The 243,793-nt window shown below is 48.9% G+C and overlaps 3 protein-coding genes and 3 long non-coding RNA genes across 17 annotated transcripts; 1 reads left to right on the top strand and 5 right to left on the bottom strand.

The window, feature by feature from the left end:
• Positions 1-51,685: 51,685 nt before the first annotated feature.
• Positions 51,686-61,636, bottom strand: LOC144375222 (uncharacterized). Its single transcript, XR_013434780.1, has 3 exons — positions 55,993-61,636; positions 55,708-55,786; positions 51,686-54,790 (listed from the first exon to the last, which is right to left on the bottom strand). It is a non-coding gene; the product is annotated as an uncharacterized LOC144375222 (long non-coding RNA).
• A 5,359-nt stretch (positions 61,637-66,995) lies between these two features.
• On the bottom strand, positions 66,996-79,099 carry LOC144375223 (uncharacterized). Of its 6 annotated transcripts, none has more exons than XR_013434786.1 (9): positions 78,642-79,099; positions 77,913-78,420; positions 77,482-77,549; positions 75,729-76,704; positions 75,291-75,633; positions 74,799-74,889; positions 69,690-69,983; positions 68,930-69,113; positions 66,996-68,099 (listed from the first exon to the last, which is right to left on the bottom strand). It is a non-coding gene; the product is annotated as an uncharacterized LOC144375223 (long non-coding RNA). The 6 variants fall into 6 exon arrangements; XR_013434785.1 differs by having other exon boundaries at positions 77,840-78,420; XR_013434783.1 differs by having other exon boundaries at positions 75,729-77,549.
• Positions 79,100-118,011: 38,912 nt separating this feature from the next.
• Positions 118,012-142,599, bottom strand: Spring1 (SREBF pathway regulator in golgi 1). Of its 3 annotated transcripts, none has more exons than XM_078039095.1 (5): positions 142,367-142,596; positions 131,034-131,190; positions 127,465-127,616; positions 127,018-127,131; positions 118,012-119,076 (listed from the first exon to the last, which is right to left on the bottom strand). In XM_078039095.1, exons 1-5 carry the CDS (start codon positions 142,478-142,480, stop codon positions 118,993-118,995), a joined length of 621 nt encoding a protein of 206 aa, XP_077895221.1. In that variant the 5' UTR covers positions 142,481-142,596; the 3' UTR covers positions 118,012-118,992. The 3 variants fall into 3 exon arrangements, with proteins under 3 accessions (XP_077895221.1, XP_077895222.1, XP_077895223.1); XM_078039096.1 differs by having other exon boundaries at positions 142,303-142,551; XM_078039097.1 differs by lacking the exon at positions 131,034-131,190 and having other exon boundaries at positions 142,303-142,599.
• On the top strand, positions 142,594-211,716 carry Rnft2 (ring finger protein, transmembrane 2). 5 transcript variants are annotated; one of them, XM_078039092.1, is made up of 11 exons: positions 142,594-142,890; positions 144,454-144,629; positions 145,114-145,172; positions 151,523-151,992; positions 154,934-155,010; positions 158,415-158,515; positions 166,096-166,249; positions 198,846-198,995; positions 200,175-200,240; positions 200,383-200,484; positions 208,892-211,716. In XM_078039092.1, exons 2-11 carry the CDS (start codon positions 144,606-144,608, stop codon positions 209,024-209,026), a joined length of 1,338 nt encoding a protein of 445 aa, XP_077895218.1. In that variant the 5' UTR covers positions 142,594-142,890; positions 144,454-144,605; the 3' UTR covers positions 209,027-211,716. The 5 variants fall into 5 exon arrangements, with proteins under 5 accessions (XP_077895218.1, XP_077895216.1, XP_077895220.1 ...); XM_078039090.1 differs by having other exon boundaries at positions 142,594-142,880; XM_078039094.1 differs by lacking the exon at positions 208,892-211,716 and adding an exon at positions 201,424-205,063 and having other exon boundaries at positions 142,594-142,880.
• On the bottom strand, positions 180,502-189,855 carry LOC120891326 (uncharacterized). The gene is made up of 3 exons (XR_005735702.2): positions 183,352-189,855; positions 182,069-182,157; positions 180,502-181,930 (listed from the first exon to the last, which is right to left on the bottom strand). It is a non-coding gene; the product is annotated as an uncharacterized LOC120891326 (long non-coding RNA).
• A 1,549-nt stretch (positions 211,717-213,265) lies between the features above and the next one.
• Hrk (harakiri, BCL2 interacting protein) lies at positions 213,266-233,898 on the bottom strand. The gene is made up of 2 exons (XM_078039098.1): positions 233,417-233,898; positions 213,266-218,129 (listed from the first exon to the last, which is right to left on the bottom strand). The coding sequence occupies exon 1, from the start codon at positions 233,746-233,748 to the stop codon at positions 233,473-233,475; it is 276 nt and encodes a 91-aa protein (XP_077895224.1). The 5' UTR covers positions 233,749-233,898; the 3' UTR covers positions 213,266-218,129; positions 233,417-233,472.
• Positions 233,899-243,793: the final 9,895 nt, after the last annotated feature.

Below are 243,793 nucleotides of genomic sequence, written 5' to 3' on the forward strand. Positions count from 1 at the left end.
ATAGATATGGATGAGTGGTAGATGAAAAAAGAATGCATGCATAGATGGATGGGTGGATGAAATGAGTGGACAATGGATAGAAGGATGGATGATGGAAAGGTGAATAGATAGAATAGATGGATGAATAAGTAGATGGGTGGATGGATAGTTGATGATGTACAGATGATGGATGGATTGACGATGGATGGATATATGGATAAATTGAATTAATTGGATGGATGGATGGTAGATGGATGAATGGATGGGATGGATAGGTGAATGAATGATGGGTAGATGGTTGAATGATCGGTGAATAAATAGAATGGATGGATGGTAGATAGATAGACGGATGGATGGGCAGATGGAGGGTTGGGTGGATGGATGGATATTTACCTATAAAGAGCATGAACTGAATGACTAGTATTCGTCATTGAGAGAAAGTTCTAAATTCCAGATGTTCAGAGACATTCATGTCAGCAGGGTGGTGCCTTCTCTGAGTCTCTGGCAGGACCCTTCTTTGCCTCTTCCTAGCTTCTGACCGTGGCCATCAAGCCGTGGCATTGCTTGGCTTGCAGCTCCGATCTCTGCCTCCGTCCACACGTGGCCATCTCCAGTGTGTTTCTATCCTGTGTTCTTTTCTCTTTTATAGGACACCAGCCATATTGGCCACTGTACTCCAGTCTGACCTCATCTTAATTAATTACATCTGCAATGACCCAGTTTCCAAACCAGGACACCCTCTGAGGTGGCAGTGGGTAGGACTTCAATATCTTTTGGGGGAGGCACAATTTAACCCATGATGATCTGTCACGGTAACCGCTCTCCCAGGTACCCTAGAGATACTTCTGCATGGGCTCATAAAGGAGCATGCAAGGATGTTGGTGGCAGCCAAGTTTGTCACAGCAAGGGGCCCCAGGTGACCTACTTGTCCATGAGGTCAGGGACTGGCTATGATACATGCAGATGATGGAATGATGCGTGGCAGACGGTGCTCATGCCAAACACACTGGCTTGGCCTGTACCCTGGTGGGCAGATCTTAAAAACAGTGGGAAAGGAGAAAAGTAGGACACGACTTATGACATGATCCTATTGACACCGATTTAAAATACACAGTCACAGAACAAGACTCTATGCTTCATAAGCATTGGAAAGTGGGCTGGAAAGATTTATTCCGAAAACACTGGAGTCGCTGCTTGTGGGAGGCGGTGAGAAGTGGGACCAGGTGACAAAGGCGAAAAATAATTCATGACAGCACAAGAGGACCAGGGACTGACTAACGGTGAACGTGTGGCATCAGCTGAGAAGTGGGACTCCATGGCGCGTGCGCCCTGGGTCCAAGCTTTGCAAAGAGGATGGACTCCTGCAAAGCATTAATTAGTGACGGTTGCTCTGAGGGCTCCAAGGAGCCCGCGTCCTGCTCGCATGCGCAATGGGGATGCTCCATCAGCCCGAGCATCAGCAAGAGTTTACCGAGCGAACCGTGTTGAAGCTGAGACCTGGAGCAGTGGGTGCACTAACCAGAAGAGAAGCCCAGCCTGTTGGGTGCATCAGCCTGGGGACAAGGACATAGTCCCCATGCCACCTCTAAAGAAGGAGAGGGGACAAAAGGGTTGCAGTAGGTTTGGTGCCTCCCACTCAGATGCCCATAGGTTCCAGGTGGCGGAAATGAGCACTGAACCCCAGTGCATACTAAACCCCAATTCCACAAAGAATTAGGGTTCGTTCTATATTCCACGCCTTCCCACTCACTTTTGGTGTAGTCCTTAGGTGCCGGCTGCTTCTTTATGATTCTTTGTGGTGGGGCTGTTCTGTGCATGGTGCGATTTTTAGAGGCATATCTGGCCTCTACCCACTAGTTGCCAATAGCATCCACCCTCACCCCTGGTTGTGGCAACCAAATATCCCCAGGTATTGCCTAGTGTCCCTAGGGGACAAATCCCCCTGGTTGACAATCACAGGTCTAGAGTTTAAAATGCATTTTTCTGAGCTGGGGATATGGCTCCGTGGTAGAGCACTTGCCTGGCACGCATGAGGCTCTGGGTTTGATCCCGGGAAAACACACACACACACACACACACACACACACACACAGTGTAAAATGCATTTTTATTTCAATGCTGGGGATCCAGTCCAAGGCCTGATACATGCTAAGCAAACACTTTACCACCGAACTGCACCTCCAGTCCCCAAACTGCATATCTTCTGTATAATAGAGTTCTGAGGCCCCAGTGACTCTCTCACTGGTGCTCAGCTGAAGGAATAGGGTTGGTGGCAATAGGTGTAAGTGGCCAAGCTGTGACAACTTGCTGAGACTCATGGCACTGATTTTCCTGGTAGGGACAGGGGAGTGGTTTCCACATACGCTTTGGCCTCTGCCCTGACTCTAGAATCGGCTACCCACAGATGCTGCAGCTCAAGATGTGTGTTGTGTTATTATTTCATCCCGCAGGTGAGAAAGCACACACCACCAGGAGAAGGTCATCTTCCCAAGGTTTCAGAGCTACCCATTACAAAGAAGAAACGGAAGCCCCATTTGTTTTACTCCCAAACTCCTTCCTTTCAGATTATTGTTCTCCCTCTCACTATTCTGTCTCCCTCTGCAAGGGGAATCAGCACACTAGAAAGTGGAGACTCTTCCTGGGTCCCCATACCGGAGGTGGCTCTGAGCAGCCATCTGCCTGCCTCTTGGTTCTGGATGAGACCACAGGTCAGCTCAGATTCAAAAGGGCATGCATTAAGTAGTGTATTATTAGGACTCTTCTTGTAAGAACCAGAAACCTAACTCGGGTTAACTTAAACCAAAAAGGGAATGTTTTCCCATAACTGGCAAGCTCAAGAGGTTAGGACTTCAGGTATGGCTATATCAAGGGGCTCAAATAATCATCCAGACATATCTGTCCATTTTGATTTCCTCTGTGTGGGCTTCATTTTGGGGTCAGTGCTCCCTTCTGTTATACAAAACAAAACACCAGCAGCACCAGATTTAAACTTTGACTTGGAGACCAAGAGGAAAGATTTCCTCCCTCTTAAGAATTCCTGGTGTTGGCCCTGATCACCCCAGCTGGAGTCCCAAGGACAGCCAGGGAGCCATCGCCATGGCCAGGGGTGTGTGGGACTCTTTGTGATGAGGTCTGGCCACCTGCTCACCCTCAGCGTTTGACAGTAAGGAGGGCTGTGCATCTTATGGAGAAGGGTGGAGGACAGAGTGGGATGATATGACCAGAAGACCAGAGAGTAGACCTGGCCCGGGGTCACTGGACACCATCAAGGCACACCAAGGAGTGGGCTGTGAAGAGTTGGCGCCCCCTGTCACTTATTCCTCATGACAACCCTGTATCGTTTCTGCTGGCCTCAGCAGGTAAGGCCCCTGGGTGCAGAGTCCAACGGCAGGACAAGTATCTCCCACTGGAGCAAACAGCCGGGTACCCAGAGGTGGTAGAGCTGGGACTGGAACTCAGGCCTGAATGACTTCAAGTCCACAGCTTGTCCCTCATTCCCCAGGGACCTCCTCAGCATTTTGTTCCAGTCTTTTAACTTCAAGCCCAGTCAGCGAGTTCTTTATTTCCACAAATGGTGCCATTAGACTAATAGGCTTTGGGAACTATAAAGTGGCCGCATCTCCCTAGCCTTTCCCATGTTCTGACTTCCCAAGAAACACATTAGAAATTCCAGGAGCCAGAGCCCATTTGGAGCTATGCACGGACACCATCTTGTTTCAGGATGGCAAGAAGAAGCGCGCGCGCACACACACACACACACACACACACACACACACACACACACTGAACTTGAACTTGAACTTGGGCCCCTCCTTCAAAAGTCCCTTGGGGGAGGGCGGCAGCAGACCTCACTAGGCAAAAATCTGAGAAGCCCTGGTTGAAACAGGGGGCCTCTTTCTGTTTGGTCAATAAGCAGCTGCAAAGGATGCGTAGGAAGGATCTAAATTTATTTGTTCCTTTCTTTCTCGGAACAGCAGCACCGAGGCTCAGCACGCAGCTGTCTTGCCTCTGCCCTGCGTCTCCTGCAGGTACCAGCATGCACAGAGCCGTGAGGATGCCTTGGCATGTCACTCTCTTTCTGCTTCTGAGGTGGGACTGCAAGGTGCCTCTCTGCAGGAAGAAATCCAGGCCAGTGGGCAGAAATGGGTGGCTGCACCCAAACCGTGGGGTGACATTGTTACCTTTCGAACACCCGGGAGGCCCCAGCAGACGTACCCAGGCCTGGGGAGGGCTGCTTGTGGCCACACCCTGGGAAACCGCAGAAGGCCCCGGTGGCTGAGCTTTCACTGTGCAGACCTGTGGGAAACTTGTAAGACAGAAGCCACCCGAGGAGGAGGGCGGGCGGGGCGGGGCGCCACCTTCCCTCCCAGGGTCCAGCCCAGGGCCACTTGCAGCCATCCCGCCAGACAGCAGGCGAGTGGAAGTGGGTTTTCAAAAGTGCTTTGTGAGACTCCAAAGGTAGCACTGGGGAGGGAAGGGAAGGAGGAGGGGAGGGGAGGAACGGCTCCTTTATTTCTAGCCCTGCCTGAATGGCTTCTTGACAGTTACGGCGCCCGTTCTGCTGAGTCAGAAGAATCCCTCAGCTGCTCGCCGGAAACACAGCTGTTAGGCAAAAAATAACCACAGAGCCGGGCATCGGTGCACCTTCCAGAAAAGAGGGCAGAAAGCCCCAAAACAAAAGGGGAAAATGCAAAACAATAAGAGACGCACTGTCCAGAGGGGAAAGGAAAAAAAAAAATAAAGAGGCTTCAACAAAAACCCAATGCAACTCGGGAACTCATCCAAGCCCGTGCCCTCTCCTGGGCTCCCCTGGCTGACACACAGGCCCAGCCAGGAACAGCTCCGAAATGAAGCCAGCTCAGGAGGCTTCTCCCCTCCAAGGGGTTTCACAGGACCCCCCCACCCCACCCCCCACCCCACCCCCCTGCTGCAGCCCCTGCCCCTCGCACCAAAAAAATAAAGTTGTGTGCTAACACCCTAGATCTTGTAAATGTGACCTTATTTGGGAAAAAAGGTCTTTGCAGATATAAATTAAAGATCTGTGATCGTCCTGGATTACCTGGGTAGGCCTTAAACTGGAGTTGAGCAGTTAGGAGGCGAGGATGGCCAAGGACTTGTCACTCTGTAGGAAACTCACAGGGACACCCCTTGGTGTCGAAGTGCAGGGTTCTTCTCTCCCTGACCACCTCTTTCCCGCCCTGACCTGATGGCCGACATTCACAGCATCTTGTTTGCAGGGACACCGAGGTTCCCTGTCTTCTGACTTCATGATCACCTGCAAGCAAGCGGAATGGTGCCTGAGGATTTCCAGGACAAGGAAGGAATCGGGTGTCTGCCACAGGTCAGGTGCGTGACCTCATTCACCAGCCACCAGCCACGGAAGCAGGTGCCCAAGGGGTCTCGCAAAGCAGGCTCTGAGTTTGGATCTTGGCTCTGCCACTCACCAGCCACGTGGCCTGGGGTGGAGTGTTTGACCTCTGAGGTCCTTAGTTTCCTCATCTGTACGATAAGAATAGGAACGCTTCCCTTCTGCAGTCTGTGGCTGAGGAGACTCCTACGTGCCAACTTGGATGTGCCCCAGGCCACACTTGGTGGTGGTTATTGTCCAGGGTTTTATAGGAGTGCCCTTGCCTTCCTCTGTTCACCATGTCTGACGCCATCTTTTGCTGGGGGTCATTTGTCTTCTACTTCCTTGTTCCCAGGGAACATATTTGATCCAGACCTGGCTAATCTAGAATCAGGGCTTCTTAGTTCAGGGATGGGTGCAGGATCCAGAAAGGGCCAATCAGAGTGAATGATTGCTGAAACCACTGGGGAGGGGACACTTGCTTTCTCTTGATCGTGCTTTGGGTTGGTTATGAGCTGGAGCTGCTGGGGTTTGCCTCTGGGGAGAGCCTGCCTGTGGATGCTGTCCAAATAAAGTGAAGATAAAGGATGGGGGAGGGACTCCCAATAACATTGATTGAGTCCCTTGATCCAGCAGTACCTGAAACTAATCCTACCCCCCAACTTTCCAGTTCCCTGAGACAATAAACTTCTTTATACTTAAGACAGTTTGAGTTGGTCACTTGTAAACCAAGGCATCCTGACTCATACAATATCTCATGTGATAATCTCAGTGACTCCAGGAGGTAGATAGTATCTTATTCCCATTTTGTGAAATAGAGGGATTCAACCTCTTGCATACACTCCCCAGGGACTGAGTGTCCCTTATCTGAAATGCTTGGGACCAGGAGTGTTTCAAATTTAAAAAATTTTCAGATATGGGAATATTTGCATAGACTTAACCAGTTGAGCATCTCTAATCTGAAAATCCAAAATCAAGGACTGGGGATGTAGCTCAGAGGTAAAGTGTTTGCCTAGCAAGTGTGAGACTCAGAGTTTGATTCTTAGCACTACAAAAGCAAAAAGCAAACAAACAAACAAACAACAACAACAAAAAACCCCACAAAAATCCAAAGTCTGAAATACTCCAAAAGTGAAAAATTCAAAGCATTTTAGATTTTGGATTTTCAGATTAGAGAAGCTTAACCAGTAATAAAACCAGGACTGTGGTCTGGCTCCCAGGAAGATGGATGGTGGTATGTTTATCACATGCCTTGAAGAAGTTACATAAATCTTGGGGCTCTGAGTGGCTCATCTATACCATAAAAAAGTTGATATGTTTTTGACCTTTTAAATATATATCTAAGCAGAAAAGCCACCATTAACCAAGTATCTGCTGTTTCTAACTAACGAGGGTCAGCATTTTGTCATCCTTGATTCAGAGACGAAATGGTATCTGAAATGCCAGATAGATCCTTGTTTCTATATCTTGAGTCTGGATTCTAAAATGCAGGGGAGTCTGACTCTGAATAATTTGAAGACATTTAAAAAAAACAAGAATACTGAAGTCTTTTATATTTACTCCCGTATTTATGAATTCTGGCACTCACCATTTCTTGCGTAGATTTGAGTTTCCATCTGGTATCATCTTTCCTCAGCCTAAAAAAGAACTTCTTTTAATATTTTGTATTGTGCAGGTCTACTGGGAACAAACTCCACCATCTTTTCTTTGTCTGTGAAACTCTTTTTCTCCTCTTCATTTTTCAAGCACATTTCCACTGGACGTAGTTTCCTGTTTGATTTTTTTTTTTAACTGAGTGCATTCAATATGTCATTCCATTGTCTCTTGGGTTGCATCGTTTCTAAGGAAAAATCAGTGATACTTCTTATCATTGTTCTTTGTATGTAATGTGCATTTTTACTTTGGTTGCTTTTAATATTTTTCTCTTTATTGTTAGGAAATTTTAGGAAATTTGGTTCTGATGTGCCTTAGTGTTTCTTTTCTTTATGTTGGGATGACTTATATTGGAATAACTTCTATTATTATGTCATTAGAGTTATTATTTTTTCCCCTCTGTAGTCATTAATATGCTATGAAACCCACCTAATGAATTTTCTTTTTAGATATTGAATTGTTCATCTCCAGAAGTTCTTTTTAAATATCTTCTGCTTCTCCTTTCTTACATTTTAAAACAAATCTAAAACCTGTTAAAGTTCTTTTCTGTTAACATCATCTTTGTCACTTGGGGGTCTGTTTATATTGACTGATATTTCTCACATAATGGTCCCATATTCCCGCTTCTTCAGATGTCTAGACATTTTTATTGGGTGCTAGACATTGTACATATTCTACAGTCAAATGGCTGGTTTTGTTATCTTCCTTTAAGGTGTATTTTGGCAGGCAATTACTTATTGACCAGCTTGACCTTTTTTGAGTTTTGTTTTTAATGCTTTGCTATGTTGGATCTAGAGAAGTCCTTTTTCCAAGGCTAGCTTAGTTTTATCGCTCAGATGTGATCTCTAATGAATGCCGTGAATGTTCAGCAAGTGATTCCCATTCTAGCTTGCTGAACTTGAATGGCCCCCGCGAGTTCCATGAGTGCTCTTGGAACTACTCAGCATATACTACTCCAGAAGCTGTCTGTCACCGGCCTTGTAGCATGTCTCCCAATGCCCAAGCAACTTGGTATTCAGTCAGTGACTCAAGCGGCCCCCTGTACAGATTTCCAGCACTGTGTATCCATGTAATACTTCTTCTCTGGGACTCGGTCTCACAAATTCTAGCCTCTTCAGCCTCCACCTGTGATAATCTGTCTCTTCAGCTCAGTGATCTTCCTTTCTTCAGGACTCACGGCTCTGCACCGCCATTGCCCGATGCCTGACATTCTTTCACATCTTTTTTTTTTTTTTCTCTAGCTTTCTAATTGTGCTCAGCTGGAAAACAATTCTGGTCCAAGTGACTTCATCAGGGCCAGATGAAGTAAAAGTCGACTCTGACTAACTTATGCAAAAAGAAGAAGAAAGAAGGAAGGAAGAGGAGGAGGAAAATATATTGGAAGGATCTAAGGAGACTTCGCAATAGAAGAACTAGCCAAAGAACAGTCTTCAAAATGGACAGAGGCCAAAGCAGCTCTGGAGACCCAGGGGGACTAAGAGAGGGTCTCTGCAGGGAGCAGAAGACTAAATGAATTAGCTTCAAGCCTATGGAGTCCTTCCGAGGGGGAAGAACATGCCTAGGGTGGCTGAACTCAAGAGCTCCACCCTCAACCTGGGCTGCTCTTTGAAGAAGAAATGAGACTGGGTGCCTAGAGGCCAACAGAGCAGGCACATTGTGAAGGGGCTTCTAGAACACTACACCTTTAAGGAGGGTGGGCTTTGGACTCCAAGCCCTGGGGTTCCTTTGGCTGTTGAGCCACCAGGCGGCAAAGGCTCCCCCTCCCCGCGTTCAGGCCTTCTCCGCCACCGCCTGGCCTGTGGGTGGGTGATGCCAAGACAACGCTGACTTTTCATCAGGCCAGAAACACTGGTTCCGGGCTCGCTGGGAACAGATGCTCTGGGTCTGCCAATTGTTCAAGAAAAAGTTCCCGAGAATCAAACTGGCCTGAGGGGGGAGGGCAAGCTGGCACCTGTGTCTCAGGAACAGAACATGAAACAAAAATCAGTCCAGCCCTCCTTGAATTGCTCGTAACCACCAAGAGCTGGAAGCTCCTTATGGGAGAGAGAGTGTTGCTTTGTGTTTCGAAAATGAGCGGAGGTGGCTGCAGGCGAGATGGTGAAGCCGCTGAACTCAACCAGATATGAGGGGAAAGGCATCAGCTGGGAAGGGAGAGGTGTTCTCTGCTTAGACTGTTCTGAGGAATTCCACAGCACCCACGCTGCCCGGAGGCTAATAATGGTGAGAGAGAGAGAGAGAGAGAGAGAGAGAGAGAGAGAGAGAGAGAGAGAGAGAAGAGGGGAGGGGAGGGGAGGGGAGGAGAGGAGAGAAACCTTTACAGAGCTAGTCACCTGAGGTCTCCATGTTTCCTCAAACATTGTTCCTTTGGGTGATTGCGCCCATTTCAGAGATGGAAAATCCAAGGCCCCGTCCATGCGATGGTAAGTCAGGGATAAAAACCAAGAATTGGATTCAAGACTACAGGATAAAACTGGCCTGGGATGTTTTGAGGACTATTTTGAAAGGAAGGAAAAAAAAAAAGGACCAGCAAAGAGAAGAGGCTGGGGAAGGGAAGAGGAAGAAAGGAACGAATGAGCTCCCTCTTAGGTGACCAGGTTCTCTGAGACTTAGGGTGTCGGGAGACGCTGTTTGTACCCCGCCAAGCTTCAGATGGGAAGGACAGTCAAGTCTGAGCACATCCCACTCCGCAGCCAGCATCTTCCCCGGCTTGTCTCTGGCTCAATTAGAAAGATGTCTTTCTGTTCCTTGAGGGCTTTTTCCTTCTCCAGAAAAGAAACCGTGATACTTTCATGGTGCCTGGGAAAAGACTAAAATAAGGTCATAAAATTAACTCCGGGGAGGCTTATGGTGACTTGTATCTTGTTGATGGCTTTTATGAAATTGGAGAAGAGGCCTCAGGGAGAAAAGAAAAGGGAACCCAAGACTCTCCGAGGAGGAATGAGAGCCCTTGAAGTCCCCCCTGCAGGCCAGCGGGGAAGGAGACTCTGGGATTGTGGGGGGGGACCTCTAGAGACTTCGAGGTCTTTAAGGGGACCAGAGTTTCCTGCTGTGGACCTGATGCCAAGCTCCTGCCTGACCCCGTGAGGGGTTCGCAGAGTGATCTGTGGAATGAAGGAACCAGCCAGTTCCACCGGCCCAGCCCGGCCTGGTCAGCCAGTGCTTGGGGACCTTGTCCATTTTGTCATTATTTGTGATGCTTGCAATTGACTCCGTTTGTGGATCACATCGGACTCTCTCTTCCAAAAACACAGGCTCCATGCACTGGTGCAGGTCTTTTTAGGTCACCAGCTGCCACCAGAGCCTCCCCCACCCCTGGGACCCCTAACCCAGTGACCCCTGCACCTTTCAAGCCTGTCTTAAGGCCTTTCTGACACTCTTCCCCACAGCCGTCCCCTTCACGGGTCCTCAGAGCCCTTTTTCCTGTTTCCCGTTAGCACCAGTATTTATTGGGCTTGTAAATCTATGATTTGGGCTGGGCTCGGGGCTGCGCAGTCTCTGCCTGACTGTAGGCCCTGGCTGGAATCACCCGAGGCTGCGCTCACCTGTCCAGATGTTGATGTAGAAAGACCTAAACAGCTGTCTCCGCATGTCTCTGGCATATCCGGGACACTTCACATGTCTCCGACTCACTGCTTGAAACCCAGCACTACAGGGATTATTAATACCTGTTGATTGTGGCAGTTCATTAACATCCGTGTCACCGGTATTGTTAGGTTCCTGAAGGAAGCCGGGCGTGGTAGCACACGCCTGTAATCCCAGTGGCTGGGGAGGCTGAGGCAGGAGGATCACAGGTTCAAAGCCAGCCTCAACAATTTAGTGGGTCACTTAACAACTCTGTCTCTAATAAAATATTAAAAGGGACTCGGGGTGTGGGTCAGTGGTTAAGTGCCCCTGGGTTTAATCCCTGGTACCAAGAGAGAGAGAGAGAGAGAGAGAGACAGAGAGACAGAGAGAGAGAGAGAGAGAGAGACAGAGAGACAGAGAGTCTCAGGAAGAAAGAAAAAAGTCCCTGAAGGACAATGACCATAACTTATTTGTTGCTAGTCCTCTAAAGCCTTAGCAGGCACCTTGTATGCAAGAAAGCATTGAATATATGTTTGTTGTTGGAGTGTGTGGAGGTCTGTATCTGTTTTACTATTACACCCTACTACATTTCAAAAAGAGATTAGAAGGGAGAGTATATACAGATATCAATACCATAAGACATTTAAAACAAAAAAATGGAAAGACAGTAGAATGAATCAGACAGAACTTTGCTGTGCTCAATATGAACACATGGCCCGTGTAACTCCACATCATGTACAACCTCAAGAATGGGAAGTTATACTCCATGTATGTATATGTCAAAATGCATTCTCCTGTCAGTCATAACTAAAAAGAATTAAAAATTTTAAAAAAGCAACAACAAGAAAATGAGAATGAGATGAAAATGGAGGTATGTTAAAAGAGAGGATAAGATTGACATCAGAGGGTTGGGGGCAGTGGCTCAGTGGTAGAGCGCTTGCCTAGCATATGTGAGGTACTGGGTTCGATCCTCAGCACCACGTAAAGATAGATAAATAAAATAAAGGCATGCTGTCCATCTACAATCACCAAAAAATTCTTAAAAAATTGACATCAGAAACATATACCACAAAGTTCTCTTGGCAGTGGGAATTACAATCAATCACCAAATTCAAAATCTGTGGTGTTAGACATAAGCAAACAGATTGCTTAGGAAAATACAGCACTTATTAGTGATGAACAAAAAAATTTTTTTTTATTGCATGCAATTTTATTGCAAACTTTCTGTGATAAAAATGAAACAAGTTTATACAATGAGTTCTCTGTACTGTTCCTCAACTCGGGTTGAATGCAAGCCAATCTATGAGCGGCTGTTTTAGGAGTTAACACTGCCATTCTGTGAGGGTCTGGTTTCATCTAAGGAAACATCAAAGACCATCTGAAGGGCATTCTCTGAGGACCAGTCTTGGAGAAGATGTGTCCACCGAGATTTCTGGGGTGTAGGAAAGTGAGAAGCCCCCCTGGGCACAAGGAACACTCACATTTTAAGGGTTGGAGAAGTCCTGCCTGCAGGGAACCAGCTGAGCACTTCTCTGACCACTGTTGTGCAAGAACCTAGGAGCAGTCTCCTACGGGAGCCTGGGTCGCCTGACCCTCCCACGGGATGAGTTTCTCTTTTGCATGGGACAAGGTGGGAGTCACAGAGCTCCACTGTTCCTAAGCAAGGTAGGCCCAGATCTTTCCTTTGTCCTTTCCTGGAAGGATCCAAGAAGCAAACCAAGGAATAACGGAAAACTTGCTGCTTTTAAAGCACCTTTGTTTAAAGTCCTTGCTGCCTGTTATTTTCGTTTTTCATAGGTCTGACCTCTTCCCTCAAAGATCAGCAAGGCCTGATGGAATGTCCCCACAAGCTCACAATCTGTGTCCCCGAGATAATAAAAAGGGGTCAGAATTATTTGCCGATCATCTCTGTGGATGTCAAGACAAGACCCCTCCGTGATCCACAAGGCCCATCACAATGAGCACCAGGTGGCTGGGCCCAATCAGAACAGGGAGTCACACCTCCAGCAGACAGGCAGCAGGGAGCAGCAGCCAGGGCAGGAAGTGTCCTGTTTTGTTTTGGCTTCGAATATGGAAAGAAAGGAAGAAAGAAAGAAAGAAAGAAAGAAAGAAAGGAAGGAAGGAAGGAAGGAAGGAAGGAAGGAAGGAAGGAAGGAAGGAAGGAAGGAAGGAAGGAAGGAAGAAAGGAAGAGCGAGCATCTGTTGCTCTCTGTCCAGTTCCTGCCTCTTGGTACAGGAACATTTTCATCTCTAAGAAATCGAAGTGTAGCTAATCCAAAAAGGCAAAGGCATGCCTGACTCTGGCAGGCCCTACACCGATCCGGGAATCTATTCTTCACAAAACACTTGCTAATGTCCTACTAAATTGTCCACAGAACATGCTGTAGACAACTGGGATTAACAATGAGGGAAGGCAGGCGTTGGGTCACTGATTCTCAAACTAGGGTTCCACGGAACACCATCCATTCTGGGATCCCTCTGCAGGCAGAGGTCTGCCCCACCCCAGTCCAATTCAACCTTGGCAGTTTCTGTTTTACCTACATCAGAACTTGTTTGGAAATTTTTTTTTTTTTAATTTTCTGTTACTTAAAATTAGAAAATGTTTACAAACCATGGCTTTCCACGAAGCTCCATACATATTATTTTTCATGGCTGAGGTTCTGATAAGGGTTCAAAGGGAGGGTGAGTCATCTTCTGAGCCAAAACCTGGGCGGTCGAAATTGAATAGGTTTTAATCAACAGCAGAGCAGAGGCCAAACAGACCATCCACAAAGAGAATATTAGTAACCACATAATTAATATAATTAATTATATTAACCAAGTTAATATCCCTAGCTTATAAAACCAATCCTGCAAATTCATAAGAAAAAGACCCCAAACCCAGGAGAAAGATGGGCCAAGATAGCAGCTTTTCCAGAAACCGGAATGCAAATGGCCAATAAACATATGAAAAGATGCTCAGCCTCACACGTCAGGGAAATGCAAATGAGCACAACCAGATACTATTTTTTACCCATCAGACTGGCAAAAAAAAAAAAAAAAAAAAAATGGAAAATATGCGAAACATCTAGAGCTGAGAGGGTGTAAGGGATCCAGTCCTACACCACTGGGGGAGGCCTATGAATTATTATACCATGGTGGAAATTCAACTGTGGGTATTTTCAAAAATTTCAACTGTGGTTCAACACTCCCACTTCTGGGAATAAACCCACTAGAAATGAAAATGCCCGTCCTCGAAGGCATAAATACACCAAGATGTTGACTGCAGCATTGTTTGTAACAGTTCAAACACAGCCGGAAACAACCTGAATATATGCTAACAGGAAAATAGCTGAACAAATCATAATGCATTTATATTAAGGAATACAGTGCAGCCGTTAAGAATTATAAAATGTGCACACTCGCGACACCTTGTTAAACATAAAGAAAGCAAGTGTGATCCCACTTTCATTAAAACAAAGAGGAGAAAGTCAAACACTATGGGTTTCTAGATGTTTTTAAATAAAGAAAACGGTAAGGAAACATTTCTACCAAACTGTTAACAGGGACAGGGAGAGGTGGGGAAACTATTCATTTTATTTTAGGCTCTTCTTTGTGGTTTGAATTATTATTAAAAAAATATATATTACGTTTGTAATTCAAATGACCAGAAAAAGCGGATTTAAGGAAGAAAACGGCATGGAATCTTCTAGAACCCAGCTGGGGTGTAGGCCTAGCAGAAGACAGCCCACTATGTATGGGGGTGGAGGGGTACCTCTCAATAGGACCAATATCCCCCTTGAAAAACAGACCTGTTTTCTAATACATGCTGAAGGCTTGGTGAGAAATCATACTCTAGAACAGAGGTCAGCAAACGTTTTCTGCAAAGGGTTTTATGGGCCATACTTACTCTGTGACATCCAGGCAACTCTGTCAGTGTAGTGCAGAATTAACCTTAGGCAATGTAAGAGTGAATGGGCATGGCTGTGTCCCAATAAAACTTTATTTATAAAACAGGTAACTGTCCAGATTTGACCCCAGGGCTGTAGTTTGCTGACCTCTGCTATAGAACATGGGCCTAATTATTCTCAAAAAATAAACTTTTATGTTGAAGTCTTTATATGCTGTGTATCAGGAAAGTATACAAATCCAATTAATTCTTACAAAGAGAAACACGTCTTCATAGCTGGTGTAAGATAGAGAATATTGCCAACACCCCAAAAGGGTTCTGCATATCCCCTGAAGGATTCTCCATCACCACCACCAGAGATAACCACTAATTTGACTTCTAATAATTGCTCTTGCTGGGTCTGAACCCTAGGTCCTTGAAATCATAACGTGCTTTCTTTCACTTGGTGGTAGGGTACCAAGATCCATCCACATGACTGAGACTCTGTCCCACTTCCTGGCTTCCTGGCACCCCACAAATCATGCTGCAGGTGTAGTGCTGTGTGAATATGTCCCACGGTCCCCGTTCTGCTGCGATGCTATTAGCGATGTTTCTAGTCTGGGGCTGTTACAAATAAGGCCGCCCTGAACATTCTTGAACATGCCTTTCCTGTAAACATTTACACATTGCTGAATGCAAAAAAATCTTAGGTGGCCTGCCAAGTTTTATTTACTTATGTAAAATTCATCATTGTGGTTTTCATTACATTTTAATTGACTCAGGATGTGGACTCCCTTTTGACAGGTACGTTGGACATTTGACTTTCTCCTTTGTGAAAAGCTTATTCATGTGTTTTGCCTAGATTTTTTCTTTTTTTTTTTTTTGATTGTAGTTTCCTTATTAATTTGCAGGAATTCTTTAAATATTCTGACTGTGAATTCTCTGATGTCTTTTGTGCAACCATCTTCTCCTATTCTGTGACTTGCAATTTTGTTCTACTAGTGGAATATTGTGTGTGCACGTGTGTGTGGTGCTGGGGTTTGAATCCGGAGTCTTATGCATGTGAGGCAAGCACTCTACCGACTGAGCTATTTCTCCAGCACTTGTCCCCCCTCCCACATACACACATTTTTTTTTTTTTTGAGGGAAGGAATCCTGAGGATTCTAACCCTGAGCTACACTTCCAGCCCTTTTTATATTTTATTTTGAGACAGGGTCTTGCTCCATTGTTCAGTTCAGCCTTGAACTTGAACTTGAAGTCTTCCTGCCTCAGTCTGGGTCTATAGGTGTGCACTGCCACACCCAGCTGAGTGGGATTTGGGGTGTGTATGTTATTAGGAATCAAACCCAGGACTGAGCAAGGGCTCTACCAGTGAGCCACACCCCCGGTCCCAGAATGGGATAGTGTGACGACCAGAAGTCTTTTATTTTAATGAATCCCAACTGATCCATTGTTTTCTTTATGGCTAGAGTGATTTCCTGACCTGTTCCAGAAGTGTTCTCCCATTCTAAGGATATAAAGAAAGCGTCCTGTGTCCTACCCTAGAGGCTTTGTTGATTTACCTCGCCCACATGGACTCTACGGCCATCATGATCGTCCCTGGGAACATCGAGTGGCCAGCGTTACCTCTGCAATATTTTCAGTCCTCTCTGGTCATCCAGAATCTTGCCACTGACCCTCGAGAGACAGCCTCTGCTTCTCCTTCCCTTCAGCCTGGGCTGGCCTTGGGACTACCTCAACCAGTGAGACACAGAAGGGACATGACCTCCAGGGACAGATCGTAGAAGGTGATAGGACTTCCACTCTCCTCTCTCTACCTGTGCTATGGGTGCTGTGACCCCCATGTAAGGAGTCTGGTGGCTCTAGATGCCCCATGCTGGAGACGGAGCATGTGGTGAAGCCACATCAAGAAAGAGATGCCCAAGGAGCCCAGCTGTTCCAGGGCACAGCAGCCTGCGTCTTCCTGATTCATGCTTAGGCGTGAACTTCAAGGAGCCTTTTCGGCAGTGTCCCTGATAATGGCCATCTGAGATACCCTGAGCTAAAACCTGCTAAGCTGCTTTGGATCCCAAATCTATGGTAAATATTTTTAAAAAGGCAAATACCCCTTGTTCTTTTAAGCCATCTGTCTTGGGCTCTTTTGTTACACAGCAAGAGATGACTGTAGCAACTTCTCCAGGCACCAGCTTAATATCAGTTTGGACCCGGACACCGTACGTCTCTGAAGCCCTATTTTAACCTTCTTAGCTCCTGTGCAAATAGATGAGCGCATTCAGGGAGATGGAAAGAGTCCTGGGGATTACAGATGAGAAAGATGAGATAAATCAGAAAGATAAGAAGTCCCTCCTGGTGACGCCGAAAGGGCAGTGAAGTCTTGATGCTCATCCAGAGATTATCCGGGATGCTCCTGAGCATCCTTCAGAAAGATAAGATCCAAAGCATGAATGGGGGGGGGGACCTTTACTGCACCCAAAGAGGACAAAGCAGATTTTACAGTGAACCCCTGACTCTGAAGGGCTGCCACTCCGCTCAGGCTAGAGAAAGCTCTTTCCTGCTGGGCCCAGGGCCACTTACTGATGGGGGGTGTCCTGAGAAACACGTTGTCAGCCAGTTCTATGCTTCTGTGAATTCGGTTGAGGGCACTAACACAGGTGACAGCTATGACATCACCAGGTGACATCACCTTATGGGATCTCAGTTGTACTCACAGCCTGTCTGAAGAGTCGTCCCTTGGCCCAGGACTCCCTACTCCATCGCACAAGCCCCAGATCAGAGACCTTGTCCGCCCGTCCTTACGGTTTCCCCTGGGCTAACTCAGTAACTGGCACAGATGGAGGCTTGGAATTATTTCCAAAAGGAAGAGTGGGTGGGCGAATGAAGGCATGAATCAATGCTAGCAGTCCCCGCCCCCCAGTGCCTGCTGGTACAGGCCCTGCTCAGACAGCCTTCCTGACAGGGAGGGGCGGCTTCCTGCTTTTCCAGAGGTTAGGAAATTTGTTCAAAGTCCCCATTCCAAACTCAGCATGGGTGACTCACAACCTGGGCCCTTTACGACTACATGGTGCAGCGTGGGGGAGCTGGCTCGTCCTTTTTCTTGCAAGATAACTCTGGGGCATTTTCCCAAGTGCCTTCAATACCAGAGCTCGGCTCCTGATCTCCACTGGATGAGAACCAGGCCCCAGAGCCCACACGGCCCCTCCGTCTCCCAGGTTCCTGGTTCCTGGCCTGGGCACTCAGGGTAAGGGCAATTAAATTAAAGGGGTCAGGGAAGGAGGAGGAGGGTGGGGGGGGCAGTGGCCAAATCCAGAAAGGCCAGATTTCAATTTGCATAATAATTTTGTTAGCAACAATGGACATCCAGGACATCTATTTAAAGGCTGTAATGTTAATTTAATGGGAAAAAAGCTAATACAATTCCCCCAGAATTTTTCAATTAAATTAATGTGATGTGCTTTAATGGATAGCTTAAGTGGAGAGCGCAAATAGGAGAAATATCGCATAAATTATACATACATTTATATACGGACTGCCCGTATATATAATCTCCCCGCTCTAAGGGTTTGACATATGAGAGGTCCTAGGCTTAAATCTGGCAGCCAGTTATAACTCTATTTCAATTAAAGTGACCCTTTTATCATGCAGCACAGAGGGGTCTGTCCCTGCGGAGTTCGCACACACCCCTTCCCTTCAGCAACACATCAGCCGATTTCGGGTCTTAAAGAAACAGAAGGCTCCAGGAACAGTAAGCCGCGATCGTGCACATGTGCTCAGCAAAGTCATGGAGATAAGAAATCTGGCCATGTGGTTCTGTCCCCTGTGAGCCTGCCCCCCAAACACAGCTGGAGGAGCAGAGAACATCATGGGTAGAGTTTCCAGAGCGACCTCATTTTCTGGAGCCTGGACTCATTCACATGTGCTGTGCTGCAAGGGTTGATCGAACACCCCGGAAATGCAGGGGGGCCCAGTTCTGGGTGCTCCTAGGGTCTAGGTGTGCACAATGAGAGACCACAAGCCCCGCCTGCACCCTACACTCGCTCTGGATCAGACCTCACCTTTACGATGCTCCCGGTCTCCTGAAAAGTCCAGGAGACATTCAGGCCACCTCTTGGAGCCTCCGTGTTATCCTTTGTAAAATGAAGAGGACAATCAAGGTACCCATCCATCAGGACCCAACGTGGCCCCATCATCTCACACTCGGGTATTCACACCTTCCCACGCCAAATAAGGTACCCAGGAGACATCACAGAAACGGAGTGTGACTTCTAAGCTAAGGTCATAGAAGATGCTGTAGATGAGGGAAGCCCGTCACCTGGCTATGGGACACCTGGAGGCTCTGTGGGACAGCATCCTCCAGGTAAAGGCCATGTGAGCGAGACACATGGAGCGGGTCCCCGGGTGTCAGGTAGGGCCTTCCCGTCTCACATTCCCACGGCAGCCTCATGAAGGATGCGGAGTCAGAACCACCTGGGGAAGCCATTCCCCAATTTGCAAGCCACCTAGACTTTGGGAGCAAATAAACGTTTAGTGTGGCTTTAAGCCACTAAGGATCCAAGTAATTTGCAATACGCTGATGAATAACAGACACGGTATTCTCTCTTTCAAGATGGCCCTAGTTGAAATGATGATGGAGGCCAAGGAGGTCCTCTCTTCAGGGTCTCCTCTGCGGCTTCCTGCCTGCCACATGTCACTCCACGTGCCATCCAGCCACTCTCAGAGGTACCGTGATTTTAATTATGGCCTCTTGAAAATCAGTAAGGATTTCAGATCCAAAGAAATGCAAGTCTCTCCGGGTACAATCTCGGGAAACCTGGGAGCTGTGAGGTGACGGGAGCTCCCAGGGATCCTTGAATCACGTCTCCTGGGGGCTCAGCTTCAGCTCGGTTCCCAGCATCCTGGTTCCCAGCAAGGCAGGAATGGCCCACAAGTGCCAGCACGGACTGGTGTCTGGAGGTTCTTTTTGCACCCATCTTCGTTTCCATGGGCTAATTTCCTCCCTCTCAGGTTACCATGGTTCATGAATGGCGGAGAGGGAAAAGCAAAACCTAAGCCAGGTTTCCACTGGTCAGCCTCTGGGATGACCCACCGTGAGCATCTCCAAGTCCCGGGCACCCTGGTCCATGGAGGTGGTTCTGGACAGGCAGGGGGCCTGGGCTGCCACTTACTGGCTACCCAAGAATGGGCGAGTCCGGGGACCTTGCCAGGGCTCATTTCTCTTCTGTAAAGTGGGGATCGTAATAGCTGTCTCCCAGCCTGGCCCGGGGGGAGGAGGTGGAGACACTGCTGGCTGCCACTCTTCTGTGGCGCCCCACGGAGAGCGTGGCAGGAGCAGCAGGAGACCATGTTTCTGCTCAGCATCCTGCAAACTACTGAATTTAACCCCGCAAGAGCTGACACCTAAGGGAGAGGGCAGGTCTGCAGCCCGGGGTGCTGAGCACTTGCTATCCACCCAGATGGACCTTGGATGGCTCCCCAGCACCAAGCAGCCTGCTGCTGCCAATGCAGGTGGCTCCCTCTGTGCTCATTTCCCTAGAGGTGTCCCTCGGAGACTGACTGCTGCGTTAGCATGGGGTGACAGCAGGCAGGGCCGGGGGAGCCAGGGCTCCTTAGGGAAGCAGCGGGATGCTCCCCCTGTGAGATCAACTCAGCTCAGAAGGGGAGTCAGGCTGAGAACTGAGTCTCCAAGGGCAAGTCACTGGGGGGTTGCCTCCTGGACAGCAAACCCCGGGTGCGGTTTCTTCTCCAGGTTTGAACAAGGCAGAATAAGAGATCTGCCTTTCTCCACAGAGCTGGAAGAATGTGACTTTAGAATGAGCCCAGCCATCTTCACCACCAGTGAAGGAAAAATCTGTGGATGGGTGGGTGGGTGGGCACATGAGTGGATGGATGGGTGGATGGATTGATAGGTGGATGGATGGATAGATGGGTGGATGGATGGGTGGATGGATGGGTAGATGGATGAATGGGTGGGTGGATGGATGGGTGGATGGGTGGATGGATGGGTGGGTACATGAGTGGATGGATGGATTGATAGGTGGATGGATGGGTAGATGGGTGGATGAATGAATGGATGGGTGGATGGGTGGGTGGATGGATGGGTGGGTGCACAAGTGGATGGGTGGGTGGATGGGTAGGAAAAAAATCTGTCTACAGGAAGATAAAGGGGCCTCTTCTTCTTTACCATTTTATTCCCTTGTCTCCTGTGGCATGGTTCACCATCATCCTCAGTGATAACTGGCAGACGTAGAATGGAAATTCACTAGGCAAATGAGTGTCAACTATCTGTTTTGTAAAATAAAAGTAGAGAAATCAAGACAAAGGGAGCATGAGTGAGTACGCTACTGCTCAGTAGGAGCCACTCTGCATATGAAGTTGTGAGTGAGCAATGATTAAGATGTCATCCATTAACTTACCCCTCCATCCATGCATTTGTACATCAATGCATCTACCCATGCATCAATCTACTCATCCATCCACCTACCCACCCCCATCCACCTGTGCATCAACCCATCCATCCACCCATCCATCCACCTACCCATCCCCCACTCCCATCCATCTACCCATCTATTCATCCATTCACCCACCCACCCATCCACCTGTGCATCAACCCATCCATCCACCCACCCATCCATCCACCCACCCATCCATCCACCCACCCATCCCCCATCCTCCCATCCTCCACCCATCTATTGATCCATCCATCCACCCATCCATCCATGCATTGGATCCATTTGTCCACTCATCCAACTGTCCACTCATCCATTCAGCAAACTGTTATGGACTAGATCCCATATCTTTGGCCCCATGGGAGACTCCCAACTCAACAGACATTTAGGAGGCTACTCGGGCAGCTCAGCTAGATGCCGAAGACATAAAGGGGAATTGGCCGGGAAGTCCACAGCCTGGTGGGAGGTAGGGGTAGAAAGGCCGACCACCAGGGGACAGGATCGGGGGAGGGAGGGGGAAGTGCTGGGGACTGATATTGGCGTAATTACATAGCAGCAGTGCCAACATTAGGCACCAATAAAAAAAAATGTGGAAAAAGAGAAAGAAGGGAAACATCGGGTGGAATGAGGGAGGCACTGGAGGAATGTGGAGGAGGCTGGAGTTCTGATGACCCTCCTGGGGGACGAGAGCTGCCCAGAGCCTTTCTTTGGTCCTTGCCCAGTGGCCACTGTGTGCCCCTGTCCAGGGAGGTGTCAGGGAACTGGGAGCAGAGCTGACCCAGCGCCCAGCACAGTGGGTTCCCTTAGGCAGGCACTTGGGGGACCTCTGCTGGGCCCTGCCACTCTCAGTTGTCACAGCCGAGTGGGGCCGGATGAGCAGACGCGGCATCCCGCGTGGCCACGGGGGTGGGCTCTGGAACGTGGCCCTGGAAGCCCTCCTGGGGACCTTGGTGGGAGCCTGGGGGCCAGGGCAGACCCCCACCCAGTGCTGATGAGCCTGGGGCTGCCAGGGCCCGGGCTCCCCCCACGAAGAGCAGGGGTGTCTGAGACGGCACAGGGAAGCCCTGCCCAGGGAGGATAGACGGGGTTGGCGCTGGTGGAGCCCCTGGATCCCGCTGCGCTGGAAGCCACGCACGGTGGAGTCCTCACGTCTTTGGCTCTGGCCTGTCCACCTGGAGTTGGCAGGAACATACTGGGACCTTCATAAAGGAGACCTGGGCACAGCAGTAGGAATTGCTCTGCCAAGCAGCTTGGCTTGCGAGGCAGGAGCTGCAGTAGGTGAGTGGGTAGATGGGTGGAGGTGCACGTGGGTGACTAGACAGGTGGGTGGGTGAATAGGGTGGATGAGTGGAGGATGCCATCTTAATCACCAGTCTGTTGAATCCTCAGATGTCAAGAGCAGCTCCTAGCAAGGGTGAATTGGGCTTCCTGATTCACTCCTGGAGAGCAGTGACCTGGATTTTAATTTCAGCTTTGCTTCTAACCTACTGTGTGACCTTCTGCTACACACTATCCTTCTCTGGGCTGCAGACACATCAATTGTAAAGTGAAGGAATTATGTCAAATCAAATTTCTTGAAGCATAATCAGTGGAAGACTGGTCCTTCCGCATACTCTGGGGTGGCGGGGAGACCCTATGTGCATGTGTGTATACTTGTGCATGTGCTTAAGAGTTGTAGGTCCAATTGTGTCCTGCAAAAAATGTTGTGTCCCAACTCCCACTACCTCTGAACATGGCCTTTTTGGGGAAATAGGTCATTGAAATCAGTCAAGGTCACACTAAAGTAGAGTGGACCCTCATCAAATGTGTCCCTTGAATGTCCACGTGAAGGCAAAGATAAACAGACCAAAGGCCAGGAAGGAGCCAGGGTGCAGACAGAGCACAGCCCAGGCCACACCAGGACCTCAGACTGCAAGCCTCCAGGACCCCGAGACAATGGAGCTATGGTCTGCAGCTGCCCAGAGGATGGGGCTTCCTAAGAGCCACCGTGGGGGAGCACACCGGCATCAGAGGCTTGAACACTGCACCCCTCCAAGACCTGCCTGGAAAGCTCTCCACCAGAGGCCCCAGCTCAGTGCATCTCCTCCTGGGCTTCCCTGGCTTCTCTGACGCCTACTGGGGGTCTCCAGGGTCCTTCCAACTCTGACTTCAAGGGATACTCTTAACCACTTATCTGAAGGGTTCTAGGAGGGGACAAGCCATGAGTGAGGGTAGGTCTGGCCCCACTTTTGTACGTTTCACATTTTAATCCCTTAAAGAATACATACACAGGCTGGGTGTAATCCAGCGGCTCGGGAGGCTGTGGCAGGAGGATCATGAGTTCAAAGCCGGCCTTAACAACTTAGGGAGGCCCTGAGCAACTTCGTAAGACCCTGTCTCTAAATATAGAAAAGGTCTGGGCTCAGTGGTTTAGCATCTCTGGATTCAATCCCTAGTATCTAAATAAATACAATACATGCACATGGTTTAGAGATATTTTAAAAGCTGCATAGAGAAAATAATTCTATGCATATAGAAGCACATATCTGGTATGTTCCTTGCTTTGCACAAACAGCAGTTTATTACCCTTATCGTTTTCCATGGTGGGTTTTTTTTTTTTTTTAAATTCATCCTTAGATATTTCGGCATCATAGGTACGGGTTAGGGTTCCTCAACCTGCACACTAGTGACTTTCAGGTCTGGATAAGTCTCAGTGGCGGGGCTGTCCTGTCCACTCTGGAAGCTGCAGCAGCCTTTGGGTCTCTACCCTGAGATGACATTAGCACTCACGCATACACACAGTCAGCTGTGACAACCCCAAACGCCTCTCTATTGCCAAGTGTCCCCTGGGGGACAGAGTCCTTTTCTCCCCTCACTCCCAGCGAGAACCGTGGATAGAGGTGTCACATTCTTCTTCAGAGTTGCCCAGTCCTCCTTTGCGTGGGGACAGCATGGCTGATGATGTGCGTCACCAGTCCCCTGTTGGTGAATATTTAAGTTGCTTCTGGGCTTTGGTTGGTCAGAGTCCTGGCAATAGACATCCCTGGGTGTGCTCTTTAGCACCTGCGTGAGTTTGTCTGGGGGATTCACCGTGATATCCCTCACTCAGTAAATATTGGTTCCGTGGACATGTACATGGAAGGAGAAGAACGTGGCAGGCTCTGGTTTCCATCTTTTCTACCAAGGGACTGCAATATTCTCTCTGGTTGGAAGAATTGAAGCCTAGGCACAGAGAGACACAGAACTGGGAGATGGAGTTTGCCCTTAAACCCCTGGGTCCAACTGTGCCTGAAGCCACCCTGCTCCCTGATTTAGCCTGTAAAGCCAGGCTGGGGGATGGGGTTTGTAAGCTGCTTCAAGAATCCTGGGTGTCCACGGAAGCATCACCCCTCCAAGAAGCCTGTGCTGACTCAGTCCTCCTTTCTGGGCTCCCGTAGACTGTCCGTCTGGGCTGAGCTAATTACTTCCTCTCTGAGGGCTGCTGGTCCCGTGTGAGGCTCCCTGCCCCGTGTGGATCAGGGCAGATGCTCCGGGCTGTGTTTCTGAGCGGGCCTCGACGCCTCTGCTAAGGGGGCTTGATAGGTCCAGGCACGCAGCCTCTGGCAGCCTGGAGGACTCTGGGCTTGGCTCAGGAAGTCCACCAACAGGGCAAACAATACCGCTCCCGGGCACAGGGCCCTGAAGGAGGGAGGAGCTGCGTATGGGGGGATGGCACCTTCCAGGAACCTCTGCGCCCTGGGCCGCCCACTGGACGTCACTGATGGCCTCTGAGATCCGTGCTTCAACTTTCCATTCACTTCCAGAACAGGTTTGGCTTCTCCGGGAACCTTCTTGCTCGAGTGCCCTGCGCCCCTCCTGCCTCACACGAAGCAGGCTGTCTACATGGTGAATGTTCATGACGCGCTCCGAGGGCCTTGGACGGGAGCCTCGGCACAAGTGCCACCCTGGGTAGGCCAGGAGAAGGGACAAGACCTCCCGGAAGGGTTTCCAACCTCTAAAGTGGTTCTGATCCAAACCGGGTAATGTGAGGGGATGGATCCCAAAGATGGGGGAGAAAGCAAAACGATAAACAGGCCTGTCTAAGTGCCAGGCTCATTCCAGCCTCGCTGCTAAATGACCACCTACTATGTGCCAGGTGCTAAATGACCACCTACTATGTGCCAGGCACTGTGCTAGAATCTGAGTGTTTAACTGTGGGGGAAAAATAGCCCTCGTTCTAGCAGTGAGTCATTTAAAATGATAATGCACTACAAAGAAGGATGAATGCAGACGGTGAGGAAAGAGGGACTTGGGAGGGGCTGCTTGAGATTGGGAATCACCTCTGTCCCTACTCCAGCCTCATAGCCCCTGATGTCACTGTCCCTATTTCCTGGAAGGAGACAGCCCCCAAAACCGTGTAGCAACCTGCCTCCGTAGCCGGCAGTTTCGAGGGCACCCGGGGTTCGTGTTCATCAGGCTTGGCACACGAACACAGAGATGACTGTCACAAGGAGACTTTGTTCCATCCACAGATTTCCACAAGTAAGACGTATTGTTGTCCGTGCAGGGACACACGTCAGCAAGGCCGCAGACATCCAGGAACGAGGGGACCAAATTCCACAGAGGGAAGGGGAACCTATCCGTCCTGACACTCCAGACGCCCTGTGACCCCAGCTCACCAACACCCATGAGCCTCCAGACAGGGGGTAAGACGAGGCCAGGAGGCAGGTCCACCATGGGACTAAGGAGAAGGCAGTGCGGGTTCCGGAACACCTGAGCAGTCCACCTTCTTATAAATTCTCCCCATTTCAATTCAGAGGTCGCTACTGGGCGGGGGGGGGGGGGGGGGGCGTCCTTGCTTAAAACAACAAAAATACTGTTTTGAACAACATGGCGGGCCGGTGCCCATGCTGTTTTAATTTGCTGTGACCAGATTGTCCAGCCCTTGTGGATTCGATCCCAGACAGGCTAGCTGGACTGACTCCGGGGGGAAAAAAAAAAAAAGAGAGAGACTCTGTTTTTCAGCCACAAACTGTACCCTTCACCCTGGCCAACTGTGTTGCAATCCTCTCTGAAGGTCTCAGCTGAGGTCTTCCAGGAACCCAAGCTCACGGTCTGGATCCCGTTTGCAGACAGCGTGGCAGGCTGACCCTGGGCCATTGTTGTCCCCCATCCCCTGGGGAACCGCCCTGAATGGAGACCCCAGAGTGGGTCTAGGCTCACCCTCACCGTGAAACAAGACAAGGTACAAGTGTGTGGCGGGTCTTCCACACGTGTGTGCTGCATGAAGAGTGCACACCTGGATGGGAGGGAGGGAGGAAGACAGGCTGGTTCCACTAATGACAAGCCTTTGCACTTCAGGATGACCTCAAAACCCAGGGACAGTAAGAGCCTAGGGGTGACTGCTCTAGGGTCACCCAGATCTGAGCCCCTAAATTAAAATCAAGCCTAGTTTACAGTTTTCAGGGGAAGACCCTACACCAAGCATAGGACCTTGTTCAGGAGAAATGTCGGTGACCGTGACCACAGACAAGGGTAAGCTGTTGTGACCCAAAGACTCAACTAAAAAAGCCTTCTGCCCCAAACTTCCGCGGTCCAACCCATTTCCCCGCCCAACGGTCATCGGTACCAAAGTTTCTATCATCAAGCCTTCAGACCTTCAGGAGTCACAAGGAAACGCGGATAGTCCTATGGGGGAAAGGCTCAGACTCATTAGTGATCAAAGAAATACACGTTTAAATGAACAGATATCAAATTGGCCATTTTTTTTTAATTAAAAAGTTAGGTTGGCAAGCGTTCAGAAAGGGACGCCCCCCAGGGGTGCTAAGGGAGTATTAATTGGCATAACCTTTCTAGGTAGCAACTTGGCAATTTGTACCAAGAGTCTCAATCAAGCCTTCCCCGCTCACTCACTCATCCTTCTTCTAGGGAATTTCCCTAAAGAAATAATCAAGGATGTAATCAAACGCTTAGGCATGTGGAAATTTCTTTCAGTGCTATTCATATTAGTTTTAAAAAAAGGGAAATAGCCCCTCTGTGTTCAACTATGAACAAGACAGCCTCCATCAACAATCCATCCATCCATCCATCCATCCACCCACCCATCCACCCACCCATCTACCCATCCATCCATTTATCTATTCATCCACCTACCCATCTACCCATCCATCCATCCATTCACCAGTTCATCCACCCATCCATCCACCCATTCACCCATCCATTCATCTACCCATCCACCCATCCACCTACCCATCTACCCATCCATCCACCCACCCATCCATCCACCTATCTATTCATCCACCTACCCATCTACCCATCCATCCACCCATCCATCCACCTATCCAGCCATTTAATTATTCGTTTAGCAAATAGTTATTGAGTGCCTACCATATGCTCAGTCCGATGAGTGATTCCCAATTCAGTGATTGGATAATTAATGATATACATATGTAATAAATTATTAGCCAGCTAATGAAATGAATTTTTAAAATAATAAATGACTTAGAAGAATGCTCAAAGTATAATGGTAAGCATGCAATATCAAATTGCATACACAATGTGACCCTAATGTTTAAAATGTATACATGTACACACACACACACAAACACACACACACACACATACACACAGTCTCAAGGGGAAATACATTGAAATGTTCGCTATGGCGATGAGAGTTTCTGTGGTTTTTGCTTTCTTCTTTTATTTTTCTGTCTTTTATAAAAGTTGTTTTACACGGAGCATGCCAGGAAACAAAGCTATCAGCAATTTTTTCCTGAATTAAAAAAAAAATTTGCACTGAACCTAAATAATATAAGAACAAAGCTATCTCCATAAAGGAGGAGGAGGAGGAGGAGGAGGAGGAGGGAAACAAACAAACCAATTAAGGCTTGGGGTTGTTCATTCATTCTTTTATTTGACAAACATTTACGAAGAACCTCAGAGACGCAGACTCTAGTCTCCAGACTCAGGCTCCCTGGTAGCTGAGACGTGCTGCCCTGTAAGACCAGTGCACAGGGAGGAGCTATTGCCTGGGCTTCTGGGGGGAAGGGGACAGGAATGGGTCCCCGAGTCAGTAGCAGTGGAGACAACTCTGAAGGGAGACAGAATAAGGCAAGGCCTTGGGTGTCAACACAGAACAGTGAGGATGTGAACAGTGGACACGGTCCCCGGGGTTTCCTGAACTTGGAAGAATCCTGTGGACCTTGGAATCACTGAGGCCTGAGAACCAGGTGGACCCCCCAGACCTGATTGGTTTGACCTCCATTGACTCACAACTCGGAACCATTTCCACAAAACTCCAGACTCCTGGCTTCTTAAAAATCTAGCAACGCTGACCCAGTACCTTCTAGGCCACGGGCAGCTGGGGGCTAAGAAGCAGCTGCCCCCTCGGCCAGTCTCTCTTGGTCACTCCCTTGCCTGGCACCTGGCCTCGATAGGCATTTGAGATGGCAATTCCTCGTCTGCCCAACCCACCACCCTAAACAGATGAGGAAACTGAGATCCAGGGAGATTCATGGCTCATCAATGTCGCTCAGCTGAGTAGTGACCCAGCCCGGACCCAGGCTCCTCACTCTGACCAGGAGCCGGATTCACGGTTGCTTTTTCCCTTACGGGGTCCCAGCTCAGCTTCTGACCCCGGTTCCCTGGGTGAGAAGAAAATGTAACTCTAGGCCTGCTCGCGACACCTCGCGGAACCCAGGACGCCGCGTTCCAGGAAATGCATCCTTCGGTGGTTTCCCGATGCCTGAAGATCACGGTGCCTAGATGACACCAGTCAATCACTGGACTTGTCCTCTGGACACCACCAAGAGATGCAGGACACTCAGAGGGACGAGGCTGTTGCTGGTGTAACACAGCAGAATATTTTACAGTGAACTTTTGGTCTATGAGAGCAGAAGGGGCATACTCTAAGCCAACGATGGACAGTATTCAGTAGGGTGAATACAGACGTTCATCACCGTGATCGAGAGTTAGCTTCTATACATAGTTATACGGGCCATGCTTTCATAGGACAGGCCGTGCAGCAGGTTTGTTCACACCAGCGTCACCGCACAGGCTAAGAACGCATTTTGCTACGACATCATGACGGCTACGATGTCCCTTGGCAATAGGAATTTTTCAGCTCCGTGTCACCTTCGCAGCTTGCTGTTGATGTGAACACCTCATGACCGTATTAGACGTACAAAACTATTCTTGTGAGTTCATCAGATCTTTCCTTCAGAGTCTTGATGCCCCACGTCCTGTGTTTGTGTTTTCCCAGCAGGAGGGTCACCTGGATCCCAAGAGGACATGAGTGGCAAGAGAAAGAAACATGCTTGCACTGGACAAGGACTTCCACACGTGTAGGGCTTCCAGCACAGTGACCCCTGAGCCTCAGGAGCTCCCTGCAGACGAGGTGCTACTGTGTGCCACTCCACAAAGGAAGAAACTGGCCTCCAGAGGTGTAAAAGGCTCCTTCCAATGACTGGTCCACCATGTCCGGCTGCTGGGTGTCTGTGATGCCATCACTGGGCAGGGGAAGGCTGGCCCCCTCTCTCACCACATGGCCAGGCTGGGTTTTGTCCAGGTTCTACTGGGCTGGCAAAGGGGTAAGATTTTTCTCCGTGTTGATGCCCGTGCGGACTGGAACAGGGCCACCCCCGACTCTGTCCTTTGATGGCTTTTACTTATTTTCTGGCTTTGGAACAAGGCAGACGGCAGAGAAGGGACAGAGAGGCGGAGAGGACAGCCTCTCCTTTAAAAATGACCAGGAGCTCCACTGGCCCCTCCTCCCAGCTCCTCCAGAACTGCCCGACCCAGGATCCTGCTTAGCTTAGGGCACAAAAGCCAGGAAATTTCAGAGCCAGTCTCGACCCCGGGGAGGCCAGAGCCCGGGAGCTGGGCTTCCACTGATTCTCCCAGACTGCGGGGAGGAAGGTGGCCGCCCGCCCTCGGCCTGCCCCACGGCAAGCAGGAAATCCCAGAATTTATAGATGACCCTGTCACAAGGCAAATGTTTTGGAACAAATTGTTCTGCTTTTAAATCCTTGTTTTCCACTGGTTTTTTCTTTCTGGGTTCCCCCCTCCTTCCCACCCTCCTGCCGTCCTTGTTAAACCGGGGCCATGGTGCCACCTACTGCCCGTTGTGGGCAGTGGGACTCAACTGGGATCCGGGGACCCTGGGTCTGCTGCCCACCTTTCCCATCTCAGCATGGGTGGGAGGGTGGATTTCTGGCTTTGGTTCTGACAGTCTGTGCTGAAGGTCCTGCACCAAGCTGCTGGAGAACCGCATTGCAGTTATGGGACCCGAAGACTCAAGGAAAACCGTGCCCTCAAGGTTTGGAAAAAGCAAATCAGAGAGCATCACCGTCTGCAAACCAGCGGTGCCAGGGTTGGTCAGTGCCGTCAATCCAGTGGGTTTCCATTTCCTCTGATTCCCAAGGTGTCCTTTTCTAGGTGGCATAAAAATAAATGTGCCTGTGTTGGCTTGCTCTAGGTGCTCAATTAACACGTGTGACCTTTGTCTCCTCTTTAAGGGTGGCTGCGGGGGGGGGGGGGGGGGACAGCTCAGCGGGGTGTTAGAGGCAAAGTCCAGACCTCAGAAAAATGGCATCTTTATCTCCTTCTATGAACACGCCAGAGCAGATAGTCAGCTTTGCAAAGCCAGCCAGGGGCTCAGGCGGGAGCCTGGCAGCCCAGTACCTACCCGACAAGCTGGTGACCCTAGGAAAGTTGCTTGTCCCCTCTGAAGCCTCAATGTCCTCCCCTGTCTGTGGGGCCAGTGACAGTAACGGCACCTCAACATGTTGCTGCAAGTACTGACACGAAGCAGGGCACACCCAGAACCCGGCAAAGGGACTAGGCAGAGAGAAGGTATCCAACTGCAGAGACGATTCGGGTTTTCATGGTTTCAGGAGACGTGATGCCTGGTGCAGAAAATGGATCCGTGACAGTCCAGAACTGCTGAGCTGCTCAGGACGTCCCTGGGATCTGCTCTTCCCCGTCCAGAGACCCTGCTTTATTGAGTAAGGGATCCTTGGGCTGGGGCTGGGGCTCAGTGGTAGAGCGCTCACCTAGCACGTGCCAGGCCTTGGGTTCAATCCTCAGCACCACATAAAGATAAATAAATAAAATAAAGGTATTGTGCCCAACTACAACTAAAAAAATAAATATTAAAAGAAAGGATCCTCAGTTTTCCCACCTGTTCAATAGGCATGGCATCTGTCTTACCTGGTGGTCAGAGATACAGAGGGCATCTGGCCAGCAGGTACATGAAACTGCTTTGAAAAGCTTAAAGAGGGAAGGAAAGAGGAAAGGGAGGGGGAGAAGGGAGGAAGGAGGGAAGGAGGACATCCTGAGCAGCATCAGGCCAATTAGCTCCTTTTCTGCTGACACAAATTGAACACACTCTTGACAGTGGGTTCCCCTTCTAACTTAGTGGACACAGGAGAGTGGACGGCTGATCTCAGGTTGCTGGGGAGCCTTTCAGCAGAAGAGAGGTGGATGGGGCCGTGTCAGGAAGCAAGGTGGAGGCCAATTCTGACTTAGTCCCAGGGGTCCTAGGGAGCCACAGACAATTCATAAGCAAGGGAAGGGCATGACCAGGAAGAAAATTCAGGCAGCAGCAGGAGGGATCAATTACAGAAAGGACCACGAAGCTCCTCCCATGCCGTGTGGCCTAGACTGGAGGTAGCCAGCTGTCCTGGCTTGCGTGGGACACAGCAGTTTCCCGAAACATGTGATCTTGAGTTTTTAAAACACACCGAAGTCCCAGTGTGGATGATACCTCCTAGAATCCAGCAATGCAGTGATTCTGACTAGAGCCCTTTAATCCACAGGTCTCACACCTCTGCATCCGCTCTCAAAAAATAACCCATCTTGTCTTATTTCCTCCCAGTTCTGTCCTCCTGAGCTACGTTAGCAGAGTAATGCATCAGATGGACGACTGCTGGCCCCTTCAAGGTAATAGTTGTGCATTTAAGCACCACCATCTCCTGACGATGATGCTTTCATCCAACAGAGTAACTGACACTCTTAGCCCAGGAGAGATGGGGAAGATGGTGAGGGAGAGCATGCCACGTCACTCACATCTCATCCGGTCCACAGCCATTTATTTTTCCTTGCACAGGGCCTCCTGGCTCTCAGCTCACCAGCCCACCCTGCCCAAGCAATCCTGCAGGAGCCGGGGCTGCTTGAATATTCTGTAAATAATGCTGACTCCAGAACTTCAGAGATAGACTCATGGAATCTCAGCAATAGAATCACAGAATGTCAGAGGAGAAACAGATGCTAGACAGCACATGGTCCAGGGTCGGAAAATACACCTCACTCCGGCTGCCGCTTCCCCCTGCCGTGCCCATGGCAGACATCACTAATCAATCATGACACTGTCTGGCTGAGCTTGTTTGCAGCCTTCGGATCCTTCAAGACAGCTGTGAGTGATCTTGGATCAGTAAATCAGAGCTAAGGATTATTGAACACCCTTACTGAATTCCCTTTCCCACATTCCACTTTAATCACCAACTGTTTGCCAGCTATTTTCTATCAGGGATTCTTAGCCTCCGCACCATGGGTATGTCTGGGCTGGATCACACGTGGTGGTGGGAGACTGTTATCAGAAGACAGCATCCTTGTCCTCTTATACTCTAGGTACCAAAGGAAGTCCCTTCCGTTAAGTTGTGACAACCTAAAATCTCTGTGACATGACACATGTCCCCTGGATAAGAAGAGAGGACAAGAGCAGACCACCCCATTTGAGAACTTCTGGTGTGTCTTATCTATTATCTCTCATTGTCCCGGCGGATTTGCTGGATTTTCACTTTACAGATGAAGAGACAGAGACCACGAAGGAGCCTCAGGATGAGTTAGTGACAAAGGCAGACGGTGGGACCCCAATCCCCCTCCTACAGCTGGGGAAACTGTTCAGTTCATTGTCTTTGGCTGCAAACTCCTCAGGGCAGGGGGCAGGGGGGTGGAAAACCATGTGCCTAATTCACGCAGGCCCTAGAGTGGCTGGGTGGCAGTGCGTCCCGCGCTCCTCCCAGTCCAGGGTGGAGACGGCCCGGGGAAGCGGCTGTGTGGGACCCTATGGCGCTTGCCAGTGGCAGTGGTGGCACGGCGAGTCATAATGACTCCCTTCTCTCCAACGATGACAAGAGTCTCCTTGCTTCACAGGAAGCACATGAAATCTGGCCTCGCCTCCAGAGATTTGGGGTTGAAAACCTGACAGTTTAGACATACAGCCCGTGGGCGATGTTTCCCTTCTCCGGGGCTGTGTCTGTGCCAGGAATTCCTAACAAAGGGGGGGAAAGGATTAATTAATTTAAAAAAAAAAAACATAAAAAATGTTCAGGAAACTGACTCACAAGAAACTGTCCCTTTTTTCTCCTTGGTAGCGATCAAAACGTCGCGAGTCCCTGCACACATATTTTACAGAGGTTTCATAATCTTCCAGCGGTGATTCTTCCTATAAGGAAGGTCCCTTGGGAAGTCATTGAGGCCTCCTCACTACATGTATTCCAGAGAAAATTGGATGGAACACTTAGAGGGGGGAGGAGGAGGGAGGGGAGGAGGGTGGGGAGGAGGAGGAGGCGGGGGGAGCCCGTGGACCAAGTTCACTGCCAAGGGCAGAAGCACGGAAGACCCCTTTTCCTGGAAATTCCTAAAAATTTCCAAACTGTCTTTCACTTCGAGGGCCCAAATCATCTCTTTGTGCATCTTTTTATTCTCTTATCTATTTCTAGTGGCAAATAGGAGACTTTTTTTTTTTTTTTTGGCACCAGATCTTTAAAAGTCGAGGGAGGAAGAAAGAAAAAAAGCAACCATCAAACAACAACATCAACCATCAACAATCAGCAAGCCAAGCAAACAAACAACCAAAAAAAAAAAAAAAAAATCACCCCAAATCCCAAGATTTTTTTTTTTTCTGTTTTGTTTTGTTTTGAAGATTTTCCTGGGCAATGGGACAGTTGCATTTCATCAAGGAGGGTGGCCAGGGGCTGGGGGGGTCCGACTTTGGTGCTCATGCCCGTCCCTGGGGGAGCTTGTTAAGACCGCAGGTTCCCCAGGCCTGCACCCCTGAGAGGGAGCGTATGGGGGGGGCACGAATCTGCGTTTTTAATAAGCCCTTGGGAGGCTCTGCTCAAGCCAGTCCCAGGACCACACTTTGAGAAATAATGAGCTTCAGGTTTTTTCAGCTCTCAGCAAATCATAGATGTGAGAAATCCACATTTAAAACCAAAAAAAAAAAAAAAAATCAGGGAGGGTAACGATTTTTCTGGAAGGGCTCCGCTTCAATAGGCATTTCCCTTCGCGCCGGTAACATATGATTCCGTTCACACCCGGGAGGCAGCGCGCAGCCAGGACCTCAGCCGAGCGCTCTGGGCCAACGCGGCACACCGCCACCTTTTTACAGAGCAGCGTTGACACCCATCTGCTCAAATAAATTAACGTTTCCATCTCAAATAACTCATTTGGCTTCCTCGGGAAGGTTACAGGCCAACTCAAGGGGGAGGGGGGAGGCGGCCTAGGGGAGGGGGAGGCGGGAGGGGCACCTTGGAGGTTGCAAGGCGCACTGTTGCATTTGGGGGCACCCAGGGAGGAGCATGCAGCCCCTGCACCCCCTTACCTCTCCTCAGGGTTCCCACTGATGCCTTGGGGTGGTCACAGCGGAAGGGGAGTACTCGCTTGTGCACATGAATGCACGCGTATGTGTGTATGGGGTTGGGGGACAGGGTGAGGGGCAAGGGATTTTTCTGGACCATCAAAGGACAGGATGTTTGGCGGAAGGCTCAGGAGAGCATGTATATGATGGAGACAACAGGTACCTTTCTTTTCTTTTTCTTTTAAATTGGTTCTTTACAATTATATATGACAATCGAATTTATTTACCTTTTCTTCTTTAAGAGAGCAGGAGAGGGTCCAAGGGAGCGTGGTCATGTGTGTATCTATGGAAAGGTCACAGGGAAGCATGTTAATCTGGACACTCAACGTGTAGGAAGAATTAAAAGAATTCAGTTTGAGAAAATGAAAGACTTCCTTCCTTGCAGTAGTTTTAGGCTTTATTTTTTAGGGTTTCACATCAAAATAAAGCAGAAGGTGCAGGGATTTTCCCCCACTCCTCTCTGACCCCACACATGCCCAGCCTCCTTCATGAGCAGGGTCCCCTGCCAGAGTGGCACCTGTTACCAGGGGTAAACCTCCAAGGACCCACCATTATCATCCAAAGTCCATAGAAACTTTTTTTTTTTTTTTTGGCAGGGGGTAACCAGGGATTGAATTCAGGGGCGCTTGACCACTGAGCCCCATCCCCAGCCCTATTTTGTATTTTATTTAGAGACAGGGTCTCACTGAGTTGCTTAGTGCCTCGCTTTTGCTGAGGCTGCCTCAGCCTCCCGAGCCACTGGGATGACAGGCGTGTGCCATGCACCACGGTGTCTGGTGAAAGTTTTTATTTTGAAATCATTTTAGAGTTACCAGAAATGTGTCCCAATAGGACAGCGGTCTCATTCACCCTTCGCCAGCTTTCTTTAACATGCCGTAGTTACAGCCCGCAAAACTTATGCAAGGACGAAAACCAGAAGCTAACCCTAGTTCCTGACTCTTTAACTCAATGACAAATCCTATTTTGGTTTGACCCATTTTCCCGCTAAAGTCTTCTTTTCTGAACAGGAACTTTCAAGTCAAAGAGATTTGGATACGAATCCCAGCTCTGTCTCTTCAAAATCGTCCAAGTCACGTGATTTCTCCGGGGCCTGGTTTTTTTTCTCTGTGAAATGGGAAACAGTGATACCCGCCCAGTAGGGTCTTCGTGATGTTTAAATGCAGAAACGTGTGCCCGGGGCCTGGCAGGAGAGCAGGCACCGTGGTCAGCTTGACTTCCCTACCCTCTTTGCATCCAGAAGGACAAATGGGCATTTGTGCAAATTCCTGTTAGACCTGTTGGACTTCAACTTTAGCTGATAGATCAAGTTTCTGTATTTTGGAAGAAAGAAAAAGAAAAGGAGGAAGGAAAAAAGAGAGGAAGGGAGGGAGGAGAAGAAAGAAAAGGTAAGAAAAGACAGGCGCAAGAGGTCCATTAGGAAGCCTTTCAACAGTCCGTGCAAGCTAAGCCTCTAAGTCTAAGGAAAAGATGGGTCTGATAAAAATTTTAAATGCAAGATAAAGAAGAGCTGATGGCTGATCAGATAGGCAGAGTGTACGTAGGAAGAACCACCAGTTAGGAGACTGGCAACCCCTTTAACCAAGGCGATCAAGAGAAACCAGCTCAAGGGCAGCAATAGAGGTGGGAACCAGCAAGGACCTGCCCAGCACTTGCTGAGCCCCCGTTGACGGGCCCGGGGCTCCACTAACACCCCGGGAAAACGGAGACAGAGGCAATAAATCACTTGCCCAAGGAGTTTTTTTTGGGGGGTGGGGTGGGAAGTCCTAAAATCCGAGGTACCTGCAAGCGAGGACAGACTACATGACCTTCAGGACTCTGGGCGCAAGGAGGACGCAGGGTCCTGCTCAGCACACATGGAGGGCTTCAGGCAGTGACCCTGTGTGCATGGGCCCCGCTGCAAAGCATCCTGATACATACAGAATGAAAAAGACCTCAGCAGGGAAAGGGAAGGCTCCAGGAGGAGCCAGCAGGTGGGGTGGACAGCGAGGGTAGGGGGAGAGCCACCCAGAGGGAAAAAGCCCCCTGGGAGAGGGAGGGGCTCACAAAGCCAAAAGCTGCCACGCAACCTGCGTGATCTCATCTCGGCCAATGATGGACACCCGACAGGGTGATCCCATGAGATCATAGTGGAGGGAGCTGGAAATCTCCCCTTGCCTGGTGACATCTTAGCTGTCCTCATGTCACAGCGCCATGAGAGGCTGGTATAAACCTACCTCACTGCCCGTTGTACAAAACACAATTAGATACGGCGCTTGAAACTTGATAACGGTCATGAGCGACTCTGTCACTGGCTTATGTATTTACTTGTTAAAAGAAAAAAAAAAGTTCAGGCTGGGTATGGTGCAAGGACTGGAGAGGCCGAGGTAGGAGGATTGAAAGTTTGAGGCCAGCCTCAGCAACTTAGGGAGACCCTGTCTTAAAACATTAGAAGGGCTGGGATGTGGCTCTGTGGTAGAGTGCTTCAGTCCCCAGTACCAAAAGAAAAAAAAAAAAGTTTAGTGTCATGCATCTCCTGGTGACCACAACTCTTGATGGCCTCAAGATGGGTCCAGTGGTTGACCTGTACATCCTGGTCTGTGTGAAAGCACTGGTTTTAGTTAGAATGATTGTAGAGGAGGAAAGGTTTGTTTAATGGCTTACGGTTTCCAAGGACTCAGTCCATAAGTGGCTGACTCCATTCCTCAGGGCTCGGGGTGAGGCAGAGGGCAGCAGCTCACATGGCCATCAGGAAGCAGAGAGAGACTGCTCTCCAGATACAAAATCTATACCCCAAAGCCGCGGCCCCATTGCCCACCTCCTTCAGCCACACCCACCTGCCCCCGGTCACCACTCAGTTAATCCCATCAGGGATCAATTCACTGATTAGGTTAAGGCTCGAGCCCAATCATTTCTCCTCCAAACCTTGCATTGTCTCACACAGGGGCTTTTGGGGACACCGCACATACACCATAACAGCACTCGATGACAAAACTGCCTAACGACGCATTTCTCAGACCATATCCTGATCAGTCTGCGACGGTAGAGCTAATGGGTTGGGAGCACGCGGCTCAAGGTGCCCAACCTTTGCAGACTGGCATGCTTCTGATGGTCTTCGGAGGCCCAGCTCTTGGGGGTGAAGGAAGCAGACGCAATACCCAGAGGACTTCATAGAAGTGACCACAGCGACGGCACCCTGGCATCCTGCATGCAGGAGGGTCTTCTGGTGCGGGATCAGGGGCAGGTTTATGTTACCAAGGACCAGAATTTTTAAAAAGTCTCACCACTGAAAAGCGGCTTCTCCCAGAGGAAGGAGGCTGAGGACCGGCTGCCTCCTGCCCGTGTCTCTCCCCACACAGCGTAGCTGATGGTGGACAGACTCACCCTGAGACCACGGCCAGGGACCGGGGCTGGGAATGTCCAGGGGGATCTTGAGCAGCAACCACTGCATCTCTTTCTGGATCTGCGAATGTGGCCAGGGTGGCCGAGTGGTCAGGAGAAGCTGGCGTCCAGCAACAGGATTATCCTTTGGACAGTTTCAACCAGGAGGTTCAAGTCACCGTGGGCTGTTTATAACTATTGTCTGGGCCACTGATCTCATTCTGAATAAAGAGAATAAAAGGGGAAAAGGTAGCCTGCAACCTACGTGGCCCTGGTCTCACAGAAAGAAACCTGTTTCCAACTTCACAGCTCTCCCGACTATTGGCCTTGACCTAAAGTATGTAGATCATCCTGACGTGGAACACCTAGAGTTTTCATAACTGATTCACTTTCGAGTCTAACAATCTGTGTTTTCAGGAAATCTTAGAGGCATGGAAAAGCTCTACCTCACAGGGAAATTTTAATTCTTAATAAAATTTTTATTGAAAAAAATTATGGTTCATGTAGAAAAATACTGTGTAGAAGTGCATACATGTTGCAGATTTAGTCTGCACGGATATGCTAAGCTGCAATAACAAGTAAGCCTTGAAGTCTTAGTTGCTCCTAACAAGTTCATTTCTCATTTATACAAAGTCTGACACAGGACAACAGGGACCCCCTTCCATTTTGGCACATGGTTTCCAGAGTCATGATGACAAAAGAAGCGCGTGCGCGCACTAGAGAGGCGGGAAGCTCCCACCCACTTTTGGCCCAGGAAGGACATACAGATATGCCTACTGTCCAGTGGCCAGGCCTAGTCACCAAGCTCCAATCCAACCACATGGAGATGAGGGAAAGAAGGGAGCAGCAGGGATGTTTAGTGTCTTGACCGTCTCTGCCATCTGTCATCCCCATGCCCATCCCACTCTGCTGAGGCAACTAACTCCTGTCAGCAGTTTGGTCCCTTTCCTTCTAGAACTTTCTTTCATACTTGTTTACTTGTGCACGTTCCTTCTAACTGTACTCTACATTCATATGCCATGGACGACGTTTCTTTTACAAAAAAGGGGCCCTGCTCTGAACCTGCTTTTGCCCTGGGCGACATTGAACCACCGTCACAGTGACAGTGAGCTAAAACGTGACTCAATAAGAAAGCAGAGATTAAGCTGAATTCTCTGTGCCGTCCGCCCACTCAGGCCGTAAGATCGTGGGCCACAGGTACAGCACCTCACCTGGGTGTCGCTCCCGGGGACCTGCCTGTTCACAGCCACAGCACTGAGGAACTTCCCCTCCCCCAACACCCCGTGGAGACTTACCCTCCTGGGTTCAGGTGACCCCCCTGTAGCTCCCACCTCTCAGAGGCCTTCTCTGAGCACAGCTCTGTCTTCTCCAGCCCAAGGGTCTCAGCTTTTCTCAAGTGACATTTGGGGCTGGGTGACTCTTGGTCAGGAGAGGGCTCAGGGCCCGTGGCTCGTATATTCAGACACCAACAGGAAAATGTGAGAACTCTTTTGCTTCTTGGAGTGATGTGCGGATCCATCCATCCGACCATTCATTCAGACATTCTTCCAATGCTTATCGGGGGCCAGACACGCTGGCGCACACCTATAGTCCCAGCCACCCGGGAGGCTGAGGCAGGAGGATCTCAAGTTCAAGGTCAGCTGGGAAACTTAGTGAGACCCCGTCTCAAAATATCATTTTTAAAAAGGGCTGGAGATGTAGCTCCATGGTAGAGCATTTGCCTAGCATGCACAAATCCCTGTATTCAATCATTAATACACACACACACACACACACACACACACACACTGAGCCCTTGACGAATTCTTGGTGATAAACCATTTAGTGGTTCAGAGAAATCACTGGAAACAAAGAAGTCTCACTTAAATATCAGCTCAGCCATTTATTTATTGTGTGGCCTTGGGGAAGTTACCTAACTTCTCTGATCCTAAGTCCACTCATATAAAACAGAGATTAAAAAAAAAAATTACCTCCCCACGAGGTGGTGAGAATTAAATGAGATAATATGTGTAAGGGCCTAGTAGTGAAACTTCAAATGGGAAGTGTCTATTGGCTTTGTGGTCATAATAGTTATTCTACTTAAAAAACAAAACAAAAAACGGGGTCTAGGCTATAGTCCTTGGATACAGAGCTCAAAGGGACAGTGGTGGACAATGAAGCTGTCGTGGAACCAGCAGTACCTCTCTGTTCTCTCTTAGGGAATACCGAAGTTTAGAGCAGAAGGGAGACTCGGCCATCATTTGGTTTGACCACCTCAATTCACAAGGAGGAGACGTGACAGTGGCAGATTTGGGGGGAAGAGACGTGTCCGAGGCCCGGAGGCTGCCTTTCCCTCACTGTCTGTCTGGCGGAGGGCTGGACGGGGCAGGCGCCTCCTTTCTCAGTGTCGACCACAGACAGAAGCCCCAAAGACTCGGCCATTGGAAAATCCAAGTCAATGTACTTTTAGGGATGTCTGTTTCCATAGAGATTCACAAATAATCAGACACAATCGTCCCTTATCTGGACAGAAAGAGCCATTCATTGCAGGAGGACGAGTCGAGGTGACATTCCCACTGACCTGCCGTGGGGGACAGAAAGGCCGGGCTGAGCGCTAGGAGCCTGAGGTCCACAAGCCAACCTTCCAGGAGAGGGGCCTGCAGACTCTCGATGGTTCTGAACCCTGAACGTCCAGCCTGCCCATCCCCACGGACAGTGGTGGACCGGGTCCCCCCCAGACACACGACGGCAGCCCCGTCCTTGGGAAGCGTTTCCGCCCCTGTGCGTCCCCAAGCCCTTTGTATTTCGAGATAAGGTCCTGCTGCGGAGTCGGCGGAGGCTGGCCTCAAACTTGTGACCCTCCTGCGTGAACGTTGAGCGCTGGCCTGGCCCACCCTGACTGCACAGTGAGGGTCACAGTTTCACAGCAGAAGGGTGACTAGGACCACCTGAACTGTCATCCAACAATCTCGTTGTCACCAGAGCTGGGAGGACACAGAGGGATAGCATGACTTTAAAAAGCCTTTTTGGAAGAGGTCAGCCCTGAGCTGGCCCCCTCAGCTAGCTGACCACAGGATGAGGGGACAGGCCACCTGGTCAGAGGACCCAGCCCAGGGGAGACAGGGGGCCACAGAGTATGAGGAGCATGTGAAGAAAGTGGGCCCAAGTGCCAGGGCAGAGGGTCGGGGTGGGTGACCAAGGGCTGGCGCACTGGGGCTTTGGGCTCAGGAAGTCTCGGGTTCAAGTCCTGCGACTCTGCTCAGGAGCTGTGTGTCCCAGGGCACCTCGTCTGTCTCTGCTCCTGCCTTGCACAAGACATGTGTGAACAGTGCCCGCTCCCCTCGGCTTGTGGCCACCCCAGGGTGCACCCTGGGAAGGACTCTGCAGCGGACCCGGCCAAGGAGCCTGGGATGGAAGGACTGGACTGCTCTGGCTAAGCTCTATGGCATGGACAAGTGCTTACCCCTCTGCCTGGCAGTTCCTGGTCTGCAAAATAAGATGGGTGGTCACCCCACAGGGGCTGCTGGAGGTACTAAGAGAAAATCCAGGATGCACCCATTAACTAGGATGATGCCTTCTCCATTTACATCCAAGGAAACTCGAGCTCAGAGAGGGAAAGCACCTTGCCCAAGGTCACACAGCAAGTCGGTGGCAGTCTGTCCTACAGGCAGCATCCTGCAGGATCAGAGGTTCCAGGTGACCTCCTGGCAAGGGTCCAGGGGGCAGGAACCTGAGGTGGCATGAGGCGTTCCCCCTTTGTAGGTCGTTTTCCCTGCGTGAAGGGCAAGGTGGCATCCACCACCTGCAGCCTATAAATCCGCCCTGGTGGCCGCCGCATCCAGGGATTGTGCAGCTCTGCCACCCGCTGAGGAATCAGGTGGCACCAGCAGACGGACTCCCCAGGCTACTGGAAGCGGCTCGGCTGCCATCATTTATTTTGGACAAGACACAAGATGGGGTATCAGAGGAACCGGCGGCTGGTCCGAGGAAGCGGCTCAGGAGCCAGGACTCCGCTGGCTCTTCCAGCCCCCTGCGGCCACCCCAGGCCGGGCAGGACGCAGCCCGTTTCCATCCAAATTCATTCATTGAAATTTAACCCAAAGACACGGAGGCCAACATCCTCGTCGTTCTCCACGATAAAATATCTATCTGTATGTAAAGTTTACATCATAAAAAAAGAAAAGAAGCCGAGCAGCCCCCCAGCCTGGCCCGTCTGGGATCCCCACGTGTTCCTAGAGAGCTCACCCACTCGTCTGCACCGCCACCTGCAAGGGTGCCATCAGGCAAAGGTCTGGATCCTGTTCACCACTACAAGCTGTGGAGTGCGGCTCCCCTCCCGGAAAGAAAAGAAAATGTCCAGCTGTGACTGGAAAGAGCAACAGGGGGAACAGGTTGGCAGCCTTCAGAACCCAGGCCCCGCCTGGGGGGAGCGCTGCTGTCGCAGGGTCAGGCCGGAAGCCCCTTCTGTGGCCCAGACCCAGGGCAGCCCTTAGGTTACGGAGCTGGAGTCTCCTGAAATCATATTATTTATGATTCTTGGCCACGCTGCTCCTGGACAGGGTGACTGTGGGGAATCATGTGACCTCTGCGTCGTCCTCACTGGTACAATGGGTTCCACTGGGAAACGCCCTTCAGTCCCTGGGAGCCTGGCTCAGACAACCTTTTTTCTTTTTGTCCCGGTACTGGGGATGGAACTGGGGGGCGCTTTACCTTTACCACTGTGCCCCATCCCCAGCCCCTTTGGTTTATTTATTTTTACTTGCTGTTTTCAGATATACCTGACAGTACGGTGTGTTGTGACATAGGATACCTACGCAGGGTGCGACTCCTCACCATTTTGAGGTGGTGCATTCACGTAGGAGCTTAGGAAAGTTATGTCTGATTTCATTTATTGTCTTTCCTATTCCCCTCCTGGCTCCCTTTTATTTTTTGAGACAGTTCTCACTAAGTTACCTGCAGCGAGATAGATAGCAAAATGCCTTATGTAGATGATAACTGCCCTGGTCAGCCATCACCAACTGGACATCAACTAATGTCCAGACCAGGGGAGGGTGACAGGGCTGTGCAGGTCCATGCACGGCTCTCTGAGTCAGAAATATCTGAGCTCACATCCCACCATCGCTGCTTTCCAGCTGTGTGACCTCGGTTGAGTTGCTTGACTTCTCTGAGCCTCTGGTTCCTCCTCTATGAACTGCAAAAACCTGTGTCTGTCATTTAGAGTTGGATTAAATGAAGCTGGCTGGCATTCAGGAGTCACTTGATCAAGAGCAGCCAGAGTGATGGTCTATCATTTTCCATCAGGCCCTACAATCTTAACACCCTGTTTCCAGAACATGTAGTGCTTATGGGAAATAAGATGGTAGGTAGGTGTGAAAATTCTTAGATATGTGGAATTAGGGACCAAAGAAGGAATGCTGTCACACCTGTGATTTTTAACACTGTTACTGATTAGAATGAAGCAAAGCATATAGAATGTGATCAACTGAAAAATTATAGTAGATAAATCATTGTGTGGTCGTACACAGGCAGGGTAAGTTTTTATAAGGTTGAACCTGACCTACTTGAAATCACAAAAGGTGGACATCAGCAGGGGAAGGCCCGGAGCTGGTGGCAAGTTCTGACCTCAGGTTTACACACGCCCGGGCTCCCAAGTCCCTCTGAGCCTCAGTCTCCTCATGTGTCAGCTGGGCTAGTGGAAGCTCGTGGGGGTGGTGAACGGATGGCGAGTTCAAAGCCAGCCTCAGCAGAGGCCAGTGCAAAGCAGCTCAGTGAGCCCCTGTCTCTAAATAAAACACCAGGTAGGGCTGGGGGTGTGGCTCCGGGGTCAAGTGTCCCTGAGTTCAATCCCTGGCACCAAAAAAAGCCCTGGAACACTGCAAAAGCGTTTTCTGACAGGGGAAGTTTATATGCTATTTCTGACGCTTGGTCTGACAGAGAGACAATCTACGGAGCCACCAGCTGATGGGAACACAGCAGGGGTGAAGCTTCACATCAGGACAGCTCCAAGTCTGACTCTGTCATCATGGTCTTGCTGCCCGGAGCTTGTCATTTCAGGTCCCCAGCCTCCGTTTCTTTATCTGTAAAGAGGGGTTGGTAATAACAGCACCATTTGCAATTCAACCTGCAGGGCTGATTTTGCTCTGAGGAATGCCACACCAAGGAAAAGCCCAAGGACTCAAAGAAAACCAAGGCCGGGACTTGAAAAGAGGGCACACCAAACCCCCAAGCGGAAGCCCGCAGCCTCCCACGCAAACACGGCCTCCAAACAGGGCCTCCATCTCACTGGTGAGAGGAGTGCTGACTAAAACCGTCAACGGCGATGATACTTTATCAGCAAATTTGCCAAGATGGGTTTGACAGAGCCCGTCTGCCACCCTTCCTGTTGACAGTGGGTAAGGCAGAGGCTACAACTTCCAGGAAGAGCAATCTACCATTTTCAAAAGTATAGACCTAGACACCCTTAAAGGCCGCAGAGCACCGTGGTGGGGGGCTCACTGGTCCAGTCCCCGCCTGGCTACATGGAGCCTGGGTCCCATCCCCCGCACCACAGAAGCAAAGTGTGAAAGATCTGCCAAGTAGGCGGAGAAATGGTGCCACACCCTAAACCCTGGAATGAATGAATGAACAAATGAATGAATGAATGAATGAACAAATGAATGAATGGATGAATGAACGGACGAATGAATCAATGAATGAACCAACGAATGCTATCTACACGACAGGAAGGACTTGCAGAGGTGACACAGTTAGGAATGTCCATATGGAGAGTGGGCGTGGTGTCGTCCCAGGGGTCCTGATGGAGGGAGGCAGGAGATCAGGAGGAGAGGGGGATGGAAGGCCAAAGCAGGGTTTAGAGCTGGGCCCTTTGAAGATGAAGAAGGGGTCACCAGCCAAGGATAGAAGTGGCCACTAGGAGTGGGGAAAGGAGCAGACAGGGGAACCAAATCCACTAGAATTGCTTTCAGACTTCTGGCCCCCCCTGCAAAGTGTGAGGGAGTGAATTCAGGTCATCTTATGCCACCAGGGAAAGTGAATCTGACTTCTTTCTTGGCGGTTCGACTCCTAGGACTCCTTCCCATAGACATACTCCAACAGGGAGGGACCACGTGAGTGTGCCCGAGTTGGTTCACTGAAACATGACTTGAGCTGCACGGGACTGGAAGCAACCTAAATGTCCATCAAGTGGGGATTCTGAGCAAACCCAAGCATCTCCACACACAATGGAAGGTAGGGAGGAAGGGAAGGGAGGCAAAAGGGAAGAGCCAGGGAAGCGGGGGGAAATAAACAGATTTTCCAGATCTCCAGCCCAGCAGAGCTAGCTCACAGGTGGTAGATCCCTGGCTGCGGGTCCCCTGAGGTTGGGACAAGGGACAAGGAGAGAAGGTGATTTCTTTGAAGTTAGGTCATTGCTGGCCTCAGCTTGGAGTTGTCCCTTTCATTCTGGACATAATCCACGTGGGTGTGTGGCTCTCCCAGCCCCAGAGACTGGACACCTGAAGGTTAGTGGTCCTGTTGGTAAACAGGGCCAGGTGGGGAGCCCCTGTCATCTAACAGGCTCAAGTCTGACCAACACACGCGTCCTCATGCCTGCTACCCCCAAACTAGCAAGGTGATGCACCTCGGATGCGCCTTCCTTCAGCATTTAAACCACAGGATGTTCTCATCTGACAGCTGATTTGCAGCGGACACCCGGGGTAGGGGGAGCGCTGAGGAGTTCCCTCATCTCCCCCCACCCCGAGGCGCCCATGGGGGATCCCCAACGGTGCTCTTCTCTGTCCGCCGTAGCCACACTCGGTTCTTTGTCTTCTGTGCAAAGCAAGTTTTTTTTTTTCCTGCCACGAGAGGAATACTCCTGCATGCTGTGTTAAAATCCCTCAAAGGGGGGAGAAAGAGGAAGGTAAAATAAATGTATTTCCACGACTTCAAGTACAAATCCCCGGGCGAGGCCTCCCGAGATCCTCCCAGCTGGGCCGGAGCTATTTTAGAACTAATGTTGTCCAGGAGGCCAACGGGGGCCGCTGAAAAATCTCCTGCTACAGGACAGAGATGGGCAAGAAATCAGGGCCGGGGCTCTGGGAGGGCTTGAGTGAGCTGATAAACATCACAGAGTCACCGTAAACCTTTTTTGCAGGGGGGCTCGGGAGGGGGGGCCCCAAGGCAAGTTGAAAACCCCATTTCACTGGGAGACTTCCCAGGCTGCTAAAATACCCAGCGAGTCGCTGGATGAGGGGCAAGCCAGGGAAGCCTCTCTTCCCTCCGTCTCCTTGTCACCTGTAAAAGACAAACCAGCTCAGGGCAGGGTGATGGGGAAGGGGGTGAATCCAGGCGACACCAGGTGTAGCAGCGCTTGGCAGATGCGTCCCTGGGTGTCAGGGGCCCTGAAGCGTCTCCCCGGGGCTGACGGAGCTTAGGCAGAAAGAAGAACGTAGCCTGGACTTTAGATCCCGAAGACCTGGGTTCCGAGTCCAGCTCTGCCTTAACGTGGCCCTAGGTACACCCACAGCATGTGACTTCATAAGCCTTTGTTTTCCCATCTGTGAAACGGATCACCCAAGTGTGGAAGCTTTAAAGATGATATCTACAGCAGGTGCCTGCTGCTGCTGGGACCCTTTACCAAGGGCAGCAATTATTCTGGCGATGACAGTCGGGTGGGAAAAGGAAAATCAAACAGCGAGGGAAATCGTGTACCATCCCAGGTTGTGTGGTTTCGACAGGGTCAGAAAAACTCTCAGAATGGAAAGGTTCCTGCCAAGTCCTCACCCCACTCCCAGCCCACGGCGATCTCCCCCAGGCTTCTGATGCCAGCTGAATGCCTGATTTCCTCGCAGCCTGCCCAGATCTCCAGCGGTGTGTCCTTCCTTTGCCACGCAGTGCAGCGTACACCTGCCACGGCCCCTGTGTGTCTCATAAGGCACCAGAGTAAGTCGTGGACTCAGGAACACACCCGTGATGAGATTTTATCATCAAGGCTATAGGCCAGGGCCAGAGGCACAAAGAGACTCACAGAGGGAGGTCCACAAGGGTCCCTCACCTAGGGCTTCTGTGGCCATCAGAGCAGGTTACCCTCTGGGATCATCCGTGGATTCACCAACCAGGAAGCTATCCCCAGCTTTGGTGCGGTTTGATCGGGCACCCCCACTTAGGCATTGATTGTATTATTGGTCGTGGGGCTGAACTTGGTCTATAGTCCCACGCCCTCCTGGAGGCCAGGCTGGCTCAGGGCTCCAACCCTTCTGGTGACCAGCCCTGTCCTGAGCCTTCCTTAGCATAACCTTCCATGTCTACGGGGGGTCACGGATACCAGGGCAGCTCCTGTTACCTGGGCCATTCAAGGTCTCCCCCGAGGGGCCCAAGGGAAGGCCAATGAGATTCTTTATTATTCAATCCACGTGAAGTGAGGGACAGACCCCAGGACATGCTGGAACCCAGGGACAGGTGGGAACCTGCGGCCATTTGCTCTAGACTGAGTGTGGGTGTCCCCGGCCCCCCCCACCAAATTCATAATCCAAAATGCTCCAAAATCAGAAATTTATTTTTTTTTAGCACCAACAAGATGCCAAGTGGGAAATTCCACACCATAAACCTTTGTTGTGTGCATAAAGTTTTTAAAAATATATAAAGTTGTCTTTAAGCCGATAGAACATTAGTGAATTTGGGGTTTAGACTTGGGTCCCATCCCCAAATTGAAATTTTAAAAAATCTCAAATCGGAAACCCTTCAGGATAAAGGGTATTTGACTTTTAGATTGAATCCATAAACCCCAGTGGGAAGGTACCTGGAGATGATAACTCATCAGGGAGGAGATTAGGTCATAGGGTGGAGTCCTCGTGATGGGACTAGTGACTCTATTTTTTTATTTATTTTTTTAAAATTTTGGTACCAGGGATTGAACTCAGGGGCACTCGACCCTTGAGCCACGTCCCCAGCCCTATTTTGTATTTTATTTAGAGACAGGGTCTCCCTGAGTGGCTTAGTACCTCTCTTTTGGTGAGGCTGGATTTGAACTCTCGATCATCCCACCTCAGCCTCCCGAGTCACTGGGACTGAAGTCATGCACCATTGTGCCCGGCTAGTGACTTCATTTTTAAAAGAGCTTGTTTCCTCTCTCTGATCTCCACCCGGTGAGGACTCAGCCATTGACGAAGCTGGGAAAGGGTCCTCACCAGAGCCCTACCATCCCAGCACCCTGATCTCAGCCTCCAGAACTGTGAGAAGGGGAATTTCTATTATTTAAGCCACCTTGTCTGTGGTCATGGGTGACGGCACCTACGCTGCTGCCTCTGGTAATGAGTGGCGTGGGTGTCTGGAGGAATTCAAGGGGCTCTGCCCGGAGCTGAACACACACACCTGGCCCAGGAGTCGGAGGAGCTGGGGGGAGTCCAGGGGGACATGGAGGGTCTGCAGACCTGCTTCAGGCCCAGGGGAGCCGGCAGATGGGCCACACGTGGGGGAGGGGCTACAAAATGGCGGCTGCTTCTCCTCCACCCTCTAAAGCCTCCACCAAGGGCACTTGAGCCAATCCTCTCGGGAAACATTCAGGGCAGGGCTGTTGGGAAACGTGGGTGAGCCTAACCACAGTGATGTGGGATAAGGGCCACCGTGGACACCGGGGAGCAAGGAGATGCTGACCTCAAAGCAAAGCCAATCCCAGGGTGGCAGCGGAGGCCGGGGAGGCTGCTGCTCCCCATGGGGTGGGCTGAGGGTGGTGGAAAGGGTTTTCTAGAGCTAGCATGGAGCCCCAGGACTGGGCGATGGCAGTGACTGTCCCCCTTTGCTTTTCAAGAATGCAGATACCTTGGGAAGGGATGTCATCAAGATGCAAAACAAGGTCTGGGGGTCTCGGGCCGTCACCTGCTTCTAACTCATTTCCCGATCCTTCTCCGACTCCACCCTCCCACACGCCACGCAGCCCCTGGGGCCAGGCCCGAGGACTTACGCCTTGTGTTTGGACGGTGGCAGGCCCCAGGAGCGCTGGAGCTGCTGACTTCACATGGTCCCATCCGACTAGTCCCGCCAAGATTCCTTAGATACAAAGAGCGTCACCAGTACAGAGAGCTGGGACAGCCTGGGGGCTCCTCCGCAGGCACCCAGGGAGGAGGGCTTTCTGCCACCTTCCCCTGCCTGACGCTCAAACCCGTGGGCACCTCCAACAGGGAGGAGCCCGCCGGCCCCATCTGCCACCTGGGAGCCTGCTAAGAGAATCGGCAGAGGGGGGCAGGGATCAGGGCGTCACCAGGGGTTCCCCCAGGGGTTCCTTGCTGACATGTCTGGGAATAATTAATCTGCGCTAGAAAAGCGGGTGCAGAGGAATATTCTGAATGACTGGGAAGCTCACCAAGGAACCGTGGAGGGATCCCACAGGGACTCGGTTCCCCAAGGCTTGTTTTATTTCAATATTCCATCTTGTCGCCAGGCAAAGAATCTTCAGTTTTAGACATTTAGGTAGAAAACTATGGTTGGGACACCTGTAGCCTAGAGGCCAGACCGGAGAGGTCACCCCTGGTTCTTCTGTCCATCTCCTCCAAGTCCAGGCCAGGCCTAAATATGACATCGGTGCCCAGCGGAGTCAGCTGATGGCATCTGGCATTCGACCCAGGCATCTTTTTTTTGGGGGGGGGGGCTGAACTTGGGAGCTTCACTTCAAGTCTGGGTCTGTCCGTTTCTCCTGAGGGTTTCGTGAGCGACTTATCCTTGAATGAATAAAATCTCCCTTCTGTTTAGAGGAGCTGGAGTCCAATCTGTCCTTGACCCTGAGGGCGGACTAACAGGCCCCTTTTGCATTTGAGCGCTGGTCGGCCGTCAAAATGATCTTTCAAAACCTGGAATCCAAGGTCATCTCTGGCCTCCTGAACCCCCTGAAGACCCTGTGGTGGGGCTCGCCCACCTCCTCCCACCTCCCCTGGTCCCTGCAGCCCCCCTGGGTCTAGCTCAAGTGGTCCCTGCTCCTGCCTCTGCTTCAGTCCTGGCCATGGCTGACCCTGGGTAGCAGTTTCAAGGTCTCAGATAATTTAGCTTGAAACTCCCCCAAAGCCTGGGGTGGCCTTACTCGGTTGGGTTGGAGGGGCCTGGAGCTGTCACTCACCATGGGCCTGTGTCCTCCCGGGGGTATTTACCAATCCCCCTGGCAAGTATCGGTACCTCCACATTTCATCAGAGTTCCAAACTCAGAGCCGTGGATATTTTACTGCATGCTGAGCCACGGACCCTCCTGCAAAGGAGGGACCCCGGGAGAGGAAGCTCTAGCTTCCTAATCTGAACTCCCCAGCAGCCGCCCGGGCAGGTGGAGGGGTCCGGACCACAGCCGAGGAGAGCCCTCCACGCATCCCGAGTCTCCTGCGTTCAGCTAATAACTCTCTTAGCTCCCGAACCCTTTCTGAGCTGGATTCCTGACAAGCCCCAATGCATTTTTCATGAACTACAGTAGGAAATATCAAAACACCACGAGAGCATGTGAGGAATAGCAAAATCTCCACTTCCAAGGACTGGCCAAGCAGCTGGGGTAATCAGGATGGGAACGGGTGAGGACCACGGTTCTATTCGCCCCAGTCCAGTAAAGAGTGAGGGAAGGAAGGGAGGAAATGCCACACTGACCCAAAGACACGTGACTTCAGTGTCTTCAAGATGAATAAAGGGTCTACACAAACATGCTGACAGCATCGTCCACAGGGCTGAGACTCCATGAGCCACTCTGCTCTCTGTTATTTATATTCACTGACGTTTCTATTCTCTCGTATTTTTTTGTTTGTATTCTTTATCAGTAACCATGCTGCTATCAGAAAAAAAATATATAATTAAACCTATCCATGAAGGTTCAGTACCTAATGCATTGCAAACTTGCTCTTTGGTGGCATCTCAAGATTCAAAGCATCAGCTGGGTGCGGTGGCACACATCTGTAATCCCAGCAGCTCAGGAGGCTGAGGCAGAAGGATCGCGAGTTCAGAGCCAGCCTCGGCAACTTAGCGAGGTGCCAAGCAACTCAGCGAGACCCTGTCTCTAAATAAAATATAAAATAGGGGCTGGGGATGTGGCTCAGCGGTGAAGAGGCTCTGGAGTCAATTCCTGGTACCAAAAAAAAAAAAAAAAAAAAAAGATTCAAAGCTATAAGGGTCCCCGAGGAGGGTAATCCACTGGGAGGTTTAAATCAAAGAATGTCGCCAAACAGCATCAAGGGGAAACTGAGGCAAATGCCTGGAGTCAGGGAGGCGAGCTTTGGAAGGAATTCACCCAAGGGATTTGGGGCTCTGGAAGTGGGGCTGAAGATATCCCATCTCTAGCACCCAAAACCCCATGTCCCGGGAACTCCTTGGTCCCAGGCATATGGGGACAAGTTGGTCACCCTACCAAGGAGTGAGGTGAGGATAGTGTCCTCAAAGAGAGTGAATTGGAAAGGCCGTCACTGCCCTGTGACTTTGGTCTGTCCCCTCCGTGAGCATCCAGAATCCTTTAATAAGATGACTGGTCCAAGGGGCCGGATCTCCCCACTCCCTGGAGGCCCCACTCATTTCCTAAGAGAAGACTTTATCCACCATTTGTTTTCACAGTGGTCTCTTTAAAGTCTCAGCTGTTCCAGGGAGAGTAAATAGGTTTTAAAATTAATTATCAATTAAAGGGAGGTTAATTAGCACCAGGCTAGTCATCTATTTTCTCTGTAACTGAGGCGGCTCCCCCTCCCCCTCCCCAGAGTCCCGAGATCCACGCCAGGGCCCATAAACCCCGGACGGTAGAAGCTGCTCGTGTGTGACCTACGGACTCATGAAAATAATGCTCGGTATTTCCACAGTCCCTTTTCCCCTGACGGGAGGTGAGTTCTGTGGTCATTTTGATTTTCCAGTTCATCAGTAGATAAGCCAGCCTTCTAGGTGGGCTGACCGAATTAACACGATGAAGAAAATGTGGTTGGCAAATATTGTTTATTGACATAAAGATTTCTCACCCGTGTCCACTGTACTTAGGGAAATGACCATGATGGAGTCGGTGGGGGCAGTGAAGTTCCTAAGGAAGAGTTCCATCAGTCACTGGGCACAGGGTCCCCCCCCCCCATTAACATCTCGTGCCTCTTCCTGCAGCCTGATTTCACTTAAGCTCTGCCTGATTTCATTTAAGCACTGCCTGATTTCTCCTAAGCTCTTGAAATGTGATTCTTGGCCCGCCCTTGACCGTATTGTCATTCCCCCCTCCCCAGGTGGGGACAAGGCTTCGGTTTGTGTTAATAATGATCCTTAGCTGAAGTCCGAAGCTTCATCTGACCTCATCTTTGATGAATATTTACAGGAGCCCACGGTGGGGGGTGGGGGGTGGCATTTGCAAATTGAGCTCAGACCAGATGGGTGAGTGCTCACTCACGACCAGGACCATTACGTAATCTGGTGCTGGAACGTGCCTGCATGGGACAGAAGAGGACAGGACCCAGTCTCCTCTGCATTCCATCAGTGACCCAGACGCTGTTAAATGCACCGCACAGGACCTGGAACGGCCACACGTCATTTGGGTGTTCTGGGAATATCAATGGAGGCGTTCGGGCAGTGACTCTAGAGTCAGTGGAGTGGGCTCACCATGGGCCGTGCCCTCCCCCACCCTGTGCCTCCCACCTCTAGGGTCTGGGTGGGGGTGACAACCTATGCTGGCAGGTGGCCTGGAGCTCAGGGTTCTGCACGCCAGGAGCTCGCTCTCCATCAGACCAGGGGCTTGCGTTAGCGGCTCTGCCCAGAGGGAGATGGAGATGGGACTGAGCGATTTCAAAAGGGGCCACGCTCCAAGCAGAGGTGGGAGGGAGGCCAAGTTCATCCCCGAGCCTGCAGGCCTGTGGTTATTGCAGGGCAGCTCGTCTCTTTTTCTCTGTCCTCCGGTCATCCAGCCAACGTCCACTTCCTCTCCTTCTCTCCCTTCTTCCTTGCACAGTGGGCCTTGGGCCAGGTACTTCTTTGGGGGGTGGGGGCTGTGCTGTGCTCTGTAGGGTGCTCAGCAGCACCCCTGGTCTCCACCTGCTCATGCTGACATGGACATTGCCACCTGTCCCCTGGGAGGCAACCCCCCATGAAGAACCACTGCCTTCAACCCTAATTCACACTGAAAGTGCCCCAAACAGTAGAATTTCAGGATCCTGCTGAGAGTGCAAAGTTGTACCATGAAAATTTACACGGGGACAACAGGTGTAACCCGAGACCATCCTGGGCAAACAGAGACATGAGGCCACCAGACACAAGCCTCTTCTGAGAAGAGACAGATGGGATGTCTGTGGGTTTGAAGTCTGACGGAGGGACTTCCCCACGTCACTTGCAGGCTTTGCACCCCTGCTTTGTGGTCACGAGTTATTTTCTGAAAAATAACTTACCAAGGGTGGGGGAGGAAATAGAGGAAGACGAGAATTTTTATAAAAGAACTGGAATTCACCCATGTTTGTTGCTGCATGATTGGCAACTGCAAAAAGGCAGCACTCCTGTCATCCCAGCAGCTCGGGAGGCTGAGGTAGGAGGATTGCAAGTTCAAAGCCAGCCTCAGCAATGGGGAGGCCAGAAGCAAAGTAGTGAGACCCTATCTCTAAATAAAATGCAAAATAAGGCTGGGGATGTGGCCCAGTGGTCAAGTGCCCCTGAGTTTAATCCCTGATATAAAAAAAAAAAAAAAATTTAAAAAATGCAGTTACCCAGTGTCCACTGATGGGTAAATGTATAAATGAAATGGAGTCTCTCCGAACAATGGAATATTACTCAGCTGTGAAAAGGAAGGGCATCCTGACATCTGCTACTACAATAGCAGTAGTAGTTCACCTCTATGAACTTAATTCACAGATATAAAAAGTAGGATGAAGGAGTACAGACTGGAGGAAGCAGGAAATAGGACTTGGTGTTTCGTTGGGACAGGGCTTCAGTTTTGCAAAAGGAAGAGTTCCATGGCTTGATGGTAGTTATCACTACCATCACAATGACATGAATACCCTAATGCCACACTTAAAAACAATTCAAAGGCCCAGGAGTGGTGGCACACAACTGTAATCAGACAGTTCAGGAGGCTGAGACAGGAAGATTGAAAGTTGGAGGCCAGCCTTTCTCAGCAACTTAGCAAGGCTCTAAAAAATAATTTTTTTAAAAAAAGGGCTGGGATGTGGCTCTGTGGTTAAGCGCCCCTGGGTTCAATCCCTGGTACAAGACAAAGACAAAACAAAAATTCAAAGGTAGCTTTTATGTATGTATATTTTACCTCCATAAAAAATAATAAATTATTCAAAAGAAAGGGAGGACTGGAGCTGTGTCCCACAAGGAGAGGCTGTCCCAGGCTGTCTGGACCTCTGTCCTGTTGCTTGGTCCTGCCCAGCACAGAAGGAGGACCGTGGGTCTGTTGCCCTTGCGCTGTGCTGGGCTTGGGGAACACTGGTCATCAGCCTTGGAAGACAAAACCTGCTGCTGGCCCGGCCCATCCCCCGCCGCCCCAGCCCATGCAGCTAACAGATAGCCACACTGGTCCCTGCCATCTCTGGTCTGCAACCATTTTCTTGAGACACTATTTTTAAATCCCCTATAAGCGAAAGGGGAGGCTGCGTCCTCCACCACCGGCAGCCTCCCCACTCTGCCCAGCCCAACCCATTGACTCCTCCAAATACAGAAAACCAGGAACAGTTTGTTCCGATTTGCCACCGTGAGTTACTAGACGGAGGCTCAGCTGTCACCTCCTTAATGGGCTTTGTGCAAAGCGCTCCCTCCTAGGCTGTGCAGTTCGGTGGTGGGCCCGGCCTCACCAGGGCTCCGCGTGGACCCGCCATAATGGGGTTAATCTACTGGGGGCGGAGGACGAGGGTCAGAGGGCTCATAAGAGCGAGAGGCCACAGGATGGGAAAACCTTCCGCCCCCTGTGCGCCCAGCCAACGGGCCTTGGCCCAAGATGAGGAGGTGCGCTGAAGCCGCCTCACAGAGGGTCATGAAGCGGGAACACGACGAGGACAGGCTCCATTAGCAGGGAGGAAAGGCGTCGAGCTTCCAGATGGCTGTGGCACTTTTAGTTACCCTAGGGAAGGAGGGACGCGTGAACAGGGACGCTGACGATCTGAATGTGCATGTGCATGTGCGTGTGTGCGTGTGTGTGTGCGTGTGTGTGTGCGCATGTGCGTGTGTGCGTGTGCGTGTGTGTGTGCGTGTGTGTTAAGATTTCAGGCAGAAGTGAGAGGTCCAGCGGAGTCTGTCTCAAACAGCTGAAGGTCAGGGCTGGTGAATCTGGTCACCAACAGTGGCCAAATATGGGCCTAGCTTCATTCTAAGCCAAGTCAAACTCTTTCGTCTTCCACCCTGTATGTTCCTTGGGGAAAATAATTTTCCAGGAGCTAAACTATTTTCGGACTCAAAACCTGTTAAATGTGAGAAAGTACTGGAAGGAAGCGTGTTTCTGTAAATATTCGTTAATTCCATAAGGCGGCCTAATCACGGGCAGGGCACGGTGTCCGCTCTGCAGACACCTGGGGGCATTGTGAAATGACACGTGTTTGGGTTACATGCCAGCTGTCTTGCCCATAGGAACAGGGAGTGGCTAAGGCCGGTGGCCAGAGCCAGGAGTGTAACTTTCCCAAAGAGGGGAATACTCTTTTTGTTTGATGTTACCTCTGCTAACTAGTCTCCCAGAGCGAAGGTAAACATGAAGGGACTAGGGAGTTTCACAAATATTTGTTCTCTGGTTAATATTAATGTATGTTCATGTTGACTTGAGTTTTCAAGTCTGCTCTGAGTCGGGGACTGACCGGCCATCCCTTAAGTCACCGCAAAGCCAATTAAGGGCAGGGAGAGGACAGGTCTAGCTTCTCTGTAACTAGTCTCCAGCCCTGCAGGGCGGCCCTGATCCTCTGACTTCTTGGATTTTCTCTTAATTGCTAAAATTAAGTCAGACCCAATGAGAAGGCAGATGAGAAGTTAGCAGTCACCAAGCACCCTTACGGAAGGACTTGAAAGTCATTGTCCCATTTCACGACCTTGCTGGATCCTCTCTCTGCTCCCGGAACATCACGGCTCCCATCTTAGAGAGGAGGAAACAGGCACAGAAATAAGACGTTGGAGCCGGCATTATTTCACCAATAAATGAAAAGCTAGCGTTCCCTTTATGAAGAGAGAAATCGGGAAATGAGTGAGATCAGAGTTAGTTTCCTGGTGCATTATGTAATCCTCCCCCACCCCTGATCATTCAGAATAGAGGAGGAATGGGGCAACTGAGAACACACGTACCCAAACCCACTGTTCGTCGTTGAAGATGATTTTCTCTGAAATCCTAATGCTGATCTGTGGAGAAATACAACTCAGTTCAAAATATTCCATCTACATTCAATTATTAGCGTACTCCATTATGGCACAAATTAAAGAAGATCAGTGAGAAAGGCAGAGAACCCAGTGCTCTGAAGGAAAGGGGACGGGCTGTCAAGTCAGACTGCACAGCATCCAGACACCCCCCCTGGCTCTTACAAACTGTGTGGCCTTAGGCAAACTTCACCTCTCTGGTTTTCCCTGTCTTCATTTTCAAACTGAAGGTATTGACACTTACATCAGTCAAGTTATCACAAAGTTTAAACAGAATGATGTACCCAAGCATCCCTGCCATTGGAGATGGCCAAGAACTATTTGTCTTCTCCATTCACTGCAAATAAAATTGTTACTGAGAAGTCCAAGGTTGCTTCAAAGACCTCAACTGGAGAATATTAATCATCTATAAATAGGAAATGTTGAAGATACAAAAAAAAATGACTATACTTCTATGTGTATCTATGACCCAAATATGTACTTGTGTCCTAAATGGAGAGATATGTCTCTTTCTTGACTGGTTGGCATGTTTCTATTATCTCAAGCCAAAGAATTAATTCGACACAAATCCTTCTCAAAGTGTGCTCCTTTCGGCTCTGATCTCACAAGTATTTCCTTAACAGGAAACTGGGCATCCAAGCCCTGGGTAAGCTTGGAAATCACAGCGGACTCTCTCTCCCCAGGGGGAGATTCATAACGAGCCATAATGGCTAACCTGTTTGACCATAGAATTTTTCCCACCTGTCACTCATCTTATGAAACTGGTGTCTCAGGGAAACACACTGGGAAGTGCCGCTTTTGGACCAGTCAAAACCTACTACATTTTGACAGCATCAAAGAAAGAAATCACTAGCGACTTCTGACCTGACCTTGGCAATGGGAACACTCTCTGATCGGCTTTCTCTTCCCAAATCACTTTACCTCTCACACATGTTCACCCTTTAGTTTCTTCTACTTAACATAACAAGGGACAATTTATTCCTGTCTCAGAATATGGGAGCTAGACTCGTTGACAGGAGTCGGAAACGACACGGCAGAGAACAAAGCGTCTCTTGAAGCCAAGGTCCTCGGTGAGGAGCAAGACCGCGCTTGCCTCAAAATGGGCAGAGACTAATTTTCTCTGCTTAAAATTCCTTAAAAGCTCAAGTGTCCCGACTTGCAACATCAAAGAGAATTTTCTTGGGCACATCAGAGGGATCGTCTTTTCAAAGGAGCCACAGAATCAGGAGAGGGGAAAAAAGTGTGCAATTTATCACTCTGTCGAAGTTCAGCAAGGTCCTGATCAACATGCTAAGAGCCCCCAAAGCCAGCAGGAGCATCGGCTCAGCAATCAACAACAACAGACAGGGGACAGATGATACTAGTGGATTGGCAGGTCGTTGTCATACGTTAAACAGTTGCTACCCAACATCAGCCTTCAGGCTGAGGTCCTTGTAGAGTCCCGAGTGAAGACTTTTTGAAGGGCTGGAGCTGGGGCTCAGTGGTAGAGTGCTTGCCTAGCATGTATGAAGCCCTGGGTTTGATCCCCAGCACCGCCAAAAGAGAAACAAACTCGATCATTAATCTTAAAAATGTCTAACTGGGAGCGGTGGCATATGCCTGTCATCCCAGCAGCTCAGGAGGCTGAGGCAGGAGGATCACAAGTGCCTCCTTCTGCAAATGAAAAACAAAAAGGGCTGGGGGTGTCGTTCAGTGGGAGAGCACTCCTGGGTTAAAATCTCTAGTACTAAATAATTTTTTTGTTTGTTTTTTAAGCCGTGGCTAGCAAAAGACTTATTTTAATGTATATGTCAAAGATCTCACAGAATCAAAGTTCTCAGCTGTACAGCAAGATTCCCAGGCGCTACTTACACACACCTTTTCCTGTTACTCACTGATGGAGGTATTTCTGTGATGGGATTTAGCAGGTGAATCGGAATCACAAGGTCTCAGGAGAGTTGACTTTAAATTACAGAGATGATCTGGTCAGGATCGACCTAGTCACAAGAGCACTTTAAAACTCATAAGAAAAAGTCAGCTTCAAAGCACAAGAAGGGTTTCACCCACCGTTGCCAACTGGAGGGGACCATGAGGCAAAGAATGTGGGTGGTCTCCTGGAGCTGAGCGTCTCAGTTCCGTGGAATTTCCCCCAGAACCTCCAGAGGAGAGCTCAGCTAGGACGCCACCTTGGTTTCAACCTGATGCCACACACTGAGACCCCAGCTGGACCTACAGCACTGTGAACCAATAAAGGTTTGAAGCCACAGGATTGTGGTCATTTGTTAGACAGTCGAAGAGAACGAGTAGCGGTTGAGCATTCCTTATGTGAAATGCATGGATCAGAAGCAGTTCAGATTTTGGAATATTTGCACGTACATAGTGAGCTATATCAAGGATGGGACCCGAGCCTAAACACCAAACTTATTTTTGTTTCGTGCATACCTTACATACCCAGCCCGAAGGCTAATGGTCTAGAACATCTTCATTGGACCTGGGTTTTGACTGCGACCCATCCCGTGAGGTCAGGTGTGGACTTGTCCTCTTGTGACATCGTGTCAGGACTCTAAGAGTTTTGGGGTTTGGAGTCTCTCAGATTTTCAGATTAGGGAAACACCAATTGGGGTACAACAGGAGAAATGCAGGATGAAGCCTAAGGATCAATAGAAGAGGGGCTGGGGGTGTAGCTCAGGGCGGAGCATTTGCCTTTCAGCAGGGGGGCAGGTGGGAAGTGGGGGGAGAAAGAAAGAAGAGAATCAATGGCAGGAGGCTCGGGAGGAAGCGCTCCTAAGGTCCCCTGTTGCGTTTGTAGGTTCAGTATCTCAGCAGACAGTTTCCCCTAAATCCACCAGAATTAAAATAAAAACTGAAATGAGGGAAAAGTAAGTCAAACCACATTGAGTTACCATTCCACACCCACTTGGATGGCTATTTTTTTTTTAAGGCAAAAGGACAATAAGGACTGTTGGTGAGGGTGTGGGGAAATCAGAGCCATCAAATGTTGCTGGTGGGTGTGCAAAATAGAGCCACCAGGTGGGAAAACACTCTGGCAGGACCTTTGAAGTTCAAGCACAGAGTTTCTCAATGACCTAGTAATTGCACTCCTAGGTCTAGATCCAGGACAACTGGAGACACATCCAGGAAAACACCAAGATTCACGGCAGTGGTGTTTGCCATCACCAAAACAGAGAGGCCACCCACACATCTGTCAAGGGATGAGTGAGTAAATCAAATGTGACATATTGTGACTATCCAACCATCAGCAGGAATGAAGTTCTGATACGAGTTCCAACATGGAAGAACTTTGAAAACACACTGGCAAAATATGCCAGTCAGAGAGGGTCTCATGTTGTGTGAACACATTTAAATGAAATATCTGGAACAGGCAAATTCACAGGCAGAGTGTGGATCAGAGGTTGCTGGGAAGGGAAAACTGAGACAAATTGCAGACCAGGCTGGGGTCCCTTTGGGGGTGATGGGGAATGTTCCAGAATTAGACAGAAGTGTGAGTCGCACAACAAAATGAGCACTGATATGTTTACCTTAAAGGGGAGAATTTAATGCCATGCAAATTGTATTTCAGTAAAAATTGAAAAAAAAATAAATAAATAAAAACAGAAGTGGCAGAGAGCCCATGGATGAAGGGGTTTTTAGCTGAAGTTACTTTTGCTTTTTAACTGTATCTATTCTCTGTATTTCAATCCACTCTCCTGCCCCCAGCTTATCATTGTAAAAAGTTTCAAACACACAGCAAAGTTGATAGAATGAATCCCTGGACTCCCTCCACCCACAGTCAACAATGGTTACATTTTACTGGTTTGCTTGGATGTCCTCACTTTGTGTCTACACAAGTACAAGGTGTCGTTTTCCAATCTTGCCCCCACTGTGTTGTGGAGGGTAATAACTTCTTTTGCATTCCCCAAATCATCTAATAATAAACACAGCAATGAACTGGAGAAGAAGGTCGTGCAATGAATGGTTCACTCCTCTACAGAAATGAGACTGGCTGGAGCAGCAGTCTTCAAACACATAGTAAGGGGAACCCTTCCCTTAGATTGGCATCTTATTCAGATGAGCTCTGGCTACCTAGAAAACTAACATTTGTGAGAATTCCATGCAGTGAATTCAGTGCACAGCAAGCCATCAGTAGCTGATATTGTTGTGTTGCAAATACACCAGGCAGTTACCAAAATAGTAAACGAGCAGCTACGGCTTGGGTACAAACAGCAGGTAAAAAAGCCTTTTGAATTAAGTCAGTTAATTAATGCAGTGAAATTTATGTTCTAGGCTTATCAAGTAGCTGCGGAGGTGATGGATAGAATTCATTGACTGGTAGTGACTGCCTGGAGTGCTGGGTCGCTGTGATTGATTGGTGATGTCTGCTGTGTTGCCGGCTGCGCGGTGTTCTAAGTGCCTGTGTTTTCTGCAATCTCATCTAGATTTATAAATATGGCATGGATGCAGAGGAGAGGCCTGTCCAGTTAAAATCAATTTTGATAAAGACGTCTAGGTTCCTCCTAAGTGTTTTTCCACCGTGCCTGCCCTTTTTCCCCCCTTTCTTCATTTGCCTGCTTACCTTTGCAACCTCCAGGTGCTCTGTTCTCCCACCATTCTCTCCCCAGTACCCAGGTGACAGACACACTGCAGAAAGTTAACAGACCCAAACAGCACCTGGAACGACTGCTATCCACCTAACATGCTGGTTATGAAGGGCCAGGATGGGGAGGAGATGATCTTCATAAAGAAGAGAACTCGTTTCGTGTGGATGATTTGGAGGGCTGGGGCTGTAGCTCAGTTGCAAAGCCCTTGCCTAGCATGCATGGGTTCGATCCTCAGCACCACATAAAAATAAATAAAATAAAGGTATGCTGTTCATCTACAACTCCAAAAAAAAAAAAAAAATACAAAACCTCACCTTCCTTCCTCCTTCCATCTTGAAATAATTCAGCATTTCTTGCTATCTTTCTGTAGGAAGTGGCTTCCAGGTGTAATTCCTCAAACAGGGAAACTTTTTAAATCTATCTACATAAGAATTTCACTATCTTTTAAGTGAAGCCCCAGCACTTGAAGCTGCTGATAATTTCTAGAAATATTTTGGCATTTTATTCATGATGCTCAGCCACGTGGTCTCTTTCCTCTAAGACTTTCTGATGAACCCACTCTAGATAAAAATAACCCCCTGCATCTATAGAAGGCGTAATCGTTTTCCAGGGATTGTCATAAAAATCGTCTAATTTCATCTGATTGAGGTCAGGAAGGGTATAATTCTCATTTTACACATGGAAATACTGAAGGGTGGGAGAAGCCAAGTGAATTCCTTAAAAAGTTGCACAGGATAGTGTGAAGCCAAGTGAATTCCTTAAAAAGTTGCACAGGATAGTGTATCGGCCGGCATCCCTCCCAGTAATATTCCTTGGGGGGAAATGGAGAGCGTCTGAGCCACTTAGCAGTTGCATGAGAAGTGCAGGTTAGTTAGGAAGTATCTCTGGCTCTCAATTTCCTGTGTGAAATAATAATAATAATAATAATAATAATAATAATAATAATAATAATAATCTGTGAAATAGCAAAACTAATAGCTACCTCTTAGGCTCTGTAGGAAAAGTAAAGATGTATAAAGTACTTGCTCCCTTGTGGTAGGCTGAAAAGTAGCCTTTCAAAGATATATCTGTTTCCTAAACGCAGGATCCTGTGAGTGTTACCTTCAATGGCATGAGAAAGATGATTAACCTGAGGATCTTGAGATGGGATTATCCAGGCGCATCCCAAGTGCAACTTGTATCTTTATGGGAGAGAATCAGAAGCAGATTCTATGTGCACAGGGGGAGACGGGGGAGAAGTGTGTGTGAGATGGAGACAGAGACAGGAATGATGCAACCACAAGACAAGGATCCCCAGATGTCCTCAGAAGCCGGGAACAAATGTGCAATGCCTCACTCGTCTCCAGAAACACAAGCAACAGAGTCTCCAGAACCCCAGGAGGGAGAGAGAGGCTCAGCAAGCACCTTGCTTTGGGGCCAGTGAAACTGCCCTTAGACTTCTGACCTCCAGAGCAAGTTTTTGTTTTCTAAGCCACCAGGTTTGGGGTGATTTCTTACAGCAGCCATAGGAAATGAATGCACCCATTGGCTAAGTACCTAATAAATTCTTGCTGTTAAGGTCTACATCATCTAATAGGCCAGAGGGTTGGCAAACTCTGTCCTGCAGGGCAAATCCCACTCACCACCCATTTTGTCAATAAAGTTTTATTGGAACAAAGCCATGTCCATTCATTTACATATTGTTTGGGATTGTTTTCACACTATGGAAGCAGAGTTCAGTAGTCAGCAAAGATTGTATAGTCCACAAATCTTATGTGTTTAGTACCTTACTCTCGACACAAGATGTTTTCTGTCTCTTGTGATTAGATGCATCTAATGGAGAATGTAATTTTATTTTTATACAACTTTGCAAAGCAGTAGCCAGTCTCTGTCCTGGGGAACAACAGGAAGGGAGGTGCCCACACTCTAGTCTGTGGATTTGGCCTGGGCCAGGGTAACCAATAGAATATGGCAGGTGTGATCCTGCCTGACTTCCAAGCTAGTTCCCGAGGAGCCTGGCTCTCTTGGATTCTGGCTGTGGGAGAACTCTGTCACCATGTCAGAGTCCAACTTCCCTGAGACCTCCATGCTGGGAGGGAGTCCACGTAAGCCAAGAGAAGAGGCCCCGTGGAGGGAGATGCCAGCCACCTCCAGCTGTGACAGCCATCTGAACCAAGGCCGCAGACAAGGGAGGGAAGGAACCTCAGGAGACTCTGGCTCGGCTGCCACCGGGCTGCAATGCCACAGAGGTTCCAAGAGTGGCCCCTAGCTCTCAGGCAACCCACAGAACTGCTGGAAATTCTATGATAATAGATTGGCTTCAGTCGCTAATTTGGAGAACAGACTGTTACCCAGCAATAGATAATAATAATAATAATAATAATAATAATAATAATAATAATAATAATAATAATCACCCGTGCTTTTAAAATCCTTCATAAATAACACCAATATATTTTGTCACTCATGAGGAAATTAAACATAAATTTTATTTTATTTTTCCCTAAAGAGATGAAAATGGACGTACCTGTGGGTGTCACACGTTTTACCTGGATTCTGTGTTGGTGCCTGAGCCAGGTGTAAAGGGCATAATCCTGGCAGAGACAAATGCTTCGAGGCAGTTACAGAGGGTGGTGCTGGGAGAACAGAGAGAAGGTGCCAGGCGGTTATGGGGGCACGAAATAGGGGGCACAGTTGTGAGAAAATGCAGAGTATATTTGGGGAATGCTGGTCACCCTGGTTTCTGGCTGAGATAGGGGCAGGGTCCTCTCTCCCTCCTCACCTCCCGGACCAGCGCGCGCGCGCACACACACACACACGGGCACATACCACATGCACCCTGCATGCGCCCCTTGTCATCCCATGTGCACACATAGCACAAACACACCCAAGTGCACACACAATGCACATTCATTTACCAATAACCTGATGCACCCTGCCAAATGCAGGTACTCAGAAGAAAACTGAGAGCAGGCTGCCCCCCAGGAGCTCCCTAGAAATTCATCACTGGCCTCTCCCCAGTCAAGGCCAGGAGCACCCTGACCCCCCATTGTAACAACCAAAAAAGTCTCCAGACATTGCCAAGTGTCCCCTGGAGGTCAAAACTGACTCTGGTTAAAAGAGACTGCTCTAAGCTTTAGTTTGTGGTCTACAAAATAAGGTTGATGCTGGTGACCTCTTTCTCAGACGGGATCGGCTGGGCATCGGGAGCAGTTTCTAGCGTTTTCTAACCCTCGGTGATTGTGAGGTGTTGCTACAATCGGACGAGCCACTGTCTCCAAGGAAGACTCAAACTTTACCTCAAAACCGCCATGCGCTTCCTCGGGCTGCTGGGCCAAGCGATCACAAAGGGAGGGGCCTATAGCAACGCCATGTATTCTCTCACTGTTCTGCAGGTCAGAAGTGTAGGGTGCTCCTCTGGACGCTCTGGAGTGGGCATGGGGGTCCATTTCCATTTCCTTCCCTCCTCTAGCACCTAGAGGCCAGCTCTATTCCTGGGCTGCGGTCCTGCCTGCTCTGAAGTTGGCCTTTACCATCCATCTCCCTCTCTGACCCTCCTGCCTTCCTCCTAGGAGGGTCACCTCCCCATCTCAAGACCTTTAACTGACAAGTCCCTTTTGCTGATGTGATCACACAGAGCACTGTATCCGCAGTCCCAGGGATTAGGACGTGGACATCTCTGCCAGGTCACCATCTCCCTACCAGAGTCCCTTAAGGCCCTGCCTCATCCACCAGAGGGAAGAAACGTCCTCTGAGTGGACTGCTTGATTTATTTATTTTTAATAAAAACAAAGCAGGAAAAAAAAAAGATGGACACCTGCATTGACTGTAGCATGTAGACCCGGTAGATATTTTGAGTGTTTTGGAGCCTATTAAATGGGGACACTTGGCATCCAGCAGGAAGATGGCTGACCCCATACGTGCTACGGTGTGGGTGAGAAGGGGGCTCGGGTGATGCTCTTCACTTTCTCGCAGATGGGGGGGGGGTCTGGGAGAGATCATCCAGCCCCGATGCTGCTACCATTGGTCAGCAGCTCATATAATCAACGGAACACGCACTCCAATAATGTTCCCAACTCCATCGAGCGAGCGCTCATGACATCATTGCTTCTGTTGATGGAAATGAGCCCTGAACACTTGCCCAGGGGCTGTCTTACAGGTTCATCCCTCTGAGTGCATCTTCCTTCTTTTCTTCTAAAGCACATTTTAGCCTTGCGGTCCCAGTTTCCTGTATGTCTCTGCCTCACCCCCTTTGCTTAAATAGGGCATATCCCCCCCCCAAAAAAAAAAACCCCATGGGGGAGTTTAATCCTCATTGTGAGGTATTAAGAGGGTGGGAATTTGCCGGGCGCAGTGGCACATGCCTATGATCCCAGCAGCTCAGGAGGCCAAGGCAAGAGGATCGTAAGTTCAAAGCCAGCCTCAGCAAAAGCAGGGCACTAAGCCACTCAGTGAGACCCTGTCTCTAAATAAAATACAAAATAGGGCTGGGGATGGGGCTCAGTGTTTGAGTGCCCCTGAGCTCAATCCCTGGTACCAAAAAAAAAAAAAACAAAGAAAAAAGAAAAAGAAAAAGAAAGAAAGAAAGAAAAGAAGGTGAGACATTAAATCTACTGTGGAGTTTAGAGGTGATTAGGATGGGGTGGGTCCACCGGGTGGGTTGCTGATGGCTTTATAAGAAGAGAGAGACCAAAAGACACACACAGGACTGCCCACAAGCACACACACATCCCTTCCCCCCGCCCTGTGCTCTCTTGGCACTGGGCCAGCAGAAAGGTCATCTCCAGATGCAGCCCCACAGTCTGAGACCAGAATCATGAGCCAAAGTAAACCTCTTTTCATTATAACTCACTCAGCCTGTGGTATTGTTATTAGCAACAGAAAACAGACTAATACACTCTCAAACTCTGCCTGGAAAAACCTCCTCATTGACACAGATGTCCAAAGCCCACGTCCAAGGCAGGGAGGGCGGGAGGGAGGGGCGCCTCAGGCTCAGCGTCCTCAAGATTCAGTCCAGGAAAGCAGAGAACTGGATACACAGGCAGGGATGGGGAGGAGGGATGGGAAAGGAAGTTTCTGGCAACAGATATGGGATTCTTTGGGTCATAGTCGCACCCCTTCACGAATATACTAAAAACCACGGAACTGGATACTTTAAATGGCCAATTATATGGTATGTGAATAACATCTCAATAAACTTTTCTTTTCTTTTTTTTTTTTTTTTTAAAGGCTCAGTCTAATAGGCTCAAGAAAAAAGAATGGGTCTGGTTTCCTTAGGCAATATACCTTCTTTCATGCATTTTCAATTCTTGGGAACCCAAAAGGCCCTACAGTTATTTAACATAAATAACTTCTAGTGAATAAGCAAGGCAAATAACAATCATATCCAATTTCGTGCCCCCTAGAAATTTAATCCAGCCTCTTTGTTCACTGGGGTTCTTTTTTTTCTTATCAGAAGTGAGCTGTTTTGTGTTCCAGACCCGCAGGTAGGTCTGACACTCCATCCCAATCTTCAAGGACAAGTAAAAGGTAGCCAGGTGCTATGGTGGACCCTGTCCCCAAAGATCATGTGCTGAAAACTTCTCCCTAAATTTATGTTGGGTGGCAATTAAGACCAGATGAGATCCTAAGAAGGGGACCCCTAGGATGGCATTAAAGGGTTAATTAGGAGAGAAGGAGAGACCAGAGCTGACACAAGCTCCCCTGCTCTCATGGAATGACCAGAAAGAAGGTCTTTACCAGGCACCAGCCCCTCAGTATTGGACTTTCTGGCCTCCAGAACTGTGGGAAATAGATTTCTTTTTTTCTTTTTCTTTCTTGCTTTTCTTTTTCTTTTTTTTTTTAAACTGCTTGGTCTGTGGTGTTGTGTTATGGCAGCAGAAAACAGACCAGGACACAAGGTAAAGAAGGGACAAAGAAAGCATTCCAAGCCAGGACTCACCTGCACAAAATGTGCTGGAGCACATTTAGCTGAATTCCAGGTACTGTGGGTTGTTCTGAGTGGTGAGGCCATTAAGACGTGTATGTATCAGGTGAAGGACACGGAAGGGGCCTCACAATAAGCAACATGCTAAGGAGTTAGGATATTATGCTGAGGGCTACAGACTGCAAGAGCTTTTGGGAATCCAGGTATCAGGGTGCATGATAGTCATCGTAGCTACTCACTCAGGAGGCTGAGGCAGGAGGATTGCATGTTGGAGCCCAGCCTGGGTAACTTAGTAAGACCCTGTCTCAAAAAATAAATAAATAAATAAAAGGGCTAGGATTGTAGCTCAGTTATAGAGCACCCCTGAGTTTCATCTCCATTACCCCCCCCCAAAAAAAGGCAATATTCTCAATAAACAAAAGACAGAAACAACCCAAATGTTCACCAGCGGATGAATTGATAAACCAAATGTAATCTGTCCATACACTGGAACATCACCCTGCCGTGAGAAGGACCAATGCTGAGACATGACATGATGTGGATGAACCTGGAAGGCACTGTGCTAAATGGGAGAAGCTAGTCACAAAAAAACCCATATGATATGACTCCACCTGTAGGAAATGTCCAGAACAGGAAAGTTCACAGAGACAGAGCACAGGTGGGTGGAGGCCAGGGAGTCACAGAGAGGGAAGGAGGACTGATGCCTATGGCAGGGGCTCCCTGTCTGGGGTATAAAAACTTTTTGGAACTAGTTGGGGTGACGGTTGTGCCACATTGGGAATGTATTAAATGCCAGTGAATACTATACTTTCAAAAGGATACTTCTATGTTAGGTGAATTTGATCTCAAATTTTTAAAAAGCACAAGAGGAACAGCATCCTGGTTCAGTAAATATCCCAAGCCCCAAGGTAGGTCTCTACTCAGACCCACGTCTCCCAATCCCTCAGGGACTTGGCTAGCCGTCCGAGGGGAGCTTCCCACGCCAGCCAACATTGAAGTTTTCAGGCTGAAACCAAAGAGTTGTGGGAAGAAGCACAGCCAAGACCACTGCCGGACAGCAGGCTCTGCCTCCCGCTGTTCCAGCCACAGAACAGAAACGACGACACGGATCTTTCTGTAAATGACAGCCCCTTCCCTCTGCCCAGGCCCAGCCTGGAGACCCCTGCAGAAGCCACATCTTCTAAACAACTCTGGGGACTGCCTGAGTCCCTTCCCATCTGCCCTTCTGCAGTGCTGATTTGAACTTTCCCCTCGATGACATGCAGCCCAGGTTTTTAGATCTTTCTTCCAAAACCTCAACACATTCCTGCAGGGCAAGGAAGGAGCTCAGCAAGGGCTTTAGCAATTTCTGGGACCGAGGGTGAAGTTCACGTGGCTGTGCACGTCAAAGCACTGGTCTGGTTCCTCAGATGTGCAAGTCTTTATAACAAACGGGGACCTTAATATTTCCCCTCTTCATCAACAAGACCACCCTCAGGTCTCAGGTGCACAGGGAGCCGAGAAAAGCCAAGTCACGTAATGGGCGCATAGTGCCGGGGGTCTCAGTGCAGGGCAGCCTGATAAGACATGGGAAGAATTGAGAGGAAAGTGAAATCAAGAGAAAATGTAGGTGATTTTTACAATTTTAGATCTCCAACCCATTTAGGTTATTCTATAGTTGTTCTCAACTGGGGTGACTTGACCCCTTGGGGGCAATGTCTGGAAACATTTTATGTTGTCACAATGGGGCAAGTGGGTGCTACTGACGTCCATTAGGTTGGGGTGCTGTTTGACACCTTGCCATGCACAGATCACCATCCCCCACCCACCCCCAACCCCAGCCACCGCAATGAAGACTATTCAGCCTAGAGGGTCAACAGTGCCAAGGGTAGAAAGCCCAGGCACTTCAACCCCAGCAGCCCCTCAAAGACAGAAAAAGGAAACCGAGTTATACTGCCTTGACATTAAAACACTATTCTTATTTCCTACGTTACCCATAGTGCTGTCAATCAAAAAAGGGAATTCCACATAGGAAGACATTTAAATATGACCCCCAATGCTTATTCATTCAAAGGAGCTCCTAAGGATAAAATTCCCAAAGTGGAAAGCTAAGATGGAGATTCCAGAAGATGGGCTAGAGGGGGGGCCACGTTCCCTGTGGCTCCCTGACCCAGGATTCAAGGAGTGGGAATACTGCTTCTCTGCAGAGTGGGTGAGAGAGGGATTTCACTGAAACTCAATATGGGACAGTCACAATGTCTTAGAGACTCAGACATTTGGGTACATTAAACCAAGAAGAAAGCCAACATTGGAGCCAAGCTGGTAGCAGCAGCAGCAGCAGCAGCAGGGGTTGGGCACAGAGAGAGGGACGGTGCAGAGAAATCCCGAGATCAGAAAAGCAGCCCACCTTAGTGCATCCAGAGTTGCACGCACGGTGCACTGGTGCATAAAAAGCACTCATGTTTCCCAACTGGCCATGGAAAGTCGAGATGGAGCCATCTTGAGGTGGCCATGCTGCAGCGGCTGGTGCAGAGCCTGGAGATCTGAGCAGATAGTGCTATACTGTCCTGGCAAGCGTGACCTGGGTGTTCCTAGAAAAACAAGAGCACAACGGGGATAGAGAATATTCTACCCAGGGGGAGTCAAATCAGAGACAGGAAGGGGAGCCCTGCTGGCTTCCCCCTTTAAGTCTGGAGGCTCATGTGACCAGCTGAAGCTGGTGGGAATGTGAGCAGGTGGGAGTGAATACCCCCAGGGACTGAGCCCAGGAATCCTGGACAGCCTGTGTTCATGAGCAACAGACAGGGGTCAAGGGTTGGCTCCCTCATCCCATGAGTAGAATCCTAGGGAGACTCCTGAGATCCAGACTCTCCGCCAGGATTGGCGATTGCCAGCCCCCAGGGGTGTGTTAACCTAATTTCTCCACAGCTGCTGCCCCCTGATTAGACCAGGCCCCACCTTCAGGAGCTCCGCTTACAGAACCCACAGCAGCCCCACCCCTGGAGCGCACAGGCCTGGTCTGTGCAGACAGAATTCCAGCGGACAGTACTTCCCATGCCATCCTTCCTCGTACTGGGGAGAAGGGAAGCTGAGAAGTTATAAACTCCAGTTGAAAACTTGGTGAGCAACACAGAAAGAGGAAGAGTTCAACAACCCTCTGCCCTTACTCTCACGCTCAGGACAAGGCTCAAGAAGAAATTGTTGAGGGCCACAGCCGAGTCGGGATGACGCATGGCATTTTTGCCAGAAGTAGTGGTTGAGAGGTGACGCTAGCGAGCCATTAAGATGATGACTCTTGAGTTCTTGCGGAGTTCCCGTTGAGTTCCGCTTGAGCTCTTGCGGGGATTCCCAGAGAGTTCCCATTGGTTGGGGAAGTGCCAGAGGAGGGATATTTCCGGTTGCTGGTTCCTGGAGGAGCTGTGTGGCGTTCGGGGAGTTCCCGGGAGCATGTGTGGAGTGTGCTGGTGGAGTTCAGAAATAAAGTTTGTTCCTGCTTCAGTGGCTTGTGATTTGTGCCCAGCCAGACTGAGGCAAGAAATGGCAAGAAAGACACACAGACAGTGAAAATACCTTTGCATTGAGTGTTTTGGCCACCTCAGAGGGAATGAGTGCTTAATTTTCAATTAAAAATCTGTTTTTTTTTCTTTTCTTGTTATTTTTTCTTCCCTTTTTTTTCTTTTTTTTTGTGTGTGTGTGTTTGTGTGGGGGGGTTGTGTGTGTGTGTGCTGATTGGTTCATGAACATCTACACACATATATATATATATATGTTCCTTTTTTCTCATTTGTAGCATTTTTTAAAAATATAGCGACTTTTCCTCGCCTTTTGAGGGTTAGAGTTTTTTATTAATACTTTGGTTTGGTTTTGTATTATTTTTTCATTTGTCTATTTCTCTTTCTGTCTATTCTCATAGCAATCAAATTCCATTGTTCTCTTTCTTGATTTCCCTTTATTTTGTTACTTCTATTTTTTTCCTCCTTCCTTATAACCATCACATCCTACATCTCTTCTGCATTCTCTGTATACTTTTTTCCTATATTCCTGTCACATTTTCTTTTCTCTTAATTAACTGAATTCTTATAATATTTTAGCACTAACTGATTTATGTAATGCCTGCTCCCATCATTAATGCTATTGTGATTATTACTGCTATGGATGCCATAGTTGACACCTGTTGTTTGACTTAATACCAGACATGGTTCATGGTCCCTTATTTTTTGTGCTGATGGCAATTGCTGACTATAGCATTTCTGGGTTTTTGTGACAACTAACAGTGTGAATGTCATAGAAGGAACCAGGTATTTAGTTTATTTAATGCTATATATTGTTTGCATTGCTGTTGCTATTGCTTGTTTCCATCTATTCTGTGAGATACTGGAGACCCACAGGGATGCTACAAATTCACAGGGTAGAAACTCTGCTGCTGAACTAAACTCAGCCAAAAGACAGCACTCCTCGCCCCCCCCCACAAATCAATAACATTCAATCTTCAGCTATACCTTAATACAAAGAATAGAAGGCCCAATAATCCATACTAATGTCCAGGCTCCAAGAAGAAACAGCAGGAGATGGACCCTCAAGTCCCACCTAAGGACATTCATTTCTATAGCAAAAACAGAGAGAAATAACACAAAGGCTGTGGACACCACACCCATAAAGAGTCTCAATCCAGATCAATCTAGGACATTTTAGCAACTGAAAACTATGCTCTAAGGAAAATGGGTAAGGAATCCACTTCAACTGATCTTGAAAGACAAGATCAATCAAATTATACTTGAAGGCATCAATAACAGACTAGATGGTATAGAAAATAGAACCTCAGCCCTTGAAGACAGAACTTTAGGCATAGAAGACAGGTTATATGATCTTAAATACGCAGAAGGCAGTAAAGGGAAAATATAAAACATTACCAGACTATACAAGAACTCTAGGACAACTTTAAAAGATCAAACCTGAGAATCACCAGAATAGAAGAGAACATGGACATACAAACTAAAAGCATAAAAAATATTTTCAATGAAATACTTATAGAAAACTTCTCAAAAATATTTTCAGTGAAATACTTATAGAAATACTTATAGAAAACTTTCTGTAAGACTCTTGTATGTGGATATCTCCTCATACAAGAAATGAGGTAGACATCCACATACAAGAGTCTTACAGAAACCCAAATAGACCCAGCCAAATTAGAAGCTTGCCAAGATCTATCATAATCAAAATGCCTAATACAGAAAACAAGGAAAGAATATTAAAAGCCACAAAAGAAAGGCAATAGGTCACATTTAGAGACAAACCAACAAGGTTCACATGTCATTTCTCTACTCATATCCTAAAACTCAAGGGATACTTGGAATGAGATATTCCAAACCCTAAAGGAAGACAACTGTCAGCCAAGGTCACTATATCCAGCAAAATTCAGCTTCAAATTTGAGGGGAGATAAAAATATTCCACAACAAGAAGAAACTAAAAGAATTATGAGCAACAAACCAGCACAACAAATAATACTCAAAGATAAACTTTACAGAGGAATGAAAAACAATGCCCAAAGCTCAAAAACAGAGGATGTTTAATAGAGAATAAGCCACTAAATGAGAACTAAGGGTAAAATACAGCAAAAAACCAAAACGGCAGGAAACCACAAACACATATCCATGCTAACACTGAACGTTCATGGTCTCAAGTTCCCAATTAAAAGACACAGATTGACAGAATGGATCAAAAAATGAAGTCCTGCCAAGGTCTCGGCTTGGCACCAGAATCACGAGCCACCACACACCTTTGTAGGTTCAAACAGCAATTCTTTATTCCCGCTCTCACACCGCCTCCACACAGGTCCAGGGGCAATCGCGTTCTGCCGTCTCCCGCACAATTCACCTACTCACGAGGCTATCTCCAAATCCCCTTTTAATCTCACGAGAACTCAACGGGAACAAGCAGCAGGAACACCCTAATCCCAGCAATAATCTTCAACCGCCAACTTCCCTAAAACCCATTGTCTTAAACTGGCAATGCCTTAAACTCAAGGAGCCGGTTACTTCCTCAAACCTGATCAGCTCTAAACCCGGATCCGCCTTGGTCCTTGAGCAAGGTCACCTTATTAAAGCATGCATGCAATGTCCCATCGAATGTCCTCTAAGCAGCATGGGGTACGCTTGGCAAGGAAATTTCGATGCGTCATTCCTACTTGACAATGGCCCTCAGCAAAGTCCATCTATATGCTGTTTACAAGAGACCCATCTTATGGGCAAAGACACCCACAGGCTGAAAATAAAAGGGTTGCAAAAAATATTCCAGGGATATGGTCCAAGAAAATAAATAGGACTAGCTATTCTCATATCTAGCAAAGTAGATTTCAAGCAAATATTAATCAGAAGAGAAAAAGAAGAACACTACATACTACTCAGGGGAAAAAAATCCAACAAGAATGTATAACCATAGGAAACATTGAAGTCCCAAATGTCAACATGCCCAATTACATGGAAAAAAAATACTTCACAACCTTAAATTCCACATAGACCCTAACGCAATAATCCTGGGAGATTTCAATACACCCTTGCCACCAATAGACAGGTCATCAAAACAAAAACTCAACCAAGATATCGCCAACCTAAACAAAATGAATGATATGGTATACCATGTTCATGGTTGGGAGGAATTAAATTGTATGGCCTGGATATGAGGTGTCCCCCCAAAGCTTCTGTGTTAATGCTGGAGGTGAATAATCGGATTACAAGAGCTGTAACTTAATAATTGGATTCATCCATTTGAATGGATCATTGGGTGGGGACTGTAGGCAGGTGGGGTGTGACTGGAGGAAGTGAGTCACTGGGGACATGCCTTGAGGGTTACATAGTTTGTCTCTGGTTCCTTCCACTTTCTCACTGTGCTTTCCAGATACCCTGAGGTGAAATGCTTTCCTTTGCCACTCCCTTCCACCATGATGTTCTGCCTCACTGAGCTCCCAGAGAACTGGAGTTACCTGAAACCATGAGCCAAAGCAAACTTTTCCTGTAGTAAGTTGTTCTGGCCAAGTATTTGGTCACAGTAAAGAAAGTCTGACTTACACAGTAGTTAAGATGTTGATTCTCCCCAAATATATCCATAGAATATGTTCCACAGGATCCCAACCAAAATCCCAGCAAGGTGTTTTGTAGACATTGAAAAGCTGACTCTAAAATTTATGTGAAAAGGCAATGCCTAAATTGACAAGACAATTTTTTTTAAAAAAAAAAGGACAAAGTTGGAGAACTTACCTGACAGTGTGGTAGTGGTTGAAAAGATAGATAGAAAAAAATTAAATAGATCCCAAAAATTGGTTCAAAGAAAGATCCATGGGATATGAAAAAGAGTTCAGAAATATACCCTCAGGCATATGGCCAATTTATTTTTGTCCAAAGCATTGAGATAATTCAATGAGGAAAGAAAGTTTCTTAACAAAGAGTGGTGGTATAACTGAGTATCTATGTGGAAAAAAGTAAACATCAAGTCTTGCCATATACCATGCACAAAATTACCCTGAAGTGGATCATAGACTTACATATGAAAGCTAAAACTATAACACTTCTAGAAGAAAACATAGGAGAAAATTTCTGATATTGGGTAGGCAAAAATTTCTAGAATAAAAGACACAGATCATAAAATAAAAAGTTGATAAGTGGGACTTTATCATAACATAAAACTTGGTTTCATGAATGACATAGTTAAAAAAAATTAAAACAAAAACACGACTTGGAAAAAATACATGTGCCTAAGTGGTTTATAGCAGAATCTTAAATAACTTCTACACCTGAATCATAAGTCAAACAACCTAATTTTAATGGATAAAAAATATAAAAGACACTCCTAAAAGAAAACATATGAATTCTTAAAAGCACATGAAAATATGCCAAAAAAAAAAATAACCATTGTGTTAGCCAGTTTCCTGGTACTGCAACAAAAAAATTGAATTAATCAACTTAAAAAAGAGGAAAGGTTTATTCTCATAGTTTTGGAAGTTCCAGTCCCTGATTGGTTGGCAGAAAGAGACCAGGGTCCCATGATTCCATTTGAAGGCACACCTCTATTGACCTCCAATGCCCTATCTCTGACTAAGACCCACCTCTTAAATTTTCTTCCCATAGAACCAGGGCATAGGGACCAAGCCACAGCACATGGGCCTTCAGTTCCAGACCCAAACTAAACCAGTTATCAAGGAAATGCAAGTAATAACCATATGAGGTACCACCACATGCCCATTTGAATAGCTAAAATCAGAAAGACTCATGATCCCACTTACCATCCTGGATGTGGAGCAACTGGAACTCTTGCATGTTATTGGTGGGAATGCAAACATAGTGCATCCACTCCAGAAACACATCTGGCAGTTTCTAAAAAAAAAAAAAAAAAATGCCTACCAGACAACCCAGCTACTCTTAGATATTTACCCAAGAGAAAGGAAAACATAACTCTACACAAAGACTTGTACACTAATATGTATAACAGCTCAAATCATCACATGCAAAACCTTGGAAACAAATGTCCATCCACAGGCTAATGGATAAACAAACTGTGAAACAGACCTTAACAGTAAAAGGGTAAACAGAACAATGTGGGTGGATCTCAAATATCAGTAAAAGCAGTGAGACACAGAGGTATCACCGATATGATTCCACGATATGAAATTATAAAAATGCAACGCTACAGTGACAGCTAGCAGGTCACCCCTGAATGAGAGACTGGCTTCTAGGGGCTGGCGGGACTTTCCGCAGGTGCCAGAAATATTCCATACCTCCATCAAGGTGATAGTTACTTGGAGATGCACATTTGTTAAAGCATCAAATCATAAATTTTTTTTTGTAGTTTATTGCATGTAAATCACACCCCGATAATGTTGATCTGGAGACTATTGCAAGCCTCGGCAAAGAGATTGGTATTTGTGGAGCCTGAGGAGGCTGGGCTGGGTGGAGGCTTGCTTCTCTGTGTTTCAGCCGCCCAGATCATCCGGGTGTTTTGTTGACATGCGGCTGGCGACCAGAATTCTGTTTTCCTCCGCTGAATTATGTGCAAGTCTTTCCAGCACTCAGTAAATGATGACAGTAAGAGAGTCTGAGATCAATGCTCATCTGTGTGCTCTGCGGCAGGAAACTCTGATTGTAATTCACAGCCTCCTCTCTCTGTCGGCCTCTTGTTCAAAACACAGAGAGACTGAAAAAAATGTGTCATTTACCTGAAAGATGGAGGCCCGTTGGGATAGCACCAGCCTGAGACGGGAGTTGCTGAGTCCAGCCTCTGACTGGGAAGAGCTGAGTCGCTGGGCTCCTCTCTGTCCAGGCCCACAGCAGGAGCCCTTGGGGATGCACTTGACCTCAGCCTGGGAATCGTACTCCCACCCTCAGCAGAGCTCAGATCACAGACACACGAGGCCAGACAACCCGGAGAAGAAGCACAGAGGACCTCTCACCTCCTGGACCATCGTGCACAGACGGCGGAGGAGGTGAATCCTTGGACCACCAACTGCTAGGCTGACAGTGAGGGACAAGCACATTAAAAGGCGACCAGCAATCTGAGGCCCAAGATGTGGACAACCTGAGAGCCAGGGTCAATGTGCCTGTCTCTCTGGAGTGCAGCCAGACCCTGGGGACTCGGATGACTGGAGTAAGGAGCAGGTCTACCCAGCTGGCCTTCTGCTCTGGCTTCCCCATCATCCCCCTCCACTCAACCCCGGCCCCAGAGGCAGAACATCTGCAAAATGCACCACATCCTCCCTTCCAGACCCTTCCAGAGCCTCCCTTTGCCTGTAGGATGAAGTCCAGAGCCTACTGCGAACCATGAGTTCCCATGCATAAAATAATCCCCAGGGCCTCCCAGAGATGTGGATTCCACAGGTGTGAGCAGCCCCAATCACCTGCACTGACAACCAGCCCCTGCCATAAGCCCGAAACAGGTGACCCAGATTCCCCCTGTGGAAATCCTGCCCTCCAGGACTTCCACATTAGCCCCCGATGCCTCTCCTGTCATCTGGTGCCCTGAACTCTCCTCTGTCCAGGATTCCCTATCGCAGGGGTCTCCTTTCTCCCAGGTGTAGCAAGGGCTTTCCCAACAGCAGGGTCCAGAGGCCTGGCACAGGCTGCAGCCACCATCTCCATCTTCAGTTCCTCTCCTTCTCATTCTCTGATTTAGGCGATTCTCGTTTCCTCAACATCCTGTAAAGTGCTATTTTACACTGAGTTGCAAGACAAGTTATCAATATCTTTTCTTTTTCTTTTTTTTAAATATTTTATTTTTTTGTTGTAGTTGGACACAATACCTATCTTTTTTATTATTTTATTTTTATGTGGTGCTGAGGATGGGACCCAGGGCCTCACACATGCTAGGCGAACACTCTACCGCTGAGCCACAGCCCAGCCTAATGACTATCTTTTCTATAGGAGACTCAGGAGCCGAGTTGTGGATGGAGCTCAGGGATAGAGTCCTTGCTTAGCAGGTGCAAGGTGCTAGGTTCAGTCCTCTGCACAGAAAGAGAGAGGGAGAGGGAGAGGGAGAGGGAGAGAGAGAGAGAGAGAGAAAATGAGGGGGTGGGCAGGGGAGGAATTTCTGATCCTCTGACAAAAACCTATATCCATTAAATAAGAACATTCTGGGTCCACTGCTGTCCTTTTCTATGTCGAGATATTACAGTGGCCTCTGTTTCCCTACGTAGGATGTCGATTTCTGCCCTCGGCCCACCCCCTCCCTTCTCTGAGTGGCTATGTGATAGACGTCTGGCTCACTTCTTCTGTCCACACTGAAGGAGACTTCAAGTTCTTTCCTGCTCTGCCGTGTACCGAGACCTGAACACATTGCCTGGCATAACTAAGGCTCCACATATACTTGCTGCGTGTACTTGAAGTGGTGGGTAATCTCTAGAGGAGCTCTGCCTTGCGTTGCTATCACAGAACACCACAGACTGGATAATTAGAAGCATAAAAATTTGTTCTTACAGTTCTGGAGGCCAGGAAGTCCCAGGTGAGGGCCCTGCATCTGCTGGGGGGCATGGTGCTGCATACTCCTGTGGCAGAAGGTAGTAGGGCAAGATAAGGTGACAGAGAGCCAGCAAGAGATGGAACAGGAGCCCAAGCCCTTTTGCAATGGGCATTGATCACAAAGGTCCTGGAGCCCTCATGACCTACAGACCTCCCATTAAGCCCCGCCTCCCAACTCTGTCACACAGGAGGTAAAGTTTCCAATCCACTTTGGGGGAAACCCTACAACTTCCTTGTCATCCCCCACCCCAGCTGTAGAATCCCAGGCCCCTGAACCACCTTGCTTCAAACCCCCTGGAGACTGGATTCAGCTCACCTGGAAGTCAAAGTCCCTTCATTTGTCTTTTTTTTAAAAAAATATTAAATCCTGAAAAAGATGTGTTATCAACCTGTTTTCCTTGAGAGTAGGTCATTTGAAGTTTCTTCCTCTATGGGATTGAAGATTTTTGTTCCCCTCCTTTGGTCCCCAGGAGATATTCTGGGACCCCTTGGATTCCTCCCAGGAGATAGATGGCTTCAGTATGTCACAAACTCCTTATAGCTGTAAGCAATATTTCGTGTCTGCATTCATTGTTTTTCAAGCTACTTTAAAAGACAAAATTACTGGCATCAAAGATGCATCATCTTTGGGGGGGAAAGGAAAAGTACCAATGCTCAAGACCCAGCCCTGCCTTCACACCCAGTTCCAGCCAGACCATCTGGGTCACGTCAAAGTGCTGCAGAAGCTTCCTCGGCATGCAAGCCCTCTGGGAATGAACACAGAGCTCAGGATTCCAGCATGTTCTCTCCAGGGGACCTCAGCCAGGTGCTCTAGGCCAGGACATTCGCCCTCCTTGTCCCCTTTCCCCATAGCTGCTCAGGGTGTGGGCAAGTGATTTCCATTCTACAGATGAGGACCTGGAGGAGAGGCAGGTTGCTGAATGTCCCCGTGGTCCCAGGAGGAGGAGTGGGAGGAAGGAGAGGAGGAGAAGAAGGAGGAGAAGAAAACTAAAGCCCCGCTTGTCCCCCTCCTCCTGTAACTCAGACTCCCAGCCCCCGGGAGCCAGCCCTGGGTTCTGGAATGTTCTGTGAGGTAAAGATAGCTCTCCCATCCTGCCGCCTCCTTCTCCAGTCCCCACCTGCTTGTTGCTGTCTCTGGAGTGACACCTCCTGCAAGCTTCAGTGCAGAGCCGAGCAGAGCAGGGCTGGGTGAAACCCGGGCTCCATCTGCCCGTGCACTTTCTGGGGTGTCTGAAGGTAACTTTGCACCGACTTTTCTTGCCAGGAGGCTGAGAAGCCTTCTGCGGTGCCACCCGGCTCCCATCCATGCTGCAGAATTTAGCTGGTCCCAGAGCCAGCCCCTGGTGCCACTCAGCCAGATGGCAGGAGAAGCCAAACAAAAGTGACCTTGTTAGCAGAATGTGTCTTCCCCAGGAGGAGCTATTTTTGTTATGGTTGTGAGCCGAAGTTGTCTCGGCTGAGTTCCCCCTTCCCTGCAGGCTGCGGAATGTTAATTTGTTCCAAAGTTCAGTATTTTGATTAGAACCAGGAGTACCAGATTTTTGTCGGAAACATTTTGGATGGGGTAGGCTGTGCGTGAGTGTGTGTGTGTGTGTGTGTGTGTGTGTGTGTGTGTGTGTGCTCGCTCCCTCTCTCTCCTTCTCTCTTGGCCACTGTACAAAGTAAATGTTGTTGCTGCAGCTGCTCTGGGGGAACAGCCCACAGCCAATCAGGGCGGAGGGCAGCACTGGCCTCTCCCTGCAGCTGTGACCTTATTGCCACAAAGGCATCCAGAGAGTAGACGGGGAGGACACACCCTGGGTTCACTGGGAAACAGCCAGGAAGCGGGCACTGAGACTGGGACAGAGGGGTTCTCAGAAAACACACTGAATAAAACCGCACAGCAGACTTGAAGCTGGCGGCTTCTGCAACCCGGAGGCCGTGTTCAGAGGTCACCGAGTTCTGGACTCCCTCTGGGAAGCCTCCGTTTCCCTTGTCCTGGGTTCTCTTAACCAGACCTCCTGCAGTTGTCTCTTTTTAAATGGGTTATGCACCCAAGGATGGCCAGACTCTTTTTTTTTTTTTTTTTTGCAGGACAAAACAAACACAGATAAGATGAAAGAGCCCGCAGCCTCCACCCCAGCCCAGCCCTGCAGGCTCCCCAGGTAATTAGGTTCCAAGGCCTCACCAGCACCTGATAGCATCCAACCTATGGCTGGTTAGTCTGGTGGGTGGAAAATGGTTTTGCCCAGTAGTGCAGTGGTTTGGAGCCGTAGACTTGGAGTCCAGGTTGTCTGGGGCCCAATCCTGGCCCTGTGACAGTAGTAGTAGCAGCAGTGTAGACAAGAGAGCCTGGCTCCGTTTGGGGCTGTGCAGCTACAGATGACCACAGTGATCTCTCTGGGCTGGTGGCTGGGCACGATTGCCGACTCCTACTCAGTGCTTGGATGGGACTGGCCTGGGTGAGCGTCCTGTAGGGGGCTGGCTTTTGTCATCACCAGTCATTCTGGGTCCCTGGGGAGGTCGGGCTGCCCCTCCCCCACCCTGCACCTTCACTTTCAATTCAGGGTCGCAGTTTCCACATTTCCCAGGCTCTGCACCGAGGCTGGGAAAGACCCTGGCCGCACAGGGTTCTGTGGCTTCTCTGTGGCCCCTTCAACGTTCCGTCGTCAGGAAGGAAGACTCAATTTCTAGGATGAGGTGGGCGCTCTGTTTCTCCCAGTGGGGGTCACTGAGGCTCTGGGCAGGGAAGGACCCCTCTGGAGGCACAGAGGGCACAAAGAACCAGGGCCATGCTCATGAGCCCCTCCTCCTCTTCAGGGCCTGTCCTGACCGACCAGAGGCAGTGTCCTGGGAGCTGGGTTAAGAGGGACTCTGAGGTACAGCTCTCTTATCTGCAAGGTGCTCTTGTGGACAGCCCGTCTGCACCAGGTGCTCAGGGAGAAGAGGGCACGTGTCCCGTGTCACCTGGGGGCTCTCCCAATGTTCACCTGGACAGTTCTCACATCCCCCACCTGCAGACAGAACCGATTTGGGAGGAAGAATCAGTTGACAGGGGATGAGGGGACGCTCCTTCCTCTACCGCCACCCCCACTGTGAGGCTCAGCTTTAACTTTAAAATCAGTCATTACCAACCCAGGGAAGGGCGGGCTCTCAGGCTCTCTGTATCTGTTCCCTGTGAATGAAAGATTCATGAGAAGTGGTTTAAACACCCGAGAAGATGGTCTGTGCATTTATCAGATAATAGGATTCTATTTACAGTTTTGAAATTTATACAAACTCTGTCCAGGACACATTCCCCCCCCCCTATAAAATGTCTCCATAAAAGGACCCCCTGCCTCTGCCTGGATCATTTTATTTCATGAACAATCCATTTGTGAGCAGGAAGTCACCTTGAAGGATCCTAGTAGCCTCCTCATCTTGGGGGTTGACCTGCTTCTCCCTGGGTGTGGAGGGGGCAGGGGTTCAAGGTTCTGTTAGTTTATTGGTTGACATCCACACAGAGAAGGTCCTTTTGCTCGGGGACCACGTCTGCTCTGCTCACTGCTGTGTTCCAGGTTCCCAGGACCGTGAGTCTTCGAGGAAGCAAAATGATCACGTGAGCCCCTCCCTCCCCGTGGGCGCTGCATGGGGGACCTGAGGGAACACAGTGACACGAGCAACCGTGTCCTTCAAACACTTCCACATCTGTGCACATCAGCATTACCAATGCACGTTTTTACAGACCGACCTCGTGTTCTTGGTGATGACCTAGCTCTACGTCCAAGTGCTCGGGTTAAGAGCGTTCTATGGAAGCCCTGGGCATGCGGTTACTGTGTTTTATAAATAAGGACACAAAGTGTCTGTGTTAAACTCTCCAATCCTGGAAGACTAGTTCTGGGAGAAACAAAAGTTTCCATCTTCACGTGAGTTTGGGAAATTTGGAATTAAACGAAACTAACCAGACCTCTACATGCAGATCCACTCGGATGCTTTAAATGCCAAAGTGGATCTGGAGGTGGCATTCCACTGTCGCCCCAGCGGCTCGGGAGGCTGAGGCAGGAGGAGGGAGAGTTCAAAGCCAGCCTCCACAAAAGCGAGGCCCTAAGCAACTCAGTGAGCCCCTGTCTCTAAATAAAATACAAAATAGGGCTGGGGATGGGGCTCAGGGGTCAAGTGCCCCTGAGTTCAGTCCCTGGTACCAAAATGGAAAAAAAAAAAAAAAAAGCCAAAGTGCTGGTTACTCTCTAAATATGGAAAGAACACAGTTCACTCAACAAACTCAGTGATCTTGGGACTCTGCTAGACCCTCCTTTAGAGAGAACGTTAAAGTAAACGTACACAGATGCTAAACAGACTGCACCCAGCCAGGAGTCTGCACACTGTTGAGGGACGTCCCAGGCCTTGTGATCGTCCCTGGCGTTGGTGTGGGGATGGGGCGGAGGAGGCTGGAGAGAGGAGTCCTGTCCTTTGGAGCAGAGAAGGTCCTTTTGGCAGCTGTGGTGGGCAAACCCTACCCCAAGGACTGCGGTGTCCCCTCAGGGGACACAGCAAGAGTGCCACCAGCATGGGTCACTTCATACGCACGCGCAAATGAAGTAGGTCGAGGAGAGCCTGGTGCACAAGGGTATCACTGGTCCCTCCATAAAGGAAGACTGGAAGGGGACAGCTTGGCTTGGCTCTTGGTTTCAAGTGACTTTCACACTGAGGAAAATTCCCGAATATCCCGACCCAACTGTGACCCTATGTCCTTCTCTTGTGCTTCCAGGGTGGCACCCCGTTCCATGTCAACTGCCACCACTGGACCTGTGCACGGCTCTGGCCTGAGAGACGAGCAGGTGGTGAGAAGCACCTGGGACATGTCACATTCCGAAATGTCACCAGTGGCCACTGAACTGACGCCGCCCCTCCCACTCCTCTGCACGCCCCGTGTCAGGGACCTGGTTCTAGAACAACCCTCTGCCACCTTCCTGGTGAGCAGGCTCCAGGTAGGAGGGAGCTGTCACTAGGCCACAGGGGACAACTCCAACACCAGGGATTTCAACACCAGGAGTCCCTGAGTCCCTCTGGAGGGGAAGGGGATGTCCAACTGGACCCTTGCTGCCCACGAGCCAAGGATGGTTCTGACATTTTTGGATGGTTGGAGGACAAAAGTAAAAAGAAGAAAAAGACGTGGTGAAACATGGAAATTATACGGAATTTAAATCTCAGTGTCCGTCAGTAAAGTCATGTGGACCGAAAGTCACACCAGCTCACCTGCGGACCCTGCACCCTGGGCCCTGCCTCAGGACCTGAACTAGGATGGGGACAGAAAAAAGTCTGGGGAAAATACCGTCTCAATCTCTTAACCTGGGCACCACTCACGCCTGACCGTTTCCAGACTGGATCCCGCCCCATTGATTAGACTTAGTAGGAAAGTCGGGGGGCGTTCTGTCCCTCTGGTCAGCTTTGCCTGGGGACACCCTCTGATGTCATTCTACCCCCTGCCTTGAGACCAGTCAATGATTTTCCGCTGCTCATGGTCCCACTCTTGAGCCTCACCTGATCCAGCTCCACTTGCTCTCTGAACAATATCTCACTGAGACTCTTTTAAACCTTTAGTTCCCTCTGCCACAGGGCCTTTGCTCCTACTTTTCTCTTGCCTAGATCTCACCCCATACCTGGTTCATTGAATTAACTCCTGTTTATTCTGCAGTTCTCAATTCAGTTCTCTTTTCCTCCGGGCAGCCTGTTCTAGGGCCAACTTCTCCATTAGGCACGGTGCCAAGGATTGATAGATGCCTTTAGGGGCCTGTGGTGGGAAGGGGGGTGTTTAATTTCTTTTAAAATCTAAAGGAAAAAAAGTGGCTATAGTAATGAGTATACAATGATGAAACCAACCTGGATTTATATCAATGAAGTTGTAAACTGGAAACCTTTTTTCTTAATGAGAGAGGGACCCACGAAGGCAAGAGTCCCTGGGGACTTTTCTGACATCTGCCTGGCCCCGTAAGGCTACCAGGGTAGGGCTTCCTGCTCAGGGCTTCCTTTGTACCCTCTGCCTCTGCTAAGTCCTCCCCACAGTTGTCATTTCACATTTGTCCCCTAATGAAAGCAGGGGCCCCACCAGACTGACCTATATTCACTGTCCCTTCCAACACAGGGCCTGGCACAGAGTATCTGCTCAATTAATGTTTGCCTGGAACTTGACCAAGTGGAGACAGTCGTCCTGCACCTGAGGTCCCACGGGAGCATGCCCTCCATCCCCTTCTAACTGCCTGCCTGGCCTGCGGAACCAGAGGGAGGGGACAGGACGGAAACATAGAGGAAAGCCACACAATGGATGTGGGAGGACTGGTGGTCCCCAAGGTCCCCCTTGGGGACAGGCGGGGGAGGGGTGGCAGAGATTTCACATAAACAAACATTTCCTTGTCTGGCAGGTCACACTGTAGTTACATGCAGGTCAAGTGCTTCAGAGCTTGGAAGTCCTGCGGTCTCTGCTGGCGGAGGCCACGGCAGCTCGAGGCCCCCGGGGTGAAGGGGACTTTCATTAGGAGGACTTTCCCCATTCGGGCAGGAAGTTCCTAAGTGACCGTCCCACGTGAAACAACGGAGCCAGCAAAGGCCAGAGGAAAGGTGGCCGGGGGCTGACCCCAGAGCTCAGAGAGAGGTGGGGACAAACCAGACGGGTGAACTTGGGGAAGGCCTGGGGCAGGAAGCCCTGGGCAGGGTGCTCTGGGGAGAGGCAAGGACACCGGTGTCCTTTCTGCTCAGGGGAGGGGAGCAGGGGACAGCCGAGGAGAGAGGCCCCCGTCCACGTCAGACACTTGCTCCCTCCATGGACAGAAGGTGGGTCAAGCCAGGAAGAGACGGGCTCACGGAGGCCACGGGGAGGAGGCAGGGAGGCCGCTGGCAGACAGGCACCTGCTTCTGGCCAGTCTGCGGTCCTCATTCATATGGCCAGGCCACCGTCCGGTCACTCTCACGGCTGGGGTTCCCGGGCCCTGGGAGGGATGGGGTCAGAGGGTAAAGGCTATACAGGGGAAGTCCGGGTGACACCAGGGGGAAAGCTTGGTGACACACCCTCTAAACTGTGGATGGGAGCAAACAGGATGGGGAGTGGCCTCCTTCCAAGATCCGCTGGGCTCCCATTTGACTGTGGCCTGGTGGGACGGGGGCTGGGACTTCCCTTCGTTGGAACTGGGCAGATCATGGGAAGAGCCACCGGCATGTCTTCAAATTCCCCTGTCCCTGCAGACCTGAAATAGATACGGCTGCCTACGGTGCTGTTTACGTGAACCTGCTAAATCATGTCAGCAAAGAATGGAGCAGACACCCTGAGATTCGTCCTGGGAGTCTGAACCCGGATTCATTTGCTAATGGATGCTGATTGTTAATGCACGAGTGGGTGGCAACTGCCAGCAGTTAGGTCACCATCCTTTGCGTTCAAGGATGACACTGACTGATACTGTCTATGTGGCAAAGATCATCAACGCATGTGCCAAGTGACCTCTTTATTTGTACAGCTTTTTCAGGGACAATTCACCCAGCATGCAGTTCCCACGAGCCAGTGGTTGTTGGCATATTCACAGGGCTGTGAAACCGTCACCACAATCTCACTTGAGAGCATTTTTGTGTTCCCTGAGAGAAACTCTATGCCAAGACTCCCTCCTCATCCCAACACCACCTACTGCCTCTCTGCCTTTGCTTCTTGTGTATATTTCTACAAATTGGATCAGATGATATATGGTCTTTAGGGACAGCTTCTTTCAGTTACCATCAGATTCATCCACGTCGTAGCAGCTAGCAGGACTATATACCTCATTCATCTTCCTGGTCAAGTATTATTCCATTGTATGGATATACCACCTTTTGTTTATCCATCCACAGCTTTCACTTTCTAAGAAATTGCCAGAATGCCGTCCAAAGTGTCTGCACTATTCATATCCTGATCTGCAGGGTTCCGGTTTCTCTATATCCTTGACAACATTTGTTACATTCTGCATTTTTTATTATAATACATTCTATGTTCTATGAAATTACAGCTATCCCATTGGACATAAAATGGTCCCCTGTGGATTTCATTTCCATTTTTCTAGCAGCTAAGGATATTGAGCATCTTCTCCTGTTATTTGGCCATTTGTCTGTCTTCTTCCGAGAAGTGTCTGCTTAAATCTTTCCCTAATACTCTGATTGGGTTGTATTATTTTAATTATTAAGTTGTAAGCATTCTTTATATATTCTGGATATACAATCAGATACGATGTTCACAAAGATTTTCTGTAAATTGTCTTTCACTTTCTTGATGGTATAATATGCAACAACAGGGTTTTACTTCCATTGAGTAAAAAAAAAAAAAAAAATTTGTCATTTGTTTTTGGTGTCATATCCAAGAAGCCATCGCCCTGCTCAAGGGCACAAAGATTGCCTCCTCTGTCTTCTCCAGGAATTTTTGTAATTTGAGCTCTTACATTTAGATCTTCAACCCATTCTGTGAATGGCATGAGGCAGGAAGGAGTCCAAATTCATTCTTTTGCAAGTAGCCAGCAGATTGTCCTAGTACCATTTGTTTAAAAAAAAAAAAAAAAACTATTTCCCCTCCATTGAATTCTCTTGGAGTCCCTGTCAAAAAAATTAATTGATATCATATGTTAGTTCTATTTGTAATTTTTCAAGGAGCCTCCAAAGTGTTTGCCACGATTGCTGCACTGTTACAATCCCACCAGAAACAAAAAAGCATACCCTCTTCTCCACACCTTCGTCAACACTTGGTATCTTTTGTTTTTTAAATAACAGAGCCGTCCTGGTTAGTGTAAGATGATATCCCATTTCCAGGTATATATTCAAAGGAAATGAAAATCAGGATCCCAAAGAGACACCTGCCCGCCCAGGTGCGTTGACACATTCTTCTCCGTAGCCAGGACACAGAGGCCACTGGTGCACATCCGTGGGCGGATGAGGAAGAAAATGTGGCCTGTAGCATGTTAAAAAGACAAAGAAGGACATCCTGTCCCTTGAGACAGCAGAGATGAACCTGGAGGACCTTCTGCTAATTAAAACAAGCCAGACACAGAAGGATAAAAGCTACAGGATTCCTTTACATCAGGAATTTTAAATAGTCAAACTCATAGAAGCAAAGATTAGACAAGTAGATGCCAGGAGTTGAGGTGGGGGAAAGGGGAGATGTTGATTAAAAATATATATATACAAAGCTTCAAGCTGGGCATAGTGGTGCATGCCTGTAGTCCCAGCAACTCAGGAGGCTGAGGCAGAAGGATCACAAGTTTGAGGCCAGCCTCAAAAAACTTAGCAAGGCCCTTTCTCAAAATAAAAATATTTTTAAAGAGCTGGGGGTATAGCTTAGTGGTCGAGTGCTTGCCAAGCGTGCACAAGGGCCTGGGTTCTATCCCCAGTACTGGGGGGCGGGTGCAATTGCAAAGCTCCAGTCAGACAAACTGAGGAAGTCCTAGAGAGCCACGACCATACGGCGTAGGGCCTGTAGTTAATAATATTGTATCTTATACTTTGCTAAAAGGGTAGACTCCACAGTTTGGATCTTAACTGTCCCCCACAAGTTCTGGAAACTTAAGGAGGTAAGGTCTTGTGGGAGTTCTGGTCGTCGAGGATCTGCCCTTGAAGGGGACAGTTGACCCCCGTCCCTTCCTCTTCTCTTTTTCATGTCCCAGCCATGAGATGAGCAGCATTACTCTGACACACTTCTGCCAGGATGTGCTTATTATCACAGGTCTAAAAGCAATAGGGCCAATGCACCATGGGCTGACACCTCCAAACTCTGAGCCCAAATAAACCTTTCTTTTTTATAAGTTGATCTATCTCAGCTATTTGTCACAGTAATGGGAAGCTGACAAACCCATACATCCTATGTTAAATGTTTTTATTATAAAATAATTAAAAATAATATAATGATAAAGAGGGCAAGAAGAAATTTTTGGAGGTAACAGACACATTTAAGTTACTGACTGTGGCCATGGCTCCATGCAGGTATACTTATCTCCAAACTCATCAAGTTATATACATTAAATATGTATAGCTTTTGTACGTCAATCCTCCTTCAATAAAGTGCTTTGTAAAAAAAAAGAAAAATCAATTGGCATTAAGAGTCCATCCTGGGCTGCAGTGAATCCTGCAGATCTTTCTTTTAAACTCACACTGTACGAAAACACTCCACTTGCCATCTGATCTTTTCTTAAGGGGCAGCTTTGTGTGGATGGATCATGCAGCCTATGACCTGGAGTAGCAGAATGTGTAATAGTACAACACTTCAGTGATTTGGAAAAATACAGTTGCCTTTCATGCGACCATGTTGCAAAGTGGGCTGATTGGCACTGAAGACTCAAGATGGCTTACATGCCGAGGGTGCTGAGGTGGTGGTGGGGGGGTACCAGGGATTGAACTCAGGGGCACTCAACCACTGAGCCACATCCCAGACCTATTTTGTATTTTATTTAGAGACAGAGTGTCTCTGAGTTGCTTAGCGCCTCGCTTTTGCTGAGGCTGGCCTTGAGCTCCTGATCCTCCTGCCTCAGCCTCCCGAGCTGCTGGGATGACAGGCTTGCGCCATGGCATTCAGCCCTGTTGTTTTTCTTATAGATAAAAACCACTTACCCATAGCGGGGCCTCCACCAAGTGTGAGACCACCTCGTTAAGCTTGCCTCAAGGTAAAGGAAGAAGGCAGATTTGGGGCAGAGAAAAGGGCTCTACCTCTGTGATTCAGTAGGCAAAGAGAGAGAGAGGAGGTGGGGGGAGAGAGAGAGAGAGAGAGAGAGGAGAGAAGATGCATCTGCCCTGTCCGGTGCCTGGCGTTCCCTGCAGGTGTCAGGTCCTCAGCCTCTGGCTTTTCCCATGTGTTTGCAGCATCTCTTCCATGGGAGCCTATGTTCCCGAGGACCGTCCCTCACCTGGTATTCACGACCCCTGGCTTCCCACAGTGCCCTGCTGTGACATTGTGCACCAAAGTTGCCTTGCTCCATAAACAGGCTTTTCGATGCCAATAAAACCTTTGAAGATGTAACTGGGACATTTGTTGAGCACTCTCCGCCTGCCCAGCTCTGCTGCAGCTCCAGACAGATGTCATCCCACAGCCCCATAAAGAGGTCCCCACCATCCCCAGGAGGTAGGACCAAGGTCAGTGGGTGGCCCCAGGCTACACAGGAAAAGGTGGCACATCTGGATTTGAACTTGGTGGGGGAGATCCTGGCACCTCTTCTCTCAACCCCTGGTCTAGATGGCGATTCTAGATCCATTTTCCTGTAGTGGGGGGGCCTCTTTGTTCACCGAGTGGGAGAAACTGAGGCACACAGGGGACCCAAATCTCACCTGAATCAGACGACACTGGAGTGCCCAAACCTTCCTTAGGAGTAGATGGTCAGTGAGTCCCCTGCTCCACCCGCGTGGTCACCTGCTTCTCCTTGACACCGCCGTCCCACCCCACGCCCATCCACTTCCTCAAATGTCAGGAAGAGGGGATTTGGAGATGTATGGAGCAACATGACTTCAAACAAGAACCCATTCAGAAAAAGAAAAACAATGTTTACAAGTTGCCTTTTCTCATTAAAAATTAAAAGCCCTGCTACATCCCACAAGGAGATAAAGGGTAATTCTTGCAACTCAAATTGATTGCTTTACTGAAGAGAAGAATTTTCCTAAAAGATGACTGTACTGTTTTAAAGCCACCAAGATGGTGAGGGACAGACACATCTTAAAAGAAGCAAAGAGGTAGCGCTCATTGGGTGTCACCCAGGGCCGCCACCCCATTATTCCCTTTTTTCTTGGAACTTCTTGAAACAACTCCTGGAGGTAGGTATCGTGTTGAGGAAAGCATGTCTCAGAGAGATGAAGGGACCTACTGAAGGTCCCCAAGTCCCCTGTATCAGGTCAGTGGCAGTGCTTGGGTTAGAATTTGTGTAATTCATACAGGGCAGCAATTACCAAGCACCTGTCATGTGCCTGGATCTACAAGAAGCACTGGGAATATGGAGATAAGGGTTCTGTGGTTGGCTTAGGGAGGATTGGCCCAGACACATACCCCAGGGCTGCCTCATGTCACCATAGAATCAGCCAGAAGGGCCGGCAGCCTCTAGGGGCCAGCTGTGGCCTGGGCCCTTCCCAAGGAACTCTTCATCCCCTGCCCCCAATCTGCAGCTTCCTTCCAGTGTCCACCCAATAGGGAAAGCTGGGGTACCAGGGAAGCTAGGGAGGTCCCCCCAAGCCCCAAGGTAAAGCTGAACCCCTATCTCACTTCTCACCCCAAAGCAAGTTCCAAATAGATTCGAGCTAAATTTAAAAATTAAAGCCATAAAAAGACTGAGAAGAAAAAGAATTGATCATTAAAAATATATATAATTGTGGAAAAGGCAGGCAGAAGACCCAGAAACCATAAAGAGAAGATGAATAGATCTAACTACATGAAAATTAAAGCCCTGCATAGGGCGAGGAAAAATTACAGGTCCAAACAATAAACGGGAAAAAATATCTGTAACACATTTCTTTAGTATTCAGAGAGCTCTTATAGATCTCTATGAAAAAGACAAGGCCCAAATACAAAATGTACAAAGGACACGAAAAAAAGTTCATAAAAGCAATATAAATGGCCAATAAACGCGTGGGAAAAAAAATGCTCTCCTAACGCAGGCGAATGAAAATGAGCTAATTTTTCAGCAGTCAGATTGGCAAAGATGAAACAGGTTGGTAATGCCCAGGGCGGGAGAGGGTGCCGAGCCAGCGCTTGCATTCATTCTTAGAGAGGCACGTATTGGCACAGCTGTTAGAAGTGTGATTTAGCAACACGGACCCGAATTCAAAGTGTGCAGAGCCCAGGGCTCATAGTCCACTACAAGAGATTTATTCTACCCATGGTAGGTGCTCTGAGACACCCGTGGAAGACATTTCAGCTGAAGCAGAATTGGTAGGAGGACTGTAAGCAAAACCAGAATATCTATCAAGAGGCAATAGGTATCCAGCCATGTAAAAAGAACTAGGAAACCTATGTGCTCATACAGAGAGCTCAGCAAGATGATCTATAATAACGATGATGATGGTGGTAATAATAGTATCTGGGCATCCTCCGAGGAGTCCTGAGACACTTGGGCGTCCCCTTCCTTGCCATTGTTCAGCTCTGGTACGGGGTCAGGGCTAACTTACTAACTGAATGGCCTTGGATAGGTCACTCAATTTTTCTGTGCCTCAGTTTCCTCATCCATTTAAGGGGGGACAAAACAGTGCCCACATCAAAGGATTAAATGGGATAATGTGCAGGAAATACTTGCAAGGGGTACCTAGTAAGTAAGTACCATTCAATTGCACCACTTCTGACCAATTAATACGTTGAGGGTACCTAGTAGGTACCATCTAAATACTGGAATTTCAAAAATTACGATCATGAAGTAGAAGAGTGTATGGAGCATGCTCTGTAACTTTTGCACTTAAAGGAAAAAATAACACATGCAAATATGAGTTTGCATATGCATGAATAATCTACCAAAATGTGAGAAAATGATGACATTGGAGGGGAAGAGACTGGCTGGGGACAGCCACAGGAGTGAGATTTTTCACGGTAAACCCTTTGGAATGTCAAAGCATGGCACGTATTAACTGGTCAAAAGTCAACACAATTGAAAAAGTCCAAAGAAGCCTAGATGTTCACACATCCTCACATGAGAGTAAAGGAAAGCTATAGAAGAAGTTATTATTAATGGTGCTGCATCAGGGAATCTCATACCACCAATTGTGGTTTTTATAGCAAAATGTTAAAGAGCTTATGTGAGCCAAAAGATAAAGAAGAGAAAGAAAGGAAGGAAGGAAGAAAATGACTTCCTTTGCACAGGGGCAGGAGGTTGGTCCTATCAGCGGAGCGGACAGCTGGCCATATGGGGCAGCTGGGCAGACAGCACCTTGAATCTGAACGTGGTCGAGGCTCCAGGCTTCAGTTCGACACAGGGTGCCTCTCCCATCCATCTCCCATCGGTAACAGAATCAATATCCACTTAAAAACTTCTGCTGGCTCCCCAACTGTCTACAGGAAGAAGTCCGAACTCTGCAGCACAGCATGAAGAGTCCTCGGCAGTGTGTCCCCTACTCCCCTCCAGGGCTCTTAGGAGCAGGAGACTAGGGGGGCCCAACCTTGGGCAAGCATTTCCACCTCCCCCCAATGTCACCTGAGCATCCCCATCCATAAAACAGGGTAAGCCCACCTGCTCCTTCGTGGAGGATACAGCAGACGATGTGGCTTCCAGGATTCAACTGCTCGGTATTTAATGTGATATAATAATTAATGAAAGGAATGCCATCGGTGTCTCTGGCTTTCTTTCATTCCTCCTCTTTGCTCTTCAGAGATGCTCCTTCCTTCTACTTCAGGGCCCTCTCCCCTTTTTCAACCTCACAAGCAAAAGCCCTCCCCCGGCCACTGCTCTTACAGTCCCATATGGTGAACTCATTTGCCCACTGGGATTTCCACCACTTTGATGATAATTGGGTCACATGTCAATCTGCTTCCCATGGTCTGTAACATTCCCAAGGGCAAAAGCCATGTTATAGGCATCACCTCGCCCAGATGCAGGCAGAGTAGGTGCTCAGGAAACACTTTTTCTGAACAGATCCATTTGCTTACCTGCCCTTAGTGAATTGTATCATCTTCGTTGCAAGAAGGGGATTCACTGACAAAAAGCAAACATGCTTCCTTCCACCATCCTAGAGCGTAGAAAAGGTGGACGCCCAGTGGCCATCTTTTGTCTGAAAGACAGCCTTTGCCCACGGGTATCCACCACGTTGAGCATTTCTGACTCGAACGCTGTGAGTACCTGCTCACCTCTGACATAACCCCCGCCACAGGGACTCCACCCCCTCGTTCAGATGAAACAGGAGAACCGTTTTGCTTTTCAACCCCAGAAGCACGAAGGCCCTGGCATCAGAGAAATAGCAGCCTTGTTCTCCACCTGTCTGCAACTGGAAAATGTCAGAACAGATGTTTCTAAACTGTGGGTAAAAATAAACAAAGGAATAAACGTGTAGTCGACCACTGAGCCCCATCCCCAGCCCTATTTTGTATTTTATTTAGAGACAGGCTCCCTGGCTGGTCTCTGCAGAGTTGGCATCAGTTGCAAGCCAGGGGCAACCCTCGGAGTGAGAGGCCCTCGTGGACACAGCTATATCTGAGACAGCCTGTTGGGTGGGTAGGAGACAGAGGGAATCCAGGATCCTTGGCGCCGGCAGATGAGTGGCCTGCAAGGAAAGCAGGGGTGGCGGCATTTGGGATCTGAGTACCTGCTGTCCAATCAAGCATGTGAGAGCACAGATTATAGGGTGAATGGGGCGCCTGTTCTGGAAGATGGACATTGGAGGTACACACACAGGCAGTCAGTGGTACAGTCCGAATTCCACCCTGCTCTAAGCTCCAGTCTCAGCCCTTTCCATACCGGGCCCCTGGAACAGCAATGCACAGGGGCAGGATTTCCTCTATTTCCTCTCTGCAAGGGGAGAGTTTCCCCGGGTCGCCCAGAGCTGCACCCCGTCTCCTCTGCCCAGACGGGGAGAACCTGTTCCCAGAGAAGCCTGGGGGTCAAGCAGGGGAGGCACTGCACTGCCCCCTAGTGTTGGACAGGCTGCACACAGATGTGCAGCTCCACAGTAGGCGTGAGGCCCTGGCCTAGCAGTCAAGATGCACAGAACCAGGTCATGGGTGGATGTGCCTGCAAGGTCCTTGGCATGCCACAGAATGCTCAAAGCCGGTAGAGTAGGATCCCAGGGCTCTCCCTCCTTTAGCAAGCACATCCATCAGCAAGCACAGCCGAGGCTCTGAGCCCAAGCACATCTGTGCTGAGACAGTGTTCCAGGGCAGCTGACACTGTCCCCGCCCTTGACAGATGTAAGGCCCTCCCACCGTCAGCAGGGCAGGAACTCCAAGTTTACTTGGGATGGGGGTGGAGGTGGGGGCCGGCTGGGGAGAACCAAACTTTTCCTATAATTGATGCAAGATGTTGTATTTTGGATCAGATAAAAGATTTTCTGGTCTTCCTTTGACCAAAGAGATTTTCTACAAGTTGCTTTTTACAGTGCAAGTCCTTGATAATCAGGAAAAAAAGAAAAAAATTCCAGATAAGCCGGTGCTTTCAAGGAGAATTAGAGGTAACACCTCTTCCTTCACAAGCGACGGATCCTCTTCTCAGAAAGCCATTCTGGCTCTGCAAGTTTCCCTCCGCCTTGCCTGCCTCTGTTTCTTCCATCTGTAAAATGGAGCCAGGCAATTTACCATCCGTGAAGAGATTCAAGGAAACTCAAGGCGCTGGAAGCTTCTAAGCACCCTGGATTTGGAATTCTCACGGTGGTAGCTCCTTGCACCTTCAAAGCACTATGTAGCCTTAACTAGACCTGCCTAATTACATTCCAGGGAAAGGGCTCGAATTTATTTTGCCTGAATGCGACAGAAATTTGGGGTGGTCATCTGTCAATTTTGGTGTGGTCATCCACACCCTCAGTCTTATCTGATTAGCAGTGGAGGGTGTGGTGTGTGTGTGTGTGTGTGTGTGTGTGTGTTTAAAGGTCTAAATATGCGGTGCTTGGTCAAAGGACAGTCACTTTTCTGCAACATGCCAGCTACCATGTGTTTCCAGGCGAGATATTATTTCTGATAAATAGATATGGACAATAGATAATGTCTATATTAATATCACCCCAAAGTGCTCCCCTCCTGCCGCTCACCCGAGACGGGCCCGCCGGCATAGAATGAGGCAGCCCACAGATGCCAGACAAGAGACTTTTTTCCTGTGACAGTTTGAGCTCTCCTGCCACAATTAACTTTCCCCTCCCTCCCTCTCCTCCTTCATCTCAGGCAATGCGGTTCAGAAAAAGGGGGCCTGTGTTCCTCCCGCTGATGGAAGTTGATTAGCAGTCAGGTGGAGTGATGCTCAAGGGACAGCACAGCGGATTAATTAAATCACTTCTACTGGCTAAGTGGTGACACTTTGATTTATAGCAGAGCTCACTCGAGCAGACAGCGCCTTTTCTTGCATGCCGGCGGAAGAGGGGCCAAAGCGGCCAGCGGTTGGAGACCAAGGGCTTTGCAAACTTTAGAGACAAGCACCCTTGTCCCAAAGGCAGAGGCCCCCACTGGGATCTTGTCTCTGGGGTAGGGGGGCCCATGCAAGACAGGAATCAGAGAGGAGAGACGGAGGCAGGCCAGGCGCAGAATTCCATCATGTCCCCGTGGGAAAGCTGGTCCCACGGCTCAGCTCGGGCTTCTGTGGGTCTATGCTTTGGCTCACCTGTTGACTTAGGGCCCTTGTGACCATTCCATTAGAGCATCGGTCTCCCTGAGGGGCTCTCAGACCAGGATGCAGGGAAGTCCGTTTACTCATTTTCTTTTTTAATTAACACATAATAACTGTACATATTCGTGGGATATTTCAATTCAGGCACAATGTGTCGTGATCAAATCGGGGTCATGAGCATTTCCATCTCCTTAACATTTATTTGTATTTGGAGACTTGGAGTCTTGTAGCTCTTCATCAAATAGAATTATTAAAATAAAATAGAGTTAGGAGCTGGGGTTGTGGCTCAGTGGAAGAGCACTCGCCTAGCACGTGTGAGGCACTGAGCTCGATCCTCAGCATCCCATAAAAATAAACCAATAAAATAAAGGCATTCTATCTATCCACAACTACAAAAAAAAATTTAAATACTAAAGTAGAACTATTAAAACAGGTTATTGTGAACTATAGACACCCCATTGTGCTACAGAACCCTGGAACCTCTTCCTCTTGTGTTTGGACATCAATATCCAGCCCCCTGCCCTTCCCTCTTCTCTACTTTGAAATCTTTTATTTAGCTTTCACATGAGAAAGAACACGCGGTGGGTATCTGTTTTTCCATGCCTGGTTGATTTTGGTTAATATAATGCCCTCCAATTCCATCCATTTTGTGGAGGTATTCCTCATGTCAGGAACGGTGTTGATCTTGGGATTGATCTTATTTCACTCTTTGCTTGGGCCACTAAGAAGCTCACAGTCCCAGGTGCAGCCCAGACTGCAGCCCTTCACACAGGCTCCTACACATAAGCTGTTTATGGATCCCATGAATAAGTCTCTCCCAATCCTGCCTTGACCTAGGAAGTGTTTGTGTGTCTTGTCTTAAATGTTTTCCAGGAAGCTGCCTCTGCTAGGAACGAGGTCACGGGAGTCAGAGGTCACAACCTGAGTGGAGACAACATTTAGCAAACTCTGGGTCTCTGATGACCTACACTGGAACAGGGAGCTTGTCAATTTCTTTTTTTTCTTTTTCTTTTTGGTACTTGGGATTGAACTCAGAGACACTGGACACCAAGCCACACCCCTAACCCTTTTTTGTATCTTATTTAGAGACTTAGAGGCGGGGTCTCGCTGAGTCGCCTCATAATTTGCTGAGGCTGACTTTGAACTCCCAATCCTCCTGCCTCAGCCTCCTGCCCGGCTGGGATTACAGGTGTGCGCCATGGACCTTCTCAATTTGAGTCTTGTTCCTAACCTTCTGAATCAGAATAGGTCAAGACAGGGCCCAAGAATCTTCCTTTTAAACTGATTTTCCTATGTGCTTCTGGGAAGGTACCAACATTTGATAACCAGAGTCTCAGAGTGGGAGAGCCCTAAAACCAAACCTCAGCTTCCCCAACCCCAGCAGGCTCATCCTCCACCCACAGGCCTTCATTTCTCAACTGCACAATAGCTCTGGTGAGAACTGAATGAGATGTCCCCAAGTAACTAAAATACCTAGCTGGGCGGGTCAGCCACTATCCAACCAACGCCAGACAACCCAGATGTCCACAGACGGACATGGATAAACAGAGATGCAGTGTGCCACAGTACAACAGCATCCTGTCCAGCTTCAGAAGGAAGGACCATGGGGACATGAATGAACCTTGCAGCTCCTGTGTTAAGTGAAAGAAGCCAGATGCAGAGTACAGAACGCTTCCACCTGCACCAGGCCCCTGCTGTAGCCAAAGACATGGAGACACAAGGTGGCGTGGTGGCCATCTGAGCTGGAGGGAGGGAGGGAGGGAGGGAGGGGAGAAGGTTCTGGAGACAGTTGGGGGGGACGGGTGCCCCACAGTGCACATGTGCTGGATGCCCCTGCACGGGACACCTAGAAACGGTAGGAGTGGTGAATGTGATGTATAGTTTGCCCCAGTACAAAAAAGAAAAATAAATGCTATTGTTATTGACAAGGAACCCCCCCCCCAATTATTTTCAGGCATCTCATTCCTCACCTCGTCCCTTCAAATCTTCTGCAACTACTGTAGCCACGAAGGGTCTGGTTGAGGGACAGAAGCGGGGGCCACAGGGACTGGGGGAGACAGAACAGCGCCCAGCCTGGGTGGGGCGTCCTCCTTCCCCCCGGGCGCCTGCAAAGTCCTGCAGACTCTGAGTCCCCTGCAAGAAGGCTGCAGTGGCATCAAATATTAAAAGGGAGAGGGACCAGCCTGGTTTTCCATATCAATGAATCCACTTACATATAGGGAGATGGCTTTTAAAATTCAAACACAATTTTTTTTTAAAGGCACCCCGTGAGCTGCCGCCCTCCGACAGTGACACTTCGGGCCCTTGTCACGTTCTGCTGAGGTGCCTGTTGGCAGACGGCCCGCAGCACTTTGGAACGTGCCCTCCAGGTCCCCAGTGAGAACTGATCAAAGCCCTGGCAGCGGCCTCGACGGCCAGGGGCTGCGCTCTGCGAGGGATGGGGCCCAGCCATTGTCCCCCTTGGTGGGAACAGCTGCCCGCCAGGCGGGAGCCGGGATTCTCCTGTGCACACGGACTGCTGCGTTCACAGAGGCCGGCTTCAGCACTCCAGGGGCCTCCACCTGGGGTTTTGGCAGAGGGATCTGCCTGGCTGCCCTCTCAGTCCTTTTTGAGAACGTCTCCTGGACGCGGAGGAGGAGGAGCGGCACCTGCCAATCTCAGTTCAGTCCCACTGCTAATCTGCCCAGAGAAAATGCTCCAAAGGCCCAAGGTTACCTGGGCGGACCTGGGAGCCAGGCTCCTGGGTCCTAAGTATGTGCCCTGGGGTGGGGGGGCGGCAGTTCTTATAAATGACAATTCACCCCCCCACATTGGTCCTCATTGTGTTCTGCCTGGAATGGGTGGGTTGGGTCCTGGAGTGGAGCACTGGGGGTGGGAGGGGCCCTGGGAGCTCCCATGGACCCTTGGGACCCCTAAATCCATGGGCTTGGAGCCAAACTGTCCCAGGGCTGGAGGTGTGGGCTGTGCTCCAGCTGGCCTGACCTGATCCTCCCTGAGCAGCCTGCTTCAAAGGAAGGGGAAACTGAGGCTCAGGAGGTGAACTAGTGTCCAGTCAGGGGCAGGCCCAGGACACCCAGAGGGTTTGTCCCACTCTGAGGCCTGTGTGTTTTGTTGGCTGTCTGTTTTTCTTGCACCCAGAGGAACTGTTTTCTGTTTCTAGGGGGGGACATATTCTGCCCCCCAACGCCAGCCCAGCCCAGGTCCAGACGGGTCTCAGCGCCTTGCCCTCTGCCCGTTGGCAGCTAAAAGGCCCCCCTGGCCTCCACCTCTAGAGGCAAAGGGAGGGCAGGAGAAGGGGAAGGGTTTTAACATGAATATATGCATGTGTCTCTCCCGCTAATCACCGGAATGCATTTCAGGAGAGGTGAGCAGAGGGATTAGCGGCAGGACTCCCATTAATGTTAACTTTATTTCAGTAATGAGGTGCCAAGGCATGGAACAATCGCTGTGGCTAATACAGCGTAATCACAGTGATGAGATCCGCATGCTGGGAGGGGAGGGGGAGGAGAGCCCGAGGGGGTGCAGCTAGCCCTGGAGCTGGATGACACAGAGGAGGCAGCAGAAATGGGGGACAGGAAAAGCAGGTGAACCCTGGCAGGGCTGAGCTCCAGCAAGAGGAAGGGGTCCATGGGCCCCCGGAGAGAGGGCACTCAGAGTGGCCAGACCCGGACAGGGACTCTGCCAATGCACCTTATTCCTCACGGCAAAACCAAGAGCTGGGAGTCATTCCATTGTACAGAGGGGCAAACCGAGTCAGAGAACCTAAGTAACTGGCCCAAAGATGCACAGATAGTGGAAGAACCTCAGTTGGAAGTCAGGTTTCTCCTAATCGTCACCGTTGACAGCATTCCACTCTCCCTGTAAACACGTAGAGAGACGGCAAGCAAGCAAACCAACAAAAAGTAGGATTAAGTGGCTGTGCACGGCAGGGCCACCAAGCCACTGTGCGCCACAAGATTCAGATGCCTAGAATCAGCAAAATGCGCTCTGCAGGCCAGTCCTGCCCCAATCCATGCTGCCATCGCCCCACTCCTTGTGCAGAAAAACCAAGCTCACGCACCCAGCAATCGGCTGAGCGCCTACTACATATGAAGCCTGGAGATGCAGCAAGGGACAAATCTGAGTCTCTGCCTCTACACAAGCTGCCTTCCAGTGGGAAAGACAAAGGGGAAGAATAAGAGACACAGCAGGAGGGCAGCGTGTCCCAACCCAGGCCCCTGGGGACATTTGGCAATGTCTGTTGCACTGAGGGAGGGGGTGCTGCTGACATCTGCCGAGCAGGGAACAGGAATGCTGTTCTGACAGCCCACAATGCATAGGACGGGTTCCCCCACCCCAACACGCACACACAAGGAATCACCCGGCCCCAGATGTCATCAATGGCAGGAGAAGCCAGCACTGGAAGCCAGCAGAGGAGAGGCTGGAAGGAGAGCAGGGGCTGGCTGGTGAGAAGTGATTCCGTTCAGAACATGTCCACAGGGCTCTGGTCTTTGGGGTTTGGATGGATGGAGACAGGACCCTAGGAGAGTCAAGAGGACCCTAGGAGCTGACTTTCTCCTGGACCCCTGGTCCAAGTGTGTCCCTGAGCAAAAGTGATCCTAAGGCTCCCCCTAACCCTAACCTGGCGATTCTCAACCAGGGGTGATTGTGCCCCTCCCCTCTTGGCCATGCCTGGGGACTTTTCTGATTGTCACAACTGGACATAAGGGCTGCTCCTGGCATCTGGTGGGTGGGGGCCAGGGTGCTGCTCCAGACACTGGGGTGCACAGAGAAGCAGCCAAACCACCTGGCCCCAAATGTCAGCTCGGGATTCCTGCTCTAGTCCCATCTCTAACCTCTGCCACCCCCTCTCACAACAGGCCCAGCCCTGACAATTTAGCAGGGACTTCATCGAGGCTGAAGATTCCCAGTGGATGCATCTTGGTGGCTCTAGTCTGTATTAACTACATCTCACTCGCTCTGACAGTGACGCCGATCAGCTGCTGCTGTCCCCGCTGCCACCCTGTGAAACAAGAGTGTTGGAGAGGAAATTCATTATCCAGCTGTTAGGAGACACGAGGCTTGCCGACACCGCTCCCCGACTCGGGTACCTGGGAGCAGCCCTGGTATGATTGAGTGGCTGCCAGCCCCCTTCTCCCTGTGACCTTGACATGCCAGAGCAGGGCTTCCCATGCACAGGCTGAGAATCCAGCCGCCGGTGTCAGCCACAATGAAGGTGCGGCTTCATTTGTTTCACTGCTATCAGGTACACACACGTGTGTGCGCACACACACACACACACACACACACACAGTGACAACGACTACCTCTGCTTGTGGGGCTTAACATTCCAGGTGCTAGGCACACAGGTGGGACAGAAGGAAGAGAATGTGACATTCAATGCAGAGATCCTTTTTATTTTATTTTTTCCTGTTACATTGGCTTAAAAACTGGTTTTTCATCTGCAGGTTTTTCTTGCACACTTGGACCTTAAGCAAAGAAATATCACACTTCCAGGTGGGATCTTTAAGGAAAGCTCATTAGGACTTTGGCACTTATAACACGCAACATTTTACAATTTTCTGCAAAGCAATTTGCCAACATTAACTAATTAAAACACCCAGCCTTCCATTTGAGGACGGTGGGGAAAGAGCCGAATCGTCACTTCCGGGCATCTGGCACAGGGTGAAAAATCCAATTCTTGCTGCTTCTACTTGGTCAACCCCTGGCTCTTTGTAGTTTTTAGCAACCTGCCTGGGAGCATTTGGAAAAAGACTCTGAACTTTTTAGCACTTAAGATCTAAAATAAGGAACAACATGGGAAAAGAGCCCCAGTAATTAAGGCTAGCCCACTAAGCTGGGGATTGGCAACCCACAGCCTGAGTGCTGAATCTGGCCCTCGGCCTGTCTGTGTAAATAAAGTTTTATTGGCACACTGCCATGCCCATTTGTTGACATGTTGTCCTGGTTGCAAACCTGAAAGGAAGTTTGCTGACCTCTGCACTAAGCTGTCTCTGCATCTGCCTGACAGGGAGGTGTTGCACTGTGACTTGTTGATGCTGTTGGCAGAAGGTAAGAGAGGACTTCTCTGAAGTCCTGCCATGCCTAATGCTATACACCTCATAGGAGAGGCCATGAGGCAGAGCAGAAAAGGTAGGGGCTGGGTCTGAGTCCTTCAAGCCCCCCCTGCCTCCCCCTGCCTCCCCCCCGCTCCCTCCCCCACCCCAGAGAAGAAGACCGACCCTGTTTCCTGGCATCCCTGTATCAGAAGGAACCCCCATTCCTGGTTCTTGAACTCTCTCTTTCTCCTGTAGTTTGATCACTGTTATTAGCACTAGATCCCAAATGAAGGCCTCCAGTGAGCGTCTCTGATCAGTAGGAAGTTATCCGAGGAAAAGGAATCTGAATTTACTCACTCAGTGAAAGCGCAAGAATTTGGCTTTGTCAAAACTCAGAAACCAGGTGCAGTGGTGCACACCTGTCATCCCAGCAGCTCAAGAGGCTGAGGCAGGAGGATCGTGAGTTCAAAACCAGCCTTAGCAACTTAGCGAGGCCCTAAATAATTCAGGGATACCCTGTCTCTAAATAAAATACAAAAAAGTGCTGGGATGTGACTCAGTGGTTGAATGCCCCTCAGTTCAATCCCTAAAAAAAAAAAAAAAAAAAAAAACCTCAATAAAATATTTCTCCCTACTTATTTCATTTTTGTTAGAATTACATGTTGTACCCTATCCTTCAGCTTATCCAAAACATTTGTCTCTCATGGCTCCCACCCACTCAATCCACCCAATCCACAGACTCCATGTTGGGGAATGGAGTCCCCTCTTTTGAGCACTAGCCACTGTGGACACCCTTCTCAATGAAAGCCAAGCCTTGGTTCTTGGTGGATGAGTTCATGACCACCTGGATGCCTAGACTTCAGCAGAAGAGGTCAGAGGTCAGAGGTCAGGGATGAACCAATTTCATCTGGTTCTGAGGTGTCTGAAGGCAAGACTGATGGGACTTGTCTGCTTGGGGGACAGCAGAGACATTTCTACACATCCATTTACATTTCTTCCAGCTTCCTAAGTACATCCTGATTTTCCTTTAATGCACCGTTTATGTGGAATAATTCAGGGTCCCTGTTCATATAGGACAAATTGCTTTCAGGGGTCAAGAAAAACTTCTAGAGGCCACTCTCCTTGCAATCAGGCTACTCTGACAAAGAGCCCCAGAGGAGCAGGAGTTGGGAGAAGGCAGGCTGGGGCTGAGGCAGAGGAGGCAGCCTCCCTGCAGAGGCCAGGCACACTCTGGGGATGGGCAGGAGGAATACCTGGGTCCCACAGGCTCACACCAACCACCATCCACAGTCAGGACCTGGCAGTGTTGCTGAGAGGGTCCCAAGTTGAACCCCTAACTTACAGAGGGCATCTAAATGGGGGACCTTCAGACACCTCTGGCAGATAAGGATTCCTTAATCCACAAAAAGCCTGTGTGGAGGATATTCTCACGCTTAGTTTACAAATACAGAATCAAAGCTTCTGAGCAATTTAGCACACCCAGGCCAACCTGGCTGAGCCTTGCTCTCTCCAAACAACACATAGACCAACCCTTCGCAAAGCTGCTCTGTGCAGATCTTAGACAGGTTCATTGAGATGAAATCGACATACTATAAGATTCAGACTGGTTTATGTATTCTTCATATACCTTCTTAGTATATCAAGTGCACAACCATCCTCACAGTCAGCTTTAGAACTGGAATTATACAACATGTGACCAGACACAGCCTGGCTTCCTGTCCATGACCTAGCAGGATATTTTCAAGGATCATCCATCCATGTTGCAGCCTGTGTCTGCACTTCATTCCTTTTTTATGGCCAACTAATATTCCATTATGTGGTTAGACCACATTCTGTTTGCTCATTCATCAGCTGATGGGCACTTGGGCAGTTTCTACTTTTTGGCTACTATGACTAGTGTTGCCATGAGCATTCAGGTCCAAGATTTCTATATGCTTTTTAATATCATATTTCATCCTTTTTATTAAAGACCAAAATAAAAGTTATGCACACATGCTTCTCATTGAATAATATTACAAATATTTATTGAAATGGTGAAGACAGGAGGAGCAGATGAGGGTGGTGGGCAAAAATTGAGGACTTTTGGGTCAGGACATAAAAATGATCATTTTTGATCATTCAATCCTTGTTAAAATACCTCCAAAGTGTCACATGCTACACTAGGTACTAGTCATTTCAGACATGAATAGACTGTCATTCATTAAAAAATAACCTTGATGCCAATGTCAATCATTTCTCTCTTCAGGACCTCATCCTCCTCATCAGGAAAGTGGGGACTGTGCACTGGAGTGTGTTCTGGATTCTACCAAACCAGACATGCATCAAATAGAATCATGACAACATGCTGTTATGATTCATTATATGAGCTGTACCCACTGTCCTCTGTCCCCTGAGACAAAGTACTGCTTCTGACTCAGTGATGAAACTTCAAGTACCGAGAGTTGTTCACGGAGCAAGAAGTACATTAAGTGTCCTCCCCTTACAGAAAACAGATTGCTTCACAAAGTAGCTTAATTTTTAGGGGTGTGAGGTACCGGGAATTGAACTCAGGGGCACTCAACCACTGAGCCACATCCCCAGCCCTATTTTGTATTTTTTTATTTAGAGACAGGGTCTCACTGAGTTGCTTAGAGCCTCGCCATTGCTGAGGCTGGCTTTGAACTCATAATCCTCCGGTCTCGGCCTCCTGAGCCACTGGGATTACAGGTGTGTGCCACCGCGCCCAGCTACAAGTGCCTAATTGAGCAATGGTCCACTTACGGCACTTCCTTTCCAAGGAATATTATCATTCATTGAAAATCAAGCAGTTTTGTTAAACTTAGAAAATTAAGGGTCATATTTTTCTCTCATATGTGGAAGCTACAGAGGAAAACAAGAAAGTGGGGAGGGGGGACATCTCATAAAAATTGGAGGGAGGCCAATAGGGAGGAGGAAAGGGACCAGGAGAAGGAGAGGGAAAGGAAAGTAGGGGTCCCAACACTGACCAAATTATGTCATCCTATCATGCACATGCACAATCAGGTACAAGGAATCCCAACATTATATAATGCACCAATCAAAAATGGGAAGATTCAAGTGTTATTAGGTCTGACACACACACAAAAAACAAGCAACAAGAGAAATATCAGGCAGGTTAAACTTCATCAAAATTAAACTTTCATGCTTCCCAGAACCCTGCCCCCAAAGTGAAAAGACAACTCATAGAAAGAAAGAAAATGTTTACAAATAGGGTCCAGGATGCATAAAGAACTCTAATAACTGCAAAATGAAAAGAAAAGTCAATAATTTAAAATAGGCCAAGGATTTAAATAGATCTTTCCAAAAAATATATACAAATGGCCAACAAGCATGAGAAAAGAGCTTAAAAATAATTAGCCAACAAAGATATGCAATTCAAAACCACTCTGTTCACATTTCTATTCATATGTATATTTCATATGGCTTCATAGATATATTCATACATATATTCATACATGAAGATATATATAGCTCTTCTTCAGTTTCATACTTTGGGGGTTGAACTAGAATGTTCTGGAATGGGAACCCATCTGATGGAGGGACCAGGGGTTACCTCCCCTGCTCAGGTGGAGGATACAGGATTCTACCACCCTCATAAGGTAGAGGGCATGGGAATCTATGCCCCTCACGGAGTAAAGGACAGTGGGGACCGACTCCCATCACTGTGCCCTCCCCTAGATGAAGGGAGTACATCCCCCCACCTCTGCCATTTGAGAGGTGAAGGTCCACCCTCTGAGAGTATCACACCTCCCGCCCTCCACCTGGTGAGGGGAGGAGAACGAGCATCCTCCACCTGAGCAGGGGGTTAATCCCTGTACCCTCCATGTGATCAGTTCCTATTTCAGAACACGCCAGGTCAACCCCCCGAGTGTGAAACTGGAGATGTTATTGGTGACTGTACCCTCCCTAGATGGGGAAGTAGACCTCCACTCGCTCCAGCAAGTGACGGGGGTAGTTCCCCTTGGGGGTAATATGTCCCCATGACCTTCATGACCCGAGGGGCAAAGGTCCCCATGCCCTCCACCTGGTGGGGGTGTAGAACCACGTGTCATCCACCTGATCACGGGAGCCCATCTCAGTACAGTCCTGATAGTGATTTGCCCTTCCAGATTATTCCAGTTCTGCCCTAACAGTATGAACTGGAGAAGGCATGAATCTGTATGAATGTGTGGATGAATGTGAATATGTTTATACACAAGAATATGTACATCAGTGTAAATATGAACATGAATGTGAGTACATACAAATAGGAATATGTATATTAACATGTACATAAATACTGATACAAATATAAACATGTATGTGAACCCGTGAACATGAATATCAATACAAATATGTGCATAAATATGGGTATGTACATGTACTTGTACATGAATATAAATATGTACACGTACCTGACTGTGAATATGAATGAGTACATGCACATGGATATGAAATGATTAGGCAAACATACATGAAAATGTACATATGAAATGAATGTACACATGAATGTGTGTTTGAATTTGAATTTGAAATTCAATTAATGAATTTGAATGTGAATTTGTACATGAACATGAATATGAATATGATATGTATGTGATTATGATATGAATTTACAGATGAACATGTATATGAATATGTATGTGAATATGTTAAAAGGCAGGTATAAATACACACACACACACATATGTATATGAATTAGATCCTGTGCCCTTTGCTCACATGGGGAATAGATCACCGTGTCCTCTGCCACATGAGGTGAGTAGATCTCTGCACCCTCCACACCTTGAAGGCTTTGGCCACCTCCGGGGGAATAGGTCCCCACGCTCTCCACCAGGTGAGTGGATTAGAATCATGTATCCTTGACCTGAACGGGGGACTTAATCCCTATACCCTCCATCTGATGAGATCCCACTCCAGAATATTTCAGTTCAACCCCTGAAGTATGAAAGTGTAGAAGACAGATATATGACATATATGTGGATATTTTTGTGAACATTTGTGTGAATATATATGAGAATATATGTATGAATCTAAGTTTGAATATATATGTAAGTACACAGTTCCAGTGCCTTCCCCCCAGTATCAGAAACGTATCACCAGGCGCTGGTGGATGCGGGGAGCACAGCGTGATGCCCTCCAGCCTGCAATGGGAGTAGGTCCCTGAGTTCTTTGTGCTCTCAGGAGATTAGATCCCCTGCCTTCCACTGATGAGGGGAGTAGAATCATGTATCATCCACCTGATCATGTGAGATAATTTCTGTACCATCCATTTGATGAGATCCCATTCCAGAACATTCCAGTTCAACCCCTAAAATACAATACTGGAGAAAACTTTATATATGAGAATATATGATTGAATATATATGAGTTTATATGAACATATATATGAATATGAGTATAGAAATGAGTTTATATGATATATGTATGAATATAAGAATATATGTAAGTAGATATACTAAACATATGAATGTATATATTAATATACAAGTGGATACATGAATGAACACATAAGGAAACACATATATGAACACACATATAGATACGTGTGTGAAATTAGATACCAGTACCCTCGCTCAGTATGGGAAGGGACCGCCTTGCCCTCCACTAGATGAGAGGCACAGCTCTGCATGTCCTCCACCCGATGAGGGGAGTCGGTCCCCAACAAGAGAGTCCATCCCCATGCCCTCCACATGGTGAGGGGAATAGAACCATGTGTCCTCCTTTGGATGAGGAGAGTCAGTCCCTGTGCCCTTGATCTAATGAGTTACGATTCCAGCACATTCCAGTTCAACCCCCAAAATATGAAACTAAAGACCATTACATAAATATATATATGAATACATATATATCAACAAGAATATATATGATGCCTATATGAATATCTATGTGAATCTATACAGATGAACACATATGAATATATAGAAATATATAGACATATAAATATATATTACTATATATATGCCTATATAGGATTCCCATATATTCATATATGCCTATATATACCTGTATAGAATTATATAGGCATGTAGTATATGAATATGAACATGAATATGTATGAATATATATTCATTATATGCACATACATATATTCATAAATATTCATATGTGTGCATATACATTTTTACAATTTTTTTATGTATTCCTATATATATTCGTATGTATGAACATATATGTTCATTCCTATATATTTATTAATTTATATGCATATATTCCAATTTATATTAATTTATGTATATGACTATATGTGTGTATTATTATATTATTATATAATTAATATTATACATATGCATGTGTGTACATATATTCACCTATATATTAATTTATATATATTAATACATATGCATATATATGTGAATATGTAAATATATTAATATGTTATGAACATACATATATTAATACACATATGAATACATGTATATATGAATATGTGTATCACTTATCTATAGATTCATCTCCATAGATTCTGACTTCTCCAGTTTGGTATTCCTGGGGTTGAACTGGCATGTTCTGGAATGGAAACTCATCAGATGGAGGGTCCAGGGATTCAATCCTCTGATCAGGTCAAGGATACATCTTTCTCCTCCCCTCACAGGTGGAGGGCATGAGGCTCTGCTGCCCTCAGGGGGTGAAAGACAGGTGGGTCTATTCCCCCCACGTGGTCCTACACCTCTCCCACAGATGAATATATATATTTCTATATATTCATATGTGTTCATCTGTATAGATTCACATAGATATTCATATAGGCATCATATATATTCTTGTTGATATATATGTATTCATATATATATTTATGTAATGGTCTTTAGTTTCATATTTTGGGGACTCTTCACCTCCTCTAGCTGAGGGCAAGTGATCCTTTCCCCATTCTGAGCGGAAGGCACTGGATGTAATTCCTATATCTATTCCTCTATATATTCTTATACATATATTTTTCTGTGGCTTGGGAGGCTGGTCGCGAGATTAAAGCCAGCCTCAGTAACTTCTAGAGGTCTTAAGCAACTCAGCGAGATCTGGGGATGCGGCTCACCGGTCGATAGCCCCTGGGTTCAATCCCCGGTTCTCCCTAAAATGGGGCGGGGGCATGGTAAGTGGCTATCAGTAGGGAGCTGGAGCTGCAGAGTCACCAAGCAGGGTGCCCGGGCTGGAGCCCTCCCTTCCTTTGCAACCTCGCTCCCGACCACAATGATGGCAGCGATTCCGGCTTTTCTCAGGCCAGGCGAGCATATTCTCAGGTCTGGAAGATCCTGGCAGGGACAGTAGCGAGGACAATGAGGAGGAAGGGGTCGGGAGCAGCTATGACAAAGGCAATGGTAGCGCGGAGGAGACCTCTGGGGAGGGGGCACAGGCTCACCTCCTTGCCTGGAGACAGGGACGAGGGGCAGCTCTGGTGAGGAGGACATCCAGAGGATCAGTGGGCATCGTGCCTCTGGAGTGGTACCAGGACTCCTGCCCGTGGGCTGTGACCTGCATGGCAGGCATATCCTCGAGCCCCTGTGGACCAGGGACGGGCTGAACCAGTTTCTGGATAAGTTGGACGATCTTGATTTCTGGGCACAATGAAGGACAGGACACGGGCACGGTGAGGCTGCTGATGAGCAGGTGACCTCAGTGCAGTGGCTACAGCCAGGTCATGAGCTTCCACTCTTAAAAGCCGGCTGTGGACTTCTTCGGGGGGACATCATGATCCACTGGGTGACCAACTTCCCTGCTGACCAACAGCTTCTATCCTGTCCCTGGTGGAGAAGGAAAGGTGCCTCACATCACACATGCCATCAGATGAGTTGGATTCAGCCTCGCTGGCCAGAGACCCCCCCCCAGATTCTAGGACTTGTGGGTGGCAGAGGACCCCGACACTGCAATGCTGTGCTGGGGTGCCACAAGATGCATGTGCGCCCGCCCAAGCTGGCCCTGCCTGGCCACGCCGAGTCATGCAGTCCCCCTCCCAGATGCCTGCCTAGCGAGGAGAAGCGCTTGCCTGGACCAGCAGGAATCGGAAAGAGAACCCTCAATTTCCTGCCCCGGAATTTCCGGAGCCGGTTGGCCCCTCCTGGGCACCGCCACTTTATCCAGAAGCATTCTGAGCACTGAATAAAGATGAACGAGATCCTGAAGACCTCGTCCCCTAACTGTCTCAGCTGAGATACCTGCAGCCTTTCCCCAGGGACCAGGCCCTGGTCTACAGGGGCCACTGCGACTTGTCTGCTGCCTCAGTGTCTTCCCAGGGGGCTGGTGGCTGGTTTCCAGGTCAGATGGATCAGGGTGGCTCTGGAAGGTGCCAATGCCTGCTGCATGAAAGTTTGTTGTGGGGTGGGGTGAGGAGTGATGCCTGGAACCCTCCCCCAGCCTGGGGGCTACAGGGTAAAAGATGTGGTGCTGCTGGTGAATTCATCTTGGGGATCCGACTTCTGAGCCAGGGACAGGTGCAGCAGCTGCTTCCACCCGACCCAGCCCCTCCTGCACCAGGAGCTCACCAAAAAGCTGGTGCCCAACTGGGAGTGTGTGTCCAGCCTGACTGTGCACCCTGCAGGTGACAACAACATCTATGGAGGCTCTGACAGCAAGCTGGTGAGGTTTGGCCTGGACCTTTCCGTATAAAATGTCGAGGCATCACAGGCTCTGAAGGGGCAGGAGCCCGCCTGAGACCAGGGTGTGCTGGATGTGGTCACCCATGCAGCGTGGGTCTTCTCAGAGGCTGACGACACTGCCCGCCTCTTCACCTAAGATGCTGCCCTGCTGCCGGATGGGGGCCCACGTGCCCAAGACCTTCTCAATAGAGGCTTTCCTCCCTGTGAAAAACAAGCCAACAGACACACTCCCAGGTTCTAGAAGGCACTGATTACAATCCTAGGCCTAGGTCCCTGTGCACGGTCCCTTCACAGATAGGCACGTGGACCCAGAAGAGGCACAGAAGCCAGGAAAAACCCAGCAGCACAACTTGGTGCTTCCCAGAGTGCTGCCCTCAGGGTTTGTACAGTGACTCTGAACGCAGCACCATTGAGGGCTGTGCCAGGGAGCCAGGGATGCCCAGGACACCACAGACGGGTTCTTCCAACCAGACACTTATTTTGGTACAGCTCGAGTCCAAGACCAAGGTGTGGGCAGGGTTGATTTACCCCGAGGCCTCTCCCCTGGGCTTGCAGGTGGTTACGTTCTGGCTGTGTCCACATGGTCGTCCCTCTGTGCACATTGCTGGTGATAATTCGTCTTCTTCCAGGGACACCAGTTATATGGGATTGAGGCCCACCCTAATGGCCTCCTTCTTACTTAATCAACTCTTTAGAGACATAGTTTCCAAACACATGCACATTCTGAAGTACTAGGGGTTCAGACTTCAAGGTGAGAATTTGGGGGGACACAATTCAGCTCCTAAGGATTATGCTCAGAGGCAAAAAAAGGACACTCAGATACAGCTTTCTCGCCAGGGCCATCCTAAAGTGTTCAAATCCTGCTGCACACATCCTTCCCAAGCCCTCCCTGCAGGGACAACAGCAAGCAGGCACTACACTTGGCTTAAATCAAGGATGACCTGATCCCAGGGCCAGCAGCAGATTTCATGGCAAATGCCACAACCATCGTCCTCCACGGACCCCACCCTAACTACAAGGCAGGGGTCAGGAGTGTTCAAATCACTACCCTGGTTTAAGCCAGGAGGACCCCCTGTGTGCCTCTGCCTCTGAGCTTGTTTCTTTAAAGGAGGGGGGGGTTAAGATCTACCTATCACATAAGGGTTGGATTAGGTCATGTTTTGGGGTGTGCTAGGGGTTAAACCCAGGGCTCTGTGCGCTTGAGGCAAGTGTCCACCTCTGAGCCACGCACTCAGCCCACTTGTTGGGGCTATTCAACAAGCAGATTTTTTAGCAGTCCCTGCCTGCAGGGCCAGCCACACTGGGATGGCCGTTTGCATGGGGCTCCTTCATCGATGGAGCAGCCTTAAGCAGAAGCGAACCTGAGCATCCGTGTCCTCCTCCATCCCATGAAGAGAAGCACGTGCCTGGGAGAGGTTGGCATAGCGGTGCTGCACATGCGCATAGCAGTGCCTGGGGAGGGGCTCCAGGGCCACTTTACTTCTACTGGATTGGGACAGCCCCAAAGCCTCACCTACTTTGTCTTGGTGGATGGCGGCAGAGGAAAGGGGTGGCCGAGGGTGGCTGGGGGCACGCCTGGAGCACCAGAGCAGGCCTCTGTTTTCTCCACGGGCTCCCTTCTTGAGTCCCTGTCCTCACACTGCCAGGCCCCAGGAGAGGGTCCTGATCTGTCACCACACCAGATGGTTCTCCATCTATAGAAATAGCTTCATTGTCTTCAGGAGAGGGAGCTCCATGCAGCACAAGGCCCCAGCTTCCACACAGGATCACGGAGAGGATGGAAAACCTATGGAATTGGTGCCACCAAGTGGCACAGAGAGCAATTGTTGGTGTGTGCGCCACCGGAGGCGCTGCGCCTCTTGGCCCCTTTCCATCTCTCCATGTCTCTCCCCCCGGCTTCCTTGAAATAGCACCCACAAGTGCCGTTTGCGCTGTTGTCCTTCAGCTCTGAACAGGCTGCAGTGAGAGCGCGCGCTTTGAGATCAGAGCGGACTTGCTCCTAGTCCTTCCCAGTGCTAAATCAGGTCAACGAGCTTATTTGTGTCAAATAAATTAGCCTGACCAACTGCTAAGCTGCCGCAGGACTATTTATCTTGGGCTTCCGAGTTGGCATTTAGTAGGCTGCAGGCAGGTATGGAGTTCACCAAGGGAGCCCAGGGGGCTCGTGCTGAAAGCCTGTTCAGATGCACACCCGCAGGGGAAACTGAGTCCACACTTGAGGGAGACTCCCGTGCCTCTGAGCGCCAGGAGGGGAATGCAGATCCCAGCTCCAAACAGTGCCTGTAGGAACACCAAGGCACTGAGGAACACCTTAAAAAGGGAAGTTCTCTACTCCGGAGCACCACTGTTGAGACCCAGCGCTGGGAGAAAGCTGGGCTTGAGCTCAGCTCACCTTTACAGCACTACATGTCCAGGGAGAGGGTCGACAGATCCTTCCCTGAACTTTTCATTCTTCAGGCTTCTGCATACGTTGATTCACTAGATTAATGGAGGACCTAGGAGATTTGGAGTGGAGTTTCCCTGAGCTGCCTTTCTTTAGCTTTCTCAGGAGAACAGAGGTGGAACCCCAAGATGCAGCAGCCTGCCTTGGTGGGTTTGATCTTCAGCATGCCTCATGCAGGTCAGCTCTGGCTGCAGAAAATGCCTCTCCTTGTGAAGAACAAAAAGACTTTTTTCCCCACTGTGTTAAATCAGGCAAAGAAAAAGAATGCAGAAATGCAAAGCCAAACTCAAGTGCAATTATAAAGGGTTTTAACCTCTAACTGGGCTTCAATTTTCAAGGCAGGATGATATAAGTAGAAAGTGCACTTTCCTGCTCAGTAATGAATTAGCTATAATTGGATTAAATCAATCTACCAAGAACCAATTCCTTTAAAATAACACGTACAGCAGGATTCTATCTTTATTTACATACAAACACAAAATACACACTAATGTGCAAAATATGGGCAAAACTTATCATCAGAACTTTCATCAGTGTTTATCTTTGGGGAGCTAGGAATCTGATTTGACCTAATTTAATTTTTGGTAGGTTTGTACACTTTAAGGTTTGTGCCATGTGATGCAAAAGAAAAACGGCCACCTTTTGTTGAGCACTACATATCCAGGAAGAGGGTCTGCCTACAGAAGCCCTGCTGCAAACTCCAAGATGCTCTGGGTACCCGAGTTAAGCAGACCTAAATAACTCAGCAGTGTGTTCAGGTGATCTACGGGTCGGCAGCTCCGTGCTTCCTGCCAAAAGACAGGTGTTTTCATGAGCGAACACGCTGCAGCTGTCTTCACAGGTGCAGGGTAGCAACACATAATGGGCTGGTCCCAGCAGAGAAAGATGTCTATTTGAAATCCAGGAAGAGGAGAAAGTGGTTGGCCCCAGTTTAAATCTCCAAAAGAGAAGCAGGACAACCCTGGTTTAAGATGAAGGGGTCCAAACAACTCAATTCCACTCACCACGTAAAAATCATAGCCCACAACTACGTGACAGGGGCTTGGGTTTTTAATAAGAGGTGGGAAACTGAAAACAGAAAGTCAGAATTTTGGATCTGCAAAATTTCTTAGCAATTACTGACAAATGAAGAAACCAAAGCCAGCAAGGTCAATGTACTCAAGGCCTGAGCTCTTGTCAGTTTAATCAGGATGCTACTCACATACCTCATACAGCTATTTTTACCTACGTGTTCGCACGTATGCATACACACACGGCCAGGGTGTGAGGGTCATACTAGAGAAGCATATCATACTCACCATCCAAAACAGCATCCAATCAAATGTCTATAATAAGAAGCATTTTCTTCAACATTTCTGTCTTGATACCTCCTAATACAGCTTAAGAAAATGTCCCATCTGAACAGAACCCAAAAAATCACACACACAACACACCACCTTAGTAATATGAGATATGAAATTGGGTATGGAGGTGCACATCTGTTGTTAAGAGCCACAGCCAAGTAATATGATGCATGGCATTTTTGGTTGAAAGGTAACGCCAGCTAGCCATTGAGATGATATGATTATGTTAAGATTTACATTCATATGGATATTGGACTCCTGCTGTCCACCTTGGCCTGCTAAGGGACTCCTAGAGAGTTCCCATTGGTTGGGGAAGTGCGGTAGGAGGGATTTCCAGAGGAGGAACTTCCTCTTAGGAACACTCGTGGATCTATCGGCATTCTTCCCCAGGGGCTTACGGGGCATTGGCGGCAGTTTCAAAAAATAAAGTTTGTTTCTGCTTGAGTGGCTCGTGATTTTGTGCCTAGCCAGACTGCGGCAGTCTGTAATTGCAGAGACTCAAGAGGCTGAGGCAGAAAGATAGCAAGTTCAAGTTCAAGGCCAGCTCTGGCAAATTAGCAAGACCCTGACTCAAAAATTAAAAATCTAGGGATGTAGCTCAGTGGTAGCGCATGCTTGGGTTCAATCCTCAGTACTGCCATTAACCAACATAGTCTAGAATTTTGAATCACTGTCAACAGTGATTTCTCACTCAGCCACCACTACTTTTGATTTGGGAATCAAATCACAGATGTGTTGTGGCCAGAAACTTACCTTCAACACTGCATTAGAATTTATGAATAAAAAAAAATTCCAAGATGGAAGGAACTGTTTGCCCTTCTGTTTGTCCACTTACAAACAACACATTTCTAGGCGTGATGATCTGATCCCTCAGAAAGTGCAAGCCCAACAAATGACATAACTGGACTCAGTTCCTTTATGGTGTTCAAAGCTGTACTTTCATTGTATATATGTGAAGTTCAATTCTAACATCAGAAGCTTGCGAGCTGTACACATGATGACCACTGAGGTTCTCCTGAGACCCTTGAACACAGCCACTCTGGTCCTGGGCTCAGGTCAGACACCATTGGCTACTTGCTCTTCTTCATGTGTGAAAGCAGACTGGATGAGAAATTTGCAGACACACCAGAGTGCAAACAGGTACAGGGATGCAAACCCGCAGCCACACAGTGATAAACTGCGAACATGCAGAGCTGGGAAGAACCCGCCAAGAAGGTGACAGCCTGACATGTCAGAGATGCAGGGAAATCTTGTTAGAAAGAAAACCCTCAGAATATAATTACCTTTTAAATTTGATTGTACTTTATACCTTTTTTAGCAGAAAATCTAGAATTCTAAATAAAATCTATAATGATAGGTCCATACCTCTTCCCCATCACTACCCACAAAGCCACTCCATTTGGAACTCCCTTCGTGCTGGGGGAGCCAGTCCTTCACAGAGGGGAGGGGAGGATAGGCGTTTCTAGACCACAGCTCATTCTGCAGACAGGACGGTATCTGCACTCGGTGGCTCTCCAAGCGCATTAAGGACACGGTGGCAGGGCAATAACATGGTGCCTTGCGGCAGCGCTGGGCTGCCAGAGACCTGTGAGAAAGTAACACATCCCGTGGGGATGGCAGGGTAATTTAATCAGCAGCGCTTCAGCACCGCAGAACGCGAGGGCAAGGAAATAATGAAGTCAGCACGTCCCGGAGCTCCTCTGTGCAGCCTGAGGGGTAGACACGACCCGGGGGGCTGGCTTCTCGCCCACGGCACTGGGGTGACAGTGGCAGCCAGAGCGCCCTGTGCTACGGGAGTCCTGGGCAGCATGGGAAGCGAGCAGCATGCCTGGCTTGCGCCCCCTAGAGGCCAGTGGCACTGCCCCTCTTCAGTTGTGTCAGAAATGTCTCTGGACGTTGCCAAATGTCCCCTGGGAGAAAAATTGCTGGGTTGAGAAACCACTGCCCTAGATTTACTGGAAAATTGATTTGTGAATATGGGGAGCCACTTGCTTCTGAGATTCAGGGACTGAAAAAGATAAGGGGTTGAAGCCCCTCCACCCGCAATGTTCTGTAGTAATCAGGAAGAAAAGAGGGAAAAGTTGTCAGAAATACACAATTCACCACATGTGAACGATAAATGACCAATCAAACATGGGATGGAGTTTACCTCATAGAAATTAAATACAAATAAATAGCACTTGTGTGTTTTTAACTCATGAACAAAGACAGAAGCAAAAAGTAAATATTTGCAACTCATTTTTCAGTATATGAGTTTTGATCCTTATATAGAAGGACAAATATCATGATTAAAAAATTTAAAATACAAATGAGAACACTGAGATTCACTAGCAAAGAGTTTAAAAATGGTAATACAGGGTTGTCAGAGGCATGGCAATAGTACCCCTGGCACTCTGGGTAAAGTAAATTGTGGCAAGGGTTTGATACCCATGTCTGCACAAGGGTCATCACCAATGCACTATCTGTAGTAGCAAAAGCGACAACAGACCTGGGACATGTTAGCTAATGTGCTCATCAGTAGGGAACGAAGAATAGTACTTCAGATCTATGAAAAAGGCATGTGGCCACGGAGAAGAATCACATAGGCACATATGCAACACAAAAACACCCTCCATGTTGTCTAGAAAGGTCCTGGAAGCGAAAAACAGCTGGTGCTTATCTCTAGGTTATAGGACTTCAGGTTCTTCTTTCTGCCTTTGGTTTGTCTGCATTATCTGAAGCTTTGTGTCTGTAGAAGGAGTTTCTACTCATAAAAAATAAATAAATAAATAATGAGCACTCTGTACTCACTGCCCTCCCAACCCCAGGAGCCTGTCTGTCCCCAGCCCTGCCTTTCACCTGTGCTGCTCCTGGATGGGCTGCAGGCCTGGACTTCTTGCCAAGCAGTGGGTCCCTGCTCAGACACCTCACCGCTGGCCTGGGAGAAGCAGACGTCATTCCATGTAACACAGGGCGGCCTGAGACTCAGAAGAGGACAGACGACTGTCCAAGGCTGCACCATTAATAAGCAGTAGTTACTGACTGTGAGGCACCGATCTTTCCAGACGACAAAGAGTCTGCAAACCCTGGGAAAATCTGCTCAGACATCTCACAAACTGAGCCACTGTTCCCCACAGTTCCCTGGGAGCAGACACCAACCGAGGCACTTCCAGGAAGAAGCTCCCGAGTCAGCCTTTGAAAGATGCGGAGGGGCGCAATCTCTGCTCCGAAAGCCTCTGCTTTTCCAAGAACTCAGGAGCTCTGAGGTGGCCAGGCCTTCCTCTGAAATTTCTGTCTCAGAGCCTCTCTACCCCACCACGAGCTTCTCACACATCTGTACAGCTCTAGCAACAAGCATGGCAAACAGAAGACTTAGCACTGAGGGAAATACCTGGCACTGCCCAATCACCTTTGCCTAAAGCACTCAATATTCGATAATATTTTTCTCAACTAAAGGTTTTTTCTCTTTCCTAAACTGCCAACACGTATCATGTGCTCTGCTAGGCTCTGGAACACGCAGCTAAGACAAGGTTCCTATGTGAGAAGCCTTGATCCAAGAAACCATGAGCAAAGCAGAGGAGCAGTGCGGGCTGGGCCAGGAGCCTGGGCCATGCCAGGTCTCTGCTGCAGCTCACCCTGCGCCTGCTGTCAATCTCCAAAACAGTGCATACCCCCCACTGATTTTTAAGCACAAAAAAATCATACTCCTCATCTAAATGAAAATGACCTTTGAGCTATCAACCTAATGTGGACATGGGAGCCACCACTTCCTCCTCTGGCCTGGACAACTGAAAGCCATAGGCTCTGGGGGCAGATGGCGAGCTTGGTCAGCCCTGGAGCTGGCAGGGGTGCTGGGAAGCACACAGGACCAGAACCAGAGACGAGCTCCGGTGTGGGTCAGCATGAAGTCTCAGTGGGTACTTGAGGTCATTTCACCTTATTTCCTCATCCACAAGGCGGAAGCACATGTCCTATCGATGGCTGCAGCATCTGTGTGACAGCAGTAACACGAAGAGGTGCTGTTTAGTGCAAAGTTGGGGAGGACCGGCAGGTGGACACAGGCCGGCCTCTGATGCAGCTGTCCACTGCTCCACAGCACGCTGAGCATGAAGGACAGGCTGCCAGCAGCGGTAACCAAGGGAAGACTGGCCCTCAGACTCCACATGGAGCTGCCATAAGGTGCGGGGTAAGATGCTCAGGTGTGCCTTGGTTCTCTGAGCTTGCTTCAGCACCATGGGAAACCCAGAGAATTGGTAAAGTCCAACGCCAACAGAACTGATTTGTTAGGATCTAACACTGAAAAACAACTGCTGGCAGTTTACCCTGCAGGAAAACTCACCGAGGAGCAAAGATCCCTTAGGGAAGGTAAATGTAAGAGATACAGTGGGGGGGCTAAAAGAAATGACCACTACATGCTGCAGAAACATCTAGAAGGAGAACGTGGCCCCCTCAAAAAAACACTCCACTGGGAAAAAAACTGTTGGAAGCAGGTCATTAGCACCTGCTCCCAGATGAACCCAAACAGCCCCCCAAAAAAAAAAAAAGGCAAAAAGACCTTGCCCAAGCTGGGGTGAGTGAAGCAGCCGGGAAGAGGTGTGTGCTAACAGGCCTCCTGAACTCTCAGGCAGGATGTTTAAGGAGCATGATGCTTTTACCATAAGACCAAATACTCCAGGCCTTGAGTCAGAGACACTGACTTTAAGCACACAGATCCAGGACACGCCAGGCACCTGTGTGTGTGGCACTCTCAACTGTGAGAACCAAACACATCTCTCACTGAGGACAAATGTAAGAAACTCTCAAATGCTTTCTACAGTCATGTTTAACTAAAAAGAACAAATAAAAAACAAATTAAAAAAAGAAACTCTCACAACACTCTTAGAAAGTTGGGTTTTCTTCTCCAAAAATCATAGGAAAACTGAACATTTATACCTGCTACAAAAACGCTGAAGCAGTAAACAGCTGTGTGCCCAGGAATGGCCTCAGCACAGGGCTTCTGTGATAGGAGAGGGGAGGAGGCCCCCTTGTGCCACACTGAGCAGATCCCAGTCCTTCCACAGTGATGCAGGAAGGGAGAAGGACCACCTCTGGACACGTCACCACCGTGGCTGGAACAGTCCTAAGGCAGATGGCACATGGAAACCCAGAACAGGGCCCAGGGCCCTCAGGGCCACTGCTGGCAGCGCTGCCCGAGGTTACAACGCAGCAGTTCGGAGTGTTCAGATGATTTTAAAAGCCAGGATATGGTTCCTCCACTGTATCCGAGACCCACTCTGGAAGACATTGTCAAAACCAAAAATAACTCCCTAGTGGGAAGATCCACATTCCAAGGGACAAGCCATTTTATCTGAGTGAAGGGACAATTTAACTCGTGAAACTCTAGGACCCGAGGACAACAACAAAAATAATTTCTTTGAATATATTCAACTAGAATGATAAGGCATTTTTCTCCATAAAACACTATGGTTTTCCCAGTATTCCAAAGGAATCTAATAAATAATTTTACAGAGAAGAGCCCACATCAAAATGGAAGTGAACACCCGGAGCCTAATGGACACAAGCCACAGGCCCCTGTGTGGGTGCTGAGATGAGTCTCCAGGGAGGCCGACACCACCCCCAGCTCAGCCCACGGTTCTTTCCTGCCTGGGCCCAGCCCGAGGTTCCAGTCCGCTTCATAGAAAAGCTCTGCCAGGTGCAGCCCAATGGTGGGCAGTGCCCGTGGACAGCACAGGAAGTGGTCACAGTCAAAGTGTCCCCATGCCACCTTGTCTCCTTGCCCTGGACTGGCTGGGACATTTAAGTCTGGCCCTGGGTGGCACATCCTCCAGCAGTGTCTCAGGGCCCAGGCTGCAGCGGCCGTCATGCAGGGAAGAGCTCCGGCGGGCTCTCTCCGTAGCAGTACTTGGCCACGGGGTCCCGGTAGGTGTTCTCGTGCTGCACACTCTGTAGGCAAAAGGGGGACAGGCACAGGGTGAGAGGCAGAGTGGGCAGGAGCAGGTGGCCAGCAGGCTCTCCCCGCAGGAGGCCGGTCCAAGCCATCTCCAGGGTGTCTGACTGGAGGCTCCCAGGACCCTCTGAACAAGGAAGGAAATCAGCACTGAGTTTTCAGAACTTTGTTTTCATACAAGCAACTTGAGTTTTAGGCAGGTTCATTAAGTAGCCCATGACCGAAGCGACTGAAGTATTAATCCAATTTAAGTAGGTATCAATCCAACTTGACAGCCATACAGCCAAACCTCCTCTTTGTTGGGATGTTTAGTTATCAAACTAAACTGAAAGGCAATTGGGAATTCTCCATTTATAATAAAATGAAACTCAAAAAGCAGAGTAGCTTTGTACCAGTGGTCCACTTCACCTTATGAATACAGCCCTCCTTGCTCTGAAGCTCATTTTAAAAGGCACATTTTTCCCCCCTCTTTTCCCTCTCCCCTCCCTAACAGGATTGGGGAGACAGGGTTATCTTTTCTTCTGTACCTTAGGCCTAGCTGTCTGTCCTTGAGCACACACCCACCACAGGAAGATCCAGGAAGTGACTATCTCCCAAATTAACGAGTGAATCTCCACATCATCAGGGCACCTAGGACCCACCCCACTGGGCACACCTGGAATGTAGGCTTTGAATCCTCTTTAAAACACCCTCTGCTCTCCCTGACGCACAGAACCACAGCCTCTAGGAGAGGGGTCCCTTGTGCTTCTCCTTTGCTAGCATATGAACCTTCCTTTTCCTTTTTCTAAAACCGTGTCCTCCTTATTAAATTGGCATCAGGGACAAGGACTGAGCTTTCGCTAACAGCTTCACTTAAGATTGGAAATACTTCTGGGTTTTACAGTTATGGAAAGAAAATGCTTGGCCTCTTCTTGCATTTCTCGGAATGAGAACGATGTGAATCAAAGTCCTGCATCCAGCCTTCCTCTTTAAAGCCCACTCAAGCGGAAAGCTCCTCAGGCAAAACAAGGCCACCAGGAACTTCTTAATGCTCTCAAATGCTCCTTCCACCCTGGAACACTTGCCGTGCTCTCAGAGCAGACCAGAGACATCAGAAGGGGCATAAAATCAAAAGGTGGGCCACAGAAGCCTGGCAAAGGGCACAAGAGTTCCAGATCATGGGGAATGAGCTGCTACCTCAGGGAAGCCAGTGAAATCTTGGTGGCACATGATGGAAGGCAGGGGTGCGCATGTAACGTACACACCTGGCGATTTCAAAGCTGAGGGCAGAGTGCAGAGAGCCAAGGGCCTTCAGACCTCTCGGTGACAGGTGCACTCTGTGTGAGGAACAGACAATCCCGGTGGTCCACTTTCAGAACAGTACTCAGCTTCAAATGTAAAGTGACTTGGGATGCAGGAAAAGCAGCTGGCCAGGGGAGCAGGGTGGAAAGTTACAAGCAGTCCACCAGAGTGTCAAAATTCACAACCCCCGACAAACAGGAGGTGAGAAGGAAGGGGCCCACCTGGCCCTGACCAACAGAGATAAACTGTGAAATTGCCAAAAGCCACTCAGCCCAGGGGACTTCACCAGAGGAGAACACAAGGAGGTGGGACAACTAAGACACATTCCTTTAAATAACCCAATAGGAGCGGGTAAGACCTAGGTGACTTGGGGAAGACAGTATAGCCAATGAGGAGCTGGGAGAGGGGATAAAACACTGGTCCTACCCAACCTGGGGGTCCCTGAGCACCGAGTGGGCACTGAATCTTGCAAGACCATCATTAAAGCCTCACTCTTTGCTGATCCTGTGTCTCTTAGACAGGTGAGCATGGCTCTTACAACCCGGGAGCTTGTCCTGGAGGAGATGCGTCCCACCCAACTTTGGGTGGCCTGCTCTGCCCAGATGTCCCATTCCCCCCAGCGGGAGCAACATGGGTTTCCTTGGCTGAGGCAGGAAACTGAACCAGGAGTGCTGCTCCAGTGGTTGGGAATTTTCGGAGGTTGAATATGTATGACTGAAACACATCCTGGGCACTTCGCAGAGCCCCACTCGTGGTTCCGGATGGCTGGAGACTGACTGAGCTCAGTTCATGCAGGAAACTCCGTTGAGGGGGCTGAGCACGTGTGTGGCCCAGGGAGCACAAGGAATCCCCGGTGAGGGGGACTGAGCACACGGGCACTGGGAGGTTAAGTCCACGAGGTTACAGGAACCTAGCAAGAATGGGGAATAAAAACTCTAGGCCCAGGGAAAGGGAAGGCAAGTGGAAAGATCCCACCTGTACCCATCTTCTTTAAGAACATTTAAGCACTCATGGACCCCGCATTCTTTACTGTTCTGTTCTGACCGGTCTTGTTCTGTCTCACAGAGATTCCAGCTCTGCCTTTCTTTTGTGCTATTTTTATATGGACGCCAGGTACTTATTCAAGAGTTAACTCTCAAGTTCACTAGAAAAGGAAAGAAATCTTCTCCCTTAAAAAGTCCCAGGCACGGGGGTGGGGGCTGGGGCTGGGGCTGGGGCTGGGGCTCCGTGGTAGAGCGCTTGCCTAGCATGTGTGAGGCCCTGGGTTTGATCTCTAGCACCACGTATAAATAAAATAAAGGTCCGTTGACAACTAAAAAAATATTCTTAAAAAGTCCTAGGCAGGGAAAATATACAGTGGCGATAGTTAGAGTGAATCTGTCCTGTAGAGGACGAGTGGCCAGCTTGACCGCTCATGTCAGCGTCTACCATGGCTGTCAGAGTCCATTCCTCATGTTCCCAATGGCACATGCCCTTTCCATGTCGGGGGTCATACTAAGAAATCTGTGACAGGCTCTGCTTTAATTTCTAAAGGTCAATTTACATTGGTAAGAATGAAGGGTCTTTGAAATTACTAACCTGGACTTTTTTCTAGTTGGCCAGGCAATCAACAAAACATTAGTTTCTATAAAATGTTTAAAGTACAATGTTCATTACTTTAAGGATTTTTATTTGGCAGGAATAATTGATTTAAAGTGTTAACTGGACTTGTCTGATACCTTGTTTTTTATGGTTAAAAATGGGTAAATTAGATTCAATCTAAGTGGGACAACATTTATGAATGTGTTTGTTAGAGGAGACGTCTGATTAATTTGCAAAGTTAAAAACATCGACTGCTAAGTTTAAATTTAAGTGCTGGTGACTTCTTGAATTCCAGAAGTTGACATATATTTGGGTCTGTTAAATATCTTTATAAGTTGGGAAATGGAAAAACAGTCTTAAAGTTGCTTTTCTGGGCCTAGCAAGGTTGCTAAGAGTTAAGATTCTAATAGGTGTAATTCTATATGTTGGGAATACAAAAAGTTTCAGCTATGTTTTCATTAAAGTGTTGTAAATAAAGTATTTAATCTTATTAAAAAAAAGGACTAATTTGCCTGAATTCAGAAATCTCATAAATTTGTCTAATTTCAGAATGTAAATTTAAGAAAGAGGCAACAACTGGAAGAAGGGATATAAAAAGTTACAGGTATGGAAATGTATGTTTTTGAACAAGAAGTATTTTGTATGATAAAGTAGTATTTTTGTGCTGAAGTCTATGTGAAAGCAAGGACAAAGCTAAGGATGTAAACAAGCTGTAGAATGTCTAAGTTGCAAAAGGTTTGTGGAAGGTAACTCTCAAAAAGTTTATGCACGTGATTAAGTTGACTATGAGTAGTCCAGTCAGAAAAAATTATTTAAAGGCTTTTCTAAGGTCAATTTAAAGGCACAGATATGAAACAAAGTTTAAAACATTGAGTTGTTCTTTTTCATCAAGAGAATTTGTGTCTGTTAGGTTTTATTACTAAAGGAAAGCAAGTCTGAAAGGAATTAGAATTTGTACCTGTTTTAAAGTCTTTTAAATGATTACTTCGTAACTGGTTAAATAAACAACTGTTCTCTTTTATACACTATATTTGATATAAAAGGGTCACACTCCCATTTAAAAACCTGACTTATATCTGTTTGCTTTGGTGAAGTCTATTTCTAATCATTAACAGTATTTTTTCTAAATGTAAAAGAGATTTAAGTCTAGCTCAGAGAAGCACTTTACCAAGCTTATGTCCTCCAAACTAAAATTGTCTGTAGCAATAATCTCCTTCAGATTTATGTCATTAAGTATTCTGGAACTGGATATGGGTAACCCATTATCAATAAGTTATATACAGAATTTTCTGTTACCTTTTAGAATAAGATAGAAATTTAAATGTACTTTTGGAAGACAATCAGGAGAGTCTAAACTTGTTTAAAGGCTGACAATGTGGACGCAGTTTACCACTTTTCCCTCAAAAAGAAAGTCAAAAGCTCTCTTAGCTTCTGCTTTGATCCATATTTTAGATGTCATATTATAGTGCATTGACTGATGCTCATATAGACTCAGGAAACAACACATGAGAACTCTGTAAAATTATATTTAAGGAAGAGGCAAGATCAATTTCAGAAATAAAACACTTTACCTAAGATTAGTCAAGACCCCTGCCTCACCTGATAAAGGCTCTGCCTCTCACCTTACTTCATGTTAGGATGACTTCAAGAAGGCTAGCTTTAAAAACTCATTTAAAAAAACATAACCATGAGATGGGGACATAGATTAGTTGGCAGAGTGCTTTCCTCACATGCACAAGACCCTGGGTTCAATCCCCAGCACCACAAAAAATAATAATAATAATAATTAAAAATAAATGTGGGTAAATGACAGTAATCAATAAGAGGAAAGGTAGCAGGGGTGGGGAGAGGGAAGGGAAAGGAAAGGTACTGGGATCTGAATTAGAACAAGATATGCTCCATGCTTGTATAATTACATCAAAATGGATTCTGTCATATATAACTAAAAAGAATCAATAAAATTAAAAAATAGTTGAGATCAAAAAACATATTTTGTTGTAAAGATTACCGTAATCTCAAAATAAACAAGAGACATAATTCAAAACTAAGTAAAGGTTTGGGTGAATTATAAAAGATATACAATGTCTTAAAAGTTTTAAAGTAAAATTGTAAAGGATCTCATATATGATTGATTTGATAAATTTATGGATCTTTCTGGAGGCAAATAGATACAAAAGATATTAGTGTTATTATAGAAATGATATTTATTGGTTCAAAGCTATTATGCTTACTGAATGTTTCTGTTCTTTTTTTTAAATTTTCCTTTTGTGCTTGTTGCCTGTTGGTATTTGCAGAGCTACTTCTTCTATTAGAACAGCCTGAGTTAATCTGAAACAATAAACCACTACCTACAGGACAGACAGGCTATAAGGCTAACTTCCAGTATTAATACTGACCCCAATTAAAATTATAGACATGTAAGTTAAAACCCACCACTCCCACTTGAAGACTGGTGAAACTGGCCTGATGAATTTTTAAAACCAAAAACACGGACACCAAAGTCAAGAAAGTAAAAGGACCCAGGAAAAGGCAATCAATATTTTGGCCCTTGCTGTCTAAGATGAGCAAGACCCAGGAATGATGAGAACCCTCTAAGATCACCTGCTCTCCCGATCAGAGGAATCAAGAGGACCCTGGAGAACAGGAAGCCGTTTAGTGCAAACTCTGCCAAGAGGAAGGTTACTCGAAAGGGAAATGCCTTGATGTTACCAAGGGAAGCCAACTGTGGTCAGCAAGATCCTGAGCCATCCTGGGAGATAGTACAACTGGGAGAGGAAAACCAAAGAAGCCAAGAGGTTTTTCATATGTTCCCAAGAATGGTCTCTGGAATTTCAACTGATTCTAAAAGTAGATAAGAACAAGGTCAATTTTGACCAACTGGTCTTAAATATCTGCCAGCACAGCCATGCTTAGACATTTTAAAGAAAAGACAATGGTTAACTAGAGATGTACATTAGTGTCAGTCCTTCCAAAATTAAGTAAAACTGAGAGGTTATAAAGGAAGAGTTTTTATACAAGAGTGCCTGATGAATATCACAAACAGCTCTACCTGAGTCATAAGTCTGTTCTGAGTCAATTTAAGATGGACAAGTCTTTTTAACCTCCTACACCGGTGACTTAATCTGTGTTTGTTGGTGGTGGTAGTATGATTATCTGGCCCTAATATTTATTATGAGCTGCTTAATGAGCTCCCCTACTTGGGAAAAAGCTACAGAATTCTCTACCATGGAAACTAAAGGCCAATTTCTAAGAAAATATATGCTGGCCATAGCCTGTACTTAATCATCACTCAAGTTAAAGGGACTCCTTGCTCAGACTCCTCCTCCAGGATTGAAAAGTTATCACTTCCACTTCCAGCCTTATGACTTGGTTTTAGCCACAACCAAGAAAGAAGACAAGTTTCCACCCATCTGAAAAGGAACTTACCAGTGCTCCTGATGCCTGGGACAGCTGTCCGAACTACTAAAAGGGGTGAACCTATTTCCATGGGTGGTTTCCACCTCAAAAAGTAAATATGACTAAGATAGGTGACAATACCAAAGGGTACAGGAACAAAAATGAAAACGAGACCAAAAGATGGAAAAAGAAAAAGGGGGGATTGATGAGAAATAGAAAGTCTGGCTGTCCATTTTCAGAACATGTTCAGCTTCAAATGTAAAGTGACTTAGGATGCAGGAAAGGCAGCTGGCCAGGGGAGCAGGATGGAAAGTTACAAGCAGTTAACACCAAAGTGTCAAAACTCACAGCCCCTGACAAACAGGAGGTGAGAAGGAAGGGGCCCACCTGGCCCTGACCAACAGAGATAAACTGTGAAATTGCCAAAAGGCACTCAGCCAAGGGGAATGTCCCACTACAAGAGAACAGAGAGAGGTGGGACAACTAACAGACACAATCCTTTAAATAACCCAATAGGAGCGGGAAAAACCTAGGTGACTTGGGGAAGATTGTGCACCCCAGAGTACTCAGCCAATGAGGAGCTGGGAGAGGGGATAAAACACCGGTTGTACTCAACAGTAAAGCCTTGCTCTTTGCTGTTCCTGTGACTCTTGGACAGGTGAGCGTCCTTCTCTGAGCCTGACAACTGACTGGTGTGTTCCTGTATCAAACACTTACCTGCCCTGGCCCCTTGAATCCTAAAACAAACCACAACTCTGTCGCAGTACAAATCACTGCTCACTCTAAAGTGGAGGGACTGCTGGAAAACCGGAGTTGAATTTCATTCAAAGACAAGAAGAAAAATCTCTCTTAATAGTTGGACTAAGAAGACTGCACCCAGACTTTAAAAACCAATTTTATGCTTCCATTTAAAGTGCAAACATAAATGGATGGCATTGGAGAAGATAATGCTAAGTGAAGTCAGACAATCTCTAAAAAACAAATGCCAAATGTTTTCTCTGATACAAGGAGGTTGACTCATAGTGGGTAGGGAGGGAGAGCATGGGAAGGAAGGGTCAGATGAATTTTAGATAGGGAAGAGGGGTGGGAGGGAACGGGGGGGGGGTGGGCAGGAGATTAGCAAGGATGGTGGAATGTGATGGACATCATATCCAAAGTACATGTATGAAGACTTAAATTGGATGTCAATATACTTTATATACAAACAAAGATATGAAAAATTGTGGTATATATGTGTATTTAAAATTATAATGCAAAAAACACAAAGCACATGTGAAAAGGCATAAATTGGCATGAACATACTTTACATACCAAGATACAAAAAACTGTGCTATATGTGTAATAAGAAATGTAATGCATTCCACTGCTGTCGTGTATTTAAAAAATAAAATAAAATCAATAAAAGATATTTAAAAAAAAAAAAAAAAAGTGCAAACATGCCCAGCAGACAGGAGATGTGCAAGGTGACTGGGCCTTGAGCTAATATAAAGGCTTCACTTTTCCCAACTTGGGTCCATCTGGTGCTGACACTGTAAACACTGTCATTACACCAGACTGCAGTGTGGAAGGCTTCCTATGAACCTTCTCCTCCATCACTCCGCCCCATGTACATTTGCTAGTTTTCTCCAGCTGCAGACTCTCACCCGCCACCCCCGCCAGTACAGATGGCGGCTCCTGACCTGGGAAGAGGTCCTGCACTTAGCCAAGCACAGTTCAAAGTGATCTTCCACTGCCATGAAGAGGTTCTGGAATGCCACCGCTGCCCGGTTGAGGAAGTGCTCCAGGAGAAGTTGCTACAGAAACAAAAGTCAGTACCTGTAATAATTCCACAGCGAGCAAGCACAGGTTAATAAAAGATGCTGACATAGAGACAGAGGGGGCCCAGTCCCTTACTCACTAGGCCTCTGATTAGCAACACATTGGGCCTTTCTGCAGGGGCAGGGGAGCCTTCAGTCCCTGGGAACCAGCTCCTCTCTCTGCAGGCAAAGCCTACTGCACAGCAGTGATTTCTGATCCCACAAAGTTCCTTTCTAAGTTCTATAATCAGCAGAACCTCAGAAGAGCCTCATGGTCACCCTGAAATAAAGGATGACAGACAGGGAGGCCTGGAGCCACAGCTGCTCTACCTTGTTGGGCTGCAGGCAGCAGGACACACAGTGCTCGTAGGCACTGCAGCAGCCATTGGCCAGGCAGCCGTCGCAGCAGTACTGCTTTGTGCTGGGGACGCTGACATCGCAGCAGCCGTTGGTCAGCAGATCCTTCCGTTCACAGACGTACCCTGCAAGTCAGAGAGGAGTCTGAGCATGGAGCCAGCAGTGAGCATGGAGCCAGCAGTGAGCACGGAGCAGTGTGACGACGGACATGGACACAAGGACAGAAGCTGGCGACGGGGCAGCCTCAGCATGGGGGAGCCAGATGCGAACATGTGACTAGGGCCGGCTTCCTCAGAGGGAGAGTGAACAGGAAGTAGGGCTCCTCCACCAGGGCTGGCTCCACACTGCGATGCCTGTCAGCCCACAGCCAGGTGTTTCATCTGGGCACCTCGTCAACACCAGGAGACGGCCCACAACTTACTGTTCTAACCTCTGCAAGCCACCCTGTCTTTCATCTGCCTCAAGAAAAATGTCCCCTTTTCTTCCTTCCTTTTTCCCTCTATTGCAATGCAGGGAATACTCTTTTTCAAATAAAAATCTGAAAATAGGAAAAACCAAGGCATTCACTCACAAAAGTTCTTTCTAGACTTAAATAACAACAAAACACTCTCTACAACATCTTTTAAGTACTTGCTGTTTATTTAGTAATTTGGAGAATTTCCCAAGTAGAAATAGTCATACTTTACCTTTGTAAAGTGATTCAGGCTCTTTGCACGTGAAATACTGGGGACTCAGCTAACCCTGGAGTTAGGGGATGCTGCCCCCAGATGCCCAAGGAAGAGAAAACGTCCTCCTGAGTCTCTCCACTCAACTACATGCAGCCATCCCCTCCAGCCCAGTGGCCTCATGCCTAAGGCCACCTCCCCCACAGAAACTGATTTCTTGTTCAGAGCTTTGACACAGACATTTCTCCACATCCTTCTAGGAGTGGGACAGAAAAATGTCAGAAGGCTTCCATGAGGGCCACCACTGGGCTCTTAAGATACTCCCAGGTGCATGTTCAGGCCCACAGGTGCGTGCATGGGTCCACAGGTGCAGAGCAGCTGCTCCCAGCATCACTCCACTCAAATGCCCCAGCTCCTTGGTCCTCAGAGAATGAGACTCGTTGTAGTGCAGGTTGTTTTCAGAAGCTACACTGGAAAACAAAGCCTAGGCAGAAGCAGGAGGCACCTGTGGAATAAGGACAACAGAAGGGACCAAGGGGGCCCTTGCTCAACACCTGAGAAACTGAGGCCTCAGGAGAACAGACCTAGTTACCTGGGAAACTGGTACCCTTTGCTGTTGTGTAACTGTTATTTCGTCTCCTAGGTTAGGAGAGGATGATTCTAATGGCATAGTAAATGTTTCTGGGAGTTTCTCCCAACTATTCCTACTTATTTTGTTTATAGGGAATTCAAACAAACAAACAATCCAAGCAAGTCAGCACTTTTCTTAAAATTCTGCCCCAAGTGATAACTATAAACAACTCTGTGCCAGGAAGATCTAAATATTATGTGACCGAAACGCTATTTGTCCAGTTAGCTTTCTGTGCTTTCCTTTTCCACACTGGGTCAGTATTTCAGGCCTTCTTTTTGTTTCCAGTGCCACTGTCCAGCATTAAACCTGGAATCTGCAGGTCTCATTTCTGGAAAGTTCATCAAGTTCTCAAGACCTCTTGCTCTGTACCATGGGCTACTCATGCAAATGTTATTTCCAACAAGGAAACCAGTGAGATCACAACCTTGAAATGCGTTGCACTGCCTGGGAAATTAACTTCCAACCTTTGATAGGTCTGCAATTCTAATTGGTTGTCTTATTTAATAACGTGTTACCCAGGCAATATTCATGGTGGCATCTGCTTGCTGAAAGGCGTGAGTGCTGTGAGCTTTCTTTATTTCTTAAATCACTTCTCCCACATCCACAGAAGTGAAATAAAACCTATGACTCTGGGATTTTCACTGATTGATGAGTTGATTCTTGGAACTTTTTAAAGAGTCTGTGAGTCTCTGTCTCACATACATTAATCAGGAAAAAAAAAGTATTCTTTTGCTAGCTACAATCAAAGAAAATGACAATTGTGTTTATAACTCAATGCTAAATTTGAAAGTCAAGGCATAAGATGTCAGGTCTTCTAAATCTGAAGTAAGCCCGGAACTCCACTATGTCAAGGCATCTGATCCCAGTCCTATCCAGCTGCACTCTCTCTGTCAGTTAACTAACTCCCTTTGCTAAACTTTACTATTTAAAAAAAAAAAAAAAAAAAAAAAGACTTTTGCAATATTTGCTTTTTCAATGTGACCTTAAGAAGAGCTTGTCACTGGTACCACTGCTGATTTGCAAGTATATTTTTGTTCAAATATTTTCAGCTCTCTTATCTTAGGTAGCAGTTTTCCTCTGACCCCCCTCATTTCCAAATAATCTCATCTCTGGTTTCATGACTTTGGGATCTTTTTGAGAAAGTTTTTATTTATTTATTTTTATTTTGCAGGGTCTCTAAATGTTTTTTAAAGCAATAACGTCTTCATTTACTTTGGTCTCATCATGTGTAGATGAAGACTCTACTAAAGGTTCACCTGTCACAACTCCAATACTGTCCTGTTCACAATCCATCTATCCTGAGACTCTTTTAAATGGTAAAATTTGTTTGCAAACAAACAAGGAAACCATGTTATTTACAAATCACTAAGAAAAAAAAAAAACCTATAAAGCATCAGGGAACTTTGAGCACTGTCTGGATACCTAACATTTAGGATAAGTTAGCACTTTTTCTGATGTGATAATAGTACTGCACTTATGGTTTATGAAGGTCCTTAGCAATCCTGGGCAAGCACTTAAGCCCTGGTGCCTCTCTCTTCACCTACAAAATGAGGCTGGCAATACCTACCTTCACAGGTCTGCTACAAAAAAAAAAAAAAAAAAAAATGCAAGACATCCACACTTGATGCCCAGTGCCCAGCACTTGGAGGAGCTCAGTCAGTGCAGGCTGAGCAAGGCTTCAAGGGGGATGAGCTCTAGCAGGTGTCTGGTCTGGCTGCCTCGCCCCAAAGAAATTTCTTTTCTTATAGCTTAAAAAGAAGCGAGAAAATATCCCTCAATTTCTAAGAGGAACACATTTTGAGTATGATTCATTTGAAACTGACCAGTCAGTCTATCAACAACCACATTTCCTGAGCGTCAACGGTAGGTGGATTCACTCAGGCTACCAAGGATTTTTAAACTGAACTCTCACCTTACAGAGTTCACCATCAAGATGGGAAGAAAAGGTTGTCAAGAGCTGAAAATACATGAGCTGGAGAGAGACTGGCAGAAGTGGCCCAGGGACTGATGGACAATTAAGTGCTGACACTGGGGGCTGCAGACACAGCAACTGTTAGGAGGAGGGAGAACCACCAAGGCAGGCTTCTCTGACACTGAACAGAAATGGTGAGCAGGGCATGACAGAGAAGAAATGAGCACGCTGGGAGACGTGCTGCACAGGAACGCCTGCTGAGACCAACCCCACCAAGGGCCCCACCAGCACGTTGCCTCCTGGCTGCCAGGAGAGGGCGGGGAGCCAGCCTTACCCAGGTCGTCAGTGATGAGGTGCTTCCCTTGAATGGAGTTCCGGCACTGATTGCTTGGCCGGCTGCTATTGCCCAAGTTGAACTGTACCTTCCATGGAATGGGTTGGTCGTGGTCCTGAACCTGGAGGAGATTCCGATCTCTCACTGCCCTCTCCTCCTGCAAAGAGACCATCAATGGAAAGGTTAAAGTATCTTTTCTTGTGATCTCACCAATTTTTCATAGAGACTGCAGCAAGAGGACATCATAAGAAGCTTGCCCCCCAGGAACGTGTACTCTGCTGGTAGAAACAACATCCGAGAAGGGTCATAAAATAGAATTGTAGGAAAAAAATCGTAAGGTTTTATTTGCCTATACCTGGCAGGTTTACCTGCAAGGTCCCAGAACGACGTGCACATGACAAATGTGCAGAAGTGTTCATTTGCAGGGAAAAAGCTTTGAACTTTTTCTTTCTGATGGCCTGTCATTTTGAATTTTTTCATATTAAAAAAAAACATGTGGAATAGAATGCAAAATTTGAATACTTTAGTGTAAACAGAAAAGGAAACGTTTTTGTGACTGTCACCTCAGGCATAGCAGACACATCTGGAGCACAGGTCGCTTTCATTTGCAGTGAGGGTATTTCAAAGACACAGTATGGGAAACTGAGTTGGGGCCGACAGAGGGTAAGATGAAGCGGTCATCTCAGGAGTTGACTGTGTGGGAATCCTGAGAATGTAACCCACAGCACCTCCACAGCAGACCAGAGGAGGAGCTGCCTGAGCAAGAGCTGACCCCCTGTCTCCTAGCCCTGAAGCCATGCTGGGCGGGGAGTTTGCTAAATCATTGAGGAGGAAGGTGCTCAAGTGCCAGAAAGCCTGCGAAGCAGGGGACAAACCACTGCAAAAGACTTTCCCCTGAAGGTCTTTATGTTCTTTAAACATTCACCGTTCAAACAGAGTTCTGAGGCTTGAACCACTGAGATTGATCTGTTGTGGCAGGGCGCAGGGCGCCCGCTGGTGAGCCCAGCTGTGTGAAAAGCAGAGACAGGAGGAGCTTCTCGATCTTTTCTTTAAAAAGGAAGGGGTCTGCTGGGGATGTGGTCAGTGTTAGAGTGCTGGCCTAGCATGTGAGAAGCCCTCGGTTCAAACTCCACATCGCCAAAGAAAATAGACCTGTCTTTTGTCACTTTTTAAGCAAAAAGGATTAACTTTGAAAATTTGATGGCAAGGGCTGGGGCTGGGGCTCAGCGGTAGAGCGCACTTGCCTAGCATGAGTGAGGCACTGGGTTCGATTCTCAGCACAGCTGTAAAAAAATAAAGGTCCATCAACATCTGAAAAAAATATTTTAAAAAATCTGATGGCAAAACTTACATAATTTTTTAAAAAATGAGAAACACCTTTGTAATTACTAAAATTTATTTAGAAAACTAATCTGGGAAGAGCCATTAACATTTAAAACAAATATATATTAACAACTTGGCCCAGCAAACCCTTTTTTGAAGGCCACCCTATAGACAATGCCAATGTGTAAGCATGTACTGGGGTACTTACTACAGCATTGTTTAAAAGGTAGAAAAACCTAGAAGCTCAACAGAGAAGAACTAAGTATTAGTACAGACGTGGTCTTACAACAGGCTGCAATGGACTGACAGCTGTCTAGAGTAGTTCTTCACCCGGACTCCCACATTCAATTTTGTACAGCTTAAAATGAATTCTGACTCTTGAGTCTACCAATAGATGAGGAAAACACCTCTGTGGATGAGAACTGGCTATCAGTGTTCTTAAAAGTCCCAGATGATTTTCACAGGGTGCAGAGCACTGAGTGTCTACAGTATATTAAGCGAGAAAGTAAGTTGAAAATAGTGTGCACTGTGTCACACATTATATTCTGATAACAACTACAACATGTACATATAGGTTGGTAAGAACTGAGAAAAGCTTAGAAAGTCTACTCCCAATTATTGCCATGGAAGGAGATTGTGATTCTTAAATTATCTTTAATCATTTTTGGAATAATCTTATTTTTAATTTAAGACGTGCTTGTGAATAATAGGAGAAATGAAGTGAAGAGCCTGCAGGAACTACACTGTCCTGGTGACTTTTCTGTACAGCTGTAATTATTTCGGACTAAAAGGTGGGTGTTTTTGTTTTTGTTTTAGAGGAGAGGAAGAGGGAGAGGGAGAGGGAGAGAGGGGGAGGGAGAGAGAGAGAGAAAGAGAGAGAGAGAGAGAATTTTTTTTAATATTTATTTTTTAGTTTTCAGTGGACACAATATCTTTATTTTATTTGTATGTGGTGCTGAGGATGGAACCCAGCGCCCCGTGCATCCCAGGCAAGCGAGCTACGGCTTAAGCCACATCCCCAGCCCTAAAAGGTGTTTTTAAAAATAATTATCAACATTAAAGACAGAAATTACCCACGATCCCATCACACAAATAAAACCCCATCTGTATCTGTACATGAACTTCTGGCCTCTAAACCCACTTGATGTCACAAATTAGGGTGCTTTGCATTCAGCTCTTCTTGACACTAATTGGATAGTAAAACATTTCCAAGCACCTACAGGATCTCTGATCATCTCATTTTCAAGTCTACATAACGCCATCATGCTGATGTGCCCTGAGTAAACACATCCTCGTAGACTAACATGAGAACACCCAGGGATTTTGCTATCCTAGATGGCTCTCAATAAAATGTGAGGATTTAAAAAACTGTTGAATAATTTTTAGTAGTAAATGCCATTCGATGCTGAATAACTCCTCAAAAATTCTATCTACCGTGTGTAATACCGCCAGCATTTAAATGCCACTAATTATGATTTGGCCACAACTCCACCAGGACCAGTTCTGTTCTTTAATTTACTATGTAAATGGTCTTTCAAGGTGGCTTTTTGTTTTAAAAGGAAAAAGTGGCAACAGCCTGCACATGGCAGGTTGTACAAGAACAGGTGCATTTGCTGGTCAGTGGGAGATGAGGAGTGAAGTGCAGGAGTCTTGGGAACTGGGACAAATCATTTAGGTGCATCCTGCTTAACTACCTGTGAAGTCACACCCCGCTGCTCTACTGGGACACACGAGCTAACTGCATCATCAAGCTGTGTGCACATTAACCTGAGCTGCAAATGCCACCCTGGATAAATTAATAGCTATAAAGACTATTAAGGGGCCAGTCACAGTGCAGTAAACTGGCTGTTACGACAAGGTTAAAAGTGTCCTTAACATTATTCCCAAGCTATCCTGTTATTTGTCTTGAAAGAAACAAGAGTTCATGGCCAAGTGATCTCAGAAGGCTCTCTGCCACAGAACAATATCCTGGTAAACAGGAAAGCAATTCTCCCAGCGCTTGAACTTGTTTTCAAACATGAATATTCAAGACCCTGCCAAAGAATTGTGTGGGGAGGGCGGAGATGGCATAAGGTAATGACCTGGCCCCAGTTCCTTTTCGGATGGCCCAGTCTTGCAAAGGGCAGGGGGAAGGAGCACTGAGGACTTTATTCCTTCAGATGGGAGTTTAAACTTTTCTCAAACTGTTCCCCAACCCTACAAGTAGTCTCAGCTTAAAGCACTTCACCAAATATGTGTATTTTTTTCATTCAAGATTCAGTCAAAGGTATGGAACTTCCACAAAGTACAAAGGCTACAGGGACAAAGGTGACCAGGTGCTCCAGTCTCCAAAACCTTCTTGAAGCTGCTGGCAAAGAGGTCTGCACCCAAATCAGTGCAACAGACCACTGCAGACAGGCTGAAGATGTCCCGTGGTACACCAGGGCACCAAGGAAAGGGCAGGAACAAAAAGGAACAAAGACACATGAGAACTTTCTTTTAGAATTGTAAGGAGTGCAGAAATATCTTCATTGCTAATGAGTGTCACTTTGCCTTGGATTTTCAAAAGGTGTATTAAGAACTGTGCTGGGCAAGTTTCAGGGGTTGTTATAAAGGTCAAATGAAATAGTGTCCCACGTGGGTGAGAAAGCACTTAAACACAAGGCACTGATGCCATTAAGAGATCTGCCTGAGTGTCTGGAAACTGGGAAGGAGGAAAGCTGAAGAACTTCCCAAATGCCTAATATTTGGGAGTTGCAGCCAATAATGAAAAATCAAAGTTATTAAAAATTTAAAAGAGCTTTTTTCAAGATGAAGAAAATGCTTATATGCTGTGAAGAAACAGTAGGCTTCAATTACACACAGAGAAAGTATGAAAAATGACAGGAAGAAAATAAACAGGGGACCCCTCTGGTTGGTGAGATTACTAGTAACTGTTCCCTCTGCTGGCTGGTGAGGCCCTTTGTGTATCTTGGTGATCAGTGAAAATGCAAAACAAAGCCAGATAACCAACACAATCTTAGGATTTACTGCACTTCGCTTCAGATAGCATCTAAGATGGCTCCAATTCACAGACCTAACTGCTTTAAAGCCAAAGACTTAATGTGTTTTCAAGGAGCTAGGCAAATAGTCCCTTGAACTGTAGGAGCTGCCGCATGGAGCCAGCAGGGAACATTGCCTGAGAGGACCTAAGGACCGTCTGGCCAGCACTGGGATTCCCTGACCTCAGGCCCAAAGCCCTGGAGTCATCATCTCTCACCCTTTGACTTCCTATCTTTCCTCCTCCCAGCCTGTGACATCTGCCTGCCGGTGAGCCTTCTCCAATGTGCGCCATCTCCAACATACAGCAGCACATGCCCAGAGGGGCAAAACTTTGTTAAAGAATACGCCAAGTTACCTGGCACCACTTGCCACCCCCAACCCTGTGCCCCAATGGCATCCACACCACCCTCACTAGTTTCTCCCGTGTTCCCATCTGTAAAAACTTAAATTATCCCCCAAAGCATTAATTAACATGAAAACCAAAGAAAAGAGGGATCCAAGAAGCAGAAGCTAATGACTACCTCTGGACCAAGCACCGCCCTGCTGCATCTGCCGTCTCCCATCTCCCCAAGCAAAGCAGAGGATCCCGTAGAGCTCCCAGTCTCCAGGCTTCTTCTCAATTAATGGCAAACACCTTCCTCCCCCAGCCCCCAACTCCAGCTCTCCAGCCCCATTTTGCAGATGGAGAACCTGGAGAGGGCGGCCAGGTGAGGGGAGCACACTGACTTCCAGGGACATCCCCGCAGACTGGCAGACGCCAGTTGAAGTTGGTCGCAGTACCAGGGCGCACAGGCCAAGGCAGGCAGGAGAGCAGCAGCCAAGGTGGCCTAGGGCAGAACTGCTCAAAGTTCTGGTCCTGGCCCTTAATATGCTTGGAAAAATTACCCAGGATCCCAATATGTGGGTTTCTGTGAGTTGTAGCTCCTGGTGTTTGATCCTACCAAAAATTAAACTTTCTTAACATATTTACATTAAGCCAACTGTTAATTCATTTAAAAATAAAAATAACTCATGGCATGTTAACACATTTGGGGAGGAAAAAAGTTTTTCAAGAAACACACATGAGATGAGGGGCAATGTTTTTACACACTGTGACTAACGCCTGGCGTAAGTCAGGTGCTGGAGTCTCTCCTCTGCCTCTGCAGTCAATGTGCTGCAATCTGCAATCAGGGCTGAAGCGCAGGCAGAAAAACTACCTGTGGTGTGGCTGGAAGGGTAGGGGAGCCTGGCAGCTTTTACAGATGATAGTGGATGATCCTATGCCATGCTTGGCACCAAAACCTGAAGTTTTATCCGGTTTGCTGGAGAACAGCCATGCAGTTCCCCAAAAAAGTTAAACACTGGGTTACCATCTGACCAACAGTTCCACTCCCAGCTGTGTACCCTACAGAAACAAAAACATGCCCCACAAGAACTTGTCAATGGACACTCATAGGAGCACTGTTCATAACAGCCCCAAATGCCACCAGCAATGAATGGATAAAATTCAACAGATGCTTACGATGGACTAGTCAGGCATAAAAATGAAGTTCTGATCCATGCCACAACACAGATGAAGGTCAACTGCAAGAAGCCAGTCACAAATGACCACGTTGAGATTCCATTTATAAGAAAAATCCAGAATAGGCAAATCTATACAAGTAGAAAGCAGGTCAGTGACTGTTTAAAGCTGAGAGGGAAGGACAGAAAAATGATGAAAGTTTCTAAAATATGACTGTGGTGGCTTCCCAACTGTGAATTCACTAAATACACTGAGCTGTACACTTTAAAAATGAGTTATATAATCATATAAACGTGAATTATATCTCAGTAAAACCGTCGCCAAAAAACAGTTCTGTATAATATGGACTTTGAAACCGTGCCTGTGAACTTTTCATGCACTGTTAAAATCCACGATTCTCTCTTGCACTCGAACAGATCTTATGCAGATCTTCCAAATGCTGACAACATTTTCCTATACATATCAAAAAGGTCACATTTGTTAATATCACCAGTGACCAAATGGAATAGTTCCTTAAGTGTTAGGAAGTCATCAAGCTCAGGATGGCACAAACATGTTTCCCAAAATTCTAATTTTCACTTGAAAGTTTGAATTTTATCTTTGGCAACAAATAACATCAGATGTTTTCTGTGAAGTAACAGGCTTGCTTTATTGGTTTTCAAGAAACTGTCTATCAAATACCCCATCTGAATAACTACAGTGCACTGCTCATTGTTTCAGGTGAAAAGGGTGTTCCCTGAAAACAATAACTAATTCAGCTCCCAACTCAGTCGCCAAGTACCCTCCTTCAAATAGCCACACTTTAGCCGCAGAGGATAGCTGGGTGAGGGATCTCCCTTCCTGTCAGGCAGAACGACAGGTACTGAAGAGCAAGATTGATCAACAATCAGCAAAACTCATCATGCTCACTGTGCAGTCTTAGGGGAAATAAGGCTCTCAACCACAGGCGTGACAGTGAGGAATGCCACGGCTACTAGGATAATGTGGCGCCACGGCTGTGGTCGGGCTCAGATACCAGTTTTACCCACCATTCCTTTTGCTCCATCAGTTCAAGGGTCAGCACTGTGAAAAAAGCATGTTAGGGCTATTTTGAAAATGATTCTCAGGAACCCTCCAGCATTCACAGACCACATTCCGGAAACTGCTGGACCAGGTTTCTCTAAAGTCTAAACCTCAATGGTTCAACAGGAAGGATCACCTCTTGCTCATGGTACAAGTCTCACACAGGTGAGTCAGGGGCTCTACTCATCCTGTTTCTCAGGCAGCAGGGTCCCCTCAACATGCAGACTCCTGGCTCACTGCAGCAGGGGGGTGGGGGGAGCAGTATCCAAAAGTCACCTGGAAAGGACAGTTAACACTGGAGGAAAAAAAGCCAGCCACATGGCCACTGCTACCTTCAAAGAGGGTAGAAGAGGCGATCCCACCCACGCCCAGGTGAAGACTGAGCTACGGCTTGTGAACACCCCTGATGCAGGGGAGGTGCGCTCCACCTCATTATGATATCCACATAACTGGACAGGATGGCCCTGTGCACTCCCTTCCAAGGCCTGTGTTACTGAGGGGCAAGCAAGATGGAGCAGCATCTGACAGGCCACCAGGGCCAGCTTATGAACAGCTGATCCATGCAGTCACCCCATACTAGGAACTGGATGCTTCCCCCCAAAGCCCCATGCTAATGTATTCTTCCTCATTGTGACAGCAGGGGAAGTGACATCCGTATTTAGAGGAGGGCCTCTGGGAGGTCACAAGGGTAAAGCAGCTGTCTAATGCTGATATCTGCCACAGGAGGCCAGGAAATGACATGCCGGTGAGCAGCCTAGAGGAAAGGATACAGCCCACAATCTATGGGTGCAGATCTGCTCCGATTTCTCCAGACTGACTGTTGCCAGTAGATCTAGTGCTAACAAATCTCCTGATTTTTCAAAAGAAGCCAGAGAAGAAATTTATTTGAAATTTCATATATTTTTAAACTCTACTGTGCAAATACTGCACGTTAGCTGTTCTGTCACAATGTTATCAATTAAGAATGTGAACTTTAAAACCAGGCAGCCCTGCATGAGATTCCTGCACCTGCACAAAGGAATAATCCCAGCCACACAGAATTCCTACAAAGTAGAAAGAAAGACACCCACGAGTAAAATGGTCAAAGAATATAAGGCACAATAGGGAGGGGAGCTGTAGAATCACCAGTATGATGTTTAACATTTCCAGTAGTAAGGGGAACTTAAGGCAAGATAACATTCTATGCAAAAATAAATTCCAAAACAAAGATTTAAACATGAAAAATGGTGAAGATAAAAGACATCAACTAGTTGTTCCTAGAAAGGCAGTCCCCGTGGCCTGAGTGTATACAACGTGTTGCTCCTATCAACATAAAATGAAAACGTGAGCACCATCTCTCACGCATCAAACTGCAGGGGAGGTGCACTCCACCTCATTACCTACATCCACATAACCGGACAGGATGGCCCTATGCACTCCCTTCCAAGGCCTGTGTTACTGAGGGGGAAGCAAGATGGAGCAGCATCTGACAGGCCACCAGGGCCAGCTTATAAACAGCTGATCCATGCAGTCACCCTGTACTAGGAACTGGATGCTTCCCCCCAAAAGCCCTATGCTAATGTATTCGTCCTCAATGTGATAGCCAGGGAAGTGACATCCATATTTAGAGGAGGGCCTCTGGGAGGTCACAAGGGTGAGCAGCTGTGATGGGATTGATGGCCTTGTTGGGAGAGGAAGGGGCCAGAGCTCTCCACAACACGAGGTCCCCACCAGACACATACTACATCAGCACAGGTGGAAGCCTCAGACTTCCCAGCCTCCAGGACAAGGATGTGTTATTCAAGCCACCCTGTCCATGGTACTCTGCTGCCACAGCCTGGATCGAGACTCACAAGTCCTCTGAGCCCCCATCATGTGGTAATGAGCCCCGCCTTTGGTTCAATGCCCTCTTTACAGAGTTCAGCCACCTAATGGGAGAAAGGACGGATCACAGCAATGATTCAACACAGGCAGACAACAGATCAGCGCTTCTTATGTTTTGAGAAATTAGACCCAAAGAAATTTACAAGGCAAAAATTCTACCAAGAGTTACAAAGCCTTCAGTCATGCCTTTGTTCTCACCCCCCCAAAACCCACTTATGGTCACAGATCACAAGTAAAAAACAAAGACACTGTAATAAAAAATAATAATAAAGAAGATGGTGCCCTGAGATACTTAGGTTTATAGGGAAGAAACAGCATCTGAGACAGGACATGAAAAATCAGGAGTATGCAAGCCTGAGAAGAAAGCAAACGCCATCCCAAGTATAAAGACACTTGTTTGCTCAACCAGTATTTGGGTTCTCACCAAGTGCCTGGCAATATTCCAGGGGCTGGAAGGTCTCCGACAAGACACATGAGGTCCTTATTCTCAAAGAAATTACATTTGAAAACAGTGAGTGAGGCAAGGCAGACAAACAAGTAAATGAACAAGAAATGTTCCATTGGTGATTCCTACAAAAATAAATAAATAAATAAAGCTTATGGGCAAGGAGTACTGGGTCTCCACGTATGGCCTAAGTAACCAAGTATGAAGAGTTAGCCTGACTTGAAACGACAGAAAAGATTCAATGACACAACCCCAGAATGGAATCTGGGGTTTTATCTGCCTGTTAACAGGAGCAGACAGAATTACACATGGGAGAGTAACATGATCTGATCTTCTTAAAGATTATCACCCCTGCTGCTGCGTACAGAACAGATCCTGAGACAAGAAAGGAAGCTGAGACCTGGTGGGCTACTGCAATAGTCCAGGCAAAAGATGACAGATGCTTGACCTAGAGTGACAACTAGGAGAAATGAACAGGTTCAGGCCACATGGCAGAGGCAGAGCCAATATCCTGGATGTAGGAAATGTCAGAAAAGAAATGTCTGAGCTTGGACCACCTGGTGCATAGTAATGCCTTTCTGTGAGACTTCGAAGACTGGGGAGGAACAAACACTGGCAGAAGAGAATCCAGAGTTCTGTTTTGGCCAAGTGTGAGAAGCCTACACTACCATCAGGAAGAGCTGTCAAGTAGAATGGTGGCTGCCAGGGGCTAGAAAAAAAGAGGGACTGAGATGTTATTGTTACAGGTGTCGTTTGTTTTTTCACATGATGAAGAAAATTATGGGGATGGATGGTGGCAAAGACTACACATGACAAATACATTTATTATCTCTGAACTGTACACTTAATAGTGGCTTAAAAAGTGAAATTTATGATTATCACAAAAAATTTTGGAAAAAAAAATAAAGTAGGCCATTACACAGAAGAATCTGGGATTTTCTGGACAGGTCTAGACTGAAGTTATCAATTGGGAAATCGGCATACAGCTGGTAAACAATGGTGCTAGAGATCACCTGGGTCAGATAGAGAGGAAGCCAGAGGACTAAGTCCTGGCACACAACACTCACAAGTCCAAACCGTTCGGAGAAGAAGCAACACATGATTGGAAAGTGTCCAGAGGTACCAGAAAGCATAAGTCACAGAAGCCCAGCCGTTCACGGTCACCACACGGGATCCCGGCCAACAAGAGACTTGCAACATTTCTGTTCTCTAAAGGGGGAGGCAGGATACAATTCCCTATCTTCCCTTTTCCTGGCTTCCCTGCCCATCCACTAAAACCAGGGCAACATAGTTTGCATTTATGCACTAATTTATGAATTTGACCTTTGAGAGTGGAAAGACAGGCTCTTAACTACATCAGGACAACCGCATCACCAAAAGAATGTCCCTGGCACATCTTGGGATATGCTCACCCTTCCTTGAAACTCAAGAGTTCAAGTTGGACTTCTAAACAAACTCCGTGTAACATTTCCCACTAATGCTCGCTGCCATTGCTCTCCAGAAAGTCTCATGTGGAAGAAAAACCGAAAGGGGGAATGAAAAGAAAACTCCACTTAACCAAGTCGTGCACAGAAAGGAGTTCCGTCCAGTCACCCAGATGGCCTCAGCACGCAACACCCAGGCGCATGATTATATCGAGAGCAGGCACGCCAGCGCTGGCCTCGCACCTGACCACTGCCTGGCCCGGCCACCACCAACCCTTCGTGTCTCGGTTTCCCTGGCTGTAAAGCGGGGACGCCCACCTCTCCCTGGACCGCTGGGAATCCCGTGAGGAAAGGCACGCCCCCCCACACCCCGCCGCAGGCCTGGACTGCCAGGTGAGGAGCAATCAGGTGCCAATCAAGGGCATAAGCGCCCCGGAGGGCCCCCCGCGGTGGGTTCGAGTCCCCGCTCGGCCCCGGCCCAGCACCGCCTTTCCGCCCCACGCACCAGCGGAAACCGCAGGACCCTTGGCCCGCCCGGAGACCCGGGGCAGGGACGCCCACCTCTCGCGACCCCGAGACGCAGAAACCTGGCGGCCGGGAGCGAGGACGCGCGGGCGGGCGGGCACTGACCTGCTTGAGGGTGCTGCTGAGGAAGTAGACCAGCGAGAGCCCGAAGACCAGGGCCAGCACCCACCTCTTCCGCAGGAGCCGGCGCCACACCATGGCCGCCAGGTTCACCATCCCGGCGGGGACGCGGGGCGCGGCGGCCGGGGAGCGGAGCAAAGCAGGCCCGGGGACCCGGCGGCATGGCCCCTACACACCGGACGGCCAGACCCCTAGCCGCAACCCCGGCCCCGCGGTCCGCGGCCCAGCCAGCTCCCGGCAGCCGGCGCGCGTCGCACCACGTGACCTCGGCCCACGCCCCGCCTCCGCTCCGCTTGCGTCACCGGTCGGCTCCTCAAGGCCGTCTCGTCATTGGTTCCTGAGAAGAGACGGCCTCCTATTGGCTGAAGCTAGGAGAAGGGGGCGGGCAATCGCGTGCGACTGTGAAACTGTGAGGGGATCCTAGTGTCCGGCTTTGGGAACCTGAGACAGAACCTACTCAGAGGCCGGAAGTACTCGGAAGTCACGTGACGCACAGGACCGGCGAGTGATTGGCTTGGCTGGATGTGAATGATGCGGCTGTGATTGCTGAATTGTCTGGGCAGGTAAAAAAGAGTACGCGGCTCCCCCCGCCCCCCGCGTGGTCTGTGAAGCCCTTGGAGTCTTAAGAGTGTTTTCCGCTGTGCATGGGGTTATTGGAATGAGAAGCCATGTCGACATTGTATCCAAAGTGCACCTGCCCTCTTCCAGTGCAAGGGATGCAGGAGATGCTCCCTTGCGGGCACTTTGGGGCAGCCTAGTAACGGCTAGAAAAGTCTCGGTGTGGTCCTTCATAGGGAGCTAGAACTATGCATGGAGCAGAGGGTTAAAAGGCGTTTCATTCAATTATTTAGGTACAAAAATTTATTCCAGAATTCAATGTTGAAATAGTTATGTATGGCCTGCGTCCAACACAGAATCTGAAGACCCTTCAAAAGCAAGCATCTGAAAGTAGTGTTGGGCACTCGATTTAGGAGGTTGTGCCAAATTTGTGGTTAGAAACCTTGGGATGCTGTATTTTATTTTCTCCAAGGATTTATTTGCAAGTGATGGCAGATAGAAGGTTGAAGCTAAGTTATTAAGCAAGATTGCAAGTTCTGAGGAAAATATATATGTAATGATCTTTCCTTTATACATAAAGATGGTGCTGCTGACCCATTTCTTAACTAGTGTTCTGAAAGGAAAAGGAAAAGGGTTGTCTATTCTATGGCCCTAAGAAGCCTGGTCAGGAGTAGGAAGTCATTCAACAGCCAGTTATGGTGCCCTAAACTAAGAGTTGGGACCATCTGTGGTCCTGGACAGGAAAATATTCCAAGAGGCCAAACCTATTCATGGAAAGTGTACCACAGTGTTTTCTTCTGTTATGTGAGAGGTGAGACAGTGAACACGTGATCTAGAAAAAGGTAAGTGGGAGACTCATGGGTGTTTTATTTATTGAATAAATATTTGCAGAGTGTTCTCTGTGACCAGCAGCACTCTAGATGCAGAGATAAAGGGACAAACCAGGTGCACAGGATTCCTGTTTTTGTGGAATTTACATTCTAATAGGGGAGAGATCACAAATTAACTAATGTACATGTAAATAACTGTTAAGTGCTATGGAGAAAATAACAGTGCAATGGTGGGAGGAATGGGGGGGTGAACAGAGAAGGCCCCCCACCCCAGGTGACTTTTGACCTGAGGGAGCTAGCTTTTCAACATACAGAGGGAAAAGCATTCCAGGGAAAGGGAACAGCCCAGTTCAAAGGCCCTGAGGCAGGGACCAGCAGACATGTTGGAGGAACAGCAAGACCAGTGAGGCTGGAGGTGCATCATAGAAGAGAGCATGGAAGAAAATGAGGTTAGAAGTGTGTGATGCTAAGTCAGGCAGAACCTGTAGGCTGTGAGCAGAGCTTTGGGTTTTATTCTGGATTTTGTGGGAAGCCATATTTTCTGAATTCCCCAATCAGAAGGGCTCCTCTTTTGTCAACAGGACAAAATACATTCAGATTATAATTGTCCTAGAGAGACTCAAGGAGAGATCCATAAGGAGCCACCCAGAGATAATAAGTAGATGGGTACAGTTAGCCCTGATGTCACGAGAATCATCGTCTACTGGACTATATGTGAATTATTTACCCAAGCGTTCTGTGCCTCCAGGGTTTGGAGTCTGATTAGTTCCCTAACCTGTGTGTCCCTCTGGAGAGGAAAAGGAAGGGAAGGCCTGCTTTCTCTAGGATCCAGTGGTCGCATCCCCACCAGGAGCCCTGAATATCCACCTCAGCCGTCGTCACCATGGAGGCCTGAAGTCCATGTGGTTCCTCACGGTGAACCAGGTGACGTGTCTCCATCAGAATCCAACCTTCATTACTGCTTCAGTAAATGCGAGGGATGGCAGGAAGCTTGGTGTTCGGCCACTCCACTCCACCAGTGGAACCGATGGGGAATCTGGAGCCAGAAAGCGGTTACTGATTTGCCTAAGGTCACACAGCCAGTTAGGGACACTCACCCATCCCCTGACTACTTGTCCACTGCTCCCTTCACCACATCCGACACCTCTCTTCCTTCCTGTCTCCTTCCCCGTGAGCACCTCCTCCACCTCTGTGTCCCAACATCTTCATCTGCAAAATGTGATCATTCTTCCTGCAGAGATAAATGTTGAACTGAGGATCAAGTGGCCACAAAAAGAAACAAAGTTTGAAAAAGGTCAGAGGGCTCTAGGGATGCAGGATACAGGTGGGACTGGCTGAGGGTTGCTCTGGTGACCTGAAAGGTGAGAGGCGTGTGGGAGGCTTGGCTCACTCCTGTGTTGGCTTCCAGGTGTTAAGGAAGATGCAGAGGCGGCACAGCAGCAACACAGACACCATCCCACCCGAAAGGTAGGTGGCCCCGGGTTTTGTTGCACCCAAAGGCTCCGGGCTTTGAGTAGTGAAGGACAGCCCAAAACTGGATTGAAAAGATCTGCCACTTGGAGGTAATTGTTAGAGTCACAGAGGAGACCCAGTTGGAACCTGGTCTGAAGAGTGTCACCTTTGCATTCCTACAACAAAATACTTGAGGCAGATAACTTTACAAAGAGAAAAGGTTTATTTAGCTCACAGATTTGGAGGCTGAGACTCTCAATGGCACAGCCCAGGCTCAGCATCACTCCTTGGCCTCATCACCTCATGGCATGGCTGGCAATGGTGGCTCCATGTGTGGGAACAAGCGAGTACGTCTGAAAATACCTGAGAGAAAGAGACTGGGTTCCCATGGTCCCCTTCAATGGAACACCCCCAAGCACCTAAGGACCTCTGATCAGGCCCCACCTCTTAAAGGTCCACAGTACCTCCTAGTACCACCACCACTGGGACCAAGTCTTTACATATGGACTTTAGAGGAACACTCGTTTTGTACCTAAACCATAGCACACAGTGATGGCTTTATGCTAAATACCCATCCCATAAGAGCTTGCTCTCACTTTTATGGTCATTTTCAAACCCTGTGTTAGATGAGCTACTTGACTCATTTTAGCAATGATTGTACCCATGGAATGTGTTTGTTTGTTTTCTCTGGGGAGGGGTCCTGGGGATTGAACGGGGGCACTTAACCATGGAGCCACCTCCCCAGCCCGTTATTGTATTTTGCTCAGAGTCAGGGTCTCCCTGAGTTGCTTAGGGCCTTGCTAAGCTGCTGAGGCTGGCTTTGAACTCACCATCCTCCTGCCCCAGCCTCCTGAGCCCCTGGAATTACAGGCATGCACCACTGTGCCAGCCCATGGAGTTTTAATTTATAGAGATGCCTTAGTCTATTCAGGCTGCTGTAACAAAAATACCACAGGCGGGGGAGCTTACACAGCAAGCATTTATGTTTCACAGTTCTGGAAGCAGGGAAATCCAAGATCAAGGTGACAGCAGATTCTGGCGAGAGCTTGCTTCCTGCTGGAGAGATGGGCTCTTTTTTTTTGGTTGGGGGCATGTCCATAGAGTAGAAGGGGCAGGGATCTCTCCGTGGCCTTTGTCCTGGGGCATGAACCCCATCATCATGGCACACTCATCTTCAAAGGCCCCACACCCTAGGACCATCACTCAGGGGGTCGGGATTTCCACACTTGAATCTGGAGGAGACAGAAACATTCAGTGGACACACGAGGACCCACACAGAGAGGCCAACGACTGTGAAGGAGGCTCTTCATTGCTTAGGTTCCCTGACAGGAGGGGCACGCAGGGCCATGTGGGGAAGCACTGACTGGGTCACATGCAGAGCGGGGCACCGGCCATTGTCTTTACTCTGTTTTCTGCAGGAAAATCCAAGCAGGGAAACAGCTTGCCGTCGGTGGTTTGAATGGTGTCCGTGGGCTCCGGGCTGTAGAGCGGTCTCTAGTTGTTTGCTGGGTCACTTAGGGCAGAGAAAACACTGGCTTGTACGCGTGAGGGTTAAAAAGTCAGAGGCGGGCTAGCCCCAGGTTGCAGGCGAGATGTGAACAACTCTGGTCCCTTGTGTGGCTGTGATTCACAGATGCCAAGTAGATCACGACAGAGGGAACCCATACACACAGTTAGAGTGCTCATCACCTAGAATGGCTATCTGTTTAAATCCAAGAGAGTGTACCCCATGGGGACCTGTTTTCAGGATGCAATGTCATCCCAGCCCAGACCTCCTTGTCCGTGGAGCAGACAGCCAGGCTTTTCTGCCCTCACATCCCACTGTCGGTCCCCTGTGACTCAGGTGGGTTCCAAAATCACAAGTTGTATCCGTCAGTCCAGGCCCAGCTCTGGGACCAAGGTTGGGATGAAGCTGCCTGCTCTGCAGGAAGGTCGCTCGCTGGCTACCAGGCAGTCAACCCTTGGCCAAAAACCCAGCTCAATCACTTCCCACCTGCTGTGGTTCCGGGTTGTGTGTCCCCAGAATCCACGAGTTGAAAACATCATCCCAGAGTCAGATGTTGATAGGATTTGGAGGTGAGGGCTTTGGGAGGTCATTAGGATTAAAGTCCTCAGGGTGGGGCTCTCATGGTGGCATTAATGGCTTTATAACAAGAAGAAGAGAGAGCTGGGCCCACGCACTTACTTCCATGGGATGCCCTCCCCCTTGTGATGATGCAGTATGAGGGCCCTTACCAGAAGCAACCCTGTGCTTGTGGACTTCCAGCCTCCAGAACTGTATGCCAGATAAACCTCTATATTTTTATAAATTACCCAGTCTCAGGCATTTTGTTATAGCAACAGAAAACAGACAAGGACATCTCCCATGGTGCCTCTGGCAAGTGACCTCACCCCTACGTCTCAAATTTTGCATCAGCAGATGGCACATGATAAAACTCAGAGTTGCTTGTAAATAATGAGTGTGAAAATGCACAAATATATCTAGCTTGTAAGAAGCAAGTCTGTTGGAGCCTTCCACTCCCTGAAGACAGCTTTGCCTTCTGCTCCCAAGTGGACCATGAGATCTTTTAGGGCAGAGACCATAGCAGAAAAATAATGGCCACCAAGTAGTGACTGTCCCCACTACCCTCTTGTTAGACTATTGAGGTCAGGGCTGTTTCTGTGTCCATTTTACAGATGAGGAAACAGGTATATCGAGGGGAAGTCAGTCACTTGAAGTCAATGACCAGGAAGTGGATTTGGGTCTCAGTCTATTTGTCTTCCAGACTCTGTGCTTTGAGATGCCACATTCTTGAGTGCTTCCTGTCTGAGCAGCTCTACTTGTTCTGGGATGCCACAGGTCCAGACCTTAAGTGGTTAAGTTGGAAGTGCAGCCTCTGTGTCTCCCCAAGGAATAGTCTTTCCCATTTAGGAAGAAATCCCAGCTGGCCATCCGGGAGAGGCTCAGGGAAGGGGGACCAACTATAAAAAGCTCTTGGTGGATTGAGTCTTGTTGGTTGTGCCAGAGCGCCATGAACTCAGGGCTTGGAGGAGCAGGAGGGCTTTCTAGAGCCCCGTGGGGCAGTGCAGGTATCCACATGGGCCAGTGTGGCCGCTGCCAGGATTTGTGCTTTCTTTTTTTAGGACTTGTGCTTTCCGAGCTCAGCTTCTTGGAGTTCAGAAAAAGCTCTTGACCCTCGAGACTCATAGCCATGGTGTCTGTTATTGTTGTCATTATTAATATTATCATGATTATTACCCAGAGCCCCCGGGGGGAGGGGGGAGGACACACATTACCCAGGCTTTGGGAGTTGATGGAGAAGGAGCATGGGGGGAAAGGGGGAGGTTGTGCCAGGCTGCTGAGAATGTACCTCCTCGGGTTCAGTTTGTAAAGCCAAAGAGACCAACCCTGAGACTTCTCCAGACCAGCATGTCCCCTGCTGTGTTTAACAAACTTTCTGCAAGACATTCATAGGTTTTCCATGGATAAAAAGAATTCTGCGAGCTGGGCGTGGGGCACAAACAGTTGTTTACTGGTTACTTGGGAGGCTGAGGCAAGGGAATTGGGAGCTCAGGGCCAACCTGGGAAACGGAGCAAGACCTTGCCTCAAAAGCACAGAAGGAATTCTGTGGGAACCAGCAGGCTTAAATAAAGTCAATTTTTTTTTCAATTGCAGGCTTTTTCAGAGATTTTAGTGGGATCATGCATTTCTTTTTTCTTTTCTTTATTTTTCATTGGAGATTGAATCTGAGGTACTCTACCACTGAGCTATATCCCCAGCCCTTTTTATATTTTTTTTGTTTTTAAAGCAGGATCTCGCTAAGCTGTTGAAGCTGCTCTTGAACTTCCGATCCTCCTGCCTCAGCCTTCGTAGTAGCTGGAATTACAGGCGCCTTAGCATGCAGCTATTCATTTTCTTTTTAAAGCAGCATTTATTGAGCATAGTCTATGTGCTAGTGCACTTGTGATGTGTGGTAGAGAAACAGTCATGGTCCTTGACCCTACGGAGCATGCCCAGTCTAAAGTACTGACTGCATGCTAGAATTCACTGGGAGATTCCAGAACTTGAGGTGCTGGGGCCTACCCCCAAGATTTCGTTTGAGTTAGTCTGCAGGGGGGGCTGGGGCACCTTTATTTATCAAAAGCTCTCCCAAGAGATTATAAGGGGCAGCCAGGATTGAGGGCCACAAGTCTCCAGGAAAGATACCCAATACATTGATGATTGACGGGTCCTGGGCAGGGGAGGTTAGGTACCTGAGAACCAGAAGCAGGTGCAGGCATTTTGGGGGAGGCAGGGAGACCCCACCAAGGAAGAGAGATTTCAGCTGGAATCTCATGGATGAGCGTCAGCAGCCGGGATGGGATGGGGTGGGGTGACGGCGTAGGCGGAAAGCCCCTGAGTAGCGAGGAAGAAGGGTGTCATGACCTTGGAATCTGAGGCCAGGCAAGTTCATCTCTCTGAGCCTTAGTTTCTTTATCTGTAAAATGGAGATGCTGTCAGTACTATCTTTAGGATTTATCTGAGAATGGGAAGTGTAAGCTGAGAAGCCTATAGATAAGATTTTTATGGGATAGTGAAATCATCAAATCTATGCAGAATGAGCAGAGAATCCATAGAGGTCAAGTGTGAGAGCAGCTGTCAACTCCCCATAGCCTCCGTTGTATGGCTATGGCATGACTGAATGATAGCTTGTATGTGTTTGTTAAGCACCTACTGAATGCCCTGGGTCATGAGGTCCAGAGGATGGATGCAATCCGGCTTTTCCTTTAAGCGGCTCCTGATGTATCTGGAGACCCTTGGGGTTCTGAGGGGGAATCTGCCACACCTACTTCGGGGACATACAGGGGAGGGAGGCGGGGAGGCTCTGTGCCCACCCCTTCCTCCCCCGCACATACACATTGAGCCTGTCCTCCCCTCGTGTCTGTGGTGTGACTCAAGTCCACATAGCCTGAGAGAAGGATGGGGGCCTCCAGAACTCCAGGGCACAGTGTTCGTGGGAAAGTGCTGTCACTTCTGGGCTCCCCGTTCCTGGAGGGGTCACTCTGGGCTCTCTGCTCCTTGGCAATGGCTCCGAAAAAGCCGCCAAATCCTTTGCCTCATTCCAACCCCAGAAGCCTGTGCTTGGAACTAGAAAGCGAAATTTGGCCCTGGAGATCTCCAGAGGCCTAGAGAGAACAGTTTCCCTGCGCTGAGCCCTTAATGCAGTCCAAGTTCATTGCAATGGATGTTTTAAATTTGATACTCCCCCCCAGGAACGCTGGACATGAATGGAACTTGTGCCCATTTTTCTAGCACGGAAACTGAGTACAGAATCATAATGCCCTGGGAGAGATGAAGTCCGGGTTCCAATGTGGGTTCCTCTATTGACTTGTCTTCCCATGACTCTTAGCTGCCCACCAAATACCAACTCTGACCGAGGTTGACCCTTTGGGAAGCTCCAGCGCCAGGGCCTGGAGTTTATACAATTCTGTGCTTGCTTTTCAGTGAAGCAGAACAGTTAAGAAAACGAGCTTTGGAGTTAGTCTGCCTGGGTCCAAATCCCCCTGCCAGACCGACCCCTTAGCAGCCATGTGACTCTGGACAAATAATCCATGTGTCTCAGTTTCCTGATCTGTGAAATGGGGATGTTATCAGCACCAATTCAGGGTGGAGAGGGAGATTTAATGAGTTGATCAATGTAACACATTAAAAAAACTATCCAGGGCTGGGGTTGTAGCTCAGTGGTAGAGCGCTCTGCCTAGCACGTTGGAGGCCCTGGGTTCGATCCTCAGCACCACTTATAAAATAATTAAAATAAAGGTATTGTTTAAAAAAAAAAAACTGTCCAACACATAGTTTGCAGTAAAGGTTCTGATCCTGCTGTTGTGACTGTTTGTATTTATTTGGGTGAGCTTGCGCAGGGGGCCACAGGTGGCTTCAACAGTGGAGGTTTCTCATAGTGCTGAAGGCTGGAAGGTCAAGGTCAAGGTGCTCAGGGTTCATTTCTTCCCCAGTCTTTCCTTGGCGCTTTGCATAGTGGCTGCCTTCTTGCTGTGTCCCCACCTGTGGGTGACTGTGTCCTAAGTGCCTCTTCTTAAAAGGACACCAGTCCTGCTGGATTAGGGTCCACCCTAATGACCTCATTTTAACCCCATGGGAGGACACCGTTGGGTCCATAGCATTATTGGCATGTGTCCTGTGGTCCCTGCCCCTCCAGCAGGATCCCATCGTAGGGACTTCTCCCTGCTGACCTCACATGGCCCTGCTCACCTCCTAGGGGCTCCCCTCTGCACCCCGGGGTGGGGCTAGCTCTGCCCTCTTAGTAGCTCCCCAGGGGACGGCACTCCAGCAGGACTTGGGGGACCTGCTGGCCACAGTCAGACCGCACACCACCTTGTCGCGCAGAAGCCGCAGCCAGGCGCTCAGCCCCGAGGCCAGCGTGGATGAGGGCGGCGTGTTCGAGAGCCTGAAGGCCGAGCCGGCCTCGCCGCCTGCGCTCTTCTCGGGCCTGGCCAGCGGCCTCCCCGCCAGCCCCTTCCCTGCTAGCCTGGTGCTCGGGCCCGCAGCCGGCGGCGGCGACGTCTTCATCCAGATGCCCGCGTCCAGGGAGGAAGGCGGCAGTCGGGGCAGCGAGGGGGGCACCTACCACCACCGCCCGCCGCACCACCACTTCCACCACGGAGGCCACCGCAGCGGCTCCCTGCTGCAGCACGTGGGCGGCGACCACCGCGGGCACCCCGAGGAAGGTGGCGATGAGCAGCCCGGGACACCGGCCCCTGCCCTGTCCGAGCTGAAGGCTGTGATCTGCTGGCTGCAGAAAGGGCTGCCCTTCATCCTGATCCTCCTGGCCAAGGTGTGCTTCCAGCATAAGCTAGGTGAGTCCCTGGGGACACTGCTGTTAGCCTCCGCCTCCCACAGAGGGCTCCTGCAGCTCATGGGTGGGGGTTCTGCGGCCCAGTGTCAGAGGAAGACAGCAGAGGCTGTGGCCTGCAGAGTGCCTGAGGGCATGGGATTGCCCTCACACCTGGGGTCAGGTTCTCTGACCAGCTGTATGACTGTGGGCAAGTCACTTGGCTTCTCTGACCCTTAGTTGCCACGGGTGGGGGTTGTGAGAGAATCTTCCCCAGCTGGCCAGTTGGTGGAAAGGGTGTAACTAGGAGTTCAGACTTCTGAGATCTGAACCCCACTCTGCCCCTTCCTAACCATGCGTTGTTTAAATCTCAGGGCCACAGTTTCCTCATCTGTAAACCAGAGGTTAAGACAGCATATACAGCCTATTGCAGGCCACAGTTTCCTTATCTGTAAACCAGGGGTTAAGACAGCATATACAGCCTGTTGCAGGCCACAGTTTCCTCATCTGTAAACCAGGGGTTAAGACAGCATATATAGCCTGTTGCAGGCCACAGTTTCCTCATCTGTAAACCAGGGGTTAAGACAGCATATACAGCCTGTTGCAGGCCACAGTTTCCTCATCTGTAAACCAGGGGTTAAGACAGCATATACAGCCTGTTGCAGGCCACAGTTTCCTCATCTGTAAACCAGGGGTTAAGACAGCATATACAGCCTGTTGCAGTGGTTGTAACCCTGGGAGAAGCATCGACTGTCTGGGTGCCATGCTGTGCTCTAAGCATGGTATTGGGCAAGTTGGGTATAGTCAGGAGGCTGAGGCAGGAGGAATGTGAGTTCAAAGCCAGCCTCAGCAACTTAGAAGACCCTGTCTCCAAAGAAAAAATAAAAAGGGCTGGGGATGTGGCTTGGTGGTGAAGTGCTCCTGGGTTCATTCCCCAGTACAAAAAAAAAAAAAAAAAAAAAAAAAGAGCATTTGCAGTCAGCCCTCCATAGCTCCAGGCTCTGAATCCATGAAGTCAACCAACCACAGATGGAACCTTTTCAGAGAAAAATTTGCATATATACTAAACATGTAAGACTTTTTCCATGTCATCCCCAAAAACACATTCTAACAATTATTTCCATGACATTTGCACTGTTTTAGGTATTCTAAGGAATCTAGAGATGATTTAAAGATTGCTGAAAGTGTGTGTGTAGGTTACATGCAAATACTGTGCATTTTATATAAGGGACTTGAGCATCTATAGATTCTGGTATCCACGGAAGTCCTGGAACCAATCCCAGATGACATGGGGGACCACTGAACTTCAGAGGCACAGTGAGATTAAATCAAGTGAATGTGTAGAAAGTACTTAGGACTGTGCCTGGCATCACTGTCTTAATTATATTCCTTATTAACGCACATGAAAATACTTAGCATAGAGCCTAGCACTTAGCAAGTGTTCGATAAACACTCCCTATTGTGTTAGGAAGTAAGAGGACGATTCACAAAAGGGCTTAGTCTGCTGCTGACACACCCTTAGCAGTCAGTAAGTGGTGTCTGGCACAGGACGGTTGTTATTTGTACTTATTTCTATTAGATGGTGGTGTGGCTTGGCCTTACAGCATTTGTGGACTATTATTTAATCCTGTCATAAAAACGGTGGTAAGAATTACTCTCTTCCCACACATGAAGACAAGTTGTCTAGGCCATCTTTGGTTTCCTGTTTTCCCCTCTTGGGTGAGTTCTGACCTGCTCCCATGCTTCTCCTTCCTCACTAGAGTACCTCCCTGTGAGTCCTTCCCTTTCGGTTCCCAGGAGCCAGCATGTTCCCCAAAACTTACCCTGAAGCCGGGCACAGTGGCGCACGCCTGTCATCCCAGCGGCTCAGGAGGCTGAGGCAGGAGGATCGCCAGTCAGAGCCAGCCTCAGCCACTCAGTGAGGCCCTAAGCGACTCTGTCAGACCCTGTCTCTAAATACAACATACAAAGGGCTGGGGGTGTGGCTCAGTGGTTAAGCACCCTGGGTTCAATCCCTGGTACAAAAACAAACAACAATAACAAAAAACGAAACAAGTCACCCCGAATTCTGGCAGACTCACGGCTAAGTTTTCTTCTTGAGTATGTTTATTTTTCAATAAGTGTATTTTGGTTTTGTTTGTGCTTTGTTTTTCATCAAAAAGGAAATTGGAAAAAAGAACAATAGGGTTACTAGTGGTTTTATGTTTCCAGTGAAAAACGATAAACCCCTTTTCCGGAGTGGCTGTGGGAGAAGGCCTGGTGTCCACACACTAATGAAAAAGCAGGTGGCCCCCAAGCCCAGGTGCGAAGCGAATTCTGCTTACAGTTGGTAGGATGGAAGTCATCATGCAGGGAGTGTCCCGAGATGCGGGCTGGGCACTGCGGCAGCTGTGGAATCCGATTCAGCCGTTCTCCCATCCGCCTGGGTCACGGTTACCTCTTAGCTGAGAATTCCCCCCCTTTAGTGTTCTTTTAATTCCTGTGATTTCCTGGGCTTTGTCTGTGGATGTAGGCTTTTATTTCATATGTGCTTGAAATAAAAGCATACATCCACAGATTGGTTTTGACAGTAGAAAGAATAATGGGTGCTATTTCCTAAGGGCTGGAGGTGATCTTCTATAAGCCGATCCCTCTGGGAGGTGAGCACTGTTATTATTCTGTCCAGTTTGTAGATGATGGAACTGGGGCTCAGAGCGGTGCAGTGACTTGCCCAGGCTCACACAGTAGAGATGGCAAAGCAAGGATGGTGTTTCTAGTCTTGCTAGATGGCACAGCCCATGCTCCTGATCTAGTGCTAAATATTCCCCTTCCCGTGGCCTAACGCTGTCCCTGTCACGGTGGCTCGAGGCTCCCTGTGAGTCACATCCCACCCCTTTCCGTGGTTCACCTACTGGCTCAGGGGGAGGTCTTTTTCTAACATCGCTGGGCCCAGTGAGACTAAGTGGGTGCGGGACCCTCTACCGCAGGCATCGCTGTGTGCATCGGGATGGCCAGCACCTTCGCCTACGCCAACTCCACGCTGCGGGAACAGGTCTCTCTGAAGGTGAGTCACAGTGGGGGGGGGGGAAGGCTCCTGTGACTGCGTCATGCTGTCCACACCCCAAGTGGCTTAGAGCAGGATGGTGCATGGCCTACACGTGGGCTCTCAGTGACAGTCCCGCTGTCCCCAGGCCGTGCTCCATCTGCAGTCCCTGGAGCACCTCCTCACCTTTTGCAACTCCACAGTCACCTGTGGCCCTTCAAGCAGTGTGGCCCTCCTCTGGGTCATCCTCTCCACTTGTGAGGTCCCTTGTGGTTAGTCGGGGCCCACCTGGATGATCCAGGTGACTGTTCCCACCTGAGGCCCAGCTGACAACTTCAACTCCACCTGCAGCCCGAATTGCCCACCTGTCCCCTAACTTATTCACAGCTGCTAGGGGTCAGTGGCTCTCCTCGGCAGGGTATGCTGCCTGCCGCCACCAGGCAGATCCCACACGTGCCAGCCTTCGCCCTGCCAACCTTTTCCCTGTGACCTGATAAGGAGAGGGAAAGAAAAAAATCATTCTTACTCATTTCCCCAGTGAGGAAACAGTAGCTCAGAGATGCTAACCCCAAGGTCACACAGCAGGGCAAGTGGGAACTGGGATTTGAACCCATGCAGTTCAGCCCAGAGCCTGTGCTTATTTGAGTTCAAATCCAACTCCTTCACCACCTGCAGCCCCTCAGCCAGATATTCCTGGCGATCTCAGCCTCAGCCTTCACCTCTGGATAAGGCTTATAGATGGTCCCCGACTTATGATAGTCTGACTTCATTGTTTTTCATCTTTACAATAGTGAGAAAGCAATATGCTTTCATTAGAAACCCACTCCAAATTTTCACCCTGGGTCTTTTCCTAAGCGAGTGATACTTGGTGTGATCCTTCTGTGATTCTGGGCAGCTCCACAAGCTGCAGCTCCCAGTCGGCTGGCCATCTCCGGGGGAAGCATCGGCTGTCTAGGTGCCGTGCTGTGCTGCTGAGCGTGGTATTGGGCAAGTTGGGTGAAGTCAGGGTGTTTTGGACTTAATGCTGTTTTCAACTTGGAGTGGGTCTATGGGGACAGAGCCCCATCGTAAGTCAAGAAGCACCTACCTGTAGTCACACCGATTCACAGATCCATCAAGAAGGCCAAATGAGATTCTGCATTTAGAGGATTCAATGAGATACTGCAGAGAAGTAGTTGAGCACAGCACCCACATACACAGGAAGCCTTCATTTGAGCTCTTTTGTAAAACGTGTGCTTTCTGTGGCACAGGCAGTCCTGTAACCAAAGCCATCTTCTTTGACCCTTCCACAGCATCTTTTGCTTTCACCAAAGCACTTGGAGATCCTTGCAGCCTGGAGGGCAGCTCTGTCTCCATTTGTACATGAACACGTTGAAGTCCAGAGCTGGGGTAACCAGAGGTCCTTCTTGACCTTTTGTCTCATCTTCATGTAAGCCCCTTTCTGCTGCTGTTAGAACAGCTGGTTGACTTAACCCCACAGAGGGAGGCTTTGGGGAGTGGGTCCTGTCACGTAACATCCTTGTGGTGCCTTGACTTGAATTTTAGGGGCTGAAAGGAGGCCTGGATTCATAGACAAACCTCCAGGGTCCCTGAGCCCCGTGAAGACACAAGTGATGTTTTGCTGGTGTGCGTGACGCTCAGTGCACTTACAAATCCCAGCTCATTACTAGGGACCATCCCTGTCCTGTGCACTGTTTTCCCAGTCCTCCTTCTGTTCCATTGCTGGTTTAGATTTACAGGGAATTCAACCAGGATCTATTATTTATTGAGGGAAAAGGGGGCTGCTGAGTGGATCCATCCCACAGCCAGGAGTCGGCCGGTTGGAGGTGGTTTCTGTAGTCGTTAACCTTGACCGCTCCCAGAATAATGGGTGGATGGAGATGCATTTGTTGGGTCCACCCTCTGGAAACCTGTGCTGCAGCAGGGAGCGGGTGCTGGGCCGTCTGCAGACAGCGTGTCTTGAGCATTTACCGAAACCACAGGGACGGTCACACTGGGAAAGTTATGACCTCATCCTGTTCCAGCAAGGAGCCGCCCCGGCCAGGAAGAAGAGCAGCTTTTGGGAATCCGAGCAGAGGGGTCTGCTGGCGTCTCCCGGGTCTCCGTGCCTCCTCTGAGGGGCATCTTGCAGGATTGCTTCTTGCCTTCGGGCCCTGAAGCTGCCAGGAAACAGAAAACTGAGAAGGTTTTCAGTTTTTCTTCCTAGGGACCCGACAGGGACTGTGAAAGGCTGTGACAGCCGTGTTTATGAGTGTGAACCCTGTCCTAGGAGTGCGGCCCCACATTGAACTGCTGGCCAGGAGAGAGCCCAGAGGTCTGTGCGACAAAAAGTGGGAGCAGAAGTCTCCACCACCTGGCTCTGAATCCACTCCCGGGTTGTGGGGTTTCTGTCAGAGGCCCTGCCCCTTAGCGAGCCAGACACGAGTCCAAACCAGGATGACCGCTGCTTACACGTTCAGTGTGACTTCATCCCTAACGGCAGGACCCTCTTCAATTGGTGACACCTGGGCTTTAACGTGTGCCCTTGAGCAGCAGTTCCCTAACCTCTCTGTGCCCAGTTCTACCCTAAGTGTCACCTAACACTGCTGCCAGCTGCTCTTCTAAGCCTGTGTGACTCCACAAGGTAGGTCCTAACAAGCACTTGCTGATCGGATGAGGAAAGGAAGGTGCAGAGATCAGCAGCTGGCCCAGGGTCTGATGGCGTGTTAGCTCTTCTTTGCTGTGACCAAATTACAAGACGAGGAGACATTTATATTGGACTCCTGGTTTCACGGGTTCAGTCCATGGTCGGCCAGCGCCATGCTCTGGGCCTGAGATAAGAACATCATGGCTGAGAGGTGGGGTAGGGCAAGCTGTCAGGAAAGCAGAGAGAGAGAGAAAATGTAATCTCCAAGGGCCTCACTCCCAGTGACCTCTTCCTCCAGCCACTCCCCACCTGCCTGTGGTCACTACCCAGTCATCCATTCAAATTTCGAATCCCGCCATGACCAAGTAACCCACTGATTAGGTTTGGGCCCTCATAAGCGAATCATTCCACCCCTGAACATTCCTGCACCGTCTCTCCTGTTTACAGTGCATGAGGTCTTGGGGGACACTTCATTCCAAACCGTGACCGCCAGCTCCCTGGTAGCCCACCACAGATTCGACCCCGGCCATCTAGCTCCAGGGTCTCTGCCGCAAGCTCCTCCCCTCTTCAGCTGGTTCTCCAATCTGGTGGGCACTACTGTGTCACCTTCTCTGTGCCTACTCCTTGGGTCCCAGTGAGATGGAAAGATGCTGGTGCCCTTTCCCTTTCCCATCAGCCCTGCTTCCTCCAAAACTGTGAGACCGTGAGGTTTCCACTCATGGGGGAACATTCCAGAATGTTCCGCTAGGTGTGCCTTGGTCATTGCAGCATCCCCACAGATCTCTTGCTTTGTCTCCAGGAGAAGAGGTCAGTGCTGGTCATCCTGTGGATCTTGGCCTTCCTGGCAGGGAACACCCTGTGTGTGCTGTACACATTCAGCTCCCAGCAGCTGTACAACAGGTGAGCGGGGGACACCCTTCTAGTGGAAGAGTCGGGGGGCTTGGCTGGGTTTGGGGCCCGCACCCCAGCACTTGAGAAGGACACACCAGCTCTGTGTCATGTCTCAGCTCTCGGACTCCAGTCTGTTGCTACACACCAGCGCCTAGGTACCCTAGCAGAAATGTAACACCAGCCCAACACACAACTTTACATTTTCCAACTGCCACATGAAGAAAAATAATAAAAAAGAAAAAGACAACTAATTTTACTGATAGATTTTATTTAACCCAGTACACTCGGCCTCCACATCTGAGGATTCAGCCAACCTTGGGTGGGAGTTGTCAGAAAAAACAATTGTATCTGATGCTGAGTGTGGTGGTGCGCCTGCCTATAATCCCAACGGCTCAGGAGGCTGAGGCAGGAGGATGGCAAGTTCAAATCGAGGCACCAACAACTCAGTGAGACCCTGTCTCTCTAATAAAATTCAAAATTGGGCTGGAAATGTGGCTCCATGGTTTAGTGCCCCAGAGTTTAATCCCTGTTACCAATAATAATAATAATGATGATGCTGATGCTGATTGCATCGGCACTAACCATGTGCAGACTTTGCTTCCTGTATTATTCCCTTACCAATAGAGTAGAGCACTGTTCACGCAGCATTGACATTGTACTATTGGATATTATAAGTCATCTAGAGTTGGTTTCAAGCATACAGGAGGATGTGATAAGTTACATGCAAATTCGGTGCCATTTTCACTGTGAGACCTGAGCGTTTTGGATTTTGGTGTCTGTAGAAGATCCTGAAATCAATTCCTCAAGGGACACTGAGGGACAACTCAGTATTGGAAATGCTATCATTTCAACATGCAATCAAGATAAAAACTCTTTGAGATATTGTACATTCATTTTTTTCTGCATTATTGGTAACTTGGCATCTTACACATACAGCTCATGTTCCTACCAACTGACCACATTTCTAGTGTTCAGAATGGTCAGTGTGTGGACAGTGCAGGTCTGGATATTTCCAGAGACACTAGATGCAGCATTGCCTCTGGGGTGGGCACTGCAGATCAGAAACTTGGTTGGAACTGTTTAGCTGTTTGTATTATTTAATTTTTTTTCTTCTCTGTGAATGTAGCAACTTTTTAAAGGCATTTTATTGTACTAATATGTATACATTTTTTAAAAAATATTTTATTTTTTAGTTGTAATTGAATACAATACCTTTATTTTATTTATTTTTATGTGGTGCTGAGGATCGAACCCAGGGTCTTACACATGCTAGGTGAGCGCTCCACCACTGACCCACAACCCCAGCCCCTATATGTACTTTTTTTAAAAAATCTAGAGATACATGCTAAAGCGGGGTTGGCAAACTCCAGCCATCCATGTATTTTTAATTAATGACATTTAATTGGAACTCAGCTGCAACCCATCCATTCATGCACGTACATGTGATGTATGAGTGCTTTTGGCTGACAGAGTCGAACAAAGACCATATAGCAGACAAAACTGAAAATATTTAAAATATTTTTTTCCAGTGTCGGGTATTGAAACCAGAGCCTTTTTAGGATGCTAGGCTATGCCCCTAATCCTTTATATTTTATTTTAAATCAGGGTCTCACTAAGTTGCCCAGGATGACCTTGAACTTGAGATCCTCTTGCCTCAGCCTCCTGAGTAGCTGGGATGACAGGTCATGATTCTTTCATAGCAAAATTGTGCACCCGACCTAAAATATTAGCCATGGCCCTCTGGAGGTTAAATGTGTGGGTAATGGTAATGCTTTATTGTATTGTCCGTATTTTGTAATGTTTTTATAAGGGACAGACTTTTTTGTAATAATAGCAGTGCTTTTGTAATTCTTAAGAGATAAAATATCTATCCTCTCTGGTTTCATCTGGGCAGGAACAAGGGTCCCCTATCCTAGACACACATCACCTGACCTGGGAACTCTGTTCTCATGTGACTTTTTGACTCAGAGTCCTGGGCAACACGGTGGCAGGTGGGAGGCTCAGCCACAGACACAGAATGGACTGCTTGGCCCTGATTGGTCATCAGCTGCCTTAAAATATCCCATCACCTTGGCAACCAAGCCCCGGGAAGTGCTCTGAAGCCAGTGAGCTTCGCCAGAGCTCCAGCAGGTCCAGGCGGGCAGCACCCCACTCCCAGAGCCTGTCACACTGTCAGAACTTGTTCCTGAGTGTTTCGGGGCTACCAGCCACCTCCTGTTTCCTGGTAGCGAGGCACTTTCCCAGGTACCTTGTACAACGTCCATAGTTGTTTCATTATTTTTTTCAAATAAGTAAATGAGTAACTCTTTTTTAAATATTTATTTATTTTTATTTTTATTTTTTGCATGACTAGGGATTGAACCCAGGCCTTTGCACATGCTAGATGAGTGCTCTATCACTGATCCGCACCCTGACCCCTGTCCTTTTATTTATTTATCTATTTGTTTATTTTTTGGTGCCAGGAATTGAACCCAGGGAGCTTAACCACTGAACCACACCCCCAGCCCTATTAAGACAGGGTCTCACTGAGTTGCCCAGGCTGGCCTCAAACTGGTGGTCCTCCTGCCCCAGACTGCCACATACCTGGGATTACAGATGTGCACCACTTCACCCAGCTCAGCCTTTTAAAAGTAATCTATTTTTCTGACTTTGAAGGTAATTTATTTTAAGTGGTGAAATGTTAGAAAGAAGACACATTTTTTAAAAGGCCAAAATTGCCTCTATTCTTGTCACCAAACTGCCACCAGGTTAACATGTTTCTCTGCAGGTGTGTGTGTACCTGTTAGAGGAGGTGACATGCAGAGCTTACCACTTCATGACACTTTCTCTTTCATTTACCACCTTTTCACTTTAAATCCACAAGTTGCCTTTATTGTTACTTCCGGTGCCAGTTCTCAGGACTATACAGAGGATCCCTTATCCAAAAGCCTTGGGACCAGAAGTGTTTCAGACTTGGGAGTTTTTCAGATTCTGGAGCACTTGTGTAGACTTTACCCACAGAGCATCCCAATCTGAAAATCATCCTAAGCCCAAAACGCTCCAAAATCACAATGCTCAAAGAGCTTCGGATTTTAGAGCATTACACATTTCAAGTTTGGAGATCAGGGATGCTCGGCCTGAACTGAGAAAAGTTACCAACTCCAGCCCTTTGGGATGCTGTCATGTCAGGCTTTGCTCCAGTGAGGGGCTCGCTCAATCCTAGGAAAGCCGAACAACCAGGCCTTGGACGGCAGGAACCAGAGAAATTCCTGGAAAGAGGAGAGCGCCTGACTGGCTTTTCATGGGCTAGGGGTCCAGTCCTGCCCAAGCGCCTGTGGCCAGAAGGGCCAGGTCACCAAGGACCAGATGGCTTCCTTGAGGATGGCAGTGGTGACTGCATCTCAGAATGGAGGGTCACGTGCTCAGATGCCACAGATGCAGCTTTGCAGAATCTGAGAATTGTTTGTGGGAGGACCCGAGGGGGGAGCCGAACCACAGACCTACACCACCCACAAGATTTTGTAAACCTCAGACCTGGAGATTTCCCAAACCAGTGAAGCATCCCTCAGCCAAAATTCAGAAGTCCACCATGTAGACAGCAGCTTGCTTTTTGCAATTAAAAACACATTTCAAAATGATCATCATATAGGAGACAAAAGGTAGAAGGAACCCAAGTGTCCACTGGCAGATGAATGGATAGAATGTGCTCTGTCCATGTAATGGAATATTACTCAGCCTCGAAAAAAGAAAAAGGGTGGAAATTTGGACACAGGTGACAGCATGCATGAACCTTGTGGATATTTCCTAAATTGGAATAAGCTAGTCTCACACATACACACACACACACACACACACACACACACACACTCTCTCACACACAAACACACTGCAGGATTCTACTAACGCAAGGTACCTACAATAGTTAAATTCATACATGCAGAAAGTCGCAGGGTGGTTTCCAAGGGAAGGGGAGTGGGAGCTGTTGTCTGATGGGTGTGGGTTCAAGTTCTGCAGGATGCGGAACCCTGGCACTAGTTGGGAGTGAGTTGTCAACGGCCTGAGCATCTTGTATTCATAACGATGGCCAAGAGGCAAATTTTATGATGTGTGTTTTGCCAGTTAGGAAAAAAAGATCATCTACCACCTGCATCATTTCATAAGATGAGGTATTTTAACCACAAAGAATTAATTAAGAATAAAGAACAACCCTGAGCCAGGCGCGGTGGCACATACCTGTAATCCCAGCAGCTGGGGAGGCTGAGGCAGGAGGATCGCAAGTTCAAAGTCAGCCTCAGCAAAAGCGAGGCGGTAAGCAACTCAGTGAGACCCTGTCTCTAAATAAAATACAGAATAGGGCTGGGGATGAGGTTCAGTGGTCGAGTGCCCCTGAGCTCAAATACCAGTATCCACCCCCCCCCAAAAAAAAGGAACAACCCTGTCAATGGAACACTCCTCTTCATTTTAGAAAAAGTGTTTGAAACAGTGTTAAGAGTATGTTACCAGAATATTCCCGCTCTGTGCGGAACTGAGGGCTGCCAGGACGGAGGGAAGGCTGTCTCGTGGAGGGTGGAGGAAGGGCCTCTGCATAGGGTTGAAACAAGCTGGGCTTGCAGATCACGTCCCCCTGTTTTGAAAATGGACTTTGAGGAGTCAGTAGTTTGGACACTTTCTGAGGCCGCCCTATAAGAGCAGCCCTTGGAGTTCATCCTAAGACATCAACACACATCTCACTCCCTGCCTTGGTCATGTGGTCCAGAATCTCCAGTCCTGGTGGAGGGTAGAGGGGGTGGAGTTTCCCAGAAGCTTGGAGGGATTTCCCACTCATGCCATTTTCTGGGCATGATCATATTCCAGGCTCAGACCTCGGTGGCCCCATCAAACCAGGGCTGAGTCAAACTGGCAGCATAGAAAGAGCCAGAGAGAGAGTGGCTTAAGAGAAAAGCAACAGAGCTCAGTCCTTGTCCTTTCAGATACCACCTGTCTACAGTGTGCACGTAAGTGCTGCCAACAGCCATTATCTTATTTAGCCCTCCCAGTGACCCAGCAGGGTCATATCCTCCCTTCACAAGTGAGGAAACCAAGGCTTTAGATCCAGAAGGATGAGAATGGTTATCTGTTACTATAAGAAAACACCCAAGGTTGGGTGCTTTATGAGGAAATGAGGTTTATCTAACTCGCAGTTCTAGAAGTTCAAGGGCAAGGCACTGATGTTGGCATGCCTCCGGTGAGGACCTGGGGCCAGATGAACCTGGAGACCAGAAGCTAAAAAGAAGAAGGACCCATATTGGCTTCCCACTAGGTCCTGCCTTTTAAAGGCCCCACCATCTGTCTCATCACCCGCTGAGCACCAAGCCCTCCACCGTAAATTTTGGGGGCACAAACCACATTCAGATCACAGCACCTTACTAAGGATCCTCAGCCCCAGAGACAGCACTTAGGAGTGACCTTGGATCCTCCCAGGATTTGAACTCTGATGACCAACCTCCGGGAACCTTGATTCTACCCCTGCCTGCATTCTGCCCCTTGGCAAGTCCTAGAACCTCTCCTCACCTGAGAAACCAGGGCCGAGTTAGTTCTTCCTGATCCACCTGAGCAGGCTCCGTAGCAAGGCCAGGTGTCAGAAAATACATGAAGGAACTGGGTGAACTATAAAGTAGTTGACATATAGTCATATCATATTATTTTAGGGTTAATTACTATAATTATGGATGATGGCGTCTAATGAGCAAAACTGACCATCAATCTGTCAGCCCGTTAAAAATTCCTGGAGCATTTTAGAAACAAGTGAACTCTCTGTGGGGGAAATGTGCCACTTCCCCCTCTCCACCCCCACCAAAAGGAAAAAAAAAAAACCACAGGAAAAGCACCAAGATGATGGGGCAAAACCCAGGCAAGTGAGTCAAACGCCAACTGGTGTCTTTGAGATGAAATGGAAAGCTTGAGACCGAACCTTGTTATATTACAGTCGGATTCACATAAAAAAATTTGCAGAGTGCAGCAATCAGCCAGCCAGTTTGGGATCCCCAGGAAGGAACCAAGTGGAGCCAGAGAGGGGAGCGCAGGCCCCAGTCCTCTTCCTGTGTTACGACGTGGGTGTCCACTTGAACTTGGAGACGAGGGGTCCCAGGGAGACAGACTGGGATGTGGACAACACTGCAGGTGTGGGGAGCGGTTGCCACCATAGAGGGTCCTCTTGGATTTTCCCTACTCTAGCTGCTTAAAGAGAAGGGGAAAAAACAGGTGGATCTGTTCCTAGGATACTTGAAAAAAGAGGCTTCGTTCCCCGCCCTTGTCTGCCCAGCCAGCAAGGTATTTCCAAAGCGTTTGGGCGACCGACAGGACCCATCCTGGCCTTGGCTCTGAGCCTCTAATCCAGTGGGAAGGAAGGAGAGGTGCAGATTCCAACTCCAGGGCCACATTCTAGCTGAGCCCCCATGAGCAGGTGACTCATGCCCAGTGCCCTCCCCTCAGGATGGGAGCATCTGAGTTCCTACTTCACAGAATCTTGGGAAGGTGAGACGCAGAAAGTCCACAGAGCAGGCCCGGCATGAAGTGAGAAGCCAAGGTATTTTACGACTACCGTTCACATAATTATGAATAACACCTTCATCCTCAGGGGTGATGAGAGCGGTGCTGCTCAGAGTGTGGTCCGTGGACAGCTGCCAACTTGAACCCTGCTTGTTGTGTGTCTCCAAGAGTTGAGAACAGATATGGAGCATGAGGTCTAACGTGGCTGGCCGCGGATAGATAAAATGGGTTTGCCCTGTGCATACTAAGGATTGGGAGAGCGTTAACCCAGGAAGCCTGCACCTCATCTGCCTCCATCCCTTAGTACCTGTACCACCTTGTGCTGGTTTGCCATTCTGTGCCTCAGTTTTCTCATCTGCAAAGGGGGTTGGATAAACGCACCTGCCTCCTGGAATTGCTGTTACCATTGCCACCGCAGCCTGGCAGGGTCTGCAGTGTGTCTGTGATCCCCAAGGCCTATCAGGAACACCATCAGGGAGGGTGTGATTCCCATTGGATTTATGCAGACACTCGGGTTTGCAGAGAAAACTGTATTTCCCAGGAAATACAGAAGATTGCAAATGGAGAAGCCAGAGTTCAAACTCAAGTCTGTCGGATACTAGCGTCCTTATGTTATTTTAATGTGACCTTGGGAGACTTGTGTCTCCACACTTCAGTCCTTTTTATAGAGGTTAGCCGTGCCTGCTGGAGAGGGAGATTTAATGAGATACACTGAGTGTAGGGTGTAGCCCAGTACCTACCCAGCAGTCCCCCTCGTCCTCTGCACCTTTGGCATGTCTTCTTCTCCCCTTCTTCCTTCCTTTGCCCACTTTTGTCAAGATTTTTGTGGACCCATAAAACTGGAGGGGAACTTAACGATTTTCCAAGCCCATCTCTCCCTATAACCCTCAAGGGAACTGAGGCTCAGAGAAGTTAAGAGACCCACCTGAGGTCACACAGCAGGTTTGTAGCAGACTCAGGAATGGGACACAGAGGTCAGTGCTGTTTCTGTAGGTAATATTTCCAAGGCTCCCGGGTGAGCAGGCAGAACTACCGAGGGCCAGACCCTGGGTAAACATCTTGGCTCTGTGAATTCTCCCCAGCCTCATCTTCCTGAAGCCCAACCTGGAGACTCTGGACTTCTTTGACCTGCTGTGGATCGTGGGGATCGCAGACTTTGTGCTGAAGTACATCACCATTGCCCTCAAGTGCCTCGTCGTGGCCCTGCCCAAGATCATCCTGGCGGTCAAGTCCAAGGTAGGTCCTGGCTGCGGCCACCCGCCGCCCCCAGCCACATGGATCACGTGGGGGATCCTGGGCACCTTTTAGAGGAGGAAAGAATCGGCCAAGAGCAGAGCCAAGGTCAGCTTGTCAAGTGCACAGAGCCTGAGCTGGCAGCTCTGTCACCGGCCGGGGCCATCTTGGAAGCTCAGTGTGGCTTTGGCCAGCACCTTCACACTCTGTAAAGTGTTTCCTAGTTACTCTAGTTGAAGCTTCTCTCATGCTAAATGCATCGTGGGGCAGAGGGGATGTTGCCGTGTCCTTGTCCTGCTCCTCCAGGGAAGGGTGGCCTGGTGGGCTTTGACTCTCTGTCTTCTAGCAGCTCTTTTTGTTAAGGGGGCTGAGGCTCCAAAGGAAGGGCTCTGTGCTTGATTGGTGATGTCTGCCGTGGACCCAGGACTGGTGGAGGCAGCCGTGAGGCTTTGCCGTGGGTCTGGGCTGCAGGCGGGCACTGGGCAGAGAGGTCTTGGCAAACAGCCATTGAAGTTCTGAGGACTGAGAAGGCCTAGGCAAAATGCCACCGTGGGATACCGTGATTCCCAGTGACTCTAAGATGACCCAAAGGGACCCTGGACAGAGGCAGGCAGACTAAAGCATCTCTCCAGTGCCCGGCTTCCCTTTCCGTAAAAAAAAAAAAAAAAAAAACAGCCATCTCTCCAGTTCAGAAAGCTCAGGATTTGTCCCAGACACTGCTTGGCAGAGAGCAGGTCAGACTCGACCATCCGTCTGAGTGACAGTGGACCCAGCCCATTAGCCGGGGTCAGCTTCGAGCCCGTGTCTCCGCTCCCTGCTGGGTATTGATCTGGGTGAGCCAAACCCCAAGCCACTGAGGTTTTCTGAGATGAAGCCACAACTCGGAGGCCAAAGCCAGTGATGGAAAGCTTAAGACACTTAAAGATCAAAAGACCCACGGGAAGGAAAGTCAGGAGACAAACAGTGGCCCTGAGGTGCCCGCCTTGCTTCCCCAAGACCCTCATGACCACTACCATTTGCCTGTTGAGCTCCTGCCAGTGGCCGCAGGCCCCGTTCCCCCTTGACTGCAGGAAGCAGCACGGGCCCGGGTTCACTCTGGTGGAATTTGACCTCAGACACATCCACACCCTGGGCCACCTGGACTCCTCCCTAGCTGTGTGACTTGGGCAGGTAACAACCTCTCTGAGTCCTAGTCTCCTCGTCCGTCTTCCTTTAAGGTACTCATTTCGTAAGAACATTGGTATGGGACACACCAAGTGCTGTACCTCAGATCCAGTGCAGAGTCAATTGCTCAATTCACAGGACAGGTTGTGCTGGGACCAGGACTCTCCAGACTTGGGGATATTTGTGTACATAATGAGTCATCTCGGGGATTATGCCCTCGTCTGGACACGGGATGCATTTTTGTTTCCTATATTCCTGATACACAGAGCCTGAAGGTGCCTTGAACGATATTTTTAGTGCACCTGTGTTTTGACCAGGATCATCATACAAGGTCAGGGGTGGGATTCTCTACTTGTGTCATTGTACCTGACAGAGCTGTAGCTGGCAGCTCTGTCACCGGCCCGGGTCATCCTGGAAGCTGAGTGTGGCTTTGGCCAGAGCCTTTTCATGCACTCTGTGAACACGTTTCCTGGTTACTCTAGTTGCAGCTTCTCTGACGCTAAATTTCATCATGGGGCAGGGGGATGTTGCATTTGTAACTTTTTTCAAATTTCAGATTATTGGGTCAGGTGTGCTCGGCCTTTGCTGATATCATTTACCCTTTGTGACTGCCAGCTCTGCATTGACTAGCTGTGTGGCCTTGGATGAGTTTCCTAACCTCTCTGTGCCTCAGAGAGGTTAGGGGGATCATAATTTTACAGCTGATATCTTGCAGTTAACCTGTCTTCTTCACCCTGCTCTCTGCCCAGACCTGTGTGTATTTTGTGTGTGTGTGACAAAGTCCTGGGGATCGAACCCAGGGGCACTTTACTACTGACCCACATCCTCAGCCCTTTTTCTTTTGAGTCAGGGTCTCACTAAGTTGCTTAGGGCCTCCCTAAGTTGCTGAGGCTGGCCTCACGCTTGCAATCCTCCTGCCTCAACCTCCTGAATCACTGAGACCACCGTCCTCCAGGGGGCTTCAGCCAGTGGTAGGCCCAACAAGAGCTGCTGTGACAAACTCTTACAAATTTGGTGGCTGAAAGCAAATTAAAGTGAATCGACTTTTCCATTCCTCTCCAGGTCAGAACCCGACCTGGGTTTCGCCGGGCTCCAGTCAGGGTGGCAGGTGGTACCTGGGCTCTGTCCTTTCCCGTGGGGTCAGGGTGGCAGGTGGGGTCCTTCCTGCATCTTCTCTGACCTCCCTTCCCTGGTCACCTCTCCCTCTCTGGCTCTGGCCTCCCTGCCTTCCCCTTAGAAGGACCCTGGGATCACACTGGGCCCATCTCAAGGCAAAGTCCCCTGGGCCTTGTCAGCTGGTGTCTTCGTAGGTTGTGGGGACTGGGATGGGGACCCCGTGGTGGGGGCTCCTCTTCCGTCCACCACACCTGGCTTCCTCCCTTCCGGGTCACCACAGGTCACTAACCACAGGTCACTAAGCACTGGACACTCATCAACTCGCGAATGTGTGCCACCTCCTGTGAAGCGGGTGCTGTCCCTCCTCCCGTCCCTCCTCAGAGTGGGCCCTTCCTGGCCTGGGCAGCTTCTCCAGCAGCTCTCTGCCAGGCCTGGCCTGGCCCTTCTCTTCGCCCCTTCATCTCCATGGAGCCAGCTGTGTGGACAGGGCTCTCCAGACCAGACCCCCCGGTGGCTCCCCTACCCCTGGTCCACACCTTCGTGACCAGCACTTGAATCCCACCCTCCTCGCGGCCAGCCCCTACGCGGCCTGCCATGAGACCCCCCCTGGGCAGTTTTGAAGGTGAAGAGATGATGAGGATCCAAGCAGGCCTGGCCCAGGGCAGATGCTCCATGAATGTCGGCCACCAGGAGGACCTTTCTTTTGTTTGGGTACCAGGGGTTGAACCCAGGGGCGTTCTGCCACTGAGCCTCATCTCCAGCCCTTTTGTGTGTGTGAAGCCAGGTCTTACTAAGATGCTGAGGCTGGCCTCAAACTTGCAATCCTCCTGCCTCAGTCTCCTGGGTTACTATGCACCACCCCACCCAGCGGATGATCATCTTGACTCACCGCTGTACTCATTACTCCTCCTGCTGCTGCTGTCTCCCCACTCCCTTCAAGGTGGGCACTCTCCCCATTTTATATGGACAAAGAGATCAAGGCTCAGAGATCCCTGCAGACACCTGGCCGATCCACAGTTTGCCCTCAGGCCTGACTGACACCAAATCCAGGGTGTGTCAGTCACCTGTGCATCTCTGTGACTAAAAGGCATAGCAAGAACAATTTAAGAGGAGGAAATGTTTATTTAGGGCTCATGTTTCCAAGGCAGATTCCACTATGGGCCAACTCCGTTGCTCTGGTCTGAGGCGGGGCAGAAAGTCATAGTGGAAGGTGGGGGCGGGGGAGCTGCTCACCTCCTGGCAGCCGGAGAGCAGAGAAAGTCCCACAAGGAGCCAGGGACAGGAGTGTACTCCCACAGGGAGTCGGCCCAGCCTGTAGTTCTAGTGACTCTGGAGGCTGAAGGGGTGGGAGGTATCGGAAGGATGGGGAAGATCATAAGTGCCCAGCATGGTAGTGCTCTCAGTTGTTGACCCATCAAATGGCCAAGTCCCCTGATTAGCTCACAGCCCCATAACCTAGTGATTTCCGTTCAGAACACCCCTGCATTTACACACGAGCTTGCGGGGACACCTCCTATCCAAACTGTCACGTGGGGGCCTCTTGCAGCTGTCTGATCTCTGAGAACCCCGGCCAGGTGACTGTTCCCACAGACTCATGTGCCCGACATTGGTGTCATTAGGCCTGGAACCCCCAGGGAGACGCTTCCGGTGGGCCTCCTCCTCCATGCACCTGCCTGGACCTCGCACCGTGTAGGACAGGGAGGGTGAGAGCTACACGGTGAGCTCTCTGGGGACCCTGTGCCTGGAATGGCCTCTAGCCATCACCTACGTAGACAGAGTGGGCCATCTCCTGCCAGGGGACACCAGCCTCGGCCACCTGCAGGCATGGGGCTTGTCATTCTCTTGAGCACTAAGACCCCTGCCTGGCCACTAGCCACACCAAGCCCTGGCCTCACAGTCCTGGCCGGGGCGGGGCTGGGGCTGATACCTCCCAGGCAGGGCCTCCCTGCCCCCGCCTACCTGGGCACCTGCTGGGAGCTCCTGGCTCTGTGCAGCCAGCAGGGTGGGGCCGGGGCAGGAGAGACAGAGCCTGTGCTGGAGCCCATGGTAGTTGGTGCCTGAGAACAGACTGTCACAGAAAGTCATTTGTCAGCCCATTCTAGTGAGGAGCAGGAGCAGCTGCAATAGCCAGCCCTGGCAGGGTGCATCCCGGGCGCTGGTCACTGTCCTGAGTACTCTGATTACCGTTGCCCTGGGGACCAAGGCCCACCCCCTTTTCACACCTGTAGGAACTGAACTACGCTTGCCCCAGGCCACCCAGCCAGACACGAAGACCATCCACACCATCAGGCAGCCACCCCCCTCTGCCTGAGCTTGAATCCCTCTGCTGCAGCCAAAACGGGGGCTGTCAGGAGAGGCTGTCACAAAGCCACGTCATAAGTAGACTTAGACCCGAGAGTGCAAAGCCGGAGGAACAAGGCCTCCCGGCTCCGACCGCAGCTCATGCCATCTCTGGGTCCACCCTCAGGTGCCTAGGCGAGGGCCCTGGCCAGCCCGAGTCCTCTGTTGTACCAGCTGGTTTACGGCCCAGTGACTGGCCAGGAAGGGGCTCCACTGGTCACGTGCTCACCCCTCATCCAATCAGCTGTCACCAGGGAAGGCCCGGCGGGTGGTCTGGACTGGCCTCCTGAGGGAAGCACTCAGCAGGAGGACCAGATACAGAAAAGTGGGGTCTTTCCAAAGGTGGCCTTGGGTCTCCCTGGAGCCTGGGCTCTCTCGTGTCCCCATCTCTGCGTGTGCTGCCCTGTGGCCGCTCCTGCAGCCAGCAGCCTGGAAGCGGCCTTATCCTCTCTTTCTGCTGCTCCCAGTCTGCAAGCGGGCTCCGTCTGCCCTGCCTCCCCCGAGACTCTGAATCCAGCCTCCCCCCACATCTCCACTGCCGCCACAGCATCCTCACTGCCGCCATAACATCCTCACCGCCGCCATAGCGTCCTTACTGCCACCACAGCGTCCTCACTGCCTTGAGACCTCACCCTTCCCTTGGTGTGTCTGCCCCACTCTCCCTTCGCTTCCTGCAGCCAGAGCTGTCTTCTTATAAACAATTAATCCGGTCATCCTTCTTGTCACTTCTCCCCACTCCCCCACAATGCAGACCCTCCATTCCTCGAAGCAAATGAATTTAGGTGATTGGTGGAGGGATCACCAGCATCTTCGATGCATTCAGAAGCACTTGCTCTGTGTGTGTGTGTGTGTGTGTGTGTGTGTGTGTGTGTGTGTGCGCGCGCGCGCGCATGAGAGAGAGTGGGTAGAGGGGTGGGTGTGTGGATACAGAGGGAGATGGATGTGCTGTGGCAGGATGGCAGGTAGGTACCTATGCAGATTGATCCATGAGTGGGTGGGTGTGAGGACAACTAGATGGGGGAGGGAGGGAGGGTACACAGGGGATTATGGAGTGGGTGGATGGATGGATAGATGGATGGGTGGATGGATAGGAGAATGCATTAATGGATGGATGGATGGTTGGATGGATGGTTGGTTGGGTGGATGGATGGATAGTTTGGTAGGGGGTGGATAGGTGGATGGTCAGATGATTGGGTGGATGGGTGGATGGATGGTTGGATGGATGGTTGGATGGACGGACAGATGGTTGGTTGGGTGGGTGGATGGATGGGTAGGTGGATGGAGACTAGGCTGGCCAGCTACACAGTGAGAGTTTGGATTCCATTTCCAGCTCAGCTCAAGCCTCTACGGTAGGTTTCCAAACAAGTCTGTCATGAACTCAGAAATCTACCAGCAGAGCTCTACACACCCCTCTTTTCTAGAAAAGGCCATGAAGGGCCTCTCAAAGTAATCTGGTGGCCAAACGAAGAGTGATTACTACAGCTAACTATTGTGAAGCAATCATCAGAAGTCAGACGGCAATGCCATTTGTTCTAGAAATATTTGCGGATCACTGGGTGTGGGCTGGACTCAGATGAAGGCATGGGTGGTTCTCTAGGGAACCAGGTGGCCAACATTTCCATCTTCATTCAGAACCTCCTGAGCCATGGCCTCGTTTAATCCGATCAATCTGCAGAGAGTAGATCTCTTTCCAGAGAGAAAACCGAGTTAAGTAACTTGGCAAAGGTCATCAACCCCAGGGAGACCGTGCAGCAGCCCGGGAGCGACCAGCGTGGGGTCAGCCTCGTGGGGGCCCAGCTCCCCCTGGCTTGCTTCCTTCTCACATCAGGCTTGTGAGGCGCGGGCCATTATTGTTTTTGTTTAAATTAAGGAAAAACTCATACAATGTAAAATTAGCCATTCAAAGAATACTGTTGGTGGCACTTAGTGTGGTGACAGTGTTTTGCAGCCAACACCCCTATCTGGTTTCAGGTTATTGTCATCACCCCAAAGGAGCCCTCAGACTCACACACCACGGCCCCTCCCACGAGCCCCAGGCCACCCCTTCTGTCTTGAAGGACTCGCCCGTTCTCGATATTCCCTAGATGTGGAAATACCACACGAGACCTTCACTGAGTCATGTCTCGGGCCCGTCCAGGCTGTGGCGGGATCAGCACTTCATTCCTGCTGTGGTTGAATCGTGTCCCCTGTCGGCAGAGACCATTTATGTAGCCATTTCCCCCTCATTGACATTGGGGCTATTGCCACTCTCGAGCTACTGTGAACCGTGTGGCCAGGAGGGCTTCTCAAGTCCAAGCATCTATTGGGAACACAGTTTTTCTGGGAAGACACCTAAGGGTGGACTTTGCGGGTCCTGTGGTGGTTCTACTTAACTCTTAGAAAAATGACTGAACTGTTGCCCACAGAAGCTGAAATGCTTTTACCTTCTCACCAGGAGAGAAGCAAGCAGTGAGAGGTTAAGGAAGTAACCCAAGGTCACACAGCTTGTCAGTGGCTAAGCTGCGGTTTGAACTCAGGCAGTCCAATTCCAGAATACCTGCTCTGTTATTCGACCCTCCTTCTTCCCATGTGTGTTTCCCAGATTTGTTTGGGGAGCTCCTCAGATGCATCCCCACACACATCTGTATAAAACTCCCCCAAATCCAGGCCAGAGCCACCCTAACTTTTTTCCCTCTCCAATAGTGCTACATCAAGGGGGCGGGGATGGGCCCCAACACCCCTTCCCTGCACCGCCGAGGTGTGGGTGACAGTTATTAATGCCTCCCTGGCAACCGTCCAGTTCCATGATTTTGATGATTATTACTTTATTCGGAGAGATTAATGTGCCGGGTCAGAGCACGGTCCAGCCTGGAAGAAACGATGTGAATAGACCCCCCAAGATAAATTGCAGGCGGGGAGAAGGTCCGCAGCCTTTCCTCGCCTGTCTGAGTGCTCTGGAGAGTCCTCATCAATCCTTGTCTAGGAGGAAGAAAGGGACAGGTCTTCATCTGCAGCTGGGCCGGGGCTGCGGGGAGACACATCTGTCAGGGACCCCCTAATAGTTCACAGCACAGCTGCGCTTCCCGGGCCTCTGTGCTGTCCGCTGAGAGGGTGGGCTGGTTTTTAATATTATAATTATGGCCGTGGAAGGGTTTGGTATGGGGGTCTGCTGGATGGCCCTGGCGTGTGAGGCTGGCCGAGCCACCTTGCTTGGGGACTCTGGGAATCTCTTCATTTTCCTCCTTTGCTTAATCTTCCCTCTGCCAAAGACGCCGATTCCCACATGCTTCCCAGCATGAAGGGGGCCGTGGGAGCCTCCCACCCGGACCTCCTAGGAGAGCCAGGCTCTTTGGAAGGCCAAGATGGGTGAGCGATGGCGGCCGCTGATCTTCATCCTCGGTCTCAACCCTACCCTGGCTGGCCGGGTGTCTTGAGCTGCCACTTGTCATTTCAGATGGAAATGACTTTTCTGTCACTCGTACATCTTGGGCTTGTTGGATCTGCCTTCTGCCCCACGCCTCCCTCCGCACCTTGCTCACGTTGGACCTGCAACCCCGGTGACCCGGGGACGTCCCCTACCCCTGCCCCCAGCATCTTCCTTCTCAGGCCTCGGCACTTCCGTGGCCTCTGCCTGGGCAGTCTTCCTCTTGCTGTTCGCTGGGCTGTCCCTGTCACATCATTCAGAGCCTGACTCCAATGTCACCTCCTCGGAGGGCCCCTCCTGTTGAAAGTGGCTTTCCCACCCTGCATTATTCACTGTCACTTCTCCTCCTTCCTTGTGTGTGCCAGTCCCTGATGGGTCTCCGATTGCTCTGTCTTTATTTATCTCCTGTCTCCCCCACCCTGCTGGGAGGTGAATGCAATTTCTAGAGATGTGTTTTTTGTGTCACAATTGGCGGGGAAGTGCATCCGGTATTTATTGGGTAAAGGTCAGGGACGTCGCTACGTGTCCTACCGTGCACAGGACGGTGGCATGGTTGAGAATACGTGGCCCCAAATGTCCGTAGCGTTGAAGTAAAGAAACTGGGTCAAAGGTTGCTGAGGGCCCTGGGACAGCTCCCCTAATAGGGGCTGAATTGTGTCCCTCAAAATTTATGTTATAGTCTGGACCCAAAGTGCCTGATTTCTGTTGTTGTTAATGGGGTTTGAACCCAGAGACGCTTTACCACTGAGCTACATCCCAAGCTCTTTTTTTTTAATTAATTAATTACTAAGTAGCTGAGGCTGGCCTCAAACTAGTGATCCTCTAGCCTTAGCCTCCCAACTCACAGGGATTTCAGGTCTGGGCCACTTTGTCTGGCTGATTATGGCTATATTTAGAAATATGGACATTAAGCAGGTAATGATGTGAAAGGGCAGTTACTAGGGTGGGCCCTCATGGAATATTCCTCTTATGCCAAGAGGACATTTGGACACAGACTTGCATTGATGAAGGTGATATGAAGACACCGTAAGAAGGCGGCCATCCTCCAGCCAAGGGGAGGGGCCTCAGAAGGAACACCTTGACCTTGGGCTTCCGGCCTCTGGCACTTAGTTATGTTGTGAAAGCCACTCAGGCCTCGTTAGGACACCTAATAGTCTAATATACTTCAGACCAGTTCACCCCTAGCTCTCTGCTTTTTGGAAAGCATTCTGTATTGGTTCAGATGTCTTTTTACCACAGTCAAATTATTCATCATTATTTATTTTGTAAATAGGAAACATAATCCTAGGGTTCAAAGTTCAAAACATGGAAAACAGGACATGGTATACAGTCAGAAGTCTTCTTTCCTGCCCCCAGAGGCCCACTTCCCCTTCTAGAGGATAAAACGCTACCCTGAATCTTTCCTAGCTGTGTCACACCTACCTGTGTACACGCAGTGTGCTTCCTGCTCAGCTCACAATCTTCAAATAGGAGCTGTCCACACACAGCCGCAGCTTGCTGGCTTCAGGGACCCATTTCCCCATCCTGGAGAGTGTTCCCCTAACCTGGGGTAATGGTGGAACTGGCTGCTTGGGTCCAGATCCTGTCTGGGAATCCCTTTTCCATTCACCAGCTGTGTGACCTTAGCAAGATCATCTCTCTTCTTTTTGCTTTCATTTTCTCACCTATCAATTGGGATAATAGTAAACACACACACACATACACACACACACACACACATGTCCTTGTATTAACTTTTCAGTGACCTCTAACTTAACAACTTGACTGGAGGTCAAAGGTCTGAAGAGCCAAGTCAAAGCCTTGGCTCATCAGGGAGTGCTCCTATCCGGAGGTTCTAGACTTGAATCCACTCCCAGGCTGCTCAGGTGGTTGACAGAATTTGGTGCGATTCCCGGGGTCATCTGCAGCTCCTGGAAGCTTCTCTCTGATCTTGACACATGACGGTCCAGCCCATCAGATCCTGCCTGTGGTCTCCCTGGTTTCCCCTTCTGCCACCAGCCAGAGAAAACTGTGCTTTTAAAGGGCTCAAGTGATTGGATTAGACCCACCTAGACGACCTCTCTTTTCATGAGCTCAGACTCAACTGACCAGTAACCTTATTGCCATCTATAAAGTCCCTTTGGTCACATGGCCTGTACCATCATCCAGGTGGGCTTTTTCCTTATGGCCACAGTCCTGGGCATTAAGATGGGGGGGTGCCCGTCACACAACCTCAGACAGCATGGTGAGGTGGCCCTCAGTGCTCCTGGTTTACGTACATAACAGCCCTTTTTAAAACAGCTGGGTTTGTATGTCCTGGAAGCCGTTTGGCCTTATTATGGATTTTTTCGTCAGTCCTAGGGATTGAACCCAAGACCTCAAGTGCTAGGCAAGTGCTCTATCACTGGGTTGCATCCCCAGCCCTTTTCATTTCACTTTGAGACAAGGTCTTGCTAAGTTGCCCAGGCTGGCCTCGAACTTGCGATCTTCCTGCCGCAGCCTCCTGAGTAGCTGGGTTTACAGGTGTGTGCCACTACACCCAGGCAAAGATATTTTCACGGATTCCTTTGTGGACACTTGTATGGTTTTGGATTTCGTAGCCCTCTTTGACCCTTTGACTGTGTCTCTCCAGGACTCAGCTTGGATGTCACTTCCCCCTGGATCCCTTTAAGATAATGTGGGTCCCATTCGTGTAAGTTCCTATGAGCTCCTCCTCTCTCCCAGCACTTACCACGCTGCTCTGTAATTATGTGGCCAGACTCTCCCCCACTGGACCATAAGTCTCAGGGGCATTTACAGGTCTGTCTTATTCACTGAGATAGCCCATCCCTTTAAAAAGCCCTTACAGTGACTCTCAGGAGGCTGGCCAAGTTTACTTCAGTCCATGGGACAGATAACACTGAGGCTCAGGGAGGCCAACTAGATTGTCAGGCGTCCCCAGGCCTGCAGATGGCAAAGTAGGATTCAAACCCTAAAGAGCAGCTAATGTCACCTGGCTTTTCTTCCTATTTGTGTATTTACCTACCATCTGAAATATGCCCGTTGCATATGTCATTGATCTTCACAGCAGCACTCTGAGGTAGGTACTGTTATCAGTCCCATGGTACAGATGAGGAAACTGAGCATCCTGAGGAAAGCCACCCGGCTGTAAGCAGCCAGCCAGGGGCCGAGCCCGAGGGTACAGTGTCTACCTGCAGCTGTTCTTGGAGGTGTTGTCCTCTTGTGATTGGATTTCAGCCAAACAGAACAGAAAGCCAGAGACAGGGACACCATTGTTAGCAATACTGACATTACCTGATGTTTGGTGGGTGTTATGCTTTTAGAAAACTTCCTCACTGTCATTGCCAAGAATCTAGAGTGTGTAAGCAGGAGAGAGAGACAAGAAATTAACTCTGGGGCTGGGGATGTGGCTCAAGTGGTAGCGCGCTCGCCTGGCATGCGTGTGGCCCGGGTTCGATCCTCAGCACCACATACCAACAAAGATGTTGTGTCCGCCGAGAACTAAAAAATAAATATTAAAAATTCTCTCTCTCTCTCTCTCTCTCTCTCTCTCTCTCTCTCTCTCTCTCTCTCCTCTCTCTCTCAAAAAAAAAAAAAAAAAAAAGAAATTAACTCTGGTGGCTTGGTGGGGTCCCAGAAAGGACACACATTCTGAAATTAAACTTAGGTTCGAATTCTAAATCCACCCCGATCTGCCTCTGGGATTAACCCCACTGAGCCTCAGTGTTCCCATGTTTAGAGTGGGCCTAGCAGGACTGACCTCTGCACACCGACATGGGGATTAACTACCCCGGGTCAAGTGCTGGAGGGTTAGGTGATTATGGTTGTTCTAGGGAAGTCGGAAGCACTAGCCATCTGTGTGTAAATCAAGCAAGAAAGTCCTAATCTAACCAGAATCAGGGTGGAATGAAAGAAAATTCATTGACCTGTAATTCTGGGGCTGTCAGGAGATGTTCCGAGCCATTTTATAAGAAAATGTTCTGTGGTCACATAATGGAGAGATGCTCTGTACCTCATCCCCCCTCTCACATTATCATAGGGAAGACTTCAAGAAGTCCTGCAATCCATCATGCCCTTGGTTCTCCCTGACATTTTCCCAGCTTCTCAACCAGGGAACCCTTTTCCTGAGTGGCACAGGACACACTGTGCTCCAGAATCTAGATCAGGGATCTGCAAACTACACTCTGTGGCCCACTACTTGTTTTTGTAAATAAAGTTTTATTGGGACACACTCAGCGCCCATTCACTAATGTATTGTCTGTGGCTGCTGTTGAGCTACCATGGCAGAGTTGAGGAGAGGTGACAGAGATTGAAAAATTGAAAGAAATCCAAAATATTTATCGTCTGCTCCTTCAAGGAAAAATTTGCTGACTTTGAAGTTAATGTGAAGAGGGAGATCATGTGGTGTGGCCACAAGCCAGAGGATGCTGGGGGCTTCCCGGAGGGAGCTGGAAGAGGCTGAGTCTCCAGAGGGAGCGTGACCCAGTCAACACCTTGATTTTTTAAAAAATATTTATTTATTTATTAGTTGTAGTTGAACATAATGCCTCTATTTCGTTTATTTTTATGTGGTGCTGAGGATCGAACCCAGGACCCCGCCTGTGCGAGGCGAGCATTCTACCACTGAGCCACAACCCCAGCCCCTCAACACCTTGATTTTGAAACTGATCTCAGAACTCTGGCCTCCCAGCTGAGAGAGTGAATGTCTCTTGTGTTGTTACAGTTTGTGGTGCTTTGTTAATAGCAGTCACCAAAAACTGATAACAGGTGATTATGCCACTGTAGGTATCAGAGAAGGAACTTGTCCATCTCTTGCCAGCGATACCCATAGCAGCAGAGGAGTCATCTGGCCGTATGGGCCCCAGTGGAGAGAGTGACGCCCTGGGGTGCGCTGCCACCACCTGTCTCTTGGGTAGTGCTTTATCCTCATTCCCCGGCTTTTAGTTGGCTTTTTCGCTGCTGTGACTAAAGGGTCTCACCAGAACAACTACAGAGGAGGAAGAGCTTATTGGAGGCTCACGGTTTCAGAGGTCTCAGTCCAGAGAAGGCCAGCTCCATTTCTCCAGCCTAGAGCTGAAGCTGAACATCATGGCGGAGCTTGTGGCAGAGGACAGGGCTCCCACCATGGTGATCAGGAAGCAGAGAGAGGTCTCCACTGGCCAGGTACAAATATAGACCCCCAAAGCCACGCCCCAATCCCCGCCTCCTCCAGCCACACCCACCTCTTCAGTGACACTCACTTAATCCCTATCAGGGGATTAAATCACTGGTTGGGTCTAGAGTCTTACAACCCAGTTATTTCTCCCCTGAACCTTCCTGCATGGTCTTACATGTGAGCTTCTGGGGGACACCTCGAATCCAAACCATAACACCCTCCTTGTTCCATTTGTCCCTGGTCGGTCACCTGTATAAATCTGAGATTTTTCATTTCTAGATTACTTTGTAATATTTTTAAGCTATAAAATATTACAAACGTGCTGAAAAGGATAGATAATAGATCTCTGTACCTATAACTCTTGTTGTTCTTACCCACATTTCCTCTTTTAAAGAGCTTAAACCCCACCCAACTGGCCTCACTGTATTAATTGTTAATTAATACAGTTAATACCACCTGTATTAATTGTTTCCCTTCGGTATTAATTAGGGGAAACCACGTACTGTTGCCAAAGAACATCAGAGTCTCAATGGCAGAGGCCAGTGCTTTACTGCCTTGTCACCATAGTCTAGTGCAAGTCAGCCAAGATGCTCCAACTGCTCCATGCAGTCATTTAGGGATCCAGGCTTCCCTAGGGAGTGAAACCACCATCCCCTAGGACTCCCCTGGGACCCTGTTTTTCAAATTTAAATGTACATAAAAATCATCTGGTGAGCTGTTCACACTGATTCCTGGGCCTCCCTCTGCAATTCTGATTTCTAACAAACTCCCTGGTGATGCTGATATAACTGGCCCATGGGCCACACTTTGAGTCGAAAGGGACATAGGAAGCTTCACACCAAGGAGGGCAATAAGGAAGGGGAACTCAGAGGAGTGCCTGGAAAGTTTTAGGCACCAGGAAGTAAGGCAGATCCACTGCACCCTCGATCCCCTGTTGCCCAGGACTCAGTTAGGAGGCCTCACCTAACAGCACGGCAATCTGGGAGACTCTTGCCCTCCTGAGGCCTGAGGGCCTGGGGAAACTGCTTGGGATTTGAGGAATTTAATGGCAGTATCTCTGCCACATCCTCTGAAATGTACTTATTCTCTCTCCCACCCTAGAGGTCACCACTTTAGTTTATTTGCTACACATGTATATCCATAAACAAGATACAGTATGTTTTCCGACATAACAGATTAACACCAGTGATACTGAGTGCACATCATTTTGCAACATTACATTGTATTTTCGAAGTTTGTGTTCATCTGCACCACTCCAAGTGTGTCCCCTGAACTGGCGATCTCAGCATCATCCGGCAACTTGTTAAAAATTCACAGACTCTGCCCCAGATGACCTGAGTCAGCGACTCAAGGGCTGAGGCCTGGCCCTGGGCTTTAACAAACACTCTGGATGATCTGATGCATACCAGTGATCATCACCCACATGGGTAGCTCTAAGTCTCCACTTATTCTTTTTTTAAGGGTCATATTTCCCATGGTCTAGCCATCCAGTCCCCTAGTCCCTACTATGAGCTGTTAGACTCTTTCTTTAGTGTTTTACTATTTATCATGAACAGTACAATAACGAACATCTCTGCACACATACACAGAAGTTTCTCTAATAACCATCTAGAAATGGAACTGCTAGATTTTAGGATGGACTGCTTTCAGCTTTACCCAGAATCCTCAGCCCTGGGGAGGTCCCTTGCTGTTTGATGTGTGCTTGCCTGGCCGAGGCAGCCGACCTCCCTGGGAATGCCCCTCACCTGCCTGCACCAGGCAGCTCCTCCAGAGAAGCGGAACCAGTAGAACACGTGCACCTAAGAAGTTTATTTCAAGGAGTTGGCTTGCATGATGGCAGGGCCGGCTGGGATCTCAGGCAGGTGCTGCTGCTGCAGCCTGAAGCAGAATTTTCTCTTCCAAGGAAAAACATCTCAGTCTTGCTCTTAAGGTTTTTCAGTGGATTAGATGAGGCCCACCCAGATGATAGAAGACAAACTCTGTTACTTAAGGTACCTGACTATAGATGTTCACCACACCCACAAGACACCCTTCTGGCCAGACTTAGATTAGTGTCGGGCCTGGCAAGCTGAATTGGCTCAGAAACCTAACCCTCTCAGTCCCCCATCCAACCAGGTGCCATCTTTGAGGTCAAAGCCAGTGTTTTACAATGTCAAGAACATATCCAGTCCAGTTATCAACATCTTAAAAATCTAAAGTGGTTGTTGAGTTAGAGCAAAAACCATTTGATCTTCCTCCTCCTAGCTACTGCTATGTGGAGCTGCATTAGCAGATTTCCCGTTAGCCTTTGTGTCCTGGAACGAACTCCCCTGAAGCAGGATGTATTTTCCTTTGACCAGGCTTTTGGATTCTGCATGCTTCTGTCCTATTAAGATTTTTGCGTTCGTTGGAATGCGTGTTCCTCCATCTCTGGAGGTGACGTCCCCAGAATTGCTCTCATTGCTTCCACTCATTTCCTTGGCTACTGCTCAGTCACCTTAGCCGCCTAGCAGACCAGACTGTCCTCTTGCAGCTGGTGCCAATGGACCTAAGCAAAAGTCAGAATTCTTACTTTGAAAGAGGAAGGGAAGAAGGGATGTTAAGAGGCACCAGCGGTCTCTATCCCCAGATGTTTGTTTATCCCTCATATATAGATGAAAGACCTAGGCTCAGCAAGGCATCTTACCTTACCCAGGGTTACACAGCAAGTCTGTGTTGGAGCAATGAATTGAAAGGCCAAGTCTTTCAGATGCCACAGGAGATGCCCCCCGGAGCCTACAGCAAAAATAGAATAATAAATGTTATGTGTAATACAGAACGTAATGACAGGGAGTTAATGCGCCTAGCACTGTCCTGACTCTATTGACTTATTTCATCCTCGTAGCGTTCTACAAGGTAGATACTCATATTTACCACCATTTTGCCAGATGAAGAAACTGAGGCACAGAGAAGGTAGGTGACTTGCCAAATTTAGTAAATAAGTGGCAGGGCTGGGAGTTGAATTCTGGCTTCTAGTTCCAGAACCCACAATCTTTCTGGGGCAGGGGCAGGGCTTCATGCATGCTAGGAGAGTGCTCTACCACTGAGTGATGTCCCCAGACCCTTTTTCTTTATTTTTAAGTTTTGAGACAGGGTCTTGCTGAGTTGCTGAGGCTGGCCCCAAACTTGCAATCCTCCTGCCTCAGCCTCCAGGGTTGCTGGGGTTACAGGCATGGGCCCCTGTGCCCTGCCAGAATGAACATCCTTAACCACTGCCCAGCTGCTGCCTCTCCCCACCTGCATGCTGCTGCCCAGCTGCCACAACTGCAGTGACAGCGTGACTGCTCCACACCACAGGACACATCAGAACCATGCCCTGCCAACCAGGCACCGCCCGCTCCAGCTTGGCCCCCTCTGACCCACAGCCTCTTTCTTCAGCCACCCAGCACCCCCTTCTCTGTCTCTGGGGACAACACATTTTTTTTGTTGTTCTTGTTTTGTTTTCTTTCCTTCACTCCGTTTCCTGGAAGACTCTCAAAGGCCACATTCTACCGCCAAGGGACCTGGCAGGGACAGGGCCCCACGGGCACCTGGGATTTCCTGAACCCCAGCCTCCACGGGTGTGTAGGAGGCCGCGTTCCTTATTTATTGGACTCGTCCTGCCCAGCTCCACACCCCCCAAGCTGTTGTTCCCCGCTGGGGAAGATGAAAAACGGCCCCAGACAATGGGAGACAAGGCACGCCACATGGCCCCCGCAGTTTAATTTCCTTTAATTCATTTTATATTGAACCAAATGATACTGTTTGTTTTTAATGGCAAACACTCAGCGCGGAGGAGGGGCGGCCAGGCCTCCTCCTGGGGAAATTAGGAACACAGCTGCTATTGCGAATCCGCACTCCCCCTCCTGCCCCCCAACCTCCACCCCACTCCTGTCCCCATCGCGGGGCCTCTGGAAATCCATTTCCAGGTTGAAAGATGATCACTTTTACCAGCTCGGATGGTCGCTGTCCAGAGAAGGGCCTGGCTCCACCCCAGCTGCCGTCACCTCCGGGAACCTTCCCATGTGGGCCTGCCTTCCCTGGGAGAGCCTGAGTACCTGGGAATGGGGGCTGTGGCTTCTCCTGGAGAAGCACCCAGCCCAGGCAGGACCCATCCAGTGCCCTCTCCCAGGAATGGGAGAGCACAGAGCTGGGTGCACTGAGAACCAAGCGCCTCCACTCCTTCTGCTTGGGAAGCGCACAGGCCAGGGCCCGAGTCTTGCTTCACCAGAATCCACATTTTAACTCCATCCCCAGGGAACCAGGTGCTCAGGAAAGCTGGGGAAGCAGAGCACAGAGGTGAGGTTTTGAACTTCTGCTCTGAGGAGTCTGGAATTCTCTTCCTGTGGCCAAGAGGTGTGGTGCTTCTTTGAAGCCTCAGATAATCCAGAACCTTCCAAAGGCCCCTTATGCTGAAGTAGGTGGGCGTCTGGTGCAGTTCTTGTGGATAAAGGGAACTTGAAAGAGGAGCTGGCCCCGGGAAAGGCTGCTGCAGGCCTTGGCCCGCCTGTGGCTTTGGTGGGGGCCAAGCCAAGATGATGAACACCCAACTTGGACACCCTGGAGACCTGGCCCGTTCCTCAAAGACCAGGATACACCCCCACCCTCATGTTTGCAGCCTCTTAGACCCAGAAAGACCTGCTCCACGGATGAGGAAGCCGAGGCCCTGCAGTGACTGCTTCCAGGTCACGTGGTACATCCTCTCCTGTACTTGAGATGTTTACTGGATCCTAGCAGAGTGCCAGGCACTGTGCCAGAGGGTACTGCCCAGACCCAGGACTCAGCCCAAAACACTCACTGGGAGGCACATAGGGAAGCAGTAACCCCAGGGCCTTCTGGGAAAACAGAGGGACCTCTATGCCAGACCCCAGCTAGGCCTCTCTAGTGAAGGTGACATCCAAAATGAATGTTGAAGCATGACAGAGGTGATCCAGGCCATGCAAGGCCAGAAAGGGATACCAAGGAGAGGGTCAGCCAGAGCCGTGGCATGGAGGTGGGCAGCAGCTTGGTGTGTGCGTTTCTCCAGAGAACTCTAGAACATCACATTCCCTGGAGACAAGCCCCATGCGGGCAAAAATGATGTCTGTTGTGTGTCTGCTACACATAGGGACACAGCCGCTGTGCAGTGACCGCAGGGTGAGTGGATGTCAGGAGTTGATGTGAACCTGCGTCCTGGGCAGGACAGGGAGGCCCAAGTCTTTGGCTTCCAGGTCCTACGTTTCCAGCCACATTGTGGGTGCATGGTGGCCACCAGCTCTCTATCCTGGGTGGGCAGGGATTTGTTAGCCAGCTTAAGTGCGCTCCTTCAGACGAATGATTAGGGAGGCTGCCCAGCTCCACAGGGCAGCCCCAGGGATGTCCACTCCACCCCCTGTCCTGGGCAGCCCTGGAGTCATGCCTGGCTAGTGCTCTGCGGTGGCCTCTTGTTGGCTTCCGCTGCTTGAGTGGACGGGATGGCCCTGCTGCCATGTTTTCCAATGTTCCTCCTCCCCTTGGGGGCAGGGGGCAGGGAGGAAAGGGAGTCAGCATTGAGACTGGTCTCAGGGAGCCTTGAAGCCTAAAAGATTCCGTCCATTATGGATTGAAAAGGGCTCCGGGTCTGTTTGAGTTCTGCCATTTCCATGAGGATTCCCTCTGGCCAGATACCCCCATCACTCTGTGTCTCACCTCCTGTGTCAGAAGAGAACCAACTAATCCTTGTCTCCCCTCAGGATTTGGGGGACAATTTTTAGGTGAACTAAAACATAAGTTCGGGCAGCAGAGGTAGAGGAGCTCTCGGCCATTCTGGGCACATGTAGACACTCATGTTTGTTTCTTCCTCCTGTGCCTTCTGCACGGCCCTCCCGGGCAAAGCCAGGCCTTGCTCCTGCCCCGCCCCGTGAGCCACCCGCTGAGGCCTGGCCAGCTTCTAATTCTTCTCAGGATCCAGAAGTACCATGTTTGGAATTTTGAATGAGTCAAAGAAAGAAGAACATGTTTTGCTTACTAAGTGCCCAGCCCCGGGCAGACTTGTCCCCATAACTGCATACCCTTGGGTGCACAGTTCATGGCATCCAGCTCCCTTGCCTCCTCTGAAGACATGATTGTTGATGCAGGTTGAGGAAATACCTGGATCCAGAAGTGTTTCTAATTTCAGGGGTTTTTTAGATTTTGCAATATTCACAGAGATTTGACCAGTTGAACATCCCTCATCAGAAAAATCCAAAACCCTAAATTCTCCAAAATCTATACAGTTCAAAAAGTTTCAGATTTTAGAGCATTTTGGGTTTCAGGTTTTCAGATTAGGGATGCTCAATCTATCAGTGATTTGGGAGGGTTAGCACTAGAGATTTCAGTTCCTGCTGAATCTTAGCTTAGGGTGTGACCTTGCTCTAACTTCAAGGGGCAGAGAGAGGTGGGGAGAGGGAATGAAAGATCTAGGACCCAGGGAGTCCACCCCTAGGACAGAGACTTGTTCCCTTCTGTGTCCCCACTCTTGGTTCAAAAATACATGCTGAGTGACTGGGACAGATGCAGAGGCAGGGGTGCTAAGGAAAGGAGGAGGTGCCGTCTGTTCGCCTATGGACTTGACCAGGTCACTGCAATCCCCCAGGGCTTGGAATTATCAAGCATGGAGAGAAGAGTTGCCTGCTCTGGCTGAGGCAGGGGTAGGTGCCCTGGATCTAGGGCTGTTCCTAACATAAGAGGAAGAAGGCAACATCCTGAGAGTTTCAGGACTGTGACAGCCTGCAGCCTTCTGGCACCTGCCCACCTGCCCTGTCCCTGGCCTCTCCTTCCAGCCTGACCTCCATCGGTCACTCAACACTCATTTACAGTTTCTCTCAACCCCCCTCCAACCCCAAATTGTGCTCTTGTTCTGTCGCCCCCAGGCTTTGCTCCCCTTACCAGGAACACCATCTCCCCAACCCCAAGCCTGTCTGCTCTCTCTCAGGTTCCTGTTTAGACACCACTTCCACTGGGAAGCCTCCGCCTTTCCCTGGCCCCAGGTGGGGCTGGGTGGCTCACCAGTGTGCTCCCACAGCCCCCGGGCTGCTTCTGTTCTGAATGCATCACAGGGTGTTGTGATGGCTGGTTTCTCTCCCCCACTAGACTTCACACCCACTAAAGAGGAATCCAGTCTCTTGCATTTCATTTCATCTCTGGCATAGCCCACAGCACCGGAAGTCATGAGAACCTTGCGAAGGCACGTTTTCTGAGGCAGGCAGTGTGGTGGTGTTTGGGAAGGGCTGCTAGGCTCAGTCAAGCAGGTTTCGTCTCAGCTGCTCTGTGAATTAGCCATGGGCCTTGGGTGAACCTCAGTTTTCTCGTCTGTGTGATGGGGATACTAACTACACCATTGTCAGGATTCAGCAAGATCATGTCAGTCAGAGCCTTTTGATCACTGCAGCTCAGTAAGTAGTAGCCAGAGTCCATTATTTAGTGAAAATAACAAAGTAAATAGAGGAAGGGGAACTGGGAGGAAGTTGCCACCCTTCCCGTCATTCCCTAGGAGTAGAGGATAGTAATTGTCACTGCTACATTACAGAAGCCAGTCACTCTGCACTTGTTCCATGCTGGCACTGTCCTGGGCTCTTTGATTCATCCATCTAGCTGCTGATTCATTCAACCAGTGTTTTTTTTTTTTGTTTGTTTGTTTGTTTTTGACTCCCTACTCTGTGCCAGGCTCAGGACTATGTCCTGGAATCTAGTAGTGAGTGAGCAGATTATCTGCTCTCAAGGGACTTACACACATAAGATACTGAAATAAATAAGCACCGTGTCCAGTGGTAAAAAATAAAACAGGAAATGCTGAGGTTGAGGCTACTTTTTCAATAGTGATCAAGGAAGGTCATTGGGATGGTGACATTCATCCACAGTGGTGCCCTTGTCTATATGGTTCACAGTGCTGGGATCTAGACCACCAGGAACAGAGGCACCCCCTGCCCTCTGAATCTCTCTGTCCTTCCCTGCACCTTGTCCCCTAGTGCTTGAAGAGGCCGCCAGCCTCTTCTCTTCTGGAGAAGACCTGCCGGTGCTGGGCAGTTGCAGCGCAGAGCATTTGTGCCTACAACTGTAGCTGACATGGGGACATGTAAGCACATCCATCCACCTGGGACTAGGACAGAGGGAAGAGGCCGCCTTTCCACAGCTAACAGGGTCCCAGGCCACTTGGGGCTTAATCATCAACATCTTATAATTGGGCCTCTCCAGGGTCCTGGGAGCAGGGCCCTGTTGCAAGGAGGCTCCTGGAACACAGTTGCTGGGGCACGTGGCCTGGGCCTTTCTGTTCATGGGGCCGAGGCGCTCAGATCAAGGGAACTGTGGCCAATGAAACTGGGCCTCACCTGCTGCTGCTGCTGCTGCTGAGCAGATCTCTACTCACGTCCTGGCAACTCCTGGGGAGCCTCACTCCAGCCCCAGGGACAGATGTCAGCTGGTCCCCAGGGTCAAGCACCAGGAGACATCACCGCCACTGGTATGCTTTCTGGCCTCCTCATCGTGGGCATGGGAGCCAGAAGAGCAGAGAAAGGACTTTTGAAGGAAAGTGTTTTTTTGGGTTTTTTTTTCACATTTTTCACAACTCTAGGCTTTGCTCCTGAGGCTGACGTGCTTGTACGTGAGAAGATCCACACTGACATCAGAGAGACATGGATTCAGGTCCCACAAACTTCTCTGAAACTGAGCCTGTTTCCCTCACTTACAAATTGGGTTCATAATTTTCCCCCTGCCTCACCAGGCAATTACAGTCAATTTTTAAAATGAGCAAGCAAATTTTCAGCTTGTGGCTTTTTAAAAATAACAGTTGTAAAAAACAATAACAAACAGCCATGTCCCCAGCGCAACATGCGAAGGCCTTGGCCATCCCGAGCACGGCTCTTAGGTTCCATCCATCTCCTTCCCTCCCTCTGCCCTACAAGAGTTTTGGGGTTGCCGTCCCCTTGTTTCCCTTGTGTCTGCTTTTGTGTGGTTTTTATATCTCCCTCCTTGCTGAGCTGTCAGTCATAAGTGTAACAGGCACAGGCAACGAAAACCTTCTCCCTTCTACACCTGATACCCTTCAAGTTCCTCCTCTCAGCTACCAAGCAGACACACTGCTAGTTGGGAAACGAGAGCATCAAGCTTGTCAGTACTGTAGCAGACTTACAGTTAATAGGCTCTGAGCAAGCACCAGGGGGACTTTACCGTGAGTCAAGTACCTGTGCCACGGGGCTTGCACTTCCTAGAAAGTATGGAATAGGCCCACACTTTACACTCAAAACAGGGTTTGGATGTCACACTGCCCATCAGTCTGAGCCAACAGGTTTCTGCTTTTGCTCCAAAAATATACTGGATGACAGGCACTGCAGAGACATGGGGGAAAGATGGTGAGTGAACCAGACCAACTGAAGCAGAAGAGGTCTCTGCTCTCATTTGATTGGGCAGATCACCATGAAACACAAGCACAAATCATGAAATTACAATAAGCGCTAGGAAGAAAATAAAATAACTCACAGACAATGCATTTAGGTCAACTGGAAAGGCTTTCTCTATGGAAATAATATTTGAGCTGAAACTAGGACTCCCTCACCATCTGACTTGGGGGAAAATAAATGTAGTTTTCTGATCTGCAAAAGGCGGTTGGTAATAGTCCTAGCTTTGCTGTTCTTGTCAGGCCAGGAATGTTCTCAGCACAGCCACTCAGTGCTCTTTCCCCCCTTTCCCTGATGTCCCCGGCACTCCTGGCAGTGTGTTGGGGTGAGCAGTTAAAAGAGGGGAGATCTGCCAGCAAGTGAATCGAATCGTGAGGCCCTCTAATAGCGTCTCACCCGACCTCCTCTGACTGGGTTTGATGACTGAGCCTGGGGGAAGGAGGGAGGGAGGGAGGGAGGATGTTAGTCCCCCTGTTCCTGGGAAAGGGCCATTGTGGAGTAGTATAGTGGAGTAGGAAGGTCCTGTAGGGTCAAGTAAACGTGGTCCCGTCCCCTCTCTGAGCCTTCTCTCCATATAATACGGTGTCTCGCGACAGTCACTGTGAACAGAAAGTGCCCGGCCAGCAAGGCCATCATCACTGCTCCCACCAAGGCCAGGAGGAACGGGGGCAAAGGGGCAGGGGCCTGGGGCACAGCGAGCGAGAAGAACGCCAGTCCCTGTGCCACGCGGCCCTGGCCGGGTAACGGGGCAGATCCCTTCGCCCCCTGAGCCTCGCGGAGGTCGCTGTCCGCCGAGGCCAAGAACCGGGGCCTGGGAACCGGCACCAGGGCTCCGGGAGCCCGGCCGCAGTCGGCAGCGCGCACAGCCGGGCGGCCCGGGCGCGGGGCTGTGACCTCATCGGCCGGCGCCGTCCCGCGGGGCCATGAGATCATGAGATGCCGGCGCTCGCCGAGGAGTCGATTTGCTAGGAGCGCGGGGACAGCCGGCCGCCCGCCAGGGTGATCTCATCGGGGCCCGGGGGGAGGAGGCAGGCGGCCCGGCCCGCCTGCGCCGCCCAGAGGGGGATTGATGGCCGCCGCTGCCCGGTGACGTCACCCACAGCGCCCGTTGCCGGGCAACGCGCGCCGCCGGCCCCGCCCCTCTCTGGCCCCGCCCCCCGCCAGGCTCTAGACTCGTCCTTTTTCCTTTCTTCTTTCCCCCCTCGTTTTGCAATGAAGTATGTGCTGTAAAACGCTCTGACTACATGTGTATGCAGCCTCCCAGATAAAGGTATCCACTGCGCTGTCCAATAGTAAATAGAAATTTAAGGCAAGCCACACAGTCACTTGAAATGTTCCAGGAGACACATTAAGCAAAAAAGGAACAGGTGACATTCATTTTGATTTTTTTTAAACTAACCCTAATAGGTTCAAAATAGCTTCACCGTGTAATCTATTTAAAAATGCAACGAGGTATTTTACCTCTGTATTGCTGCTTTTCTAACACGTTGGGATTCCCTGGGTAGTGGAGATTATCAGTACATCTCAGTTCTGAGTAGCCACATTGTGAGTGCTCAATGATCGCACGTGATGAGTGGACACTGTATTGGACTCTGCAAATGTAGAACATTTGCAGCACTCACCAGGCTCCTTTGTTCCAGCTTCCCCTCACCGAGGGCACCCATGGTTCTGAATCTTATCCACCCTCTTCAGTTCTCCATCTCTCTCTTTCCAAACCTTGTATCTTTTCTCTCTCTCCCCCTGCATCTTACTGATCTACTAGGGCCTTCACTTCCCTGTTTTTCACAGGGCTTAAAGCATCGGATGGGAAATCAGACAGGATTTAAATCCTGGCTCTACTGCTGTCTAGCAACTTGAGACCACACACCTCACCTCTTTGAGCCTTTTGTTCGCCTGTTAACTGGTGCCAATAATAACAGTGTCCATCTCTTCCGGTGCTCAGAGTTTGGGGCCAGAATGCAGCCATTAAGTTCTACAGAGAAACTCTCAATGCCAGACTGTAAGCCAGCCAAGCCTTCTTGTTCTGTTCATTTCTCTCTTCTTAGAGGGCTGTCATTGGTCTAGCCTCTGCCTCTCTATTCTTCCCTCCCCTGCCTCTGTGTTTGAGCTTCTCATCTGAGAAATGGAAGTTGATCCTAACTACCCACAAGAGCCATCTGATTGCAAATGGCCCATGGTATGTGCTTAATAGTTGCCTTCTTGCCATACCCCTGCACCCTTCCTTCTCTCCTCGTCTGCATTGCTGGGTGCCATTGTATCGAGGCTCTATGCTTTTCTTCTGCCACAGCCCGTTTCCCCTTCTGTTTCTCGCTCCCTTCCTGCGCTCCTCCCTAGCAACCTTTCTTGTCAACAGTTCTTTCCATCAACACCTTCCCCCCCACCACCCCGTGCCACTCTTGGTCACACTGCTCAGAAGTGGTTCTGAGTCCCCAGTCCCCGCCCCAGCCTTCTCCGAATGGAGAAGACCTGCCGGTGCCCGCTGGCCCCTGCTGGTGGGATCAGCCTCTCGGAGGTCGCGCTGGGGCTGTTTTGTCTAGAGGGGCGCTGTCAGCGATAGCCCCCCCCCTCCCCGCGCGCGGCCCCACAATTCCAACAGGCCCGCAGGCCGCCTTCCCAGGAAAACATTCCCGGAAAGCAAGCCTTTGTTTTGGGCCCCTCGCGCCAGCCCAGCCCAGCCCAGTGCCCCAATTTCAGGGATTTCGTCCCCAGCGGCAGTCGGGAGCTAAAGGAGCCGTCCAAGGGAAGGACAGCAACGAGGGAAAGTCTCCGTGGAGACCGAGGGACTCCTCTGGCCCGGGAGGCTGGAAGCCTTGTTTTCCCCACATTCAAGGCAGGTCGGCCGCGGCCGTGCGCCAGCCTGGTCCAGCAGAGCTGTCCATCCTCCTTTGCGGGACACCCCTGACCTCGGGGGCCCGCCCCGTCCTTCCTGGTAGGTCTGATGGGACTGTCAGTCACGGGTCCCGCCCACTGTATGGGGTATGTGACCAGGACCGGCCAATCAGAGAACCTCATGACCAAATTTGGCTCAGAGTTGGGTTCCAAAGCAGAGGCTTGACTCCAAGGGCCATCCAAGCTTGCCGTTCAGTTTGACAAATGGGCCCAAGGAAAACAGAAAATTCCCTCTTTCTAAGGGGCTGCCATTTTCATGACAGATACAGGTGCATCCTGCCCTTTTAGCTGTGTCAGCTGGAGCAGGTTACCTAACCACTCTGGGCTTCCATCTTCTCACCCGTAAACTGGGATTTTCAATAGCACCTACTTGATCATGTGTGCCCACCAGTGATCATGATTGCCAACCAGTGATCGTTGGTGCCCGTCACATACATAACCTGATCAGAGTTCAGTCATCTTCATCGTCATCACCTACAGAGAGCTAGGTCCTGGGAGAAAGAGAAGGAAGAGAAGGAGTGATGGATTTATAGCAACAGACATGTGTACATTGTGTCATCTCCTGGGGTACCTGAAACCAGATCTGTCCCTGCCTCCCCAGTTTTTGACCTAATGCATTTCCTTCTTTGAAGGAAGCTAACTTCAAGTTAGCATTCTGTCACAACCAAAACTGACCCGAGTAGTTGTGTTAAGAGTGTATGGAAGCCCACAGTGTCAGAGCTGAGTCCACACCCCATCATCCAGAACAGAAGAACACTGAGACCCAGGGAGGAGAGAACAATTTGCCCAGGGTCACAGAGCCACTGAGAATGCACCCCTCACTCTCTGACTCCAAACGGTACTTTTAACACTGTTTTTACATTATCAGCAATGACATAGAAAAATCAATTCTTTCCCACTCTGCCTTCTTGGGCCTCTGCCATTCCCTTTAAGCAGGCTTAATTCAGTTCATCTGAAGGATATTTTATACTTGCCAGACTGCTAGTGGTACTACAGCCAGCGCTCACTGAGCCCTTACCACGTGCCAGGTGCTGAACTCAACGTTTCACAGGCATTAGCTCATTTATCCTCCCATGACCCCCAGGGGCCGGGGCCACCATCAGCCCCATATAACCAATGAGGAAAGGGAGGCATACACGGATGAAGTAACTCGCCCCAGGGAACTCAGTGAGAGGCAGAATCCAGCTTCAAACCCAAGCCATCTGATTCCAAAGTTCACGCCCCTCTCCCTGCTTGGAAAGGCAGAGTCGAGACTCGCACCCACATCCAATACCACAGTCCTTCCTTCCTTCTACACTGCACATCCTTCCCATGGTATTGTTTACCTAGCTTTGTGTCCTTAACAAGGGACTTAACTTCTCTGTGTCTTATGCCCTTCAGTAAAATGGGGATAACAGAGTGATCGCTCCGATCTATAAGTCCTTGTGAGGATTAAATGAGTTGATACACAGTGCTTGTATTAACACCTGCTGGGGGACCAGCCCTCCATGGTATTAGCTCCAGCTTACAGATGTGGGCACAGAGCCACACCAGTGCATTCAGTATATGTGCAGTGAGCACCCCTTTGGATGCCCAAGCCCTCTTCCAGATTCTGCTGACAGAAATGGCACTGCCAAAGGACACCGAGCCCCCACATTTTGGGATATAACAGTGAAACACAGACACTGTTCAGCGACAGATGCAATAGGAAATGAGACCAGCATGCAGAGTGGGGTGTGTGTGACAGATGTGGGGCATGTGCTCTACAGCCTGCACCTTATTTATTTTGGACCTGTTTTGTCTCATCTCTAAAATAAGGTGGTGACAACAGAATACCCACGTGCCTGGATCACCACAAGGCTCAGCTCCAGCCGTGTCATGCATGGTGCCCTCCCTGTGAACTCGTGTTTAGATTTGCTCCCTTATTTAATCCTATGATCACCCTGGTGAGTGGGATCCAGGTTGCAAGGGCTCATGGTTAAATTTTCAGGAAATCTGCGTGCAGTTGTTAAACTCTTAGCACCTTAAAATTGGCCTTGTGGGAGTATTCACACCACAGATCGGCAAACAGATCAGGGCCTTTCCCCCTCCCCAGAGAGCTGGGTAGCCAGCACACCATGGTAGGCATGTGTGTGTGTGCATGTATATATATATATTTAACCCCATGGATAGATGAAGAAACTGAGGTTCAGAGAAGTTCAATTATTGTCCCAAATCAACCAGTTTAGCAGGTGGCAGATCTGAGCTTGGAATCCCACATCCCGGGCCACTAACCACTGTGCAGCCCTGTGTACCAAAAAGATTCGTCAACAGGCAAAACTTTATAAATATTCATTACTGAGCCTGATACAGAGGGGGACAAAAGGCTCAAGGCTTTCATTACTCCCCGTGAATTCCTCCCTGTGAAAGCAGCTAACAAGGATCTGATTAGGTCTCTTCTCTCTTCCTCTCCACCCCCATAATTTTTCCCATCATTTTTCCCAGCTAGGTGCATTATTCTCAGAGCCCCCTCCTCTGTTCCTGTCTCTGTCTCCCGGCATCCCACTCTCCCTCATTACCACTGCCTTCTGCGCCAGCCTCTGTTGTTTCCGAGTTTCCCATTTCACTTCTGTCCCGCCCCCAGCCTGGCAGCGAGGAAGTCAAAATAGAATCCGCCTTCCCCACTCAACTGTTGCTGCCCCCCTGTTGGAATCCGAGCCCAGAACCTCTGCGCCCCAGCCAGGCTTGCAACAATTGCCACTGTTCCTCCCGCACACACGGGTGACAGGCAGGCCAGACAGCTCACGCTCGGATCGCTTCCCTTGTTCTCTGACACCCCAGAGAAACCACACGTTCCGTTTGATGGTCCTCAGAAATAACACGCTTAAGAAACCAGGAATTATAAAACTGCTTAATTACGGAGAGATGGTTTCACTGGGATATGCCCAGTTTTCCCTGGTGGTTTGATCTCTCTCTCTCTCAAAGTGGCCCACCCCACCCCACCAGCAGCTAATTGCTACTTTTAACATGGTGTCACGTAGGCACTCACTCCCTTAATTTTATTTTCTGTGACATTGGTGCTTGCTTATAAAGTAGCATTCTCTCTTTGATGTTCCAAACTCTCCTTTGCCAGTGTTTCAGCTTTCCTTCACTGTCTGCAAACTATAGGAAGTTGGCATAAGTAATGGGGGTGGAATCTTCAGCTTTGGAGGACCCTGGTTATTAAATGAGCACCTATTATGGGAATAGATGCTGGGGATATATCCAGAGCCAAAAATCCTTTCCTGTTCTGAGGAGAGGGAAGGAAGGGAGCTTCATTGGTTGGGAAGGAGAGAGGGGAGGAAAGGAAGGAAGAAAGGATGAATGTATGGACAGATGGGTGATTGGGTGGATGAGTGGTTGGGTGGATGGATGGATAGATGGATTGATGGATGGATGGATGGACAGACGTTGGAGCTGCTGTGCCACTGTCCATGTAAATGGATGGATGGATGGATGGGTGGTTGGTTGGATGAATGGATGGGTAGATGGAAAAATGAGTGGATGGATGGATGGATGGATGATGGATGGTTGGATAAATGGATGGATGGATGGATGGATGGATGGATGGATGGATGGATGGATGGATAAATGGATGAACAGACAGATGATTAGGTGGATGCAAGTATACAATGAAAAAGAGGAGGGAGGAAAAGAAGAGAAAAGAAAGAATTCCCCAGAGGTGCACTGAATTCAGGGTGGAGTGGCCAACAGGTTAATGTTGGAAGTTAGGTGAGACTGGGTTGCTGGTCCAGGATCAGATGGAACAATCAGGAGGTGAGAGATCTTAGAAAAGAGCAATTTGGGAGACATGGAGAATGCCTAGGGCAGCTGAAGTTGGGAATTCAGGAAAAGAAAGATCAAAACAGGAAAACAAAGTTCAAAGTGAGAGCTTGGGACCAACTCTCAGGCTGTGGAAGGTTCAGGTAGACATCGCCATCCTTGGAGCTGCTGTTCCACTGTCCGTGTAAAACAAACATGGCGGCCACCCACACCTGTTCTCCCATCTCCGCCTCCCACAACATCCCTCCAGGAATGTTTCTAGGGGAAAGGGGCTGGTGGGAGAGAAAGGCGCTTTGGGAAACTCTGACTTTCCAACAGAGAAGCAATCAGTTGCAAAGATAAAGACGAGTGGATCCCTTTCTTGGTCCTTGGCATGTGTGATACATCTTCCAGGGGTCCCCTCCTGAGTGGCCTGTGCCCAACCATCAAGATGGATCTAAAGAGGTAGATATAAAGCAACGTGTTTTTATAATCTTTCCTCCTTTAATTTAAATAAACAGAAAAAAGCAGAAAAACAGAAAGATGAGTATTTTTTTATGTTCACCATTTTTCCACTTGGAACTATAAAATAAGCATTTCTCCAGGTCAATAGATAACAGTTATCAGGATGGTTTCTTTTCTTTTCTTTTTGGTGCCAGGGATTGAACTCAGGGGCACTCAACCCCTGAGCCACATCCCCAGCCCTATTTGGCATTTTATTTAGAGACAGGGTCTTACTGAGTTGCTTAGGGCTTCACTAAGTTGCTGAGGCTGGCTTTGAACTTGAGATCCTCCTGCCTCAGCCTCCCGAGCCACTGGGATGTTGGGCATGCCACCACCGTGCCCAGCAGGATGGTTTCTTTTTTTAACTTGTAATTTGAAATAACTAGATTTAGAAAAGTTCTAAAAGCTGTGCTGAGAGTCCAAGTATCCTTCATCCAGCTTCCTCAAGTGTTAACATCCAATGTGACCATGGAACAGTTAACCAAGCCAGAAAAATGGGCATCAGTCCTGTTATCGTTCTCCAACCTGCACAACCTATCGAGATGCTATTGGTTGCCTAGTGAGCGCCTTTTTTTCCTGGTCCAGGATTGAGTCCAAGATCCCGTGTGCCTTTCTTAGTCTCCTATCTGACCATTTTTTGGTCTTTCCTTTGTCTTTGATCAGAGATGAATGTGAAGATGGTCGTATAGTTCCTCTGTGGACTGTGCCTCATTTGAACTTGTCCCTTGTTCTCTGATGATTAGATGGAGGTTACATATTTTGGATGTGAGTCCCACAGAAGGGTGCCATGTTTTGCCTGCGCATCCTATCAGAGAGTTCAGGACGTCACTAGGACTATTACCATGGATATTAACCTTGACTCCTTGGTTAATGTGGTGTGTAGTGAGAGTGGTATGTTTGCTTTCTTTACTATAAAGCTGCTATTTTTCAGGATGATTTTTTTAATGACTGTCTGGTTTTCCATTATAGCTCTCTAATATAATCAGACCGACCGTCTTTTTAAGCATTTTTGTTTGTGACTTTTTTGCCGTTGTAACAAAGAATGCTGTGGCAACCATTCCCCAGGGTACGTCTTTCCGTGTTTCCTTAATTATTTTATCCATATAATTGCTGGAGCAAAAAATGACTCACATTTTGGGGGCTGGGGCTGTAGCTCAGTGGCAGAGCGTTTGGCTAGCACGTGTGTGGCTCTGGGTTTGATCCTTAGCACCACATAAAAATAAACAAAATAAAGGCATGCTATCCATCTACAAGGACAAAAAAAGTTGTTGTTTTTTTAAGTTACTTATACCAGGCACAGTGGCACATACCTGTCATCCCAGTGGCTCAAGTGGCTGAGACAGGTGGATCGCAAGTTCAAAGCCAGGTTCAGTACTGAGCAACTCAGTGAGACCCTGTCTCTAAATAAAATACAAAATAGTGCTGGGGATCTGGCTCAGTGGTTGAGGTCCCCTGAGTTCAAACCCCAGTACCTCCCCCCCAAAAAAGTTACTTACATTTTTAAGACTGTGGATGCCTGGGGTAGGGTTACATGCTTATTTTTATGGTTTTTTTTTTTTGTTATCAACTGTATTAAAGTATAACTTAAATATATACAACAAGATGCATAGATTTCAGGCATATGTTTCTGTGAGTTGTAGCAAATGCATACACCCGTATCACCACCATCCCAATCAACACGTAGGATATTTCTACTTTCCAAAATGCCCTGGTGCCTGCTGGGCATCCTCCCAACCCTCCCTCCAGGAAGCCATAGGTCTGACTTCTCTCACCCCAGGTGAGTGTTACCTCTTCTTGGACTTTATACAAACCAGAATTACAATATAGTCATTAATAGCTGTCTTCTTTAATTCAGCATAACATCTATGAGATCCATCCACAGTGCGGCAGATATCAGCCATTTGTTGATTGTTACTGCCAAGCAGGACCCTATTGTATAAACATAGCCAGAATTTGTTTATCTGTTCTTCTGCTGATGGACGTTTTGGCTGTTTCCAGTTTGGGGATTTTTATGGACAGAACTGCTGAGAACATTTGTGTACATTTGGGGCTTAGTTTCCATTCCCCTTGGGCAGATGATACCTCAGGGTAGAATCAAAGGGCCACAGGACAGGTGTGCATTCACCTTCACTAGACACAACAGGGCGGGCTTCTTTTCACCTCCACTTTCTAGCACAAGCCACAGAAAGCTCCAGGGACTTATCAGTGAGCAAAGGGAAGAAAGGGGCTAGAACTGGAGGCCAATCCCAGTGCCAGGTGCTTGTCCATTCATCTGCTTTGATCCTCGGAGAAATTCCATAAGGTGGGCAATGGGATTCCCGTCCTATAGGTGAGGACTCAGGCTTGGGAGCCTGTGGGAGGATGAGAGTCACACCCAGCCTGGTGGAGGCCCCACGCCATCCATCCTGCCTCCTCAGCTGGCAGTGACAGGGACATGTATCTCCTTGTCCCCAGCCTCCTCCTGGACTCACCTGCTCCCTTGGGACAGTCACCTGCAATGCCTCTGCCTCCACCAGCCCTCTAGGGTGGTCTGGGGGGGCAGTGAGGGAGTGACCATCTCCCCGCATCCAGTGCTCAGCCCTCCAAGCTACAGCAAGAACCCAAGAGTGATCCCACTCCAGCCCTCGACCAGAAAAGTCTAGGGTTTCTCCCTCCCTGAAACTTGATCCTCAGTGCTTTGATCTTCTGGGCTGGTGGATGTTGGGTGAGGACATCGGGCAGGGGCCAAGTCTCCCTGGCCATATCGGGCCCCATTAGAGCTGGCCTGAGTGCTTTCCAAAGCTGATTAATGGCCTGCCTGTGACCTGGAATGTCATTACTGCTGGGCCAGTTTCCCCCCACCCCCAGCTCGGTCCTCTGGGTCTTTATGGCTAATAATAATTGATGCTCTTTGTGTGGCTGCAGGGAAAGTTCTATCTGGTTATCGAGGAGCTGAGCCAGCTGTTCCGATCGCTGGTCCCCATCCAGCTGTGGTACAAATACATCATGGGGGACGACTCCTCCAACAGCTACTTCCTGGGAGGGGTCCTGATCGTTCTCTACAGTGTCTGCAAGGTGAGATGGCCCCAGGGCTGCATTCCCTAGCCAGACAGGGGGTGGGGGCTGTTGGTGAGCCTGGAATGACAGAGTCATTTCTTTCATTTTTAAATTAAGGTAAAATTCACAACATCAGATTACCCTCTGAGGATCCCAGTGTGCGACTGTGGCATCCAGCAGATTCACAATGGCGAGCCAGCCTAAGTTCTCTAAGATATTTTCTTCACCCCCAAAAGATATCCTGTACCTATTAAACAGCCATCCCTCCCACAGGCCCTCACACCCCCTGATCTGCGTCTCTGAATCTCTCAATTCTGGATGCTTCATATACATGGAATCTTTCCATGCACCACTACCTTTCCTGTTTGGCTTCCCTCACTAAGCTCACCGCGTCTGAGGTACACCCACAGGAGAGCACATGTCACTCCCTATAATGGCTGAGTCCAGCCTAATTTCTTGCCTGGGAAGCTCACCATATGCTGCCTTTTCACACAGTCATCTTCACAACCACCAGCCTGCGTACCCTCCGGACTCCTATATTATAGGTGAGGAAACTGAGGTTTGAGGGAGATGCAGTTACTTGCCCACAGTCACTCAGAGCAAGCATCAGATCCAGGCAGGCTGTTTCCAAAGCCCAGAGCACTTCACCTCCTTGTCACTGTATTTCCTTTAACTCCTTATCTCAAAAACATTATCCCTCTCATCTTGCATGCCCTAACTCCTCAAATCAGAACACTGGTACTTTTCATTTTTAGTACAAATCAGGATTTTCCCCCTCCCCTAAAAACAAATACATTCTCTTGTTCTTTTGAAGCATTCTCTTTTTACGGCTTTAGCAGATCCTGGGAGAATGCATGCCTTCTATTTCCTTCCTCCCAGGGGACTAGCCACCCAACTGCGCAGTGTCGGTCAAGGGGATCTATTCTGCTTGCTCGCTCGTGGATCGACTGGTAGTGGCTGAGTGGAGTGCTAGATGGAAAAAGATCATCCTTCAGGCTTTGCCTGGGCTCAGAAGAAGTGTGCTGTGATTGATTAGTGATGCCTGCTCTGGATTTAGGAGGGGAAGAGAGCTGTATGTGTGCCATTTATTTTCTGTGGTGGCTTAGGTAGCAGGGGAGACTGTGGGTCTCAGGAAGCAAGACAAAGGCCAAGCAAGTCTTGGACACTTTTCAGCCGTCATTCTTCTCTCCTTTTTAGTCATTTGATATCTGCGGCCGTGTGGGTGGAGTTAGGAAAGCCCTGAAGCTTCTCTGCACCTCCCAGGTGAGTTGGTCTCAGGTGATCCTGACCAAGGTCATGGGAACTAGGAGCAGCCCCCACTTACCCCCCAGCTCTCACAGTGCTCCTGAGGGCCTCACTTTCACAAGGGACTATAACTGTTTTTCTTTCTCTCTTTCCTAAACAGAATTATGGGGTCCGAGCCACGGGGCAGCAGTGCACAGAAGCTGGTGACATATGTGCCATCTGCCAGGCTGAGTTCCGAGAACCTCTGATCCTCCTGTGCCAGGTGAGAGGGGTTCAGGTTGGGCCTAGGGGACTGGGGCTGAGGCACAGCAAGGTCCTGTCCCTGGAAAAGCTGCCCCATGACCAAATCTCAGGGCTCTGGCTTGGGTCTTTGGGAGCAACCTTGTCAAGACCGGTGGCTCGTACCCTAACTGCCCAAGGCCAGTTAGATCCAGGTTTGAATCTCAGCTCCTCCTGTTTAGCTGACTGGCCTTGGGCAGATGACTTCACCTCTCTGAGCCTCCTGTCATTAATAAAATGTAAAACTGCCAAATTCAGTGTGGAGTCATGTAAGAACAGTCCAAGTGTGAATCCTTGTTAGGGTCTGTAAACAAGTCAGGATGGCACCTGGCAAATGTTAAAGTCTGTAAACAAGTCTGGATGGCGCCTGGCAAAATGCCAGAAGGAGTGGTTTGTAAAGTAATGCCAGCGAGCCATTAAGTGTGAAAATTTCTTATTGGTTGACTGATATATCTAGTTTATGCTAATTAAGATAAGCTGTGTGGAATGTATAAATACTGCTCCTGTCCTACAATAAATGGCTCCCACTCCTGCTATATCAATGTAAACAAGTTGTTCGTCACCCCCCAGCTATTTTGCCCAGCCAGCCGGGCTGCGGCAAATCCTAGCACTATTCCCATCTCCATCTGCCTCTCCCCCAGCCATGTATGAAATGAGCATAATGTTAATTATAATACCTACTTCAGGGAGCTGGAATCTAGTACCACTGGTACAGTGCTTATCTAGCATGTGCAAGATCCTGGGTTCAATTCCCAGCTTCAAAAAAATAATATTATTCTACTAATAATAACTATTGCATCATGCTTTTATGATTCAATGAGATTATCTATGGAAAGGACTAAGTTTTGATCTTTTAACCTATAAGTTGATAACATTATACTTCTTATTGTTGGTAATTATAAGCGTTTGTTTTCACTATTAGTTGAGAATCACCAAACCATGGTGGTAAATGCCGGTTAGCCCCTTTCAACTCTCAAGATGTGTCCGTCCTCCCTTCCCTGACATCAGGAACCAGGTGTCAATTCAGCCAAGATGTATTGGAAGGAGAAGGCGAAGGACATGCAGATTCTGTCCCCTTCTCTGGAAGCTCACGGTCTCCCTGGGGAGAGAGACATATACATAAATAACTATGAAACCAGGCAGGCGGTGATAAGTGCTGTGTAAGAGAGATTCATGCAGCGTCCCAGGGGACCCGGGCAGAGCGATGAGTCCCAGGCTGGGAAGGCTTTTCGGAGGAGTCATGAAGCCTGGAGACCAGACGGACTGGAAAAGCAGATGGCCCGCCATCTTTCCCTCAAGGTGGGACAGGAGACGGGGTCTTCTTTTAGCACCAGCGAAAATGTTTTTGTCGTTTGCTGTTTGGGGATTGTAAAGGAATTTGTTTTTCATTTAACTTTTGATCTTGTTTCCGTGTAACTCAATAACGTGTTCGCATGAATCGAAATTCAAAAAAGAAGACCTAAAGAGACGTGACAGCTAAATGCAATCTGGGACCTGGTTTGGATCCCAGATCAGAGAGAGGACATTGGGAAAGCTAGCTTTATAAAACCTGAATCGAGTTGGGGATTTAGTTGATAGTAATATGCCAGTGTGGATTTCTTGGCTTTGACAAATGTACCACATCGATGCAAGAGATAATATTTGGACAAATTAGGTGAGGGGGATACAGACATTTTCTATGCTGTCTTTGCAACTTTTCTGTAAGCCTAAATTTATCCAAAAATTAAGAGTTTATTTAAAAAAAATTTTTTTTTGCAATACATACAAAGGATGGTAATAGGCCACCTCCCCTGTCCCCCAATCTCTCTAATCCTCTGTCAATCTACACAAGCAACTGTTACCAAATTCTACTACTACTGTTACTGTTACCAACACAGTGTATGTGTTAGGTATATACATATTCACACACATACACACACACACACACACACATATGCATACACAAACTCAGATAAAGTGTATTCTTACCCACTTGTCTTTTTACCTTGCAATTCTGTCTTAGGATCTCTCCTTACTCTGTGTTATAACTATATAAGATGCCATTTTATGAATAAACCTAAATTTATTTAACCATTGTTCTATCGATAGGCATTTAGTAGCTTTTATCTTCTATTATTACAGATATGGCTAGCTCAAAGATTCTGAAATGGAGAGATCAGTTCTAGCTACCTAATTGCGTCAGGTTGACTCAATGAGTTAATTCAAGTGAAATATCTAAAGCTGTGCCTGGCACATGGTCATGGTTGAATGCATACAGCTCTTAGGGACACACATTCCATTTCACAAGTGCATGAGCTCTTGGTAGGATAAATTCCTCGAGGTGGAATTCCCAGGTCACAGGTACACAGTTTTGACAGGTATTGCTCAATTGCCCTCCATAAAGAGAGTATCCGCTTACACCTCCAGTGCAAAGTGTGACATGGCCTCTTGTTCCCTCCCGCCTCAAAACACAGCATTATCAAGCCTCTTGTGAGCTTTGCCAATCTGACAGGTGACAAACTCTATCTCAGCGATGACTTAATTTGCATCTCCCTAATTACGAGCGTGGTTGAGCATCTTTTCATATGCTTCGGCACCATCTGTACTTTCTTCTCAGTTGCCGGGTTTATTTGAACATGATGTCAAGGTGAAAGTCTTTCTTCTTTTCTGGCAATCTCTCTGAGCATCAATCTGTTTGTCTCCTTCTCATTCCTCTCCTGGTACCACCACACTCTTCCCACAGCTGGATTAGAAATTCTTGGGGGGGGGGTTCAGACAAGACCCCATTGTCCCAGACTAGGAGTGACAGCTATACCTAGTGGTGGTTGAAGACCACAAACATCATCAGGCTGAACCCACATCTCAGTGTCACCTGGTCACTAGGAGCTGAGCCTGGAAGGGCAGAGATGACTTGCATGGGTCAGAGGGATTTGCTGACCTGTAAATCCACTGGATGTACAAACAAAGGAATGAATGACACAGCTTGGGTGTCACTTCATCCATAAAGTGTTCCTGACTCTGCTTCCCCAGATGAGTCACATTCTCGGCTATATGCTTGGTACATTTCCTTCACAGCACTTTTTTCCAGTGGCGAGCTAGATAATCCAGTGGATGACTGGTTGTGGAAGGTCTGTCTCTCTGTTGCCAAACTTCAAGCAGCTTGCAAGTGGAAACTATGGCTGTCTTGCTTAGCAACAGAGCCACAGTATGGACCAGTAAATATTGGATGGATGGATGGATGGATATGGGATGGGATGGATAGGCAGGTAGATGGATGGACTGGATGGACAGACAGATGGGATGGGTGAAATGGATGGACACACAGCTGGATAGGACGGTGACCAGGTGGACAAGTGGATGGGTGAGTGCACAGGTGAGTGGGTAGAGGTATAAGTGGGTGGGTAGCTCCATGTATGGATAAAAACATGAACAGATGGGTAAACAGATAAAAATCCGATATGTAAATGGGTGGATGAGAGGGTCAAAGGCAGCTGGATAGAGGTATAAGAGGGTGGATGACTGCCTGTATGGATAGACAGATGGACAGATGGGTGATTGGATAAGTGAATATCAGATGTGTAGATAGGTGGACGGGTAGATGGATGGAGGGGCAAATGAATGAGTGGGTGGATGAAGAACCCCCTTAGCTACGTAGCATCCTGTCTGTCCTTCAGAGAGTCACTAGTGAAACTCAGTGTGTCACTTCCTCAGCCGCCGCCCCATCCCCTGAGCTAGGGCCTGGGAAACAGATTGCCCACTGAACTAGTCAGGCAGACCCCAACACATCCAGAGGTTGGACCTCGGCTCAGACGTGTTTTAGTTTGTCTCTATGGTGTTTATGGCATATAGCCTCTCACCAGGCTACCAGGGAGCAGGGGCTAGGCATTTTGAACACAAAGTCAGAAACTTGGCTTGTTTAAAGGACTCCTTTGGCAAAGAGAAGAGTGAGCTGAGCGTGCATTTGAGAAGAAACTGCTTTCCAACTCTTGGTCACTATGAGTTTGGTTTTTTTGAGTGTTGTATGTTATAAACATTCAACAAGAGAAGGGTGGATCCTATTAGTTTTGGACTTAAAAGGTGCTCCCATCTAACACTTAGAGGCCGTAGTTGTCTCAGTCCTCACGGATGCCCTGGAGGGAAAGAGTTCTGCTGTGTGACAGAAGGGGCAACTCGGGCTCAGAAAGGCAAAGGGGTGCCCTTGCCTGAGATCTCATTGCTCTCTGTGGCAGAACCCAGATTCCAATCCAGAACCCCTAAAGCCACCAGCTAGGCCATTTCCTTGAGGCTGGGCCTTTGGCTTTGAGATGTCCTGAGGGCTGCATTAAAGAACCAGAGTGCTTTTTCTAGAAATCCTCAAGAATGCTGAGCTCTGCCCAGGCCAACCTGCACGTGGCCTCCTCAGAAAATGAAGGCTGAGCTGGGTTTGGCAACGACTCCTCCACCCATTCACTTCTGCATCAGGGGCTTTTGAGTGCCAACAGTATCCCAAGCATGATTGGATAGCCCCGAGCAACACATTTCACAGTGACACTAACTGTCCATGTCATCTGTCACCGGAGAATAAAAATGCTTGCCCCAGGTAACTTGTAGGTGTTTCTAGTTACCCGCGACGGAATACATAATTACATACGGGTTTTGAAAAGCAGAGCATGTTGTACCAATATTCAGTACTAGTGTTGAAGACTGAGTCTGAACACAGCAGGCCTGATTTGTGTGATTAAAGGGGATCTGTGGTTACAGGTTTGTGTGTGTGTGTGTGTGTGTGTGTGTGTGTGTGTGTGTGTGTGTGTGTGTCCCCTTATGGGAGTGGCCACATATTCAGTAATGTCGTTTTTCATAATCAAGCTCTTTAAACCTTTCTCCCTCCCCGTCCCTGTATGCACACTCTGCGGGATAGAACGTATAGGCAAGAATTTTTGATCGGGAGTGGGACATTTCTTTCGTCACTTACTGATTTCTGCATAACCGATGACTCCAAAACTTAGTGGCTTAAAGCTGCAAACATGTGTCATCACACGGTTTCCCAGGATCCAAATCCAGACATGGCTTCACTGCCTTCTCTCCTCTCCGTCGGGGTCTCTCAGGGGCTGCCGGCGCAGTCTCAGCTAGGGCCATGGTCATTTTCTGGCTCAGCGGGGAGCGGCCGCTTCCAGCTCCATCCTGCAGTTATTGGCAAGACTCCGCTCCTCTAGGGCCGCGGGACCGGAGGCCCCCATTCCTCTCAGGCTGTGGTGATTGGAAGCCACCCCAAGTTTCTCACCAAGCTAGCTGCCTCGGAGCAAGCATGCAAGATGCAGCAGAGAGTCAGAGAGTACGCTAGTGTCGGAAGTGACATCCCATGGACTTTGCTGTATTCTCCTGCTTAGAAGAGAGTCACCAGGTGCAGCCCTTACTCAGGGAAGGGGGCTGCCCAAGGCGGTGGATGCCATAGAAATCGGACTGCCACCTGTCTGAAGTTGCATTCCATCCCACTGTGCTGGAATGTGTTTGCCCACCGTGCCACACGTGTGCCCTTGGGAACAACGTGGCTTCCCTGGGTCTTTGTGACCTGTCTGTTACGTGACAGGGCTGTGAAGTGCACAGGAGGTCACTAGCAGTTCTTTGCACAGTGTCACAATTATGACTTGTACTCCTCACCTGCACCCATCTCCCTGTGCCCAGGCCTGGCTGCTGCTTCCTTCTTTCTTATCGCACACCCACAGTCAAGTGCCAGGTCAAGAGATGGCCCTCTGTTCCCACTCAACGTCTCTTTTTTCACATAGGGCCTGGCTTCTGTGGTTGGGGGGGATCTTGTCCTCAGCCCCGCTGCCTTTTCCTACCTACTCTGAGCCTTTGGGCAAAACACAGTCTGGGTGAGGACAGGGTGCTGGTCCAAGCCCAGGCCCCGCCTGCTACTCTTGACCCGGGAGACACAGGCAGGAGACACATGACCATCCGGTGCTACCCGCCCATTCCACACACCCCATCTGGGAAGGAGCCCCTCCCTCTGTCTGTAGGATTCATCTCTCTCAGATGCAGAAGGAACTCAAGGTTACCCAGGTCCTGGGCAGTCCTAGCTATTGGAACTTCCTCAGCAGCAGAATCTGCAATGCTCTGAGGAGTAGAGATCTTGAGTCCCTGGGGGCAGGGACTGGGTCTTCTCCAGCCTAGTGTCCCATGGGTCTCTCTCCTGATTTGAATTCAGTGCTCAGCAATACCAGTGGAGTTCCTGCTCTGCCCAAGTTTGGGGGTGGACAGGAGGAAGACAGTTACAGCTGTGCTACTCTCCTGGAGAGGGCGGGGCAGGTACCAAGAAAAAGCAATTAGAATGTGTTTTCAAAGTGTCACAGGGGTACTACCTCCAAGAGTCCCTTTTGGGAGTCTACAAGGTAAAAACTAGTTTTACAATAATATTAAGATATCATTTGCTTTTATCTCTCTAGAGCATACAGTGGGGTTTTCCCAGAGGTCGTGATGACCCATGATGAGGTCGTCGTTCTGGTAGAATGTGTACTTATGTCTGTATTCATAGGTTTTAAATATGACTCGGTTTCTTTCTTTTCTTTTCTTTTTTTTTTGCTACTGGGAATTGAACCTGGGGATGCTTTACCACTGAGCTACATCCCCAGTCCTTGTTATTTGTTTATCTTGAGACAAGATCTCAATAAGCTGCTGTTGGCCTCAAACTTGCAATCTTGCTGCCTCAGCCTCCCAAGACACTGGGATTAGAGGTGTGCATCATTGAGCTCAGCTCATTTTCTATTTTCAATACAGTATATATAGACAGATTTAGCTCACAAGAACAAAAGTTCCTTGAGGTCATCAGTGATCTTTGAGAACCATATTTCACCACATAATCATTGCCACCACATTATGAGTATTCCATGCACCCTGAGCATGCACCAAAGACAGTTTAGTAATAAGTGACTGTTCAGTAATACATAATATTAAAAAAAAAGAAAAGCTTCACATAATGGTTGCACACCACATTTTTGCAAAAAAAAAAAAAAAACCACATAAAATCCTCAACAATCATGTGGTGAGATGCAGAATGTTTGGCCTTATGATCCAAGTATTTGAGTGTGTAAAGATTAAAAGTGTGTAAAGCCAGTTGCTGAGACATGCCCCTTTTGTCCCAGCTACTGGGAGTCTGAGGCTGGAGGATCCCTGGAGCCCAGGAGTTTGAGGGCAGCCTGGACAACACAACAAGACCCCGTTTAAAAAAAAAAAAAAAAAGTTCTGAGAATGGTGGAGTATAACTGTAATCCCAGTGGCTCAGGAGGCTGAGGCAGGAGGTTTGCAAGTTCCAGGCCAGCCTCAGCAATTTAGGCTCTAAGCAACTTAGTGAGACCCTGTTTTAAAATAGAAAATAAAAAGGGCTGGGGATGTGGCTCAGTGGTAAAGTGCCCCTGTGTTCAATACCAAGTACCAAAAAAAAAAAAAAAGTGCAAGCCTCACTGAACCTGTGTTGAATGAATGGGTAGAGGGACTGCCCACTCCGATGACTAGTCCCTGTTCCCTAATCCAACTGAGAACCTCGTGTGAACAGGAGTGTGTTGCAGCCTCCCACATCAGTACCTCTTTCCAGGAGAGAACATGTGTCCCTTCATTTAACAGATGTTTACTGAGCATCTGAGCAGTCTGCTCTCAGAGTAAAACTGCTTCTGGACCCCAGAAAACCCCAATCTAGTGACAAGACAGACGTGTTTGCAGATAATTTCAGAAGCGTATTTGCAGATCATTCCAGAATGTGGTGCAAGAGTGGAGGGTTGGGGTTGGAGAGACATGAGGGAACAGGGGAGTGTGATTGACAGAACCTTCCAGAATAAACAGGTCCGCTGCTTGTGCAAAGGCTGTGAATTAACCTTGTATTGAAGGCCACATGGCCTGTCACTGACCTTGGGTACCCAGGGTTGATGAGTCTGAAAAGGAGAGGGTGCCATCATACAGGGTCCTCAGAATGATCTGCAGGGCCCTGCAGAGCCTGCAGTCCCCATGAGCCCTTTGACCTCATCTCCCTCTCCCATTCCCCGGCCCCTCTGGCTTCACCACACTGTCCTTGCAGTTCCTCCAGCATGGGAGGCACATCCTGACCTCAGGACCTTTGCCCATGCTATCTCCTTGGCCAGGAGAGCTCTTCCCCTGTATGTTACCAGGGTTCACTCCTCATTTTCCTTCTAGATGTAACCCAGTGGTAGAGCACTTGCTGAGCATGCATGAGGTCCTGGGTCCCATCCCAAGCACCAAAAATGAAATAAAAACCCGATTTACCCAAATGCCCATGTGTTGGTGAAGCTTCCCCAGGCCCCCTTTCCTCCCTTTCCGCCTCCACTGTTTGGCTGACGTTCGGGGTGCCCTGGGGAGGGCATCAGGGGCTGTTTTGCCCACTGCTGCCCCTGGCTTCTCAGTCCTGCCGATTGCTGTCCCCACAGCACGTGTTCTGTGAGGAGTGCCTCTGCCTGTGGCTGGACCGGGAGCGCACCTGTCCCCTCTGCCGCTCGGTCGCCGTGGACACGCTGCGCTGCTGGAAGGACGGGGCCACCTCGGCGCACTTCCAGGTGTACTAGGGCCCAACGCCGAGGGCGTCCAGATGGATGCCAAAGGGTCAGCGCTCCTGGGTCCAGCGCTGGGGACTTCCTGAGAAACAGCCTCCAGCACTTACCTCCTGCCTCCGCCTTCCACCACCTCCAGCCCCGGAGCCGAGCTCCTGGCCTCCTCTCCTTCACCTCCGTCTTGTATCTGGTGGTATGTGTGGCCTTCCCCTCTGGAAGGGGGGCCTCCTGACTTAGCCTCCGCCTCCACCCGGCAGGTCATCCAGCCCCCTCCAAGTCAAGGAGGTGGTGCTACCTGGTAGCTCTCACTTGGTACCTCGTTGCTAGTCCAAGATGCTGCCAGCCCGGGAGCACCCTGGAGGTTCTGCTCCCCCTGCCCACGGCCCAGGCTGCAGATCGGTCACAGTGAAGTATTTTCACAATGCAAATGCCGAGCCCCACCATCTACCTGGATAGCTTCATGCACCAAGCACCTCGTGTGTTCCCACAGTGTCACGCATCCTGCTGGGGTGACTTCCTGTCATCCTCTCCACAGCCCCGGGATGGAGGTGCTCTTGGTCCCTGCCTTTGACAGGTGAGGAAACCGAGGCACAGAGCTTGGTGTGGTAACTTTCCCAGGGTCATTCAGCTGACCAGGATGAACCCAGTGTCCAACACTGGCCCCGTGTGGCTTCAGAGCCTGCCCCACAGCCAGCATGCTGACGCTGCAGGTGTGGGCCACCAGACCTGGTGTGTTAAAAGCACAAGAGGTGACTTTGATGCCCCTCCCTGGTTAAGAATCAGCGGCCAGGTGGACAGGATGTTAGCCTCAGACCTTGCGGATCATGCAAATGGTGAGCACCAGCTCTGGAAGTCCTGCGGCTGGGTCCACGGCAAGACGTGGCCCTTAAAATTGCTCTTTTCCTGGACTCTGTGTGGGATGCCCAGTCCCACTTGGGCTTCAGAAAGAGTCAACTGTGGCCCTGATGTGGGTACCACTGGGTCTCCCATCATGGTTTCTCTCCTCCTCCTCCTCCTCGTCTGTCCTCTCCCTTCCTTAAGTCTCAGGCCTCCACAGCTCCTGTAGACATCGCTCCCTCCCCTGAAAACCCTCCGAGCAGAAGGAACAATGCACAGTATGGACTTTTCCATGAGCTGCACGGAGCCCAGCAGCCATCCCCGTTCCAGAATCCCAGTGAGAGCCGCTTGTCTGCCTGTGAAACTCTCCTGCCTATGAACCCGGGATGAGATGGTGCAGGTGACCACGTAGAAGCACTGGGATTTTTGCCCGCCCTGCCCCTCTCCGTTTTCTTGTCTCATTGTCAACCTCAGCACAACAGGCTGGCGCCAGCAGCATTACCAGGAAGGCGGACTGTGTGGCGAGTGAGCAGAGGAGTGTGCAAGGCCCGGGAGGGGGGGGGGATGGGGAGGCTCACGGCCACCTCCCCCACTAGATTCAGGACATTTGCCCCTGGGTGCCACCACACCAGGATGTCCTCCTTTGCTTGACATCTCGGGCTCCCAGCAAGACATCCCTGGCAGGCCAGCGTGGCATCTTTCAAGCCCTGTTACTATGGCGATGGCCAGGCTGCTAACAATCCCACTTGCCTGCAGAAGCCGGTGGGAAGGGGAAGCGGGCTGAGAGGCTGCAGCGGCTCTGTTCTCTGTGCCTGGAGGGAGAACCCAAGGGAAGCCAGGGGATCGTCTGCAAGTGGTTTTCATCAGAAAGATCACCCTGCCTGCAGAAGCTGTCAGAAGCTCCAGAATTCAGAGCTGGGGAAGATTTAATAAAGTGTCAGCACGGCATGGAACCAAGGGAGTGGACAGCCTGTGGGGGGGGGGGGCAGACCTGGAACCCTGACGGCAGACTCGACATGACTTTGGAAGTCACTTTACTTCCCGTAGCCATGGTGAAGATGACAAAATCTAGTGTATTATCCTTCAGAACCACAGATACTAACTATCGATTACTGCATAGGTATTCACACTAATGGTTTTGCCAGTTATACTCCCCCCCTACACACACACACACACACACACACACACACACACACACATTTTCTAACCTTCTACAAATAATGAGCCACGACTCTGACATTATAGAATGTCCCATGTGGGGGACCCTCCAGGGCAGGTGGGATGGTTTCATTTAGGATTTTATTTACTCATTCCCTACCCTCTGGGGGAACATCCCATTTGTAGGTTTTCTTTCGGGTCAGAGCATTTCACGGCTCTGGATGGCTACTGTGGTTAAGGCAGAGTTTTCCAAATACCAGGCTACCTGAATTCTCCAACACCTGAGTAAAAGCAGCCACGAGTCCCCGTGAAAAGGAACAAGGCTCCTCCCCTGCTCCCGGGCTGACATGCAGCTCATTTGTTATATATAGGTCAATCCAGTGTCAGGTTCCCAGGGTCCTGCTCTTAATATTTTATGATTCACTGACTTAAGTTCCATGAAGTCCTCAGGAATGGTCCTGTTCATGTAAAAGGAACTTAGAATCATAAATGTGCAGGAATGAGAAAGGGGATACTTTGGACCCGGATGTAACAGGTTCTCTGCCTTCAAAAGAGAAGCAGGTACCGAGCCCCGGGGACAGCCTGGCTGCTAAGGAAGAACTGTGAATCTAGTCCCAGAGTCACCTTTTGTTGTAGGACAAACTGCTGCCTTTGGTGTCTTTGTGTCTTCTTAATAATAAATCTGCCAATAAATCTCATTTGTTGATGCAGCTACGGTTCCTGGCTTGATGATTCCTGTCACCTCTTGAAGACAGGAGAAACCATTTCAGGTCAGATGAGAGGCAGGGCTTCATGGGGCGGGTCCTTATCTTCTCCTGGTTGCTCCCAAAGCAGAGCCTGTGGAGGAGCATGTGGTCTATTGGGGACGTGCTCCCAGGAGGAGCTGGTGAGGGACTGGATAGGATAGAATGAGCCAGGGGAAGGAGCCAAGCTAGCAGCGACTTCTGGGGAGGTCTCAGCCTCAGCCCCATCCCACATGGAGCCCTGAGTCTAAGTTGCATCTCAGAGCTGGTCCTACCTTGAGGTTTTTGAGTTCATAAAAATACCAGTGGATCCTTGGCTCTGGGTTGACGGGGGCACCTCAGGCTCTGCACTGAGGAGGTGCCTGTGTCCAAGAGAAGTCTCTGAAGACCTCAGGCCCCAGCAAAGCAGACTGAGGTGCAAGACGGGAACACAGAATTGGTAAAAGGGACCAGAGGGGCCTCCGTGGAGCAACTGCAATGCCTACCATGGGGGCTATCGGTTGTGTGGGCCCCAAACGGACAGTTTGATGCAAGAGAACTTGCCCGGGTGTCAGCCAGTAATGGATGTCTAAATGTAACTCATTGGCATTAGGTGACAGGTTATGCCTCTCAGGGTAGCATGATGATACCAGCCAGAAAAACATCATAGGAACTTTTTGGTTGCCACTGTCCGAAAACCGATGCAAAAAATGGCTTGAATTTTAAAAGGACTTTATTTGGTTCCTATAATAGTATGGACTTCAGGTACAGCTGGATTCAGGGGCTGGAGCAATGACCATGTCTCTTTTCCTTCCTCAGTTCTGTGTTCCTCCCAGGCAGTTGGGTCCCCTGTAGTGGTAAGATGACCCTCCCCCCTCAACTCTATGCATATATTGCGCTAGTTGAACGACCCCACCACAGAGAGCTTCTGCCTCCCCAGAGTTCTAGAAAGTGTCCCATTTGTCTTCAGACCAATTACCTTGGCCTGTGGGAAGTGGAGTACCAGCCGGGCCCTGTCAGGTATGGAGCCCTGGGGGGTGATGGTGGAGGGGATGGGAGCATGGAGTCAGCCCCTCAAAGTCACGAGAGAGTGGGGAAGGGGTGAGACTCCAAAGGAAAAGAGAAGATCTCTTCTCTAAAAACACCTCCCCCTAAGAATCCTGCCGCGACTCACCATTCTTAGGAAGAGACTAGAACCTGGCCTCTTGGTATGTGTCAGACCCCACAAATGCAGGTGAAAGTTCTTAACCCAGTGTAACCTATTTGCCCAAAGCTGAGACTTTGAATTGTTGGGCAAGTTCTCAAACCTGTTGCCTGGGTCCTATCTCAGCAAACCCTTCCTTCCCCTGAGGGGTACTTAGGAATTCGAGAAGTGAGGTAAGTGTGTGGCTTTCTGCCCTGGGGATGGGGCAGGGACAGAGATCAGAGTGTGCAGGGTCCAGGGGTAGGGGATCTCCATCAATCGTGCAGCCAGATTGTCCCATGGACATTGAGTACCGACCCTCCAAAAGGAAATGAAAACACAAAGGACTTTGGCTAGAAGTGCACAACCAAGTTTTTAATAAAATCATTACAAATATGTACAAAGCATCTCCAAGGTATGAAACCCCTCTTACAAAAAGCACAACAAACCAACAACGTCAGAACCCAGAACGGAATGTCGCCAAGCTGATGGCCTCTCCAGCTGGGCCAGAAGCCCCACCTGGGTTCCAAATACCCTCCCAGCCATCCCTGCCACACACACAGGCTCCTTGACATTCATAGTGCAAAAGATGGGGGGTGGGGAAGCAAGGGGGCCTGGGCAGAGGACAGGAGGGAGGTGCAGGCCCTATTTGTGAGTCAGATGCTCTGGCCCTGGCCCTCACTGCAAACAGGAACACAAAGGGTGGGGAATGAGTCAGTAAAACTTCACACTCACCCCTCTAGTCTCAAATGTCCCCAGACATGACACTATACAGCAGGCCAACGTCAGATCCCCAGCTCCCTGCTAGGGCCACATGTACTCTTGCCCTTGAACTAGCAGCAGCACACAAAAAGGTCCAGAGTAGCAGAGCAGGTAGCTCATGGGCTTCGGGGTCACAGACCAAGCCAAGACTTGAGTCCCAGCTGGACTCAGCCATTCACTACGCAGGTGGCCTTAGGCTAAGTTGCACACCTGTCTGAGCTCCAGCTCCCTGGCTGTAGAATCTGCTAGAGAGGGTGTGAGGGATGGCAGAGGAAAGGTGCAGGAAGCACTTCACATAGTGTCTGGTAGTGGCAAAAGCTTCTTCGCCAAGGAGAGCTCTGACTAGGATATAAAGCAGCCAGGACCAGTCTTCATGCTGGGAAACGAGTCAAGGTCGCCCGCTTCACTTGACCGCCTTCAACTGGTAGCGTGGCGCACAGTAAATACTATAGAACAATCTGCCGGCAAAGCTTGGGGTCACAGTGGTGACCTGACAAATCTGTTTAAAAAAAAATTGTGGACCAGACTGGAAAGGGCGCTTCACATATGGCCTGGTTCCAGGCAGGACTGCCCTTGCAGGATCCGTAAGTCAGTCTTCCGAGGTGGAATTCTGCAACCTAGCGTACTGTAGATGCTCAATAAATATGTGTTGAATGATTCAATTAAAATGTTAAAAATAAACTTTGGCTTAAGTTTTAAAATTGACACGCTGACATCAACTTGCTCCCTCTGTGGAGCTTCTGATCAGCTTCTGTGGGACTCGGCCACAGTGTCTGGCCTGTCCCCTTTAACTTACTGACCGAGTGCTGACTCATTGCCTTATTAGGTTCACTTAAGGGAACTTTCAGAAAGGAAATTGGTATCCACAGAAGAACAAAGCCTATGGGCTGGTCCCTGCAGATTCTAACCCCAAGTGGATACTCAGAATGTCCACTGGGGTGCTGCAGTGTCCCCAAAAGATATTTGCATGGGAGGAGGGTACACTGGGACTCCCCCCACCCCAGTTCACTGGCAGGAAGAGTGCTATGTTGTCACTGTCAGAAACGTGACAATAGAGTTAGAAGAACATGAGATCAGCTACATGAATTGTAAAACCAGTCACAGCTTCATTGTTCTGTGACAGCAATGTTTAAACCACCCCTTTTTTCCCCCTTTTCATCAAAATAGAAAAGAAAACAAGACCATTGGGAGAAATGGAGAAGAAGTCCCCCATGTGCTAATGAAGGGATCCAGGTGGGGACAGGCCTTGCCTTTAGGAGAGGGCCCCCAGCCTAGGACCACAGATAGCATCCAGCAGGGTCAGCAATGGCGGGGGGGGGGGATCCCCAAAGAATCCAATGCTCAAGGAACAGAAGATGGAACCTCAGATTTGAAACGAGCCTGGGGGAGGATGGGGTGACAAGAGAATCTGAAAGGTTGAAGTCCCATGGGGCTTCAGCCCCTATGGCCCCTGGACCCCCGCCGTCTGAGACCAGGATGGAGGAGGTGTACGGCCCCTCATTATACAGCGAGCTACCTAAGCGATGATCTCAGAGGCCTCCCTCTGCTCTGCACGGACACACACACACACACACACACACACGCACACGCACGCACTCACATTCACACACTGCTGTCTGCTGAAACCCGATATGATGTCTTTTTTAAAATTTATTTCAAAGCCTCCCTCCCTCTCTCCCTTTCCCTCTCCTCACAGACGCTCTGCAGTGAAGCTAATCAAAATCAATGGCTCCTTGGCAGCCGGAGGAAAGGGGTGGGGGGGGGAGAGAACGGGAGGGCTGGTGCCAGCCTTCGCACACGGTGGAAATATTTCTTTCTTTCTTTTTTTTTTTTTTGTAGGAAAAAAAAAAACAAAACAAAACAAAATCCCATCCCACTATCTCATGCAATCCAAGTAATGCAACAGGAGAGACGGTGGAGACATTATAGACATATATATATCATGCTTCAATTTCCTAATACAAAGGTCCATCAAGAAGTCAAATCTCATATAAAAACAAGCATTAAAAACAACCCCCTGTCAAAAATCGGGGCAGTCGAGAAGTGCACTCAAATTAATGATGTGCAAGGAAAGGCCAGGATTCAATAAAGACACCAGTTCTGATAATGCATGAGACTATGTACAAGGGACTTGGCTGTAAAGCTCCACAGGGGGCGGGTGGGTGCCCGCTTCTCTCAGCAAAGTGGCTTCATTGAAATGGAAATCGCCCCAAATGCCTGCCCCTGTGTTTGGAGTCTGGGGTCCTCCAAGGGAAAGGTGGTCAGCTAGTCTGGCAAGTCAGGGTCAGAAAAAAAAGGATCCTCTGACCTTTCACCCTTTTCCTGGATCTACAGGGTCAGTCTGTCCCCCTACTGAAGCCTTGAAGGTACAGCCTCAAAGAAGCAGAGAACCGGATGCACACAACTGTAGGAATGGAAACCATTCCCAGAAAAAAAGGAGAGAAAAAAAAAATGGGTGTGCTAGGATTCTTGTCTCTGGCTGGGAAAGTCAGCAAATACAAGCAGAAACTCTTTTCTACCATTGCAGTGAACCTGCCCCCTCTCTAAGTTCCCGGCTGGGTGGGGACGTCCCCTTCTATCCTCTGCAGCCCTTCCTGCTCTAGGGTCCCCTGCAAGCCTCTGCTGGGGGAAGGTTGGAGTGATGAGAGAAACAAGTGTTCCAGAAACCAGCCTGCTTGCTTTGCATTGCTGAGTGTAGCGCTGGGGTGTGTGTGTGTTTGTGTGTATGTGTGTGTGTGTGTGAGCTTCCCTCACCTTCAGCCATTTCTGAACCGCATTTTTCTTTAAAGGGGCTATTTAGAAAAGCATAAGCAATGGGTTAAAAAAAAAAAATCAGAAGAAAGAAACCCAGCTCCCTGCTTGCAGCAACCCTGACAGGTCGTGCTGTGTAAAGGACCCGGTAATAACCTTCAGCCAGGCAGATAGGGGGGTCACTCCAGTCCCATGTACCTTAACGACTATGGATCCCGGCGCTGGCTTCTTAGAACTGCAGGGGTGTCTGCCAATCAGCCCGTGGGAGCCCCATCTCTAGGTACTGGGTGGTGACCTGCAAATCCAGCCTTGGAGAGTGACTGAGTCTGTGGGCAGGACCTTCACCTCATCATTAGCCAGGACAAGTACAGGGCAGGTGAGGGGCAGGGAGACCCTGCCTGCCTCAAGGAATAATACCTGGTTTTTTTTTTCTAGATTTTTTTAAAAATAAAAGCCAAAAGCAATTGTGGCTCCCCAAAGAGTCTTTGCAGCCAAGTCCAGCACACATCTTTTTTTAGCCCTTCTAGAAACTTCTGAAAATAGTTAGCTTATCCAAGGGTGGGGGGGCGAGGAAATCAGGCCTCTGACAGTCAGTGAGATGCTGGTACATGTCATTTAAATGACCCACTCCCTCCCCCAATGTCCCTCCCTTATAAATCACCCCCAACCAGAAGTGTCGCCATTTCTTGGCTCTTAAATCCATAAAATCTAAGCCCTAGAATCCCCCTAGAGAGTGGGGGAGGCCAGGGGCTGAAGTCCCAGGAGACTTCTGTTGGGGGTGGAAGAGACAGCCACCAAGTGGCACCTGAAGCCAGCTTTCTCTGTCCTCCCAAGCAGACAGTCATGAATGCAGCCCAGGCTTGGCCCCCAAGCAACTCTGCGCATTCGCTCCCACGTGGAGAAAGAGACTCTCAGATGGCACTTTTACAACTCATGCCTTTGGGGGAAAAAAAAAATCCAAAGAGCAAAATAGAAATCTCTCTCGTCCCCTGGGCTTCCAGGTCTGTCTACAGAAGATCATGGGGACACCAGAAAGGACACACTTAGCACCGGCAAAATGGAAGTAAAGCACCAGACACACCAGATTGGCAAGGAGCCGGGGCGGGGGAAAACACATCCCATTTCTCTGGTTGTGACAGTAGGATCTTAGCGACCTATCTAGACAGGGACAGAGAGAGACTAGGACGTGTCAAGAAAAGGAGGTATCCCAGACTGTCCTTACAAAACTGGCCCCAAGTCCTCATTTGCTTTGTCTAACCAACCCCACTAGCATCTGCGCCCGGGGTATTTGGTGAAGGCAGAGGCCAATTCCCACCAGTCTTTGCAAATTTCCTAGATGCACAGAAGCAGGCATCTGTCTTCTGGTGCCCCAGACATGACCAAGTATTAGAGTTCACATCCGAGGTGTCGAAAGGGAGGGGACCACGTCCTAGACAAGGCATGCACTGATACGGAATATTCATATTTTTTCTCTCTTTTTTTTTTGTATATATAGAGCTATATCATAAATAGCATTGGGGTGTCTGTTTCTGCAGCTGGGCTTCCCAAGGGCGTCCCCAGTCCCGTCCCGTGTCCCGCTGCGCTCCAGATGCTGTCTTTATCTTCCTCTTCCTTCTCCAAGCGCCGATGGCGGCATGTCAAGCTCTGGGCTCCCCCTCAGGAAAATGGGAAGCAGCTCTCACCAAGGACGCAGGGTTTCGCCAACCTGCAGAAATCAGAAGAATTGTATTTGGTCAGTGCAGACAGCTGCCGCGGGTGACGTCAGCGCCGTGGGCCTCTGCACCGCGGGCCCCAGATGTCAGAGGGGGAGGGGAGCTGCTCCTTTGGAAGCTGGGATTTGGGAGGAAAGTCGTGCCCCCCCCCCCCACCATCCACCCACTAGAATCGCTGCCCACAGTCGCAGCCTGAGGGAGACAGACGTTTGCATGCCCACATCCGGCTCTGTTTGCAGACCTGGGTGTTTACATTGGCATCTTCTGAAATTAAAAAAGAAAAACAGAATCAGGAGCCACGATGCCATATTTTGCTTCATCTATTCCCTACACAGATTCCTTCTCAAAGCAGAACTGGGGACAGTCTCTGCCCTCTCATTCATTCCTTCCAAATCATGCCTGCCCCATGTCGTTGATTCCTGCTCTTGAGGGGCTCAGAGGCCGATGGGGAGCTGGGGGAGAAACTGATGATGTAATCTTGTGTAAAGGACAGGGACAATATGGGGAGACATGAGCTATGAAAGACCAGGGGGCAGGCAGCTCATGAGGGAGAAGGGGCGTCAGATAAGTCCCCCCATAGGAAAAGGCAGGCCCCTGCTGAGGATGGAAGGGTGTCGGGGAACTCATCCAGATAAGAAAATGAACGCGCCTGGCAAGGCAGGAAAACCAGCACGTACCCAAGACCAGGGAAAATATATGTCCACAAGAACTTGCACACAGATGTTCATAGCAGCATTATGCATCATCTCCAAAAAAAAACTGGAAACAACCCCAATGTCCATCAACTAATGAATGGATAAACGCAATGGGGTCTATCCATGCAGAGGAATATTACTTGGCCATAAAAAAAAGGAATGAAGCACTACTGATAATTTCTCCAAGATGGATATGAACCTTAAAAACATCCTACTGAGTGAAAGAAGCCAGATGCAGGAGGATAATTATTGTGTGATTCTATTTGTATGAAATGTCCACAACAGACAAATCTTTGCAGGCAGCCAGTAGAATGGTGGCTACTTAGGGCTGGGGCGAATGCTGATGGGTATGGGATTTCTTTTAAGGGAATAGGAAATATCTGGAATTGATGGTGGGGATGGTGGCACCACTCTGTGAATACACTAAAAACTGACTTGGATGCCTTAAAAAGGTGTGTTTGGGGCTGGGGATGTGGCTTAATGGTACAGTATTTGCCTAACATGCATAAAGTCCTTGGTTCAATCCCTAGCACTGCCAAAAAAAAAAAAAAAGTAGTAGATTTTTATGGTTACAAATTATCAGGGGAGATTTAAAAATGTCCCCCACACTACTCTGGAGCAGGTGGAATAAGCTCCATGTGAGTAACACAGACTGAGGGATCAGGAGAGAAACAGAGAGCGGCCACTTGATTACTTCCAGGGTAGAAAAATTCCCCTAGTTGACTTGTACAGTTCTGTCCCAAGAGAGCCTCTGGCCTCTGGCTTCCCCCTGGGTTTGGCCAATAGGAGGCACATGTGGGAGGTGAGATCCTCGCTGTTCGTTCCCTGACTCTCTTTGGTGGGTTACAGATTGGCCACAGCCCCTGCCAGCTCCAGGTCCTGTTCTGCAGAGGTACTAGCTCCCCTCTGTCACCACCCCGGGGGGCTGCGTCATCTCTGCTGTTGTCCTAAACCCTGTGCACATCTTTCCCCTGGAACCCTTGCTAAACTCTCTGATGACTCCATTCGGGGACACCTCTGCCTCTAACTTGGACACTGACTAATCCATCTGACTGCACGAAAGAGGTGAATCATACACACGTGGTTCCCACCACCGACATTAGCTGACAGTCACAAGGACCGGTGACCTCAGACCTCAGACCTGCTCAGGGGGAAGCAAAAGTCCTCCCAACCCGCCCCTTCTCCAACTCCCCTTCAACCCCTGGAGGACATAAGCACCACAGGACTCCTGCATCCTGGGTAGCCACCTTCTATTTTCAAAGAACACTCAGGGACATCAATTAGCACAATGGAGAGACACCTTTGACTTAGTTTATGAAAACAAGCTTTTGGGGCTGGGGTTGTGGCTCAGCGGTAGAGCGCTCGCCTTGCATGTGTGAGACTCTGGGTTCAATCCTCAGCACCACAGAAAAATTAATAAGTGAAATAAAGGTATTTGTGTCCAACTACAACTCAAATAAATTAATAAATAAATAAATAATTTTTTAAAACCTAGCTTTTGCAGCCACCTAAAACTCCCAGTTGGTTTTCTAGCCACAAATCTATAGAATGAACAATGGAACCTTCAGTGCCTGAAGCCCAGGTACAGAAAAAGGAGGGATGGAGGGAGCAAAGGAATGTTTATTGAGCAACTACTAAGAGCCAATGAGTATGGTGGCTGGATGCTAAGCATCGTTCTCTGCACTGGAGAAGACAGGTGCCTGCCCTCAATTTGCCTCCAGTCTTACCGGGGAAGACATGACAAGCCAGAGGCCAGTACTATAAATGACCAGAGTTGGCAGGTGTATGGACAGCCCAGAAGTCAGGATGGGGTTGCATTCACCAGGGAAGGTTCAGAGAGGATGCAGGATTTGCATACATTTGAAGTTACACATATGTACTTTCTCCGTATTTGGAAGAAGGAGGTGTCGTTCAGGTGGGGAAGGGACCAAGCAAGGTGTGGGCAGAGAGAAGCATGGCTCAGAGGGCCACGGTGAGCAAGAACCTGCATCAGAAAGTTGGAGGAACTGAAGTTGTGTTGGATAGGTTCATTGAAGACACATGATGAAAGGAAAATTACAATGGTCTCAGCAGAGGAGACAAACTATTTTTAAGGTTATGATCTACTACATTCCCCAAAGTAATGGTGTTTTTCATACAGAGCTAGATAAGACCAGAAATTTATTTCAATTTCCCAACCTGTAAGTCATTGAGCCTACCGTGAATCTGGCCAAGTACTTCCTGGGTGTGTCAGTCTCCTTTCTGTTACTATAACAAAATACCCAAGATAACCAACTCATAAAGAAGAAAGGTTTATCTTGGCTCACAGATTTACAGGTTCAGTTCATGATGGATTGGCCCCATCACTTTGGGCCTGTGGCAAGGTGGGTCATGTGTGATAGAGCAAACCTTCTTGCCTCATGATGGTCAGGAAGCAAAAGAGATAAAGAAGGGGCTAGGGTCCCAGTATCCCCTTCAAGGGCACACCTCGATGACCAGAAAACCTCTCACTAGGCCTCACTTCTTACAGGTTTCAGCACATCCCAACAGCACTGCTGGCTGGGATCAAGCCTTTAACACAATGGGGGACATTGATCCAAAACAGTCCTGGGCTGCTAAATGGACAGACTCTAGAACCCACTTACTGTAGGTCAGACGTGAGCCTAGGAAACACCCCGGCGTAGGAGCATGCGTTCCCACACTGTGGACACCACGTAACCTACTCCCACCAAGGTCTTTTGGAGGGATCTCAAGTTGCGCACCCTATGCCAGGGATCCAGCGCACAGAACTAGTCACATGAACAGGCACAGGAGGATCCCTGTAGCTTGATCTGCAACCACAGCAATTTGGAACAACCCATGAGGTCATCAGTAGCAGCAGAGATCCACAAGTTAAACATGTGCCGTAGAAAGACACAGACCCACCCAAACGCGCTGAGACAGGATGATGGCAGATTCTTTTTTTTTTTTTTTTTTTTTTTGGTGGTGGTGTGTGCCAGGGATTGAATTTCAGGGGCACTCGACCACTGAGCCACATCCCCACATCCCCAGCCTTATTCTGTATCTTTATTAGAGACAGGGTCTCACTGAGTTGCTTAGCGCCTCACTAAATTGCTGAGGCTGGCTTTGGACTCATGATCCTCTTGCCTCAGCCTCCCGAGCCGCTGGGATGACAGGCGAGCACCATGGCATCTCGGCTGAAACTGTTTGTTAAACATCGAGTCTGCCAATCCCTGGGAGCCACTGCTCTGCTCCTGGGATACGTCCCCTCAACATTGGCTCATAAAGAACTTTCTCAGATGCTGACTCACAAGCACAGCTCCTCACTGGAGAGATTCATGAACTGTCTTGGGAAAATGTTCCTGTTTCCACTCTTCACCCACCATGTGGAAGGGGAGGGAGCAACGTGCACATCCCAGGTCCTGCCTGCTGGGCTGCAGCGATGGTGCTGTGTTACCTGGGAGGTCCCCCACGGGCAGGAGGCGCACCCCTCCCTCCTGCATCCAAGAAGACTCTTGGATTCCCTGCTAAGTGGCCCCACTTAAATTTTTTTTACAATATCTTTTTTTGCTCTTATTGTTATTTGCCCAAGTAGTAAATTACACATTCAGGCAACATAAAAGAATACCAAAGTCCCCTTTGCGCCCTCCCAAACCCCGCCACCCTGCCCAGAGGCAGCAGGTGTTTCTGTGCATTTACAGACACCGGCATCCTTTTCCCCTTCTCCTACCATGCTGTCCCCAGAGCCCAGGGCACAGTACATGCTAAATTCAATACCTGCTGAGTGTCGGTGAGTGAGTGTGCGTGCGAAGGAACACAGGTGGCCGCCCCCAGTTCTTCCATCTTTGGTTCCAGCAGGTTGACCTCAACGGGCAGTTCCAGCAATCCCAGTGCCCAAGAACTGGGGGGCAAGCCACCCGTCCAGATTGCGCTAGTCCATGATGTCACTTTAGTAAGGGACACTCATGCTGGCCAGTTAGGAAGCCAAGGAGACTGTGCTAAGGGGATTGAGAAAAGCAAATGACCTTTTGGGCGGTAGAGAAAGGACGAGCCCCTTTGTCAGCCTCTGGAAGAAGTATTTGCTCCCCTTTGCCCAGCCCCCTGCAACCAGGAACTAGTTCTCAATGCTATCCATGAGCAGAATTGATTCCTTGAAGTCTAGGGAGGGACTCCAGGACTCCTGGCTGCTACTCACTACAAAATTATGGCAGATGGGCCTTGAGTGTCAGACTAACTTGACTTTCACAGGAATTAGCCTTCAGAGTCGGGAAGAAGTAGCTCATCCCAGAAGGGAACCCAGCGGAATGGGTTTCAGATGCTCTGTAGAGGTCTGTAGAGGCTCTCCCGCCCACCTGCAGCCCCTGAGCACGCGCCTGCCTGGGTCCTGCGTTCTGCCTCTAGAAACCTCGCTTTTCAATCGCAAAGTTATCCAAACAAGAGTGCTCCCTGCAACCTGGTTTATGCTGTTTAGAAAATGGGCCAAGCTCCGTGGTGCACGCCTATAATCCCAGTGGCTCAGGAGGCTAAGGCAGGAGGATCTTGAGTTCAAAGCCAGCCTCAGCAACTTAGCAAGGCACCTAGCAACTCAGGAAGACCCTTTCTCTAAGTAAAATATTTTAAAAGGGGGGTGGGGTGGGGATGTGGCTCAGTGGTTGAGCACCCCTGGGTTCAATCCTCAGTACCAAATATATATATATGAACATAAACAAGGATACAGAAAGGCTTTCTGTGTTGACATGGGACCATCTCAACAGCCTGCTTCTACTGGAGGCAACAGCAGGAGAAACAGATGAAGTCATGTGCTTCAAATAGGATGCACGCGTGGGTGTGTGTATCAAGGAAGGTCTGGTAGGTGATCCCTGAAGTCAGGGGTCATGTAGGAAATGCACTGAGCCCCGTAAAATGCACCTGGGACACCAGACCGTTCGTCTCATCTAAGGGGGCCACTCATGTCCAGCCTGCCAGGGGAATGCAGACTCGAGAAAAACTGGAAATACAGGTTTCTACTTGAGACTGTCTGATTTTTAAGTATTGGAGGAAAAGAAAAGAAAAAACATGCAAGTCGAATACGACTCAAGCCACAGTCACCTGGGAAAGGACTGGTTTCAACCTCAGCCCTAAACGCTGGGACGCTCTTAGGGTCAGCTGGCTTTTAAGCCCTCCTTGGCACAAGCCTCAGGGGCTACCTCTGGGCCTCCGTTTCCCTGTCTGCAAGGTGAGGGGGGGGGTGGGTTAGATGGGCCCTAATGTCTTACCTAACTCTAGCGATGTTTCTAGAACCGTGACCTTTTGGGGACACAGATCTTTTGAGAATTGAGCCCAAACCCTGGTTTTTAACAGGCGGAAGAAGAGGAATATGTCATCAGTCGATTTTGTTGATATCATTTATGGGATTGCCCACCTTCCTTCACTCCGTAGTTAGGGAATGCCTGCTCTGGGCCAGTCACCACGCCCCCCAGACACAGGGACACAGAGAGGGACAAAACAGACATGATGGATTGCATCCTTACAGGGCTTAGAGGCCTGTGCTGCCCAGGACAGGAGCCCTGACCTGGAGTAATGACCAAATAAGAAGAAACCGGGTCCCTCCAAGCCATGGTACACCACGCAGCTATTTGCCCAGCCCTGGAGTGGTGACACCAGCAGGCTGCTGGCGGGTCACAAATCGGGGGAGAGGGGGGGAGGCAGAAGTAGCATCTGCTTGAAGCAAGAGGCTCAGAGAAGCCCCTGGAGCTCCTGTCCATGCCATGAACATGGGCCCATGAGCACCACTTAAAACCACAAAAGGACAACACTCATCCTGGGCTGTCCCTCAACATCCTCAGAACCCCTGTGACACAGCTCGCGCCACACTGACCCCATAGCAGCCCGCTTCCTGTGCGCTGGGAGCTCACCGCCCAGTCATGGGAGTGGAAAGGGCCAGGTCTCCTGAAGCTGCTCCACATTCTCTATGACGAGACCCTCCCAATGCACTATCAGGATTCCCAGTCCCCAGGGGAGGAAACTGAGGCTCAGGCGGCAAAGGGACTTGCTAAAGGTCACACCACTCGTAAATGGCAAATGACAGCCGTATCTGATGGAGCATAAAATTGGGGTGAACAAAGTAAACAGTTATCAGAGGTTCAGTTTTCTGTGGTCTGCCAAGGGATAGTATTTTCAGTCGAGGAGGTCCTTGAAAACAGAACCTCTTCTTGAATCCACCGCAGGGATCCACCCCCAAAGACACTCCCCTCAAAAGCCACAAAAGTGCCCCCATCATCCGTCTGTTGGCATCCTACAGGACTCAGTAAGTGCCAAGAGCTGGATTCGGGAATATCTCATAAACATGACTCTTGCTCCCCCACCGGTGACCAGAAGGCAGGGAATCTCTCCGAGCCATGGTGACATTGCCGACTGAGACTTGGAGCCTTCCCCCAAAGCTGTGCTAGGAGTCCCCCACCTCGCAGGCTGGCTAGAGGAGCAGTCCTGGAAGAAGGTTCCACGGACACTGTTGAGAGAGTGACAGCCAGTTCAGGAGCCCAGCCAACAGGCCCGTTATGTACACAGGCCAGAGCCACGGACCAGAGACGGCATGAATGACAGTGTGGGTCTAGAAAGCGCTTTTGAATCTTTACCACCATCTTACACTCTCTGGACAACCTCTGTAATGTAAGGACATTAACATTCTCTATCACAGTGGCACTTGTGAGCATTTTTAGAAAAATCATCCAGGGAATATCTCATAAACATGACTCTTGCTGTGTACAGTGAGCCACAAGGAAGGCCTTTGCCAGTCGAAATGCCCAAGAACAGTGGGACATAAATGTTGTAATGGCCAAATAGTGCCACCTCTTAAGAAGGGTGTCCAGAAAAAATATTTTGCTGTCAGACCCTCTGCTCAAAGCCAGACCTCCTTTCTCTGGAGACAGGACTACAATTTTCTTCTCTTCAACATTTTTTTTTAAATTTTAATATTTATTTTTTAGTTTTCGGCAGACAAACATCTTTGTTTGTATGTGGTGCTGAGGATCGAACCTGGGCCGCACGCATGCCAGGCGAGCGCGCTACCGCTTGAGCCACATCCCCAGCCCCCCTTCAACATTTTCTAAATAGTTGATCATGAACTTTCAACTTTTTTTGTAATCAAAAAAAAAGTCCCTGTAAAAAAGAATATTACAGGAAGTTTTCCAGAGAAAACAGGCAGAACCCCATGCCCCCGGCGACTCCAACCAACCTTCTGAAAATAAAACATTTCTGAAAATATTCAGAAAAAAAAAAAACTGCATCTGTGCAAAACATACACAGATGTTTTTCTTATCAGTATTCCTAAGCAGCACAGTTAACAACTATTTGCACAGCATGGACATGGTATTGGGTATTAGGAGTGATCTAGAATGACTTAAAGGACACAGGAGGATATGTGTAGGTTATGTATGAAGACTACACCATTCTGTATAAGTGACTTGAGCACGTCTAGATGCTGGTCACCAAGGAGATCCAATGCCCTGCGGATACTGAGGGACCCTCTACACTGAAAAAGTCCGGTGCACACCTATAATCTGTAAAGTCAGTTTATGTGATAATATATTTATCTATTTGCTAAAGTACTTATCCATTGTTTTATATTAGAAAGAAATACACCTGTAGAGAGTGAGATAAAACCAATCGCTACAATTTTCTTTTAAAATTTGAATGCAGATCTTTATTAAAAGAATTCCAAATTGCCTGGAGGTAGAGCACTTGCTTAACATGTGGATGGCCCCAGTTCCAGTCCCAGCACCACAAAAAAAGAGACAAGAGACATAAGTGCATAGACATCTTTTATTGATATGATTTCAAAGTAGAAATTGTTTCTCAAAAGAAAGTGTTGGTTTTTTTTTTTGTTTTTGTTTTTTTAATTAGTAGAAGTATGTTTTTGGTGCTGGGGATGGAACTCAGGGACTCGTACATGTAAGCACCTTTTGTACCACTGAGCTACACCCCAAGTCCAAGGTAATGTTATTATAAAAAGGCAGGGGAGGCAAACTGCTTCCAGGAAACTGCTTTCTCATGAAACATTTTCAAATTATCTAGCATATACCATTTAAATAATGCAAAATACAGCTGGGTGCCTGGCACACACCTGGAATCCCAGCAACTCGGGAGGCTGAGGCAGGAGGATCGTGAGTTCAAAGCCAGCCTCAGCAACTTACCAAGGCCCTAAGCAACGAGACAGTCAACGAGACTCTGTCTCTAAATAAAACAAATAAGAAGGGCTGGGGATGTGGCTCTGTGGTTGAGTGCCCCTGGGTTCAATGACCAGTACCACAATAAACAAATAAATAAAACAAAATACAGATAATACAGTATTTATCCCACTTAACACTGCAACCTTCAGAGAATGAGCCCAGTAAAGCTGCAGACTAACGGATTTCCTATTTGCTTCGTTAACTCGCCAACGTCTGCTTCGGGCACAAGAGGGTTTCTAGGGAGCCTCTCTCAGCAATGGCGGTCCAGGAAGGTGTGTGGAGGAACCAGGGTCCCACAGTTCTCACCCAGCCTGAAAAGGGTGCACCATATTCCCAATTGCCTGGGGGTAGAGCACTTGCTTAACATGTGTAGGCTTAAGGTAATAAGAGTCCCAGGTAGACAGTCCCTGGTGTCACCATCAGGTGGCAGTCAGAAAATCGCACCATGAAAGAGTCAAGCTGGGTCCAATGGGAAGCTCAGAAGCTCTTTGGTCTTTACCCAAAGGCAGGGAATCTTTTGCTGTCAGACCCTCTGCTCAAAGCCAGACCTCTTTTCTCTGGAGACAAGACTACAATTTTCTTCTCTTCAACATTTTCTAAATAGTTGACCATGAACTTGTAATTTTGGGGGTCATCAAGAAAAAAGTTCCTTTAAAAAAGAATATTACAACCAACAATAAAAAAAAAAAAAAGAATATTACAGGAAGTTTTCCAGAGAAATGTAAGTCTCTGACTTAGGGAGCAAAGGATCATGGGAGCAAAGCGCTGTAAGGCAGCCATCTTGGAGAAGCCCATTTTCTCCACTCGGGAAGGTTGAAGAGTGTCCTTCTTCTCTGGTCATCCAGTAGTAATCTAAGGAGGCATTTTACTGATATAGGCCAAAACAGAGATTCCCCCTACTCAATAGCACGGGCACCAGTTTAGGGCAGAAAAAATAAATAAATATTTTGAAAAATACACAATGTGAAGGCTCACCTCCAGGCTACTGGACTTGCTATTGTTCTAGAACATCTTTCTTCCAGTTATAATCGAGGCCAGCTCCTCCTTGTCACCCAAGACCACTACTCCCCTGGTTCCTCCCCAAGGTGGTACTCTCTCCCCCACGCCTCAGCAGGTACTCTACTGCATTATCATCACAGATCACCTTTACAACCCTCAAGTATTTCTTGAAATTATCTCTGTGTTATATTGCATAATCCAAAGATGGCCACAACAGTATTTTCCTGTCCCACATACTATTCTAGAACCTTGTCACTCTTCAAGGCCCGGAGTCTAATCCCTCCCCTTGAATCTGGCCTGGTTTATGACTTGCTTCTAACTAAAGTGACTTCCAAAGCTGTGTCAGGAAAGCAAAGCAGCTTTCACCTGGTTCCCCCTCCCTGGTCACTTGTTCTTGAAGTTCTGAATCACCATCTCAGAATCCAATCTCAAGGGCCACCATTCTGTGAGGGAGCCCAGACTATACGAGGCTCTGATTGACAGCACCAGCTGCCTCCCAGCAACAACAGCCAGACATGAAAATAAAGTTGCCACCCCGTCTCAAGCGCAGCCCCCAGTCATTCTGCAGCGGGAAGAGTCACACTATGGAACCCCTGACGATATGTCCTGACCAGATTCCCAGCCTACAGCATGTATGAGCATGATAAAAGAACTGTTTGAAGCCCCTAAGTTTTGGAGTAATTCATTATATAATAGTAAACAGAACAAGCTTTATGTACTATTTATTTCTCTTTCCACTAAATTAAATGGGCCATGGGAGCAGGGCTTCAATATCTTGGTCCTTTCTGTATCTACAGTGCCTTGCACCCAGTAGGCATTCATTAACTAATAGTTGAGGGCTGGGGTATAGCCCAGTGGTGGAGCCCTTGCCTGGCATGCTGAAGCGCTCAGTCCCCAGCACTGCAATAATAATGGTTGACTATTCCTAGTTGAGTAAGAGCAAGAAGCTGAATTGGGGGAAAAATAAGAATTATCTTAGGGCCAAGGATGTGGCTCAGTAGTAGAGCTTGTCTGTCATGCACAAGGCCCAGGGCTGGAGGGTGTCCATTCTATTCAGGGGGCAGGGACAGAAAACTGTCTTGCCTAGTTTCTGAGTGATTTGTGGGTTTTTTTTTGTTTGTTTGTTTTTTGTGTGTTGTTTTTTTTTTCCAGCACATAGCTGTGTACCAGTGACAAGGAAGTCACCAGGAGCTACCTCTAGAATCCCGTGAAACCCTATCACACAAGCACAAGTCGTTCCCTTTCTTGCCTCCCAAAGTAGATCTGAAAAGCTGACGTTTCAAAACCTAGAAGGAGCCATGGCCAAATCCACTCAGCCCTCATCTAAGGGCGTATTTAATTGTCCCTCAGTGGGGGCTGTTTTTACATCCACAGCTCAGTCACTTGTGCACTTGAGGCCTCTCAGTGGGCAAGTGGATAATTCCAGACAGCAGCCATGTGGCAGAAAGGCTGCCGCGGTCCTGCACATCTGGCCCCTTCCCGGGGGTGCCTTCCCAACAGCTGTCCTCCTGCAGGCTGGCGCTCACCCCTGGCCAAGCAGAAGCCCAAGCTTTCAAGCGCTAAAAGTAATCCTGGCAGGGGTGCCGGGCTGGGAGGGAAGCCTGCCTGCGGGTCGCGCCTCCAGGTTTAACCACTTAATCCCCAAAGTACCTGCCAAGCACCGGTTAGCTTGTCTGGCTGGCGGGCCAGCCCTTCATTAATTCATTAAAGCAGACTCCTGCCGGGGCCATTATCTTCCTTGCCACTGACCACGTCTCCTCTGGGGCCACCGAGTCCCCCTTTCTCCTTTTCCCCAGGTCCCAAGGCAGGGTCTGCCCACTCCAGCCCCCTCTCCCAGGCAGATTCCTGGGCTCCATTCTCTCTCCCTTCCGGGGCTTCTCCCTCCCTCCCTCCCACGCCAGCACACTAGAAAGCCTCTTTTGTTCTTCTCCCAATCTTTGACCAGTGACTGGTTCAATCATACCCATCCTGGGCCTCCCCAGCCTGGGAGGACACTCCCCAGGCACCCTCAGACAGGGAATCTCACAAGTGCAGGAATCCACCATGCACCCCCCCACTACTCCCAGCTATCTTCTCTTTCCTGGCAGCCCCCAAGTCCTGTGGTAGGGGGCAGGTAAGGGGTCCTGGGGTCCTCAAAGACAGAAATCCCAATTCCAGTTCTCAATCAGGTGGACGCGCTCTGTCTCAGGTTCCCACTTGAAGTCAGTAGGACTTCAAGCCTCAATTCAAGCCAAGCAGTGAACTAAGAACCAGGCTCTGTACTGGATGGACACTTTTTAATGAATGTTCTTGCATTGGGAAAAAAAAAAAAAAAACCTGGAAGAGCACAGCTCTACTTTACAGAGAGATTCAGTGAAGCAATAGCTCTTTCCCAAGGCCACACTGTCAGCAAGCAACTGGGCAATTCCTTTTTTTTTTTCATTTTTATTTATTTATTTTTAAAGTAAAACTAGGGATCAACCTCAGGGCCTCTCAGCAGGGGCTCTACCACTTAGTGACACCCCCAGCCCTGTCTGGCACCTATACAGGACAAGAGGAACGGTGTGGAATCCCCAGCAATAACAGTGGTTAAATGTCGACTGCTTTGGGAAAGGAACATGTGAAATGCAAAATGTACAGATGCTATTATTGTCCCCATTTTATGAATGGGAAAACTGAGTCTCTGGGATTTGTTTCTGTTTGTTGCTGTTGTTAATGATGGCTTCTGAGAACAGTGTCTCCCACTCACAATAGAGTCCAGAACAGGTACAACCGACCTACTGATTCTGCAAATAGCTAAACTCACCCTTAAACCCAGGAGAATTGGAAGTAGTGGTTCCTGCCCTCTGTGGCAGATACAAGACTCCCTGAGGCATCCAGGTAGGGTGTGATGGTCCCCACTTCTCCACCAGTATAGGGAAAGTGGAGAGAGCACCCTACATTGAGCACAGAAGTCAACAAATGGTCTTTCTTCCATGAATTTCTTTTCACTTCTACCTAATATACTGGACCTGGGAAAAGACTGAAAAAATTCAGCCTCAATACCAGGAAGGCCAGAGTTGCACTCAGCTTGAGGTCCGGACGTAGGCGGAAGGGAGAGACCTGGAACCCAAACATCGGGGACTCCTGGACTCCTGCCCTGGCAGGGGGTGATGTACAATCTACTAGTGTCTGAAGAGCGGGAGAGGGCAGCGCTGGAGGAAAGCCGGGTGGGGTCATCGCACTACAGGCAAGAGAACCCTGCAGGGTGTGGCTCCTGCAGACGCTGCAGCGGGGCACAGCAGGTGCTAGGGCAATCCAGAGATGGGTGTGGGGAGGAAGTCCAGAGTCAGGAAACAGCATGCAACTAACTGGCACAGAAACAGAGTGAAGATGGTCAAGTAGACTCCACCGCTACACTTACCTGCCGACCCTCGTACAACGCTACTCACTAGCGAAACTCCTAGTCACCCCTCCCCTGCAGCGTGGGCCGCAGTTTTTCAACTTCTCCACTGCGTCCGGGCGCACGCGAGCGCACGGGGCTCTCCCCGCAGCCTTCTCTTGGGTGACACTCACTCCCCAATACTCATGAACACCCGCGTAGGCACACGGTCAGGCCCTGGCCGGGGTCCCCTGCCTCCTGGGTGGGGCGCCCGAATGCCAGCACCACCTGGTCCCTGAAAGTGAGCGCTTCGGCGATCCCACCTGTAACCCAAGAACCAAAGCCCCTTCCCCGTTTCTGTTAGTCTCCTCCCCTCCCATCTTTCCTTCTCATTTTTCCAGTTGTGACTTGTTCTTCAGACAACGTCTTCTTTTCTCCAGGTTCCGAACCTTCCTTTTCCTGGTCTCCTTGCCTGTTGCTTTTTCTTTTGCAAAATTACACGATTTGGCCTTCAAATCTGTCGCTCGGTTCCCTTTTTCTGTTCCCCCTGCATAGGACCCAAAATGTTGGTCTGGGCCCTGGGATTCCGCGGCCCCAGTCTGGCCCTTCTTGCCTGAGTGGAGGAAGGCGGGGGAAAAGCGGATGGGAGCTTCGGCGCCCGGGAGCCGCGAGGAGAGCGCCCCAAAGCGCGCACTTCTCTTCGCCAGCGCCCGGGCTGCGCGGGCCCACGCGACATCTGTCGCCCGCGCTCCCGGCTCACACCCTGCGCACCCCCGCAGCTCCCCGGGCGTTGCCACCCCCCACGCTCCGGCTGCCGCCTCTCCCTGAGGGCGCAGACGCCCGAGCCTCGCCTTCGGGCGCCCCGCCAGCTTCCTAAGGTGTCTGTGCACGATGGGGATCAGCCCAGACCACAGAGCTGTGCATCCGTGGGCCGGGCATCCGGTGCTGCTGGCCATCTCACCTTTAATCTTCGCCTTCTGCCCCTTGGCTCAACTAGGCTGGCTCAGTCTGATTCTCTCCACCCCCATTCTCTGCAGCGTTCCTCCCAACTCCAGAGCCTGGAAAGACGATCCTGAACACTTCTGCCCCCACCCCCCACCCCGCCAAGCCCTAGCACAGTGCCAGGCGCACAGCTAGTGCTCAATAATTGCCCCCACCCCAAGGGCCTGGTACAATTCTCTAACACCAAGCCCACTGGACACTCAGTACCCACTTCCACCCCTGGCCAGTGCCTAGCCTAGATGCTCTCAAAACATCCCCACCCTGAACTGCAGAGTACCCAGAAGCTCAATAAATACTTTCTTATTAAATCTACTTGGAGTTTCCCTAAGAACCTCATATTCCATCCGACTTCCAGGGCTTCTCCTTATAGCAGCTACAACTGTCTGGTTACAGGTGGCCAAGCTCCTTAAATTGGACACCTTTCCAGAAAAGGAGCGACCAAGTTAGCAGGGTGAGGGAAAATCGCTAAGTGCGCGGGCCTTGGAGAGAAAGACCCAGCCAGCCGCAAACCTGGAGGGGGAGGAAGTGGCCAGATGAGCTTGGAGTGAATAAAGATCCAGACACTGGACAAGTGACACTTTCCAGGCACTGGAAAGGTGATTGAGAGTAGAAGTGATGGAGACAGGGCGACTTAGGAATGGCAGGGGGCAGAGATGTTAGAAGGGGCCTGGAGACCTTTTTGAAACCCCAATACATAATAACACTTGGCGTGGCTTGTAATCATGTACTTTAGACTTGCATCGTGTGTATACTTGTGGGGTTGGTGGGAATTCTGGAGTCTTAAGTCCTCGTAAGGCCACCGCGCTAGAAAGAGTGGCAAGGTGCACTTAAGACCAAGAGATTGGGAGAGAAACGGTGGACCTTACTTATATGGACGGATGGGGACTAGGTAGGAGAGGGTGACGAAGATCCTTGTAAGAGAGAGAAAAGAGCAGAGGAAGAAAAAAGAGGGTAAGAGAAGAAAGCCCAACTTGCCATTCTCCCGCTCCCGGGCCAGGCCCGCGTTTGCCGTGCCCAGTTGCCGCGCCCTGGCTCTGCTTGCTCGGTCGCTAGCGTACCTGTTGCTCGATCCGGCTGGGTCTCGGCTCTGGCCCCACCAAGAAGCCCCGCGTTCCTACAAGTTCCGCCTGCCTAGCAGCCAGGCCGCCAGCGCCGCCACCTGCGCGGCCGCGCACAGCCAGGGCCAGTAGGTGGGGAGCGCGCCGGGCGCCGGCGCCCTCGGGCTCCGCGCGCGGCGCCGCCACATGGTGCGCTGGTGCAGCTCGTCGCCGAGCGCCTTGAGCCGGGCGGCGGTGAGCTGCGCGGCGGAGGAGCGCAGACCCAGGCGGCCCGCGCTGCAGGCGCACACGGCTGGGGGGCCGCGGCCGCGGTGCAGGGGGCACGGGCACATGACCGCTCGCCTCGCTCCCTCCCCGCGCTCGGGCCGCCCCTCGCCTCCTCTGCCTCCGGCCTCTGCGCCCGCCGCCGCCGCGCTCCAGCAGCCGGGGGCCTCCCCTGGACACCAAGTTTCTCCTTGTGTTGTGCGTTTGTTGTGCTGACGGCGCTATTATTAATTAAAGTGTCACATGGTGGAGGGGGGCGGGGAGGGCGCGGGGAGGGGGTTACATCATCCGGCCCCCGGGGGGGGGGGCTGCAGGCAGAAGAAACCGAGAGGTAACTTTTAACCCTAGCCGCGCCGGCAGCAGCGAGAGGGCGCGCGATTCGCGAGGAGGAGCGCGGCGCGCTGGGACAGGAGAAGGCGCCCTGCGGAGCGGGCCCGGGGCTTTGGGGGTCTCGGGGACCCCCGCCGTGGCGAGGCACGTGAGAGGAGATTTTCTCCTTTTCCTTTTCCTGAATTCAGCTCCAGTTCCGATTTGGCGAGGGAAGCGGGCTTGTTTGCCGTTTGGGGATGAAGCTGACATCGAATTCGTCTGCATTATTCAAAAAATATTCCGGAGCTGTTGTTTTGTTTTGGGGAGGTGTGTGGATGCAAAAATCTTGTGAAAGGGCCATATTCTACCCAGTGTGCTTCGTTTCAGGTCTGACTTCGTCACCTGAACAGTTAGGGTTTGAAGACACCCGACCCACGTCCCCACCCACTGCTGAGCTTAGCAGCCTGACCCTAACGCTCCCCTGGCGCGTGCCTAGAGCCCCTGATGGAGGCAAAGTGACTGGGTGGCTGCGTAGAGAGTTCGGTCCTGAGTCCGGGTGCGACGCGTAGGCACCCGAAAGACCCCTCACAAAGCTCTTTCTAGATGGAAACTTCTTTTTGCCTGCTTTCTTTGTGAATATGATTCTCCTGCCGGGGTTATAGCTTATGATGGCCATCCAGATTTAATGTACAGTGAAGCTGACCGACGATGGTGGGGGAGGGGGCGGTGACGTGGGGAACTTTAACCTCCCCATCCCCAGCTTTCCAATCCCAGGCTGCTCAATGTCCTGACAGTCTCTGGGAAGTTTGGAGTTGTCCCTGATGGGGAAGGTGCAGATGGGCAATGTGAAATCCTTTGAGGGTCAAACAACTAGAGAAGCCCAGAGGTAGTTCCCAGCCAGTGATCTGGGAACTGGTGGGGGAAGTTTCAGTGCTCTCTTTCCCACTGGCAGTTCTGCCACGGCCCGATGGATTCTTTGATGCCTTGGAAAAGCTTCTTTAAGATGCTGAACTTAGTTTTGGGTCTGTTTGTCATGAGGAGAGGAGAGATTATTTCCCCCTTGGCCTGCAGCATGGTGCAATGACAGATTCAGGACTCAGATTCACCTGGGCTATCTGATTTCCTTGGCCTTGGCCTTCACTGAGCCCTGGTCTCCGACCCTAACAACAGCCAACCCTTGTTGAATCCAGGCCCTGGCCTCTTCTCCTGCAAGAGTCTCCCAGTGACTCTGTGTTGTTGGGGGAAGGGCACTCATATTTTCCTATTTTAAAGATGAAGAAACTGAGGCACAGGTAGGTTAAGTCCTCTCATGCTCCCAGAGTTAGTAAAAAGTGAAGCCTGGATCAACACTAGGGCACTCTGCTGCAGGCGCTAAGCTCTTAACTGCGGTTTTATACTGCCCCCTGTAATCTGGGAATAATAATACCTCCCTCCAGGACTGGGGCAGAGACTAAATGAAAGAAATCTATGCCAAGCACCTGGCATGCAGTGGGCCCTGGATAAACCTTGGTTCCCTTTGCTTCTGGCCAGAACCACTTCTCCATCTCCTGGGACTCACCTCCTTAATCCTCCCCTTGTCTTTGCAGAGGGGCCCTGATCCATTGCCCGAGTGGAGCGTTCCAAGAATGAAGATACAGTGTCTATTTAAAAAGCCCTTCGGATTTAAATTGAACACCCCCCCTTTTTTTTAATCTGCACGCTTTTAACGGCTCACTTCATGGACATTAATTTTAATGGGACGATTATTACCCTGTTTGGAAGCCTGCCCCTCGAAATGCTGGGCTCACAAGGTGGCGCTGGGTCCGGTCCCAGCAGCTTGCATGTTTTCTGTAGCAGAGGGAACACATGTGAATGTATCATTCACCAGAGGGAGAAGAGAAGGGGGTTATGGATAAGTGGAAGACAAGGGAAGAACATGTCCCCGACACACTAAAGCACACTAGAGTTGCCCTGCCCTCCCCCAGCACTTACTCACTGGGGAACCTGGCCTGGAGATGTGGCCTTTTGAAGTCTCCATTTCCTTAATTGTAGAGTGGGAACAATAAGAATACCTAACTCAACAGGGTTAATTAAGATCATACTGCTAACTCCTGAGAATGATGCCTAGCCTATTGTTCACATTTAATAAAATGTTGGCTACTGTTCACATCTTAAAGTAGACCATGGAGTCCGTGAGTGGCGTACTTTGAAGAAGGTTGGAGAACCGGCACCCTCATAACTACATGGTTTCCCTGTTCTGGATTGGTGACTCTCTGTTAAACACTGCCCACAGAAAGAAATTCTTTGGGAGAGTTACATAACAATCCTAAAACTTTAGTCAAAATGAGTTTTAGCTAGTGTGCACAAGGCCCTGAGTTTGATCCCCAGCACTGCAAAAAAAAAAAAAAAAGGTTTTATTTTAATATTTAATAAACACTTATAGAGTGCTTACTCTGTGCCAGGCATTATTAGGAATGCCTTGGACTTATTCGCTCTTTCATCCTCCTTGTAACTCTGTAAGATGGAGACTAACTAGAGTCCAACATGGAGACTGAACAAATCAAGACTGAGTTATTAAGTAAGTTTTCTAAGATTTCACGGCTCTCTGGCCCCAAAGTTGTGTTCTTTATTATTTGTCACCACTGGGGACTCCAGAAGAGAGACAGAGGCTGTTTGGGGGCTACATGGTATCCCTCCCGGTACCCCCAAATTCATATATTGATATTCTGACCCTAGTATCTCAGAAGATGACTATATTATATTTGATGACAGAATCTTTTAAAAGGTAATTCAGATCCAATGAGGTCATTCGGGTGGGCCCTAATCCATTAAGACAGATTATAGAAAGAGGAAATTATGGGACTGGGGTGGTGGCTCAGTGGTAGAGAGCTTGCCTAGCATGTGTGAAGCACTGGGTTCGATCCTGAGCACCACATAAAATAAATACATAAAATAAAAGTATTGTGTTCATCTACAACTTAAAAAGAAAAAAGAAAGAAGGACACCAACACACACAGAGGGAAGACAACGTGGGGACAACAGAGGGAACAGGGCTGTCTACAAGTCAGGAGAGGCGTGGAATCCATCTTTCCCTCTCAACCCTCAGAAGGAATCAACCCTGCTGACTCTTTGATCTTGAACTTCCAGCCTCCAGAACGGCAAGACAGTCGGTTCCTGTTATTTAAGCCACTCTGGTTGTGGTGCGTTGCTATGGCAACCCTGGAAAACCAATACAGAGCGGGGCACTGCCCTAAGTGGGCAGCTGGAAGCTGACGTGTCCCCCAACATTGGCCGCTGGGGCATTCTTTCCTGGGTTTTTGAGAAAGGGTGTGTGCCTGTTCCCCTCCTTCCTGTACTCTCTTTTGTTGGAGACCTTCAAGGAAGGAGGCGTTTTAGGGGATTATTTTGGAAAACAGTTTGTGGAAATTCAGTTGATAATTTCATTCAGGGAAAATTTTCCTACCAGTTGCAAGGAAGTACAGACTCTCGCTTAGAGGGGGGAAAAAAAAATACAGACAGATTTTCTACTCCGTGAAGTTTCGTTCATTTGTTGAGATACGAACTCAATGAATGAATAAGAGAAAAATAACCATCCGGGGCTGGTTATTTGTAGCTCAGTGGTGGAGCGCTTGCCTGGCACGTGTGAGGTATTGGATTGGATCCTCAGCACCACATAGAAATAAATAAATAAATAGATAGATAGATAAAAGGTATTGTGTCCATCTACAACTAAAAATTTTTAAAGAGAGAAAATAACCATCCTAATTTGCCTTTTTTCTCTTTCAAACATACAAGAGGATCACACATAGAGTTATGCACACATAACTGATTAAAACTATAAATTAATACATACATAATTGATTTGCATATACAGATACACTTGATTAGAACTATATAAATGCCTTGCCCTGAATCATTCCCTTGTCTCCTCCAGAAATAAATACTTCCGTGCTTGGAGCTGGAAGAGGTTGGGTATTTCTTTTCTTTAATTAAAACAATAATTACCTGTCCTGGTGTTTGAGACCAAGTGAGCCTTACCGTATGGCGTTTTAATTCATGTGGCTTGGTGAAGTGGTAAATGAATGAACAGCTGGTGCCTCCTCCAAACAGCTGTGCTTCCTGGAGCCATGTATGAATGCCAAGGCCAGGTCGGTGCCAGGAGACTGCTTGGTGAACCACGGCGTACTTGAATTGAACTCCCAGTCAAAACAGAGTGGTTTGCATCCGTGAGCCGGCGAGACCTGGGCTTGCACCCCAGCCACAGGATGCCATAACTGGTACCTGGGGCAGACTATTTTTTTTGGGGGGGTGGAGGTAAAGGGGCTTCCTAAGCCTCTGCTTTCCCATCTGTAGAATGGGAATGATAATACTAGTGCCTACTTCATGGGGTTGTTGTGAGGATCAAAAGAGAGAATGTATATCCAGTGTTTCGTAAAGTGCTTGGCACTCAATAAATATTAGTTAGGGTCTTTGTTGCGATCAGGGGCTTATTAAGTATCCACTTAAGAAGCAGAATCAGGACCTGGACCCAAACCCACCGGGAAAACCAAAGGATTCAGGTTTCAGTTGAGTCCAATATTGAATTACCTGGCAGTAATTCCCAGGAAGGTCCCCTCCATCCGACAGACCCGGAGCCAGACAGCGTTTGGCTCTCACATTCATCCTATTTAACCCTCTCTTACCTGAAAAGAGGGGGTAGCCCCTTCTCCAGGGACCTCTTAATGATTCATTTGCTACCTCCCCCTAAGGATCTTGTTGTTGTGAGTAAAGAGACACGAGCAGATGAATGTCCACAGCAGGAAAGGAAAAAAAAATAACCAGACCCTAATTATAGTCTCATCAATACTTTAAGCATAAAGGGCCAACCTCACTTAAATAAAACCTAATTCCTTGATTAGGAGTCACAAGAGAGAGGGTTGATTAAACTTGCACCCCTGCTGTGAAAATTCAGACATATTGTCCTTTGCTCAGGCAATGATCGCCTTATTGAAGGCAACTGAGCTTGGTTAAACAAGCAAATCACTAGACTTGAAATTATACTGATGAGCATGTAAATGAGGATAAATGCTGGAGAACAATTTGGCAGACCTGGAAAAACAGGATGCATATGCCCTGTGACCTGGTGATTCCCTTTCTAGCTGTTTACTCTAGACCAGTGATTCTCAACCGGGCACAGTGTTGCTCCCCAGGAGATATTTGGCAATGTCTACAGACATTTTCGGTTGTCAAAACTGAAGGGTGTTATTTGCATCTGGTGAGTGGAATGAGATGCTACTAAGTATCCTACAAGGCACAGACAAAGAATTGATTATCTAGCCCAAAAGGTTAATGGTGCTGAGTGTGAGAAACCTCACCTTAGATCTATCCATTAGTATGCATACAGTGCAAGTCACGCAAAATCAATCCAACTTGAATCATACAGATTTTTATTATTTACTTGACAAGTCTAGAGCAAGGGTTGGCTAACTACACCTGTATGCCGTTCTGGCCCGCAGCCTGCTTTTATAATAGCATTATGGCAATTCAGTCATGATCATTCATTTGCATTTTATATCTGGATGCTTTTGTGCTATAGCAGCAGAGTTGAATGGTTTTTGTCAGATGGTATGGTCCATAAAAGTAATTACTATCTGATCCTTTACAGAAAAGATGTGCCAAGTCCTGGTCCAGAGAAAGGCAGGCCCAAGGTTGGTTGGGTTTGTGGTACAAATATTTAAACAACAATCATTTTATACCTAGGCTTGCACTACATCAGCCTTTGCATTATTAGTTCTGGCCCTCGTGCTTGTTGCCTCATAGCTTCAAGATGGCTGCCACAGTCCAGCTATCACATCTTCAATGAAATATCCAAAGCAGTAAGAGGAAAAACCTTTCTTAGAAGTCTCCCAGCGGGGCTGGGAATGTGGCTCAAGCGGTGGCGCGCTCGCCTGGCATTCGTGAGGCCGGGGTTCGATCCTCAGCACCACATACAAACAGGAATGTTGTGTCCGCCGAAAACTAAAAAATAAATATTAAAAATTCTCTCTCTCTCTCTTTAAAAAAAAAAGTCTCCCAGCAGACTTTCCTTTATCTTACTGGTTACACCAATGAGTGGCAACAGATAATATAACTGCCCTTTATACTGAGTTGAATAGTGTCCTTCAAAAGTTGATTTCCAACTGGAAACTTTGGAAATAGGATCTTTACTGCCAGTGCACACCTGTAACCTCAGCTACTTGGGAGGAGGAGGCAGGAGGATCACAAGCTCAAGGCCAGCCTGGATGACTTAGTGAGACCCTGCTCAAAAAAAAAAAAGAAAAAAAAAAAAGGAAAACAGGCTGAGGGTGTACGTCAGTGGTAGAAGGCCCTTGGGTTCAATCTCCAGAATTGCAAATAAGAAAATATGGGGCTGGGGTTGTAGATCAGAGGTAGAGCACTTGCCTAGCTTGTGTGAGGCACTGGGTTCAATCTTCAACACCACATAAAAATAAATAAAATAAAAGTCCATTGACAACTAGATGTGTGTGTGTGTGTACGTGTGCGTGTGTGTGTGTGTGCACATATATATTAAAAAATATATGGTCTTTACAGATGAAGTCATTCTGGATGAGGGCAGGTCCTGATCCAAAGACTGATATCCGTAAATGAGAGGGGAAATGGGGACACAGATACACAGGGCAGCACAGCCCCGTGGAGATGGAAGTGCAGGGACACCAAGGAGTGCCAGCAATCCCCAGACGCTCAAGATGCAAGGAAGGATTCTCTCTTCGAGGCTTTGGAAGAAGTACGGCCCTGGTGACATGTTAAGTTCTGACTTCTACCCTCCAGAACCATGAAAAAACAAATTTTCTATTGTTGCAAGCCACCCATTCCATAGTTACTTGTAGCAACAGCTAGGAAAATAATATACTGCTTTATAAATTAGGAATAGTTAGGCGATAAATAACCCAGAACACTTCAAATCACAAGTGGCTTAACAGGAGAAATTTTTTTATTTCCCACAGGGTGTGGTGGGGACACCTGTAATCCCAGGTACCGGGGAGGCTGGGGCAGAAGGATCAGAAGTTTGAGGCCAGCCTTGGCAACTTATCAAAACCCTATCTCAAAATTAAAAAATGAAAAAGGGCTGGGGATGTGGCTCAGTGGTAATGGGCTCAATCCCCAATTCCTATATGAATTCCCCTTTCATAGAGAAGCCCAAGGAAGGTGATATGGGTCTGGCTACACAGAAATCTGGGTCTTGGGCTCCTTGGATCTTGCTCTAGATTCCACATTCCACTAATATTCCACATTGCCTCATGATCCAAGATGGCTGCTTGAATTCCCTCCATGCTCCTACGTTCCCAGAATTCCACTTAACATTTTCAGGTACATTCCATTGACTAGAACTTCATCATGTGGCCATGTCTAACTGCAAGGAAGGTTGGGAAATGTAGTCTCTGACTAGGCATCAATGTGCCTATCTAATACATGTGGGAGTACTAACCGGGAAGGGAAGAACACATATTAGCAGGTAAATCATGGTCTCCATCTCAACACAACTGCCTTAGAAATATACCCTGTAGGCCATATTCAGCCTTCTATCTTTTTTTTTTAACTTAGAAATTGTAAACTTACATGCAATATTAGAAATAATGTAGGGAGATTCCTTCTATACTTTGCCCAATTTTCTCCAATGGCAATATTTTGCAAAACTGTACAATAATATCATAGCCAGGATATTGAGATGGACACAGTCCACTGATATTGTTCAGATTTCCCCAGTTTTAACTATACTTTGTGTGTGTGTGTGTGTGTGTGTGTGTTCATGCTTGTAGATTCATGGATCTACTACTGCAGTAAAGAGATTGATTCCGTGGCATGGCTATATCATCACTTATTGAACCATTCCCTTATTGAAGAATATCTGGGTTGTTTCTCATTTGAGGCTACAAGAAATAAAACTATGAACATTTGTTTACAGGTTTTTGTGTGAACATAAGTTTTCACTTTTCTGGGATAAATGCCTAGGAGTGCAATTGTTGGGTCATATGGTAGTTGCATATTTCACTCTCTAAGAAAAAGTGCCAAACTGTTTTCCGACTAGCTGTACCACTTTACATTTCCGACAGTAATGTGAGTGGGATCCAGTTTCTCTGCATCCTCTCCAGCATTTGGTGTTGTGGCTACTTTTTATTTATCGCCATTTGCTTTAGTCTTATATGTATTAGATGATGCTGACCATCTTTTCTTGTGCTTATTTGTTGTTTCTGCATCCTTTTTGGTGAATCCCATTTTTTTCAATAAAGTTTTATTGCAACACACTCATCCCTATTCATTTATGTATCATCCCAGTCTGTTTTCACATCACAATAGCAGAATTGAGCACTTAAAACGAGACTGTCTGGCCTGCAAACCTAAAAGATTTATTATATTGCCTTTTACAGAAAAAAAAATCACCAATTGCTATCTTGGACAGGTTATGATTTATTTCTTGAGGCTGCATACAAAGATGTCCAAACAAAATTCAGGTTTTATTGGCAAGGAAGAAGAAAAGAAATGGAGGGATCTGCTACCCTAGACAAACTCTCCCAGTGATCCTCAAAGATGTTCCCTGAAGCCTTGTTTGAAATAGACAAAATTTGGAAGCATTCATGGAGAGAGAAAGTAAACAAAGCAAGGTATATTCATATTATGGCATACTGTCAGGAATTGCAAGAAAAAAGCTAGATTTATACATAGATGTATGTGAAAAGCATGTTTAGTAGATTAAGGTAACTGTTTGGTACTTTTTATGTAAATTTGAAATACACATGAAGCAATACTACAAGTTCCCCTGCTCCTTCCCCTGGCCCACGTATTCCTCTAATAAAGACTGGAAGATGCATATGAAATTCACAAAGGTGGTTTTGGATTTGCCTTCAGATTTGGAGGGTAGAAACTACACCAGGACAGTTGACGAAGGGGAATTGGGAATGACATCCATGTACTTGTTAAGAATTAAGTGCTTTTGCCACCTATTCGAATTTCAGGAATTTGATGGCAAGGGTTTTTTGTTTGTTGGTTTGGGTTTTGATATTGGGGATTGAACTCAGCATTGCTACCACTGAGCCACATCCCCAGCCCTTTCTTTTTCTTTTCTTTCTTTCTTTTTTTTTTTTTTTTATTTTGAGATAGGATTTTGTTAAATTGCTGAGGCTGGACTCGAACTTGCAATCCTCCTATCTCAGCCTTCCCAGTGGCTGTAATCACGGGCCTGTGCCACCGAGCCCTGCATGATGATGAGGTTTTTGATAGTGAAGGTCACCTGGGTCCTTAGGCATCATCTTGCTTCACTTGGAGGCAAAGTACTCAGGTAAGGAGACCGCAGAGCTTGTGGTTTCATGGTTGTTACAGTGTCCAGAGGACAACACACACGTCTTGTTTGGGCCTGCCCAGAGTCCAGCCCCTGCCTTTGGGGAAATACTTCCCTTTCTCTGACCTTGTGATTTGGACAGAGACCAGTGTCCTGAGGGACCTCTGTGCTCCCTTGGCTACTGAGGTGGGTAGCTGATCTACCATGGGCCATCACACCTTGCCTGGCCTCAGTGGTTGCTTGGAAAGGGACACGTGGCCAGCTTCCTGCTTGCTGCACAAGAAAGTCCCCTCTCAGAGGTGGCCTTTGGAATTGTTCCTGAAATCTCAGCCTGGCGTCTCTTTCTTCAAATGTCTTAATAAGCCTGCAAGCGATTTAACCTAGTGTGATCCTCCTTTTCTGTTTAGAAGGGATCCCCTTCTGTACAGCTGAACCCTGACTGACATGTAATGGATAAGGAAATTAAAATCAAGGGCCTTACAGTGCGGTTGTTTCTTTAGCTGCTCTTTTTT

This window comes from Ictidomys tridecemlineatus, chromosome 2, assembly GCF_052094955.1.
Source record: "Ictidomys tridecemlineatus isolate mIctTri1 chromosome 2, mIctTri1.hap1, whole genome shotgun sequence".
Classification (NCBI taxonomy): domain Eukaryota; kingdom Metazoa; phylum Chordata; class Mammalia; order Rodentia; family Sciuridae; genus Ictidomys; species Ictidomys tridecemlineatus.

What these genes read in the sequence shown, in the direction of transcription:
- Hrk (XM_078039098.1), bottom strand. Translation starts at nt 233,748, where the DNA reads ATGTGCCCGTGCCCCCTGCACCGCGGCCGCGGCCCCCCAGCCGTGTGC.
- Rnft2 (XM_078039092.1), top strand. Translation starts at nt 144,606, where the DNA reads ATGTGGTTCCTCACGGTGAACCAG. An exon ending in GACACCATCCCACCCGAAAG is followed by an intron (nt 145,173 to 151,522) that starts GTAGGTGGCCCC and finishes CTTGTCGCGCAG; the next exon opens with AAGCCGCAGCCAGGCGCTCA. An exon ending in GGGAACAGGTCTCTCTGAAG is followed by an intron (nt 155,011 to 158,414) that starts GTGAGTCACAGT and finishes CTTTGTCTCCAG; the next exon opens with GAGAAGAGGTCAGTGCTGGT.
- Spring1 (XM_078039095.1), bottom strand. Translation starts at nt 142,480, where the DNA reads ATGCCGCCGGGTCCCCGGGCCTGCTTTGCTCCGCTCCCCGGCCGCCGC. An exon ending in GCTGCCTGCAGCCCAACAAG is followed by an intron (nt 127,132 to 127,464) that starts GTAGAGCAGCTG and finishes TTGTTTCTGTAG; the next exon opens with CAACTTCTCCTGGAGCACTT. An exon ending in AGTGCAGGACCTCTTCCCAG is followed by an intron (nt 119,077 to 127,017) that starts GTCAGGAGCCGC and finishes TTTTGCCTACAG; the next exon opens with AGTGTGCAGCACGAGAACAC.